Source organism: Paralichthys olivaceus, chromosome 13 (genome assembly GCF_024713975.1).
Source record: "Paralichthys olivaceus isolate ysfri-2021 chromosome 13, ASM2471397v2, whole genome shotgun sequence".
NCBI lineage: Eukaryota > Metazoa > Chordata > Actinopteri > Pleuronectiformes > Paralichthyidae > Paralichthys > Paralichthys olivaceus.
The window spans coordinates 18,081,150-18,369,507 of record NC_091105.1 but is presented as its reverse complement, the minus strand read 5'-3'; the positions used below and the strand labels follow the sequence as shown (position 1 = coordinate 18,369,507).

The window sequence follows — 288,358 nt, the reverse complement described above, 5'->3', positions numbered from 1 at the left end:
TACTAACCCTGGAGATCAGTGCAACGGATTGAAGTTAGAATTCCAAATGCTGAGACAGTAACTGTCTTTTAAAAATGTGGTTCCCTCACAACTAAACTACATTCTTCTTCATCTCAAATACGTTAAAAAACTAACAGCGACTAAACTACATTCTTCTTCATCTCAAATACGTTAAAAAACTAACAGCGACTAAACTACATTCTTCTTCATCTCAAATACGTTAAAAAACTAACAGCGACTAAACTACATTCTTCTTCATCTCAAATACGTTAAAAAACTAACAGCAACTAAACTACATTCTTCTTCATCTCAAATACGTTAAAAAACTAAAAAGTCCATAAGGGACTGAAAACACGGGGAATCCCTAACTTGTGTACATAAATTAGATGTACATCTTGTGTCATTGTGAATTTCTAAATGATGTCATGCGTAAAGAGGTCTCTCCTGTGACTGACGACCTAAGGGACCCCATCTCCCATTTTAAAAATGAATTTAAGACAAATCAGTGATCTATCCTATTAATTATTAGGTGGCTAGAATCTTACAAGAGAGATATGTCCAGTAAAGTGTGTCTTGCCTTTTCATTAATTTGATTTTAGTTTAAGGCAAAAACTGGTTTAATCTCAGCCTCAGCAGTTGGACTCCTGAAGATCTAACAAGATGGTTTCATTCCCTGTGGAAATGCAGATTTTATATACTAAAATAAAATAAAACATTTTGCAGCCCTTAGACTTTCTCAAAACCTCTAGCCGCGATCCATGCTTTGGGTTCTGGCCCAGTGAGGGCATCTCTTTGCATGTATATTTTCTACATATCTATATTTTCAGTATTTCCTTTCCTTAACCTGAGATAATTAACCCTAATGAAGATTCCACTATGCCAAACAAACACCGCTAGGCCGTCTTGACTGATGACAACTTCTTGTCCATTCCACTCTGGGCAATCCACTTACTTGTAATACACTTTGTCACCAGTTACATTTGTATCAAAAGGCAAAGATTGGTTGATAAGAAACGTATGAGTGAATTTCACAGAGAGAATCAAGCTAGTTGCCATCAGCACAGTGTGGACCCAAGGTGGCCATCCATATCTGTATTACCATAATAACAACATATTAACATTTTGTTCCAAATAATGAATACCATTCAGTTATCTGACAGAAGTTAAGTGTCACCATTTACTTCAATTATATCGGATTTGGCTGCAACGCCGTTTACCCCTGAAACTCCCAAAGTGTTTTAGGGACTCAAACACTTCACCCACCTCTCCATTGACAAAGTGGTGAATATTCATTTTTGGGTGAACGATCCCTTTAAGCTGCTTGCTGTACATAGTCAGAATCTGCTCTCTGATTAGAGTATTACTGTTATAGTGAACAGGTAGTCACCGGCCTTTAACTGCGATTGCCTCTTGAGTGTTTCTCCCTTTACTAAGTCCCAGAGGCAGTGTAAAAGCTTTGACTCCTGTGTCTGTGGAGCCTATTGCTTTGAAAAATGATCAAAGTGCTGCAAGCTAGTGAGGGCCATGAAACAGACAACAAGCCAAACATCAATTTGTATGAATCAAGCAGCCGACTCTCTCGGGGTCAGGAGAGTTGTGTTGTTTGTGCTTCAAAGGGAGAACTAATGAAGCCAGAAGTCACTTCTTTGTGAGAGAGACTCGCTGTGAGGTCAATTATTGTGACCTAAGGCCCTCACTAAACCAATTAGACAGACGGTCAGACTGCTAATGAGGTCTCCATTCAGCCACACACAGCACAAGAGTTAAAATGTTAAGTTCAATCTTGTGTTCATGCATACAATAGTCTAGTAAACTGCAAAACCAATGTTATGTTTTATCTCCAACTGTTTGTTTTTTTGTGAACTTAAATGAGGCTCCTGACATGTGTCAGCATTTCATTCATTGCACTGCTGCCACATGATTAATAATCATTGATAATAGTCCTGTGCACCTCTGGGATTGTTAAACAAAATCGCATTTTCCAATATGATGTATTTTTTATTAATCGAGTTTTTGATCACATGGTAATAGTATTAATAATTCTTAAAATATTAATTCATAAATAATATTTAAAGGCACAGTGTGTAGAATTTTGTTATATCTAGTGTTGAAATTGCATGCTGCAGGTGAACACCCCTCCCAAACATGAAAGAGAACCTATGGTATCCTTCAGTCCTCATAAAAACTCAAAAGGTGTTTAGTTTGTCCAGTCTGGACTAATGTAAAAAATATGGTGGCGTCCTTAGAGGGGACCCTCTCAATATAAATATAAAGTATTTAAATATAAATGGCTTTTTCTAGGGTAAAGAAAACTACAATTCATACAATTTAGAAGAAATGAACTAGTGAAAACATCATGAGAATTATTCTATATTAAATTTCTGCAAATAGTTCCCTTTCCCCTAAATCTTACACACTGGACCTTTAAAGACGAGGAACATGGTGAGATTCAGTTGTAACTTTCTTTTGCTTTGGCATTCACATGTAGATGATGATCTTTTCGAAAAACCCTGAAAGCAGTGTAGTGCTTCTGTCACTTGAATTTCTGACATCAGATATTTTAGTTTCCAGTGACAATAACTAATAAATCCTGAAGTTGTCCCTTTTAAATCTGCCTCACAGTCTCACCCGCATTTACACATAACAGCAGTTCCAGCCGCTGTTGCTGCAGAGTGCTTTTGATTTATTGAAAGAAGTGATTTGGCCAGGGCAGACTTGCCAACTTGCTAATGGATTCTGGTTGAGTGCTCAACAGAAAGTATTTAATCAGAATCATAGTGCGTTTGGTGCTGAAGAAATCATAGCTCTTGTCTCTCTATTTCCTCCTGTCACTCAGCCAAGTGAGTCAGCCCGAGTAATTAAGTCAAGCTTACTACATCACTGAGCTCAGACATTTCATGATACATTTAAAAGTGTCCACGTGCCACAGCTTCATTTTCTGTACTCCTTCTCCAGCTACTTTACCTGAACCTGAGCAGAGAAATTTACCATGTACAGCACATAGCCAGGGCTGGACACATTCAGTCAGTCATTATACCTGCTGGCCTTTCAGTCACAAGCTTGCTCTGTCTCACACACACTCACTTTTCTCTGCTCCAGTATACACCATGCAGTGTTTGCTTGAAGCGGTGGTCCATCACATGTTACACATGAACACTTCAACACAACACACATTCTGGCCGTGACAGCACCCTGGTTGCTGGCAGCAGGCCATGACCCAGCCTTATTACCAAGCTGGCAGCTATAAGTCAACAGCTAAGAATTCAAGTCCACCAGCCAGAGAGTCCTGAGCAAACAATGCCATCAATTTTTATGAAGATGTCGTCTCTGGTGAACAGGGCTGGATGATAGACAAGGGGCCCGATAAAGAGAGGTGATCTCATACATGGGTGAGAGAAACACATCGTGAGTTGCTGCTGAATCTCCAGCGTATGCAGTCACTTTGTGTCACTTAGGTGCGGAACACACAAAAGTCACAAAATGTCATCCTGGCAACAGTGTGTATCAATGTTTCAATGGTGATGTCTAGAGGGTTTTGTTTACCAGCTCAGTCTCGCACAGAGGTTTTTGGGAAGTGGTAATGGGATGCAGGGGAGGCTCAGTAAATGGAGTTGAAAAAATAAATTACATAAGTTACTAAAGTAGTTATTAAAAGGCAATCTCATAGAAGAGCCTAAATGTAATTGGTTAACCCTTACATATTGTTCTTGTCAAATTTGACCAAAGCAGTAAGAATACCCTAAAAGTCATTCTTTTAGCCTGAATTTCATGACTTTTCCTAAAGTGAAACTGTACATGCTATGTCTGTGTGAGATCTGCACCTGTACAAGAAATGTTTTTAGATTTAAAAAAAAAAATGATAGTGGAGTAAAAGGTACAATATTTACTTCTGAGAGCAGATGTTTAAAGTCTCATACTCAAGTAATGTAGTTCCTCACATTTGTAAACAGTAATTGAGTAAATGTACTTAGTTACTTTCCATCATTGTTTACCCCACACCAGTACAAATAAACTATTTAACCAAGGTTCTGATTTTTTTGCGATAAACTTATCTAGTTGAACTTTGAACTCATCTCTAAGCTCAGTGTTTGGGCCCTAAATTACTACAAGGAATCCAACTAATTAATTCAGTCATGACATGCAATCTTTTATTTCTCTTCTCCATTGGGTTTCTCTACCTTACTATGTTAAGTTCCTTGTGATAGTACATGTTGTGAGTTGGTGCTATACAATAAATATTGAATCAAACCAAGTAAAAAAATCCAGTTTAATGCACTGCACAATATTTACTAATGAGTGGCACAATACAAAACACGTAATGGAAAAGATCACCCTCGATGCTAAAGCAGCACGAAGACTACAGAGTTTGTTCATCCTTACTGCTGATGGAAAGGAGACAAGCTACACATCAGTGACATTTAAAATCACAGTGAAGCGTGAAAATGCTTTAATAATAACATTTTTAATGAGAATTTTTTTTCTTACCCCAGCAGATTTGCGGTGTTGCCTGACAACTAATCCTGACAAATGACCAAAGAATGGCTAACGCTGCTGCACAAACTCACTGTCAATCACGAGTGGATATAATCATTCTCAGCAGTCAGCCGTCCTCTGCAGGGGTCTCTTCTATCCCTGGTTTTGAAATCTAAAGTCATGAAGGGAAGTGTGCGTCCTTGCACTGAAGACACTTAGTCAGTGCAGGATGAATCAGTTCTTAATTAAAGTTGTACTAATTAAGACCGCTCAAAAGGAGCAGGGCTTTGATAGCATTAAAGTAATCACAGTGCAGCTCACATAGTTATGTTGTACAGCAGCTGAATGCTGATAGCATCTCTAACTATCAACAGAGTTCTCTCTGTCTAATCCAATTCTGCTAAATTGGTTACAGAGCAACAACTGCAGGTAAAGCTTTTATAATGCTGCTCAATTTGTTAATGCAATATGTTTCTATCCATATGTGCAAAATTAGATAATGTGCTTTGAAAAGTTTCCAATAATTTTTAATCAAATGTTTGAAATATCATAACATTAGAAATCGGATGCAAATAATGTGTATGTTTGTGGATGTAACTGGGTTCTTGTATTTTTTTGTACAAAACTTTGATTCAGAGCAACTTATCTCGGCAATGACTAACCAGAGTATTGTGAATTCTGAGGTTTCCTAAGATGAACATGAGATAATCAACCAGAGCAAGAAATGACAAACAGATTAATTACATGGGTTTTGTCTTAAAGTTAATGTCATATTTTTATCTACATTGATTTAACACGTGGTTTGTTTGGAATGTAATTGAAGAAAATCCATCATCGAGACAGAGAACTTAAATCTCTGTGTTCATCAGCTAATTAGCTGTTGATTTTTAGTGATAGATTACATTTCATTACCAAAAAGTTGAGGACTATCTTCACATGTAGCTTCTGGACCTGGCCAGAGACCAACCACACACCTCCACCAGTTGCCTGCAGATAGCCAGTAGTGAAGTTGACTCACAGGTTCCCTGGAGGTAGAGCAATCAGTGGCAAATCATCTCCATCCAATCTGCCATCCTACCTTCACCTTGGTGGGAAATACCATCAACAACCTGAATGTGGCCTCCTGTTAATATGGGTTTTCCAAGGAGGAAACACTACAGGCGTCGTCACAGACCTCATCCTCCACATATCTTGAGGTGCAGTTCAGGGAGAGATTACTGTGCCCTAATCTCTCCTGCCTGCTGGACCAGGATAAGTAGGTTGTAATGGATACCCCTTTTGACACATTGGCAGCCACTGCCATCCCACCCAGGCTTTGCAACTATGCCAGTGAGAGGATTTTAAAGGGCCTGAGAGTTCAGGTCCCAGACTCAACAGTTCTGCTCTCAGGGCCAAAAACTGCTCGTCCCACTCCCCAGATAAAAACAAGATAGTTGAGTTGTGGTAACAGACCTCAGCAGTGAGCACTCAGAGAGGTTCCTGCCCTGAGCCACTCTGGATGGATTCAGAGTTTTCGCTACCTGCCAGGAGGAGAATTCCTCTCATGTCCCAGCATGGGTTGTATTACATTTCACCATGTTGATCCTATTCAAAGTTGTGACGGAGTACATCTGAGTGGGTTACTTACTATACAACAATAGTGTTCATCTCTTGAGAAGATCGTCTGATCCCAATGTTTGCATTGGAGTCAAATTGTTTTGCCATGAAACTTTGCCATTTATAAAGTTCCCAGGTCTTTAGTCTCTGGCCTATGAACCAGTACAGATGCAATGCTTAAGCTAATGTCTAATATCAGTATGTTAACATGCTCACAGTTATAATGCAAACAAGCAGATATTAAGCAGGTAGAATGGGTCCTATGTTCACTATTAAGTTTACCATGCTAGAGGACATTTGGCATCTCACACAAAAAAATACAGTTGAGAAAAATTGCATACTAATAATACTGTAGTAGTAATAATAATGATGATAAAACATAATAATTTTGCAGGTATGTAGTCGAAAACTTATTTTCTAACTATTTTATATTTTAACTTTTCTTGTATGCAGCAATTTCACACTGCCTTAAGTCTACACATCAGTGTGAACGGTGGTTTGTGCCACTCTTTCATCATATGTTTCTACTTACCACATTTTCACTCGTCACAGTATGAAAATCACAGGTTTATAGGACAGAAATGGTTTAATTCCATTAGGATGTTGCAGTTGCAGTGTCCTGGAGCCTCATTCATCAAACTGTGTGTAGAAACAACACTGCACATATGGATGAGAACTGTCCGTGAGCACAAGAAAACTGGGATTGTTCACATGAGCATACACCCATTAGCAATGATAATTCCACTCTACACAACACTATATGACAATGCTTGCACACCATCAGTTCAATTTACATAAGCACACACCTTAGATCAACCATTGAGTACCACTTGCCTATAAAAGTCTCTGGTGGCCCACCTGTTGGTACAAGGAAACAAAAATAGAACATAAAATGCACGGCAAAGAAGGTAGCAGTCATATTTAATTAAGTAGCATCCTGGAAACAATTTTATTTAGCTTGTTTTCTTTAAGACTGTCAAAAAACACAAAGGACAATTCTTTGACAAAAGCGACAAAGGAAGTAAATGCTGTATATACTTTAACAATGGCAGCAGTTGTTAAAAAAGAGGTTTTTACTGAAAATGAAATGCCAAAATAATAATTGCAGTGCTTAAAAAAGAGATACTGGGTGAAGGGCAATCCACCTCATCACATTCCCCTGTCTTCTCTGTAATTGGCGAGGCATCCCTGCCAAGAAACATCCCTGTTTGGGATACTGAGAGCCACAGTGATTCTCCACAAAGCACATAGGAGGCTGGACCCCCACAAAGGCCAAGCTATTTTATTTTAATGTCTGCTCATCTTTCTGCAGTTGTATAGCCAATTAATCACACGTGCAAAACTGTGAAACACACATCATTTATTTAATTACCTGCCCCACACATTTTTTTTCCTTTAAAGTATATTCATTGGGTTTGGTAGATATGCATTTACCAGCCCGGAGATATGCACAATGCCTTATGGGTATTATTATTATCATTGTTATTATTAATATCATTATCAACACTGTGACTGCTGATTTCACAGTGTAGCTAACGTACACTAAATTGTATTTTTGTAAAAAATATCGATGGAATATCTTTGCTGTACAATGGCTAAAGAGAGTAAACCTTGTCAGGTTCATAATGAGAGCCCTTCATGAAAGAACCAGCAATCCAGGCTAATCTCAGTCTCGTGTGTTAAAATATATATTGTGGGCTAAAAGTTACAGTGAGGATTTAGAGAGTCCTGTATTGTGTATTTAACCAACCACACTAAACTAAACAATTTATCAAAAAATTTAATTCCACAAAAAAAAAACCAGCTTGACAGCAAAATATCCCAACATTCTGGCTGGGGACACTTTCTGCACAACCTTTTAAGAACAAGCTACACAACTGCTCAAAATATATCATGTCCAAACTTTCTCCCTGGAAAAAACAATCGCTCAAATAAAGTGAGGTCCTGCACAGAAAACCATTTTAGTCTCAGTGAATCATAATTATGCAAAAAGGCAATGTTATTCCTTATTATATTTCAGAATTGAGTGGGCTGTAGTAGGATATTATAAACTGCTGTATCTCTCTGGAACAGTCCTCCAGGACAAAAAGGGAGCAAAACGGTCACGGTAAAAATTATGTCAAATAATGACATTATGAAATGGCATTATTGCAATATAAAAAGTTAGCATTACCTGGATATGTAGGGCACATCTCCCTTCCAATACTTTTCATTTCCTTTCTGTTTGGCTCAACAAATAAAAAAGCCAAGCACTGCCTGTCTGATGTGCTGGACTACTAGTCTAAATTACATTACTCAGGCTTAATGAAAGACACCATCAGTCTAGTACAGGGACTGAACTTTCATTGTTGGATGGTAGTGAAGACGCTTCACAAAGGTGAGCACCATTTTTAATTTACTGTCATTGCAAAGAAGTAATCAAATGTTTTAAAGGAATGTGAATGCTTTGTTTTTATAGAATTTCATATTTTAAATGCATACTGAGTAATCTGTCTCAACTTTTTCAAATGCAGTCGAGCAGTAGTCTATTAGAGTGAAACAGCGGTGACCCCTCAGCGTGCCGCAGGGACTCCAGCCGCAGCTCTGCTATTAGTGAAGATATAACAATAAAATGAGAATGAGGGTAAGAAAAACTGGGGGATGTAAATTGTCTGAAGTAGTAAACCTCATTCTCTAGTTCTTGAAATTAACAACCCAATCCTGTCTCTCTCTCTTTTCCTCATAACAAACCTGCTCAGACAGCTCTATATTGTCTCCTCTATTCGAGAGAGTACAAATATTAAGGGGCGGCGTGCAGTGCAAGCAAAATCCAAGTAGGAAGAATCAGCGAGATGGATTGAGTATTTTTGTCCAGTAAACAAACAGTGTTATTGAAGATGTACTTGGGTTCTCTGCGTTGGCTCCAATGTGGCATTGACCACGGCGTTCTGTGAGAAAATCCAATAGAAATGAAGCACAGGTTCACCTGTGCATAGAGACCTCAGGAGGAAAGCTGCATCATGGCTAAAACATATCAAGTCAGGTAAACTTGTTTAGCTTTAATAAGCTGCCTTTAGACATACACTGAACTACAGAGATCCTCCAGACTTTCTCTGGAGGAGGTGCATGTGTGACTACAAATGTCTGAGTAAGAGCCTCTGGATAATCTGCCGACTTCCTCCATCTGGCCCCCTCAAACAAAATCCGCAGAAGGTAGAAAGAATCCAATTTGAGAACACAATGGGGATCATAAGCCCTATGTTCCATACATGTAGACGACAAAGACGAAGATATCAAGAGAGTTTGCAGCGATGAGAACTAAAGGTGTCATTTTTACCAAAGTATATCACAGGTGTTTTACTATGAACTTAATATCCACTGTGTGTCAAAATGTGAAAAAGGGACATGATGTCCTGTCATTGAATGTTCCCGGCTTATGTGCCTGTGTTTTTGATGTTCAATTTCATTTTAGGTGAAGCACAATATAATGTTTCAAAATGAACACTGACAAAATGTATTACCTTCCTGACTTTTGATGACGATGATGATCATGAATGACACAGCCCGTCAAGCCATTTTTTTCACTTCCTGTTTTATTTTGACACTTCACATCCTCCCTGGAGTGTTTCCTGCATCTGCGATCATGTTCGTACCCCTGTGTCAAGCGTTCCAACATTTATTCCACTTGATCTACCTGCCTTAGTTTAAAATGTTTCTATTAAAAGGACTTTGAATTTTACTTGTTGCCATCTGAGTTGTGCTTTTGAGTAAAACCTGGTTATAGTCACTACAGATAATAATGGTGCTAGTTTAGTGGTGTAATGGAACAACTAATGGAATTTGACTGTTGGTGTTCCTTTTATCAACAGACACATACTGATAGGAAAGGTTTGTGTACATGCACATATTTCAGCTCACATCATCAGCAGTGTTGTATTGATATGAAGATTTTTTAGTTACCCTCACAGTAACTTTCTATGCAGCACTTTCCCCTCGCTACCATAAATATTCTTTAGTGCAGCAAATGCAAATTAATCCACATCTGAAAATAGTCCCAGAATAAATGCTCACTAAAGAGCAACAATATCTGCATACAAAACAGGCTGTAGTGGATGAATGGATCTAAGCACAGGACTTTCACCCAGACTAGGGTTTAATTTTATATTTTGACTTATTGTTTTCATTCTTTTTCTTTCCATTAATTTTAAATCACACGATCCACCAGCCCACTGGGGATTGTCACAGTTTATGTGGTCGACGCTCTGACTCATGTCATGCACTTGGTTTTTATGTGTTCCAGGAGAACCAAGGTGCTGCTTCTTCTGCAACAATGAAGTAATAAGGACCATTGCCCTGTGCTGTGATCTACACGGAGGGGCTTTTGTCCTGCCAGTGTGTGTATGTGTGTGTGTATCTCTCTTGATCTCTGTTCAGACACTCAGATTTATTTCCTCTTGAATTAAAGGTGCCAAAGACTCTGCTCCACTTTAACCAATGGTTACAATCCACTGGCCACTGGGCATACTGTGACAAATCTGCTGTGGGCTCGTTGACTCTTTATACTTCTTTACCTGAATTTCCAAAGCCATTACTTTTTATCTAAAAGAAAGACATGACAGTAATGTTACCTTGCATTAACCTGGAAGGAAATATTTGTTTTAGTCCTGTTTACACTAGTGGAATGCAATGGAGCACTACAGCCTCTTGTGACCAAAATAAAAAATAAAAAAATCCACTTGCCTCTTGACATTAAATAACAGAAAGATTAGTCTGGAAAAAAATCCCCTTTCACGGATGAAAACAATCTATGTCACTATATATTTGTTTTCCATTTTATATCTTCTGTATTGGGTTTGATGTTGAGCTCAACAATTCCAAGGTTTTAACAGGTTTGTTGATATATATCTACCAAGCTAAAACATTAAATGCTTGAAATGTCAGTTGAATGTCAGTCAACTATATTAAAGCTGTCATTCAAAACAGGAGCTTCCATGCCGGTAACATGCAAACTGTCCCCAATCTCAGGATCTCCCCTATCCTCTGATTTGATTCTATTAACTCAGAGGTGGGAAAGGAGAAGCAAATAAAAAAAAAAGATCTAAAAAGAATCAATAAATGTTTCATCAGACTTAAAAGACAGTGTTAGCCTCAGTTTTATTGGTGCTACGCTACAGTTTTAGGGTGGCTGAATCCTTGGGTTTAAAAGAAAGGTTTATGGTGCTGTAAACATAGCCCAATTCTCTTTTCCATTTCGACCACATAAAGTCATGACAGATCAGTAAATCTACACTCGAGTGTGGATGCTCTTTGCCCCTGTTCTTTCTCTCAGCACGTTTCTCTCCATTGTGTCCTTTCTTTGCAGTCAAGAACACGTGAAGGGTGAACGCCAGCATCAGTTATTTGTGAATTGTTGCAAAGAGGAACCATTCTCAGAGGTGATATAACCTTGTGAATAATTATCTTTAACGTCTGTGTGACACTGCTGCACCAAAAGACGTTTCATTTACAAACACATGAGACTACACTTATAACCAAAATAAATCTCCTCACCCTGGTTCTCCGGTCCACCTGGACCACATAAGTAGCAGAGTGGAGAGTTAAATGTAGGTCAGCACTTTATTAAATGTAACAGATGCCTTGGTCGGTCTACCCCAGGGTTTGGAAATTGCATTTGCGGTCTGCTCTGACAGAATAGCAGACATTTATGATAAGAGAGTGGCAGTGTGGAATCCATTTAACCTCCAACCCATGCAGAGGAAAGCCAACCACACCAGTGTTATCCGCTGCACGCCGGCAGTGGCCGAGAAGGCCAGGACAGAGGTAACAGGTGGCGACAACCCTTACTATTCTCAAACTCGTCAGCCCAGTTTCTACATGATCAACCTCACACTGCATTGCAAAAACAAGAGAAGGTGTCCTGAACATAAAAAGGTAGTTTGACTAAACTGATTAAATTGTGCATTATCCTGTTCGGGGATTCATCATAATCTCTAGCTGCGTTGTTATTGGTGCAGGGATCATGAAATTAGGCATTTTCCACAAGCTTCTGTGTTGAGGGTGCATTGTTTTTGTCAGACCTTGTTCATTTACCCTTTAAGACAGCAAGTCATTTCTGTGTCTTCCACTGCTGGCAGCAGCAGATTAATTAAAATGTCGGCGACAGATGCATCGAATTTTTTCTCTAATCGCAGTGCATCTATGTAGTCTTGGACAAGTTTAAGTGCCGCATTGACAGATTCAAGAACCCCCAAATCCTGACAAGAAATCAGATGTTGGCTGTGCTGATCACTCCTCGAAGCTTGCTCCAAAACCTGCTCTTTCAGCAGAATGTTCGTTATATATTGAATTTTGGAAACAATTGAATGCATCCATTTCTCCCAAACAGTTTTGACTATTGGACTTGGCAAGTCATCATTTATTTTAGGGATATTTGGAGTTCATCCTGTGCGTTCTGCAGTTTTCATCTGCCAGCTCTGGGAAAAAGTTGTGTGACACAACAGGTTGCGCTGATATATTGGCATTGGTGACACCCAGGTGAAGACATTACATTACATTATGAAGACTGTTGCCAAAACAGTTGAGCCATTGCCATCTCAACTCCAGCACCACTGCACCATTTGTCCCATTTTTGGTCATAGTAAATGACTGATCTGATACAAAGATCGATCTTTGAATAAGGGGTGAAGGACATCAGCAAAGTATTCTCTTGAAATGCTTTCTGCTTACTGTCTCCAAGCACTTGGATTTCAGTTCCCTGTTGTGAGGTAGTACCCAATGCAGCTCATTTATGGTATCGTAAATCGTTTTCAGACATGACCTGTGAAGGAACTCAGATGTTTTAATTTAACTTTGATGGTATTTTTACTGTGTACTGATGTATACATAATCTATACAAGCGTTGCATTTACTTTATTGATATAAGGAATAATTCTGTTCAATTTTATACCATAGATGAAGACACAACAGAGAAAACATCATTATCAAACAACACAATCATGTCTCTCATCATATAATATGTTATATCCAAGGCTGCGGTTGCAAATGTATACATTTCTCTCTGTGATTTTGAAGATGTACTGACGATAGAGAGTGAATTGTCAAATTTAGCCATCTTTTACGTGGGGTACTAGCTGCGATTAATCGCCCGGCTGTCCTGTCGCTAGGTATTCATGTGACCAGCTGGAAGCACTAGATGTGTCAGTTGATTCCTACAGTGAGCGATTGACTTATGTTTGGTTTCATAAGCAGGCCGATTGACTGCAGCTTGGATTCATAAGCAGCGTGATTGACTGCTGTTGGCACAATAGCTGCCAGCGGCGCAAGTGGTGGCTGACAAATGACAAAGTTGAGTTGGCGGTGTAGGAAATTACCTTGGCTCTCTGCAAAGCCACCCAGCAATCACCCTACATCCCCATGTCTTTCTCACTGCCTTTTTACTGCCACACTCAATCACTGCCAAACAGATAATACCGACAAAACTCCAGCAGAAGGGTTTGTGTGGAAATGTGCACATGAACGTTGGGTTATTATACCCATCGGTTGAGCTGCTCAGACATTTTACATTTCCACTACAAACAAAATAGCCTCCCTGGTGTTTATACACAGGACACCCAAGACATCTAGATGATTCTGAACATCTGTGGGCTACTCTCTGTAACACACACATTAAAAATAACACAATTAATATAACAGCAAGAAATGAATATAGAAATCCCATGAATTAACCATTTTCTCCTTCCTTTCTCAAATTTAATTGTCTTGAGGATATCTAATCACTGACTGCCTACTGCTTAAGTCAATTTGTATTATGTTTTAATTGACTGTAAGCAGTCAGGTGGCAGCCATTATGAAGAGTGAAAGAGGAGAATATGCATTATGCTGCATTAAAGTCAGTTAATTGGAAAAGTCCTCTGTGAGGGGCTGCACTCCTTCGCTGCCACTGCTGTCTCTAATTATTTTTATACATTTGCTCTTGTTCGCTATCTCTGCAAGTAAATGTTTTATAATGGCAGGGCTGTGATGAGTGGGGATGGCGGAGACAGTCCTCTCAGACAGTTTTATCTTACAGGAGACTTTGACTCCAATTAATGGCTTTTGCTCATTGTAGCTCCGCAAAGTCTGTGGGGGCTTCTTTGTATAATATTGCTCTTTCAAGTCCTGGTGTAAATACAAAAGAACTGGCAGGAAGAATAGTTGCTAAAGCCAGGGAGGACTTCAGTTGTGTTTTACTTAGTGTGACGTTATTACATTGACCATCTTCAGTCAAAATAGTGTAGAAGAACTGCTTATTAGATTTTTATTTATAATTCCACCTAAGAAATTCATAGATCTTTAATCTGTAATGAGAAAAATATTTCAGGAGGATAATCTATTCACCAAGCTGTGCTAATGACTGGGAACTAGAGCATGAAAATCAAACAAAATGCAAGCAAATTAAAGGAAAAAGATCTGCAGAGTTGTTTAAGTATCCTGAAACATAATAATTCCCTACACAATGAGTGAGAATTTCATTTTCTTCTTAGCTTTTTAAATAAAAACTATACACTTTTACGTACTTTTTGAATCAATCATGTTCTGGATGCCAGTGACGAAAAATATTAATGTAATACATGAACACAAAGAAATATGAAGTATATTTTTCATTTACAGTAGGTAGGCGTGATTGTCCTTGATGTTGCTGCTGCCATTTTTGACTCCATCCTCCGCCTACCACAGAGGATTAGAGGTCAAATGTAGTGAGGTTTGATGAGTGGAAGAACTTTCCTCTCTGCTGTGGAGCTCTTGATGGAAAGCAAGTTGTCTTTAAACCCCTCTGACTCCGGATCCCAGCTCAATGATAAGGGAACATTTCAATTAATTATCTCGACAGTTGTCAATGCCAAGTATTGTTTCTAGTTGATTGATGTTGATCGCTACGGAAGAACCAGTCATGGTGGGAATTCGGACCAACTCTGCTTTTGGTCAGGCACTAACTACCTGCGGACCTGCCAGTACCAGGCTACCTCTGTTCTCCACAAGTTCCTATGGAGGACAACCTAGATGACTGCAGGGAGGAACATCACTGGAGGAGAAGCCACTGCCAGGTCTGGAAAGACTTGCTGCCAACAACTCTGCGAGAGTCTGCTTGCAATATACTATGTTGTCAATTAGCACCAAAAAATACATACTTGTGTTTGTGCACATAAGTGCTATTCACTGAGTTACTGAGAAAATGTGCTTATTTATATTTCAAAATCTAGAGACATATTTACGATGTTCTCTGCAGACAGAAAAAGTCAGAACCATAATGCACCTTGTAAGTTTAAATCTGAGGATTGCCCATTCTTTAGTGCAGCAAGGATGACAGACGATGGAAGTGACTGTCCGTTACATAAGCATTCATCCACAATGGACAGATGGATGGTAAAACATAGTGAGCCATTGGGTCTGTATACTTACCACTGGAGTCACCATTAATGAGGCTCCCCTGAGGCCTTTCTCATTAAAAGAATTGTCAGTGGCGGTGATCTAAGCTTGGCCCATAGAGCCATGACACACTGACCTTAACAATTCAAGAAAGAACACAGCAGTTACTGTTGACAGCCTCAGAATATTATATGTTTTGCCTTTCATTTTCCTATCATAATTATTTACATCACGTTTCGCTAAACTTTTATTACAAAACACTGGATAAATATCATTAACCTTTTCTTGTCTTGCTTCACTGGTTGTGGCAGCCAATTAAATCAAGTAACTAGCAGACGCTTACCACTGATGTAAACAGGAGGACAGTTTGTGGACAAGAGGCTCAGTCTCAGGAAATAAACACCAATGTTGCATTGACACAACCTTGCACTGCTGTATGAGGGATCAAATCACATGGTTGGAGGTCTACATGAATGATAAAATATGCAACCAGGAGGAACTAACAGATGAGAAGATGTCAGTAGGTGCTGCAAAAACATGTCAGTTATGCACTTATGCATATACATTGACATGCTCAAGCTTGTCCCACTATCTTTACTGCCATGGTGCCAAGGTTTGAGTGCTGCCTCCATTACGTCGAACAGGTTTTGTGTAACTGAATGGTACCTACTGTGTACCTAATGAAAGGGTACCTCTTCAAAAGGTGGACATTTACTTTCAGCATGTATTGAATGTGTTCTATATGGTACTTTCGTCCTCCTCATGATGTAACACACAAGATCACAAGATAACCAGTATTACCTGTATTTCCATTCTGCATTTTATTGATCATATAATTGGTGCAGGTCATTATAGGGTTATTTCAATTTTGAGAAAGCATTAAAATGAGAATAGTTCTTATTGAAGCTGAAAGCAGCATTAGGGCCCTTGTACATTCAGGGGTACCAACACACACGTACATATTTACCTTCTTTCAAATGTCATAAATCCAGATAAACTGCACCATGACTTTATTATTATTATAGGAGAACATTTTGACACAACCCAACATCCCATCAATTACAAATGTAAAACCCTCTGAAGTGTGCTAGGCTCCTCAAAAAAAACTAAAAAACGTCCTGTTTCATGGTTTCAATGGTAATTACGTTAAATTTTGAAATATCAAAACCGTCTCTCTGGAGCACAATCAAGGTCTTTGTGCTGTTCTGAGCAGATTTGGGGCACATTTGTTGAATTTACTGTAAAAGTAAGAAATCTGAATTTTGTGTTTTCAGGAGGTGGAGCTATGATCATGACTAAAATTCAGCCTGGAGACGTCTCTGGGCCTGATGTCGTATCAAATGATGTGGGGCAGAGATTAAGGTTTGTTGTTTATGGTGTCTATGTAATTTTAATGTGCAGTTCAACACAGTCTATCATCTGTCATGCATTGCTTCAATTAACTGAGGCATTTCAGTTGATGTTGGTCATTCCCAGAGCTGTCACTGCTTGGGAATTGTTGTAGGTCTTTGTTTAAAAACTGTAATACTAAAATTATTTAAAATGTGTTTTCATTTGTTCAAGCATTACACTTTATCATTTCACTAAACTGCATTGTTCCCATTTGCCTCTTTACTCTGTACAACTGCTTGTGCGAAAGGTGTGAAAGGTGTTTTCTGAGAGCCTGTTAAATGAAATGAGTGCTGCCCTGGTGTGTGCCTGTGTAATGCCCCATGGTTTCCTTTAAATGACGTGATGTGGAGCTTTGTAAAGCCGCACTGTTGGTTCACAACAAGATGCATTTTTAACAAGCTCCAGTGTGTTTGAATAGGCTGCAGAAAATGTTGCTGTCATTTCCAATCCTACTTTATCATGTCAAACACTCCCACTGCACCCCTCACACATCTGTAGCGACCAAACTCTTCAATTATGGAGTGTTTTAATGGAGAATGTGTGCTTGTTTGTGTAGGTGTCTACCTCTGCCCGTCTTTGAGATGATGATTTGTTATTTTCAGCCAGTATTCACAATTATTCACTCAGAATATGTAAATGTGACACAGTTGTGTGATTTTTACAATCATTATTTTTTTAACTTAAATTTTGTTGTTTTGCATGAGGTTTAAAATCACATCTCCAGGTCTTTTATCTTCAAACCCTAAATCATTTTACCAAATACAGTCACTCTCAATATTGATATGGACCTTTTTCAATTATAATGTACATACAATTTATGATCATCACTGTCAAAATTCTGTTTAGGAGAAGGTTAGCTTTGGAATTTATATTAAACATGAAGTCGGAACTGCAGAACCTTTACCTTTCTAAACCAAAGTGATGAATAGATGGCTTAAAAAGGCCATATAAAATTAAATACACCACAGACAACATCATTAATCTGTGCAGCCCCAATAGGCATTAGAATGTTGTAGTATTTTGAATTAATTTAATTTGCCAACAGTAAAATTAAATATACAATAAATATAGTTTATCATGGACTGAATCGTATTATTGAAATATAACAAATTATAACACTTGTTATATTAATGTTATTCAAACTTGATGTAAATATTGTGATTATAGCATCACTATGATTTCTTTTGACCACAATAATTGTTCGTAAAAACCTGATGTTATGGCATTTCTTTCAAATATACATGGTGTAATCTGTTCCAGTCTTTTAATATATTTACATGCCAATATTCAGTCATAGTCGTGTGTAAACATTTGTTTAACAATTATTACATTTGTATTTAATGTTCATGGTCTGGTCCCCACTTGATATACACCAACATGAAGTGATAGATAATGTGAAATACACCCACATCTTACTCTTTCGCACAATGTTCACAATGTTCATTGGCTGCATCAACTGCATCTCCAAGAACCGTTGAGCTAACCCATATCATCACAATGACCTGCCCAACTCCAACCTTTACCCTGAATCTAACCCGTATCTTAAAACAATGTCTGAACTCTGAAATGGCCTTTTGATGGTGTGTCAGACTTACCAAATGTCCTCACCCTCCCAACGTGTCCTCACTCTGTAAGGTCTAATAGTAAAACTGGTCTTCACACACACAGAAGTACACACTAACACAAAAGCTGAACAGTGCAGTGACCCTCTTGAAAGGGCTCTGTTTATTAAGGTCGAGGACCGACCAGTTTGAGGATACTCATGAAACTACTGTCTTTATTAGGACCTTAACACAGACCATGACAGGACCCTCTTGTAAAGTAAGAACAATTATTGTTATTCTTTTCTTCTTCCTCTCTTTTTAGGGGCTAAATATGCTTGAAACTCATGAAACTTTAAAGTCATTGAATGGTAACAAACTCCTCTGACTGAATATATCAGTTCAACTTGAACTTTAAACCACAGGATACTTAAAAACTCACCCAAACTGTTACATACCTGCTGAAAATTACCCAAGTGATTGGGTCCAGTTGTCTACAGGAGGCTCCATAACACCATAAAACACCAGGTCATGTTGGGATAAATTGGATATAAATTAGTGGGATCATTGCTGCATTCATTATGGTTGAAATATTTTTGCTAAACAGGAAGTCACAAAACCTGGGAAACACATCAGAAGTTGTAAATTGATAGTATGTATGGGTCTCAGGACAGGGTTCAGCAAAATGGCTTAAGGGCCCCTGATGTGCTTATTTTGACAATTAGCCACTTGATACCATAGTTTACCTCCTTTTCATTTAGTGTTACATCACTTTGTTTATCATTGCTCTCATGCGGACAGTCCCCCTGGTCCACCAGGACAACTTAGAGAGAAACTGTACAAACGATTTGTCTAGACACTGTGCAGCATTGCATTGTTTAGCCCTCATTACATATTCACTCACTGCCCATGCCTGTTTTGCAGAGATAGTGTTGAAGTCCAGAAACCCAACTCACTGCTGCCCTCGGCGCACGCACGTACACAGTGAAGTGCTGTTGGAGGCAGCATTTACACATGGAGAGCACAGTGGGTAAAGTGCAATATGTCTGGGAGATATTATAAAGTCCAGAGGTAGTATGAAAAATGAAACAGCAAAGGGTAAGGATGAGAGCAGAAAAGAGCCTTTTTATAATGAAGAATATCTTAACGATTGACTCAACAAACCAAGGTTGACCTCAACCTTAACTAATGACTTTTCGAAGCTCAGTATTTTAGGCAGTTTCCGAAGTTTGCAGAAATAATGATAGCAAACCCGAGAAACATATGCAAAGCACCTTGAATAAATAAATTGCATTCTCCAAAATTGGTTATAAGGTACAGTCTGTTGATTGGCACATTAAAGTAGGAAAAGAATTGCTTATCAAATATATTCTGCTTCACCAGAGCTCTGATAAAACATTCAACTGGTTTTATTGTCAGTTGCTTTTTCTTAGTAACTCAAGCATTACACCAACTCTCATTCATATTCCTTCTGCTCACACTAGACATTGGCACACTTATAATAATTTTTGTCCTTTTTTTTTGCAAAATACCCAGTGCTGGACACTACACTGTATGATGCAGAGTTTCCTTTTGCTACGTATATAAAAGACAAGTTTAGAAATAAGTATTTTTATGAGGGTTAGGGTTGACCAGAGAATGCATACGTTTTCCCCAACCCCAGATTCATTTGAGTACAATATGTGCAAAAATGTTCTTGGAACTATGAAGTTCTCCTACTCCCGGCTGAGCTTTGTACCTGCTCAGCCCCCTGCAAGGACCAGCCTTCGGCCCCCAGGCCGTGCGCCCAAGCCCTTTGGCTCACCCCCCGCAAACTCTGGTATCTGAGCCTTTAGGGGGAGGGGTTCTGTCATGATTCTCCCTTGGAATTATGAACTATTGAAAGATTGTTTTGTTTTTTGAACCTGGTTTACTTTAACGTAAGACTGATTCCTCTTGTTTTTTCTCAATAAATTGTCATTTACCATACCTCCACTTCCTGACCTGGCAGTCTCATACAGCACTGTCTGTCCCTGCTTACCAGTCCCGCCAATACTCCCAGTCCCCTGCGGGTCTGGGGGGCTAAAAGCCTCTTCACATGAGGAGGTAATACTCCCTCTAATTGGGTATCGCTTTGGGAATGAGGCTCACTACTCCCTCTGTTGCCTCCTGTTGCCTGTTCCTTGGCCAGCCCCCACAGATAATTGTAGATGACAGATGCCGCCATCTTATGGGACACGGCAGGATTATCTTATTGTGGCAGGCGGAGCGTGGAGAGGCTGTTGGAAAGTCGTTTGAAACAGAGTGGAGCAAACAAAGAAAAAGGACTGCACCAACAATGATGCAAGCTTCTATATGCTGTACAAATACACACAGAGCATGGTAATAAAGTACTCCATCATAACAAAGCAATAAAACCCACCAATGATTAACACACTAAAATGATAAAACCTCAAGTGGTCATGAGTGGGTCGAAGCCTGTGGGACAAATCATTTGAGACTGTGAGTATAATTCATCATCAGCTTGAATTTTTATAAGAATAAAAATAGAACCTTTTGTAACCTTGGGTGTGTGACTGACACAGTAGTTTACAAAACTGCATGTTCAGTCATGATATTAAACTTTCCAACATGACAGTATAACATCTAACTTACTTTGAATATGGCAGGCTTCTTTGTGGATTCAGTTTATTGGTTGATTTTATTGGTGAGGTGATTGAATCATTAATAAATGCCCGCCATTAAAATATGATTAAAACATAAAATCAATTAAATAAAGCAAGTCTATAACTGCACACGTTCAAAAGTCAATTAAAAGCTCAATTACGCAGTGTGTGACGTCACTAGGACAGCACCTCGTCTGCTGTGGTCCCCTAAAATCAGGTCCCATCACGAAGACACCACACACACACGCACACGCACACACACACACACACACACACGCACACACACACACACACACACACACACACACACACACGTCTGCCTGACTCATCCATTTCAGCCTAATTGGCTTTTAGTACCCACAAAAGGTCAAGAGCTGACCTTTACCTTTATATTTTCAGGTACCACAAATCTCCACAGCTCATGACTGTGTGTGTGTGTGTGTGTGTGTGTGTGTGTGTGTGTGTGTGAGAGAGAGAGAGAGAGATCCAGCACTTCAGCACAATGAAACTGACAGGCTCATTATCATAGGTCTCCTCTAAAACAGATATGGTAGGGAGCCATCGAACTGAAATGATGCGACCTAAGCGGCCTTCTAATGGCCGTAGAGTTTGCAGGCTGCCCCTGTAAAGTGGATTTCTACTGCGATCTTCTGTTTGTTTATTGAAGTGCCTGTTGTTCTGGATGCACTCCATAGAGGATACAAATTGCATTATTCACGGCAGGCAGGCTGGTAATGGCAAGGATGAATGATGGCCCCTATTTTGCTCGTGACAGAGAAGGTCGAGTGAGAAGCTCTATACAATTACACACAACTTTGTGTTCGATCAGCTGATAGCTACGAGTGAAGTGGTCACACACTATGAAGGCCAACAGGAATGTAATTTAGGAGGGGAGGAGCCTCGTGAATGGATTTTAGGGTATGAAGTGTGGTGTGCAAATGAATCTGCCATCGGCCAAATTGTATTTGAACTCAGATCTTGGGGGACATGCGATTCCTCTAAGCCTGGCCATTGATTTTTGTCACTAAGTCAATTTGGATTTCGCAAGCTACAAACCAACATAGCAAAATTGACATAAATGCATGATCCACAGTATTTCTTTTTCTAGACGTCTTCTTGCTCTTCATTCTTCTTCATTACTCGTAAGTATGAAAACCAAACCATTTGGATTTGGATTGGATCCATGATTTGGATGACCACTGCAGTAGTCCAGTAACCACAAGTATTTGATAAGCAGAAAATATCTAGCCAGCGCCATCAACATTTAATATGATGAATGCTTTTCTCTGACCAAACTCATGCAACAGATACATTGCATAACTATTATTGATTAGATTGTTCAGTAAGGAAATACTGTCACCTTTAACCCTATTGTCTTGATGGACCATGACTAGAAACTGAATGTTCACTTATGTCAGAATACATTTTGGGACAATGTTTATATACATGAGGAATCAGCAGTGGTGCCCCAGACTCAAACACAATCCGATAATTAGGACAGAAATATAGCAATAGTACAAGTATCGCAACCCAGAAGTGTTGACACCACGTTCCCTCATTTTGATTATATTGGACTTACTGGCTGCCATTTTTTAGGAATTACTCTGTAGCCACACAAGTGTGTGTGTGTGTGTGTGTGTGTGTGTGTGTGCAAATCAACTCAACATGAACAGATTCAAAGATGATTCAGTTTTGGACGTTCACTCACAACATGTCAAATATATTCCCACCAATAATAGAGAGATAAATATTATGTTGATCATACAATGATTTCCCTATTATATGATGGCGTGTCGTCATGAATTCAGAAATAAGTTCAACACACAGTTAAAGATATCTGCATCCTATTGGACTTTAGAGGCAACCTAAAGTATGTATATATATATATATATATATATTGAAAATAAATTCATGATGATTTTATGGCAGGAATGATCTTAACACAATGTCATTATGAAGTCAGAAAATAACATTACAAACATTAACTTTTGCAACAAAAACTTGTAGCCCAAGTAACCATGTGTTAGTTAACGTTGCAGCATATAAAGGTCTTAAAGGTTCAGTGTGTAGAATTTCGTGAAGTTGAATGTTGCAGCTGAACACCCCTCACCTTACCCTCGCCATCCAAACATTAAAGAGAACCTGTGCTAGCCTTCAGTTGTCATAAAAACTCAAAAGATGTTAAGTGTGTTAAGACAATTTAAAAAAACATGGCGACCTCTGTAGAGAGGATCCTCTTCTGATGTAAAGTATGTAAATATAAAGGGCCCATTCTAGTGTAAAGAAAAACATCATGAAAACATCACTAGGAATCTTTTACATTCAATTTCTGCCAAAAGATCCCTTTCACTTGTCAACCATGGCAAGAAGGGTTGGGCATATTTCTGATTAACATTGGCTAGCTACTGTATAAGTGTTAGTTGTGGCTTCAGAATCAGTTTCCCAGTGTTCTCCTGTTTTCTCCTCCCTAGTGTATCTGTCTTCCCTTGTGTGTGTGTGTGTGTGTGTGTGTGTGTGTGTGTGTGTGTGTCTGTGTTTGTGTGTGTGTGTGTGTGTCTGTGTGTGTGTGTGTCTGTGTGTGGGCAGGTGCGGTCTCCATTCTTAGGCTGCAGTCATCATTCATTCATCTCCCTGTGATCAGCTCAGCAGCTCCACCCAGCCCACACACCTACCTTCCATTCATCATCAACTGCAGTATTTAATCCCCGGCTTCTCATCAACGCATCACAGATTGTTGTTTTGCCCGCTCTAATGTGTGCGTCTCTGTGCTTCAACCGGATCACCAGCCCACCTGCCCAGTGTTTACTCACCCACCGGGAACACCGTCATTCATTCTCCACTCTCTGCCTCACCCGCCACGCTCCATCATCGCCACCTCCAGGCCGGATTCCACTCTCCCACTCATCACAGTACATCTAGTAACTTTACAATAAATTGTTCAAAAAGTCCCTGTGCTACCTGTGTCTGAGCCTGAGTCCTCTTAGTGTTTCACACAATAAGCTGTAGCTCTCTGTTATAAACTGTAATTAACATTAGTACAGTTAACTTTTGACTTTTATTTTTGTTGGTTCATTCAAAAGCCAGTAGATGGAAGTTCTTATTTAATTAAGTCTCACCACAAACCTTGTCAATGGCTTATATGTATTCTCCCAGATAAAGGATTGAAGGACACTACACTGAGAGCATTAACATTGCATTTGCTGTCTGTTTATTTTGTAGTTAATGACAGGAGTCAAATAACACTCCATGGTCATTGGCAATCTCTGCTCACATTTTGGACATGTAAAAATATATTAATGTAAAATATCATTAATTTTAAATCTTTTAATAGATTATAGGTCATGTCATCCATAGTTCTCTTATTATATTTCAAATCAGTATGTTGTTCAAAGGCCATCATGGAGATAAGTCCTCTGTAATTAGTGGAAAATGCACTCAGGACAGTTTTTCTTCTTTCCTGTAATAATGACCACCAAGACCTAAATTATGGCTCTTGTTAGCCAAGAGTTAATTATGACGAAGCACATTAATGACCAAGACTGTAATGGACAGAGAAGAGGAGGGGTGGGTAGTGGATTTTTATCTTGGATTCTGAGAAATGTTTCCTGATCTTTTATAGAAAGATGAGTGGACCGATTTTGCATTTCCAGACTTTCATTCATCTCCCAAACAAAGGGAGAATTTCTCACAAAAAATAAATACATCACAACTATTATAGCTTAATTTGAAATGAACAAAGATTCTTTGATTCCCGACAGGATTCCTGACAGTGTTGATGCTACTACTCTCTTATTCTATCAGTGCAGCGCAGAAGAACAAGAGGAGACTCTGTGACTGTAATTGAAAACACAAAAAGGCCCCTGTGGGGAAGGATGTCTCGACAATGTCGTCTGTACTGTTTTTTTCTGAGCTTGTGCTGTTGACAGATTGAGCATTGTTCTCCATTCTTAGCATATCATGTAAATCCTGTAGCTCACCAGTCTTTCAGAACGATCTGACACATTCGCCTTTTACTGCACGTGAAGAGGTCACGTGACAGAAACACAGATGTCGGACACTGGACCATCAGTGTGGACATTATTTACATCCACTGAAAAAAAACCAATGATGCTGTATGAGGTGGCATCATTAGAATCATGGTTGTTGACACATTTACTGTAGAGGGAAAAAGCTTTTCTTGGATAGGAGTGCCATTTTTCTTTAAGACTGCGTGGTCGACGAAAAGCATTGTCCCTGAAAAACACAGCCATTAGATTTCGTGTAGTCATCACATTTAACTTCACTTCAGTCAGACAACTCACATTCACACGGTTAATGCAACAGTAGAACAGGTAAAAGCGTCTAGGCTCCGACTTAGTCACTCCCTCCGATATATTTACATAGATATGATAGGAGTGATGAGCAAATATATGTAACCCCCCAGTCTGAGCCTACAGGTGGATGATGGGGTGGTGAAACTGGCAGCAATACTGACGCAGCAGGGCAAGCAAAGGGAGTGATGGGAAATTTTCTCTGCTTAAATAGACCGCCTAATAAGGTGGGTGTGTATTATAGATGATTGTGCAGCTTGAGTTGGCTGCCTGAACTAGCTCGCAGGCGTAGCTCCATATGTGGGAAGTTGATATCTCTCTAGCATTTCACTAAATGGCAACATGTTGCATGTTCTTCATAAATACTTACAAGAAACAAATATGCATTGTCTTTTCCAAATCAGAATCACAGCAATCAACTACCTGGTCTTTTCTGTTTCATATTAAGCTAGGGTGAGGAAGAAGTAGGCAAAATTATAACCAAATTAGATTCAGCGTTTCAGTGTAGGAAGACTGTTATTTCAAGTACCATCTGAAATTAAAACAAAATAAAACTGAATATAAACAACTGCTAACATAATACAGTCTTTACCTGTAATTCCCCAAACTCTAACACTACCATCCAAGATCAAGATAGAAATCATGAATCAGTATGTGAGAGCCCCAGCCACATAGCAAAACAGTTTGGCCCACATTTGGCCCACAAAAATGATAGCACTTGGGCAGCCTGCTCCTGTTTACCAGATCTGGGCCACAAGAAAGCCAGAAGTGCTGCATCATTGCCTGAAATGGCCTGCATCCATATGCTATCTGGGCCTGCAGGCTGCCCCCCACCCCCAGGTTAGATGTAGCAGGTGAGGGACCATTATGGTTTTACAGATACGTATTGATTTATGGTGTTCATAATCTGCTTTGGCAGAGGAAGGAGTAGAGGAGGGGCAATGCGGCTAATTCCAGCTTTCTGAGACTTTAATGAAGTCATTTATCTCTGATCTAAGGCTCTCTCATCTATCCATCCACAGTCACATACACTCCTACACCCTCTGATTAGCAGGATGAGTCAGGATAACTGCAATATTAACAGAAAACTTGACCCCATGTTTTTTGACATCTGCCATTACACTTTACCTCATCAGAGTCATGTTATAAGTTGTTTTCTGCAGCACATTCTCACTGACAACCTCCCCTGCACAAAGATTATTTTAGGATATATGTCTTTTAACTTGCAATAGATAACACAAGTTTGATATTACAATTTAATTTATTCACTATCATTAGCCAATAATTCATCCCACAATTCCTTCTCGCACAGAGAGAGATTTCAACATCAAGTCAAACGTTCTTGTTTACACTGGGATAGAGCACAAACAGGGCACAGCCATTCATTTATCTGGGTTACCACATCTTTACATTTTCTTCATTACACACTTTGTGCACTATCTGGCGCCCCAGGTATCCCAGTCCGAGGAGCTTTTGTGCGATAAAGAAAAGGAAGAAGTTTTTGTAAATCGCACACACATATCTTATAAACCTCTGGTACCCACTGTACCCTGCATAATAATGAATAATGCATGCTATTCTGAGCTCCCCATCTTGTTCGCATATGACCTATAACCAAAATGATTATGCAGATTTAGGGAAATAAATAAATAATCAAGTGTTATAAATGGTCACCCGGGGCATGGAAGACTACCGTGCATTTATCAGTCTGTGGGGGACAGAATGAAGGCAGTGTTTCCTCTTGTTATTTCGATTTTTTTCTTTAGTAGAAGTGATTGGCCTGTATTAACACACTAATGTGGTGGCTGTTGTTTGCACAGCCATTTAAAATGTAATTATTTTCGGACTGCCAGACCAGTGATGGCAGCTGAGGCCTGCAGCTCATGGATTAGAGTTGCCTCAATAAAGCCTCAGATGCAGTCCTGCATTGCCAGTCTGTGGCTGAGAGGAGAAAACACACACACTGGTGAACACACTTTCTGAACATATACAGCATCTTCCTCTTCGATTGCAGATACAGTTGTTTTTATTCTAAACTATACATAATTGCATATTCGGTAGTTTCAAATTACCTAAATAAAAGCACAGCTTGTCGCATGACAAAAAATAAGACAATGACTGGACAGTACAATTATCTGATGTTTATTCCTTCAAGCGTCATTAATCAATAGTTTTCCCATTAAATGTTGCTCAAATGACTACATGTAATTTAAAGGTGTGGCTCACAGTGACAAATTACTGCCAACTCGTTAATTTCCCTCAGCTCCACTCAACGATTTGGTCTGCTTATCAAACTTGTCTCCAACCGCAGACGTTTAAAATGAATTTAGCATCGATGAGCTAGCATAGACATGACGTCAAATGTTGCTCTGTGTGCTGAATTTTTAATTAGACGACTACACAGCACAGTTATGTGTCAAATAATAAGATGCCATTTATCACAAGTACATTATTTAACAATTCAATTAAATAGCTACATGTAGTGCTGAGGTCTCTCACAGTCACAAAACTACAGACGACTGACACAACCTCAGCTCAGTATCATTCAGCATTTGATCATAACTGTTTCGATCCTCCTACATACTGTAATTGAATGTAATATAATCCCTGGGAGAAAAACAACATGAATTGCACATGTGGAAAAACGTGTGCATTCATGTTTTTGCAAAACATGTATTTTTAGAACATTTGGTAAAATGTGTGAAGCACCTGTAAATACCTATGTGAAAACACTGTCATTACATGTGCTACCATGATTCACATTTGCTCCATATGTTGCAGCATGTGGTTACACGTAGATACTTGTTATGTAAAGGATATAATATATGAATGGAACACGACCAAATGATGGAAAAATCAGCAGCTAAAAACATTAACACACAACAAACAACACACCAAAGTGCAGTTCCAGTCATTTTCCAGTGAACACAGTGGTATATTTAAACATATGTCCCTTTTTCACAGAATCATTAAAGAAGAAGCTAAATTCTATTTTGACTGACAGTAATTGAAATGTTATGGCACTCACGGATGCTTCAGGAAGTACTAACCACAATAGGTTGCATTTTGTGATTTACTCTGAAAATTGAAAATTCACTCATTATCAACACTCCACAAAGCCGATGGAATGGTGGGTGAAGTGTTTGAGTCCACTAAACACTTCTGCAGTCCACTAGCTTCCGGTGAACTTTTAGGCAGTGTAAATTACCTTGTTTGAGTCGAATATAAATGGCAGCGCTTGCGGACACTTGGACGACACCACACGAGCAGTATGGAGACGTGTGCTTTTTTTAAGTCTGAAGTCACGGCCAGCAGTTACTTCAATTGTATTGATTCGAGTCGGCAGCCACAAAGTTTCCTTCTGAAACTCCAGAAGTGTTTTGTGGACTCAAACACTTCACCCGTCCCTCCATCAGCATAGTGGTGAGTAGCTAATGGGTGAATTTTCCTTTTTGGGTGAACTTTCCCTTTAAGTTGAGTGTTGTAGGTGCCTGTCTGTTTCTGTCATTAAGTAGTCTCACAATTCAATTCGATTCACTTTTACTTGTATAGCGCCAAATCATAATACACATTATTTCAAGGCACTTTACATAGAAGGTTCAAGATCTTAAAATCGTATTAATGTACAGAAACCCAGTTTCCACAATGAGCAGCACTTTGGCGACTGTGAAGAGGAAAAAACTCCCTCATTAACAAGGAGAAACCTCTAGAACCAGACTCAATGTGGACGGTCATCTGCCTCGACCGATTGGGGTGAGCAAAGAAAAAGGGGAGGAGAGGATAGATGGGTGGAAAAGAGGGGAGAGAAGAGAGAGTGATAGTGGGGAGGGGGAGAGAGAGAGGCGAGAGAGACCGGGAACACTTGAGCACCATCAGGTATCAGATCTGACTAGTTAAAATGTAACAGTTACAGTGTAAAGACTTATTGATTATCATTGATAACAGTCACAATTCAAGTAATAATTCATTACTGAAGTATTGTTGTTAATAATAATAATAATAGTGATAGTTGTTGTCCTGGAGTCTCGGGGTCAGAGATATCTGAAATGAGAGAAAAAAAGAGAGAGAGTGACTATGGGAGGAAAAAGTGACATAGTTATTGACATATAATATTAAATTGATATTAAAATAAATAAAGGAGTGGGGGGGCAGAGAGACAGAGAGAAGTGGAGAAATGCTCAGTGGATGATGGGAGTTCCCCCAGCAGTCTAGCCCTATAGCAGCATAACTAACTATAGGCTTTATCAAAAAGGAACGTTTTAACACAGTGGTGTTTGCATGTGTCATGGTGACCTGATTTAATGGGTTGGTTTGAATTATTGCACAGGTGGTTTCTGGGTGACATTTTGTAGACTATAAAAGGGCTTCCAGCAGCTTCAGCAAGACCATACCTTTAGATCTGCTGGCAGGCAGCTTTGTTTTAACGAGTTGTATTGGATTTAATATTGAATCATGCAGAGAATTATTGATTTATTTGGGTGGGCAGGATGTTTTCTGTTATTTTATGCTATTTTTGACTTGGGTAAGTATTTTAAATGTTTTCGTTTGAATGGGTAATTATAGGTTTGGTTTGGACTGAGGTGTTAGTTTCCGTCCAAATAAATCATCCAGGTAATCGCTGTTCCAAACTCTGCAAATATTTTCTGTCTGATCATTTGCTCTTTTGAGGAAGTAACACATGTGATATACTGATGACTACATCTCACATGGACTGTGCAGTTAGTAGGATTTTCTGTTATGCTACAAGTGATGGCAAATAATGTAGGTTCATCTGTCAATTCACCACTAGCATAGCACTTACTCAGGATATAATCTTTAGTGGATCAGCAACAACCTCTGCTAATATCATTCCTTCTCCTGCATAAACCGACGGACCACTGGACTCTTTCAGTAAGCAACTCAGCATGGAGCCTCTTACTGTCTGGTAATAGCCCAACAAGGGGTCTGCTATTAATGTTTGAAGATATGACAGAAAATGTTTTCAGCTCTCATTTGAAATCCGTGTAGAGAAGCCCGGCTTGCTGTGAGGGAAATTAAACCGCATCATATGTAGGAGACTTCTTAGTCCTTTATGGATGAACGAATATCAAATTCTATCTGGGAGATAAGAAGCTGCTGGTTCTCTACATTTCCAGTCGCCAGATGAGCTAGAGAGAGGAAATGTATACTCTGAAGCAACAGAAAGTAATATCCTGTCCGAAGGTGCAGCGAGGCAAAAGATGACGTTCAAATCACTTTCTTTGCTCTCCCCAACTGATATCAGTGTTCTCTTTATTACCATCTTCTCAAATTGTATTCATTCTTGTCCTGAGTCACTATGAATCCTCTTTCATTTGCTTTCAGATCATTATATGAATAACTCACATGATATTTACTGTGGCAAAATGGAGCTTTCTTTGTGAATGAAGTGCAGATCGTAAAAAGAGAGAGGAATGCTATAGATAGATAGATAGATAGATAGAAGACTAATTGTTAACTGTTCTCTCTCCTCTTTTCCACACATCTCCCCTCTCCTTGCCATTTTTCTCTGCTCACCCCAACTGGTCAAGGCAGATGACCACCTATATTGAGCTTGATTCTGCTCGAGGTCTCTTCCTTGAGGGGAGTTTTTTTTTCTGTCAACTCAGGAAATGTTATCCTAGCATCAATCAGGGATTACAAATGAGCTATTAAGAATGTTTGAACATTCATCTCATTACGATAAATATGCTTGTAAAGAACTGATTTCATTACAGAGAGAATGTACAACCCAGTTGTTGCCACACACTCTTTGAGTTGCGCTTTGATTTAGCGTTACTGTTAATATTCATTTGTTACAATCGCTTCACAGTAAGAAAGTTCTTGAATTGCAGATACAGTTTGAATTCCAGATCAGCTGCAGTGTCCCTGTGTGGAGTTTGCATGTTCTCCCCATGTTCATGTGGGTTCTCTCCTGCTTCCTCCCACAATGCAAAGGCATGAAGATTGGGGATTGGTTTAACTGGAAACTCTCCATAGTTCATTGAATAGTCTTTTGTCTCTATTTGTTGATAATGTGATATTTTGGCAACCTGTCCAGGGTGTAGGATGGGATTGGTCAAGGGATAATTGGTATGGATGGATGGATGTAAGAATTCAGCCTGGACTAGGGTAAGAGTAAGAACCAGGAATCTGAGAGCCAGAGAAGATGGCAGGCAGGTTGTCAGGAATAAGTTCTGGTGCTGAAGTTAATTTCTTTGCTTCAGAATCCAGAGTCTAAACCTCATGATCAAACCGATTGAGCACGGCAGAGCATTTAGGCCTCAAACTGGTGGATATTGTCAGGGATGGCACAATGATCCTGAACACAAACAAAGGGTAGGTGTTGGCAAACAAGGTGGTTGTTTTGACTAAGGAAGTCAGAATGTGGACTAAACTTGGACACTGTAAACAAAATATGTTGTATTTATGTGTTTAGAGCATTTAAATAACACCTAGACACGTCTTTACATAATAACACAGAGCAGAGAAAAAGGGCGTGACAGGCATATAAATAATTGTTGCATGTGTTATATGTGTAATATGTGTTAATATGTCATAAAACATGTAAATTGGCTAAAAAATATGCTGTTGGGTGCTTTTGAGAGGCAGACATGTAATTTTCACGTGACAAAATTTGACTGATCTGATTGTAAAATGAATGAGGTTTATGAGTGATGTCAGCATCTTGGCAACTCGTGTACCAACATTTTTGCAAGTTGTTATTCAGGCTTGATATGGTGTTCACTTGTATTTCCCCAGTCAGGAACTCATTTTGCAGATTATGCCGACACCACGTGAACGCACAGTCTGACACAGACAAGGACCAAAATGGCGACAGACAACACAAGAGGAGAGAGGCAGGGGGAGGGAAACACAATAGGGCTGCAGGTCGACTAATCCCAACAGTCACACCTCTATAAAGTTCAGCCTCACTCAAGAGGGGGATTAAAAAGTCAGCAGCAGCAACTAAGTTTTATTCTTTAATACTATTGGTACTGTCGCTTCTCACTCTGTCCTGACAAGCCAAAAGATGGACATTGTGCCAGTCCTGTCAGCTGTGACGATAACTCTGTAAAAATGAGTGAAATGAAAGTTGGACTGACATGAAAAAAATATATAATTTAAGAGTCAGATGAAAGAAAAAAGCGACCACTGCGGTGTGCAATAGAGTGTAGTCCTCTTTAAAGCAAAAGCAGTCTATACTGACCATCACACATCTGGCATCTGGTAGCAACAACAATTCATGTTTGAGGGTAGTCCTGCTCTCCATCAGCATCTCCTGTAAACAGCTGCCAGGTGAAGATCTCAGCAGATGCGCTACAAGAATATTAGCGTACTTCATAACAGAAAGATTTTATCTGTTGAAGTAATTAAAGAAGGAGGGGAAACCCTCAATCTCTGTGTGTTCCTGCTTCACGATGCTTAACGATTTCACTAATAATCTGTGACTCATTCGTTGCAGTTCACAACATTTATCAAGACAAAATGCCCAAAGGTTTTCAGAGGTGTGACATTTCATTTTGGTTGTTTAGTCCATATCTGCTCCAGAACAGGAAATGCAGAGCCCCTTTATCTTGAGCTGTAGTCGCAGACAGCTTTGGTTGTGTTCATACTTTGGACAGACTCCAATCTGTCTCACTTTTTAGCCCGCAACACATAGCTGCTGTGAATGATAAGTATCAAAGTAGAGGTTTGGGGCAGAAAGTGATCTGGTTGTGGGACAAGTTTTGCCTCCTTGGCTATAAGACTCCAAACAGCTAACTTAGCTCTGCTCAAAATGAAAACTAGATCTACCAACGCCTCTAAACAGCTAAATGGTTAAACAGCAAATCGTTTTAGGCCTGAAACTTTTTCTTGGAGACCACAATTTGACTCAGAGACAGAGACTTTTTATCCAAGTGAAGTTAACAGGTTGTATAGTAAAGACCATTTCTTAGTCCCTTATACTGTCAGCTGATGCTCAAAATTCATAAGAACAACATTGCAACTGTGGAGGTGTTTTGGTTGTGAGCACCACTGCCTCACAGCAAGTTCTAGGTTCGAAGCTTGGTTCTGCTTCTTGCATGGTTGTCTCTGTATGTTGGCCCTGTGGTTAGCTTTTTTTATTACATATGTTTCTTATGTGTTATATGTATTTACAGGAAGGAAATGTTACTAGAATTCGGGGTACAGTGTTGTAGCCGTGGTGAGAAACACTGTGTAGCATTTGTCAACTTAAACTGATTATTTTGCATTTTGCTGAAAATCTTCATTAAATGTGTAGCACCAGTTTGAGCCTGTGTGACATCATTATTTGTGCCGTTACATTAAAACTGAAGTAACACACACTGAATGTTGCGCACTAACACACACCAGACAAACAAATTATGTGGAAAGTGCAGTTGCTCTCCATTGCAACAAGGGGCCACCTGCTCAAATTCCAGACTGTCCATCAGCTAAAAAAAGAGCCAATCAAGCAGGTAGACGATGATGAGGTGGCACCCTGGAGGGTGCAGCAGCAGATGGAGAGAAGCCCTAAATGAACAGCACTGAAATGTATTGACACTTATCTGCAGCAACAAACTGTAAACTCAGCTGCATGTTTCACTCTGGTCCATCTGGGCTAATGTGTAGGTGTGGATGTAAGAAGGGCATATACGGGCAAATACACACTTCAGACACATAACCCATGATCCACTGGGTACATGTTACAGAAATGACACTTAAAAACATCAATGTAAGGTAAACATCACTAAAAAGTAAATTGTATATAATTCCTTAAAGCAGACTTAAGCTGTCTCAATTCAGGGGCCGCATCCTTCAGAGGCTGTATTTGAAGACCAATTTTGTCACAGCAGCCCGACAGTCCCACTTGAAGGCTCAACCAAATGCGGTCAATAAATGCGCCCTTGCTCATTTGCTAGCTCCACTAGCTGGATCCTTCCTGGCCCAGCATATCCCATGATTCATTGTGCTTCTGTGACAAACGTTTTTTAAAAAGGTTTTGGCGGCAAAATGCAGGTCAAACACATTAGAATAATTTATTTTTATTTGTAAGTACTCAACTGAACAGCTAATGGTACACATGTTAAAAAAAAACATTTTCATTGCTTTTAATCATCCAAAGAATTTTGCCATCCATAGGTCTGTTGCTGGATAACAGGTGGAAGGGCGGCACAAACTGGTGAAGAAGACCAGATCATGTTATTTCAGTTCAGCAGCCAAAGTTGGCTGGTTAGACTGAGTCCTCTGAAAGATGAGGCCCCTGAACTGAGACACAGCTTTTGTGCTTCAGCAAGTACGCTTCCTGTCAGTTGGCATGTCATCATTTAGTCCATCCATTACTTTGTCATTCCATCCAACAGTTTGTTCCAAACCAACTACTCTTAGAGCAGGGTCCAGATCTCATGAAATGTGCTGTATACTCATCATCCTGACAGAATCAACAAGTGGATGGAAAAGGGCCACCTGACTCCCTGTGCCACTGAGCATATTAGTTATCACCCTCTCAAAGCTTGCATTTGAAGTGGCTGCTAACATTTAGATGAAAGTCAAGCACCTACAAAGAAATGCCAAACGGACACACAAACAATCACAAAGACAAAAATAATCCATCAAACACAGAGGAAAAGGGACCCTAAAGATGCACATAATGCTGCAAGACTTGTAAATAACATCAGAGAGACAAGATGTTTACAGGGAGTCAAACTGATGTCAAACTGGCAAAGTGGCATGAGGCAGCTACAAAGAGATGGCAAACAAACAGACACAAACCACAAAGAGAAATAAAAATATGTAAAACAGGCTTGAAGAGACAAAATGGATACAAACAGAGAAAAGTGACAGAGATACATCAAATGACCTTGAAGAGACACAAACAACCACCAAAAGATGAAAACGGCTTAAAAGGGACATAAAACAACTACAGAGTGCAGAAGGGTCCAGAAGGACAAAACTTCAATATAGATTATGTTCTTAATATTATAAACCTGTGGTAAACTAGATTAGTAAATCTTATTTACCACATACATTTTCTAACAGACCTCCCTCTGTTCCAAAGTTAGATATCGATGAAAATATCTGATTCCCTTGCTAGGAGCAACAAAAATGACCTTAAATATTTTTTGCTGGCTGAAAACATTTTGCCAGCTTGTTCTCTCCAAAAAGAAAGACTTCACATTATCAGGTGCAATAATAAAGAGCCTTAATGTGGGTTTAAACCACGGGGACACAGGCCCTACATCATATTATGATGTAGTTCTGCTCGACGGTGCCCATTAATGCTAATGAGGGAGAACAGCGAGATCTAAAACTGGTTTAATCTTTTTCAATGCTGCTTGAGCTGTGCCCAACATGGGTCTATAAATCCAGTTGTTCTGTCAACTCTCCAGCTGACTCACCGCTGTCTTCCTCATCAAACACCATAAACAAGGGAAGCTGCGGATTAGTCCCAGTTAAATACACTAAGCTCATTTGATAATCACAGCTTCTCCCCAATCTCTGCTAATTAACAATGAATGTGAAATTAATCTACATGAATGGCTGCAAGTACCCATCAGTATTATCAGCGTTACATGAATGGATTTTGTTCCTGAATTTCATGGCCTTTGTGGCATTAAACTGTTTTGATCTAATTCCAGCTTACTGATATGCAGGTGGCTGAATATCACCACAGGGTGCCCTTGAGACCATTGGAGGATTTTACTCTAGATTTTTTCATAGAGTCAGATTAGCACAGGACTGTTCCACACATGATCTAACTGCTGTTCTGTCTTTAAATTGACCATGGTGACAATTTAGTGAAGTCATTTCATGCAGTACATCTATAACTTCAGTTATATAGAACAGAAATCAACCATGGTCAAGGAAACCATGTTGTGCAAACATTATTTAACCCTTTAATATTCTTTTCAATAGTTTGGTGGAGAACGTTTCAAGCAACTATTTTGCTGATAAATTTGACTCATTTATTTGGTATGTGACATCGCACACCCAGGCGGTCAGAATCAGTTTCCTTTTTGTTTTTTAACCTGGCATCACTGCAGTGTTAAGGTGGAAATACTCAGCCATGGTGTCGACTGTAGAAGTTACTGTCACTGGTCTAAAAGTAAGATTGAACTATTTTTATCAATGAAAATTTTAGATAATTATGGAACCTTAGATAAAACTCAAAGAGGGAATATCTGCTGATCCAATCTTTTAACCAACTGAAAGCCCAGTGCAGCTATTCACACTGGTTCAAATGTCCTATAACACTCCTGCTCATTTATTTGTAGCATCAGATAAACACCACAGATGAAACAGGGTACACACAGCAAAGAGAAACATCTTCAAGTAACCTTCTAATCTTTCTTCTGTCACCCTACTAAACACATAATTTTGCAAGTGTGAGCTGTCGCTATTCTAACTCTTTTATCTCAAATGTTTACTACAACATGGCTCACTTTATTGTATTTATTTTATCCTTTTTTTGGTTATGTTAATAGTGGAATATCACATGTGTATGTATGTAAGCCTGAACAAACAAACAGTTTGTTACCCATGTTATCACACAATGTGTGAACCAAATATTCCAAATCCTGCAGTTCAATATCCACTCGTAGTGACATTATTGAACTTGTAGTACTCGGTTCGATAACTTAAGACAACTTTTTTATTTACATTTAACAAAACACTTTCCTCTGGCTTTTATGTGGCGTTAAACAAGCCAGTAACAAAGCAATCAAGAATCGTGGCCTGTTACTGCCACCAGTTAATCTGCTGAAGTGTCCAATCATTGAGAGGAAACAAGGACCCACTGCTATCAGTGATTGGAAAGTTTTAGTCAGCTATCAGTAATGTAAGTAGAGCTCTGACAGATGCAGCCATAATTCCACAGTATTATTATCATTATCCCAATAGTGTCATTGTTAATTATTTTGATTCAGTCAATATGGTAGAATGATATACAGCAAAAGTAAACACAAACAAGTACAAGCTTATAATAAGATGCACTTAAGTCTACATATATTATCATACTTCCAAATGAGATCATCAGTAATCACTGAAGATCTTTTAATAATCCATTTGTGTACACATTTAATATTTGTGTTTAGTCCAGGAAAACAGTGTTAAATGTGTGGACATTTATCTGAAGGCTTCACTATCCATTGGGACTTATTTCTTCAGTGGTTTCTTGTCTACGTTTGAAATGGAATTGCAGTTGTGTAAGTGGCAGAAAAAGCACTTTAAATGATCACTGCCTGAGTCACAAAGACACACAAATAAATCTTAGTGAAGCAGGAGCTAATAACACTGAGGTGAGAGGAGAGGCAGGGAAAAAAGTGTGTTCCAGATTTTTGCAGAAGCCCCCTGCGTAACAGAAACCACTTAATTTCAATTGGAGCTGAGAATGATAAACAATCTGAATAATGTTCCTGAAGTGGTCTAATCTCTTTAGGACAGAGAGAGCTGGAGGGTGGAGGGCAGAACGGGTGAAGAGGACAGTTAATTTCATCAAAATGGTGACTCAAGGAGTGGAGGAGTCTGGAGATTCAGCCCACTGGGAAAGAACTCTCCCTCCTCCTTTATCCTGTTACATATTACTCCGTGTCCCACTGCTCAGCCTAATGCTTAAACTCAATTATTCCTCCCACAGTCGCAACAGCCCCGTCGGCTGGGGAGAGCGATCTCACTTACTTCGGGTGTATGTGTACCAGCAGTATTGCTATTAGTCTCTTACCAATGGAAGAAGTCGGAGTTTGTTTGTTTGTGTGTTTGTATCTGAATGGAAAATGAACAAGGCTCTGACGACCAAAGACCTTCTTCTGAACTGATCCAACAAGTTGTTTGGATTGGATGAAATAGTTGATTACTCAAATGTGTTTCCAAACAATTGCATGTATTGTATGTGATGATATAGGACGGATGGAGTGATTGACAGGTGGATTGGTAAAGCTGTGAAGACAAGGGATCTGATCCTGAAGTTAAAGCTCTTGTTTTTCCAGGTGTTAGCATCCTGAAGTCACGTAAAGGAATTAAACATACCACTGCTCCGAAGAAGTAGTTGAGGTTGTTTGGGTTAAAATGTGACTGTCACTGTTTGATGGTACTGTCACTATAATGTAGTGAGGCCAACAGGAACTGTGTGGAAGGTCAGGAGGTGGATGAGTGTATGTTAACATTTTCTATTACGATTCACAAGATTTTATGACTAGAAGTCTATTTATGACAACATGTACAGCTACTTCAACCTCATTATGCTTGATCACGCGTGACCGCGTAATTTTTTCTTAATTTTACTACTTTCATTGTTAATTCATGAATGTACTCTCCCCCTCTATTTATTTTTCCAAACTAATTTCTGTATTTCCTTTCAAAATGTCTTTACTGAAATCAGAGTGCCTAGATTGACAATAAATACCTTGCTCACTGATTTATCATTCAATTACATTTTTAAAAATAAATAAATAGATTGTAAAAAACTAAATTAAAAAACATGGGAAATTTAATGAGAACAATCATTTTTATGAACAATTTATTTTTATTTTGGCAGTTTCTGTTCTCCATAAAGTCAGAACAGTGGATACAACAGCACATTGCAATTTAGAGTCACAGCCTCTGTTTTGGAAATGTGGCACCATGCTAAACAACCCGTCAAAGAGAAATAGATTGTATGTGGTCATATAGGTTTGACTTTTTTTTCCTTACTGACATTTCACCGTCACTGGACAGCTCAGCACCAGAGACAGGAAAATTGTGAAAATGTCCCTAACCCAGACATGAACCCATGCTCCAGACTGCTATGCTACGAGGACTCATCCAAATTGATCCGTTTTCATTTTCAAATGAGTGAACGATCAGTCATTTACCTCTGTGACTGTGTGTTGGCACTTCCTGCAGTTGCTGTAAGTCAAGCATCAATCATATTTGGGTTTTGAACAAATCGATACTTGATTAATATTTTCTACCAATTTTTTTAAAGTAAGAGAGCACCCACATGTTGCTAATAAGCCCAAAATGACAAATGAAATGATGGCCCTTCTCAGGGTTGTCTCCAACTTTTGTGATGATGGCTGCATGGATCAGATCAAAAAACTGTCATATTAACTGTATTATTTTTTTGTTTTAGTTTTGAGGACTTGGTGGAAAAAAAGGCAAAGCATCACACATTCACTTCATTATGAAAACAATGTTAATGGTGTTCTTGATGTTTAATACGTGGCTTTCTCCGTCCGACACCAGGTCCACAGGGCAAACTATAAATCTGACATTTTCATATTACTTTGACTCACCAAATAATCCACTTATCTTCCTCTTCTAACAGATCATTCTTTTTCAGGATGTTTTTTGTCATCTGATGGCGACGTGAATAATTCAGCAGTCATTAAATTTTTAGCCTCCTCCACCTCCGCGGTAACAAGAAAAGCCACTCTATGCAAAGGATGCAAAGTCAAAATTTATTTATGAGGAGATGCCACACAGCCGAGGAGCACAGAGAGACTGGAGCTGGACAGATGAACACAGACCCGACATCCCCCATTCATCTGTACTGAGCAGTATGTACAGTATGCTATTATTAGCAAGGTCGAAGCTGTGCACCAGTAGCTGGTCGCTGAATGACTATAGCAGCGATTATTTCAGCAATCAGCTGTTTCATGTGAATTAAAAACTAGAGAGGGAAATCAGTTCCTTCCCTTTCTATCAATGTAAGTGTCCACCAGGCTTGCTGTGATGGATAGATGGATTCTCTGGGGTGAAAGACGGAATGTAGCGAAGCATGATTCTTGCATTTCTGTCCACTGTCAAGTTTTGGAACCAAGTCGATGCAGCGGCATCACCTCAGCTTCCATTATCCTCATCTTCCTTGACTCAAGGCAACAGAGAGAGGAATAATACCAATGACTCAACAGTCACCTGTTCATCTGCTGAGATTTGCTTCTCATAACTCATCTCATTTCATCACACTGCAGCCCTTAATCTGTTTGGTCAAAAACAAATAAAACTAAAAAACACCCATTGCAGACATTAGTACTAACACTTTTAAACTGCCCAGTAAAGAGCACTAGCATGGTATATATTTATTAAGAAAATAAAGATTAGATTTAAATCTGTTGGAAACAGTACAATTTATATGGTAATGTAGTACATTTTGATAATGGGTCAGTTGTATGTTTTTAATGTTAGTTTCACAATGGCCTCTTTTAACCATTTTAACTTTTTTACTCAGTCTCACCAGTCAGAGTATTTTTCTTCAGGTTGGTGCCGATCAAATCTGAGACAAATGATAAGAGGAGAGTTTAAGGATTGTTTTTTGTGGCCAAATGAAATAATGACTGAAGCTGCTTGTGCACATAATAACTGTTCTCATTTGCATGCAGAGATCGAAGTACTGCATTTTATTCACAGTGCCACAAAAACCACCTCATGAGGTTGTGGTGAATATTAGGTGTTCATATCAATAGTCAGCTTTGTTTCTATGATCATGCTATTTCTCATTTGTTTTTATATTGCCATTAGAAGATGTACACTTCAAGTTGTAGCTTTTGGATATTTGAATTTTTTTACAGTGGACAAATAATTAAAGATAAGTATGTTTTTCAACTTTATGTTTTACAGCTATTTCATTTAGGTCTTGTGTAATGTTCCTTTAGTCCTTAAAAATTGGGCTATAATAGAGTGCAGTCTGCGGCATGTGGTGTGGTGTGTGAGCCAGGGTCTGTGCAGTAGTGATCAGGGGATGGAGCTGTGGTATCTAGAGTCTTCTGGCATCTGACAAGTTGCGAGTCAGTCTCAGTTGTCATCATGAATTTTCACCAGCTTTTTACAAAATCAAATAGGATAAATATAGAACGTTTGAACTTAGTTGACCTACATACATACCTAAATGCATGACCCAAAATGACAATGAACATTATTTGATGTGAATTTTTACCACAAGCACTAAGGAACCTACACTGCAGTCAGCCACCGGGGGGGGGGACTCTTTGGCCAACAAAAATGCACCCATAGCCAAGTATCAGTGTCAGTGAATGTAATTGGACATTATTTAAGGGATAGTTCACCCAAAAATGAAAATTCACCAATTATCTACTCACCACTATACGGATGGAGCGGTTGGGTCAAGTGTTTGAGTCCACAAAACACTTTTTGAGTTTCAGTGGTAAACAGTGTGACAGCCAATTTAGTGACCTTTCTTAAGATGTAAAAAAACAACAGAAAAAAAACATAACATGCCTCCATACTGCTCGTGTGGTGTCATACCAGTGTCCAGAAGCCCTGACATTAAAATTTGACTTGGAGTGGTATATTTAACAAAGAAAGACTAAATTATAATGTGGGACAAAGAGAGTTTCTGCTAAATGCAGAAACACCATATAAAAAGTTCCTGTACAATCATTAGGACAGAAATACATGTGACTTTTACTTCAGTTGTGTATTTCATTAAATGTATGTGTTGCTTTGATGAATATCTTAATTTGTATGACAAATTAAGGTTTATATTTTCGGCTGCAACGGTGTCAAAAAGACAAACAAGCTAGAAAACAAAAACAATTACAAAGACCAAATATTCCAAGACAAATATTATTCAAAGTTATAAGTAGGATTCATATTATAAATATTATAATTTTATAATTACGACAAATAAAAGGTTTGACACAATCAATACACGTTATTAAATCCTCCCATTTCCTGAACCCTAATCAAACTTGGAGTTGCTTAAATGTAACAGAAATGAGTCAAAGTGCAAATGAGAACATGCTGAAATAACACTGTTTTGAAGATGACTGGGACTGTTTGAGGTTTGTTGTCAGTGATCCCTGGAGTTTATGCACACACCACTTTCACTTGTCAAACATAGTTGGCATGTTGCTGTAAGGTTTGATCAGGATTTTTATTTTTTTTTTCCCCAGAGGATGAACCCACACTCTCACCTTTCGAATTTTAGTGTCTGGTATTTTATCACAAATGTTTAATACCCAAGCCCATTTCAAGACCTGAGTAACATGAGATATATACTTTACATTTTCAACATTTCCAGCCCCATCAACCTGTTCAGACAACTAGGATACGGCAGAAGATTCCTGACTCAGTCTTTGTAGAACACCCTGTAGTGTTCACGTTCATATCTCTTTTCTTTAATGTATTTTTCTGTGATAACAGTTGAAAGCCTCCGAGGCGCCCGGCATCAGAGAAGATAGAGAGATAAAGATGAGCCAGCGGCAGCCCAACGGCCAACCCAGATAAAGCCACAGGAGATCCAGTGGGTTTTCTGTGACACCAGCTCTCACCGCAATACTCCCAGAGGACAGCTATAGCCCATTATTAAGTCCTGCCCATTTCTGATAGCAAAATCAATCCCACAGCAGCTGCAGTCTCCACATGTGACATGTCGGACAACCTCGCAACTTACCCCTTAGTCTCGAAAAGGAAGCACTTGCTTGATTTATGCGGGTGCAGCCTGAGGTTTGTCTCACACATTTACTGTACATGTGCCTGAACACACGATGAGGGAGTATTGAGCTGTGCAAAATCTACTGATGACTGAAATGTCCATTTCTAAACAATAAAGCCCTGAAACTGAAATGAGGCAGGAACTTTTAAATGTGAATACCACCTCTCGGCAAATTATATAAAATATTACATATCAGTACACAAATATTAGTTGGGGAGCGATGGGAATAAAATCATTGTACAGTACCTCTAGAGGGAGCTGTGTCATTTGAAAGTCTAGCAGATTTATCCAACAAGTCTACTCCAGTGGTTGTATTTAAATTCAAATCAAACCATATAGTGCTTTTCTAGTTTTAACGACCACTCAAACACATTACACTACGATCACCCATTCACATTCATACAGTGCTTGTGCTTCTCTCACACTCACGCTGATGATGTATCATTGGGCACAATTTGGGATATAATTTCTCACCTGAGGGTACTTTGACATGCTGACTGGAGAAGCCAGACAGATCTTAAATTAGGTACAACACAAATTAGCTGATAATAACAACAATTTCTCAAGATGGTGAAGAAACATGTTCTTTTTTACACAAAAAAACGAAAAGAAACAATGCACTTGTATGTTCGTATGATTAGCACTTCAATCATAGCACTTAAAGAATCTTTCACAAATAGCAGTTATGATCCTCAGATGACAGCTTGACAATTGTTTCTATATTTCGTTTTACCCCATCGATGGTAAAATGTTGTGGTTTCTCTCTTGTGACAAATGTACTAATGTTCAGTCGCGTTGGACAAAAGCATCTGCTAAATTCCCTAAATATAAATCTAAATGTACATGAATTAGTATTTTTTGCTACTGTTTGTTTTTGATTCATTTGCACTTGCTTACACCACCGTATAGATCTATATGTAACACACCCAGACTGAACCCACCACAGAACTTTAATACAGTGGGGGTTGCAGAAGCACAGGATTTCCATCAGTATGGCTCTCCCACAGGAACATGTGACACACATGTAGACTTACACATGAGAAAACCCCCCACACGACCACCCTTCACCTCAGTTAAGCTCTGATGGTGGAGAGGAAAAGACCACCAGCGCCCTCCGGTGGTCAAACAGAGCGACAGAGGAGCAGTGAGTTGGAGGCAAAATTGGTTTTGTCCACGATAGGAAGGCAACCTCCAGTCGTATCAGCTTGTTGAATATGTTCATGAGCACTGGTGGTGTGGCAATGAAAGCAGATATAACAGCTCTTATGTTAGAAATAGTTTGAAGGTTAATTTAAATTGCATTTTTAAAACAAAATGCCTCATTGAACATCATTGAAATACTTTTTTATCGTTCATCAAACTGTCCTAAAGGCATTATTCAAACTTCTAACTAGGGAAGCAGCTGCCAATCAAAATTGTAATCGAATGAATAAAACGTGACTGAGGTTACAACTCAAATTAATGTTTGTGTAATACCAAATCATTATTGTATTAATAAACACCTTCGCAGTGGAAACAGAAGAACATCAAAGTGTATATAGACCATTTCAACTGCAGTCTAATATACGAGTGTGGAAGTGAATTTAAAGATGGCATAAAAGCATCTTCTGCAGTTTTTGGTTTCTTACATGAGTTCTATGTCTATGTCCACTGTGCTGTTAGCGTTTGATGGGGGCATGTAAAATGACACATCTCACAGAATCAGTCCTCCTCTCCACTCTGGCCCAGAGCAGCTGATATCCACTGTCATCTTCCAAAGATCAAAATGTGTATGTGTTGTTTCGGAAGGTTGCATGGCGGCAGTGTCTGAGGAAACATAACTTGTCCCAGATTTTCCGCATTTACTTTTAGATTTAGCAGATTGATGTATTCAATATATCTGCAAGCTGGGGTATGGATTGTGATGACAAATAAAAAAAGTGCACTACCCGCAAAGCAGGGGAGAATAGGGAGGCAGGAAGGGAGGAAGGAAGGAAGGACAAGTGTTTAAAGAGCCACCTTGAGAGTACGTAAGTCCGAAGAAATGCCTCTGGTCTTTATTTGGAGTTTGTCTGTCTTCTAAGAAAGTGTTTTCTTAGTCCGAAGGGTCTCACTCAGACATTTGCGTGACTGTGATGTGCACAGATCGCTTGTATTGGTCTACACAATATAATATAACCAGTGCACTTGAGTGAATAATATTTATATGTGAATATGTTTAATGCTGCAGGGTGTGATGGATATGTATTTCAGTTAATGATTGAAGCAAATTCATATAGTTGTCATAATGCGTAAATTTGAGACAAAGACAGTGAAACTTCTGCGACTTTTTTTTCTTAATGTACCACATTATAATTTTTTGTTTTCTTCTCCCCTTAAAGCAAAATCTTGCAGGACTGAGGCAGCATGTGTTTTGCCCTGTGAGTCGTCTGGATTTCCATCTCATTTGAGATTAACAGAGAAGAGCTGTTTTGGATTTGCTGAGCTCCTCTCTCTCCCTCTGACAGGCTCAGATAAGAGTCTGCAGACGCTGAAACACAGTCGTCGAGGAAAATGCCCTTTTCTACATGGTTAAGACTGCTCCACGTCTCCCTTGTTTCCCGAAGCTAATTCTTTGTGGAAAGGATTATTGGGACACACTGTGAAGAGCTTTTATCGTGCTGTCAAGTGAATGGTGACTTCTTTGAGTATCACACAAGGGTTAGACCAATACGTGGCCAGTGCTGTATGTTAGAATTGGACATCATCCATTTAAAGCTTACCACCACATGGTTGCTGCAGCTAATGGAAAGTTGTTAGCTAGTGTTAGGCCCTAATTCAACCCTTGTATTTGCTTCCTTTGGGATCAGTGTCTTGGAAATGTATTCCTGACTGTTACACAGACAACAAACGAAGATAACAAATGGCTATATCTCCCACTGAAACCTGATGATCCATGTGTCTTTACTGCTTTCTTAACCCTTCTGAGGATGTGCCTCCTAAAACCAAACCAGAATTACACTGTTCTGCGACACATTTTTGCCTTTTTCAATAAATGTAAGAAATATCATCATTTATGAATCTAAAACCTCAGGAGATGCATTGAGGTGGAACCCTCACTTTTCATATAAAGCAATACAAAAAAACCTGTATATACATGGTTATACCAATTTAAATAAGTTCAAAAATAAATTAAAAGTAAAAGTGTATTTTCGCACAATTTCATAAGTGTAAAAATGAAAAAATAAAATAAAGATAAATCATCATCATGTCTCTGTGCATAGTAGTACAGTATATTAATTTCAGCAACACAACACATACATCTTTTAGTTGAGATATCCATTGCACAGTAAGTTATATGAATTGGTCAGCAGTAGATTTGGTTGTTGTCGTGCTGTTGTCCAGATAAATTGCAGACATTGCTGTGAAGTGAGAACATGGTTGTATCCCAGCTCTGCCTTTCATCCTTTACCTGTGTCATTAGATGAGGAGAACTCAGGTCACAATGGGCCCAGCTTTAGAAAAGCACAGAGGAGTGTGTAATTACACTCGGCTTTGATTGCCTCTCATTTGGAGCAGCCTGTTCAATAGCTGTTACATGGAGCCTCTCCTCTGGTGGCTGTTTAATAGCCCACTGGTCGGGTTTCCATTTGCACCCCAACCTGCTGCTGCTGTCAACTCACTTCAACAAACTGCAGCCCCTGTCCTTTCTCTGACGGGTGGTGTTCCATCCAGAGGGTTGTACACACACACATGTTCAAAGCTAAGTTTTTCTTAAAAGAACAACACCAGTTGCAGGGTTTTAATTCAATGAATGTGGCACAAGAAAAAAAAAGTGATTTTATACGTGTGAGATGTCAAATGATAACAGGAAATCATGTTTATTAGCTTTTGGCAACTTTTTTGTTACTAATAGTGTGGAAATTTAGAAATGATTTTGAATTACTTCAACTTACCTTCTTATCTATGAGTCTAGTTAATGGAGGTGCTTTCTGTCAACTTTTCATGCTATAATTATTGTGGCACATATTTGTATACTGTACTATCAACAATTATCATCAAACTTTAATTGGACTTTACTCTTATCGCTGAAATATGTGAAATTTATTCCCAACATGTTTGATTTAGGACAAACTGAATGGGGGGTATGCTGTATTTCAGGGGTTCAGGTAAAATTGATGAATTATCCAGTAAATGTTTATATTAGTTTGCAGTGTTATGGTTGTATGCTCATGTGCTTGTTATTAGTGTGTGCCAGTAAACTCTCCTGTCACTTTAGAAACTGCTATATCCTGAGCACAGTGACCTGACCACCACACTTACCTGATCTCAGTTTGTTGCTGAAAGGTGTTACGCTTATATTGGCTACTCTTGTAGAATTTAACAACAGATACCTTTGCTGTTATTTTGTACATGAACTAAACCATATCCATGGATAGTCTACTGTACACTGTATATAATTACCAATATAAATAAAATATGCAATTCTTAATTCTTAATAATAACAATAATAATAATAACTAGGGCTGTGAGCAGCACTGTGAGGGCCCGAGCACTTGTAAACTCGGGACCTGATGCAGCCGCGGAGGAGGGTGTACAGGGACTGGGCGAAACAGCGTGTGTTTTGCGGTACGTGGGAAGGATAAACGCGTCACTTCCTGCGTCCGTCACATGACCCTGGACCACGCCCATTAATCACAGATTAAGGTAGATGCCATCAAGTGAAGACCACACGATGCAATTGTAAAATGAGGCTTACTTCCTGTTGCCAGTAGGTGGCACTATAACTAGATGGGGATACTCGGCCCACTCCGGAAAAAGATGGCGAGGAGAGAATGGCTGTTCACAGTTCTTTATTACAAGCGTCAGCCTTATCAGGCGCACACACATATAATCAGGTCTCTCGACCCACACACGTCCACACGTCCTTAAACGTCCTGTGGTCTGCTCCTGCATCAGTAGCCCAGCCTGCTGCAAGAGAACCAGGTTACCGGCATGCTTTTATTGATTGACTGATTACCTGATTCTGCACAACAACTTAATGTTCATGCTGATCAGTACCTGGCACTATGAACCTGAGACAATATTAAAATATGGAGCTATTCAGGCCGGGACAGCACAGAGGACTTGTAACAAACCCCTCTTTTTCGGTGAATCATCAAACTTTGAAGCCACGCCACAGTCACACTGTATGACAAAAAACTCAGATAAGTTAAGTCTAGATAGGTTTTATTCCCATGTTGTTAAGATGAAACTCACTGATTTTGAAAGCTCGAGGAGAAGTTTCTTAAAATACACGTGTGTAAAGGTGCAAGCAGTTTATTTACATGGAAAACTAACTTAAAGTAAACATGGTAATCAGTTCTGTCAGTGGTGTCGGTAGTGTGTGGGTGTGTGTATAAAAATAAGAATCAAACAGTATTGTGCCACTGCCATGTCCATGGTGGTCCTGGTGAAGGAGAGAGCAGACAGAGAGGGAGAGCCCAGTCTGCAGTCCCCTTAAATGCTGGTCTTAGATGCTGAATACAATGTCTGACAGGAACCTGAAACCCATAAACAAGTACAACACCACAGCAGGACAACTCCAGGGTTGTCACATAGTCATCATGTGCCTCGAGTGTTTGTTTGCTGTGGTGCGTTTTCTCTTACATTGCGGTAAGAGGTTGTCTCTCCTCCACCAAGGAAAAATCTCTATGTCCCAGCTCTGAATTTGTGAGTCAGTCCAGCACAGTTGCCTTGAAGGTCCAAGGGATTCAAGGAGATTGTGTCCTGGGGGCTCTTTTTTTAATCTGGTGAATTTATATTATTCTTAAAATGACCATTAAATGGACCATGTCATAAAGTGATTGATTATAGTGATTGTATTGTTCTTACAGTTATATGCTGTAAGCTGAAAACATTTTACTTTGAAATTCGGTTGTGCATGCCATTTCCTAACAATATAATGATCAAAGGCTTGACCAATGCCAAATCACTCAATGAGATGCCATTGATCTTGGCTGTGTTATGGCTTTAAATTATACATATTATCAAACATCAAAGGAATGGCTATGTCTGCAGTGACTGGTAGACATAGCTGAGCCGTTCAGCCCCAATAGATTGACATCATGCAACTTAAACAGAGTCATTTGTTGTCAATATTTTCTGTGTTAGTCACTTTAATGGTTTCCATGCTTCTGTTCTTCGAGAAAAAAGACACAGACAGTTTAAAAGAAATACATTTTCTTTTGGTACAGCAAAGCAAAAATCAGTACCAGGATCTGAAAGCTCTTATTGAGAACATTGAATTGTCGAGGAAGAACAATCAAGAACGTCCAATCCAAAATTGCATCGAGGAATATGCCAGACTGGAAGCTGAATTTAGAATTCTGCAGGCAAATCACACACAATCATCCTTGAAACCGGACCACAACAGCACAACAGGAACAACAGGAACACCAGGAACAACAGGAACACCAGGAACAACAGTGCATCATTTACGTTGCAGGCCAGGCTGGGAGCAACATGCTTCACGCTGCTTTCATATGCCCCAGTACACCAAGAACTGGGAAAATGCTCGTGAGGATTGCATTGATCAGGGGGGTGACCTGGCAGCTGTTTTGGATGTTGAAGACCAGAAATTTTTGACCAACCTGACTTTTCAGTTTGTACAGGAATATCTTCAAAACGATTTCCATTCAGCATGGATCGGTTTACATGACCAGGTGCAGGAGGGCACATTTGTATGGGTCAACAGCAGCAGACCCAATACAGAAGTCACTTACTGGAAAGATGGGGAACCAAACAATGCCATTGCACCCTGGGACGCTCAACAGAGAGGACAAGACTGTGTTGCCATTATACCACCCAAAAACATTGGAGCAGGGGACTGGTTACTTAACTGGGATGACATTATCTGTGTTGGCAAGCGGCACTTTGTGTGTGAAACAGCTGTTGATCGTCCTCCATGATCCAGTCAGGCACTCTTCTCTTAACATGTAATGTAATATACATTACATACATAATACGGTATATAGTGGCATATACAGTCATGTGTGAGGATATACGATAATTCTTCAACAACGACAGTACAATATGAATAACCTGTGTTCTTCACAAGGTTAGTGAGAAAATGAAAGTTAGACATGTTAAATGTTTGTTGCTTTTGTGAAGATTTTACAATGTATGGTGGGAAATATGTATGTATATTCATTAAAAAAATGTATAATTGCAAATCAATTGTGTAAAAATCACGCCACAAATGTGGTGATTGACGAAAACTCACAGTTTCCATATGATGTCTTCATCAATGTCTTGTTGCTCTTCTGACAAAGTTTGACTTGGTTGCAGTCAATGGACAAGGAGGAGTACATCCAAGTGTAAGATGTGCAAAAAAAACAAGACATTTCCTGTTGCCAGCAGGGGCGCTCTGATTTTAAGTCATGATTTCTGTGTAGATGTCTTTAGGTTGGGACTCTTGTCATACATGTCCAGTTTGGAGTCCAGTGGACCATGTATGTCCGGGATACAACAATCTCGTGTTTTGATGGTGAATCATCATAATGTGACACCACTCCACATTTCAGCTTGAGTGAGGTTTAATTCCTATGTTAAGATGACACCCACTGATTTTAAAAGTTGATCTGATGAAAGCTCTCGCAGGAGTTCTTAAAATACACTCTGTGTAAAATGGCCAACTTCCCGTTGCGTTAATGAAATTGGTGGCAGGGACTTTTTTTGATGTGTCCGGTGATGCTACACGTGTAACTAATTTTGTGAAGATCGGTTAAACCAAAAGGAATCAGTGAGTTTTAGAGGGCACTGTTGAGCCATTTTGCCACAACCATTTCCAATTACTCCAGAATACGTAGATTTTCACCAAGCCTAACGCGCCCGCGAAAATCAATAGGGCCTTCCCACTGTCGTTGCTCTGGCCCTAATAATGTTATTATTTCTGATAAAAATGGTGGCTAATCACTTGAAGAGTTTCCATAAGTTATGTGTCAGATTTATTTTCTTCTTCTCTTCCCTGCATTTGAGAAGGCAATACCCACCTCTGTCTTCCTGTCTTCACCTCACCACTGTGTTGGCTTTTAATAGAGATTTGTCACTACAACAACATAGTGCTGTTTCACTTTGACCCCAGTTATTGAACTGGGGTGTGTGTGTGTGTGTGTGTGTGTGTGTGTGTGTGTTTCTGTGTGTGGCCCCTTGTCTTTTCTGGGGTTCGGGAAAGGGTTTTAAGAGAGACAGTTAATTACAGAATGCAAATTATGCTGTCAGAACAGCCATTCAAAAATGGCTTCTTCTGCCTCCCTGCTTGCCTGTTCAGGCAGATTTAAAAAGCATCGCTCTGAAACACTCCTGCAGGCAGCCCATCTGCATGAAACACAAAGTAATCTCTCAGCAGTGACTCCCACTGTTCCAGCCATGACAACATCATTCATGCTAAGTAGAGTCATAGTAGATGAGAGATGGGGACACTTGTTCTTACACTGTGGTGAAGAGCACTTGCTCATGTTGAGTTAGACTGGAAGTGGAGAGGAAAGGGTTACAACAATGAATTGCTTTGTAGACATTTCTTTAGCTGTCAATGCTACACTGGCTTTACAGCACTAACCCAGAACTTAAGAGTATGCGATTTTGCATTGGGTCGAATGGAGCAGTTGCATCACATTGACACACATCCCCATAAGATAACTCTAATAACAATCTGCAAGAGGATGAAAAAGGCTGCATGGTGATGCCAAAGCTAACTAACATGTCCACAAACAGTTTAAAGATAGGCATTCACATTATAGAAGCAGTTGAAGGCCATACACAGAAATCCTGTTTCAGCCTCCTATTCCACTGTCCAAGTAGGCACAGGGCATATCCCTACAATTCTTCGAGCTAGGATGGTGAGTCTGGAGGTACTTGCTTCTGCTCGAGGCAACCAACATATTCAGCTTTAAGGTCCCACCACTTAAGCATGTTGGAGATATTAATGCTTTTACTTTTGAAATACCCCGGACATACCCTTAGCATCCAGTAGCAATATCCAGCAACTGGAAAAGGAAGTGTTGGCCCCTGCAGTACAATGGTATTGCTTTCCCATTAACATCTTTGTTACAAAAATATTTATATTTTTAAGCCGTTTCTGGTGATATGTGCATCAATCAACTACATATGACTGAAGCTTAAATGTCTAAACTAGAAGTGTATTTCAATTGGGAAATTCCCATATGTTTTTAATATGTTGTTGCCATAAGTTTTTTCAGTCTTTATGCTCAGCTAACTGAGACTGCTGTAGCCTCATACTTATTGTGCGAACATTACATTTTTGTGGTAAGTGTATTTTCCAAATTGTTGTTTTAATCTCCAGTCAGTAGTGTAGTGTCAGAGATGTACAAGTGTTCTTACACTAAAGGGGTCACAACTATCTACCTATGCCTTGTTTCTAATCATCTCTCTCTTGTCATTTCAGATCCAGTCATTGCAAAAGCCACTAATCACCTCATTCCCTTCACCTAATGGGTGGAATCCTGTCATTTACTACATAAGGATGATCATGCTGTATGACTGGTACAAGCCAAATGCTTGTTTCACACAATTAGCTGATGTCTGCGCATCTGCCTTAAATTCAAAAGACTTATCATTTCCACATTAAGTCAACACAGATCTTTTCTTTACTATGGTCTTCATCTTGCAGTGGGGCTGCTAGCCCTCAAGCTTCAGCGTGCATCAGCTCCACTCTTCACCTCTTAAATCTCCACAGAGCTCTGGAGAGTTTACAACAAACAGATAACATTTAAAGTGCGAGGTTGCAGGCTTCCAACCCCCCACCATCAACCACCCTCCCAGCACGTTATCTTAATTGTACAAGACAGGCAGCCTGAAACTACAGAAGAATCAAAAAAGATCAGCACGTTCAATTTAAACTGCGGGACCATGCAGGCAAATAGGAATCTCTAATTACTTATGCTAATACAATGATGACAGAAAGGCAGGGAGGCAGAGGAGGAGAGAAGCAAGGAGGATGGTGGGAAGGCTCCATTTGGTGTATCACTCAGGGTGTGCTGTAATTAAAAAACAGAATTAATCTTTTGGACGTACAGACTCAAGAAGAGGCAGACCTCTCTCATAGTGTGTCCCCAGTGAGGAGCAGAAGCCACTGAGAGGTAATTACTGTTATCTGCTGGCTGTTTTATTAACATGTGTCCTCAAAGAATGGAGGAGCTTAACTTAGCTCTGCTCTGAGCGATGCCACGATTGATAGACCAACACAGAAAATGATTACAAAATGGAAAATGGGCCCCATTCCCTTCTCTTGAACCTGAAAAGAAAATGGAGAGTGGTTCCTTGTTTATTTGTTTGTTTGCTCTTTTTACACTACACTCCACTCTTTAAATGCCCTCCGGGGTCTGAAAGTTTCTCAGATGTATGGATAGAGTGAGGAGGAAGAACAGAAAGTTGGAATACACTGAATGGGGAGGTGATAGGAGGGAGAGAATAAGACAGAAGCTGATTGGAAGAGGGAAAGAGATGCAGAGCAGGGACAAGAGATAGATTAATGAAAAGATTGTGCTGCATTAGCACTGAGCAGGATGAGAGGAGAAGCCCAGAGAAACCTCACATGCCAATCATCTGCCCACAGGCCAGTGCATGGATTAACTAAGCAAAGAAATGGTCTGAGAAATTCAATTAAAAAACGACTAAATAAGCAGGCAGCTATTCCTCTGGCCAGGGGTTAGTTTTGTAAAAAACAATCTAAATTAAAGTTCCAAGCAGCATAGAATGAGCCCTCACACCCTCATGCACGTCAGAGGTGTTGGCAGGACACCAGTTGATGCTTCTCTTCATTCTCTCCACCATCAGACACTGCACATACTACAGGTTATGTTATTTCCTGCATAGAACATGTAGCAGTGATCATGATGCATTGCACATTTTTTATCAGCTCTTGTGTCTAATTTGTGGCAGTACGGGAAGTGCACCAAACATTAGTAGCTGGTAATGAAATGTCCCTCCAGGGCTTACTTTTGGGACGGGTAGGCCTTAGCACCTCCTACTTCCTGATTTCTAATTTGTTTGGTTCCCTATATAAGCCAGGGTTTTTATTTGCATGCAGTCCTTTTCATCTGATTCCTGGTGCAACAGGTTGAGATAGCTGTGTGCAATGGTATGATCAGGAGAGGTAAATGCCAGCATTAGGTTTGTTTATTTTATGTATTTGTTTGCCTATTGTTAATCTGCTCTGTTCAGTATTTTATATATGTATACATATGTATTTTTCTTACAATTTTAAGTCTCTTGTTTGGAATACATTTTCTGTTTTAATATCCTGTTTAAATTGTCAGTTGTTAAATAAATGGTTGTAATCTTGGGGGAATTCCAGATCTCAGTCCATCTTTTACTGTCATATGTGTCATTATAAATGATTTCTGGGCCTCTAGTCTGTTGGCCTCAGTACACTATAAGACTTTAATTAAATCCGGCCCTTGCCTGGGCCTGTGGTCACACATGCATCATATTAATAAATATCAAATGTAGACCAGACCGCAATGTATAGACCCTCAAAATGCCACCAAGAACATGCTGTTCAACTAAATCTGAGAAGCTCTGGAATTAGTGTTGCAAATGCAATTCAATTTTATTTGTATAGCACCAAATCATAATATACATTATCTCAATGCTCTTTCAAGAGAAATCTTATTTAATATAGAGAAACCCAACAGTTTCCACAATGAGCAGCACTTTGGAGACTGCGGAGAGAAAAAAATCCCTCATTAACAAGGAGAAACCTCTAGAACCAGACTCAATGTGGGCTGTCATCTGCCCCGACCGGTTTGAGTGAACAGAGTAAAATGGGGAGGAGAAGGGAGATGGGTGGAAAAGAAAAGAGAGTGAGATAGTGGGGAGGGAGGTGAGAGAGACTGGGAACACTTGTGCACCATCAGGTATCAGCTCTGACTAGTTAAAATGTTAACAATAACAGTGTTAAGAAGTTATTGATTATTTTTATAACAGTAACAATTCATATAATAATTAATTGCTATGAAGTATTGTTGTTAATAATTATAATAATAATAATAGTAGTTCTCCTGCAGTTCTGGAGTCAGAGATGCCTGCAATGAGAGAGAGAAAGAGAGAGAGCGACTATGGGAGAAAAAAAGAAACATAGTTATTGACATGTATTAAAATAAATGAATGAGGGGTGCAGAAGACAGATAGAGGGGGAGAAGTGCTCAGTGGATGATCGGAGTTCCTCCAGCAGTCTAGACCTATAGCAGCATAACTAAGGGATGGTTCAGGACTCGCCTGATCCAGAACTAACTATAGGCTTTATCAAAAAGGAATGTTTTTAGTTTAACCATAAATGCAGGGATGGTGTCTGCCTCCCGAACACAGAATTGGAGCTGGTTCCACAGGAGAGTAGCCTGGTAGCTGAATGCTCTACCTCCTGTTCTACTCTTGGAACCACAAGAGAGCCTGTGTGTTGGGAGTGTAGTGATCTATTTGGATAATACAGTGTTATGAGCTCTTTGATATAAGGGGCTTGATTGTTAAGGGCTTTAAATGTGAAGAGCAGGATCTTGAATTATATTCAGATTTTTACAGGGAGCCAATGTAGACAAGCTAAGACAGGAGTGTGGTAGTGGGGGGTGGTTAGTGTCGGTGGCAGGAGGGAGAGAGTGGGCAGGTGGCTCAGGGATTGGTGCCAGGTAGAGAGTCTGATTGTGTACTGGTATACTGTGTTTGCTAATTACTCTCTCCCCCCTTTTATCAGCAGTAGCGTGCTGGGACACGAGTCTCACACACACGACGAGAAGCTGGAGGCAACCAGCCGGACAATTATATATATATATATATATATGTATGTATATGTGTGTGGGAGAATCAAATAAAAGGAGTTAACTGAGCACTGACTTGTCTCTCATCTGTGGCGAGGAACCCGCGGTGGCACGAGCCTGCTACAAGGAGTAATGTCATCTCTCCTTCTAGTTCCTGTCAGCACTTGTGCTGCAGCATTTTGGACCTACTGGAGGCTTTTCACAGACTTCCTGGGACATCCTGATGATAAAGAATTACAGTAATCCAGTCTAGAGGTAACAAATGCGTGGACTAGTTTCTCAGCATTCCTTCTGAGACAGGATGTTTCTAATTTTCAGACTGTGTCTGTCTGAGAAGAAGTTTTGGGTCATCCAGGCCTTGATGTTCTTGAGACATTCCTGAAGTTGAACTTAGTGATTAGATTTATCATGCTTCATAGATATGTACAGCTGGGTGTTGTCTGCATAACAGTGGAAGTGCTTTCTGATGATGTTGCCTAAGGGGAGCATAAATAAGGTGAGGAGTATCGGTCCAAGGACAGAACCTTGTGGCACTCCATGACTAACTTGCACGTGCATGGAGGAGTCATTGTTGACATTAACAAATTGAAATCTATCTGATAAATATGATTTAAACCAGTCGAGTGCCGTTCTTTTGATTCCTACATGTTGTTTCAGTCTCTGTAACAGAATCTTATGATGTATGGTGTCAAATGTTGCTCCAAGATCCAACAGGACAAGTAGAGAGACAAGTCCATCATCTGATGCCATGAAAAGGTCATTAGTGACTTTTAATAGTGCTGTTTCTGTGCTGTGATGGATTCTAAATCCTGACTGAAAGTAAACCGCTACTATCTAAGTCGTCACACAGCTGGTTAGCAACAGCTTTTTCTAGGATTTTGGAAATGAAGGGCAGGTTTGGTATGGGTCTATAATTAGCTAAAACCTCTGGATCTAGAGTGGGCTTTTTAAGCAGAGGTGGCTGGGGTTGTTCTTATTTTCTTCTATTAATAATGATTAATAAGAGGTTCTGGCATTTCTGAGTGCTTTCTTGTAATTCATCAGGCTATCTTTCCAGGCTAGGTGAAAGTCATATTGATTGGTGGAACTAGTGTGGAAGTTTTGATAACTTTCTTGAATTGTACTGACACATGGCTGTGAGGTAAAGCAAGAAGGAAGCAGGTGTTTAAATTTGTTCACAGTTTTATCAGATAAACACCGACTATAATAGAATTTCTGTCTAGAATCTGCAAAGTCAACAATTCTCAATTCAAATGTAATAAAAAATGGTCAGACAGAAGAGGGTTTTGGGGAAATATTACATTTTCAATGTGTATGCCATATGTCAGACCAAGATCAAGAGTGTCATTTAAACAGTGAGTGGGTTTATTCACATGTTGAGTGAAACCAATCAAGTCTATCATTGAGATGACAGCTGAACTAAGGCTGTCGTTGGCAACATCTACATGAATGTTGAAATCACCTACTATAGTGATTTTATCTGTCCTAAGAACTAGTTCTGATAGAAATTCAGATAAAAATTCAGAGTAAGGGGCAGGCAGACGATATATATGATAACTAGATGAATTGGTTTATGTGATTTCAGGCTTGGATGGATGAGGCTGATTATAAGATTTTCAATGGAGTTATAAATTTCTTTCGGTCGAGGGTTGATAGATAAATCAGATTTGGAGATTGCTGCAACCCCTCCACCTCTGCCCGTGCTTTGAGGGATATCAGTATCAGTATGGGTGGGGGCGTCACTTCAATTAAACCTACATATTCTCCATTTTGCAGCCGGGAAAACACAGGGATGAATAAACTCACCGCGCAAGCTTCCACCTTGTTGTTGATTTGAGGGATGTTTTCATGTGACGAGTGTTGGTGTGTGTGCATTGTAATGATCACCAGCGTCACACAAAGGCACTTTGCGTGGTGCTGGCCACGCGTGTGTATTCTTCATAACTCCCTTTGTCTCCTATGAACGATGGTCATCAGTTTGTGAAGCCTGTTAATACCTATGCACCAGATGACATAGGCGTTTCCTCAAACAACATCTTGTGTTATACAGCTGACTGAGTAAAAAACACTTGATTCAGGAAGCGCACCGAACATCTGATCAGCTCCGTGGCGTATTGAGGTCCTCATCAGGCCACAAGCTCAAACTGCTTTGGCTCGTCATTTCAAATCCCTCCAAGGTTTTTGTGCCATATTTATGTTTTTACCCATATGATTTATACTGTTTAAATGTGATGTTGACACGGACAGAAGTATATTAACTTGTGATGGGTTTTTGTTTGATGTTTATTTCAACAAGACCTTCACTGCACTTCACACACGGGCACTTTCTGAAAAATTAGTCTGCAACCGACCAGCAACATTTGAAATAAAGACAACAAATCACCAGAAGCCATGATCCCCATTTAAACTGGAACACCGGAAGTGACACAATACACTCACCGCAATATGTAAGCACAAATGTGTTAAGACTTCACTGACTCAATCTGAAGTCCACCTCAAATTCTTAAGGAGTGCAGTACTATTAAAAGGATATATATATCTATATATATATATATAGAGAGAGAGAGAGAGAGAGAGTGGAATTTACTGGAAGTACTACTTTGCTTAAATATTCCTGCCACTTTGGCACTTCCAAGCCCAAGATACACCTGAGATATCAAACTTTGTGATGTTTGGTTTGCCCTAGGTTTGTGTGTAGTTTGCATGTTCTCCTCATACATACCCAAGCTTCCTCCCACAGTCCAAAGACATGCATATTGGGGTTAGGTTATTTGAAGATTCTGTAGGTGTGAAAGTTTTTTTTCCCTCATGTCAATCCTGTGATAGACTACCCATCTATAGTGTATTACTGGGAATGGCTCTGGCCCCCCGTGATAAGTGGATGGATGGATGGATAATCAAAGTGCTTGCTACTTCCTACAATATGGTCCAAAATTTAGTTTCTGGGCCTCAAAAAACTCCCCTTGCAGGAAATCTAAATTAGCTGACCTTTTGTACAGCAAAATAAAAAAAAACTGCATTGGTTCCAAAATGATAAAAGTAATGATCCCATAAATTTTCATGAGCATCCAACCACCTTTGTTCCAGCTTAACCTTGCATGAAGGGGCACTATGTAGTCTCCATAAAGAGAAAGAAGACTTCTGCTAATATGTTTGTTAACTTGTCGAGTATCAAAAGTGCAAAGTGAAGTTTCAGAATAAAGCTTGATGAAAATATAACATGATTGTAACATGTTGTTCAGTGGCTTTCATGGCGTCTAGGTAAAGACTATGATGTCCAGAAAAATGGCAAATAGAAATAATCTGCAATGATTCCAGTTTGACTGGTCGTATTATGTGACCATTTTGAGCCTCTGGATTCTTGCTGTCCTGCACACTGACACTCTCCGCTTGGTTAACAGATCCATTATGGTGAGTGTCATCTTAGCGACAGGTCAATAGTCCAGCCCTGGAAAAGCATTATTAACCAGGTAATTGGCGGGTAATTGGACTATTGTTTGTTGGCACTTCACAAGTGTACATTATTGCCTGCCCACCACTATGATTTATGAGACTATAATTCATATTCTACAGCTGTGATTACATCCTTTCAGCCCCTCTACTGTTGTCCTGTTAATGGCGATGCCTCAGTAATGCTTATGGGAGAATACTTACTGAGAAAAAGGCTGAGAACAAAGGCATGATAAAAAAAAAGCATGACTGTGTTTCTTTGCTGTGTGTGCTCATGAAATTCCTATTATTAAAGTGAAGGGTAATATATATCACACTCTAAAGAACACACTTGCCAATAAAGATCACTACATCACGGTATGTGCAGATCAATTTTCGTATTTTTTTTGTTCTGTAAAGTAGCAGAATAAGTCCCAACATTTTAAGATTAGCAGTTATGGATTACTCACCTATAATATGTGATCAGAGAGCTGGAAATAGTTAAGCCTCTCCATTTGTAGAGTGGGAAATTACAGGTTTTAAGTTTAAAGGCTCAGTTAGAGCAAGATTTCTGTTTGGTGCTCTCTCTTTTATATAATGATTGGTCCAGTACCACAGCTATTATGTTAATAACAATATTAAGACATGCAGCTTAATTACAGACTCTAAATAGCTCTTATGTGTGAATGTGCATGTGAATGGTTGTTTATCCCTCTTTGTCGGCCTTTTGATAGACTGGCGTCCTGGGTTGTCTGTTCCCTGCCTCTCACTCAATGTCCACTGTGATTGGTTCCAGTCCCCCCTCGATGCGACCCTCAAAGGATAAGCACTATAGCTAATGAATGAATGAATAATTGATGAATTTAAATCAAGGGTAGTAGACAGGTTTAGATCAGCCAGCAAATTATCCAGCTTGTAGATTCCTATGTAGTTAGTCGTAATTGCAAAGGACACATTTGAAAATAGCAACAATTCTTCTTTGTGAAGTGGAATATTGAGCGAAGACGTTATGATTAATTGCGTAATTTCATATAAGCGACATAATAACCAAACAGAAGACTAAACTAAAGTATTATCAGGTCAGGGGGTAGCATTTACAGAGCTGCTGAAAAGATACGTGTGACACTAACCACATAAGTTTAATAGAACTCTCTGTGGGTGTATGATTGCACCGATATTCATTATATTCTTCTTGCCAAGCTTAGAGGAGACAGGTCTCAGTGTGGCTCTCCTGTATTAAGAACATCGGAGCTTTTAAATATAACCCAGGATTGGATTGCTATTTTCTGCTTTAGCCCTGAGCAAGAGAAGTTTCTGTTTGTCAGGAAAATGTCAGATGCGCAGTGAGACCCAGTGTCCACCCACCAGCAATGATGCTACCTGCTTTAACTACAGGGAGGGCAACTGGGGTTTGAAGCTCACGCTTGACTCACACTTAAGTTGCATACAAATTGGCTTCAGATTTAATGTCTGCTTTCGGAGATATTGTTCTTGTTACCAAAAGCACAGGGTTCAGACTCTGGGCAGAACTGCATTATCTGCAGGCATTAACCTATAAGGGCTGTGCTGAGACTGGCTTTCACATTTCCTGCAATTATTCTTTTATCATAGTTTTGCTTATATAAGATATAGATTATCACCTCAGTGTTTACGTCCCACTTGTTGCATTGAGGGTAAACAAAACAAGTTCACAGGCAAGAAAGGGCATCATAACAACAACCAGGGAGTGAGTCTATGTACATACAACAATACACAAAACTAGTTGTCTCAGTAATGTACTGGTAAACAAAACCACTTAAGTATTCCATCATTATCCATTTAATTGGTTCATCTTCAAGACATTTCTAAATATCTTTTATGTTGTACTCACCAGATCTATGTTGGGAAGTCATCCACTTATATTTGTGCCCATATAGGTGGACATATGCTGTGGGTTTTTGTGAATGACTTGGCTTGCTGATTGTAATTAGGATGCAAATGCTAAAGGCTGTGGTGATGCATGGGTCAGTGTTTGTTAATACTTGCCGTTACTTCTCTCTCTTGCACACACACACACACACACAAATACACAAATGACAAATCATTCACATCTTAACGGTGAACTTTAACAATTTAGGAGTCCATACGTGTGTATGTCCATATTGTCCTTTTTATCCCGGCCTAATGCATAATAAATGATAGTCTGGGGGTGCAGAGAGATGTCTGATAGAAAATATAAAGTTTAATGTGGTTAAAGCAGTAAATTGGTCTGCATTGATTTATAACATCATGTGATTCATTCTGACATTCATGCTGTTGCCCACAGCTGCTTTATGCTGTTTGACAATCTTCTTCTTCAGGTTATGAAGTCCCAGGGGCCAGATGAAGGCAGCAGGACACATCCTGTGTATTAATTCATCTGCAGCCTCCACTTGAGCTCCGTAACCCTGAGAATCAGGAAACTTCTTTCCAACTTTGTTTCCCCTTTTTGGGGACTCAAAAGATCTGAAGCCACAATAACAATGGCTGATGATGTAGACACTTTACAAATAAAAAAAGCCAAACAAGTCTTCTTTCTTCATTTCTTCTTCTTCTTCTTTGCTTGGTTTATTGGCCGGTGCCAACCAACATCAAGGTGCATGACCACCATCCTCTGTCTTCTTCTCAACACCCATACACATACTCCTTTGTTCCATCTTCTTCTTCTTCGTTGGGTTTATGGGCAGCCTCATTAGAATCAAGGGGGTCGCCTTTTTAAAAATGTTCAACCTTGTCATTTCTTCTTTCCAGACTCTTTTTAGGAAGGAGACTACCTTCAACTGTGGACTTTGGTCTTTGTAACAATTATAATATTTTTAGTTCCTTTGGAGTCAATTTTAAACAAGGAACATGACTCTGGTTGAACTTATGACAAACAGAAGACATGTACTTGTCACAAGGAGATAAAGCTTATGGCCCATTCAGGGAACACAAGTAAAAAGCACTGCTGAACAACCATTGAGCCAGAGCACTTCCTGTCCTCTGAGGTTTTGAGGGTCAGTCAGTCAGTCAGTCAGTTAGTTAGAGACACTTAAATTAAAAATAAATGAAGCTATCAGATGAGCCAGCGTTAACAGTGAGGGTTGATGCAGCCTGTTACATGCAGACCAAGACTGAGACAGCTAAGTGTAGCACAGGCCGAGCAGACCACTCAAATCTGTGTGAGAGCTCCTCTGCTGAGACGCCTCCTCTTTGTTCTCCGGGGACTCAACTGTCTGTGCAAATGAACAGTGTTGTGAGCTCCTGTCCTCCCGCCAAACTGCTATCACAGACGCTGGAGTCACAGAGACAAAGAGGCTCCTCTGGATATGGAGCAAACTGTTCATTAGCTTGTATTTTCCTGGATAACTTGCTGCTGCTCCTGAGCAGGCCGGTTAGCTGTGACGTAAGTCTTTTTTCACTGTTGCTCTGATTCACACCAGCGAAACAAATAAATGCAAAAGAGAAGCACATTGTTTAAGGGCTTAGTGAGAAAGAATTACTGTGCAGAGATGTTGCTTGTTGTTCCCTAAATGAGTGTGGATGAGCTGCAAGGTGAAAATCTTTGTATGTAAAAATTGCAAACACTAAATTGGACAGAAAACTCTGATGCAAAAAAATCATGATAAAATTGACCCAACAGCGACAGTACCAGCCCTTAAAAACATTAAATAAAGAAAGAGTTTCTAAGTCAGAAACTTACTTTTGCACATTATGAATTTGTGACTGTCCTGTGAAGAAAAGGTGTATAAAAAAACAACAACATAAATGTATAGTCATTGCTTTTTGGGGTTTTTGATTTTTGCCTGCCTGGGAATAAATCTGGCTCATTTACATGATGGACCTCCCTTCATATATAAAGCAAACAAATATAAATTACAAAATTACTGAGGTGAACTGAGAGATTAACAGTGGAATTATGTCCATCCTATGCCAGACAGCTAGGAAGGCTATAGTCGAACTAACACCTCAAAAAGCTTAAGTAAAGAAGCAGCAAGTGGAGAAAAACTTGGAGTCGGAGTCTGCACTCGCTCTTTTCCTCTAACCTTCATCGTACACATAAGTGTGCAAACTCATACGCACACATACAGACACAAACACAGGTGCGCACACACAGACACATCCATGCCCGCCCGCACACGCTGACAGCCTTACCCAACTCCACTCTGCTCATGTGTGAAATGAGCAAGGGTCTTATCTCTTGGAAACACACCACTGAGCCAGAGGAGAGGGAGAGAGAGGGAGATGTACAACGGTAGAGTGGGGAGGAGAAAAAGAAGGAGGGGGAGGGGGAAGGGGGGCAGATTGAGCGGGAGGGAGGGAGGGAGGGAGATGTCACGTGGTTTGCATGCTGATGACTGTGGACTTCGGCTTGTAGTAGAGTTGTGAACCATTATCAACCTCATGTCCCTCTATCACACCACCTTTACTGACCTCAGCAAATTATGACCACACGCACACAAACACACACACTTGACTGCAGCAATACTATTTTTTGTGAAAATGATTTACATGTGAAAAAAAAGTTGGTTTGTTGTGATGTTTAAGATGTTTACCAGGGTGAAGACCGAGTTACATAGCTGACTCTAGTAAACCATGTCCTCTCGATCTTCTGCAGAAAGTCTATTTGAGGTTTCTTTCTTTTCTTTCTGTCTGAGAGAGTGGAGTGGAGCATGGGACCCAGATATTTCTTTCAGGAGTTTATAGAGGCCAAAAACAGAGTTAGAAGAGAGTGACTGTAAAACCTTCATTCATCAGGTGGACAGAAGCACAATACCAAGCGACAGCTTCAAAAGATCACTCTATCACCTCAAGGCTAATGGCAAGTTTGTGTTTGACACTAGAGATTGCATGTCAACAGTCAACACTACTTTCTTTCAACCATAGACCCATCCTAAAATAAGCTATTTTAGTCAGAACCATTATTGCTGGTATGTTCTTCTCTTTATATGCATGAATGTATGATTCAGTGGGTCATATCAGAAGGTGACCAGTGACCTTTATGTTTAGTTTTGAGGAAATTGGGCGTAAAAAATTGCCCCACTTAACTATGGCTTTGTCAGAGCTCACCATGCCCAAAGTTATTCTGGAGAACAGTTATAAACTACACAGTGGGTCCTATCTTAAACTCTTAAGTATTTAGCACATTTCAATCAATTTTTGCACTATTCCGATTTGCACTACTCAAATCCCATCTACCCTGTGCCTTTTGACTGTGTAGTATGTTGTGCTCTTATGTCACTTGAGTACTTAATATGTTTTGGCTACTTATGAATTTACATTGGGGATTAGAGAGCCACGGCATTTCAATCCCATCTATGTCCTATACAAATAGCAACGATTGACAAAGAAAGCTGACTTTGACTTTGACTTATACCCGATGCAAACGTGCAACACACATAACTTTGCTTGTTTCATACCAATTTAATGTACAATTTAGCATCCAGTGTATTTACTCAGCAAATGCAGCAAATTACCAACATGTGTTGTGTTTGTTGGTTTTAAAGGAACTACAAGGAACTCTTTTTTCATGGATTTATTTTTCATAGACAATTTACATCAAGAAAGATTTTCAACTTGAAAAATGTGTTCATCAACGGATTATTGATTCAAGTGTTCCCTCAATTGTTTTGAGCAGTGATGATTGTGTGAAGCTATATAATCACTGGCAGTGTAGTTTGTTTCTGTTATGTTATTTCATGTGTGCCTTCATATAATTTATTTTACAGAAGAAAAACATTATCTTTGTCTATTTCTCTGCAATGAGAATGTGATGAATTCCATCTCCTTCTGACAGTTCACTAAAAAGACCCGGCCATTCATGGAGTATAAAGTAGTTTATTGGATTGCGAGACAATGTTGAATGGATGGGTTAGAGTCGTGAGTAGAAGGATGATGTGGGGAATCGAGAAGAAGGATAAAGGGGGTCAAGGAGAGGGATGAATGGGGTCGATTGAAGTTGAAAAGTGGCTGAGAACCCGGAGGTGGAGACTCAGGGTGGGGGCACATCTCAATGAGCTTCTGGCTTTATCATACTCAGGGTTCATGAACATGGGAAGAACATATGGACTCTGTGGCAGGAACCTTCAATGGCCAATGTTTGGACTTAAACATCCGTTTAACCTGCAAAGAAAACTGAAAATGCTGCAAGATCAGTCGTTCTCTTCTCACTGATGCTACAAGAAGTACAAAGTTTCCGACTTCACATCTGTGTTTTTTTATTCCACCTCTTCAGACGCTGATAGATCACATCAGTCGACGGTCACATTCAGACCTCAACTAGTCCAAGTCAAACCCATCTAGTACCAAGTCACTCAATGTACAGGGGGTGAAAGTTGGTTGGAATATTAAACCAGACCATAACACACATCAGAGATTTGAATATGACAACGGCCTCCTCTTCCCAAAATTGGAAGTGAGACTGGCAATTTACATTAGACTTCTCTGAATGCTAAACATTCTTCTAAGTTTCATAATATAAAGTATCTTTGGTGTATATTAGTACTACTTAAAGTATCAGTATCCCTAAATTAAAACGCTTGAATATAATCATCTAATTCTGTCTGAATTCCCGACTTTAACTTTAATTTTTGTAACTTTCCAAAGCCCATCAACAATCATGGCCGCCTTGCGCAGTGAGTGGCCCAGTGTGAGGAGGTGTGAGAGGGATCGTTTGAACTTCTCCTTCAAGCTTTTTTTATTCTTAACACAAACTATTTCTGGCACATTTTTTGTGCAATCATACATCACCATGAACCCTTCTGAGGATAGGCTGTCCAAAAGTGTATGCCGTCTCCATTTTATGATTCACTGTGAACAGGGACACACAAAATACAGTCTTGGCGAGAGATCTGAGGAAAGAAGGGTGATATAGCCAGGGGGCATTAATCTCTACGTTTAAGTCAACAGATTCAAAACTGGTTAGTTATATGAGATGTGATTAGATGACTTGTTGGCTTTTTGTGATGGCAGGTGATTGCTGAATGATTTAGAAGTAAAGGTTATCAGAGGAATTAAAGATGATCACCTGCAGAAGGCTGTCAGGAGTAGGCTGCCTCCTTCTTTTTCCCAGTTTTTCCTTCTGTCCTCTCTTCTGCTGTGCGATCTCTTTGTCCTAAATTTGTCTGTTCACGTCATCACCCATTTGACACCACCACCTCCTCCCCCATCACTTCAGTGTTCACACATTCCCATAGCTCTGAATCAGATCCTGCATCTATGTCCCAGCCTGTCTCCGTACTGTTTGGAACCCAAACAGACTGTCAGATCCAATCAGTGTTTAGATTCCATTACCTGCCCGACTCTGAAACTCCAGCTCCCATCGAAACAACCACTCCTTCATCAAGCGCGGCCCAACCTCTTTGCTCCATCTCACAGAAGTTCTCATTCATATTAAAAGCTCTCTCCTTTCTCTCACTCATCTGTGTTCTGCATTTTTGGATTTCGATTATAACAGAGGGGCATTTAAACTCGGCTGAAGATTTCCAAAGCCTGAGGAGGGACAATCGAGACTTGAAAACTGAAGCAGCATTGGATTTGTCGCTGTGCTTCTTCACAAAGTGTTCCTGGCTTGACCAAAACTGAAAAACTGAAAAACCCTTTTGGGTTAGGTATTGGGAAGGCTATGACAGCTTTGTCCTGTGCCATTAAAAAAAGCTTTGCCACATTTAGGAGGATCTTTGGAACAAGACAGCGTTCGCCGCAGAGCCCAACATCAGAGGGCTGATCAGTTCCTGTCACGGTCAGGCGGATCTCTGAGACTCTAGTCAGGCCTTCCTGTGAGATCAGCAGTTTCCATGGTGTCTGGTGTTTGGACTCTGTTTTATAGATTTGTGAGCCAAACATCCCCGTTAGTTTTTAGCAATTAACAATTAATGATTATTGTCGACCATCTCTCTCTCTCTCTGCTTCCAAACACACACACACAAGTTTCAGAGGGTGCAGGTGCAATGTAGTTGCACTGCATGTATTGTACTGTTTTATGTCTGTTTTTAAACATGCTATATAAATGAAGTTTATTATTGTTGTTGTTATGCATGCTCTGGATTTCAATAATCTACATTACTAAACTATAAAATAACCAACATCTATCACACACATTTATAATGCAACAGCCCAGGCAAAAAGGAAGTACACGTGTAATAATAATAATAATAATAAACTTTATTATACAGCTCCTTCCAAAACAAAATTACAATGTACACATTTAAAGCAAATACAAGCAAGATACATAAATAAATAAATGTTATAGATGAGAAAAGAGCTAAAATAAAATAAAATGATAAAGGTAGACGGTAAGATGAGAATGTAGGCTGATATATTGTATATTGTTAAGACCTGAAGGATACAGTGCCTGTGTGTGTGTGTGTGTGTGTGTGTGACCACATTCTGCATGTAATGCATTCATGTTTCAACTATTATGGTAAAAGGTCTTCATTTATATAGTCATTTTCTAGTCCTGATGATCACTCAAAGCTCTTAACATTTCTGTTAATGATAGAGACCAGCTTTGTGTCTGAACCATGAGACTTTGCACTTTCTGAGGGGACTTCAATGTTGCCTTTATAACAACCAGGGCTTATTTTGGGTGCTGCATGCCACCACGTGGTACAGGAACAGAAGCTTGTTGGCTCACCGGAGGGAAATTTTCTTCACTCAGCCCAGTGTTGTAGGATCTAATGAATTTACCGGGTCTTTAGTGGTGGAACTGCGCCTCCCAGTGTCATAATAGAGAAATCTCTGAGCTGTAACTCAGTGAGGGGGGGTGCATTCTCACCAAATTTCACAAGGAGCTCCACAAGAGCTTCATAAAAAGAAATCTCTGGTTGATTATGGAGTCATTCATTTCCACTGGATATGTTAGATAATATGCTCACACAAAGATATGATACATGATGGTGACCTTACACTGTACCAGAAAGAAATATTATGTTTCACTGAATCATATGATTAATAATAGGCCTTAACGGGCAGTACTGACTGGGAGAATATAGACTCAGAATTTGTCAAAATGAGATATTGTCCAGTTTCTTTGTCTTTGTAGGTTTCTGTTGGTTTGAAAGTCTTTTAAAAAACAGAAAACACCCCACTGAGCAAAGTAATGAGGAGAATTAATTAAACCAAAGCATGGGCGTGAGGGGGGGAAGAATCTGTAGTTGAAGAATCCAGATGGGAGCTGTTATGAAAGTGAACAGTGTGACCTCAAGTTGAACAGATGCAGAACAACAGCTTTATCTCATAATATCAAGACAGCAAATTTCTGAAGAAACTGTTCTTTACAAATTCAAAGAAAAGTGATTCAAAGATAATGTAATGCTAAATGCCTATTTTAAGAATGGTATCATTGTAGTTTTCCCTGGAATAAAACCAAATCATGTTTACTCTGCTGAATACTGAATGCTGGTTGTGTTCTATGCATGTATTTAACAGATGTAGCCTGAGCATGTCCTCTGCAGGAGGTGGATTTCCATAGGCTACATTTTCACCCTATAATTCTGATCTGCAAACTGCTGCTAGTTAATGTAGTGGACTAAGCCTGGAGCACAGTAGAGGAGAACGCAGTCATGTTTGCCCATAACAGATGCTTCCATTATTCCACTCTTTCTTACCACTGAATCACTGTCTCCATGAGATGACCGGCTGCCTTTTGCGGGCCTCTACCACCTCTCTGTGGTCAATGTGAGGTATTGGCAAAGGTCTAAATGGAAGTTGTGTGCTGTGCTGCAGTCTCATATTTAAGGGCATGAAAAGCAAGAAATAGAAAAATAGAAATCCAGAAAAAGCATTGAACTGCTTTGGTAGCTCACATGTTACAGATCTCTACAAACACCTGCTCAGTTTGCAATCATAATTTTGAATCAATTTAAAGGTACAGTGTGTAGAATGTCTAGTGTTGAAATTCCATTTTGCAGCTGAACACCCCTCACCTCACCCTTTCCTTCCAAAAGTAAAAAAGAACCTGTGGTTGCCTTTAGTTGTCATGAAAACTCAAAAGGTGTTTAGTTTGTCCAGTCTGGACTAATGTAAAAAACATGGCAGCCTCTGTAGAGAGGACCCCCTCAGTGTAAATATAAAGTATTTAAATATAAAGGGCCTTTTCTGTGGTAAAGAAAACTACAATTCATACAATTTAGATGAAATGAACTAGTGAAAACATCATGAGGATATTCTACATAAAATTTATGCCAATAGTTCCATTTCACCTAAGTCTTACACACTGGACCTTTAAGTAAATGCAGTAAACAGAAATGGTGACCAAAATTGGTGTGGACCTTTTACAATCTAAAATAGATTAATGATTAATGTAGACACTCGTATGTATAAAGATGGTGTTACTATATACATTTTTGGAAGTTAATATTGCATCTGCCTCTGTGTTTGTCACAGAATTAAATCTAAATGATTTATCTCCTCCAAGGATAAGTTTAGCATTGTCTTTAACATTGTGAGATTGGATTTTTTTTTTACATTTTTGAAAACAATTTGCTGAGCTTGACTGAATTTAGGGGGACAGTTAGGTCTTGGTGGAGGTATGCACTCTAATGAGTGCTATTTAAGTTCTCTAGCAGATGGCTTAAACCTGTAAATTACAAAATACAGTAAACTTCCCGAGTATTAACAAAATGGCTTGTTACACATCTCTGCCACATTCCGTACAGGAAAAATAAAATGGGAGGACTTCTTTGTTGTTGCTGAGTGCAGGTCCCTAGCAGATTAAATTTATAGCAAAAATAGCTATTGAATGGGCTCACTTGGGCTCAGCACTAACTAAAAGCATTAATAAGGCGGAAAGTTTGAAGTCCAACCTGTTCAGGTTTGAACTGAAGGGCAGAACAGAGGAGTGGTGACAAACAGTAGTTTGGAAAAGTTCAAGGTAGACGCTTGAATATGTTTTTAGAATGAATATTCACAAAGTCCTCCAACAAGAAGAGGTATGACGGCTGGCTGAGTAGAGCAGGAACTGGATTCAGGCATCTAACCTGAATCCTAAGCACAAGTAAAACAAAACAAAGCAGGGATTAATATTCAGGCAGGCAGGCAACAGAACGTCTGCCAAGTTAAGGTTATGCTGCAAGTGGAGAATGACTATCTGGCAGTGTCTTGATGACTGAACCAGTCGTTATATATACACACATTAGGAGGTAGTGGCGTTTATTAGGAGGTTGCCCGCAGGGATGTTAAATTAATTGATGGGAACGTTGAATCTGGAAGCCAGACTCTGCAAGCAACAACCAGGAAGTCCATAAGCTGTAGAGCTGGTGTCTACATCCCAAACCCAAACTGGGAGCTGACTCTACTGGAGAGGAGCCTGGCAGCCGAAGTGAGCCTGTAGTCTGACAGTCAAGTGAACGTCTTAGTATAACATGGTACTATGATCTCTTTAAGATGTTGTGAGGCTTGGTCATTAAAGTATTTGTATACATGGATTGTAAGCTTATATGGAAGAATTGTGATCTCTAATTCTTGTCAGTGCTCATGCTGCCTCACTTGGGATCAAATTGAGGCTTTTCACAGACTTATTGGGACATGCTGATAATAAAGAATCACATTTGTTCTGTCTGGACATAACAAATACATGGGCTGGTTTTTTTGGAATCCCTTTGAGACAGGGGTTTTAATAATAGAGGCTTGTTTTGTGCTGTAGTCAAAGGACGAGTCCTGGTCAAACAATGTCCAGGTTTCATTACAATAGAACTAGAGCTGAAGGTTATATCATCCAAAGATACAATATGATCAGTGTTTCTTCATGGTGTTCAGGGCCAAATACAATGACTCCAAATGTAAAAGTAAAGATTAAAGGTCCTTGTTATCTCTAAAACATTCCTGAAGTTCAAGTTCTTGGTTAGTTTATCTGGCTTCAGAGTTGAATACAGCACTTTCTAATAGCACTGCCTCAAGGTAGCATTTATAAAGTGAAATGTATTGGTCGCAGTCTGAGTGTATTAAATGTGAACTGACAAGAGTCTCTAGGCAGGCAAAAAGAAAGTTCAACTACATGAGGAATCACAAAGGAGTTGAACAGAAGTACAAAGTTAAACCAGAGGGATGAACTGATGAAATGACAAAGAGGACTGAGAGCACAGAGACTATAAATACACAAGGGCAATTGGGATGAGAAAAAGCATGTTAGAGCAGGATAGACAATCACAAAGCTGGGGAAAAAAGACATAGACAGGAAATAAAACAGACACACAAGGAAAGAAATAACAAAAAACAAACCTGAAATAAAAGGCTTTAAAAATGTCCCTTATAGGTCCAGATCATGACCTTCTCCTGCAACTCCTTCAATCCTGATAACATGCTACAGTCTTTTTGAATCTTCTGTAAAATGCAGCACTAAGATCCAGCAGATTAATTAAGAAGTCAAGTAAATAAGGTTTAAATAATCAGATAGTTGATTTGCTACAGTTTTTATGGATTTTAGAAATGAAGGGGAGGTTTGTTGTGAGTCTATAATCGCTAGAACATTTGGGTCAAGCGTTTACTTTTCAAGCGGAAGGTTTAATTACTGCAAATGTCTAATGTATGTAACCTAGCTGTTAAAAAAAAATATGGAAGTGGTGGTAAATGTAAAACGCCCTTTACCAGTCGAGCTGGAACAGGGTGTAAAAGACACATTGATGGTTTCAGTGAAGAAACTGCAGCCAGCTCAGAGATCTATTGGAGAGAAGGAGTCCAAATACAAATCAGCCTCTACTGTAGATTCAAAGGCTTCTGTGCTGGACAATACATCCGTGCTAGCTGTGGGACGGAGGTGATGAATTTTCTCTCCGATGGTCACAGCTCATGAAGTCACATAAAGGAATAAATGGTTCAGTGAAGCTATCACACAGTGATGAAGACTTTTATTTTCTTCTGTTAATTATGATATGAAGCTAAAAGAAATACTATAGTTATTGTAATTTATTTTACCGAGATTATGTTTTCAACCCTGTTGCTTGTTTGTGTTTTGTTTATCATCGGGTTAACACAAAAACATTCGTGAAAGATTGATAATTGAATTAAAGTTCAGTGGCTGCAGGACAATTTCAATACTGAGTTTTGTGATAAAACAAGAAAGCATTTGATCCACTTCTCTGTCCTTAACTTCCCTTTTCCCTGCAGCTCTCGGTTTCGTCCCGGAAACGAGTAGCAATGAGGTTAGAAAGCGAAGACAAACTGAATGCTCCTTATGTTTGACATGACCCTCTGTCAGCTGATGTAGCTCAAATGGAGCATGTTCGGCCTCGGATAGATTTCAACTAAGATCGTGTTCAAAGTGCTTTTTAATCAAGTCCAAATTTCATCACCACCCATGCATTAAATTTATGAGTATGAAGTGTGAAAATGTGGAGGTACAGCATCTCATAGTGCATGTAAAATACATGCATTTGTCATTTACAAATAGCTTTTAGAGACATAGAATACACAGATACAGAAGAGAAGAAAATCGATTCTCTTCTCTTGTCCTCATTCTTTACTTCCTTCAGATAATCACAATTTAAAACACACCATTAAAATCAAGGGTAAAGTATTCAAGTCTGTATTTGTTTGGTGCAGCTGTAGACATTTTACTACAACAGAGTATTAGGGCCATTTTGAAGGAAAGATTTAATTCGATTCTAGATTAAAGTACTTTAAAAACAAAACAACTCTCTTTAGGAAATAAGCGGCAAGGAGAAGCTGGGCTCACTAGAGTTCCATTCCTTCTGCCTTCTGGATGCAAAATCTTGAACCACTCTCATTGTTCATTGAGAAACTATGAAATCCCTTTTAACAGCACACAGATGTAACCAACTATACAAACATTTCCTTCTCCACAAACCAGCATTTATTGCTGTAAATGATAAATACATTCAAGAAGATGAAACAGCAGTGCACGTGTTTGATATATTCACATGTTTTGAAATGTTTTCATGGATAAAAATAAAATGGGGAAATAGAATCCTGTTTCTAAAGAAGAGAAAAGAAAAGAAAGGCTGCTAAATGAGTAAACCGAAAAGGAAAACGACTACCGCAAAGGCGGTCACTGTGTTTGTGTTGAGAAGCATTAGCTCCTCCCGCCCGGGGTGTCCAGGCTTCAGCTAACGCGCTCACCCCAGACACCCAGGAAGTGACAGCAGTGGATCACAACAAACAGCGGAGGCTCGCTGTGTTTCCTCTCCGAGCTCAGATTCGCTGTATTTCTGCCTCAGTCCAGCTCCTCGGCTGCTGTTCTGACGGTTTCACGATGTCTGTCACCACCGACAGACGAACACTGAGCCCCTCGCTTTGTGTTGCTGTCGCTGTGCTGTGTGTTAGCATCGTTAGCCTGGGGGAATGCCAGACTACTCCAATACCAACAACTCGTAAGTCGACGAATACTTGAGGAATTAGTGATCAGTAACCTCACAGTCTGCTAGTCTGGCTTGTTAACAAGAGACTTTAACTTTAATTCTCCAGTGTTGTTAAACTACGTCATGTGGCTGTCATGGCTCTGCGTCGCTTTGCCTTTTTTTTGTGAGTTAAGTTTCTGTTCATGTGTTTCAGCCTGCTCTGCCTTCAGGAACTGTGACACCTGTGTTCCTCATGCCAGGGTAAGATTATGATCGGTATAAGAAGGGCACGGCCAGACCTTTGCTCAGTCTGTGGCGACATGGCTCTTTGTTTGCCTGCACATTAACCTCCTACATCACCATCAGAAACACTATTCATTCATCATCATGGTGGTTAAAGTCAAAACAGCAGCGACAGGAAGGAGGATTTGGGTTTTTTTTTTTCATGGTCTGTCTGCCACCAGATCCTTCCTCAAAATGATCTGAAGTGGAGCTGTGAAAGCTGTGTGACCTCCTTAGGTTCAGTGTACCTAACATAATTCTTGTTTGAAAACTTTAAAGATTATTAGATTGTTCATCAGAGATTTATCTTGTGTTTCTTTTCAAAAACAAGGAGTCATGATATCACCACCTCGCACTGAGTTAGCTGTTATCCAGTTACATCAAGAGAAGAATTAGTGGGTTAATCCCAAAGGAATGTCATGATTAATTGCTGCCCTATCAGAGTTAGTGGAAAGAGGAACTCATCACAATTCAGTCCTTGACAAAAGTTGCTCATATTTGCGTTCAAAGACAAATATAATGGATAATGTCAGAAAAATAGAGTAAAATGATCATTTCAGTTCAGGTTGACGTCCTCACTTGACTTGTATCCAACTAAAAGTCCAAAACCAAAGATGTTCTCCTTATTGTCACATAAAACTAAGGGAAACAGCGTCATGCTTGAAAGCTGTAACTAGAGAATCCCATGTCTTTCAGTGGGTTAATGTTTTTTTTGTCTTTACAGTGTCTTTGGTGCTTCACCACCAACAACTGCTCAGATTACCCAGTGAGCTGGCTGTTGCCCCCAGCATCAGTGTGCCCGCTCTCCCAGGCCCGATGGGGAATGTGTTGGCGTGAGTTGATCAATCAGATTATATTTGTCAAGTTTTTGTTTGCTTTCTTTGTTGTTACAGCCGTGCAACATACAGTCACTAAACATAGAGGTTTGTATTTCAGATTAAAATCAAGACAGAGTGTGAAGATGGGTGTGGTCCAACCTGTTAGTAATGAGTACTCATATGATAATGTGCTAATGTTTACTGAGTTCTCACAAGTTGAATTGTCAACATATCGATGGCAGGGCTGTGTGATGTATGACCAAAATCTCACGTACATGTGGAGGTAATTTCATATCTAGATAATGATACCTGTTATACTTATTTAGAGCATTTGATTGTGTGTCCAAACTGTAATATAATAATCTTGATTCTGCTGCAGTAAAGAGTAATTAGTGACACAAATGTAAACAATTTATATCATGATAGATTAAATAATATGCACACAGTATACACAATATCCATTTAATTCTATTTGTTGGGCGTTGCAGCTTGTTTGAACCCACATCAGGATATCTTCATGAAGTGTAGAGAGCATCTACGCTGGTGCTCTTCAATGGATGTTTTCAGAAAATAGTAACATAAGAAATGAAAACTGATCCAGGGCCTGAACATCAGTCATTGCTATTATTAATAATTCCTGCCTAGACTGTATTCCTACAAACTTCCAATAAGAGCACAAGATTAAATAACATGTTATCTCTCTTAAACATATGCTTCCAGTCAGAGAGAAAATATACAGATAAAAAGATCAAACTGTGAAGATAACAGTCTTGTGCTGTTAATTCCACTTTAGCTGCATTGATATGAATGTTGTGACCACTTTTACAAAAAGGAACTAAAACAACTAGGGATTTAAAATATCCTAATTTGAATAGACTCTGTGTGTCTGTGCAGCCAGTGCAGCTTTTCTTTATAACAACAAGTTAATGTTTACATGTGCAAATAGCAGCATAAATAATAGAGGATTCAAACATCACCACACAACTGCAACTGCTGTGAAAACAGACCAACAGGCCTGCACAGTGTTTCCCATGAAGTACCCAGACTGTGGTGGTCCATCATAATCTAAATTGTCCTGCCAAAGTTACATATGTGTACTGACCCGAAACCCTACGCAGCGTCCAAGGAAGTAAACTATACAGAAATAATAAATAATAAATGCACTTGTAAGAATGGTCTACTTTACCAACCTTTTTATTTTACCCATAATGTTCAGCTTTCTCTGTAAAATGAACCAAGTGCCTTTGCTCACAACAAAAAGATGTGTGCTTTGTCCATGTGCTGAGAGGTAGAATTTTGGAGAACGTATTTATATTAGATCAAATAATGTAGATCATGTTGCTAGGGTAACGAAAATCCACAATGCCTTACAAAGTCTGTGAACTTATCTGCGTTCTTTGTCTCACTGTGGTAACCCTCATTACCAAGTGTGTTACCACTGACTTGGCAAAGTGAGTACTTCACTACTTTACCATCAAAAACTGGTTATTCTTATGCTCAAGGGATTTCTGGCTTCAACACAAAGTCTTTTTCATGTCCTAGTTCTACTTTCACTGGATTTGGAATTTAATTACAGGCACTAGCTTGCAATGTTGCAGAGAAGGCAGCAGGTGGCACCATTGCCAAACAAGTTCAATGTGCAATCTGAGTTTATGTGTCAGGTTTCCTTTAATCTGTATAACAGCAGAATAAATAATATTCTTATCATTATTAGAACAAGTAGTATTATTATAATTAGTAGAATAAACAGTATTAAATGCATGACTGTACAAATATGAATTGCTTGTTTCAGTAAACTTTGAAGCCCTGATCATTACCTTGGCTGTGCTCGGTGGAATCATCCTGATCAGCATTATCGCGTGCTGCTGTTGCTGCTGCTGCTGCAAGAAGCGTCGGCCAAGGTAAGGTTAAATGACAAGTCAAATCCTAAATTTCAGTGCATGGGTTAATGATATCTTTACTTAAGACAAAGGATTTCTGAGCTGTTAAAGTGTGTTGCATATCATTTACAAAGGTACAGGCAGTAATGTAGTAATGAATTGTTTTTGGCTAGAAAACCTTGATCCCATTCATTATATTATTTGAAATCCTTGCATACACTGGGGGATGCTGAGAAAAAATAAAAACATTCAATAAACTCATGCACTGAATTGTTGCATGATTCTCAGCCTTTTTTTCCTGGTTGGATTACTTTGATATCTTTCATAATTTTTACATTAAATTCCATAACAGCTGGTTATAAAATACTTGTAATTCAACTTTGTGAGCCCTGCTTCAACACTGTAGAAATCATATACCAGTAGGCTATGTTGAATAAGACTGTAAATGACTTTAGAGTTACATCATCAGCTCTTCGACACACAGAAACTGAACAACAATAAGTGTAAAAAAGATTCATTGCAGTGATATTGTAAATAGTATCTAATAAATAGGTAATTTGGGTCATACAAACACCAGTCCTTCTTTGTAAGAGTACCATGTAACATCCTGTGTGATCACCAACCAGCTCCAATAGTTAATCATATGGAGATACTTTCTCAAATTCTTCCATGTTGTTGAGTTATTTTTTATACACAAACACACACACACAAACACACATACATACATACAAACATACACATACACATACACATACACATACACACACACACACACACACACACACACATACATACAAACATACACATACACACACACACACACACACACACATACATACATGGGTGAAAACAACAACCCTGCTCACGCACAGTGAAGAATGATGATGATGATGCCGCATTTTAAAAAGAGAATATCCCTCAAGCAAATGTTGCAGTGTGTAGCTGCATGTAATTTGTCACATCCAGATAAGATTGTTCTATGGTTCTATGAACAGCAGTGAACCTGATACTGTTTGTGCCTTCTCATATCTTAAGGCCTGACAGAGATGAGGAGAGATTTGCCAGGAAGAGAGAAGAGATCAAAAACCGCGCTGAAGAACGGTAAGTCCTTCTCTCCAGGCTTAAGTGAAAACAGCCTGAAGAAGCACTCACAGATTAAAGTTGATTATTTAAATAGTGGCTTCACATGAGAGTATGTTTCTCTGCAAATACAACTCTCTAATTTAATGAGCAGAGAGCCGACCAGAGAAGGAAAACCATCAGGTAGAAGGATATTGGATTTAGAGAAACAATACAGCTTATATTTGCTGGATGTACAATATCTACTGTTTGTTGTAAACTGGCCCTATACAAAAAAAATGTAATAATTCTATGGCAACCCAAATGCATACAGTTATATGTGACAAAAGACATTTCAATATCAACACTTTTCAGGAATATCAGAGCAACTTTCAGTGAAGTATAGGTTTAAGGGTCCAATCGTGTTTGTCTGTGTCTCTGTTATAAACATGGATAATGTGTTGATGTTTGATCAAAACACCCATAGTTTTATTTGTTTTATGAAAAAAAATTACTAAATCCCATCTGGGATATCAGGGAAATGTGTGTACGAATGAACTGTGCAAAAGTGAGCCGGACCAGTGGCTCTGTCATAAACTGCAGGTTGATTTAGTGCAATTGAGTCAAAAATAGTCTATGCTGGCAAAATAGTCACTGACTGATATATGTTTGGCCAAAAAATCAAACTGAGAAAAGGCTATTTCTTCTCAATATTAGGAGTTATACATTTAAATCTAAGATGTTGTATAACAAATACCTAAATCCAAAGTTGTAAAAAAACATAAAAACTATTCCTTTGCCAATATGTTGAAATCACGTATGTTTGCAGATATTCTTTTTGACAGACAGAAAAATTGGTACCAAATAACTTCCTCTATAAATTTAATATAATTGAATAATATTTTGATTGTTAATTTTCAAATTAAGATTTCGAGTGATTAGTTAAAATGTCTTTTTAAGTAATGTCAGACTATAATGAACAAAAATGAGCTCATTGTGCTAAAACACATTTGTTGCCCACAAGTGATTTCCTACAACCGAATAGTTCATAGTCCCTAATAAAAGGCCAATTGTATATTTGGGAGTCAAGCAAGTGGTCTGCAGCCTCAGCGAGTCCGTGTCCCAGAGGAGGAGCTCAGTGTTCCTCTACTCGCATCTCAAAACACCAATTGGATGAGCAAGGCTGAGCAGCTGCTCTTTGGTAATGTGGTCATAAATAGAGTTGGCTACATCCTGTGGAGCACCATCCTCTGTCAAAGAAACAGTGGTGGTCCTTACATCATATAGCAGTGTGTGTGTTGTAGCAGTCCGTAGACTTGGAAAACCCTCCTCTTCCTCGTCTCCATAAATGTTTCAGCTTCATCTTCCTATTCAGCTTCTGTGTTCTCAGTGCGTCTATTTTTTTCCCATGACATGCTGGTAAGCGAGGCAGTCGTGCAGAAATACAGACAGTAACTGGTTTATGATCACCATCACTTGAAGTGCTGGCAACATCACAGTCCCAGTTCTCTCTCTCCCTGTGTGTGTGTGTGTGTGTGTGTGTGTGTGTGTGTGTGTGTGTGTGTGTGTGTGTGTGTGTGTGTGTGTGTGTGTGTGTGTGTGTGTGTGTGTGCCTGCAAGCTGAATTATCCAACCTCTATGAGCTTTTCTCTCACATTCAGAATCTTGAGTCTAGTCAGGGTTTCCTGCAGTGAGCAAGATCTAATCTCTGAAGTCAGAGTTAGTGCACTGACCTACATAGATGTGGTTTGTGTTGGGAGCAGGACATTCAGAGAAGTTAAGACCCATCATGGGAGACACTATAGCGCATGTCGACACTGCAGTATGAACTCACAGCACTGAGCCTGGGCTGGACCACAGTCTGAGCCGGGGAGTCAGCACCACCAATTCCAATGAAAGATTTAACCATTTACTATTTTAAATGCCACATGATATTGATACTTTTAGAGATACCATACAACAGGCTGAACATGATGAAAAGAAAAGAGAGAGAAACCAAAGAAGTTATCATAAATAACATGTGCGCCACCGTTCACAAAATTAAAACACCATCATTTGTCCTGTTTTAATTTAAAATTCAGCAGTTTAAGTTAAGTCAATAACCTTAAACATCAACTGGCCGTGTTCATACTAATGTTGGTCCACTTTTTCATCTGGATCATGTGTGTGACAACTGCAGGAAGCAGGATTGGCAGACAGGGAACATGGCTGGTGCACGCACGTAGTACAGCAGCAGTCAGAGTGAATATCAATACAGGTATATCCATTCATCCATTATTTATACAGCTTATCCTGTAAACTGACATTGGATGAAGGGTACACCTTGGACAAGCATATAGGTAATATAATATATCTAACTTAAACGGTATCGTTTGGTTTAGCTATCTTTCTCTCACCCTCCTTTTCTCTTTCTCACTCTCTGAAGGCTGAACCTACTTAAACCTGCTTGCCACGTAACTCCACTTCATGTATTTGCCCTTCAAAATAAAAGTTCTGTACAGATTTGTGTAATTATGAGATTGCAGCAGTGGCAATAGTTTTGCCCGCCACTGAAATACTACAAAAAGAACTTGGATGGATGGAGGCACGTCCCCAACCAGTCTGATTTAGGGAAGCTCATTTTGAAGTTTTAACTTTATTTTCTTAGTTATCAACTTTTGGCTGGTGTCTGCAGTGTATCTGCCACAATCTGCCATTCTCACCTTTTCCCTCCGGAAGTGTTGTGTCTTACTCACAACATGTGGAAGAAAAGAGCTCAACAGCAGGGTCTGAATATATCGATGAAACCTTGAGGTCAGAACTTTAAACGGCCTCTGAAAGGAAGGATCTTTGTTGCTTTCGATCGGGCTCAGTATTTCCATACATTGGTGCTGAAAAAGATTTCATCCTCCTTCTCTCTTATCTTTCGTCATCTGATCACTTCCCACTTGTTGAATGTTGTCATACTTATGCGGAGACAGTTTGAACGTGTCAGTCAATTAGCTGCTTACAAGCCAGCAGCAGGGCGGGGGGGACAGATGGTAGGCAGAGCTCAGCAACCCTAATTTGTCACAGATCACTACCTGGCCATAAAACACTGACTGATTTACACCCACTCTTTGTGACGAGATGACGTGAACTGACGCCCCTGGAGGTCCAGAGCGGAAAACCTCCTCCCAAACCTTTGTTAGAAAGTCTGAGTGTGGAGAAGAAGGCCAGGTCTGAGAGTATTAAAGCTCTGATGGAGAAGGACACACAGAGATAAACTGAGCTTTAAGAAATGATAAAGGAATTCAGAAAGACTGTGTTTTGCTGCCAGATAAAAATGTTATTTCGAAGTCTGCAAAGAGTGAAAAATGAAGTGAGTTTTAGACGCTACTATCCCAAAGGAATGTATCTTTCATACATGGTTGGCTATTTGTGGGAAAGCTGTGTGAAAAATATTTTCCCATGCTCTGTTGTTTTGGATTATCATCCTCCATTTTGTTGTGTCTAATAATGACACAGCAATAAATTACGTGTAGAGCTGGATGAAACAGTATATCAATACATTATTGATAGTGTGATATGAGGCTATATATCAAATGGAGGTTTTTGTGTTATTGTGATCTACTGTAGCCTAAATGTGTTCTTTGTTACAGTACATATTAGACTTGACTGTGTTCTTGATGACTAATTTAAACAATTTATCATTATAGCAACATGAATAATTTCTCTGTATATCTTTTGGAAGGAAAAGCAATAATTGCAGGAATATCACCAATTTATTATCACCAAGGCGTAATAAGTGAAAAATGTGTTGTGTCCAGGCCCTGCACTATGAGTATCATGTATCTATAAGCATAGCTAGAGAACTTCAAGGTGCTTACAATGGGTCAGTCAGATGTAACTGTAGTGCAAAGGTTAGCTGAACCACGAGCCATACCTCTCAAATGTTTGAATTTTACAGGAACTCTGTTTATTTGCCTGTTTGTTTAGTTCATTTATGCTTGTGTGACACCACAATGAGATTGCTGTAAAAAGCAGACTCTGCTGTGGGTCATATTCAGTGCTACATCAAAACAGAATAACCGCGGCTATTTTAAATAGCAAACCGGACATTTTAGATTGAATTAAAAAGCTGAGCTACTATTCAAACCATCTTCTGCCCATTCATTCTCAAGGACAGTGGTGAGGTTTTAAGTACATGGGAAATCATGCAATGTAAGGATGTAAATAGAGCGCAGTAAATAAGAAAAAAAACAAAATCAAATTAGCATTTGCTGTCACCACCGTGTGCCTTCAAAACATCACTTCACACTGGTACACAGTCTTTCAAGGTACTTGCCACCGTTCTTCTGTCTCTTCATGTGATCTCACAATGACTGATGTTGAGATCAGGCTCTATGGGGGACAGAGCATCTGTTGCCAGACACCTAGTTCTTGTTGCCGAAGATAGAATCCAAACATGTAAAGTTTTTATATATTTTGCACCGTACTCATTCAAGCAACTGGTAACACGTATGTACGGCTGACATCACCGGAATTCTCCAATGAATACTATCACCTGTCAGTTTTTTGTAATAACTTTTTGGCAACCTATAATACCCTGGACCTAATGATCGGAACTACATGTGTACAAGACTTGTTTGATTTTTTGAAATAAGCAAACTTTAATCCTCCTTTTGTCTTTTTTTGTGTTTTTTTACAGGAAGGTGGACAGAAAGGCGCGGCATGATGAGATCCGCAAGAAGTATGGTATGTATGCACCATGGTTAAAATACATTGTATTGCCATATATACTCCATTCAACCTCTTTAATGATAGTCTGACCTACTCAGTGCACATCTGTGTGTGACGTATGAACGTGCTGTACTCGAGTTGATCAGTAAGTCGAACACAGTGCAGGATGTACCGCCTGACCTCTGCTCTGCTCGTGTCAGCTTTGTCTCAAATGCATGTTGAATTGGCATTGACTTTAATTTCCATGCGCTGTGCCTGAAATACATTATTCAAGAGTAAATGCCTGGTCCCCGAGCGTAGTGATTCAGGTCACGTCCAGGAGAACTCCTGTCTGTTTAATTCAGTTTAGGCACAATGTCAATTTAGGCATAATTTATCATAGGCTAGTGTCAAATGTAAGTGTCCTCATGACCTGGAGCAGGGTTTTTACAGATCACTGGAACAGCAGTATTTTTATTTTAACACTTTCACTAGAGCCTATGTCACTGTCACATTTTACTATATTGTTAAAACATTTTTATCACTACCCATTCATGTAGTTTGGGCTTTCAGATTCAATTTAATTTATCTAGGAGTGTGACACAGACAACTTTTTAATATAGTTTTGAGATTGCTGCCTTTTGTGCCACGTCCATCCTTTCAAAGCCAAACCACCTCCATGTGAGTAAGATTGATCCACAGGAGTGGCTCCTGTTACTGTTAATTCAATTATTTTTACCTTCAGTCATACATTTTTGTGCAGCCACGCTAGCTCAACTTGTGGTGTTGTGCATGCGCTGCCCTACACTCAGGAAACACAATGATGACAAGGTGGAGACACACAGGGACAAATGTAATAGACAGAGTGAATGAAGATGATCTCATTAGTTCAGTTAGCGAAAACGTTTACGTGTAAAGTCATGAATCTGTGAGGTGGTCTTGGTTGTACCAGCCACCTGTGGGAAAAGACACATCTAGCTGTCATGTGATCAAAATGCTATAATTCCTTTTCCAACCAAGACCAAAGTTTTGATAAGTCAGACTTATTATCCCTTAATAGTCATCAGTATGTATTCGCATCTATCCATCCATCCATGTGTAATTTTTTTTTGGTTTTGCTTTCCCAATCACAACTTCATAACATGTCACAATTAGGTCAGTCAGGTAAACGTCACCTCCTGTTGACTCTTGTCCATTAAAACATGAAAACTTTCATCTCTTAACTGCCAGTACAAAAGGGGAAAACATTCAACTCTCACAATTTAACATTACACAGCAATGCTCTGCTACAATTTTCATCAATACATTGACTAAACAATAAATCGCTGTAATCCCACTGTGGAGCAGTAGAACAGGTGGGATTGACATTTACAAAGAGGTTTGATGAAGAGAGAATCATTTATCTTCTGCTGCCGATGTGGGATACATGTCAGCTGTGTGTGAGGAATGACTTCTCACTGATTGACAAGGCTGTACGCGTTTTATTCGTATACGTAATCCATGGTGCTGTTACACATCCTCTGAGACTACACGCTAAAACACATTCTTTGCTAAAGCACCAGCTCTCAGTCGAGCATCGTGGAAGTTGGCTGAAGATTCCTTAATGCACGACTACAAGGTTATTCAGCTTAATGAAAAATAGTTTCATGTGGAAGTTATCCCGGCCAAGGAATATGAATTATAGTTGTAGGCATTTTTACTCCCAGCACAATATCAGCAAATCAATGCTTATCTTGATCCCACGGACTGGAAGCAACAGTAAACCTGCTGCAGAAACACAGTTTGATAAAAGTTTGACACGGACATTAAAGATACAAAATAAAGTTCCCATGTGACCAGCTCTGCCAACTATTGAGGACGAGAAATGAAAAGATTGATATAGATGTTATACATCAGTGTTTACAGGTATTGGGACGTACTACTACATACACGAGAACAACTCTGAGCCTGTAGTCTGAAATCCAGTGAGATGTGATATCACTTAACATGAAGCTTCACCACACCCCTGAGAAATCAAACAAGCTAAGCTTCACCAACAAGGCAAAATGAGTTTAGTGCATCAGCGGCTACTTTATTGATTTACTAATTTTATGAAATTGAACTAACTTCATACCAAATAATCTCAGTGATCAATAACTGTCAGTCAAACAGATACATGGGTTAAAAAAAGGTTCTCCCCAATAGTTTATTAAACAATAACCTGTGAACATACAAACATAACACTACAGAGACTTATAGTCAATATGTGCTGCATTGTTAATATCCAAAGTTTGAACTTTTAAACACAGGTGAATGTGATCAAATGATCAAATTATTATAACGTTAAAATCATAAGCAACAATTCTAATACATGATATGTCAGTGTAAAATGAGACTAAGATCTGATGAGCAGAATATATTGTTTTTATGTGTGTGGTGTAGCTATTTATATTATTGCAGTAGAAGAACTTGTCAGTATTAACACAATCTGTAACTGAACTTAAGAGCAGTTCATCTTATTTGTATGTATATTCGCCTTCGTCGTATTTCTTAGGCATTAGCATTAGGCTGAGACTTGGATTCCAAGCCGTGACCTTGACTTGTGAAGGAATCAATAGTGCAGGAACTGACCCGCTCCTCAATCAATTGCCAAGTGTCGTCCAATTTGGATTAAAATTCACTGTGACAGACAGACAACACTGATTACAATACACCACCTGCTGTCAAAGCACATTTGACGCAGGATTAGAGGAGCTGGGGATGGAATGGTCGACCTTCCGAATTATTGGACGACGTGTTTTACCTCCTGAGCCACGACCACACGCAGACTGGAAACGATGGGAAACAGTTCTCAAAGCTCTGAGCAAAGCAGAAACACTTCACCTGACCAAACACTTGGAAAGCTTTCTTATGAATACAGTGCATCCATTTTGTTTTATCTGTACATTACCAGAAGTAGAAAATGACAACTTGGGGGAGTTCCATGTTTTAGCTGTTTCCCTGTTGCTTGCTCTGTGGCGCTTCCACTCCATATGCAGCTTGTCTTAACACATCACAGGGATGAATTTAAAAAATGAGATATTAAACATTTCTTAGTTTAGCAGCCTCCACTGACGTTTGCAGTCAGCTACTCCCTCAGCTTCCCTCAGCTGTCTTTGTTAAGTCATTGAGCCCAACAGTTGTTTTGTCAGCAGTGATTCTGCTTTGCTGGGTTCCAGTTTACATTTGTATCGTCACACACTGTTACTGACATGGATCGTAACAACACACACGGTGCAGAGCCACAGCGAGGTTTCTTTTTCAGATGACTTTGAATTTGTTGTTTATGTGCTGTAGCTCAAAGCTAAAAAGGAAAATCCATAAAACACTGACAGATATTTTCAACAGTCAGCGAAGCAACACGTTCATGTATTGGAATAATATCAATAACAGATGTCTCTTTACTGTATCATCTATATCTGCAGCTGTTGTTTCACATTAATATGAGGGAGAAAGATTCATTGTTCACATGTTCTACTTCCTCATTTTTACACATTTTGATGGAGAGATCTATTCAGACTGAAAACACTGCAGGTCATGGCAAAGACCCCCTTGTGATTTCATCAGGTTTATCCCAGCGCACGCTTTAGAGTTCAGATTTTTAGAAGAGAGCAGGAATTAATGCTGAGCTGAGGCGTTTGAAAGATATGAGCAAGGGTCTTATGAAATATGTAACTGAGCTGCATAATGTGAATGTGGAAGTGAGAATATCACAGTTTCTGCTTGTGTTTTTAATTATTTTAAAGATTGTGTCTCACAAGTCCTTCAACTTTACTGAAGTGCAATGTTAAATCACTGTGAAATAATTCTGCTGAGTACAGGAGAGCTTGAACAAAAATGTTGATGGTCTGATATACTGAAGTAGCAAAAACAAAGTAGTTTAAGAATATATTGTACTGAGAGAGTTTTCTAATTCATTTCATACAGTGGATGTTGTTTGAATGATGTGTTCTCCATCTGAGACTCAATGCCTCAGAGACACATGGAGAAATAAAAAGCAGAAGAGCTGAGCACATCACGTTCACTGATGCGTTTCTGTGTTTTCGTTTTTGTCTCCACTCTCTCCGCCTCCCCGTGTCCTCCGCAGGCCTCATGAACGACTCGGACCACCCGTACAGCAAGTTTGAGAACGAGTAGAGCAGCTGTCCTGGTGGAGTTCCACAGGAAGAATTCGGAGTCTGTCTTCATTTATATCTTGGAGTGATTCCCTTTTCTCACAAAAACCACTAACAACAAGACAAATACTGCTGAGTGCCGTCCAGAATTAATTATTTCAGATAAAAATCACCATATCAAACAATAAACCTGATGGAATGAGATTCTAGATTTTATTTTGACGTGTGATTCTCGCTGAGGATTGTGTTTGTGTCGTGTGGATGTTGAAGCTAGTTTTTAAACCTTTTTGTGTTTGGAAATTTTGTGACATGATTTAGTGTAGTTTCATATGGGTCTTTTCGTTTTATAAATGCAATGTTGATAAATGAAATGCACAGTAATGATTGTACCATAGGATGTGTTCTGACAAATGAATAAAAATCTGCTCCTTCAACTAAAAGAGTTTTCCCATGGTCTGAGGTTTCAGTACAAACACTCTGAATGTCTACTGCTGCTGTGGCCTCCAGTGGTGGAGGTGCACACGGCCATTAACTCAGAATGACAGCAGCATCCACAGGGCACAGCAGAGGACACAGTACAGCACAGTTCATCAGCTTCTCCCCTCAGTCCCATGGACCTTCTGACGTCTCACCTGTCTCAGTGACCAATCAACGCGTCCAGTAAACTTACAGCATCTGAATGCTGCTTTTATGAAACTTCAAGTGCTGTCAGCTGGGCCAAGACGCATCTACATCTTTTTATCAATTTTACTTCTTATTAATAATTGTTTTTCAGGGAAGGAAGAAATGGACGTGACGCTAATTAGAGGGAGAACTCTCAAATCGATCATTTGGGTTGACTTAAAGCTTTTATGTGGATTTATTGACTTCTCCTTGATCATTATCTGTTAACAAAAAAACCTTATACTTCAGGGTGGATGTATACATTATATACTTCAATCTTGATTGTAGAGCTTTTGAGAATTGAGAATGAAAATAATTGCGTTCAAGGATATTTTATAGCTGGGGAGAAAGTAGTATTTCTGACCCATTTTGTAGAACCACTTCAGAATCATATTTGTAAGCATACAATTAGGAGAAAGCCTGAAACAACCTCAAGTAACCCTAACTACAACATTGACCTCAACCAGAACATAAGGCTTAGAAGGGCTTGAACAGTCACATTAGACTCATTGGTTACAGTTGGTTTGGTGGAAGTTCAATTTCATTTTCCACACACGCTGTGAAAAAGTCTCTTTCGTCCTGTTGTCTGATGTCTAAATTTGCTTCCCTCTCCTCAGTCACTGAAGCCTGATTGGCTCCTGTCATTATTTTTTCTCCAACCTCCACCTCCTCATCCCCACCTGATCCTGCAAGTGTTGCCAATGGAAATTTCCGTCTTCCATCTGCTGCCTTTACCATCAGTGTCCACACTCCGGGCGCTTCTACCACAGTCCTCACTGGCTGGATGCCAAGATGCATCTCACCGACGGGGTCTCATCGCAAAAATCTCCCACTGTTGTGAAGATGAATACACGTTCTTACACACACACACATATTGATCTCACCTCAGTGAATTGATCTCACAAATAGTTGGGATTAACAAAGTCTACACAACCACTTATCTGGTCAAACGGTTCATTCATACATGATGTATGTATCAAGGGAAGATGCGCTTCTCATTGCTGTCTCTTACAGTTTGTCTTCAAACAGCCTCCAGGGGGTAGTTACTGCACTAGTGGAGCTCTCTGTGCTCACGCTGCCTGATTCACAGGCTGAGAAATACAGTTACCTTGCTGCCATCTGGTGCCACCACCACACACATGTTGAAGGAAATGCTTGATTCTTGTCTTCATTTGAACATAAACACCACAGGTCTGACTTTTTAATACACTGGATAATATCTTTTTTGATAAATTCCTCATAGGCATAGACATAGGCTACTTTCTCTAGTTGAGGTAAACTGTTCAATTTGTGTAAAATGTGCCACACTATAATGAAGGGCTGATTCTGAACTAATGAAGCTGCACATTTGTCTCATCTGTTATCTGCAGGGTTTGGTCAAACTAATTAGGGAGCAGTATGAAAACAATTCAGCCCTCTGCATTCCAGAGATATTTTCAGACTGCGTTGCTCTGAAACAGTCGAGGACCAGATCCAAACACTGAGACATGTTATGGGTGCCTCTGAATTACTCATGTGGCTGCTGTGGTGACTGAAGGACAGACACACACTAGCAGTTTGGGAGATGTCAGTCGGGAACATGACAAAAGCAGAAGAGAGCTCCCGAGCTCAATGCTGCAGGATTTAGATTATTGATGCAGGGTTTGGATAGCTTTGATAGCTTTAATCGCACAGGCCTCTTTAATCCCAACTATACACTGCAAATTAACTGACTAAATATGATACTGTCGTTGCTGAAACTGCAGCTGGATATTGTCAGGAGAGTTTTGGGTGAAAAGGTTTAGAAACAATAAGTTGTTGTCAGGAGAGTAAAAAATTACAGATAATCATTCTAGAATCCATTAGAAATACTGCACTTTGGTTGTTTACCTCTTCCAGCCAGCGCAGTGTGACCTTTGACCACTGAAATCATATCACTTAATCCGTGAATCTAAATTTGTGCCACATTTGTGCAAATTTGCAAGAATTCCCTTTGATAGTTGCTGATATATCACATTCGCATGTGTTGAGATGTCACAGTGATGTTGATCTTTGACCATCCTAATTAGGTCATCCCTGAGTCCAAGTTAATGTGTACTAGTTTTGAAAATATTCTCTCAAGCGGATCTTAAGATACAACATTGAAGGAAAATAAACACATAAACTGTGACCTATGTCCTTTGGCTCCAAAACTAAAATCATTTCATGCTTGAGCCCAAGAGAATGTTTGTGCCAAATGTGGAAGGATTCTCTCAAGGTGTCTCTCAGAGGTATTGCATTCACAAGGCAAACGATGTGCTTTGTCAGGCCACCATGACCTTGACCAACGACATCTCACCGGTTCATCCTGGACTCCAAGTGAATGTTTGTAGGCGTACTTTAGATATATACGTTCACAAGACAGACGGATAGATGGACAACCTGCAAACAGAATGCCTTCGACCACTGGCTGTTGCTGGAGGGGAAGCATTAAAACGATGCTGGTGTATCATAATGATGATTTCACATGTGGATTTGTTTTCATGACTGAAAACCTAAATATTTTAACAGAATGCACAAGGAGGACAAAGGAGCGGGTCACTGAGTCTTTCTGTGTTCATCTGCGTTGCCTCGATTATTTATTTTTCTTGTATTTACAAATGTCAGTTGCTGGACAGTTGTCAGCAGAAAGAGCAGCTGGTGTGTATTCAGAGCTGAAGTGAGGATAACGGTGATGGAGCTGATGTTTGGGGAATACCTCGCCCTGGGTCTTGCAGGGGGCAGCAGTTTCCAGCAGGAGCGCACACAACGACCTGGGCTGCTCATGAGCATATTCCTCCTCCTCGTGTGGGGCGGCGCTGCGTCTCTGACAGCCAGCCTCCGCAGCAAATAGAAACACGGTTCACCCCGGGACTGCTCCAATCCGCATCCAGGGCGGGGTCTGGAGGGGTCGAAACCGGAGAGAGAAATCCCAAAAATGACATCTCGGCTGCGGTGGAGCAGGGAACGACTGAGACCCTGAGGAAAGAAAGAAGTCAGAGCGAGATCTCATCTGGGGATCTTACCCCAAAACAAAAGACGCACCAGAAAGGCGCAGACCATTACGCACGGTCTCCCCGTGGATGCCTCTGCTTCAGCGCGGACTTTTATTGTCTCTTTGGAAATGTAGTTGCATTCTTGAGAAAATCTCCAGAGGACAGTTGTTCTGACTAGTTGATGAGAGAAGTGAGAGGAGCTGCGCCTCCGTTTCCTGTGTTCCGCTGCAGCAGCTGGGCTGGAGAAGCCCCGCAGCGCTGACCGAAGAGCGGTCCTCGTTCCCCGCTGCAAACCACATCCACTCCGCTGCCAGTCCTCCGCCAAAGTCGGTGGAAGAAGACGAAAATGTGCGACCTGATGCCAGCCTCCCAGCCCGCGGAGAAAATCGGCAAAATGAAAAAGTTGAGGAGAACTTTGTCCGAGAGTTTCAGGAGCATTGGTGAGTAACGGGGTGTCTTTTTTCTTTTTTCCTTCCATGAACCCATTTTCCAGCCTCTTTGTGCGGAATGTTGGTGGAGGAGCTGCCTCCAGCTGCAGCAGCTGCAGCAGAGCACACTGTTGCTTCATCCTCAGCTCATGTCTGCTCACTGAGCAGCACAGACAGGAAAGCACATCCACTTGGTCTGTCCATGTTGTCTGTAGTTCATCCTTTGTGGGACTGGCACATTCATGTGGTTAAAAATGTGATAAACTCTTCTGAGGGTAGCGTGGTTGAAAAGAAAAACATGACAAATATGCTGTTGAACTTGTGGTTTGAATGTAATCATCAAGCCACAGTTTCCCATGAATATCATTATTCATAATCTTCACCATCGTCATCATCATTATGATTCTGCTCAGTCCCAGTCCCATGTGTTAGATAATACATATATTTTCCTCAACATAAATTCTGAATTATCAGGAGGAAAATGAAATTCATCCACTGGTTGCCACATGTAGGAAATTCAGTTATTGGATGTGGTTGATTAACTGATCAGTTTAATATGAGACATAAATATATGATCAAGATTTTACCACAAATGATAATATACTATTATAATTATCATTGATTTGTTAAACCGTGTGCCACCACTTTAGCTTTTTTATGTCTTTGAAGATCTCTTAAATGCGGTTACTGAAGAATTTTACAGTGTAAAAGTCAACTCTGCAGCAGTGGTTTACAATGGATTTCTTGTTACTTATTAGCTGACATAGAAAACTGATGTATCTTCTGATATAAGCGGATATTAGTTTAAATAGTCAACATAATCTTTAACATTGCATTCCACTGTCATGTTTAGATTGTGCTTGATCTTATATATATATATTTGCACTTATTAGTACAAAAATAAAATCTACATCCGTACATCAGCTTAAATGTCCGTCTGTAAAGAAGGTGAAACAAAACAGCAAATAGTTCTTATTTGATGAATTTGTTCTTTTTAGTTGTTGTGATGAAGCTGTGTTTTACATGTTGTCAGCATGAATGTTGATTCTAAATATATGTCTGATAATAATCAATCACATTTTTATTTCCTCAGCCCATATTCACACATCACTGTTTGTCTCATAGGGCTTAAGGTGCGACATCCTCTGTTCTTAACCCTCAACATGAGTGCAGAAAAACTACGAAAAAAGAAACACATTTTAACAGGAAACACATTTTATTTTTATTGCATCGAGTCACAACATAGATCAACTCAAGACGCTATACATAGGTAGGTCGAGATCTTACAGTACCATAGAGAAACCCAATAGTTCCGACCATAAGCAAACACTTGGTAACTTTGGAGAAAAAAAACTCCAAATCAAACCTCCAAAAGAACCAGACAGGGTGGCCAGTAACACTTGTTTTAATTGTTGAATAATCCAATAATATTTTTTCAATAGAGTGATTAATTGTTCACCCCGTCAAAACAGGACATTGGGGGGAAATGCACATTCCAGTTTCCAAGAGCCTTGGGTGACGTCTTCAAAGAGCTTGTTTTGTTCGAGTAACAGTTCAAAAAGATGTTCAATGAGATATACAAAGATAATGGTTGTTGTTGTTGTAGATTATTCAATTTTTCTGAGATTACAGGAGAATGTATTGGCCACTTGTGCAGAGATCCTTTTAGGCTTCAGGGTTGAATCAGTGTGTCGGGAATAAAAAGCTGGATGCATCAGATAAGAAGTGAGTTTGGGTCAATGTTGCGTGGGAAGAAAAATTGGCATTGACTTTTTTTGCTGTGCTGACGCCCATCTCCTATTGGCCATCTCCCCGCTCATCTAAATCAACACATCTGAGCAATCGATCGGCCCCCACCCCCCGCTCTACAGATGCTTTAACAAAGCACATTGAAGAATTAGCTTTATTGTTTATGTCCTTGTGTTGATGCAACTGGTCCCAGTGGGTCAGGCTGCACCACATGTCGAATTATGACCGTGCAACAAAATGCATCATGGATTTTTATTCTAATAGCACTGATGCAGGGTTTCTGTGTGCTGGGCAGGTAGAGAGCCTTTAGTCTGACATGTGAATGTGAGCGGGGGATGTTCGGGAGGAGGACCCAGATGGATTATATGGAAATGATGGATGGTCTCAAACCCCCTTTAATACATTTTTATTAAAAGTATATAAAATGTCCTGCCCCCTGACTCACTCATTAAATAACTGTGGACTGTGTTCATTTGCTGTAATTAAGTGACTGAACAAAGCGAACAAATAACGCTACATGTATCCCTTCATCTGATAGTGATAATGTGTTCATAACAATGTTCTGCTGTTGAGGTGCCCTTGAGCAAGGCCATTAACCCCCAACTGCTTGTCAGGAGGTGCAGAGTATGGCCACGATATCAGTGTGTGGATCATTTTCAGGGTGCATCCTTGCAAAGCCATCTTAATTAGAAAGCCTATTTGTTTCCCCTCTGTTTCGTACAGTGGCCCCTAAGGACAAGAAGTAACACCAACATTTACAGAAACGCACTCCACATACAGAAATGCAGAATTCCAAAATATGTAAAAGTATTGAAAATTCATAGAACAAGAATTCCTACAACTGTATAGCAGCCCCTCAGTATAAAGTCTGCAGGAAGTCCGGATGGGCCGATGTGAGAACACAGCAGGAGAACCTCCGCAGGATTCACTGCTAGTGAGTGGAGAGAGAGTACTTGGAAGAGCAACAAGAAGGGAGGAGGCTCGATGATGTTGAGGAAGACAGAAGTTACCAGAGCACACGATCCACTGATTACACTGCAGTATGTCACAACTTCAAATAGCAGCAAAGACCTGATTGAATATTGATCTGTATCTGGCATCCACTTGTGTTGCTTTGTTGTGTCTGTCAGCTCATATGGAATAATGTGCCTTCCAATTGAATGGGATAGTGCATCAATGCTTTACTTTGTATAATATCACCTGATATGTTGAAATAGTCTACATATAAAAGACATGCAAATCCAAACTGAGAGATTTTGTTTGGAAAATGCTGATTTAATCCTTTTTAGAGCAGGACCAGAGAGAGGATGAGAGAAGATGAGGAGAGAGCAGAGGTGGGGGGGGGGGGGAGTGTGACAGACAGATGAGACACCAACAGAGAGAGAGAGTTAGTGGGGAGGTGAAGAAGAGGAGAGCATCAGACAGACAGAGCAGGCACAGTAGTCACAGTTCAAAGCAGCACAGTGTCTCACCTCTTATATTTATTTAACTCCGTGAGAATCTAAAGATTTCTGCACTGTGCTCAGCCCCTGATGTGTCAGTATCCTAACAATGGCTCTGGTAACACAACACAATGATCAGGAGGTGTGAACAAAGGCGTTTCTGTGATTCTGGGTGAATATGAATGAATATGTTTCACTGTGACGTTATGGTGCCAAGAAATCGCTCCAGCAGGAAACTGTATTTTGAATAAATGGTATCAAATGTTTAACATAGTGAACCCTTGATGGGCACATTTTGTTTTCTGTGGACTGAGCCAGGTGTGCCATTCCTAAGCGAAAAGGCATATTCCTGAAAATTAATTGAATTATAACTTTTGGTTTCTGACACCAGTAAATAATTCTGTCCACACAGTGCGACGGCTCATCAAAGTCTTGATGTTTTGGTAGTTTAACTATGCCATAGCAAGCACAGGGAGAATCACACAGCATCATTAAACTATCCTCAAAGTTTTTACCGTTCTTGAAATCCACTTAACAGTGGGAATCTTTAGCTGTGCATGTAGCTCTGCTCGTAGCTTGTATAACAATCTTCAACACAATCATTGTAACATTTTTATAAAACTATCATTAACATATCTCGCAATATCACTTTTGTAGGGATAATTGTACATTCTGTGGGCTTGTGGAGGCTTTTTTCCTCCGTCTGATCTGTTTGGCTGAAAAAACTATTGAGATGACATTTTATGGGAGATCCTGATTATGCAGTTTTGTGTGGAAAAAATCTTAATAACCAGGTTTAATGGAAACGGTTAGGAACATGGTTTTGGACAAGCTTTGGACAAATGGTTCTAACTTCCACAGTTGGGCATCGAGTTTAAGGTTAATACATCCAACATGACCTCTAGCTCTGTTCGCTGAGTGCATTTGGCCAGTAACACTCCACTGATTTGTGAATATTGCAGAGCAGCACAATGCGAACACACAATACATGATGTGCAGCTGCAACCATTCATTGAATAAACAGTGATAAAAATGCTTTGATGAAGCCATTTATTTGATCGCATTAACTCATCTTATGTTTGACCCTCAAAAGCCTGTGATCACAAGACATTATCAAAATACAGGTCACATGTTAAAGTGTCACTCCATTATATTTTTGAGCAGAATTAATACTTGACATCCTGCCTCTGCCTGCTGCTCCACCCCTCACCTGAACACTGTTCATGTGTGAACGGTAAACTCCAGAGAAAGTCCGGACCAAATTCTCAGGAGGTCATGTCTAAGAATGACTTACATTTCCTTTGGAGGATTAACTGACTGTCACATTACAGTCACACATCAGTTGTATCGATCATCAGATGAAGAAGAGATATGATCATAGAATTCTTGACACATTTGCATTAACAATTCAGCTCTCTCCCTCTTCACAAAGATCCCAGTTTTTACTTCTACATTTAAGTTTACAAAGTTTCTGCTCGGGTAGAGTATGTCAGCATGTTACAAAATCTCCGGCCTAATGAAACTCCATGTTGAGAGTTAAGTTGGGAAAGTTGTCATGTGCACCAGTGAACTCCTCCTCAGCTCAAATCTCACCAGCAGCCACACCGCTTCGATGAGCACAGCATGAATTCCTGACAATTTTCGGCACGGCGAGGAGGTTGTGTGCCGCGTTGCATCTCCACCACGAGACATTTTAGTTTGTTAATTGTCGTTGCAGCCAGTGTTTGATTATCTCTTTCTCCTTTTTTTTTCCAGCTTTCAAGAAAGAAGACAGCGGCTTTGATGAGGTAGGTTGAACACAACTGAATATCTGCTGTGCTTGTGACATCACCGGCCCAGTTTCAGGGCTATGACACCACAGTGTTTTACACCACAATTATTCATCAGGGTCTTGCTGGTAAGATGTTGTCAAAACATTCTGCACCGCACTTGATTTCTTTGCGGATGGTGATGTAGCTCAGTGGGTATGCTGCGTAATATATTCATGTGTGGAACACGGTGGGTTCCCCTCTCATACCAGAGACGTCACCATCGCAGTGCTTCTCTGCCCTGACAAATGAGACATCCGCTAATGCACCAGCCACACTCCCTCTGTATGAGTGCACCCATGGGCCCAACCTTGTTTCACATTGTACTCACTGTCCTAAAGTGATAATTGACTGTAACAAAATGGTCAAATGGTTTCCTCGTGCTCTCTTTGAGCAGCTACAGTGCCACACTGCTGCATCAGTCTCCACGTTTCTACTCTTCTACGCAGTGCAGTGTTATGCAGGGACATTGGTACAAAAACAGCCTTGATCCCCTGACACATTCTGAGTTTGTAATTCAAATGAAATGGATGATGTGTCGTGTGAAAGAGCCAAGTGGACATTCTATAAAAAACTGTTTAGCATTTAAATATCACTCCAAATTGACAGTACAGTTAAGAGATGAGGATTTACTGTAGTTTTCAATTGTTCACTACTACAAATGGTAGCATTTGTGTGACTTTGCTATAGAGTTGCAACAATAGTTTGAAATTGAACACAGAAAGAAATTTTGCTTAATTTCTATTTTACATCACTTTAATGCTTTTTTAAATTTTTTATTATTTAACTAGTGTTTGACTGTGTGACATCACATGTGTGAGACATTGGCCTTGTAAAGTTCCCTGATCACAACAACTCCTGGGAAATATTTCTCTACTGTTCAGTCGCTAGCTATGTTCAATGTTTGATGTTTGAATTCATTTTATCATGTTTTCTTTGTCTCTGTGCTGCCGACACCCAGTAGCCAGAGGCGTTACGTTTGCATGTTGTCTATCCATCCATCCAATTCTTGTGAATGCCTTTTGGACATTTCTTCAAAGTTGCCTTAAACATTCACTTGAATTCAAGGATGAGCTGAATCAATTTCAAAGGTCAAGGTCACTCTGACCTCATAAAGCAAATGTTTTCACTTCGTTTCATCTAAATTTTATGAATTGTAGTTTTCTTTACCACAGAAAAGGCTCTTTATATTCAAATACTTTTTATTTACATCGAGGGGACCCTCTCTATGGAGGCTGCCATGTTTTTTACATTAGTCCAGACTGGACAATCTAAACACCTTTTGAGTTTTTATGACAACTGAAGGCTACCACAGTTTTTTTTTCATGTTTTGAAGGAGAGGGTGAAGTGAGGGGTGTTCAGCTGCAACATGCAATTTCAACACTATATATCACAAAATTCTACACACTGTACCTTTAAATGCAGCTTTAGATCGTGAGACTCAATATGGAATCAAGACATGCTTGAAGATGCTTTTAGGAGTGGGCAATAAAATAAGATAAAAACATTCAATATCAGACATGGTTGTGTTTCATGGTTTTTCCCCAATCTTGTAAACCTGACACAAATCAAAATGTGATTAGTGATGATGGTGATATAAAGCAACCTGGAATATTAAACCCCTCAGTGTTAATGCTGTGAAAAAAATCACTGATGCATGACATATTAACGTTGCCTCGCAGTATATGTACGGTTAGATTAATGCTCATGTTTTACGTTGGTTACTATTGATTATACCCATTTTATCCTGTACATTATTTGAATTGTCTCACGAGCACTGGGGTGGTGTTACTATGCAGACCATTGATTCCTCTCACGTTCTCACAGTCTGCTGTCGTCGTAGGAGTCTGGCTGATGAGGCAGTCGATAGGTTTGAGTATACTGGGATGTTGGATTTGTGTTGAAAGGGAAATCCTGCCTGGTAGCTCTTTAGACTCAAAGTAACAGCGTATTGTCTGAAATGAGGCAGCGGTATCCCTTCATGAATAAGTGATGAGACAGCAGCATGCTTTGTGTTGATGTTGCAGACATGTCTGTGCTGTGGTTGGTCGGTAGGTACTTACACTAACCGCTGTGATTCAATTGTTGTGGAATTTTCTCAGTTCCAGCTCAGGAAGTCAACTCCGTTCTTAATGTTGCCTGTGAAGCCATGATCGTTGGGGTCATTTTATCCAACCTGCTCATTGAGCCAATAATTTGAATCGATTATATAACCAGCAGGGGGCAGTGGTAAGCACTGTTGGCTTATACATTTACTTCCTTCAAAGACCTTCAGCTTTACAAGAGACTTTGCATTGAATTGTGTTTTAAGGGTTGTTTGTATCTACGTGCGAGTCCCGTGAGGCTAGCGACTTCTCCAGTGTCTAGTGTACCCCGCCTCTCACCAAATGTCAGCTGGGAATTGGCTCCTACCTTGTGACCCTCAAAAGATGAGTGGTGTAGATAATGGATGTAATCAGACGTATTGGCAGCAATTAAGAGCTGGATCTTTCAAGGTGACTCAGAGATCAGTTAGCCTGACAGTCAGAAACAAAGGCAAATGGTTCCTGCCATTATGTGTTTTCTCTGCTCTATTTTTGAACTGCAGTTAACAATTATTTTCAGTATTGATTCATTTTCTGCCGATGTTCTCGCTTCATGGTATAAAACAGAGGGAAACATTCCTGTCACAATGAAAGGATTTCTGTTCCATTTGACAAACGTTCACATCAGAGCAAGTGGAATGAAGGAATATTTTACATCCTTCAGCTTCACCTTGCGCCAATCGACTGATTTACTTATAGTCTCACCAGATGTTTTCTGGATTTTTTTTGAGCAAATGTCATTATAAAACAACCTTGACAGACAGATATTAGTGTTTCTAGGCTGACACCGATACCCTGATATCGATATATAAGTTAAATAACATTATTAGAAATATGTGCTTTTTGGTAATTAAAGAATTGTCAAAGATTGGGACATTCAATAATTAGAAATGAAATATTTTCAAATGACCTGATATCAGGTACTCTGATGTGATAGAAAAACTGCTAACCAGTTGATTGTCAGGGCAGCATATGTGTACTGTATCGGCACCTCCAAGAAACCAACACTGTTCACAGTAATGACATCCCTGAAATACATTGAGGCCTTTCACCATTATCTACTTACAGCTCTGTGAAACCTGACATAAGCAGCACGGTGTTGTTTCCGCTCCAGCTGATTTCTTGTGTCAGTTCTTCACTGTGACTGGAGCTCTTACACTGCAGCCTCAGCTGTAGTGTGAAGGTGTTGATGGAATGCTGCATTATGACAGTTTTCTCACTGACTGAACTTTGGAAAAGTCTCTATTTTAGTTGACAAAGGGTCATAAGAGAGCTCCAATATCACAGAGGTCACATATATTTGTCAAGTTTCCTGTGCTTATTTATAAAAGAAGCTAGTATCCCATGGTCTTGTTAAGGACGGGACTTTTGTGGTGAAACAACATGAAGCAGACCATTTCTAGACGTCAGTGCCATGGGAATTATCCGGGCAATTGGCTATAAATGGGCCTTTCTGCTTTGGAAGAATGTAAAGAATCTGAGGGGAAAAAGACTCCTTCCTGTCCTGCAACACGATGCTTGTCGGAAAGTAGATAATGGTGTGCAGCTACAGTATGTGGACATATAGGAGTGTGATGGTTTATGCTTTCATACCTCCTGTCTGCCTGAGAGAAGCAGACAGACTCAGAGAACTTGTTTTCTACTGGTGCCGGTTGAGCTGATGATCATTTATCATGGTGAAGAGGAAACTATGTGACTGTTTAAACCATAAAGATGGCTGATCAAACTGAGAGGCAGCAGCCTACACTCAGACATCAGGAGACGTTTCTGAAGTTTTTTATTGCCTTATTGTATTTCAAGATTTTGCATTGAACACATAATACATAGTTCTGTGTTAGAGACAAAGGGGTCCTGTAATGGTGTAGTTGTTGTAAACTTGGATCCATCTAAGAGGAAATAAGTTCTGTTATATCATTGAGCTTGGAAATCAATCTGAAACACAAATCTTTTTTTCCTCTTGGTAGCATAGATTTTGATGAGTGCCAACAAAGAAAAGTCTAGTCTTGTTTTTACTGCTGCAAAAAATGTATTAGGATGGAAGGCGGCATGCTCCGCAACAACACTGTCTCAGTGACAGGCAGAGTTGGAAAGTTATATCTCACTATATTTGCACTACAAGAAAGTTGTACTTATGTAACAAAATATGTACAAAATACAGTATAAGTACTTAATGGATGAGGTGTAAAGATAATTGTTTTTCTCTTTTTAAATCTATCCATCCATCCATCCAGTTTAACAAGCTCATATTATTTAGGTAATGTGTACAGTAAATCGTTTGAAACCGGGTGTTTGAGGGTAAACTTGCTTGGGCAAAGAGAGATGAGGTGTAATGTAATGTGACCATTAAACGATTTAATACAAATACACCTCTCCCTGGATGTGCGGGTCACTGCAGCACATCAATCAACAGCAGGCAACCTTTCCTGAATACTCGCAAGGACTTTTCACACATACGGTGTGCTAGTGTTAGTGCATTGGTGGATAATGTAATGTAGTGGTGAGTGAAGACGGTTACACAGCCCAGAGACGTTTGAACTGAAGACGGTTTTATTTTTCAAGGACTGTTCTGCCACAAAATCTGACCAGGGAAGGAAATCTCGATTTGAGTTTGTAAACAGATATGATAACATCAGGAGCTCTTCTCCTTCTCTCCTCCTCCGTTTGCCTCAGTTTCTAACTGAAACAGGAATTGTAACCTGATTTGCTTCATGTAAATCTTGCGGTAAGAAATGACATGAGACATCAGGAATTTCCTATCAGCCATCTTTGAATCTTTGTTCTCTTTATCGTGTGCTCTCACTCTTTGTTGCTCTCCATGTTGTCTTTGTCTCACACACAATATTCATTATCTATTCTCAGTCCAATTGAAGCAACAATATTTTTATGTTTGGTGTCAGAATCAAGAATTAATGCAATGAATGTGTTCCTTAATTAATGGAAGGCCTTGGGAATCCATTAAAAGCAAAATGCTGTCATTTGTTTTTTTAATCTGCACTTCTGTGTCATGAATCTTGCTGCACTCATCAGTTTTTGTCTCAGTATGGAATTATATTGTTCACTGGTTTCCAATGAAGGATTAGAGTAGACCACACTGTTAATTTTAATTGTTTTATTACCTTTAAAGACAGAAAATCACATCCATCGTCTATGTTTAACTGAGAAATCAGACCCAAAACTCTTCCTTTCCCAGTGAAAAGCTTATTTAACATGCTTTGTATTTAACTTGTCATTATAACCGCGTTTCTCTGTGAATATGTTGTTGAAGGCCAAATTCAGTTTGTTGCTGCATTACTGCCAAATAAACACTGGAAAAATAGTTGCTGTGGGAACCGTTGCTGCACTGTTGTCTTCAATCAGTTGGTTAAGGGGGAAAAAAGCCATGTTTTAAAACTATATTATATTTCCTTTTCATAGGACTCTCAAAGTTTATTATCAAAGAAACAAAACGGTCTCTTCTGTAATTAAAAAAAAAGATCTTTATTAGAGTTCCATTAATTAATTAATTAAACTTAGTTTAGTTTAATTCTGACTAACGCACTAGAACCCAACCAGTAAATCCATCAGCCAGGCTGTAGTATTATTTGATATCACGTCATTACAGATATTGTGTATTGGCTTATATTTTAGCCAATAAATGGCATAAAATAAAAGTATGAAATATGAAATATATTTGCTTTGAAAAAACGTAACCAAATATTTTCAGCTGTACAATCTTCAGCCAATAAATGTATTGGTCACAGTTATTAAAAACACCCTATATAACTTTTAGCAATAAATTACAATATAAGTGTATTCAATATCAACATTAAAAAAACAACATGTTGCGATGAAGCTAATATAATGATTGGAATTTTCAGCTCTTCTCCTGTTTCATCGCAGCTGTCTGAAATCTGGTCCATACATGTATCGTGTTTTTTTTCACTCTCTGATCATTTTTCAGCTGCAGCATGAAACTGTTTTGTTAAGTTTGAAATTACCAGAAAAGGTCAGGGACTGCATCTAAATTGATTTAATTTAGAAATACTGCTAGTTTGTTTTCATAAGTTTGTGTGTGTGTGTGTGTGTGTGTGTGTGTGTGTGTGTGTGTGTGTGTGTGTGTGTGTGTGTGTGGAGAGACACAATGCATCTCTTCAAATTGATTTTGTCTGGTTGAAGTTCTATTACCACTCCTTATTTTGAGGGCTTTGAAATTTCCAACACAATCAGTGTGGTGCATAACATGCCCTGAAATAACAAAGCGAAGGCTGCTGATGAAAGCTCTCTCTGGTTATCATTATGCAAATCCATTGGCTTTTATATGCTACATGGTCATGGATGTAAACCTGGACTTAAATTCCATATAGTGCGGAGCTAAGGAGCAGGAGAAATGAGTGTGGAGGAGGAGAAAAGGCATTAGGACCTATCAGATGAATCAGCAGAGATGAAGGACCTCTGATGAATGAGATGGGTTGAAGGCAGTTCCACGTGCGGAGTGGATCACATTGTGGTGTTGATTAGAGTGGAATCGCTTTCACCAGTGATGGAATTGTTTTCGCTCAGATCATTGCATCTTACCTTTCCACATGTCGAATTCCAGTCCGTCCATTGTATTCAGACCCACAGCTCATGTTTAGTTGCATCCTCCATTAAAGACTCAATTATTTCCGATTTCCATTATGTTGAATGTTGAGATAACGTAGAATGGGGTAGGGCTGGGCGATATGGAAAAATCATCTTATCACAATCATGTTTTTGTATCAATTGGGATTGATATATATGACCATATAAAGCAAATCACTATTTCTGTAATATCTGCTTCAGATGGTAAAAAGGATTAGTGGTAATACCTGTCTTCTTTTCAACAATGTCCTTGTTTGGCTGGCTGTCCTCATCTTATGAACCCATGAGCCTTTAATGTCCACTACAGAAGAGACATAGCTCAATCTTTTGAGCCTGTGTCCGTTGGGGTGTCTTCTCTGGTAACGCTGTCACTCTAGTTTTTGTTAACATTTTCTTTTATCTCGCTCCCACTCCTGACGTACTCGTGTGCACGGCGGCAGTAGCCTGAACATCAGCACGTGTGCTTCTGCTGGTTGAACCCTCACGGGTTTAAAATAGTTTCTGCATTCGAGTCTGCTGAGGCAAGGCAAGTTTATTTGTATAGCCCATTTCAACAACAAGGGAATTTGAAGTGCTTTACATAAAATATAAAAGACATCATGACAAATTGTAAAAGCAACATAAGCCAATACAAGACAATACTGAGAGTTAGTACTCGTTTTGGTCCCATGTTAATGCCCATGGTTCCATTCATACTAAGATAAGGGTATGTGTCTGTAAGGCGTTTAACTCATGCTTACCACATCCAGTAGGTGGATATATTATACCTGGAGCATGAGTAGTCAGCACGTACAGTTTGGCGGGTTCACAAAAACTGAAGGAAGACAGCTCAATCAGGAGGGATTGCATTGCGTTCATACACCGCAAGCAACAGGCAGCCTCTGCACGCTCTAGCTAAGAATATAATACATATCAGATCACTACTATCAGATGCTTGTTGTCACATCTAAGCCTCAACATTTGCAGCCTGTGGCATGTCAACCTGCTAACTAGCAGAGGATTAGAATGAGCTGCAGGTCACAGTCTACACTCTACAGCCAGGAATTCACACAGATCCTCATGCTGTGCTTTTAATATAAGCCTGCGGTCAGTCAATTCAAAAAGCCTCTTGTAATAGAAAATAAATGTCTTAGTGAGTCAGAATGAGATAGTGAGTCTTGTTGAGAAATGATAAATATTGGTTTTTCAATATTTTAATGTTTAAAAAGGAAGTTGTTTCAATGTCTTATCTTTACACATAACTCCCAGACTCCACAACTTTGTTATTATACTGTTGCCTCAGCTGCATGGTTGATTCGTTGCCAGTCTCCATAGAATTCAACTGATGCCTGGCTCTCTTCCATCAGGCCTATGGAGAGACAATCAGAGTGTGATTGATCGCAGCAGTCTCACTGTATAGGAGAATTTGTCAAACAGCAAGCCTGGGAGCTCTGAGCTGTCAGCAGCAACCTTTGACTCCTGCGCTTGCTTGGAGATAGTGGTCCCCTGAATATATAGCACAGTATTGAATATCTAATGGAGTTTAGACTCTGTGCATGGTGGTTGAACACTCAGCAGTTTTAATTCAATCCAATTTTATTTTATTTGTGTTGTGCAAAATCCCAATAGCACTTTACATAGTCAGAGAGGCCCAACAGTTCCCACAATGAGCAAACTCTTTGAGACAGTGGAGAGAAAACACCCCCTTTAACAGGAAGAAACCTCAACAGAGCCAGGCTGAGTGTGGGGGGGCATCTGCTTCCACCGGTTAGTTTGAGAGGTGAGAAATAGGGGAGATAAAGAAAAGAGAGAGACCAGGATCAGTTGTGTAACTGTTGTATTTAAACAATGTTTATTTAATTTGATAAAGCAACTAGTTGAAAAAATAACAAGTAGATTAACTGATAGTGTTGCTGCTTCTTGAAAACAACATATAGATTCAAGACATTCTTTTTAATATTATACTTTTTTTTTTCTGATCCAACGCTGCAAACTAACTGTCACAATTTGATTTTCAGTCATTCATCGATTAATTTAAAATCCCAGTGCTTATAAATGGACCTTTACGTGTTTATTTTCTCTGATTTACTGACAGAGAAAAATACCCTTTTATAACTTTTAATTTGATGAGTTGGTAATTTCAACATTTTTCCCAAAAGAAAATTATCTGAGATACACTGAAATACCTGAATTACTGGAGATCGGTCTTACTCAGCTGGTTGATGTACAGTGAGCTTTATAAACTTCCATTTTTACCATTAAGGGGCAGTAAAGTGTCCTCTTTACTTGACTCTAGAAGTGATGGCAATTCTGTTCATCAGGGTTCACCCTCCTAACAATTTCCCCTCGTAAAAAAATGAACATTGACGGTGTCAGACAGGAACATGTCAGCAATGGACCAACTGGATGAAATCAGACGTTTGAAACAAACGTGACATCAGTGTTTATTAGTCTAAGGTCAGTCACCAGATGCCACTGCAGACCTGGATCAGTGTATGTTTTGCTCTGTGTGTGAAAATAAATCCAAGCTGCTCCGTGTTCCCTCTTGTTTGACCTCTTGGCTCTTCTCTCATTTTCTCTAATTTTCCCTGAACTGCATGAAGATATTGATAGATGCCTCTCTGCTGGGTGTGGTGTGGTATGGTGTGTGTATATATGTGTGTGTTTGTGTGTGTGTGTGTGTGCGTGCACCACATCATGCTACTGCCAAAGAAACGACACTCCACACTCCCCTCTGTGGCTGAGCACACCAGGATGGGGAGGAACATAAAGCCAAGATTACAAATGTATTTTTGTATGGCTTGAGTGTGTGTTTGCATGCGTGTGGTTGTGTGTATAAATATGTTTACTTGAGCGTTGAGTGGTTTTCTCTGCTTGAGGAGCTTTCTATGAAGCATTACGACCTGTTGTCAGCCCTAAGGTTAGGACTGCAATTAAGTTTAGGTTTGAGTAAAGACCAGGATGTAGAAGACCACAAGCTGAAGCTAACTAATGACTGCAAGATGCTGTAAAAGTAAAAGGCCCAGATTCCACTGTTCATTTCAGAAGGTCAGAGATTGTCACTTTGTATTAAAGTTAGATCAACACTGATGTGGTTATACTTTTTCTAATCCATGTAAATAGTAATAAATGTATACAATCCAAGTTGAACCATTGAGACTAAAAGAGTGTGTCTAAGGACCTGTTGATGTCATTACCATGGAACCTATTACACTAGGTTTTCAAAGTCTGACACTGTGGTCTTCACCTCAGACAAAGTTTTATTTGAATCTACTTAATGCATGGATACCTTTACGATCAGGGATATTTTATTTGATCCCATAGATGCTAAACAACTAAACAAAGCCTAATATTGCCGTTGATATAATATCAGACTAAATATGAGTCCAATGGCATTTATTTGTTTTTGTATGTTGGAAAACGTATATGTCTGAGCTGTCTCTAGCAACATCACACATAAAGGCTGTTCTACATGATCAATTTTTTGATAAATTTAGTAAAATCTTCTCACTTCCATTCACTGAGCCTTCCATGAATCAGTTTGGAGCCTCCTGGGGAAGGACGTCTCTCTCTTTGAAAACCTCTACACTGACAGAGTGATTGCTGCTTGCTTGTCCAGCCAGACTTTATTTTGTTTGATCTCATTTGAATGGCTCTAGTAACTGATCTAGTCTAAATCTAAGCTCCAATGCATCCATCACTGAGCCTGCATCAATTTTCCTCACACCCCACAGCTAAGGTCAGGAACAGAGTAGCAGGGGATTAGGACTGTAGAAATGAACAAATTATAATACTCAATGCAGGCTAAAAATACACGTGTGATATTGTGCTGTCCCATTCCATGAGTCCAATTTTAGCATATAGCCTTTTAGCTTCAGTGAACTCATTAACTTTTGGTGCTGTGCATGTGTCTGCCTCCATATGACTCCCACTGTGGCAGCTAATCCTGACTGACTGACTGTCACACTTGAAGTTGCCACTGGCCATGTTTATTTGCCTCTGTCAGTCTGATTTGTGACAGCTGCCGGCTAATCTGCACATGTTTCTAGGGTTAGAAATTCTCCCATACTACAGTTGATGGCTGAGTTGAAAGTGAACCGAAAGAGGGAAAGCCCTCCATGCACTCGCTCACTAAGCTCCCACCTCCCTGTGGAGGAGTCCACGTTGAGGAGCAATTTAATTTCATTGAGTTTAACTTCCCCTCCCACAGAATATGAGGATTAGCATCATCAGTGTAAATTAGCACGATGTCTTCTACCAACGCTCACATTAGCCTCGGGGTCCTGAGGAGCTAATTCTGAGAGATTTAGAATGCAAGTCCGATCTGGTATTATGGTCGGCATGAGTGTTAGCACTTGCAGGGGCAGGGATAAAGGGTGGGCCAATCAAATCACAACATAGACCAACATGGGACACCTTCCAAAAATATCACATCACATAATTTTAACCCACAAATTGACATGATCTGAGCTGTGAGCTTCTCTGTCGAGAATATGCAGACTAACCAGGCAAAGGGTAAATCTGTCTTCACTATTTAAGACACAACTTAATTTAAATGTATGTATGCATGTATGTACAAAGTTGTAATCAGTAGCCTGTTAATAATCCAACCACTAAAAGAAGAGAAATCAGAAGAAAAAACTGTAGTTGTTATTGTTGAGTCGATCAATTATAACTGTTTATGTGTCAGGACCTTGTGAAACACTCAGAGTGTTCCTGTGGATGTTTTCATTTGAGATGGTTCAATAGATTTGTCATGTTTGCTCTGGGAGTGCCGACCATTGCCTGACAAAGTTTATGGAAAGAATTTTGCTTTGAGAAATATTTGAGTGTGCAGAGCCGAACCACTGCCTCACCACTGATGTCGACTCTGTACACCAACTTTGGGCAACAACTTCTCAACTGCCATACTGCCAGCTCACGTTGAACTGTTTTTCCAAAAACATTCAATATACCCTGTGATAGAGATGGTGATATAATTTGGCCAAGTCATCATTGGTTAATAGATGCACAGTTATGTATTGGCTAATGAATCTGTTGGTTTGTCAGAGTAACATTGATCCTCATTGTCATGGTAGACAGAGTATTAGGAGTTCAACATCAAATGTCTCCATTGCTACAATTTGTTAAAAAACTAGATTGTGGACATCTTCTAGATCGATCATAATATGGAATCGTCAGATTGGCCATCCCTTGCAGGATTAGCATCTCATTATAAATGTTACGTGGCATCTTTAATTAACCCTCCACTAGCCCCACTGGGGGCAACCTAATGGATTAAATTCTGCTGAGATATTAAAATGCAAATGGAGATGAGGGCCGGCCTGGTGGGCCTCTGTCGTGAAGCCTGCAGTGATGATGGCGTCGTATGTGATGTCACATCCATCATTTTGAAGGCTGTGGAGCTTCCCCATATGCTCCCAGGTTCAATATTGTTGGTGTTTGCTAGCAGGGAATTGGCTCTGACTGTTCACCAGAAGAAATGATAGAGGAAGGTGATTCTAGGAAATGAGATATAATAAGGTTAATGGAATGGGAGATAACTGTGAATCAGCCTGACGGTTATGTGCAGGCTTTAGTGGGTTGGGCTGACAGTCATGCAGATTGCTCATTACCCTTGCTGATTTTAGGCACAGTGAGAATGAATGTCGTAACCCCTGCTGGTCTATAATGTTCATTACACTTCACAAAAGGATTATGACACATTGATCTAATTTAACGCCCTTTGTAGATGTAAATATGAATATTGTCCCACATATCATATTATAGCTGATATGGTGAACACATAAGCAAACATTATTCTATGTACACTTTTACCAGACACACAGCATCATTAACATTAATTGGGAGACATGTTACTAGTCAGTTCACGAGTGTGAGTCCAGCGTTTGTTCTCTTTTAGCTGATTTTAGCCTCGACTTTGGCTGTTTACCTATTATCTTCTCCACTAGGTAAACAAGCAAGCTGCTAACTTTGTCTGCCATTTATTGCTGAGCACATAGTTTACAATCATCTTTTGGTGCTTTTTAACAAAAAAACATCTGCCTGATTTGATAGGTAGTAAGTAGTGAGCTGTCTCACACATGATCAGTATGTACATATACATCAGTGGGACTACATAGCCTTTTATGCTACATGCCAGCAATAGCCTGGGCTGGAGAAGGAGGCATAATGTTTCAGGTTGTCCATCCCAGTCTAGTGAAAAGGATATCTCAGGAACTTTGTGGGAATGGCTTCAAATTTGGCCCAAACATTCACTTGGATTGATTGAACTGATAACAATTCTTTGGTTAAAGGTCACTGTGACCTCAGACAACACATTTGTTGTAATGTTATTACTATTTTTCATTTCACACTCCTAATTTAAGATAGCAGAGGGACTGATTATGTTTTGACCATGATAATTCACATATATAATATAAAAATTCATAGAAATGTCTAAAAGGATATAAGTGATGAAATGATATTTATATCCAAAAGGTCAACTCCACTGTAACATTATTCAGCATCATAACTCAGGAACAGATGGAGAGTTTGATATTTATTTGACATTTAGTTGGTTACCGGTGGTTGGTCACTGTAATCTTAGGTACAACCTTAAAACTGTGGTGATTTTATATCTTCTCTGTTGTTGGCTCTGTTTGATGTAAACTGCAAGTTGATTTGCAGTTGGAGGCTCAAACCCATGCTTCCTTTCTTCAAGCAGATCTAGTTAAAGCCAGACAAAGAACTTTTCTTAACTTTGGACTGAACATTTTTCAAGCATTTTTGCCATGTTAGATAGTAAACAGAGAGTTCACAGGAAATGTGGTGAATGACAAACAACAATTCCCTCGCCTCACACAAACTGAGTACGTGATTATGTGGTCAGCATCTTAAAACCAAAGGCAACCATGATCCCCCATCGCTTGTTTTATAAGCAGTGACTGAATCAGATCTCTGCATAGCTGGTTTGGATGTTTTTTAAAAGGTCAGATGGGTATCTGTATGCAAGTCATGGTATGTTCATAAGCAACTGGACGTGTTTGTGTTTCTTCTTGAGAACTGAAGAAGCATTTTGGATTAGAGGTGAAACGTCTTCAAGAAACACAAGTAAGTCCAGTTGCCTCAGTTGTACTTAAAAAAACTCTTTCTCCATTCATTTTCAAGGCAGCTTGCTATGAAGCATTGTTTGACAGCTAATCTTTCTTGCTGTAGTCAGTTAGGACTCTTTACTAGGAATGCTACTCCTGAGCATGAACCCTCTGTTCTATGTTCCTGTTGGTTCATATTTTAATGAATAGAAGACCCAACAGGCCAAGGCATTGGACAGATTTATAAGACAAATCAATAGCAAACATAATTCCCTGCTCTTCTATTTTTATTTAACAGTGGAGAAATCAGTTTGTTTGGGTTCGCGGCTTGTCTTGCACTGAGCCCAGAGAATTGACCGAGAGACCAAATTAAATTCTATTCTTATCATTTACAGAATATTTTCTTGTCAAGTTTGGATGCTGTTTTCACCACAGTCGTAATGAAATATGCTGGAGGTTTTATCAGGCACATGTTTTTAGAGGGCTTAACCATGCACAAAGGTATTCACACACTAGCTCACCCCAATACATAGACCCAGGAGGCCCCATAGGTCGAGCTCGACAGATTTTAGGAGGCCAAAAATGAAACAGTTAATCAAAACTTCAGTTCTGCCTAACAGCTTTTACAGACTCTTCATTTGCACCTCATATCAGCAAATATGGGAGACAAAGACAATGCTGGGTGTGGCTGAAAACTGGCCTGAACATTGAAACTGAGGCAGTGGTAAGCAGTAATTACTCAAAGGCAGATAGGTAAACTGGCAGGACATCAAAAACCAAGGTAAGCACAGATGTTGGGTCACTTAGTGACTGAACAGTCTGGTGAAGACTGAAGAGAAGGTCTGGGTTTTAAAAACAGCAGCAGGTGAGTAGTACATGGACTGAATAAGGGGAGACAAGAGATCATGGGGGAAAAGAAGGAATGTAGACTACAATATTCTTGCAGAAACACTATAGTCTATCGATCATTAATTAGTGATAAAGTGAGCATGCTGATTAAAAAGGTGTATTTCAAGATTTCTACCTTGGAAGTGGCCATATTTAAAGATACTGGTTAGGCTACATATATTGGTAAGTTGTTTCTGGCCTCTTGTGAATTTCTACAATAACATTATGAAGGTATACAAGTTGTGACTGGGATGTTGCCAATGAAGTGAGACTGTGCTGCAGAGAGACTTGAACGTGCGAGTGAGGAACGGTGCAGGCTGGCAGACTCCTGTAGGCGATGTGTAGCTGTGCAGAGCTGGAGGTGCACAGCTCTCATGTTAGTATTGATGATTGAATAGTATGCAGCAGCTGGTGCCTATATTAAAACATCTAATCACCCCTGAATGATGGTGGAGCCACACTATGTCTCCTCGTTCAAAGCTCATTTAAATCAAAGCAACAAGCGTAAACATGGATGATATGTGTTGATGGCTCCAGACTGTTGCACACACGCTGACACGACTGCAGAATGCTGAATATATGGACTGCTAATTAGGCCGCTCAATAAATCAAACACGATGCATGTGTGTGAGGTTGCACGCAGGCATACCTCTGCACTATGAAATTTGCGGTCGGTGTCACTTAGGAGCTAAATGAGGTGTCACTACATTAATTTTGAAATTCAGAAAATTAAAATTCATGTCACAGAGCCTAATCGATGTCAAAATTCTCTTTAGCCAAAGAATCTGGCCCTTTAGTAGATCAGCATAGACGTAGGCGGCCCGCCCACTTCCATCAGGTCCCACCATGTAGATGAAATCCCTTGGTTTCATTTTAGGTACATCGTACATAAGAACACCTCATTTAACGCGTTTCAATCAAACTCATTTTTGCCCACACACCTGTCTAAGATGCAAACACTGCAGTAACCGAGTGGGAACGAGAGGCTTCTCTTTGCACAGCCGCCCAAATGGCGTTTACTGATATCCTGCATGTGAAACATTCAGATGACTTCTGCAAATTGTAGCTCCAGAAAACGACCTTTGTGACACTCTCTGCCTCTAAGTCTCTGCATGCATTCTGGTGACATGCTGTTCCACCCGCCACAAGTAACTTGCCTGTGGGAAACACAGCGGCCATCACCAAGGGTAAGAGTCCTGTTGCGACAGGCTGCAAGCATTTTCTTTTCTCTTACAAAAAATACCAAAAGCTAACAAAGGCTGTCTGATGATTTCTCATATCATCCACACCTCAGTCACATCTGCCTTTTTTCTACTTTTCACTGTGTTCAGAAATTTAAACACTGATGGTGTGTGTTGGCCTGTATTTTTCTACACAGCAAAATGGACATAAATTGAGGATAGAATTAATGAATTTTATATATTTTTTAAAATATATCTCATTGATATCAACACAATCCTATCCATTTCATGTGCAGAATATTTTAATGTGGAGTTTTTATACACTGTATGATCGTTTGTCATTCTGTTTGAATTACAGATTACATTTCTTTAGCCATACTCATTTCCATTATTTTGTATAATATTTTATATATAAATTAGCTGATATACTGGTGTATAATTGACAAAGTCAGTGACACAACTGTAAGGAGACACTTAACTCACTCTGACTGGTAAACACTTCTCATATGCCCAATGGAATTAACTTCAGCACATCACATATCCGCACAATAAGCCCACACAGGAGTGAGGCAGGCCATATGACAATCACTTTTTTTTCTCATCGGCTGCAGAAAACTTGTAAAAGCTGCTTTGTTGACAGGCTCTCTCGCTGAATCTGGGTTGGCAACAAAGGATGTCTTTCATCCTCAGTGACTGTGTTGTTATCTGCAGGAGGCTGCAACCTTCCCTTCCCTGCTACCAAAGCCTGAGGATTCAAGGCTGGACAGCTATTTGAGATGCAGAGCTTCACATTTATAGCAACACAATCCCAGTAAAACCCAAGCTGCTTTTAGATTGTCCCTCTGTCCCCGAAAATTGAAAATTCTTTTTGTATTGGTTTTATTTTAAATTTATTAGATTTTTTAACATATCTATTAGATCTTTGGGGCCAATTAACTTCTGAACGTTTGTTTTGCTTGTTTTGTAGGTTTTGAAAAGGGATTCACAGCTTTTATTAAATAACAATAAAAGTAGTGCTAAAATAAAGATACAATTTTTCTTTATGGCTTATCCTTTGGGGGTTGCAAGGGGGTGGAACCAATTCCAGCTGACATGGGAGGGGTGCATCCTGGACATGTAGCCAGCCCATCACAGAGCCAACATACAGATACTAACAATTCATTCATTCACACCTACAGACAATTTTTAATCTCACAGCAAGATATAATATAACAACAAAAATATATGAACTAAAGTCAGGATAAAGGGTAGTTTAGTCTATTTGGTCAATGTTGACTTACAAGTAACCTACAGTCTGCTTTACGCTCACTTTTCTTCATAAACGCTGTTGACTGTGTGACAGAAGCAACCAAGTTATTTCTCCACCGCAGAGCAGTTGATCAATCCAAACAGATGAGAAGTTAAGACCATCTACATATCATAAAGATATTGATTACTGACATTCACTCCTACCAAAAACCTATAAACCCCACAGAACGATGACTTGAATGTCACATTAGAATTACAACTGATAATCAAATGTTACGACACACATAATTGGACTGAAACTCTAGATACTTTATATTTGTGGCAGTGGCTCACTGTCTTTTGTTTTTATTAAGCTGTTTATTGCAGTCTTTCTCACACACGTACATGTTTGCTTTCTTTTTATTTATAGTTACTCATAATAAAATGTATGGTTAAACTGTAAAATGTTAAGCTTCAATTGTGTTTCTTTGTCATAATGATTTGAAAACAGAATCTTCGGAATCACATTCATTTTATTTTTAATATATATATTGGCAGATTATTGGTATTAGAAATGTTTTACTCTCTAATATTAGTATTTGTTCTGCCCCCAAAAATAGACACTATGCTGGAGTTTTTCATTACAAGCAGCTTTGTCAGAACCATGAATAATGTACTTAATACATGAGAGGAAACACTGACACCTGCAGATACATTTGGTGACAGCGACAGTGACGTTTAACGAAGTGAAACATAAACAATGTAATTACATAAATAGAATTTAAAGGAAACACTACAAATAATTCACAATCAGTAAAGGTTTGTGATATATTATAAATACTGCGATTATTATTTTTGTTATGTTTTCATTGAGTGTATTTTTCATCTCATGATTAACACATGAAATAAAATGTTAATATCAGTCGTGAGTGTTTCTGCTGCCAAAGCAGAGAAGGGAGAAGACGAAATGAGGTCAGTCTGAACCGTTCATTCATAATCATGGGAAATATTGAACAGTGTGTGAATATTTCTTTAAATAAGACATCAAAGGGTTTAGTTTTTATTTCTCCTCATGTTGTTATGAATGGTAGTGACAGAATAAGTCAAAGCATCAGTGAGCATCAGCTAAAACAAAAGCTCTCTGTAGTTTGCCATGAATCTCATAAACCCTTGTATACTCAGCTGCTATATGAGACAAAGCAGTTGTACATTGTGAATGTTCGTTCTTAATTTGCCAAACTTTTTCTTTGACAGTATTCAATAAATTCATTTTTATACCAACAGATAATAACATACATTATCTCGAGACACTTTTTCAAATAAGGTCATTATTATAAAGAGATCAAACCATGAAGGAGCACCAGAAGCTCATCGACGAAAAATTAAACTACTATAGTGCTGTTTATAATTTTTTTCCTTAAAAGTGAATAAGCAAGTTATTTTTAGATACACAAGTAAATATTTAGAATGCTTAAAACTTTAATTGCAATGGAAGTGGCTGTAATGATGCAAAGCTGTTTGTTTGCCCTGTTGCAGTTTTAATTATTCACGTCCACATTTTCGTCTATAACTTAAGTGTATTGGTATATATATTCACTACACAGTTCTGGATGACTCCAATGGAGTTATGGCAAATTTAAACTGCAAGTACTGTGATTGATGGCAGCCATGTTTTTTAAACGATCTTACCCATGTGTATATATACTGTATATATTTAATATGTGTAACTCAGTTGTGCAAGGTTGTGTCCCAAATTCACAGTCAACATTCAAAAAGTCTATTTGTATTACTTTCTCCCATCATGCAAATTATACTTTGTCCCCAAAGTCATTCATAATGATCTGGGTTCATACCCTTTAATAATCTGACATGCAGTTCATTTTAATGATACTGAGGTCTTAAGAAGGTCATTGTGTAGTGATGGGGAGTTTGAAGTATGCCATGTTGTATACCAAGCATCTCTTTGATCAGGAAACATGCAGTCGTATATTCACTGTCTGCCGGAGCAGCTTTCCATCTGGTTTCTGTAGTGAGTGGTGTCCACATGCAGCTGAAGGGTTTATGGTCACTTACTGCGGTGGAGAGAACTAATCCTACCAGAAGATATGGTTTCACCTCACTCTTGATGTTTAGTGTATTGATGCATCAGGTCTTTGAGGGCTCATTGTTCAATCCTGCAGGAGACTCATTGCCATCTGCTGGCCAAGCTAAACCCTAATCCTGTCTATACTTCTGTCAGGGTGTCATTATTTACATCACTGACAAGCAGCCAGTAAAAACAGCGAGTCAAGCCAAGGTCAGTTTAGCTTTAGAAGTCACACTTCTACATCACCATACGCTTTGAGATGTCACCACTTTGTGCTGGTTTGGCGTCAGTAAAATGTGCGTTCTAATCTGAGGGCCTGAAGCAATGTGTTTAATGTTGACTGGGGATTAAAGAGCTTCTTTAAATTCTGCAGCAGCCCTGTCTGTTTTATGTGCTTGTGCTGTATCACCCTGCTGATTTGCATTCTGATGCTTGTCTGCAGCACAAAGCTGCAATTTATCCCTCACGGCAATGCAAACTGATGAGCTGTTTGACCACCGCTATGAAGCAGTAATCATCAGAAGGCTCACCCCCTTACAGGCTGGCCTGCTGTTTTATGAATTTCTCCTAAATTAATTGCAACACGTAGCTCGCGAGACTAAATGTTTTCCAATGAGAAGTTTTATTTCTGGGTGTGTGTGTTTGTGTGTGTTGATGTGGTGATTTCATTCTCCTCTTCTATTGATCGGCAGGGCCCAGAGGTGGTAGGGCAATTTGGAGCACACTGGATGATTAATAATGATATAGTGATGGAGAAGCAACATGGACGCTCTCCTCTGGAGAGAAGCCACAGGCATCAGCAGGATCCAGTGGTAATACAGACAGTTGGTGGGAAGGACAGTGCACAGATGTGCCGTCTGAGTTCGAGGGAATTTAGGCCAGGCAGGGGTGTGAATATCACTGAACATTTGTGCACGCACGCACATATACACACACACACGTGCACATAAACACACAGACACGGCAACCCATATAAACATCTGGAGCTCTGAGAACAGCAGCAACACGCCTCATCCTCTCTAGGTCATTCAGTTGTCCGTCATGGCCAGCGTTAACTGGATATGGTGCTTCTGCGGCATTATTCGCTTTTGTCCTTGTCAATCGATTGGCACATTTCTTCGAGAGGTAGGTGGCGGTTTGTTGTCTGTTTTTTTTTTCTAAATTAAAAAGGAGGAGTCAATGTCATCAGCAGGTCATAACCGCCTCCTGTGTATTCTTGGTAGTTTCTGTTACACACTCTTTTAAGAGGCTGATGAAATGGGTTTCACAACTCAGCGTGTCCGTGCCCATGCAGGGTGTGCAGCCAATTATACCATGCAGGCAGCGTGAGGTATGCCTCCGCTCTGAGTTTGAAAACACTCCGCTCATTTTAATAGCCACCTGAGGCGGACTCTGCCTCTCTGCTCTCACTCTGGACTTTTCCAGCTCACGTTAAACTCCTGTAATGATGTCTAATTTGGCAGTTTCTGCTTCTTGACCTTGTTGACTACACACAAAGTTGATGTGGTCAGTGCTGGGTTTCCTCTGGAATCCCGCAGCTGCTGTATGTGTGACATGATCTGATCCCAGTCATGTGTTTCTTTAATTTTCAATGTGATTTAAACCTCATGAATCTTGAATTTGCTCACTTCAAAGCCGCTTCACAGTCCCACATAATATATTATATGTTAAAGTCATTTGCAGAGGGAGGTTGGTTGTTTAAAAAAAATCAGGTTTATACCCAAAAATGCTGAACACCGCATAAGAGGTGGAACCAGTTTGGAAGGACAAGGCAGTTTTATATATAAAGGTGCTTTACAGGGACATTAAAAACAAAATGAAAATAAATCATTTTAAAATCAGAAAGCACAGTTCAAACTAATACAATAATAAAGAGTTGAATGGAGATATAACAGCTACATGGCCTTTCAAGTAGCCTACAGCTGCATGTGGAAATGGGTTTAGTAATGAAAATAAAATGTTCTACACTGTCTCACCAAAATGGTCTCTTCATGAGCTTGTGTCAAATTTTGCTCATGGTGTGAGGGGTGTGGCCTTTTCAAAATTGGATTCTGGGACCTTAATTACAGCGCTACCATCTGGTCAATGGTCTCCTATTTCTCTGGAAGCACATGCATCATCATTTCAAGCTATTGGGCCAAGTTTCCTGTTTCTAGCTCATTCCACCTCATGACAGAAGACTAATAATAGATACTACTACGAAGCACAGTAATGAAAATAAAATACGTCTTTATTAATAATAATAAATTATACCACAACAATGATGTTATTAATTATTATTATAACCATCAGTTTATCTTTAAAAGGTGTCCAGTCTTTCTGTGGGGATGAACCCCAACCACCATGCAAGCAACATCACTTGTAGTCTGATCACATCCATTGGTAATAATAATAATAATATCGTAATAACTTTTTGCTTATAGTACCTGTCAAAGGTGCCGCTACAAAGTGCTCCACAAAGGACAAATAATATTACAACTAATAATGAATAATGGAAGTTATAAAAGGGCAGAAATGCTGTGGAGCTGAATGTACAATAAAATAACAATAAGGGAACACAGAAAATACTGCCCCATATGCTCGATGCACAACTACATAGTGTGTCATATGAATGATTGCTTTCCACTCTCTTCTGATTTCAGAATAAAAGTGGATTGTTCTTCCTAATGCAGGATTAACATACCACTGTTCAAGAACTAATTAGCTTGATGAGAAAAACAGGAGCCTTGTGGGAGGTGAAGGAAAATTAGCCACTACTGTGTTTCTGAAGGAATACAAAGCTTACTTAGGCAAAGTTCATTAGCAGTGTTTTCAAACAGAATTTAAAGATTTTTGCAAAGGAAGAGGCGTCAAGGATGCTGGTTTCAATAAGATGAATACATGTGGAAATGCAACACACACACCTTTTGTATTAGTGAAAAGAGAGTCAACCATTTTCAGTATGCTATGGAACTCTCAAAGCTATGACTTGATCAAGCCAAATGTATTTTGTTTGGCTACCAAACTGAAAAGATGAAACAGTGTTTGGTGCTTTTAGTATCTTTTGACTTCACTTGAAAAAGCAAAAGATTGTTTTTTTTGTTTAAACTCTTTCTGTGTAGCGTGGGTCCGGACCTACGGGTGGATTTGACAGGCTCCAATAAAACTGGGATATATCCAGGTCGGAAAAATGCATCACTCATCTCAGGTCATGGCTGTGGATCAGGGGTTAGCCTCTGTGATCATGTGACTCAGCTGAATGAATCCTATTATGAGGCTGATGTGGGCCTGTTTGCTGCTGAGGCAAAGAAGCTGCTGCGTCCCAGATCATTTTGATCATTTGATTATCTTTATATCACCATATTTGACTGAAGAAGACCTTCACAGAGCTGAGCTCATAGCAGCAACACTCTTTAGCAATTTCTCTATGAGTTAAAATATGTTTTTTTCTTTTGTTGCAATGCTTAATAGCCAAGTCTGAAGATTGTGCTACTTGCTCAACAGACCACTGAAACATGCAATGTATGATAAAAATACCAGTTAATATTCTAAATTATCTATAAACCACACACCTCAAAAATAAAGCAAATTCAGTTTAGTTTAATGAAAAACATTAATAATATATATATTGATAATTCTAACTTCACTCTGCCCCATATTCTTTTTATAAAAAGCTCTGCACACAACGTGGAGCACACAAACAATAAAACGTGACAGTATATTGTAGATCTGTTATGAGGAGGACGACTACTGACAAGGAATAATTCTGAAGTAGCTCCAGAGCAATAACACAGACCACGAGAAGAGCCCATTAAACACAGGCAGGTTTAGGATGGGTTGTGCACTCAAGTGGCTCACATTCACAATGATCCATATTTAACGTGAGGATACACATTTAAAAGTAGCAGAAGTCCCTCAGCTTTATCAACTGAGGTACAAAACTGCACTGAAACCAGCATTTGATGGGAAGGTGGGGAGGTGGTTTCACGCACACCCTGAGTGATAGGCACAAAGAAAGGCTCGCTGGGCCTGTAAAAACGTTATGGATCAGTCGAGGGTCCAGCAGTATGCTGATGTAGCGGCCCACCAGTACTTGTTAAGGTGTTCCTGAGGGACAGTGTGACTGGGAAGAGAATTGTTGTACCTGAGTGGTGCATGCATGCTGGGGGTCAGAGAGAATATCAATACAGTTAAATCTACCTTTCTCTTTTTCTCCTCCTTCTCACCTTGACATCTCTGCAGTTTTTTGCTCTGTTGTTTCAAATTAAAACCCCTCCACAAACTCCTGTCATCGTGACCTCATGACATCCAGCAGTGACAAGAATTCAGCAGTTGAGGCTCCAGCTGCAGAACGCATTAAGCAGAAACACTTGAGCCTGTAAAACACTGCAGTGAACAATATGCAAGACAGAAATGTATTGAAGTATATGCCTTTGTTACATAGAGACAGTATCTAATGTCATACACATGACATGTTTGTATTCAAAAATCATCATTCTAAAATAACACTAATGATACACATTAGCTACTGATACGTTGTTTTATATGATCTGCTGTAAAGTCCGTCATACAGTTGAGGAGTCAACTCTAAATGATCCTGTTTTTTCATTTGTGTGACAGAATGAAGGGTTACAAATTACAGTAAACAGTGAATGGTGTAATAGATGATACAGATGATTCTCTACGTTTTCTGCAAATTGATTAAAACCATGGCTAAGACAGGAAAACATACAGTATAAAGGCTACACACACACACACACACACACACACACACACACACACACACACACACACACACACACACACATCCTTGGGCTACATAATACAAGTAGTGCTAAACTAAATCGATGCTCAAAGAAATAGTTTTTGAAACCTTCTGGGATCTCTGCATAAAGCCTGGAAAACAGAGGAAATATCTAGCACCTGACAGCACATCTAACGCTCATTGCTAACACATTTCTTGTTTGTTATAAAAACAAATTTAAAATAAATAATTCAGTTTTACAGTAGGAAAAACTCATTTCTAACTTAATTCCAGGTCCTGTTCTGTTGTTGAGTGATGAGGCCTGATCACATCTTTATGTATTCTGTTTCATCCCAGATGTGCTGTATGGGTTGTACCCTCTGCTGTACGCAGTATACAGCTATATATAGTTATCATGAAACAAAACTGTTTCTACAAAGCTGGAGGAACAAAACACACTTGCATGGTGGGGAACTGAACCAAATCGTGTTGACAGGGGTTTCCTTATTCTTAAGGCCATGTGATGTATCAACAGTATGATTTGTGAGCCCTCCTTACACACACTAAAAGCAGATGGCAGTGTGTTGGGAGGCATACAGTATAGGAAACAGATAAGTATGTGTATTTGTACTCTTAACATGCACATATTTTTAATTTAGTTATCTTCATTTGACCCTGGCCTGCTAATGTATGTGCCTCTGTATGTAACCTGTTTATCTTTCAGTCTGTGCTCAACATACATCCGGGCAGCTGTGCATTGTCTCTCTGCCCTGTCTCACTTCTTACCCCCTGATGGATCCCCCATTCAGCCCAGTGGCCTGTATACAGAATGTGTATGTGTGTGTGTGTGTGTATTCGGCCTCTACTTCCATCTGCTGGCAGAGCAATTTGTGTGTTACATTGAATAATGAATGACCTACAGGCTTTTCCCCCCACTGTACCACTCTTGCACACATTAAACTGTGTGTGTGTGTGTGTGTGTGTCTGTGTGTTTGTGTGTGTGTGTCATGGTTTTAACTGATCATTGTCTGCTGTGGATTGGAAATCAGCTCTTGTTCGGATCCAATCTGAGCCATTTTATTGAGGATTTCACACCTTCCTGCCTCAGCTGAACACAATAGCCATAGTGTGGTTCCTGTGGCAACAAGCCTGTCAGTCAAGGTCATCCATGACAGAGCGAAAGAAGGAGAGAGGCAAAAATACAGGCGTTTGAGTGAAAGTGAGAGAGATTGTGAACAAAGGAGAAGTCTCCTGTGTCTGATGATTTGTCTGTTGAGTGGCAGATGATTTTGGAGGCAAGACTGACGATGCAGATGAGCTGAAACATATTTACTCCTGCACTCTTATAATCTCTCCTATTCTAACCTCTGTTGTTGTACTGCTGGAATTAGGGTTGTGGGAAAGTAGCAAACTAGGACAACATACAATCATCTAAGAATTAGTTTGATTGCATGTTGCAAAAATGGAAATAGGTCAGAAAACACAGGCTTCCTACTGAAGATAAATAAAACCTGGGTTAGTCTGTCCAGTACAGGTCGCATTCAGAATTCACACACATTCATACAGTATTGGCAGAGCTGGGGATCAAACCACTGACCATTTGGATGACTCTCTCACCTCCTTAGCCAAAGCTGCCCCAACGAGGCAGTATGAACACAAATGTCCGAGTGTGAGGCTCAGCAGTTTCTGCGGACTGGCCTCCTTAGTCCGTAGAAATCCAGGCGAAGCCGATATGACAACACAGCCAGGGATCCCACGCTGGACTCACCGCGAGCGAGTGGGGGGGGGTTGGCAACGCGTAGAAGACACAGACGAAGATGTCTAGAGAGTTTGTGGTGAAAAGAGCCAACACCGATGTCTATGCAGAGTAAATACGTCACTTCCTCTGCCTGCTGCACACAGCTGCTCCCCCTCTCACCTGAATAATGCAGAGGTTTGGTGCTGTTGTGAACGTGGCTATACTCATACTACATGAAATACACAAACAGTAAATTCCACTGTTCTCTTTAAATGTGTTTTGACACTGCTGTAAATTTGCAAACACAAGGGAGGGACCCATAAGCCTCCATCAAACCATGAGGTTGAAGGGACTGCTTCAGTCATTCTCTGTTGTATGATGATGTCGATGCATAAAAGTACAATGCCACAGCTTATTACCACGGCCAATATTAAAAAAATGAAATAAGGAAGACAGGAGGAGGCCCTCCTACACAGGGATGTACTCCTGCTGAGGAGCTGGTCCTCTGCGATAATGAGAGTAACTCATGTAAAAATTGTCAGGGAAGCCAAAGGGTTTTGCTGATCTATGAGCACTGTGCCTGATAAGAGACCCTCCCACCATCCACACCATCTTCCACGAATGGTGACACAATGTTCCAACTGATTGGTCAGTCTCACCATGGCGACTAGTAAGTAATAAACCACTGTCAGGTTTAAACCTCAAGTTACCTCACTAACCACAAATCCTGTCTCATAGTACAGGCCTCTGGTGGATGATAATCAATAATCAGTATTCTAATCAGATAATGTATGACAAGATAAATTGGATTTCAGTAGCCTGATCACATTATTTATGCATATGTGCCATATGCCAGTAATTGAATATGCAATTGTTCAATAGAAAAACAATTTGTTATTCAAGCTTTTGTCCATATTGTCTTCTGAATAATAAGTTGTTGTATTAAAGCACCAAACACGGTATTGAAAACAAGCAGAGTGGAGATTATAGCAGAAATCTCACTGAGTCTATAGAAGGATTTTCTGAATTATTAGTATTAGTAGTAGCAGTATCTCAGAGTTGCAGTAATGGGATATGAATTAAGTAGGCTGCACTCTCAGGGATGCTGTGAAAGAATCCAGTGCAGTTAGTGTGAATCTGAAGTTAATTTGCAGTAAGTACCATACATACCATACAGTAGATTATGGTTGTTTACTATAATCTGTGTTGTGAAGACAGAGTGGAATGAACATCTTGAAGTCTGTAACAAAAAAAACAATTCTATCAGCCTGTAAATGTATTCACTCTCATTTCAAGGCACTATTTTTATTCCTTTATGTTATATTGCACTATGTTTTTTGGGTTGTCTGTCCGTCCGTCCCATTCCTGTGAACATTCACTTAGACTCAGTGATGAACTGATTAGATTTGGTGGTCAAAGGCCAAAGGTCAAGGTCACAGTAACCAAAGCACGCCTTTGGCTTTGTAAATGCCATATCTCCAGAAACTCACTTCTTTGTATCTCTCTCTTTCTCTCTCACTCTCTCTGACTCTGACACCGACTCAGCTGATGTCTCTGACCCCCAATGTGTCGATTTGTTTGTAATGACGCCACAATATCAACACTGATCGCCACATAACGATCCTTTTCTTGATGAGTCAAATCTTTCTTCATAGTTACGTGATCTCCACTCGCTCTCTTCCTTTCTCTCCCTCTCACTGACACGCAGACAGCCACACGCACACACTCACAAACAGTGTGATCGGACACGTGTGTAAACTTAACAGAATTTTGTAAACTTACGCAATGTATGGAGCGCCGGAGGAGATGGTGTGGTGAGCGAATGATGGAGACGCAGAGAGGAGCTGGGGCCGTGGGCTTTGTACAACCATCCCCTCCCCAGTCTGATGGCTCAGTACCACCCCTGCCTAATTTTCAGCCAGGAAAAACCCTGCACATTCACTCCTGTAACTTTCCCCATCAAAAAGAAGAAAACAAAGGAAGAAAGTTGTGGTGATGATGACGTTATGAGCTCAATCATATGGTGGAAATCACATGACCGCAGTAATGCAGTAATGAGGTCACCATCACATTCTGCATCCATCTGCAGTTCATTTTCAACATATGTCATTGGCGTGTTGTACTGTTAGATGTAGCAGAGCTACAGACTTACTAGCCCTGTTACATGCCACAGATGTAACAATAAAAAAGAAAAAAACGAATTAAGTTGTTCTCCACACTCTGCCTGCCTCATTATAAATACAATGAATTGATCTTTTTGATCCTGATCTGGTTTGGAAATGTAACCTGTGGAAAAACTTCCTCTGCCTGGTGTGATGTGACCAGACCCAAACTTTTATGTGAGTCTGAAAGTGGATAAAATATTTTTATTCCTCTAACTCTGGTACCAAGTTTTAATGAAAGCAAACTTAACTTAAACTTCCTTTATTTATCCAAGTGGAAAACACACACACAGAGGGCTCAAAGACATGCACATTTTTTGGAGAGAGATTATAGAGTAGAATGATGGGCAGCCCCCAGGAGAGGCGCCTCGTGAGCAATTGGGGGGTATGGTGCCTTGCTCAAGGGCACCTCAGCAGTGCCCAGGAGGTGAACTGACACCTCTTCAGCTACCAGTCCACCTTCCATACCCATGGTCCATGCTGGACTTGAACCGGCCACCTTCTGGTTCCCAAGCCAAATCCCTATGGACTGAGCCACTGCTGCCCCCTCAAACAAAAACATCATATTTAAAATAAAAAGATGTGGTAATGTTATCTAATGCATTTTTATTGTAAAGCAACAAATATTTTAGTTTAGACAGTATTTTAAATATCCTGCAGAGAGACCTTATATTGATGCGATGATCCTGGTTGTCTTAATGGACCACTTATGACTCTGTTCTTTTATATGCTGCAGTACATTTGCTGTAAATCAAAGTATTGAATTTCTTTTGGAGCTGCTCAGAAGTCATGAGCGAGCTGCTGAAGAGATGCTGCTCTCCCCTGCAGTGTTTGAAAGAAAACACACATTCTTAATGACAGCAAAAACATGGCATTAGTTAGATTTTGAATGACGATGGGGGTTTAATGAAGATGCTTGGGTGAATTTATCCCTCTCATCTTGTCTGGTGGCATCTCAAAGAAAATAACAAATGTGTGTCCAGAATCCCACATTCTCACCTTTCATCCACCGCAGCTCATTTTCACACAACCCAGCTCACATTCACATACATTCATGCCGTGCTTGCATCGCTGTAGCCTCAGCTGCTAGCCATCTCGGCTGCAGACACTATTTGCTTCCTTAAACTCCTCTGGGCTGTACCACTCCAGCAGAGCAGGGGTCCTTTAGGGTTTCAGGATGCCACGGCAGGCAGACTTTTTGTCTCGCATCTCCCGCATCGCACCCATTCCTAACCCTCCGTGCCCTCCTCCCTTGTCCCTCACGAGCCACGAGTTCACAGTCTCTCAGGGCTGTCGGCCAGAAACAACACAAGCCTCCTAATACCCTCCCGCCGCCTCGGATTTCACTCCCCCTCTGCTTATAGTACAATCTCATCATTTCCAGCTTGCAAAGGGGAGCGGAAGAGAGAGAGAGGGAGAGAGAGAGGCAGAGAGAGAGAGAGAGAGGGAGGGAGGGAGATGTTTTGAGCTGGTTTGCAGGGAGAGAGCTTGGCTTGAATGCTTTCTGTCTGCTCTTTAGAGACATCCAGGTGTGCTGTTTTCTTCCTGGAAGGTAAGAGGGAGACTGAGATTGCTGCTCATTTTATTTTTCATCCCTTGTCATTATTCCCCTATCCCCGTCTTCTCTCGCTTTGGATGCATTGCTTCTGCTAGTGTGAGAGTGTGTGTGTGTCGTTGAGCATGAATAGTGCTCCCCAGACATACCACACACACACACACTTACTGTACGAGGCGATGTGCAGACATCTCAGCTCATGTGCATTTATAGAGCAGATATGGGTTGTCATTATGTGTGCACTGTGCGTGTACAAGTGTCTGTGTTTTTATTTTGGGGGTGTTGGGGTGTGATGATGAGTTCTATGCTAGCATGACAGCTTTAAGTGGATGGGCCACCTGAGTACAAGTGCATCTCGATGGGGAGGATGTGACGACTGACTCCTGGGTCTTTTCCGAGCCCAGAAGGAAGGAGTGTGGGTACGGTAGAGAGGAAGAGGTAGAAAGACAAGGACAGGCCATTTACCATCTGTGGCTACATTTTGTTGATGGCTTTCTGCAGGGCCATATGCAGCTTCTTGGGAAGACAGACAAAAGAGAGAAAGAATAAGGAAGGAGAACTGAAACAGGAGTGGAGTTGCAGGGTGTCATGTGTTCGAGAGAGCACAAGTGTTGTCAGGATACAGGGCCAAGTCTTAAGTGTAACAGAGAAGTCACAAAGGATGTTTTCACTGGGCTTCAAATCCCAAGGTTCCTTCAATAAAAGCAAGAAACAAGTGATAACAGCATGACTTCCTCTTTGAGATCTTTTACTCGGTCTTACAGATGTATTATCCTGTTTCAGGTAGCTACCATTGTAGCCTGGCAAGCCTCTGTAAGTTTATTTGGGACAGATGGCATTTCAAATGGGCTGTGCATGGATACATTTTTATGTTTAGCCTCAAGTGTTCAGTAGACTTCAAAGGAACAAGTTTGTGCAAACAACCAGACAACCACGATTAAACCTGTTGTCAACACTGGAAGGCAGGACACAAAGTCTGCTGTCAGAGCCACCTCCTGGCGGCCTGACACGATGATTAGTATTAATGTGAATAAGAAAGAGTGCTCCCCTGGAAGGCATGCATGATGCTGCAGTGGTGAAAACTCTTTTGCAACACTGATTAGTGTTGAGGGCTGCGCAAACATATCACTAAGTTTGTTGAATGAATGAAAGATGTAGGAGACCAAGTCAAAAATCGGTTTGGCAAAAAGAAATTCAAAATGGCATGCAAATGGGCAGGGCCTATGTCATTCTGTTTTGCATCATCTTTTGAAGCCAAAGACACGAGACTACTATGCCTGACGGATGCTGTTAGCTTAATCAAAACTGTCAGCTCATTTCTCAACACATGCTGGCGCCATTGCTACCAGTCTTGTAGCTTTTTAACTTTTTTAAATATTCATCATGTTTGCTCATGTTTTTGCTTAATGAAAACCATTAAGAAATATATCAAATCAATCATTATCCTGTATATATCAACACCTAAAGTCAGTATATATCTCTTCTACACTATTTATATTTGAAACCAATCTTCTGGCTATGACTAATTGCTTTACAACTTACAATTGTTCGATTTGCAAGAACTTTTCTAGAAGCCTCGAACCATTCTCTGAGTCCTTCCAGCATTTAGCCTTTAGGAACCACAGACTGAATTTAGTTGCAATAGTCTCTGGTGCCCAGAAGGTCTGTGCTCTGGGGATGATGCTCTCTGATGGTGTGGGAACTATTGGACAGGCTTTGTGCTGCTCAAAAACAAAAACTATGGGTGCTACAGCTTTATTTTAGTGCCATTAGTATCAATGCTCTGACATTTATTTCAGTGTTTAATAATGTTTAAAACATTGATACTTGTTTACTCGATGTTTGACGAGGCCCCTTTATCTGTTTACAACCGTTTGTTATGGGTCACAAGGAGCAGTTTATCCGAACTGGTTAGGAGCCACTCATCTACCCAGAGCTGAATTTCAAGCTGCCAAGTTCAGACAGTTCCAGTGGATGTTTTCCAGACAATTACCACATTGTGAAACCCGAGCTCTGGGATGTAGAATGGATTTGGAAGGCAGAGTACAAGCAGGAAATAGTTAAAAGCATTGGTCTGTGCTCTGTATTTGAACCACTACTTTGTTTTTATCTCATCCTTCATGTCATGCACCATCTGAGCATGTTTTACTCATTTCATATTGAGGCTACAACCAAAATACAAGCAGACGAACTTCAGTGCTGGCCTCTGGAAGGATCACTCCAGTGCAACACCTGCATACTGGCCTCTGACAGCAATGCTTTTATTCAGATTCCCCAGAGATTGAGTGGGGGGCACGTGATGTAATTCATATCAAGTGGCTACAAAATGAAGGTGTTTGCTTAAGTGGCACTCGTGTTAATGAGTCGACAGTGGCCTATTACACATGAAATGCACCTTCAGTTACTGCTGTATTGTTATGGTGATTTCACGAGGACTCGTCATTGTCAAAATGTGCTTTAATTATTAGCCGTGCTTGTGCAATTACTCTATGAAAAGACCTGTCAGAGGTTAACTACTTTGGTCCAGAATGAAATATCTCAACAGCAGATGGATGAATTGTGATGAAATTAAGTACACACATTTATGGTCCACAGAGAATTATACCGTTTGACTGTTGTGGTTCTGTGACATTTTATCTAGGGCCACCAGTTGGTCACAATATATTTAAATATTTACTGTGAATTTAATACTGTAAATAATCTCAACATCTACTAGTTGCATTGAAAAAAATTCACATTCATCACATTCATCCTCCCAATATTGATACACCCTACATTTTGAATCGTAACCACCAGTTAGTCAGTTTGTTCTGTTTATGAGCAAATACTAAAAAATTGAATGGCTGCAGCCGTCCTTTGTGTTAAGTGCTAATGTTAACACATACACATTTCTTTCAATTTCAATTAAATCAATGAACTACAACTTTAATCAAAGTCTTAATGAAGAATGTTTGAATGTGGTCTATATAGAACAGCAGACTGTGATACTAAAAATCAATTTATTAGCTGACTTTTTATTTTTCTCATTCAACAATAACAAATCAAATCAAATTAGTCTCTGAGGTTTTTCATGCTGGACCACCAGAGTAGTAAATGGATGGCACTCTGAAAGAAAACAGTGATGCTGAAATTGTGAAGTTCAATATTATAATTTTGAAAAAGGCGCAGCCTCATATCAGAATTGCTGTAAGTAATGAGAACTCATTTTGATACTTTTCCAGCCTAATGGTGTGCCGACAATCTATAATGAATCCTCAGAGTAGTCTTCGTCTTATGGGAGACAGCATTAGAAAATTGCCACCAGCACTTTTGCATTATAACAGAGTGAAAAATTGCTCTGCTTCGGAAGTATTTTCGCTGTACGTCTGTGTTCCTGGCTCAGGTCTTACAGTCCTACATGACAGTAGTGTTGAAGATGAGCAAGTGTGGAGGCTAAGGAGAGAAGTCGGTGGGATGATGTCTGGCCACAGCATTCTCCTGAGTGGCTGTGTCCTCCCCTGACGTTGAAACTGCTGGGAAGCCGGCCAGTTTAATCATTTATATGCCTGTGTTTTTTAGTCTCTAGCATCTCAATCAAAAGCAGTGGCCAGTTGTACTAATGAGGAGGTAGAAAGTGTGACCAAACACCTCATCCTTCAAGAACGTGGCTGGACTTCAGAAACCTCCTTCAGTAGTTTCCTCTGAGTTAAAACACTGTATAGAACTGTCAGTGAGTTTCAACTATGAAACTAGCCTGAGCTTAGAGGTACATATATATAGTTATATCTATATATAGATATACTTTTGGGGACCATTTTTAAGGCGTTAACAACAGTGATGCAGTGATAGATAAATAAAATAGTGTGAAACCTGCTGAGTCATGGTTCAGGTAATGATCACAAAGCAAAACAGCAGCCTGTAGTGTCATGGTGATGCAGTATATAACAGTTTAACAGAGCTCATCTTGGAATGTGTAAAATTTAATTTCACCGCTGGGATCAACCAGGCTTTAGTGTTTGCTGAGTGTGCCTGTGTAGAGGTGGATGCCCATCACGAGAACACACACAGCTAAAGCGAAAGCTACCAGTGTTGTGTTGAGTTAATAGTGGCTGACAACACTGTCAGCTACCGGGATTTCATAACTGACCTATGACCAAGATGCTTACTTTATGTCTCTATGATTTAAAGACACCAACAGCTGAATCTCATACAAATTGCAGTGATTAGGCTATTACCTAATCTTGTTCTGTCAAGGAACCAACAGTCGATGCTTAGTCATTATGAATGCATGAAAATGTAAGCAGTGTGCAGGAGGGAGATGATCACTCTCTGGATCATTATGTAACTTCTCTCTGTTGTAGGTTAACATTTCATTTCATATTCCTACGGTTTGTTGTATTTTACCTTACAACCTTTATCTCATATGCTGTAAGATCAGTATATTAAAGTGTGTGTGTGTGTGTCTGTGTTTACTTGCCTTTGTTGCTCTGAGGACCTCTTTCTACCATAAACACTTACCATGTCAGGACCACAAGACCTCAAGTGGACTAAAGCCCAGTCCGAAAGAGGGAAAACATCCTGGTGAAGGATGCGAATGGTGGTTGGGTTAAGGTTACGGCTGGGACTCAATGAATGTGTGTGTGTGTGTTTGAATCAGGCAGCAACCACTGTGCTTTTTCAGTGTTTCTTTCCGCTAGTGTGTTTTATAGGTTTTTTTTGTGCATGTAAGAGGTCTGCAGAGTTGAAAAGCCCAAAGTCAGCAGTAAAGTCATCTCCTCTCCCCGACAGAGAACACAAGCTCCCGAGACACACAAGCTCCCGAGACACCACTCCAGTTCTCTGTCTTAGTAAAGTGTGCCAGTCTCCACATACATATCAAAAACATATCAATGACACAACCAGCTTCAGAATTAGAGATTAACAATGTCTCAATTTCAAGAAATCACAAGTACAGACAGTGTGATGCAGTTCATTCTTGAGAGCTGTGTTCGAGACAGAACCATAAATTGTTCAGTATACAATTTCTATGCTAATCCAATTATAGTTGAAAATATTGTATAGCGCTGACTATATATAGTCGTTTTTCTGCAGTGGTGAGGTACTGCACATACTGATGTAATGAAAAGCCTCTTATCTTGGGGATGTTGGGATATTAGCTGTTGGAATATTTTATTTCACCATGTAATTAAGAGTCTCATCCACAATACCCTAAGGCCGATGTTCAATATGATGGAGACAGAGCAGTGAAATAGCAAAGTGCAGTTAGATTCTTTGTTTTTCTGGTACACCTTATGAAAGTGACTTGCAGAGAGAAGTCACTTTGGCTTTGACTGGAGTCCAACATAATTCAGGAAATGGGAACGTTTTTGTGAAGGTGTGCCAAAAAAGAAACGATGAGTTTTCATAACAAAATGAATGAAAACTCATAAATTAATAAATTATGTTTCGGTGGGGACAAAAGTTGTCATCACAACCAGTCATGATAAGTTGCTTCCCAAACCCATATCCCAAGGTATGGGAAATAGTCAATGAGTTATGTTGACCAGGTATACAGAACTGTGTCTAGTATTTATAACTGTCCAGTGTATAAAACTGTTTATATAGCTCTTCTGTATTTGCAAGAAAATTAGGTGAAATGCTGATTATACATTTTTTTAGGAAGAAGAATTCTTTATTGTCACTTTTATGCACAGAGTTGGAAAGTTTGGTGCTTTTTCAGCAGGACATAGCTGTGGATTTTGAGAGAAGGATATGCATCTTAACGTCCTCCACCTCATTTCAAACCTGCAACCTTTGATCCCCAGCCCATCCAGTCCAAAATGCAATCTTCACTGTCATGCAATTGGTTGGTGGAAAGACAGTTTCTTAACCTTTGTGCTGCAAAGCAGGGTTTTGCTTTCACCCCGTCTGTGTGTGGACAAAGTTATTCAACAAGTGGAAGAATCTTCACTAAACTTAGTGGGTATATTAGGATATCTCAATACAGATCATCATTGTAGATAATCACTCAAAGGTCAAGAGTCAACACACAAATAATACAGACAATATGAAGTCTATATTGACAGAACAATATCCCCCATCTTATGTTAAGTGATGTAATAAAAAAATCAAAATGAAGTCAGAAAATGAAAACATGCATAGTTCAAAAATGCATTTTAAATTTTACTTAACATGCCTTATCCTTATTTTCTCCTTGCTGGGGAATGTGGTTAGCAGTGTGTCAATCATCTGAACTGCACCTTGCACATACGTCGCTATTCTAACATGTCAGCCTAACCCTCGGATCAGCTCCTCTGTTAAAGGCAGTCATTGTTGTATCAGGCCATCACTATGTTCACCCATCTGTGGTTCACATCTCTGTCAGAAGGCCTGACCAAAGCATTGCACAAAAAGCTGCAGTGTTTGAGCCAGCACCAGCTATTTTTAGCAAGACATACACACAGCTTTATCTGTGTATTGAAGAACACTGAAACAAAGGCTTGTGCAGTCCAGACAGTGTGGTTTGACGGAGAGGAAGGTGAGGAAGAGGAAGCCGTTTTTTTTTTTTCCATCTCTTCTCTAGTGTATCTTCTGAGAATCGTTTTGAGCCCACGATGATGAGCCCAGGCAAGCTGATAGCCCCGCTCTGTCTCTGTAAAATGGAAAGGCGTTCACACAGGGGGCGAGCCCTGAATGTGGCCAAGTTAACATGGCTGAGAGCCTTGAGTTAGCAGAGCACATAAGTAGGCTCCATGGTTGATTGGTCTTTTATGGCCTCTGTGGTTCTTGTCATCGTTCAAGCTAATGTCATCAGTAACTACTTCTCTGGACGTAGTTGCATTAGCCTGGGCCTGCCCACTGTGTTACTACCCTCCTCTTCCATTATTGTATGACAACCCTGAGATAAGATTAATCCTTACTGATCCCTTTGGGGCAAACAGGTCACTGCTCCAGCGCAGAATAAATTATAGATAGGGAAACAATGCTGTGTATCACAGTTTGTTTATATGTGTACATGTGTGCATTGGTAGGAGCGGTGGTGGGAGAGGTAGTGATTAAAGAGGCTGTTCTTCAACCAGAATCGATACGGTGTAATTGCGTCTCGGCTCTCTTGGCGGGCGTTCCCATCCTGGCAACAGGAAACCAGATGTAGCAGAGCACCTGCTTCCTTCCACAAATCAGTTGGCCTTCCCATAATCCATGCACTGGACTGACTGTTAAGGCTCTTCACAAAAGCTGCGTCTCAATTCAGGGGCCACATCCTTCAGAGGACCCGGTCTACAGACAGCATTGGCCGAACCATAATGAGACGGTCTCATTGCATCACCAGCATGTTCTGCTCTTACAGCCATCATCTAGCAGCAGAGATACGTTTTTTTGTGTTGATTAAAAACGTTGTAAGAAGGTGTTAGCTGTTCGGTTGAATACTTATAGATTCTTCTCACTTTTTTGCCAATTTTTTTTAAAAACAGTTTGTCACTGAGGCACAATTAATCATGGGATATGTTGAGCTGGGATGGGTCCACCTGGTGGAGTCTCCATTGCTCGGGGGTGGGAGGAAAGATTGTCGTTCCCATTTGGAGGAGCCTTCGAATTGGAACAGTCTAGTCGCACCACTGTGACACAATTAGTCTTCAAATGCCGCATCGGAAGGATGCAGCTCTTTGAGACTCTCCAAACAGAAATAAGCCTGTATCTTGAGAGTGAAGTGCTCGGTTTGGATAATATGAGCTCTTTAAGAAACAAAGAAGCCTGGTCATTAACGCAGCATTCACACATACACGTTATCCCTCGTGTCAACAGGCAATGGTAACCAAGCTCAGGTGTGTTTTATAACAATAATGAATAGCAACAATGAAGCTGACAGGAGGTATCATCTTCCAAAGACAGCACGGAGGCTGTTAATGAGAAAGTGCCACAGAACAGAGGACCAAAACAAACCTATATAATTATTTTCTACTTCGTAAAGGTGTTACTATAATTTACAATGAATAGCTTAATAGAATAAAATAAAGAGAAAGCCTTAGCCATACCACAAGCAGTGAACTTTCTAGGAAACCGGAGACTCAGAGCAGGATGTTCTGGCACTCTATCCAGGTTAAATCATTTACAGCTGAAATGTGACTATCATGTGCTGGACGACAGTTTCCGAGGATACATATTACAACAAGGATATTACAACATCCTTTATTTGAAATCTCAATTGAGTTAAGTTATAATATTATATTAATATTAATATTAATTATAATATTATGATCTAAACTTACTTATCAGAATAAATATTAATACATTTTAATTGTTATTGTTAGGGATGCAATAATGTGTGAGCAACAAATTAATGTTGTCAAAGTGGAGACAAATTATAACTATGTACACGCTTTTGAGCTGTTTAATCTGTAACAGTGTGTCATAGTAAGAGTAAGAGCTTATAATATTATTTTTATGTAAATGTAAGCAAAAGAACCCATCATGTCCACTTCAGTGAAAATAAATACAAATAAATGTTTTTTTTTCCATTACTGAATTGTAGAAGAGGAAATTAAGATAAAAATCGAAGCACACGTAAAGGAAATAATTTGACTTATTTACAGTAGGCTATACTAGCAAGTATACTTTGTTATCATCCACCCTTGCTGCTGACTTTCTTTCAAGTAACAGTTGAGAAACACACAGGGTTTAAAAACAATTTGTTAATTTTCTAAAATGTACATACAGTTAATACCACAACTGGCCACTCTTCATACAATAAGTAAAGACTTTTTTTCCCAGTATATCAGTTTGACATCACTATCAATAACTGTTATAAAAACTTAACATTGTCACACAGAAGGAAGTCTGTGTCGTGGGAACTGCACCATTGTGAAACCTGGCCCAAGTTAAATACCATGCAAGCCCACTGCAAGATGACTCCTCCTTGTGTATTAGGGTAATTAGAAGTTCTTCCTGCAGGGGAGTTTAGGCCTAAATATTTAATCTGAACGGAGCCGTGGCAAAACATGTCATGCCGCCTGCGTCTTTTGTGTTCAATGCACACAGTCCATGGCGGAGGAGCGGCTGGCAAGGTGCTTTGTGCTGGAGAATAGATGTGGAGTGTGGAGGGCTGTGTGTGTGTGCCCAGTGGGCTTGTAGGAGACAATCCTATGGATGGGTAGATTTGTGTCAGAGATAAGGTGGAATTTTGTGAATGCACAGTATGGAAGCAGCACTCGCAGCAGTCAGTCGTGTGTGTGCATCAGAGCCGAGAGAGACTGGAGCTGTTTTGATCAGAGAAAAGAGAGATGGAGATAAAAAGACTCTCATCTTAGCAGAGAGGTAGCAGCAATGCACTGCAGGGAGGGAAGAGACCAAGGCTGACAGAGAGATGAAACACAGACGGCATCTAGAAGACAGGGGCACATTCAGTTTTTGGCTGAACGCTGGTAATCGCAGATGGATTTTTTTTTTCTTTAATGCTCATTTTTATCTTCTCTCTCCTTCCTTCTCTCCCTGTCGTCTTGCTTTTTGACAGATATGTGTCACAAAGATGTCCACACGCAGCTGCCAGGGAACAGACTCGGTCATCAAGCCCCTGGACACCATCCCTGAGGACAAGAAGGTGAGAGTTCAGCGCACGCAGAGCGGCTTCGACCCGTTCGAGAAGCCTGCCAGTCAGGTGAAGAGGGTCCACTCCGAGAACAATGCCTGCATCAACGCCAAGAGTTCCTCTGCCGGCAAGGAGTCCCCCAAACTGCGCCGACACTCCAGCCCCAGTTCTGTAAGTAATCATATAAACAACAGTGTTTGTGTGACTGTTGAAAGTCAACAATTTCAGCATCTTTCTTTCTTTATGCTTGTTAAAATAATAAACATGCCAATCACATGCATATTCCTGTACCTGATGATGCCTGAATCAGTAGCAAGTAGCAAACACTTGTTCAAAAGCCCAAGAAAACAAGTGATTAATTATCATGGTAAATGCATTTACAACTTTTCTAGTGTTGATGACCACTCAAAGAACTTTGCAGTGCAGTTTTGCAATTCACCCATTTGCACTCTCTTTCACACAGCGCCTCTATCTCTATCAAACATAGCGGTCAGGGGCAGTTTGGGTTTGGTTCAGTATATTAAATTGACAGTGGACCAAACTAGCTTTTGAAAGACAAAATAAGAAATGTTTTGTCTTATAAATGATTCATGAATGATTTCTTAGGCAATTCAATACACACATAAGTTTGGCTGCTTCAGCCTGGAGCTAATGGTTGACAATTTTAAGCAAAAATGCCATACCTCAGCAGAGGGATGTTTGTTTCCTGCCTATTCTACTTCATCTCAGTCACGTACGCTAATGATGATAACTGTAATTGTTCATCAGATCTGAGCCTGGATACCACTCTGTCTCTGCAGGCTCCTCGTTTGACCTCATGTCTTGGGTTTTGCTGTGATATGCATTGTAAGCTATGAAGGTTTTGTCTCTCAACACCTGGACTAGACTTCAACTATGTTTGAAAGATGTGTTCACCCAAGAAAACATTTAACTTTCATAAAGCAGAAGGTTCTTTAATTTGTCTTCTCTAATAAAATTTGCAAACATTTCCAATGTTCTGTTTCGTTTTTGTCATCGAATTGAGTGAAGATTGATGAAGAAAGAATGAATTAACAGAATTTTAACATGGGGCTCTGCAGTGCACTGTGGCTCAAATTATCACTAAAAAACAGATGAATTAAAAAGCACATCTCAGCACTAGTTTGGCTTTGAGGTGGATTTTCAAGGTGGTGCCAATCGCTTTCTTTTGGTCCCAGGTGTTGTTTGGCACCTTTTCTTCATCTGAAACCAGCCTGGGGTCTTTCACATGGTTAATTAAAGTCTGTTTGCAAACAATACGGTTTTCTAAATCATGCACATGAGATTTTCAGGTTTTTATACATATTTGGTTTCCTTTTGATTTAGCACCAAACGGGAAATGCCTAATGAATGTGCACACAAATAAGATTTAATAAGTGTGATATGAGGCTTGACTGAATGCCTGCCAGCATCACTGCAGGACACTAATGAATAGCTTCAGCCAGGATTATGAAAATGTGTAAATTGTCCTTGTCGCAGCCTTTTCGTTCAGGCAGTGCTACCAACTCAACTCTCTCAGAGACGTTTCACAGATGAGCACTTGTGTTGAGATGAGAGATAGTGGACTCCTCAGCCGATTATAGGAGATATCAGGTTTTAATCAGCACGGACACTTACTGTCAGTGGGCCAAGTTGGAAGCTTCCGAGTAGAAAGTGCTTTTCAACCCAGCTTTTCTCACTTTATCCATTAGACGTCCATTAGAGAACCCCGTGGCTTTTTAAAACAACATCCTCATTTAGACCTGGCTCTGATATCTTGTTCCTTTTTTTCATGCTGTTCCCAGGTTACTTGTTGCCTCCACCGAGGAGCTCATGTTTTCATCGCTGTATGTCTGTGTGTTAGCAACATTAAGCAAGCAACATTTTTATTGAGACTTGGTGGAAGGATGAGGTAGCGGTCAAGGAAAGATCCCATTAAATTTTGGCATGGATTCGGACAAAGGGGCAGATCCAGGAATCACTTTCTCTCCACATTGTAAGATTTACGAGGGAATAATTCATGGATCATACTGAAAAAAATAAATTAATTTATTGAGGCACTGATATCTGAGTGTATGGGATTTGGTGCAGAGCCAAATAAATGTGGATTGAAATGTAAGGGGACCGTTGGGCCTCGGGGGAGGTATGTGCTCTACTAAATGCCATTTTAATATTCACTAAGGTACGATGCTAACACATCTTCTACTCTTCAATCATGGCAAACACCAATGTAAAGACATTTAGGGAGCAGGCATCTTGTTTTTTATCAGAGCAGCAGTAGTAGCAGAAGATTAGCTCGGCTTAAGTGTCGGCTATGAATTAGCCTCTGGGGCTACAGGTCAACATTTTAGAAAATCTCCAGTTTGAGCTTCCCAGCTACGTGTGAAGTTCTGAGTGACAACCTACAGTATAACATTTGAATAAAGTATATGAACTCTAAGGTGTAAAAATAACTCTTCAGCTGTGTTTCACCAATTCAGATACAATAATCAACATTCTTACCAGTTGAGAAGAATATATTCAGTCATGGATTTTATTCCTCAAGACTGCAGTTATTGCTTCTTTCCTCAGTGAAATATCGGGAAAAGTGCTAAAAGTTACGAGATGACTAATAAATGATAAGTCCTCTTCATATTTCTCACATGGAGACTGTGAGATTTTCTCTCCTCCTCTTCTCTGGCATTACACCTCCCGTATGATGCAGTGGGAAGCCTCCAGATTTTAATATCACTCATAGGCATGTAATGTCTTCCTGGAAATCCTCAGGGACTTGTCTTTTTTTAGGTTACTGAGTTGATCCTATCATATTACATTTTCATATCTTTTTTTCTCTTCTCTCAGCCCACAAGCCCCAAGTTTGGGAAGGCAGATTCCTATGAAAAGCTGGAGAAGCTGGGAGAGGGATCATATGCCACAGTGTACAAGGGGAAGAGCAAGTAAGTAGTGTGTGCATGTCAAATCACAGTTGAATCCAGTCTCTTTTCTTCATAGTTCATAAGAGTCACTCATGCAGACGGTGGATATTGCATTTAATTATACGGGAGCACTGCTATAACTGAAAACATTAATTAAATGAAAAAAGGAATAACAGTTACACTTAATAGTTTTATGCAAATTTTCTGTATACGGCATGTTTGCAATTCCTTTTTTATGAATCACTATAGATGGTTATGGTTATGTTCCACTTTATTATGGTTTGGTGCTGCTCTCCCAGGCTGTGCTAATGACAGTCCACACACTATATGTATGAAGCTCCACACACTCTAATCTTCTCTCTAACAATGTTTATTCTGCTGCAGCCGCTTTGATTGGTGAGCTTCATTCAGGTGTAACCCTGTGGTCTTGTACCCTCGTCTCACTCCACCGCTGCTAAATTACCTTTCATCAACTTAACAGTTTCTCACTTGGCCACAGCCTCGCAGATTCTTCAATAGATTTTCATATTATGTCAAAACCACCAGATTGCCCAACTCATTTTTTTCCGTCTGTGTGTCGCTGACAGGGTGAATGGCAAACTGGTGGCTCTGAAGGTGATTCGTCTACAAGAGGAGGAGGGAACGCCCTTCACAGCCATAAGAGAAGGTAAAAGGTTTAAGTAGAAATAAGTCTATCATTACTGAAATTCTGTATCCCTGCTTTATTAGATCTTTATTGCATCTTACATCAGTGGAACTTAAGTGTGTCTAGGTTTTTATCGTTTACTGGAGACAGCATCCAAGGCGCCCAGGAGGGATGCAGGCAGGTGTGTGCTCTGAACTGAACCTTTTACACAAACAACAGATGATAAAAAGTTTAATCTCCGTTGCTCGCAAAGAAAATGCCTCTTGTTGCCAGTAGCTCAAATGTTAAATGTTGCAGAATCACTTCCTGTTTGGCAATTTCTCGATATGCATTTTGTTGCTGCAATGCTTGATATAAAGCTGAATTACAGAGCTTTTATTTTGAAAGGTTGGAAACTAATGTCTGACGATTGTGTCAATTAGTTCTGGAATAACATCTGGAATAGCAGACATGTTAAGGTAAATCATTAAGTAAATCGTTAAAACTTGTATATTAAACCACACAAGTGAACAATAATAACGAAATTCAGTTTCATTTTGTGAAAAATACAGATAAACTGGACAAACAAAAAGTCTTCTAACTTAACTCTGCACCCTAGAGTGTTTATAAAAGCTCTGCACAAAACGTCCAGCACCCAAACAATACCAAGTGTCAGTATATTTTAGACCAGTTTGAGGAGGACTCACTAATGACAAGGAAGTTGAAGGAGATCATGGGTAAACAGTGTTACAGCCAAAGTGAGTCCTGCTTCAGACGTAATAAACCAACAGGAAAAAAAAACATAACATGCCTCCATACTGCTCGTGTGGTGTCATCCAAGTGTCCACAAGCCCCGACGTTTATATTCAACACCGTAAAAAACACAACTTGTTATGTTTTTATTTCTGTCTGAAGAAGAGATTCCATTTACTGCAATTGTATTGGATTTGGCTGCAACACTGTTTACCCCTGAGACTCCAAAAGTGTTTTGTGGACTTCACCCACCCCTCCATCCACATAATGAGTGATTTTTCATTTTCGGTGAATTATCCCTTTAACACAGGCCAATAGAACCCCCATTCCACGGAGGTTTACGACTGGTACTAGTTTTACGAGCTAGGGGAAGAAACATGAACAGCTGCTATTTGAAAATCAACAAGAGATATGAAAAGGATTCTGTATGTTTGAGGCTAAAGACAAAGTCTCAACCCTTTGACGGGCAAAAATGTGTCCTCATTCTACGAGGTCCATTCGTCAAATGTGTCCTCATGAAGATAGATGTTGGCCTACGCACACACACACACACACACACACACACACACACACACACACACACACACACTCTTCCCCTGTGAGCGGATCAGAAAGGCACTTTGAAATGAACTAATTCAGCAATTACTGAGCTGGAGAGACCACTACTGAATGAAATAATGTGTCCAGTTGAGGAGAGCCAAGTCTGTGTGTGTGTGTGTGTGTGTGTGTATGTGTGTATGTGTGAGTGTATGTGTGATTGAGTGTATGTGTGAGTGTGTATCTCCATACTTATTAAAACTAGACGCACTTATGCCCATTAGCAGAGATGGGGTGGATGTATGAGTGCAGGGTATGATCTTCAAGCTGGTGACAGGATCTTTGAGGTGTCTTTCTCTCCTGCCTTTCATCTGCTTCTGTGATTTTTTTTAACAACCTTTAGGTTCTCATACAGGATGAATGTATTCATGAGGTTCCATTACTTGCCAGCTCTCTGAGGATCTGTCCGTCGACGCTCCCCTATGCCCTTGAAAAAGAAGTTTGTGTTTGCTAAATTAACAACATTGGCAGCCATCTGAAAATCCCATTTATGTCTTATAATAAAAATTTAACTTATTATGCGGCTCTCACATTCTGTCCCAGTGAAACTATTCCCTGAATTGCTCCACTGGGGCCAGGCAGTTATTTGTTGGTAAATTTGTCCAGGTAATTGTTGGAAGCAGAACAATTTGGTTTTTTGCAAGATTATTATTTGAAAATGTGCTTGTAAATCTTTTCCGTCTTCAAATTCAAAAATGCAGCTGCTGAAGGGACACAGCTTTTGTTTGGTGTAAAGATTTGTCTTTGTAAGAAGCAGTTCACTGAGCTGTATATCATTTTAATGAATCAATAAGAAACTGACCCCTATAAATTCTATAAGCCTTTGGATTGTAAATCAAGTTGATGGTATAATGAGTGAGATCTATCAAATCTTTATTGTTTGCTCTGTCCTCCCTGATTGTTGTCAAAGTGTGGAGCAGATGAAGGGAACTACATGTGAAAGTCTTAGTCTGTCCCAGATTGTGCTGATCACACCCGGCCTTCTCAGTAACTGCTTTGCTTGTAAAGTAATGGGTGATTTGATCATCTTTCCCTGGACACCATCTCACTACTCCACTCATGAACCTCTATTGCATCATAACCATGTTGAACAAATGAGTATGAGAACTGCCCGTGGTAAATCCACCCTGTATTTTCTCCGTCTGTTTTAATCTTTTAATCCCCTGTATGAAGTGTTGAATTCTAATGGTGCTGCTAATGAAGGATCATAGTTGGTTCTCCGGTATCTGGAAATGTGCTTCACACAAACTCTCTGTCTCTCTCCGTTCTGTGTCCACAGCGTCTCTTCTAAAAGGCCTGAAGCATTCAAACATCGTGCTCCTCCATGACATCATCCACACCAAGGAAACCCTGACTCTGGTCTTTGAGTATGTGGTGAGTTTGCAATCTGCCACACTGACATTTCCCATTTGGGCCATGTGTGTGTGGACTGCAGAGGGTTCAAGTCAGGTTGAGAATCTGTTTTTCATATTTGTTTAGAGGAAAAAGTAAGTTTTAAAAGGAAAACTGATGACTGTGTGTTTAGTTTGATTTATTTGTCTACTCACTGATTTAGTTTTGGTTTTCAATATTTGACCCACATAAATGTGAGCTGCGGCATTCTCTTGTTTACAGGACACTTGAAGAATGTTAAAGCAGTTTGCTTTTTCCACTCTTTGCTCGGTACCAGACCAATGGCTTGTGTGTCTGTGCACAGAACAGGAATGCAGGGGGCCATTTTTATTAAAAATTCAATGTTTCAGGAGAATGAGACTGTAGTATGATATATTGTGTGGTATGCAGAAACATATGCATCAAATTTGAAAAATAAATATTTAATATTTAATTAAACAATACTGATTCATACATGTATTACTTCTATTCTAGAAAAGCTGTTAATGTCACCCAATTTATGCTCAGGGTTTATTAAAGTAGATTTGATTTTTGAAAATAAAATCAGTGATCAATATCAACCGATACTGCTTCCAGTGATCAGTCCGAAAAATTGGAGCACCATTAATAAATATGCCTATGAGATCAGCACTTATTAGGCAGCTCTATGATAGCAATAGTGGGAAAATGGCATCATTGAAACTTCAAAGCGTGAAGCTACAGTAATGGTTTCTAAAGGGGCAGTGGATGGACGTGTAAAACACTTTGCAGAAACTGGATCGGTTTTATCAGAAGCACAATCAGGCAGACCAGCAGTGACCACACCATCACAAGATCAATACACCAAGCTCAGCTCTCTGAGAGTCTGAAAAGCAACTTCATCACAGATACAGAATCTGCTAAATTAACAATTCAATGCTCCAGTCAGCAAAAGTATACACAAAATAAGACTTGTACTGGTCTCAGAGGACGAGAAGCAGTTTCTAACCCAATTCTCAGGATTGGAAACGAGGCCAAACTCTTGAAGAAAGACAAAACACTGGAAATAGTCTTATTTAATTGAGTTTGAGAATTATGAGAGGAACAGAACACTGTAGGTAAAGAGATATGCAGGAGATAGAACATTACAACAATGGATCAGTGATAGTGAAAAATTATGGGAGTTGTCAAGATTTTTTTGCCTTCTCTGAAGTTTAACACCTGCAATGAATAGAGCCTGACCAGGGACACATGTTTGCAGCAGGATGTGGACCCTGAACAGACCAAAGAAGAACAAGGAGCGAGTTAAGTTAGAAAGAGCTTCTCCAAAAAAGTAATGAGTTCAACCTGCACAATAAATCTCAGCTATAATTCTGTTTTTACCAAATTGAAGCTGCAAAAAACGGTACAATTCAGAAATTACGCTTCACCCCAGACCTGAGAAAGAAAACATGTTTTAGACTTCAAAATCCAGAGGCTCAAGCCCTGTTGTCTCCTTGCATCTGTGAAAATTGAAAACAACCTCTGATGGTCACATTCATATTCAGGTCAGTGTCTGATCCTGAAATGCTGAGCAAGGCCAAGTCTCTTAACAAGAACTAGCTGACTCAGCTTTCCATGCATTTAATGAGATAGTGTGATGCCCTTTGTTGGCAGATAGAACACATGTCAAAGGTTCAGCTTTGAAAGGAGATCTGCTGAGACTCACGTGGAGCTCAGTGTGTCATGTTTAAATGAAGAACGAGAGCAGCGATCAGTTTGGTTTACACAAGGTCACTTGTGAAAGCCTCCTTTCATGTATTTGACTAAATAATCCTTTGAATGGAATTTATTTTTCTCTAATGAATTGATCCTGGTGGCTATTTGTCTTATTACATTCGTAAATGTGCAAATGTGGTTGAAGAGAAGACTCATATAGACGACAACCCTTATAAAACAGTAAGTTCTGTATTTTAACCCCAAAAAAACGAAAGCACGACCCCTCATGTGAAGATTCCTGATTGGTTGAGTACTCAAGTGTTTTATTTCAGCCAATCTCTGCCGTAGCTCATAAAAACAGATTCCTTAGTTTCAGTCTTGCATTTTGAATACTCAATGTTTACTAGAGTATCTTGATTTTATGTACCATCATCATTGTTGTATGGTCTTCTGCTTTACCACCCCCTGCTGGACTGGAGTGGAATGATTTGATGATTGTAGTTACCCAGTTATACATGTGATGATGAATCCCAAAAAGACTGTCTTTGGAATTTCCATCACACAAATGCGTTGAACTGCTGGTTTCATGTTGATATACCATCCTGTGCTGTTTTACATATAAAGGGCTTTTCACCGTGGAAATATCATTCTACTGTTCTCCTCTCAAGGCTAATGATGACTGACAGGAAGAGGGTGAAATATATGAGGAAGAGGATAAAGACACAAAAGGGAAAAAGACAATGAAATATATCTTAGAGAAATGAAAACCGATACAAAACAGGTTTTGAGTAAGACTGACAGGTACTGTACATTCACGCTGAAGCATCTGTGTGACTTGCTCAGTGGAGAATACTAATCCGTTAACAATACACTGGGATGAGGGGTGGACGAGTAAGACTGCATGCATGTCTGTGGATGGAGGTTTTCGGAGAGATTATCTCAGCTATCAAGCAAATCACAGATATAAGAGCACCTATAAGAGCAACAGATTTTTGTATTTGGAATTTCAGCATTGAGGACCATCTCTGCCTGACAGTTACTAGAAATGACACCCAACCACCATGACATCAAGATTAATGTTGGCTCGTGTGACTGGTTCAGGAGGTAGACCAGGTCGTCCTCTCAGGTCAGCGGTTAGACCCCAGTCTTCTGCTTTCCGCATGGCAAAATGTCCTTGGGCAAGATACTGAACTCCAAATTGTCCCAGGCGGCTGTGCCGTCAGTGTGTGATTGATGTGTGATCGAGAAAAGCACTGCACACAGATGCATTGCATGAATGTGTGTGTTAATAGGTGAATGGGGAAAACTGTAATGTGAGTGGTCATCAAGACTAAAGCTCTATATAAATACAGAACATATATATCCATTCATCATATTCACACAGTGGCTATTATCCTCTGATGTCACAATTAGGGTGGTGTTGTTGTATAAACAAAGGAAGCCTCTGACAAACTGTTCTCCTTTCACTACTTCCTGACTGAGGGACATCAGACCGTGTGTCATGTGTTCATGTACTCTGAGCCTGATGCCAGGGAAAGTAGCCGCTGTATGAATGTGCTGAATAGCTTCTCACAAGTTTTAAAACTTTTCCATGTTACTGTATTAACATTTAGTTGTTTTGTTTTTGTCTCACAGCACACAGACCTGTGTCAGTACATGGACAAACACCCTGGGGGTCTCCATCCAGACAATGTGAAGGTACAGTAGACTTTCTCATGCTGCTCTTAAGAAATTTAGTACGATAACCACATGATAAAAAACATTATCTATTATTAAACATTGTCTAATAACAAGCCCCTAAATATAAAAAGAGTTTTCTCCTGTGATTAAAGCATAAATAGAAACAGGCAGTAGTTTGACCTTGAAGCAGTGGGTCTGTCTGATGGTGTGATGGTCGTCTGATGGGTCGCAAAATGAAAGACTTGTCTTTTTGTTTCATTAAAACTTTTTTCAGATTTTTTTTTATGTAAAACACTGTGTTTTGTCTTCACATTAAGTCTGTGAGTTGGTTTCAGCTTTAACTGTAGACATGCTCACAGCTTATATGAGCAGTCACATAGCAGGGGACCCGTCACAGTCATTTTAGATTTCCAGATGTCTGGTGCCTTCCCTCTCTTTGAATTGTTGTTTTAATAGTCAATAAGGTAATAAAATCTGGTGTATCTTTACATGTGAAAATGTTGAGAGTAATTTGCAGCCAGAGTTTTAAAAAAATAAAACGAGACCTGTAGTGTTTCCAAAAGAATATGCTTTTGGGGCTGGACTGGTCTGGAGTAGTGTGGACAGCAGGTGTAAACACAGCAGAAGTGATGTGTTCCAAAAAATGTAATCTGTTAATGTGGATGTAGCCTGAGACTCAGATATATGAGGAACAGAATTATCTGCTGCAGGAGTCAAAGCTGAATGGAGTTGTCAGATTTTAAAAATCTCACTTCGTGATTCCTGCACACTTATTATTATTACTTGTGGCCTTAGACATAATTCCATCCATTGTATTCTTCTTGGGGGGGGGTGCAATTGCCTCACTGCCCATTTAGAATTCAGGTTGTAGAAAGTGCCACTAATTGTTCTGTTCCAGGAAGTGGAAGTGCACAGGTCTGGAAAACAGCTCAGAGCATTATAGCACAGATCATATGGCAATCATCAAAGTCTGACTAAATAAGGACAAAACTTGTTTGTTGTTTACAGTTGAGTGACGTAATATTTAAACCAAAGCTAAACTTCACTGAGATATTTTCAGATCCCTTTTCTCAATGTTTATCCACAACTCTAAAGGCACATTTTTCTATTATTTACAAAACCCTGTCATCCTGATAATAACTTTAGCTCTGTAGATGACATTAAGCGAGTCATGAACTTAGTAAGATGGTGTTAGCGTAACTAATCGTTCACTCTCTCTTGTGATGAGGGATCAGCCTCTCGTGTAGGAGGCATAAATGAGCAGGTATAAAGAAACAGCGACAGAGCGAATGAGGCCACGTGATGGTGTGGAGGGTGTTAGTATGTTCTGTCATGCAGGAAAGTGACAGTTCAGACTTCATCTGTTCAGTAACAGCTCGTACCTTTTGCCACTGAGGATTTACATAAGTAATCTGTGTTTTTCCTGCTGACAGCAGCCTCATTGAGATGCACATGAATAATTTAGGATTATTCTGAGCAGCAGAGGTGCTGCTGGGCCCTGCTGACTTTGTCACTCTTTGGTGAAATGTGAGTTGTGACTTCTAATCTGATTAAAGGGTTTGTACAGCTCTGTTTGTGTGCAGTCATGTAATGCTGACACCACTCAGCATTAATACAGTGGATGTGTTAATTCATCACGATGAGTGTGGCACTTCCTCTCGTCTCAAAGTGTGAATTGAATTGTCGGGATTGCCAATGGAATCTAACTGGAATGTAATTGTATTGTAAAAGATAAAGTAAAAGTTATCACATGGTCAACGGATAGAAGTACTGATACACATTTTAACATTTTTACCAAACCTCGTGAGGGACCCCTCTCCCAGCACAGACAGAGGTTTGACAGTGTCTAACATAAATGGAGAAGTGCATCAATTTTTTTATACAAAACATAAAGTCTGACAGCGATGAAGGGAGCAGTAATGACAATTGTGGTGATAGAGGTATAATACAGAAATTGTACATCATGCATAGTTGAAATATTTATTTTCAGTTGTCCCAAAGGAAAATAGCAGCAACCTTTAAAAAAGATAATTTATGATTCTTTTTGGTGGGAATGATGTCATTAAACTTCACTGTGATGTGAGAGGATGACATCATATAGTAATGCAGCAATTTTTGCAATCGGTGCGATTACTGACAGGATGTACAGATTATTAAGATCAAACAGTCGTTCGTCATCGTATGGACTCAGATAAATGATGTCGTGATGATTTCATTGTGAAATGTGATTTATACGTTGTATTTATACTCCCAACACGTTTCATTTGTGTGTTTTATGAGTGACTATGAAATAGCACAGTCGTTCAGCTCTCTTTAGTTATGAGTAAAATAAAATCACTGCTGCCTTTCTGCTAGATCAAATTACCTCTCACTGCTGAAATATCCATTGGTCAAGAACCAGAGAGGTGTGTGTGTGTTTGATGAGCCAGAGTCAGATCTATTTGAAAATGTCTCGTTCAGCACCATTAACTTTTTTGTCACTCTTGAACTCGGCTGCAGTTTGTCAGCAGCGCTGCTCTACTTGAACACAAGCGAGTATGACCTCATCCAGATTATTACTGATGTGTTCTTCTGATTAGATTATAGCCGGAGGGCCACGTGTCAGTGACATCTCTGTAGATCGATGAGACACTGACACACACAAAACATGTCTACAGATCAAATAACAGTTGTTAGAGCTTCAACTCTAACAATCACATTAGCAACTCATTCATCAGTGTCCTGTCAATATGAAGGACAGATAACAATATGGTCTGGTAGACGGTGATGTACAAAGAGTTAAGTTCATAATCAGACAAATAACATTGACAAGTGTGGAATTTGTCGCAGATCCAGGATTGCTGCAGTGACCTGGCAACATCGCAATGATTTACAATTGTCCGTACTGCTCCCTTCTTATCAGACGTTTCTTTATGTAACATTTATTTTTGTATAAACATTGTTTCACAGCTCCATATTTCTCATGAATGTTTTAAAGATTATTATTTTGTTGCCGTGCTCTGTTAACGACAGCTACTGCACTTCTGTCCTGGGAGAGGGATCCTTCACATGTGACTCCTCGATTTTTTTTCCTGCAAAAAGGATTTTTCTTTGGTAGTTTAAATGATTAGGATAAATCTGCAGTGAAACTATTCAATTCAATTTTGTTTGTGTAGCGCCAAATCACAATATGCATTATCTCAAGGCAGTTTACAGAGAAATTATAGAGAAACCCAACAGTTCCCACTATGAGAAGCACTTTAGTGACTGTGGAGATAAAAAATTCAGAGCAGAACCAGACTCAGTGTGGGCGGCCATCTGCCTCGATTGGTTGGGGTGTGTGTGTGAACATGCATGTGCTGTGTGTTAAAGGGACTTCAAATACAAGTGTGTGAAATAAAAACGAATGCATGTGAAACAACCCTTTTAATACTTTTCACAGTTGTGTCTTGCATAGGAGATGAGTATTAAGATAATCTATTAAACAGTGGGATATTATTGTGAATGTAAACATACCGAAGGTTAAAGAGAACCTTGTCGTGGTGTGTGTTTGTGTGATTGACAGGCCTCTCATCCAATCATTTAGCTGTTAGCTTTGCTTGAATCTAGATTTAGTAGCTTCAGTAAATGCCAAGAAGAAACATATGGGAGACAACAAAGACACTCAGCGTGTGTTGTTCTGTGGTCTGTGCAGTCGTGTTTCAGTCGTGCTATATTTACACACAGAGGCCCTGCAGTACAACTACACAGCTGCTCATTAAAACACAAACCAATGACAACTCTGCCCATATCTGGAGCTTTATAGTCGTATGTGACCAGTGCCACAGTGCTGCTCTCTTGATTCAGGCCATTAAGGACAACACTGTAAAGGAGCAGTGGAAAGATAAGGGATCTTTTCATGCCTGCTGGCAGATGGTTGGATATTTTCACTCCATTTAACACTCCTTCATTTTAGCTCTCCCTCACTTATACTCATTACAGCAAAATGCTGCTTTGGAGGTTTGTCAGCGAGTGCATGGTGTGTGCTCTGAGCAGCACTTTTGTCAATGTTGAATTTTTCCCATTCAATGTGCCTGGACTCACCAACATGGTATTGCCGATGATGATTAAACTCTGTCAGTAGGTTTGTAAAGACGTCCTTGCAGAAAAAACAAGACTTTGTTGTTCAAATATCTGGCAGCTCTGCAAATAACGACAGTTGTTGCTGAGAAGCAGGGGCAGAAACAGAGTGATGTTGTTAGTGTAGCATTATGTGAGCCTCTTTGGAAAGAGTTCAGTAAAGATAGTTGGACAAACACATACGTATGTGACTTTCTCAGTCGATTTCTTTTTGATTATGGTTTTCAAGTTTAGATCTGTGAAACATACCTTTTATTTATCAGTTAAAAACCAGGCTTCATTAAATACTCAACAATGGCCTACTGAACATTATGAAACTGATTTTAATTTGTTTTTTTTACATGTCGATAAAAAGGATGCAGTTATTTTGTTATGGGTATAGATTGATAGTAAATATCACCAAACCATCATGAATCCCAAAAAATCTAACTAAAACTAAAAAATAATTGTAACAAAATTCTTTACCAATAGTATTATAATATTGTAATGATATTGAAATTATGTTTCACGCCAGGAAATCACATCGATGTGAGGCACATGTGGTCAATTTTAATCTACACTCGCTTAAACGTGCAGGCAATTATGTTTCGAAGAGTAATCTTTTTAATCATTAGCACAGTTTTGTTCATTATGATCAATAAAACAGATAAATTGGGAATTAAATGAGGTGTATATAAAATTTCAATCCAAGTGTATGTATGATCATCGTTATGGACGAATAATTTACCGAGCCGCAATTTTTTCTCATAACCATAAGCAGATATGTAATATTCCACAATTCATATCTTCAGCAGGAGTTATCAGTCTGGGTCAGCTATGGGCCAGAGCGTTTTATTAAAATGACTTAATGAGTTGTATCAGTTGGTAGGTGTCATTTTTCACATTAGTTTGTACTGGTTTAAGCCGAATACCTACGAAACCTGCATTCTAACATGCTAAGCTAAGACATAACTGCTAAACATCAGCATACTTTTTGTCATGGTACAATGCTGGATGTAGCATTTAGCCCAAAATCTAAACTGCAAGCGCTACCATTGACTATTATACAACAAGTTTTTGGGAACTTTATCTGAGACAGTTTATAAAGGACTTGACTTCATCTAGTTTTCAGTCGGTCAGTTGTCAGATTCTATTCTTTTCATGACTTTATCATCAGGTCCATTTCACTCCTTCTTGTTCACAGCAAAATATCCGAGTCTAATGTGTAATGAGTGTGATTAAGTTCACCGAGTGTGTTCAGTGGATAAACTCAGGCTCTAATAGAAGAAACATTTAAGTGGTGTTTTGTCTATCAGCACTTTTGTACCACCTCTAGTGGAGCTTTCCACTATTAATCTTGCTTTGTTGTGTCCCAGTTCAGTCAGCCTTCATTCCTGATGCCTCTAAGCTTTCTAGCTTAGTGTCTTGCATATTAACATAACATTTGAACCTTTCTTTTTATCCTGTGTTTACGTGAAACTAAATGAACCCTACTCTGCTGCTGTCACTTTGATAAGTTGCCTCATGCGTCGCCGCTCATTGAATATCAGACAAATAGCTCCACTGCATTCAGCTGATACGTAACACAGAGCCAATCCGATCCATGCATTTTCATAACACTTATCTTCCTGTTGGCCCTGGGCATGATGGCAGTTTCGTCATTAGAACAAATGCTAGTGTGTTCATTGATGATGGATTGGTGTGCAGGCAGGAGGGTCACTCCTCAGGTGATAGATTATGTTAATAGCTGATTTAAATATGATTATGCTGCTTATTTGCATCATGATTAAACCCTCACACATGCACACACACCGACTGGAGATTCTGCAGGCTTTTCTCTGCAGTGACAGAACAATATATTTTCATTGTTGATGTGCGAGCTAGTTTTATATGAGCAGGATTATTATTTGTCAAATCTTTTGTGAGCACAGGAGTGTGTTTTACACTAAGAGATTTTTAGCCTTGTATAATGTTGACTGGAAGACCTTTGGGAGATTTTAAACTTAGATGGGTGTTAATTCCGCCCAGTGAGACTCTGCAATGGAAAACAAAAACGGAAAAAAAAGTCAAACGTACAACAGTGTGTATACTGTCACTGGGCGCATTGCAGCAGGAAATATCAATTCACTTAACATTCTGTTGCAGTGCAGCTAAATTCATTGCGATACTGAACTCATTTTACAATGAAGAGCAGTTTACTGATCATGAGAAGGTAACTACTGTTTACTGTAAATGTGGAGAGGCTTTACAAGTCTGAGATAATAACATAGTGACGGCCAGTGACGTTCCTGCCTGCTGCTTTCTTGAAAACCTGATTGAGAACTAGAAGTTTTTACTTTCTCAGAAGAATTAATGAAAAGTAATCTGTCAATTTATATGCAGTGATATCTTAAGTGTGAAATATGAGCCTGTTTCTCAGAGGCAATTTGTGATATAATATAAAATACTATATACAGATATCAAACAGTGGTGCCGTACACATTTCACAATTCACAGATTGTAGATAAAAAGTCTTGTAGGGTCCTTGCATGTGTATGAATAACTTGTAAGTATTGTGTATATTTTGATTAGTAGGGGGAATTTATCACATGCTGCAAATCATAGCTTTTATGGAGCACATTAGTTGGAATCGGCCCCTGAGCATAATGCCGCTGTGCATGTTAAGGATTTCGGACATCACGTGTGTGTTTTTTTCCAAGAAAGTACATTTACACTATAAAAATGGAAGGTTACTCATGGCTCTTCTCAGGGTTCAGTCCCATTGGTAGCAGTCTCCAGAAACCCATGAACTTTTTACATCTGTTCTCTGTGGAGCTTCTTCGGTTGAGGAACACTTTTTTACAGCATGGTCTGAAACCATTTGATGGCTTCAGAGAACCATTTCCTAGGGTTCTTCGAGAACCTTTAGCGTATTTGAGGGCCATTATTACTTATGCTGCAACTACTGGACCCTGAAAGATCTGCTGCATATTAAAATACGATCATCAGAAGGCTGAACTGTAAAACAACTACTTTTCAGTGAAATGGCTACAGCTCCACTTATTAACCAACTTTGTGGCCTGGTGCTGTCAACATCTGTTCCAGCTGCTCTTGTTTTGTTTGACTGACAAGTGAAAACCGGAACTGAATCTGGTGATGCAACAAATACCTCAGATTAGATGGATTTCGTCATTTTTGCTTAAGATATGAAAATAATTGCCAGCTGTTTCTGTCACACCTTAGACTGAAGGGGTTTCTTTCAATTATTATAACCCCTCTCTCTTGTGGTAGAGTGAGTTTGTCTGACAAGCAGATGTCTAAAGTTTCAAGAACCTAAACGTTCACTGCTGACCATGCTGAGGCTGTTTGACCTGTAGGAAGAGTGCAGACGTTAACCTCCCTTTCCTTTCTGAGCTGAAGGTTAAATCTGGCCAATTATTTCAGAAAATGAGCCTGTCTAGACAATCCACTATTAATATTATTATTATTGTCATTGTCACAATTACTGTTATTCTGAAGTCTCCTCAAACTCCCCTGAGCATCTCAGATTCCCTCAAACATTAGAATGCAGAGATATTTCCAGTTGAAGCCAAACAAAAAAAGAAAAGAGTTCTGTTTAAGAAGATTCTGACGTTTGGATGAAAGAGCTGACTGGGGAGAATAAATGACTGTTTTTCTCTCTATTATTGCCTTGCAGCTGCATTTCTTACTGTGAAAAGGCTTTTCATATGTGTGTTTGATATACATGAGTAAACACACATTTCTCATGCTAATTTTCTGCGCGGCAGTTCATCTCTCACCCGCTGAGTGCCAGTATGGTAAACCGCTGACCCGGTGACTCTGGATGCCAGACAGGGCCTGTCCCTGATTGGACTCCTCGGTGCTTCAATCAGCCTAATTGGCCACGACTATACGAAGGAAACGAGAGGGGAATGCTTAAAAACAGAACAAAACTGAACTCTGGATCCTCATTAATTGTTGATTGACATGTTTTATCAAATCTCAGATTCAAAACAAGTTTTTTTTTTATTTTGAGCCATCCATGTATACAAGCTTGTCTCACCAGCACCAAATACATGTTATGGCGTATTTGTTTTTTGGATGTAGTGTGTGTTTATGAGCTCTGTACGAGGGACAATGTTTAATTTCACCAGTAAGATAATTGGCTGTGTTTGTTAATGTATTTGCTATAATTTGGCACAAGCTTATGTTTTGTTAAATATCTAGTTATTGTAATTAATGTCAGGTTCAGAAGTTCACCAGTGGTTTATGATAATTATTACAAACTTCTCAGTGTCAATGATACAATTCATTATAAACTGTTCTAAAATGGATAAGCAACTCAAAATTCTAACAGCTTCCTTCTGTTTCATAGCATAGACTGAATATAGAAAGAAACAACATTTGGTGAAGGATGAAAATGTGTTTTTCAAACCGGTCTGGGTCAAGGTTCAGTGATTCGAAACCCCCCCCTCCCAAACACACACACACACACACACACACACACACACTCTGCCTTCCTGTCCCCTGTTGTCAGCGGTCCTGCCACGCGCTGTGGAATCGATTTGCTGCCCTGCACGGAAAATGAAAAAGGAGGCAGCAACCCTGTCCGTCTCTGTCTTTCACACTTACACCCATTGCTGCAGTCACCTCTCTGTCTCGCAGTTGAAAAAAAAAAAACACACACTTTTCTACACCAGGCAATTACTGATAAAACATCATGAGCCAAGATTTATATACCGAAAGGGTACTGTTGAATCACTAATAGACAGTTTAATTTATCACTCGGACCGGTGCGGCGCTTCCCAGGGATTCAGCTGTGAAATCAGACGTGCTGTAATGTCTCATCTGTTTGATTGCTCTTCAACAGTCCAAGTGGAGAAAATGGTGGTTGTGTTCTTGATGATGGCTCTGGGATGTTGTTAGTGCGTGTGCCTTTATAAGAGAGAGAGCATTTCATGAGGTTATTTGTAAATGACATGTGGCGTTCACGTCTGTTCTCATTTAGAATAGAGGGAAGTCACAGCCTTATCCATGAATAGGTTTTTTCCACACCTCTCTGCACACGTTAATGTGCCACAACAGAGAGATGTAGATTAGGGCAGAGAGAAATGGGAGGCTAGTTATTATAGTAACATTTATATTCATGGAAATTATCTAGAGTGTGATGGAAAAATATTGCCCTCCTTTTCAAATCTGTCTTTGCCATGCTGTTTGTAAGTCAAAGCTCCTCCTATAAAAAGTGTATTTTCTCTTCTCTGTTCACTTATATCTTCCAGCTGTTCCTGTTCCAGTTACTCAGAGGCCTGTCCTACATTCACCAGAGGTACATCCTGCACCGCGACCTGAAACCACAGAACCTGCTCATCAGCGACACCGGAGAGCTCAAACTTGCTGACTTTGGTAATTATGCAGGCGATTGGTGCTCTTATTCTGTGAAGCTGTAAGATTTGTAGATCTGTGAAACCTAGAAATAATTCTGAATGTCACCGTGCTTCACTTGTGGAATTAGCCACACCAGTAAAAATTATAGCATAAGACTGCACAATATCACCTAGTCGCTCATGTCATTCCATGGTACAGTATGACTCAATGTGGAATGATGACTGATGATTCTGTTCAGCATCATGGAATCACATCCTGACAAAGAGAATTTTTTCGACATGGGTCCAAAGGTTCATGCCCTAACTCAAAAAGACCAGGAGATGTAACACCCACACTCGAGTCTGCCTATTATCCTGCCTATTATTTGAAAACAGAGAAATGCTTGATGTGAACCCAAAACGGACCCGTCTCCAAACCTTTATAGGTCCTGGGCTGGTCATGGTTCCTTGGGTTTGGATAGACCCGTGAAGACCTGTTATCATGCTGATAAAGATAAAGAGGAATGATGTAGTTGGTATCCCTGTGAGCTCCTGGTATTTACTTTTTAATCACCTATAGTGTGACACATTCCTTGAGCGATTGCAAGCTGCAGAATCGATAACATGGATTATCTCAAAAGCTTAAAATACCCTCTTGTCTGATTCATCTATATGATTTCAGGAGAGTTTTCTCTCTAGTTTTTGTTTCCAGAATTGGACTGGTTTTAAGTGGTTTGTTGGACCAGCAAATATTTTGGTCCACACAATGACATCTTGAAAACGTATTTGTCCTCTTGATCTTTTCATCTAGTGTCCCACTCAGACAACAAGTTCTTGAAGAATTATTAAAATCAACTTTGCAGAATGCCATGAAAGTATTTCATGGTATTTCAAAGCCTAGTATGTGTGTGTGTGTTTCTGCATGTTTGTGTGTTAGGAACCCTGCCTGAAGTGGCAGCATATGGCTTAGATCCATGCTCAGTAAACACTGCCTACAAGGCTCTTCTGGCATCCTGGGGGGCAGACAGACTGACAATCCAGCCTTCTGTACACTTCATCCATCCATCACCATTCTTTCACCCACTTATTCCCTAAATCCTTGAAACTCTCCCTCTCCTTTACCCATTCATCTACTCCACCCTCCCACCCCTTCTGCCCTCTTCTGGGTGGAGGCTTCATTAATAATGCAAACCTTGTATTAGTGCAGAAACATTACTGGGAGGAAAATGAGAAAGAGAAAAAAAATTGCACAAAATACCAAATGAGTGCAAGAATGGAAATCCCCGGTCTGTCGCTGGAGCTGTGCTCATCAACCAACAGGCGCAAACACAGAATCAGCCTTTGCCTGAGGGGTGCCAGATGACGAAGGTGAAGGCCACTGGAGTGTGTGCACGCGTGTGTGTGTGTGTGTGTGTGTGTGTGTGTGTGTGTGTGTGTGTGTGTGTGTGTGTGTGTGTGTGTGTGTGTGTGTGTGTGTGTGTGCATTGTGTGGCCGCCAGGGCTCCCTGTGGTCCCAGGCCTTGGCAGCAGGAATACTAACGGCTGACAGCTGAGGCCAGTGGCGCTGGTTGAGAGGGATGGAGGCAGAGTATCAACAAATAAGGCGCTGAGGGGTATAATGAGGGAGGGGAGAGCACTCAGTGTGAATGAGCCTGATAGCAGGGATGATACAGAGATGAGGGATGGCTCTGATGAAAAATGTTATTGTGCCTGCAAATGACAGAAGCAATTCTGGTAGAAAGAATAAAATGTTGGCTGTGGTCGAAAAAGTAAAAATGTCTTCTTACCACTTTTCCTTGACCTTGATGGAAAATAATGAGATCATGGAAGGATTGAGAGATGAATTCATAAGGAGCTAGAGTCAACTGCAGTGCTGTGAGAATCTGATGGCACGTACACTAGTTTTTTTATTAAATAAACCCTTGTAAGATAAGTACAGTGACAATCAATGATATGTAGGCTTGCATTTAAAGTAAGATTTTCTGTCCAAGACTGAACCATACTTTCTAAGTAAGGAAGTTTTCCACTTTATAATGTGGTGCATTTAACCATCAATTATTCATATATAGCTGCAACAAAAGGGATACTGTTGAAAAGATAAACAACACCAACAGGGTTGAAAAAAATGTATAGGATGAGAGGAAAATACAAGTAGAGAAAGATGAGTCATTTAAATAGAAATTAGATAAAAAATAAGGAACTGAGAAAGTGGCCAAAATAATTTATATTCAGACAAATTGGCACTTTTGATATTTGTCATACATTGAATCCATAAATGCATGTGTTGATGTATTAAACAGATGGCTTTGGTAAAACAACATTTATAGTATTAGTGTTGTAATGATGATAGTGTTAACTGTTAATTAATGTCTCCAAACTTAGAGGAAAGAGAGGAAATGGTCCCTCCCTTTAAATGTTGCTGCAACAAGGAATTGTGGGACAGTGTCATCTCTTATGGTTTAATAAATGATGATTCAGTTTTTCCTATTCTGAAGAAGATAGGAGAGGAAGTATCGAGGCTGCCTTCCTTAGTATTTAGAGAACGCTAGCTCTTGTCACGGCTGCCACTTAGATACATCTGAGTCATTGCACTTAGTCAGGAACCGTCCTAAGCAAAAAAGACAGTTTGACCACAAGCTGCAGTTCCCAGAAGATTCTTATCAAACTAGATGTATGGAAGAACAGTAGTGCTGCTCTGTCCTCTGTATCTCAGCTAGTTTACTATACCACACACCCAGCGGTGCCATACAGTAGATTATTCTCATTGATGCATTTAATTTTAAATAACTTAACTGACCTCTTTGACCTTAAAATGTCCACGTTACCAGTGTTTTGCGTGTTTCAAACATACCTCCACAGGTTTAATAATGGTGAACACGGTTAAGTTTTTAACATCAGCATGTTATCAATGACTGTTGGGATGGTTATGAGATAATTGTCAATTTAATTGTCAATAATGGTCTTTTTTGGTATTGAAGTAATGGGTAGAATTTGTAAAACACCTGCAGCTTCTCTGCTTGGACACTGTTTCAGGGTCTCCTCCCTTCACACTATCTTCACAGGGCAGCATCTCAATCAAATGCACAATCTAATTGCTGCAGTCAGTACATCCATAACTAGAGATAGATTGACAGATGGATGTGTGGGGACAATTTTGCTCAGTAATAGGGAATATGGTGGTGAGCATATGGTCTGTACACATCCGGTTTGTTTTAACTGGACCTGACAGTTCCTGAGCAAGAACCATGCAGCATGTTGAGCTGCAACACACACAAATTGGTTTAAATCATGATGACACCAGCACAAATATGTTTTGAAGGGAACATAATTTCAATCAAATTACTTTTTCTATTAAACAAACAACGATTTGTCATTCATTTTTGTATTTGGCAAGTTGCAAATATGTGGCAAGTACATCATTTTACTGATGTAAAATGTTAAAGACAAGGTTAGGTTTGGTTTAATACAGAAAAATCACATTGTTCTGTACCAAGGACCAAGAAGCTGGAACCAGATAATGAGTTTTGTGTTTTTGTTTTGAAAGTACGTTGACAGCCTGTCATTTGCTTGTAAAGAATGTGGAAGAAAGAATGAGTGACTCAAGGCTTCCACAGACCACCCAGCCAATCGTCCTGTTTGTCTGTTGCACACCAACAATAATAGGAGAGATATGTTTATGAACCATTTAGGACCTAGGTGTTGGATTAAAGGAAAGTAAATGGTCGCTGAGTATATGATCACAGCTAAAGTAGCTAATGTGTTCTGATGTGTGTGTTTATTTCCTGGGCCGTTGTTGCAGTGTAAAGTAACAGCTGCTGGGATAATGATGTGTGAGGAGTGAAGCAATGTAACAATGGTGTTGGAGGAATTTCTCAGGCAACTGCAGCAGACTGCCTGCCTCTCCCCAGTGTGCTGTACCACCCTGCGCCTCACAGTAACACCAGGACGAGTGGGCTTGTTGAATGTGGATTTTTGGAAGTTGCAAATGGTCGTTTGAAGTCCATTAGATGAATAGAGGCTACAAATGTGTGTCTATGTTTTTTCTGTCCAAACCTGAGACCAGACTGAAATAACGTGTGTGTGTGTGTGTGTGTGTGTGTGTGTGTGTGTGTGTGTGTGTGTGTGTAATGACCTGATTGGTTTCATGTAGGCAACTATAATGCAGAGCTCATTACCAGCCACTCTGTTTTGGGAAATGAGCTGGGACTATGGCAGGTGGTGTGTACACACACACACACACATGCACACAGACTTATTTTCAGTGAGCTAGAAGCAATAACTTTTATATTTTATTTTAGAATATAGGACAAATGTTGAATATCCCTTGTACGTTTAAAGGTTAGGTTACCAACTACCAGTAGATGTTAGCAGGTGTTAGTGGCCAACAGTGGATGTTAGGGACATAATTTCAGTTGTGCTCCTTAATGTCATCTAGTGTTTTGAGCTTGTAATCAATCTAACTGCCCAAACTTGAGGGTACGCTGAGGCTAAAGGTAAATCTGACTGGCTGCTGGCTTGTATGGCAGTACTATGAAAGCTCAGCAGATCAGGCATCATTACCTCTATGCCTTTTTTAAACTTGACACTGTCCCATTTTAGAACATATAGGACAAGATGGACCACTCCTAGTTAGATGGAGCAGTTGTGCCTGGTCATATGTATAAACTCTTAGTGAGTAAATGAAAGTATATTTGAGTCTAAATGGTAAACTTAGATCCAGTGGGTGAGGAACCTCCAGACTCCAGCCACAGACACAGAGACATAAATAGATGATCTGGTGGAAATGCATGCTTTTCACTTCTGTTTCGTAAAATGAGGTTACTGGGAAGAGGTGGGAGAATGGACAAGGAAGCTCAGGTGACTGAAAGACGGAGACAGGTAAGTAGTTGGTTTGTTCGGTCAAGTGACTGGTTTGGGAATAGGCTGGGGAATGTCCAGCCACCAGGCCAAATACAGCTTTGTAGCCGATTTAATCTGGACCACGAGGCAATTCATAAGTACAAAACAATTGACAAAAGAATTTAAAAAAGGAAGAACACAGAATATAAGGAAATTATTGTTTTGTAGATGTAAAAACAAGCCATTTTGTCTTATTTGCAGGGACGTGTTGCCAGTGATGAAAAAGGCCAATCTCAGCATCATTACACCAGGGTGTATTATGTCCTAGAGTGAGCCTGGTGCAGTTTGCTGGAGACACATGTATCAGACTTTGAAACTACTCAGACATGGAAATGGCTTAGAAAGTGAAAGACACTTAAAAGTATAGTTGAGACTTTGATATAAGGTGGCATGAGGTACTGGTGCATGAATATTAAAGACATAGTTCAAAAGTTTGGAAAACACTTATTCACTGTCTTTACAAAAGTTGGTTGAGAAGATCAATAGCTCAGATCTTCATGGTTCCTTTAAAGCCGGAGTCAGGATGTGGTTTTAGTCTAGATGAGCATAAAGACTGGAAACAGGGGGAAACAGTTAGCCTGGGCCTGTCAACAGTTATTTGAAGTATCATACTGGAGCTGTTTTTTATCGGGCAACCAGCGCTACACTTCCATCATGGTCCTCTTTTACATATGCACAGCATATACAGACAATAATAATTTGAATGAGTATTGCAAAGACACCCATCATTACCTAGATAGACTAATATGGCACAAGGAATTCCAGTGCAAAATAGCAGTGTAGCTTGTAGCATTGGTAAAGCTATCTCACGTTATACAAAGTGTTTTTCCCCCAAAAAAGGTTTATATGAGGGTATGAGTAAATCACACTCATAGCGGAAGGGTCTGAACCTTACACTGTCAGAGTCTGCACAATGACGATCAGGGAAGGGAGCCACATTAGTCATGCAGATAAATGTGCAGAACCAATCACGAGTCAGTCGCTGTCAATCATGACATTTCACAATTTTTCATAGCATTAAACAAGTAATTAAAACCAAACTTACCAAACTTGACATGATAGTTGATTAATGTCTTACCCACTAACACAGAGGTGGCAGGGTCTATGACATGTACTGCAGCCAGCCGTCTTGTCGTCCATCTTTATATACAGTCCATGGTGTGAACTTATAGTGTTGCTCTCAGGTTTGATTTTCACTTCGGCCTACAGTCGAAATCACTCTGATTTCTTCCATGTCTACAAACGTGTGACTACGACAAATAGTGTCTTGTGCTACATGTGTTTAGGAGGGGTGGCAGTGAGTCAGAATTAGTTCAGAATATGTTTTCGTTTTCCTTTCGGGAAATGATATGTAACAACATTTAAATACCTGCTGGCAGCATACTGTCTAACACCCAATCTGCTGCCTGGTAGAGGAGAAGGAGGAGGAGAAGCAGGCAGGAGCTACAAACTGCCTGTAAAATCCAAATGAACTTCAAAAGAACACTGGGCTGGTTCCCCTGAGGAAAGAGACTATTTTAGTCCTTCTCTCTATCCCTGTTCATCCTGTCTTACTCCAGTTTCCAGCCCACCTCTTCCACTGTGAAGTATATTTTGTTACCCGCATTTTAATGTGAGATAGAGATGATATTGAAAAACAAGAGACCGGTGAGCAGTGTGCGTGTGTTTGTTTGTATGTGTGCGTGCATGAATCCATAGGTCACTTTGAAGTCGTGCGCTTTGGACTTGTGGGGTTTTGAAAGGGAAGGTCAGTAGTAGCGTCCACACCATTGTCCATTTCCTGCTAACTTATCTAGCGAACAACAAGGTGATTGAAATGTCAAAGCACATGAAAGACACCAGAACAAGCTTTGCTTATTTGAACCACTCTTTCTGTCTGGCTGAGATTGTTTCTTTACGTGCATCGTGGTAAAAGGCAGTGTTGTGCAATTTCACACTTAAAAAGAGAAAGATATTGACAATAATAATATTGAACAATAAGACTGCTTCAACGTAATGTTTCGTTTTGAATTTGTTGCAGATATTTGATCTTGTTTTTCAGCCCTGGTGTATAGAGATGTAAGAGTTTCTCTATCTGCATCTGTACAGATTTATTAATGTTTCCCTCAAGTATCCCTGACATGCATATCCATGCTTCGTCGGAACTGCTGTTAGCATTAACCATGCTGCAACTGCATGCCAGGCGCCGTAAATTGGTGCTGTAAAACAAGAGTGAACGACAGTATTCTGTTTCGCTATTCACTTTAAAACACAAGAGTACAGTGAAATTACAAATACAAATACTACAACAACACAAATATTGGAACATTAATGCAATGTGTTTTATAGTTTAACAACCACATATGACCTGTTAGACACAATAGGTGTTTGTAATAACCCATAACAAAAGCCATAGAGTTACGGCTATACAACAAAACATATATAGTTTAGTTTTTTTAATTTTGGGTTTCAAGTTTTAGTCTGTGATCCACACTAACCTTTGTTGCACATTGACCTCCTCTAACCTACAACCATTATATTTGTCACTATATCGGATTGTATGGGGTATTGTCTACAATGCATGCTGGGAGACATCAGCAGCCAAATGCTGTGCAGACCGTGTTGTGTCGTTTCACCCAGACTCTTGCTTTGTTCCCTTTTACTCTAAAATACACTTGTCCATATTACAAACACGCCAACCTCCTACTACTGAACCTTATGATGAGTATATGTTGTCTCCACTCACACACCATCTCCTGCAATGGAAATGATTACCTCTCAGTGTGAGCGGCTTGATGGTGTCTATTCTATGTGTGGAAATTGCAGGGCTTGGCCTTGATGAATTCTGGTCGAAACTCCTTTCTCCTGTGGGTGTTCAAACACAAGGAAATGTTAAATACCCCTTCCCTCCACTCATTTGTTTCCCCTTCTGCTCCTCTTCCTCCCACTCACAGGGGACTAGCAGCAGGGCGGGAAGTGTTTTTTCTTTACCAAGCTAAATGCTTTAATTAAGCCTCTCTGACCACTTGGGAAGAACCAAAGAGGTAATGCCATCAGCCTCATTAAACCTTGCTGCATCTGCACTCTGCTTACAATTAGCTGCCATGAGAGGCACCAGATACTTAACTAACCTGCCTTTGTGTCGCTGCAGAAATAAATGTTAGAATAACCTGGAGAAGCTTGTGCATTTATAAAAACCCTGGAGAAGGTTTTGAAATTCAGCAACCTTGTGTATTTCACAAAGAGAGATGTATCCAGCTGTCATATCACTAAGGATTAACAGAAGACTAGTATAAAAACAGTGTTAGGATTCACAGAATTTGTGCAGAACACAGATGGCAAACACAAGGTGGATGAAAGTCGAGAAAGAGTTATTTACAATAATAAAAATGTCACAGTCAACAACAAGAGCAACCAAACTAGTGTGGCTGCATGTGTTGAATGGTTTAATGAGTGGATGAGCTTGAATGAGGATCAGGTGCATGGAGGATTAGGCTGGAGGAGCAGGGACCTGGAGTCAGTCCCAGCCAGCAGCACACACTAACAGGGGGCAGAGCAGAGTGAATTGGAAAAACACACACAATCCTACCAGACATCTGAGTGTTGGCTAGAAAAAAAGCCACAAGTTCACGATACAAAAAAATTTGGTCTGATTCTTTTGGGCGGAAAAGGAGTTTTTTGTCTGTTGGGTTCACCTGTTCAGGTCAAAGTTCTTCTATCACAATTTGCATTTGGAAAAGCAACAACAGAATTGTCACAGATCAATGAACAGAAGTCAGTCCAAAGACAGATCAGCAAAATGTAGAGATGAATATGATGCTTTCAACATGTGTACATTGGATTATATAGAGATTGCAAGATTTAGATATGTAACCAGGATATATTCAGACCATCAAGCTTTTCATCAAGCAAACACAAAACCCTGCCATAACCAGCTGTGGATGTGTTGGTGCCCTCATCCTGACACCTTTCAATTTTAGGCAATTACACAACCACTGCTCTGCTGATTCTCTCAGGTGAATAAATTGAGATGACATTTGCAGTTGATATTAATATTAGTTGGGTGATGACCTTTCCTTTAGCACCACTATAGGGGTAACATTTCTGCTTACACATAACCAATTTGATTACAGGTGAAACTATTAGGGATTTTTGTGTGGAGTGTTTTATGATTCAACATCAGCTCTCACTTCAGTCATCAGAAAAGAGGTTCTCTATTTTTAGGTTCTTCCATCAGTGCCTGTGCTCACGCTTCCATCTTTAGTTCATTGAAGTGCAATATGGGACTTAAGTAGCAGTCAATCTAAATCATGAAAATAATCAGGTTTTGACAGAACAAATAGAGATGAAAAAATAATGTTTTTTAAATGTTTTTAAGTTTAAAATGACAACAAAACGGAAATGTCAAGTTAGTGATCACTGTCAAAATTCAGTATAACTTCTCCACTTATAAAAAACCCCCACCAGTACATGCAACACCAGTGCCATACAAACCACCAGTATCCACAGTGCCTCATCTGTACCTGTCACTGCAAATGTTTATTGTTCGTGTAGAGTTCAGTGTTCCACTTTGCTGATGATGGCATTGTAAAGTGATGACATTTCATATCCGTCGAAGGTCAACTTGAATTTATTCTGGGAAACTTGTGAGGCCATTATTTAATGCCATATCAGGAACACTTTACTTTGTTAGTCTGTGTTTGTGTCTGTCGTTATCGGAAGTGAAAACTGGAAATTCCTGTGCTACAAAGTAGATGACACAAGGATCATAGCAGTCTCCAGTTTTCTTCTCCCAGGGAGGTCATTCAGTGATTAGCTTTCTTATACTATGCTTGTGTGCTCTTCTAGGCCTGGCCAGAGCCAAGTCGGTCCCCAGCCACACCTACTCCAACGAGGTTGTGACTCTGTGGTATCGGCCTCCAGATGTCCTGCTGGGATCCACAGACTACTCCACCTGCCTGGACATGTGGTGGGTACTCCTCACCTCTAATCCCGAAATCCCCCCATACACTAATTTCTCATCACTCTTTGTGTAATAAATCCTTGACTCATTCAGATGTTCTCATTAAGATTTAGATATGTTTGTTCAAGTGGGGGTGCAGAACAAATCCTGAGGTAGACAAAACCTATTAAAACCCACTTATCTGCATCTCACCCAGACCTGGGCCTGTTTTCTTCTAATTTTGCAAATGAGAAAAGCTGTTAGCAAGATTTGGTGACCAACTGATTATTGCACTTGTGCTTCGCTAGAAAACAACTGACATGTGGCAGGCAGAACAAAAACGTATATGTTTGTGTGTGTTATAAACCCCTCCTCCTCCATGTTAACAGACAAGACATCAGATTGATACATATAGTATGGGGAAGGCAAACAAAGACACAACATAAACTACATCTTATGTCTATTGTCTTACAGGGGGAATGTTTAAGTTGGTACAGTCTCTCTATGGTACCTTATACAGTGGTTCAGATCTATCAGTCTGCATCTCACCTTGCCTGAGGCCCACAGATTTAAGAATCACATGATAATATTTCAAAACATTTAAGTTGAGTTTCAGATTCTTTCATACATGTGTTTAAAATAGAGAAAGATAGTTTTCAGTCCAGTTTGGAATGCAGTGCAATTCATGACATCAGTCTCCATTTAGCAACCCCCCCCCCCTCTAAGAGGTGAGACATGTCATGTTGGGTTAGTACGTGGTGTGAGAGGAAGGTTCCTGATGCTGCAACAGTCAGAACATTAGTTTGAGATCACGTCATTGTTGTAATGAGTTAAGGTGGACAAATCCACCTCCATCCCACTGAGAGCCATCCTGTCACATGTACTCACACATACCTGGTCACTTACAAAGATGTCTGATGAGGAGACTTAAGGACTAAAAGATTGTGCAGATCTGTTTGACTGCCTTGAGAAGAGAGGGGGGGATATGATGGAAGACAGGTGAGGAGCTGCTCTAGTCTGACCTTCTGAAGCACATGATCGAACGGCAACTTGACTAAATTCAGTCAAGTGTGATCGTGCTCAGTTTAATGTGCTTGTTTAGTTCTGGTAGGCTGCTCTGCAAAACATCTCCAACTGTTAAGGTTATATATATACGATGTTCGCTGCCACCAGATTTCGCACTACAACACAGTCTCTTGGAAGTTCCTGGAATTTATATTCAATATTTGTTTTTTTTGACATTCAGCACATTCAGCACGTATTTCAATCAGAAAAGTTTTTCATGGCAGTTTACTTTTTTGTCAGATGGGGCTGTGCGGCACAGAAGCTGTATTTTTCTCATTTATTAGTTATATTTAGACTCTAACCACCACATTACTGAATGTTTAATCACAGGATTGGATCCTTGATTTTATTTCTTTATTTTAATGTTATCATCTCAGTATTAGATTCTAAGTCTTGCCAACAGTTTCAATGTTTGTTATGTAGGTCAGTCATTGGGACTTGCTGTTCGAAATTAACTTAGCATCTACCACAGGACGAAGCAATGTTGTAAGATTGAGAGAAAGATGAGAAACTGTGTGAATGTTCAGTCTCATTTCAAGCAGACAAAATGAAAAGTATAGTTGTTTGGATGCTGGTAACTCTTCCTCCATGGAACGTGTCACCCAGCGCAACAGTGAGTTCGCTGGGTTTGTCAGCCAATAAATGAGCTCTGTGTCTGGCTTTAGATAAACACAAAAATATATGTTAGTGGAATACATTCATTGTTGGTTTTGGTATATAAATGTAATTCTTTTGACAATAAACCAAATAAACATTAGTGGTAGAGATGCTGTATCCTTTCTCTCTGTTGCAGCTGCACAGTGTTAATTTAGAGGGGCCGCAAATGTCTCATCACAGATAATTAGGGAGGGAGGGACACAGAAGATGAATAACAGGTTTCACAAGCATCATTTACTGTACCCATGAGCTAATGATCCAGATGATAGTGTCAGAATATGAATAAAAAGTAGAATTTGTAGATGAGCTTGATAGAGAGAACGTTTGAGAAACACAAAGGCAAGTTCTGATGAAATTAGGTCTCCTTTTTTCTGTATTGTTCCAAGTAATCAGGGAGTGAAAACCACCCACAGAAAGTCTCTGAGCAGTTTTGCAGTGTGAATCTCTGTAAGTGGTATTTTTCTGTGGCAGAGGCTTTCCAGTCCTGTCACAGATCTCCTCTCAGTAAACTCTGCTGCCACCAGGAGGGTTCATTATCTGTCTGTGAGCAAACAGGTCTGTATTTACTGAGGCTCATTTACTGTGTGCTAAAACTTAACCAGTGACAGACTGGTTTACTGAGAGTTTACAATCCCAGCCCCTCTGACACTGTATCATTACTATAACAGCAGGGATTAAACGCACACTGTGTGTCCAGGATAATAAATGCATTGAGCAGTGTGAACTGAATTTAAAAAATAGGACAATTATATTAGTAATATCCTGCAAATGAATTGTAAAATCTGTTTGTGTGTGTGTGTGTGTGTGTGTGTGTGTCTTTTTGTTTCCACATCTGATCAACTTCAAACTTTGACTATTTGGATTTTCATCTTGTTACTGTTGTCGGGTAGTAACTTCATCATCTACTTTGTGTCATACAGTATGTTTGAACATACAATATGATATTATATGAGTGATATATGAGAAGGCAGCTGTGGCTGAGTAGAGCGGTCGTCCTCCAACCAGAAGGTTGGTGGTTCGATCCCCAGTCTTCCCTCATGCTGGAGCATACAAAAAAAGTGCTACTAATAGATGCACTGTATGAATGTGTGTGTGAATGGTTGAATGTACTGTAAAAACAAACCATTTACCATATCATATAAAGTGTGAATTGGTAGAAATTGGTAGAAATATCTAAACCTGTATGAAAAATGACCTTTGTAGACCCTCCCATTCACACTTCAGCTAACAGAGCTGTTCGCTATGTTCCAGTAGAACTATGGAGGATGAGGTTACAGCTGTGTGGTGGAGATGGAGGGAGCGTTTCCAGTCACTGCAGGCTTCAGTAGTTTTAACATGGGCAGAGTGTAGGGGGAAGTATTCTGTGGAATGTATTTCTGGTGATCTCTCTTTCTCTCCTTTCTCCCTCCCTCTCTCTCCTGTCACATTTCTAGTGTTTGAGCTCAGAGTGTGCATTGAGCAAGAAAGGAAAGTCAGGAAGGAAACAACAGCACAAATGAGCTCTGACAACACACACACACACACACACACACACACACACACACACACACGCGTTTGTACTTCTATCTTGGGAGCGAGGACACTCATTGGCCTAATGCATTCCATAGCGCCTTACCCTAACCCCGACCATCCAAACTAAATGCCTAACCCTTACCCTAACCTAAACCTCATTCTAAACCTAACCCTAAAATCAAACAGCAAACAGCCCTTTGAAGAAGTGAGAACTGACCAAAATGTTTTTACTTTCTAAAAACGTCCCCTCTCTGTAGGGTCTATTCTTTAAATGTTTCGCACTATGATGTAAGTACAGGAACACACACACACACACACAGACAAACTGTAAACATACACTATATATTTTCCACTTTCTCAGTTTAACCTACTCTGTATTTATTGATTTATTTGTTTATTAACCTGTATTAACCAGGTTAGTCCCGTTGAGATTAGATAGACAAACACAGATTAATAACATTAAAACTTGATCACATAACAATCATGAACAAGAGATTTTTACCAGAGCTTTGAACTGGCTCAATGTTGCCAGGTTTTGAATCAGTCTGTAACTTATTCCATATGCTGCCAAAATCCTTAAAATATTAAAGACAAACCAGTCTTTACTACATTTTTTTTGCTAAGTTTTGTTTAATAATTATTGTAATGATGATACTATTGAATTTGCTGCAGGAAATCTGTATCGTATATCAGAACAAATTTAAGAAACCACCTGTTTATCGTGGAGTTGAATGAGTGGAATGCTTCAGCTGAGCCTGTGTTAAACAGGAGGTCTCATTATGTGTCACTCTGTCTTTAGGGGAGTGGGCTGCATTTTCATTGAGATGATCCAAGGAGTGGCTGCCTTTCCGGGGATGAAGGACATCCAGGACCAGCTGGAAAGGATATTCTTGGTGAGTCACTGATGTTGCAATGTCTAAATGTGTGTGATGTGTATGTATGAGTATGTGTTCTGCTACGGGCGTTGCAGAAAACATCCCGCTCTGCAGCTTGCATCAGTTCTGCAGGGTCTCCTGTCTGTCAGTCCAACAAGGCTGAGCATTAACTGAATGTGTTTTATACAGTTGGAAAACATTTCACTCATGATGCCACAATGATGAAACATGCCCTCATTAATCGAAAATGTTATCTTGTTGTGTAGAAACATATCCCTGGGTAAATATTGAACCAGGATTGCACCGACTGAAATTGACACAATGCAACCCAGGGACATGCCAGACATTTTGAGAGGCTACTGCACCAACCTGAAAAAGGGAAACTGCCTTGTTTGCTGAGTACTGAGAAATGCTAACTTCCAATACTCAGCAGATTTAATGGACGTGTTTTGTCAGTACTCGATTAGTATTGAGGGTCAAAGGTTCTAGCTCAGAATGCAAGGGATTCTTTTTTTTTTACTTTGGTATCTTTGGTTGTATTTGTGTTTTTTTATGAATAGTTATTTATAATAAAGGTCATGGTTAAACTGTGACATATCAATCATCAATTACATGTCTTTGTCATAAAGCTTTGAAAGCATCATCTTAGGAATCATTGGCATTTTTTAAATATATGGGAAATGTTTTGCTCCCTTATTTACTCAACATGAATAAATTGTCATGGATAAAACCTTCCTACATCTTCTTTCCTCCTTCCGCGGACAGATCTGTCAGCAGAAGTGTTGATCACAGAGGAAGTGGTGCCAGCGTGTGAGCTGCTTCAGAAGTAGTGTAGAGCTCAGAGCCCCACTGTGGTGATGTAGGAACAGGATGTGCCTCTGCCTTCCTTCTCCCTTATTTCTCATACCACTTTGCAGTAAGGTTGTGCATCGGTTTGTGCGACATGACAGAGCTGCCATGTAAGTCGATGTGCGTACATTGACTCAACAGAAAAGGAAATAAGGTTCAAATTACTGAATGACTGGATTGATTGGTTTAGCTGGCACTCATGTATAAGCAGGCTCTCCATATATTTGTCATATATATATATCATCATTTTAATTAACTGTTCAAGGCTATATTTTTGTTATACTATATCATACAGGTTAAATAGGCTCAAATATTTTCTGTGGGATGCTCAAATCTCACCTGGACTGTGAACCTTGGTTCCTCTTCACATCACCCACTAATGCCAGGGTTAGGATGTGATAAAAACAGCATGAATCATTCCCTCCATCCTGCCCTGTCCCCAAGGTCCATGCCGGTAGTCTAATGATGTGTTTTCGTCACACAAATTATATCCATTAATACCAGTCAAGACACATTTGAATTCTATGTGCATATAATTACTGCTGGTTTATCCATCTGTGGCCACAGTCTGTTTGCAGCAGGATGTCACACCACGTCACAAAGTAGCCATGTTCTCGGGAATGTTGCCTCAGTGGGAAGATCTCTGGGTTTACAGCACAAGTACCACCATGGTTCTGAGTCAGCATGGAGCAAAATCCCAGAGGAACATGGCTGGAACAATTGTGGAGGCACTTGACTGATGAACAATACAGGACAGTTGCCAATAAGTAATTACATTTCTGAATGTATCTATCTTGGTTGACTAGCATTAATATTTTAAAGTCAAGTGAGGCCTCATGAATCATTTCATCGCCTGATCTGCCATCCCTCGACATAATTCCATCTCCAATCTCTTAATTGAAGCAGAATGTAACAGGGCAGACATAATGGATTTATATTCATAGGCTGGAGGGGCCTGAATAATTAATTCAGACAATTACAGAGATGAGAGTATGAGAGGGGTTTGACCAGAGAAAAAGTCAAGTATGGAGACAAAGCATGTTCACATTTGGCCTCTGGGTGGAATGCCAGAGATAGAGAGTGGAATGAGAATGCAGGGATGAGGAGCGGTGAAGGGAGCCCTGCAGGCAGGGGATCACTCACAAAGCACAAAAAAACTAGCAGAAGGAAAGTAAGATGAAGAAAAACACCTCTTATTGATTGTCTTTTATGCCAGAAGGGGAAAGAGGGACTTCCTGCACACATCTACAAGAGCCTCCAGCGCTAAGTGATCCCAGCTCCTCTCCCAGACGCAGACACACCATCATAGTGCGAGAGAGGAAGAAGCCCAACACTGGGATGGCCGCTGGCCAGACTCACAATGAGGCTCAGCTGCACGTTGCCTCCCTATAGAGGCTTTCCAGTGTGTTCAGAATTTTTTTTCCTGCAGGCATCATGGAGGTTCACTGGAGAATTAGATACGATACAGCCTGAATACCTAAAGAAGAACATGGAGAAGCTAATGATTCATTCTGTGGAAGTCAAAGTGACTGTCACATGCTGTTTGGAATTAGAGCAGACTATGTTCTGCATTTGTTGGTTTCTGCTGATGATGAGGTTGATTGTTGATAAAGGGTAATAATGAAAACTCTGCTCCTGGTAGAGTGGAGGCAACGTCCCAGTAGAATTATGTTGTTGTGGTCTCCCCAACACCCCCACCATTATAATGTGACATAGCCAAATCATAATGTTTTCTACACTTATAGTAGATACTGACAGTAGTTTGAAAATAGTCTGTATTTATTTAGTGCTTTTACTAGTCTTGATGACTCAAAGCTCTTCACAGTGCACCCATTCACACACATTCACACTGTGCATCTATGTGCAGCACTTCGTCTATCATACCTCACTCACACAAAGCCTCAGGGGTAATTTGGGGTTCAGTATCTTGTCCAAGGACTTTTTATTACTATTTTTAGAGACTGGGATCGATACAGTGAGCTTCTGAAGAGGGGAAGACCCACTCTCCTCCTGAGCCACAGCCGCCCCGCTTGCAATCCTTTAAAACCCAGTGATATATGCATTCACATTTCTTAATCAAATATGAATACCAATAAGAATACAACAATATTAAAATGTTCTAAATGAATAATAATAAAATAAATGTATTTATCTAAGACCATCTGAATTAATTTAAGATTTACAAGTAAAAAAAGCACTATTCTTTAAGTCTAAATATGATAAATAGCTGTCACATGACAATTATGATTATAGTGAAATCAAAGCTTACAGTTATAACTGACTAATTCAGTTTGGGAAGTTTACATTCAAATTTAATCTTCATGAATATACTGATATTTGCCGTTTTTTCCTTGATATTCACTTTTGTTTATAACGCCACAGTTTATCTTTCTCTCTTTTCTGCTCTTTCTGAATCACAGTCAGCACATTGTGTTGTGTATTCAGCCGTCAGCTCGAGGTAAAAGACAGATGAATATGTTAATGTGGAGACGTGCTGCTTGGAAAGTCAGTGTGTGATTACAAAACAAGTCTGCTTGTCAGAGTTGGCCTGATGTTGACATTTCCATCCCGGCAGCTCTGCGGGCCTGTTGTCTGCTGCCTGGCTGTCAGACAGGTCAGAGTTTGGATGCACAGCCTAAGAGACTCATGTGAAGGGCACCATCAATGAATTATGCAGAGTCAGGAGCATCTCAAAGGCCACTTTGTTTGAAGAGAGGAAGAGAAAGGTCAGCTTCCATCACTGTTTGAGAGGCAGCCTTCCAGGAGCTGGGTCGGCATATTGAACAATGCCTGCAGAGCTGGAATGTCAAGAGGTGGCCTGGAGTTTTTCTGCGATTAGCAACACCTTCAGTGTAAAGGAAGGTTTGCATTGTCATGAAAAAACAACAGCTTGGTTTGATGTCCCGGGACATTTTGTGCAACGAATAAGTGATAAATACCTGTACGTGATCATCACCTGCTCGGATCTATAGGCTACATTGTGAATGTTTCCAACTGCAATCAGTTCACTACAGAAATTAATTTCCCAGCAGATGTTTTATTTTAGTTTGAGGTTAATATGTAACTCAAGAGAAGTCTGTATAGTAGTGCGCAGAGCAGACGCACATAGTACACATGGTTCCTGTCCTCCTGATGAAGATGGTGAAAAATGTATTGATGTTTTAACTGGCCACAGATACATGTCAAAATCCAATTCAGTTGTCCTTATAGTGCTGTCATTCAACTAATGGTTTTCTGTAGTATTACAAATGCATACATCCATAAATGAGGCTTCAATCAAATAAAGTCACAGCACTCTCTGAGCCCTGTAGGGGTCGTGTCCTTCAGTAGCACAGAGAGATTCAATTCAATTTTATTTGCATAGCGCCATATCATAATATACATTATCTCAAGGCACTTTACATAGAAGGTCAAGAGTTCTATTTAATCTTATTTAATATAGAGAAACCTAACAGTTCCTACAATGACTTTGGTGAGTGTGGAGAGGAAAAACTCCCATGTTAGAAATCTCTTATTTTGTTTAAAGATAGACAAATTAGACTATGGTAACCATCACTTCAGTGATGTCATCATGACATCATTATGTCTGTATTACAATATGAAAAGTTATCATTGCCGGACTGGGGCATTAACAGTGTCCAGGGAATGTGTCTCCAAGCAAATGCTGTTTATTGTATTCGCTTATTCTGTGGTAAGATACCATCCATGTTTGTTACGTAACAGGAAAGATAACCATGTTTAAGATATTATAAAATATAAAAACATTTAAGCATGGGCCAGTTTTGACCAGTGGACAACTGAGACAATTCATATCAACTTTCTTTCCACCGATTATGTATGAAATCGTACCATGCCTTAAATAAGTAAAAACACAGAATGTCTTTTAACTAGAGCAGTCTGTTGAATCATTAGCACTCCAGCTACTGTGAAACCTTTGTTGATCAAATAAAGAAAACAGTCACTGTAGGACGCGGCTGTTAAACACAGTCTTTTGAATAAAATTGTTGGCTGAAGGCTGATTTGCACTGCAGTACTCACTGCATGTCTTTTTATAATCAAAGTCTTCTAGTGATAATTACCTGGCAGTATGAAGAAGGCTGAAGCTTCATTTACATTAGTCATTCCTCAAGGGGTGGTGTGCTGCAATATTTCAGGTACCATACCATTCAGGGAACCATATCCTGTCTGAAGGACACAATCTTCTTCTTGAGTGTTGATAACAGCTATTTTGTAGTATTGATTACAGGTATTTTGTATCTTTCTTTGTAGTCATTAGTATTCTGATGATTAACACCCAGTCCTTGTGCTTTAGGATGGATTTCCCAGGAGGTACCTTCCCTATATCCTGCTGGATACAAACTCATTTACACCAACGTCCAGTTCTGCTCACAGGTCAATACAGGGAGAAGAAAAAGCAACACTGCCCTTTCCCTTCAAATCCTTCCTGCCCATTAACAATTAAACATCAGATCAGGATCCTGTGGCAAATGGATTAATAAATAATTCCTCAGATGGCTTTTCTCTTTTGTGCCAGTAAACCCTTTTTTAATAAGGTTTCCCATCTGCAGTGGTATCATCACTGACAGCCTTAAGGCTGTGCTATTTCCTGGGCTTATCACCTTTCTGACAGCAATATGCACATCTAGGTGAGGGAGGTGTAAATGCACAGTTTTATATATTCAAAATGTCATTTTTAAGACGAGTGCTGGTTATAAAATATTTGCATGTTTTCCACATTGACAGGTGTTATCATGGCTTTGTGTTTCTCTGCACTGTACCGGTTTCTCTCGCACACACCTTTTGAGAATGTCTGTGAGGATTAAAGTCACTCGAGCTGGTTAACTAGCTGTCAGCACACGGAGGATTATGTCCAGTGGAAGAGCTTATATGAATATGGACAGATCTATCTGCAGGAAATAGCCTGTCAGACAGAGGTGTGTGTGTGTGTGTGTGTGTGTGTGTGTGTGTGTGTGTGTGTGTATGTGTGTGTGTGTGTGTTTCTATTTCTATGCATCTATCCACACAAGATTCACTTGCTGGCTAAGTCTACCTATTCATTTCTGTAATTCAGATGTTTGCAATTAGCTTGTGGGACAAATCCAGTAATTAGGTACCAAACGTTTATAAGTAATGTATCTTCCTTCTTGTAAGTTGTTTTGCTTTTACTAATGCCTTTATTGATTTAGTTATTATGATAATACAGGAAAACATATGGCTGAGCAGCCGCACCAAACAACATGATTGACTCAGAAAGAGAGGGATGAAGGCTGTGACAGGAAATCAGAGAATATTATGCCCACGTCTTTACAGAGATCCTGCTCCATGACAGCATCCCAGATCAAGCTATTGTGTTTGATGAGTAGACCTCTGTGTCTGTGAACTTACGTAAACAATATAATTCAGTTGTCAAAAAAATTATTGTAAAGAAATTGATCATATTTTATGTCCATAGGAATTCACTTGTGTGTTACTGCCTTTTCATCAGTGCTTATTCAACAAATGCACTAAGGTAATTGTATGAGATCATCAACAATTGCATGACAAGACTAGATGGCACTCAGAGCACATACCTCCGCCAAGGCCCAACAGTCCCTTTGAATTCAATCAAGCTGCACCAAATCGTACACACTCACATCAGTTCCCTAAAAATGCCAGATTTTCTCATCAATTATCCAATTGACACGCTCACAATCCATTAATTATTCCCTGGGAAATCTGTGAAAATGTCAAAAAACTCTCCAATCTCCAAATTGTAATAGGCCCCTCCCTCACCCATACCACATCCTTTCACCAAGATTTGTTGTAGTCCATCCACGAGCTGTAATCTTGGAAACCAACAAAAAAACAAACAGAAAGGGATGAAAATACAACAACTTTGGCAGCTTTGGCAGAGGTCATGACTTGGTGGTATTTTTTTGGTAGAAAACAATTTTTAAATCAAGCAGACCTAAGAAATATTTTACCTAAATTCAACTGGCATGTCCACATCTCCCCCAGGACAAGAGATATTGTGGACCATGTTAACACAAATATTGATGGCAGCTTTGAAGCTTGCCTACATCATCATTGTGGTCTATTAGACTGCTCTCCCTCTTCTCTACCGTGCTCGCAGCTGATAAAAAGGCCCAAACCATCAGTGAAGTGTGGAGAGACAAAGCTACAGCAGCTCTGCAGGACTGTGTTGAGGACACAGACTTGAACATTTTCAGAGATGCTGCCACACTAAATAATTTTCATTTCATTCAATCTGTCACATCATGTCACAACTATAATGAATCTATCTAGAGCCCCCAAAAAGTGCCTTTCATTCTGCTGACAAGAGCGTAGACAGCTCTGCCAGAGCAAAAGTGAAACCTGGCACCAAGGAGGCAAAGCAGAGACATCAGCCGAGACTGGAGGGAGATCTCAACACCACCTACTCCAAGGATATGTGGCAGGCAATCCATAACATCACAGGCTACAAAAGAAGGAGCGCCCCCACAATCTATGAGGTCATGTTGCCAGCTGAGCTTATTACATTTTGTACTGGCTCTGATCTCGTCAACAAAGAGTCGGGTGTAGAGTCTACTCCACCTCCAGAGGATCTGCCGCTTTCAGCATCGACGGCGGCTGTGAGAAGAATCCTGCTAATATAAAAAAATGTCCAATCGCCAATTTTATTACTGACAGTTTTGACATATCACTATCACAGCAATGTTCCCACTTGCATAAAGACAGCCACCATCCTCCCTGTTACTAAAAAGTCTAATTGATCACTTATTTCAATTTGCAAAAGGTTTATTTGGAGTCTCCCAGAGTTGCAGATCATGAAAGTTCCTTCCACCAAGTCTTAAGGTAATTCGTTGAGTAGTTTTTGCTTTATCTTGTTTACTAACAAAGAAACAAACAGGGGTGAAAACATAACCTCCTTGGTTGCACGCACTTCTGTCTACATCACTGGCGCTGAGTGGGTGGGAACAATTGATGTTCCTGGAACTCAGTATCACAGATAACCTGTCATGGTCATCATATTTTCTTGAGGACATTCAAGACGGCTGAACTGCTGTGCCAAATTCTAAATTAAGTTTTTCAAAGCATCCAACTGGACTCATCACAAACCCAGGACAGAGTGTTTAAAAGCCCCATCATTGTTTACCCATCCACTGATTGTCTGTGATGATGGTGAGATGAGGTCTCTGTGCAGAAAAGAAGACAACAGCCACCCCAGCCTCAGTCTGCTCTCTCTGCTTCTGTCTGGCAAGTAATAGAAGTATCCAGACTTCAGAGAAGTTTTTATTTCCTCAGGCTGGGAGGCTACTGAATTCATCCTCCACACTCCAACACAAAGTTGACTTGATTATTTATTCATTCACTTATATAACTTTTTTGGAAGTAGCACAAAAGGACTAAATCTGTCATTTTGTTACACAAGCTTGTGTTGCATAGTGATAATTAGATTGAAGTTCTTGAATTTTCCTCCGGCTGCTCCATCAATTTGTCAAACACTGTGGACAAAATACCTGAAATACTAATAACATTTTCTGTACTACATTTAAATACATTTGTACTATTATCTAAATAAAAGATAAAAATCAATCCGAAGACTGTTCAATATTTGCAGCTATATATCTTTAAAACTCTTTCTTTGTTGTATGCATAGAGTAAATGCCTAAAACAGCTGCCATGGAGCCTGGATGCATGGTGCAAAGACTCATTTCTCTCTGTGGAGAAGCCTGTTTATTCCTAGTATGAAGCATAAGCCAGTGCACATGCGAGCTGATCTTCTCTCAAGGGAGAGCAAGAGGCTGCTGGGGAGATAGATAATGCCATTTCACCAACAGCCGCTGTGTCTGTGACATGACCATCCATCTCCTGTAAGCCAGACTGGATAGCCAGGGCTTACTGAACACATTTCACCGGCTCACAGCAGGAGACAGCTGATCCACTTGGCTCTGGTTCTGATGTGTTTGACCCCTGCCTGGAGGTGACCCCAATCTGCCTGGCTGTGACCAGAGTTGGAGACACAGAGGGGTGCCTCTGGGATTTTTTTGGAGTCGGGAACAAGATGAAGGCAGGGTCAGCATTAGATAAAGAATGGAGGTAGGAGTGTGGGTGAGGCAGGGGTGGGATATGGGGTCAATGTTTGGATTATGCAATTGACCTGTGTTGAAATCACACGTTGGTGACCAGGTAATCTGGAACCGACTACCATGTCCCCGCAAACCTTTTTAACATGTCCCTGAGCCAGGCTGCTGTCTCTACATGCTTCAGAGCCACCAATATTATACCTGTGCTGGGGGGGTCTTCAGTGCTGGGTCTCAGGGACAACCACTCCTCATTATAAATGTTTTCAAGTGGCTTGTCTAGGATCATACAACATCCACACCTTCCTTCACTCTTTCCATCACTGCCAAAATCCCTTTTTCCATTAAAGGAAACTGCCCCCCTCAGGAAACCACACACACACACACACACACACAGACATATATATTTATATATATATACACATGATTAGAGGTTCAAGTGTAAAGGTCAGACATACTGTTTGTGTCTGGCTGGCTGGGTGGTCTGTAACCTAGCTGGTGGTGGTGGTGGGGGGGTCAGAGTATGTATATCCACCAGAATTTGCTTTGAGAGCTCAAGGTCATGACCTGTGACCTTTAGTGAATCCCTCTGCGGCAGGACGATCTCTGTTTGATCCCTGTCTCTCCATTCACTCAGACATGTTCTGAGAAGAATACACACTCAGCCCTTCCCTCCCTAAGAGACCGCCATGTCATCATATGTTCACTACAGTGTTGTCCCTACCATTAAAAACCATATGAGCTTGAATATAACAATATAATTGTTTAAGAAATGGTGGTTGTTTCTGTTGTCAGGACAAGACAATGATGAGTTTCTTTATTATAACAGATATTGTGTTTAAATTGAGATAATCCAAACATAAGCAAGGTCTTTGACATTGTGTTTTTAAGACTTAAGCCATTTAAATGTTGTTCAGTTCAGTTCATCCTGAAAGAGTTTCCTTATGCTGGTTCTGCTGGTCCCACCTTCCACCTTGCACTTCCTCTCTCCTCTTTAAAGGCCACTGAACTGTCCCATCAATAATTCACTCACATGCCCGATCTTTCCTCCATCACCCTGTAACACTCTGTAACCTTTCTTCCTCCTTCATAACTCATCCTCCCCACCCTTGTCCACGAAAGATTCACCCGTCCTCCCACGGTCCTGCTTGTTAAAGGAGCAGGTCTCTTAGAAATTACATATTTTCACTATATAGAAAATGTATCTTAATTGTGACTGGATTACACAATCACTCGTGATGATATGTTGTTAATTAGGTTTAACAGTCAGTGTAGTTGCTTTCTGTGGTGTCCTCCTGCAGTACACTGCACATCTACTTACAACTGAAAAATTTAACTGAGTTATTAAGCTATAGTTAATGTATTTTTGTTCATTGACATATTTAACAACAAACATGATCTTTCCTTAAGCTTAATCAGAGCAGACAGGACTGTAGATGGGATTCAGGGACGCTGGTGTGATAGTTTTCTACAGCTTTCTACAGCTGCTGTTATAAAATCTAGTGTTTCATTCATTCAAAAAAGGGAAAGAACTCAAGTAATCATTGTATTTTCATGAACCGAGTTTAGAAGGATAGTGCATGAATGTTATTTCAAGGACACAAAGTAAATGTTGGACAGTCAGCCAGATTCATCTGTGATCTCAAAGTCCTGTTCTGAAAAAACACTGGTCGTTAACTTTTTTTTTTAATGGAAAATTTTGGAAATAACTTTTTTTAAATGGCTGAATCTCCTTGACTCTGCAGTCATTTGATCCTCCTCACTGTTGCCATAATTATATACTCTCAGAACTGGAATATTGGATTTTGAAGTTCAGCTGAAGTTGAGCTCGCCAATTAAAATCGTCTTCATCCTGACTGCTGTTGTTGAAGTCCTGCTGAAGTCCGCCTCATGGTGCTGTACTGTCCTCTGGTGGTGCTTTTGCTTATTACAACAACCATGACATCATTCGTGGAGGATACAAGCTAACATAGATTAAGTTAAACAGGCATCTGATCTATAACAGTCCTGCAGTTTCCACTATTTAGATTTAAATAATGGGTTCACTGCTGCACTTATAAACACATTTTTTTACATGCTCATTTTTAACTTCTCAAATAAAGTCTTTCAGCTGTTAAGTCTGTGCTGTCAGGGAAGCAGTCACAGTGGTTAAGGTTAAACTAGAATAGACCATAACAACCCACTGCCTGGATACTCTGCTATGGAAACATTAACTGTGATTCCCTCATTTCATCATCACCTTGAAACTGTTTTATTCAAAAGTTCCTCTAACACATCTGTAACATCCAGTGTTTATATACATAATCATTTAGCAGAAAGCATAAATCAAACTTCCCAGCCCAGCTACTCTGTTGGAGCGTGCTGTAGATCAGGGACCACTGCACAATCTGGAAACTATTATGCTGCTTAGCAGTGATGGATCATGTCGAAGGCATGTCCGCTGCTCTGGGTTGTGTCATCATAAACCCGGACAGTGTGCGTGAGAACTCAGCCAGCCTTTCCATAAAAGATGAACTTATCGGGAGGAGTATTGCACAAACACATGAGATGATTTTTGTACTTGAAGTTCATGTTTGTTGTATCATGCAAATTATTGTAAGAATGAAATAATTGAAGGGGGCGGCACAGTGGTGCAGTGGTTAGCACAAGAGGTTCAGCCAGGGCCTTTTTGTGCCTGTGAGGGGATCACTCAATGTCCTCCAGCTTCCTCCCACAGTCCAAAGGCATGCTGGTTAATTAGTGGCTCTAAATTGCCCATGGTGGGATTGTGCATTGTTTGTCATTACATGTCAGCCCTGTGATCGACTCGCTTCCTATCAAGGGTGTACTCCACCTCTTGCCCAATGTCAGCTGGGATCGCCTCCAGCCCCTCTACCACCCTGTGACCTTCAGGAAGTAGCTAATGGACGGATGGATGGAAGAAATAATTGTAGTGGCTGTGACCACATGATTCAACTGGTGCTGTGAGATTTTCCCTAAACCCCACTTGTTCACTTCCCTCTCTCACATTCCACTGTCTTTCTCAGGTCCTTGGTACTCCATCTGAGGACACCTGGCCAAGTGTTAGCTCCTTGCCTCACTTCAAACCAGGTGAGATCTTTTGTAATATACAAACATGCTTACGTACATATTTACTTCATTGATTAATCATCAATTGTTCATCCCTAGAGCAATGTAAATAATGGTGTAACAGGTAACATGGTGCCATGTTGCTTTAAATGCTGGATATGCTGAACTGTTAGCATGGAACCTACCTTAACAAATGCTATTCTGTTCTCAGTAATGTCATTTTAACAGAAATAAGATTTAAAAAGTTAATATTGTATACAGCCTTTGGTGGAAATATGTGTTGAACATTTGTGGAACAATAGTATTTTGAGTGTAGAAAGAAAACACCTGAAGTCTTGACTTCATGCTACGACCTGTGATCTATCAGGGAATTGATTATAAACTCAGTCACCTGACCATCACAAATAACCAATGGGACAGTCTCTGCTCCGTGTTAATGCAGCAGCAGCATCAGGAGTGGGGGTGGCAGCTCTGCCAGGGTAGCCATGCCCTCTGGGAGCTCATTAGGGCTTTTTAGAGGGAACATGAATAGAGACTGCAGATTAGTGTTGGAGCTGATGGAGGGAAGAAGAGCTGGAGTGGAGGAGAGGGGACAGGCGAGGACGGCCATAAAGAGTGTTAGAATAATGGTGCAGGGCAGCGAGGCATCACAGAGCTATGATGTGACCCAGCCTCCTATCTCCAGTGGCCAATTAGGGACCAACTGGGGTGACCCTCGTGGTCACACACATACACAACACATACAAATGTAATCTCTGGTCCCGTGGCCATGGAGACAGTTGGCTCTTGTTAGCCTCTCACACACTGTGTTGAACAGATGTGCAGCTGTCTGAGCCACACACACACACACACACGCCCGGTGTTTGCCTCCAAGCATTGCATTTATTTATATGGTGTCTGCAGATCTGATGTTGTTGTTATCGACATACACGGAAAGAATGAGATTATCTGATTAAACTTAACCACATAGTGGTGTTCATAAAGCAGCGTAACCCCTCACAGTGCACAGTATCATATAATCAACCCAGGCACATCATGCAGGATTGTAACCAGAGGGGGAGCATGATGAAAAATGTATAGCAACAGAATCATAATCTGCTGATAACTCTTCAGATTAAAATACCCTGAAGGTTACATTAGGGTAAGAGTGAAGGTCATTCATTGTTCTTGAATTGACTCTCTGATGGTTGATTATTATTCAGAGGCTAATTTCTGAAGATATGCCAGCCACATAAATTTATTGTACAGGTTTGTTTTGTCCTTGATTATTTCCTCTTTTTGTTTCTTTACATTATTGTCTTTGGTTCTTCTTTCTTTAACCTGCTCAGTTGTTTTTTTGTGACCAAACATCATCAAAAATGGAGGTTAGGATATGGTCAGATTCTTAATATGTAATACATCACAATACACATGTGACTTAACGATAAACTTTTATCTTTGAATGTTCTTTTTTTAATGTACTTCAAATGCAGCTAGAGAAGGACAAAATGTTAAGTGAAAAAAGGGCCAGTACTACTCCTGTTATTCATCTGTTGGTGTGTTTTTAGCACATTGTTAAGTATTATTCTGAGTTAATGATGAATCAGATATTTTGCATATGTGCTTTAGCATGTGGTGCAATGAAATCATCATGTTATGATGACCCCTGATCCCTGCATATCCCTGCACCTCCCTGGAAGTGCTGGTTGTGTGTATCATTGAGTACTGGCCCACACTGAGTACTGCACTAGAAGGATATTATTCTGTATATATATTTAACCTTGAGTAATTTGGGGTAATGCAAATCTGGAACCTTTGTAAAATCCTAATAACATAAGACAGTAGCTTTATCAATGGTTAGATTGACAGAACCAATAAATGCAACACATTGTGGAGCCTGCGTTGAACTGCAGATGGCAGTATAGCAGCAGTGAGCAAACCTACTGAGCTCATGTTTCTGAAGCTCCTTTGAGCTGACTGTTATCTGCACACTTTTCCAAAACCCAGTGACTATATCACTCCTCTGCTTATGATTCATCACACTTCATCATCACTTCTACATGCATAATACTTTCCTTGTTTTTTTTTCACTCCAGTCTTTGCAGTACATCATTAAAGTTTGGATCTCAGACATGTCAGTGTGGCTGGACCTCAGAGTAGAGGCAGCACTTATTTCTCACATTTCTGTGGTTATGAAAAGACTCTACACATTCTTCCTCACATATCTTGCTTTAACTCCACTCTCCTGCCGGACTGCTTTTACAATGCATTCAGAGCTGGACACATTTTGCCTTTAAATCGAATCTTTATCACTTCATCACTATTATCAGTGATGGATGAGTTCCACTTGATCATTACAATTTCAGGGTTTGGTTTTGCTATTAAACAGAAGACAATATAAGTTTATATAAAGATAATGAAACACTAATATAAAAGTTAGAATGAAACCTAACATACAATAGTTAACAGATGAATATAAAGGGTGACTGTGGCAAACCTCATAGATCAAATAGTTACGTACCTCCACCAAGGACCATCAGTGCCCTTATGAGACCACATTTAAATTCACTAGATCCAGATTTTTTTGGGGATCTGCACCAAATTACACACACACTTAATATCAGTCCCCTAAACATGCCTGATTTATTTTGTCAAGATCCATAATTTAATCCTTCTACCATGTTTTGTGGTAGTCCATCCAGTAGTTTTTGCGTTATCATGTGAATCAACAGAAACAAACAAAACAAAAATATAACTTCCTTGTTTATAATTGTTTATCCAACCAACATCAATATCTTGTTTTTAAGAGATAATCAGCATTAATTAATCTAGACATTTATGCACACTGCAGAAAACAATTGCAGGTGACATTTTAACGCTTGTTTAAGATTTTCAAAGATTCAAAAGCAATGTTATGCTAATGCTAATATAACATTTTGTGTAATTCAATCAGGTGTTTTTAAACTATCTTTTCAGGTGGGTTGTATTTTGATGTAATCACATAGCGAGCGCAGCTTCACTGATACGTCATACGCTGCTGCTATGAACACATCAATCCCACCTTTACACATGATGGACTGGGGGGGGTCGTGATTTAATCTCCTACCATATTGAAGCACAGTTTCAGGTGGAGGGAGACGCAAACATCACAACATTCAAATCATGGCCTGCAGAAATCAAACATAACCTGAAATACATTCTTCTACATCAAATACATTCTTCTACCACTAGATTTTATATTTGGTATGTAAATTGAGAGAATTAAATGTAGTAAGAATACCAAAAAGCTGAAAAGTGCATTTATTATTAAGGGATTTAACTTTACGAATACTAAACACACACACCAACTGTATGTTGTTTTAATAATGGCATTGGTAATGGCTCAATCTGACTTCATAGTCGGAGCCATGTGAGGACTCTGTCTGGCACCCAGGGACCTGTGGTCAGTTCAGGCTGCTCCTGGCACTGAACTGGTTGACTGGACCCACTGTTGAGTAGCTGGCAGACTGGAAGTTGACGCTGACAGACAGTTGGATGGTCGGCTAGTCGGATTAGGCTGGCAGTGTAAGAGGTGGGCTAACTCGCTGGGTGGCTGGCTAGCTTGTATGGAGGCTGGTCAGTTGGCAGCTCAGCTTGACAGTGTGTCCACATGGCAGTTTTGGCCGAGACGGAGAGAACAGTGCAGCATAATAAACATAGGAAATATGGAGAAACTGCCTCACAAAACTCCTCTCATGAATGTGACAATTTAATGTGGTCTGGTTTTTAAAGAGATGTACACAGCTCCCTCCCTGAAGCATTTCTCAGTACATATATGCAACCCTTCAATTTCTCCAACGTATGCATTAAGTTGTTAAATATTTGATCATTTGTTTGTATGTTTATCCCATAGTTTTAACTTTGTAGACAATGTGATTTTTACAGCAGACATTTTATTTTGTGGCAGCAGAATGTGTAATTACCCAGTAAGGTGCATTAGAGTTAAAACAGTGCAAATATAAGATTATTGTAAGATAAATGGAAACAGATGAGAAAAGACTGAGGTTATCTGATGTTCAAACAGGAACTTTAGTCTCTTCCTCAAATAGTTTCCATAGATTACCTGTGATCATTAATGAATGAATGAATGAAACCTTTGACATTTGGCATGGTGTCCTCCTGATGTGCTCCCCCTGCAGCACATGTGTTACTTTAATGTGATGAGATAAATGCACAGGAGGGTAAAAGACACTATCCAGACAGCAGGTTCACACACTTCATTCATTATGTGTCTGTTCTTATTCCAGATCGCTTTACAGTGTACAGTGCTAAGAAGCTCAGACAAGCGTGGAATAAGTAAGTTCTGACCTTTCTCGTGTGTGTGTGTGTGTGTGTGTGTGTGTGTAGTATGCCAGAGAATTGATGTTTGTGCCCATATTGTTATATCCAGAATGGGATGCTGTAACTGACTCACTTTTACCATCATTGCTGTCTTAAAAGTCAAATTCCCATGTGAACTCACTCTTCTCACACTTTGTACAGCTCACATGTTCTTCCACTGACTACCAGCCTTCCTGCAGAGTTCACGTAAGACACCACTCTGCGACATCCGATGTATATGGTAGAAAACTGGCAGGGTGGCACAGTCTGGGGTGTCTACTAGAAGTGTGCCACTGTTTGCCCTTGGCTTACATCTGGAGGGGAGACAACAGAGAGGCAAGGGGAGCATGTCTCACTTCCACAGGGAAGTGAATCCCAGGCTGAGAATCGTAGAGCCTTTAGTTGAGAAGATTGAGAGTTTTGATGTTATCCTTTGAATGGAGTCATTTGATCAATATACCTGAATTAAAGAGTGTTCTTCCTGAGCAAGTACATTGCTTCTGATTAAATTAATCTAACAATAAATTAGCTGCTGTTAGTAATGGTAAAAAGCATTAGAATCACAATCAGGGATTATCACCAAGTAGGTTTACACATAGAAGGAATTTGCTGTGGTGTGTTTTGCAAGCAGCAATATAAAATGATTAATAATAATAACAATAGAAAAAGGACTGTGCAATATGTTGTAAACACTAGAAAGGGATTGTGCAGTATGGTAGATATTTGAAGTCCGTGCAGTACTGTTATTATTATTATGTTATATAAGTTCACATTGACAGCTGGGGACTTTTTAGATCATTTCTTTTGCACAAAAACTTCAATGCAATGACTTGTGTTTACCAATCAGCCACTACATTAAAACTGGCTCAACAGTATTTCAATGTTGTGGCAGATGACGACATTCATACTCTCCTGCAACGACTAACAATTAATTTATAATTCAACAACTGAAAATTACTCAACAATTATAGTAGCCTGACTCACTGGATTCAGACTGGTTAAAAGCCTGGTGTTTATTTTTGGAAGCAATGGAACTCTAATAAGAAGACATTCTGTTCTTGTGTACAAGCACGTCAGTGGTACATTGCTGTCTTGCAGCAGCAGAAAGCGATTTTTGCTTTTACCAACAGATACCTTAGTACCATTAGTTTCATTATTTATTTATTATAATTACATGTGGCTACAGCGATGGGTGCACAACACGTGCACGCAGAGATGATCCAATCATCAAACCTTTTCCTCTGCAGAGAAGTGTTTTTTCTTTTTAGCTTGAAAATGTGCCCTTATAATATTAATCCACCAGGGTGCAAGAGCACCTGGCTCTTACAGAGAATGGAGGATGATTGGTTTTGTGCACTTTATGCCCAAAACACGGCTGTGATTCATTCAGTGACTCAATGCAACCCTCATGCACCATGCACCTGGTAACAGCAACTTCCACAGTTAAACTAAAAAACAAAAGTGGATCTGGACACGTGCTTAATTCAGCCGCTCCATGAACTTTGGACCCTGAGCTTAGATCTTCAGAGCTGTGTGATGGTGCTTTGATCTAACAAACATGTCACTTTCCGCAGAGGTGAGGGGACAATACAGGCAGCTTGTTCTGCCTCACCTCTGCCTGGTCCTGTTTGTGGTATGAAGGAGCGCTGGCCATGCACCAGTGAGGAAGGAATGCTTTCCTCTGCAGTGAATGTGTCATCACCTGGAGCTGTCTGATAGGTTCAGTAGATACCATCCATCTTACCGCAGATGTGCTCTTATTCGCTAAAGCTCGCTGACCACAAAGGCAGCTCGGAATGTGCACACACTGCACCAACAGCTTTTAAAGACCAACATGCTCATCTCAACGTGATCTCACACCTGCACTTATTTAGACGCCATGCCAATTCATCCACAGAAAGATTTATATTTATCTTAGACTTTCCTCTAGTGCTGTTGAGACGAAGAGGAGATAATATCTTCTTTGATTTTGGAACATTCATGTTTCCCAGCAGATGATTCCTTCCTTCATGGATACTTGATGCAAACATGTCGTCAAAAGACTTTTGTCAGTGAGTCAAAGTGTCATTGGCCTTAACTGCAGTGTTTTTGCTTTAGTGCAGGGACGGGGAACATTATACTTGCAATTTTAATCTTTCCTATTTTCAGTATTGTTTCTATAGTAGTGACTTTTTTTTATTGATATAAAGAACTTTGTGATTTTGTGAAAGTTGCCATACAAATAAACTTTACCTATGCTATACTGTGTCACACTAACCCAAAGCAATGGCTGGAACTGTTTCTCTTTGGAGACTGATGTCAGATGGTAGTGATGATGATGAGGAGGAGGAGGAGGATGCAAAAACACCTGACATTTGTTATGTCTATTGTACCATCACAGGCCAGAAGGAACCAGGGGATTGCTTGTTGTGTTTTTCCATGTTTTTTTAAAATCTTGCACCATATCAGTATTTTTTCTGTGACAGTTTTTCAAGACAAACTCCAAATCTAGTGGTAGAACACCAGAAAACTTGTCAATGTCAATTGGAATGTCAGTGAGGATACCTCTAAAAAGTACAATTTAAGATTTAATTGCAGTAACAGATTCATACTGATCTTTTAAAGTTAACTGTTCTCAGTCTCTTGCGTTCGGTCAACAATTGGTCGGACTGAACCAACTCAGCGTGGTCCATTTTCCAACTGAATCATTTCACACCCGCTAGTTTGTCTTTAAACTTTGTGGTGGAGTTTCACAGAATATTCCAGCCGAATGAGAGAGAGAGGCGAGAGGAGGCCCTGATTGACTTTGTTAACTTTATCCCTGCCTCTTTGCTGAGTGGCGTTGTTGAGTTGAACTGAGATTTATCCTCCCTCTGTCTCTTTGCTGATAAGTTGAGTTGAGATCCCTATTGAGAGCCATGGGAGTGTCTGTCAGAGAGCTTGACTAGGGAGCCAGCCATGAGAAGCCTGCAGAACATGAGAAGCACTGTGAGTGCTCTGCGCAGCGGGCCGGCGAGCTGCGCTGAATAACATCATGTTTATTTAATGCAGTGGATGCCTAATTACTGACTGAATTTGTTGCTCTTCCTTTTTTCAGTCTTTTTCCCCCTCAGCACTGCTAGGTAGGGCTGGTTCAGGAGTTCAGTGACTCCCAGAACAAATGCACTTCACACACACACACGGACACACACACACACACACACACACACACACGTGGACACACACACACACACACACTTGGACACACACACACACACACACACACACACTCACTCATGTTCACTTAGAGTTTGCTCATGTCTTGGTTCCTTCTTTAATGAACACCTTTTGTTTCTCATGGTGACCTAGTCATCAAACTCAAGAGAGAGAGGTGTAACCGTGTGTGTGTGTGTGTGTGCGTGTGCGTGTATGCGCGCACGTGTGCTCCTTTGTATGTGTGTGTGAGAAGTGTTTTTCCTCTTGAGTCAGCAAACGCAGAACATAATTAAAAAGCATGTTTTTTTGTTGTCAGCAGCTCTGTGAATTGGAGAGAATAATTTGTTTCCTCAGAGGGATGAATGAATGGAAAGAAGGTTATTTTATATTATATTTGGATGAAAGGGAAGCGGCTAGTTCCTTGGGTCACACTCGGTTTAAAGCCTGTAAGACTGATAGGCATGAGTGTGTGTGTGTCTGATGGGTGTATACTGTGTTACTGTATGTATATACTGTACATGTGTCTGTGGTCATCTGATGAAGTGTGGTGGTGTGTGTCAGGTTGGGTTACGTGGACCATGCTGAGGAGTTGGCCTCCAGATTCCTCCAGTGCTTCCCAAAGAACCGCCTGTCAGCCCAGGCAGCGTTGAACCACGAATACTTCAGTAACCTTCCACCACGGCTCTGGGAGCTGCAGGACAGTAAGTAACCCAGCACACTGGACACTGTCACTCTAACACCACCTGTCTGTGCTGACAAGTTGTAAAGCCAGGTAGCGCTTTTTTTCTTCTTGATCGTAACGTTTTTTTTGCAGGTATCTGGACGTGAGAAACTCGAAATGCAAATAATCCCTCACATATGATGCTATGTGAAGATTGATGGTGCTGTATTCAAAATAGTGTTCAAGGTTCAAAGGTCCACCTCACGTAGGGGTCGACCCAGGAGAACAAAAGGGGGGTTGAAAGTGAAGGACTCTGTATGAGGCCGAGGCCGGTTCATGCTGTTCTTTTTTTAACAGCAGTTAGTAACTCTAGGTGGGATCGCTGATCTGACCCTCTCATCATCACACTCATCAGATGAAGCAGCAGCAGTGGATGTGACACATGAGCTCACACATCCTCATTCTCTGAGTCATAACTTTTTCAAAAATTCAAGAAACATGAAACGCAGATTTTTAGACTCAAACACAATTAACCCTTCTGAAACATCACTGTCCTCCTTTGTTACCAGCAACATTTATAAATCTACTTAGTAATCATAAAATAGGTACTTTATTACTGCAGAACTTATTGTGATGGTTGTCTGTACATAAATAGAATTGTATATTGGTTAAAGAATTAAAGAATATAGATTGCTTTGCACTTTACAACATTTTTTTGTAACTTAGGTTTAAGTTAGGTTTAATGATTTATTTTAATAGCAAGTAGATAGAAAACAGCTGATGTTTAATAACATAATTAAACTGAGGGACCAACTAAGGCTGCCTGGAAGGTTGCTTAGGACAACATATAGAAATATACTGTATCAACTCTATTATATTCAAACTCAATGCCACAAGCATTAAGTAAGCATAAGTTGACAAGGTATCTTAACGCAAACGGGTTAGCCTCCTGGTTTAAGATGATACAACAAAAATGCTGCGACATCAGCACCTTCTTTGACACAGAGTGAGTTTAGATTGATTAAATATTCTAATGGTCAAAGACTGTGACCTCACAGAATGTGTTTCAGCCTCACAAACCAAACCTTGAGGGAAACCTTCAAATTTGACAGAAACGTCCACTCAGACTCAAAGATAAAGTTATTAGAATGTGCAGGTCAAAGTGAACATGTTGTGATTTATGAGGAATGCCTGATAGGAATTTCATTACATTCGGCACAATCAAGTAATTAAACCTAACCTGATTCAAATTTGGATGTCAAAGGTAAAAGGTCACTGCTTCATGAATGTGTTACCTCCAGAATGCCTTGAGGATTTTAGTTTTCAAATATTACACAAATCTTCAGTATATGTCTCCAAAATGACCTGATTAGAATTTATATTAAAAAGGTCAAGGTCACTGTGACCCCACAACACACGTTTGTGAATATAACTCAAGAACGTGCACGTTATGACGACAATAACACCTTTTAATAAATTCCTTCATAGTCTTCACTGTATATATTAGAAGAGTCTGGACTGAAATTTGACTGTAAGGCGGAGACATATAATTCTATTCTTGCTCTCTTTCTCCCACTCTCTCTCCTCTTCTTGCTTTGACTCCCCCTCTCTCCTTTGTGTTTTTTTGAGCTCCCTCAGCTTCACTGGATCTTACAGCATCCTCCTCCTCCTCTCTCTCTCTCTCTCCCTCTCCATCTCTCTCTGTAAAGGAGGCAACGAGCAGTGACCTGGGGTTGGCTTGTTTTTGTTCACGCAGAGAAAGCCTGTCTTATTATGTGGATGCCGGTGGGACAGTGGGCTCAGCCGCTGCAACATGCTCAGTTTGATTTTCTATCTTCCTGAGATGTTGTTTGCCCAGAGCTACAGCACACTGAGGCATTCTTTAAATAAGAGCCCCGACTCAAAAAAAAAAAAAAAGCACAGTACCTTAGAAACACCCATCTTAGCTTTCAACATCTTCACTTTAGAAGCACATTGGTATTAATAGTGGTTTCTCAGTGTACATTTTGGTTGTGCAGAGGCTTTAGCCACAACTCTACAGTACAGCTGTATTTCAATTAATGCTACAGAATTGGGTTATTACATGACAGCATGTCAGAGATGACTGCATATCCATATCATTTGACAGGCAACACATACATACATAACCAATCCCTTAAGCTGTTATTCATTAGTGGAGTGAAAAGCCCGCTCAGAAGACCTGAGTGTGCTGCCACTGACATGGTGGTAATTTTAATGGGAGAATTCCATTTTTAATTCCCCCCGATTAGGATTTTTCAGCATTATTAATCCTGTTATCAGCACCCAGCAGGTTGTCATGTCTGAAAGCGGCGGTCACTGAGAGAGAGGGGGAAAAAAGAGAGATGGCTCATTCTGATTCTTGTCATGCTCGCTCGCTCGCTCTCTTTTTCCCTCCCTGCTCTCTTTATCTCTCTCTCTCTCTCTGACTCTCTCCTTTCGGCATGCACATGTGACACAGCAGCAGAATCACTGAGGGGAGAATGGGAGGGAATTAAAAAAAGTTTCCTGAAATGAGGACAAGAGTGGATAAACATAAAGTATCCTCCATTCCCTCTGTGTGTGTGTGTGTGTGTGTGTGTGTGTGTGAGTGCGTGCGTGTGTGCGTGCGTGTGTGCGTGCCGCTTGCAAACGAGTGTCAAAATGATGCAAAGAGAGATATGAATGTGAGATAAAGAACTGGATAATTACTCCAGTTGTATTTGGCTACAACCACAGCATAGTAATCAGGTTCCTGCAGCAGTAAAGACTGGGGCCAAAGGGAAAAACGCTCAGTAACAGCACACTGCTCTTTAGTTAACTCACCCAGTAGTTGAATACATAATATATTATATGTACTTTCCAGTTAATGTTCCTTTATCCGTATAGCAATGACCAAAGTGTTGTCTGCGGCCCACTGTGCACTCTATTGTCATGTGTATCGTGGATTTATCCAGACAATACCCAGACAGATTACAGGGAACAATGACAGAATTACTGAGACAATAGAGCTCCTGAGGTTGCTGTTGCTGTGAGGGTTGGATTGTGACATTTCTAATTTGATTTCAGTGAGAGTGTGTGTGGGTGTCTGGCAGTGGAAAAAGTGAGAGCGAGGGCCTCGGAAAAGAAAAGCCCCTCCTGCTTCTCTGGACTCGGAGAGAGATTTATGTGCATTATGGAAGTGGAACAAAGTGTTTAGACAGAGCAGTTCTCCTCCAGTTCTCTTGGCAAAACCCACTGTCTTAACTTCCAAACTAGAGAAGAGGCTGTGCCCCTTTCAGAACAGAGTGTGTGAATCCATTTGCCCCAACTGACATTTGTGATTTGCTAAGTAAACAGCTTTATATCCTCATTGTTTCACTGGTTCTGGTAGTTTTGAGTCTAAACTACCATTTCTTATCTGTTTATTGTTCTAACTTTATAAGAAAACAATGGTCTTCCAATATGTTGTCTTGGTTTTAAATATGACAATACCCATTGAGGGTGTGCTTCTCTCCTTTATAAGACAATATAATTTTTCATAAGCTGATACAATGCACATATGCCCTGAGCACAGAGACTTGGTCAGACAATAAAGGTGTGGCTACTGCATCTTAGTCTGTCCTGATTCTGCCCTCTTCTTTTCCTTGTGTTTGGATTTGTATTCTGTTTGTTTGTTTGCACTCTGTTTACTCCGTTTCCTGTTTTATTTTGAAAATGTGCTCCTTGTGTGTCCTGTTTCCCATCCTTGTGATCATCTGCACCTGTTCCTGATGTGTCTGTGTACATGAGCTTTTCCCCGTGGTTGGTTCTGGTTTCCTTCTTTAATTTACCTGTTGTTTATTTGCTGATTGCTGTTTGACCGTAGGACTGTTTCATCTTGTTTATTTTCCACGTTAAATTATCGATCAACAACCAATCTTCCATGCCTGCATTTGGTTCCTCTTAGGGCAGCTGCACACTAGAAGATTTCCAACTCTTGACCAACCACAGACATGATGACAGATTTAACCAAAGATTTCATTCTGTTTTGGGAATATTTCACACAGAAAGGTTGAATACTGCATTTTTTGTTGTGCCAATTTCTCTGCAACTTAAAGTGGTTCTTACATTTGGCACCATGGAGGAGAAAAAATACACTTGTCTGAATTTATATCAGGTCCAACCATTCAGCATCTCCTGCCTCTAAGATCTGCTGCTCTGACTGTTCAAATTATGATTGTTTCAGCAATATCTTAATGTTACATGTAGCAATCTCAAATAACTACTTATGACAAAAATATTGCAAGACTTTTGAATAACGATCTCTATATTTAACAGCTCACTTGAATATGTCAGCGTACTCTCTCCTGATCCGCCTGCGTCTTCTCCCCCTGCAGTGTCTTCTATCTTCACTGTACCAAATGTCAAGCTGCAGACAGAGAGCGGGGACAGCATACAGGTGTGTGCACGGAGGAACAGTCATGGAAAAGCATCCTCTGGCAGCAAACACTGACCTGAGGCAGTATCCTGCACATGACTGCCTGACAGGTATGTGTTCATTATCATGCACGAAGCACACACAAACACTATGCAGCTGCAGCAGCTCTGTGCACACACAGAGAAAATGAAACAAGCAGCAAACCTGAGGTGAAAATGTAATGAACTGAAATGTTGACTGGTTCAGTACAACAAAGTTACTGCAGACTGTTACTGCTTGAAATCAATATAAGTTAAGTCTTTTGTTACTCTGCACCAGCATAGCAGCACAAGCAGGGGGTTGTCTCCACCCCTGTTTGTCCGTGTGTGTGTGGACAGATTTATACTTAAGTTAGTGGGAGTTTGTCTCCAGATCTTTAACCTTAAGCTCAAGGTCAACAAAAATATGGTCCCCCTTTTCTTTTTTTACGATACATATAGAGACAGTCTAAGTCTTGTGGGTGGCTGTGGTGAGGTAGAGCTGGTCATGCAAGGTCGGTGGTTCTATCCCCATCCCCCAAGGCAAGATCACAAAATTCCCTTATAATGACGTCGTATGATTATTTATTATCACAGTGAAGTCAAAATTACGTCATACAAAGTTAAAAAATCAATATTTCCAGGCATCTGTGCATCCAATGGGGACTTTCTCAACCAAAAAGATTAGAGGCATGATCTACAGCTTGTACAAATACAAAATAATTTCACTATGAAGTTAATGCCAACATGATTTAAGGCTTTTTAAGATTAAGCCTCATCATCAAACCCCCAATCATTTGACATCTGCTATAATTGCAACTCAAACTTGATCTTGGAAGGCAGTTTTAAAATTATTTCTAACTTCTCATGTGTTTGTGTTTTGTTGGTGGAAAGCAGCTTCTATTGGAAAATGAGACATTCCCATATTAATATAAAAAAGCTTGGAGTAACATCAACCACCAATTTGTGCAAAGCTTGTTTGTAGATTTCCTCCAACTGTAACGTGCTGCTGAGCAAAATGTTGATTGATTTAGAAACATGTTGTTTTAAAAAAGTACTAATTTGTATTAAAAAGCGTAAAACCACAAAACCGAGAAAACAGAACTTACAATACATATTAAATGTTTGGAAACATTCATGTTGCACTATACACCAGGAATGTACTTTTGTTCATTAGCTGTGTAAAGTATTCATGTTGAGCACTGTGCCCAGCACTTATCTGCATCCCACCAACCACCACAGTGTTTCTTTAAACACTGACGCCATGAGATCTGTGCTTTCTGCACTGAGGCAGAGAATGCAATAATAAATGGAGGAATGGCTTTAAGTGGGTGAGGAGGGTGTCCCATTCAATAGAGGCGGGGGTCTCATTCACTGCTCACATAAAGCAGCACTATTTGCATGTAATAAGAGGTGCAGAGGCCATGCATGGTGACAATGGCTGATCTAATGATGGACTCTGGATTGTGAGGGCCACTGTGGGGCCACAACACGGCGCTGAGGACCAGATTATATCTATAATTACTGACAGGTGCAGAGCCACAGCAGACACGTCAGCTCTTCACACAGAGATCTGCAGCTTTTTAAACTATGTCCTGATGTTTCATCTACAAAGTCTGCATGCATCGGCCACAAGGAGGAGGTGGAGGTGGAATACCCTGTATCTACTATTCTACTGAATATGTTGAAGTGGGTGGCTCTGTGTGTGTGTGTTTGTGGTTGTGGGTGAGGGTGGAAGTCACCCCACTGGGAGAGATGTGTCCTCTCAGCTGCTGCATTTAAATTGAAATCAGTCTCTTTGTCCAGGCCCGTCCCAGAGCCTGACAGACTGTGAGAGCTTCACTGATATCAGCCTAATCCCCGTGCACACATTCACTTTAATACACTGACAAATTGCACCAACACACACACACCAACACTATGACTGATTTTGACAATAACAATGCCTCCAATGAGAAATGGATGTGAGAACAGGGCGACAGTGTGAGAGATGGGAATCTGGAGAGAAGGATCAGCTGAATTTACGGAGCTTTATAGTGAGTTTTAGTTAAGACCATGACTTTACTGTCCACTACCTGCTGAGCATCAGCCAGAGACGAGCTAATGAACACAGTGGAGCATTTAGCAGCATCAAATTCTAGATATTCTATCAGAAAGACGTTAATTATTGCTGGACACAAGTAAATGTTGGACCCTCACTTTCACCACATGGACTAACACCGCTCCCTAAATGAATGAAAATATTGTGGCAATAAGAAGCCGTTTGCTAAGTTCATCACATACACTTAAAAGGTGTTCAAAGCTGACACATTTTCTTTATTGCAGGTTTAACCAAACATTCATTTTGCTTTAGTTGCCTGAAACTGAAATTGGAGGAAAACAAACCAAATCCATTTGCAGATACTGTGCATTCATAAAAAAACATTTTACCTATTTTGTTGTTAAAAATTATATTCAGGTGGCATCTTCATGTTCTAATCTATTTGTCCCAGTTAGTGCTGTGATGCTCTGCTCTTATTACATATTTTACCAACACAACTCAGATTTGTGTCGGCCATAAAATAGACAAACTACGCCATTGGAAATATTAGGAATCGGTGCTAAAACAGACAGTTTTAAAAACAGTCCGTGAAAATGTCTGCAAATATCCTCACAATAATTCTGTTATTTTTGATTAGAATAAGAAGGAGTAGAATCACCAGAGAGAGAAGGCTGAGACGTGCTTCTATCCCTCCTCTCATCTCTCTGCTATTTTTCCTATAGTCAGCACCACAAGCGCAATGCATGATGGTATATATTGTTTTGCTAGTGACTATTGGTTGTATACTACTTTTCACAATGCATCATGGGGATACAATGATTCTACTACATATAAAAATGTAACTAAACATTCAGCGCTACAAAATGGCAAATTCATTATGAAATGGACTATATAGTGATTAGTGATAGTTCAGTCTCAGCCTAGGTTAGTATCACTATTTTGACTAGCATTGTCACTAGAATTATATTAATCAAAATAGTGTTGCTATAGTTACCTATCAAACAAGATAAAGGACCTCTGAGAAGTGGTCCAGACTGCAGAGCTTCAGTTTTAAGTGTTTATATATTTTTTAAAAAAGCCATAAGGAAAAAAGCATTTTCCTCAGCTCTCATGTAGCTTATATTAGAGGAGCACCACAAAAAAATCACATTCACAATATTCAACTTAATGTGTGTAAGCCTGTTCTTAAAGCAGTGTTTTTCTGGTGTAGTAGAATTAGAGGTAAAGGAGGTGAGGAGAAAGGAAACAGAGGAGAGGGGGGTAGAGGGCAAGGGAATAAAGGAGGAATGGAAGCAGAGGCTTGCAGGAGCAGTGTAGGGTTTCTTTTTGTTGAGGCAACGTTGTATTATTTATAGGAGGTGGTGGAGGCAGGCTGCTTCAGACAGAGTAGAGCAAAGAAGGCGAGCAGCCCCTTTCTCTTTTGTGGGTCTATTCCCAGTGGGCAGACTTTGTGCTGGCTGGATGGCTGCCTTTGAGGAAACCCGGGCAGCTATTGAGCTGAGAGTGAAGGCTGGGCCTGACTCGCCCGCTCGGAGACACAGCAACACTGCAGCACGACAATGTCTGTCACTGCCGCGGCCAGAGAGGAAAAGAAAAGGATGCAGGGAGAGTGACAGAGGATGAGGGAATAGTGGGAGGGTATGATTTTGGCAGGGAGGGAAAAAAAGAAAGAAAGCAAGAAAGAGTGTTTTGTGGTGAGAGAAGAGAAAGCCAGAAAGAGATAGGAGGAGTGGATTGACAAAATGGAGGCAGGGTTGGAGAAGAAAGAGGCGGAAAGGGGGGAAAAAAGGCAGGTCTCCTTTACAGTACTGCGCCGCACTGATCTATGTTTATTCATGATTATGCATTATTCACAAGATTAGCTGAGGCAACTCTTTGCCGAGGGTAGGCAACGGTCCCCCCCCCCACCACCCCGTCAATCCTCTCAATGACCACACAGTTCAACTGTGAGTCACAACAACAAGTGGGAGCCTGCTGCCCTGTCTGAGAGCATCAGCACAGTGCACTGATACTCTGTATGACAGCGTGCTCACAGTCAGAATACATAACGACGCATCAAACATTGATTCAATCAGGGAGCAACAAGCAACGCGAAGGAGGTAAAATCAACAGCTCAGCTCCTCGGTCCAAACAAGAATTCACTTGGTTGTATTTTGAAAGCAAATTTTCAGAGGCTCAAAACACTACTGCACCTCATTCACTGATATTGAAGATATATTTGTATAATTGTGTAATTCTGTCTTCTCTGGTGTCTTATAATAATAGATTTAGGTTGTTGTTGTTCAGCTGTGTCTCAATTCAGGGCTGCATCTTTCAGAGCACTAGGTCTATGAAGGGGATGGTGTTCGTGAGCAGGGTAGTCCATGATGGCCCATCTGAAATGAGACGGTCTGATCTTCAGAGGATTTCCGTGGTCGGTGTCATCAGCCTGTCCTTCCTTTACTGCTGTTGCCTAGCAACAAAGCTGAAATTGGACACGATGAGAAAGTTTTAATGCCCCTTGGTTTTTTTAACATGTGTATCGTTAGCTGTTTAAGTTTAAGCATGATACTCCAGCATAAGATCTCTTGGGACTTCCCGGCACCATAACCTCTTTAAAAAATGCTTCGTCATTGAAATACAATGAATTCTGGGATGGGTTCGGCCGGGAGGAATCCACCCGTCGCATTTATTGGCCGCAGTTAAAGGAGACTTCAAAATAGGACAGTCTAGTTGGGCCGCCGTGACGCAATTTGTCCCTGAATTGAGACACAGCTAATATCTTCATATGACCATACGGTCAAATGAGTACATGTAATAGTGGAAGAGTTGCTCATCATGACAAAGCCTGAAAGAATTAACGTCCAATCCTGCTTGTTCAGCTCTGCAGAGCGTTTCAGCTTATTTCAGCCGATTGTTTTGGTTTTAAAGCAGCTTAACTGTTGTTTTTCTGCAGTGTTGGTGGAGGAGCTAAAAGAAGACAGGACTTAGATTCATTATGTTTCCATAAACATGTGTCCAAATAGATGGTAATATTGTACATAGTCTGCTGGATGTTTCAACAAGCAGCGGTTTGGTAATATAATGTGAAACTTGTTATTTTGTGGCTGGCCTGCCAAACGACTGATGTTGAAGTTACACAGTTGGTTGTCTGGCATGTTTGTGTTGAAATGTTTCTAAAAGAACCGGCACATACTGTTTATATTAGCCTATACCATCAAGGGGTGTTTACAAGCAGTGTTTAACCTTTGTCAGAAGAATGAAGACTATTCAGGCCCATATTATGGAGTCTACAGACTTTATGGACAAACTGCAGCTACTCCTTGTAAAGAGAGTCACCAGTATTATCATGTAATTAACTGCATGGAAGCTGACACTGTGACTGAGCCCTTCACTTTCTTTCACTTTCTTTCTAAGTGATCATGTTTCTCAGAAATACAGCTCTGTTTTTAACCGAGCAGCATCTTGAAAGTCACTGCTGTGTGACATGTCAAATAAGTCCAGCCCTTTTCAGACATGACCTCCGGAAAATTGGGTCCTGAATTTCTCCAAAGTTAACTTTTCTGAGCTTGGACCATTCATGGTCCAGACATGTACAGGTTTTGAACCAGTCTTGGCACTAGTGCCTGTGTTCTGGTGTCTAAGGCAAAAATGCAACTGCATTTGCATGGGTCCTCAAAATAACTTTCAGATTTCATTTTTTTTTTTTATCCATGCAACCTTATTTATGCAGCCCAGTACACATCCAGCAGCCTCAAGGTTAATAATGTGAAGAGTTATGTGTTCAGCTTTCCTAGTTTTAATGTAACTATCCTTCGTTTAAAAAGGTAAGTCATACTGTTATTTACTCTGTTTTCTCCAATTCAAACTAAATGAACTGGAATCATAGTATAATGCACATTGTAGTTTTGGTAAAAAAGTCTTCACATTGTTGCAATAGGTTCAGTTAATGAAATAGTGAACAAATCCAAAATTGTGTAAAAAAAAGTGTATGAATGCTGTGATAGAAAAAGTGTCCCGTATGAAGAACTGTATGAATGCGTGTGAATGCGACTTGTATTATTATTTTCTATCATTCTAAACTATGGTGGGTCAGAGGATGTCGGCTGAGTAGGCGGTCCTTCAGTGTGGTGATATTAGAGAGATAGTTCCCTCACTACTCTGCTGATGGACGTGTTTGAGTTCACAAAACACTTTAGGAGTTTCAAGGGTAAATAGTCTTGCAGCCGAATCCAATACAATTAAAGTAAATGCTGACCAATTCTTCAAACTTAAAAAAGATTAAATGCCTCTATACTGCTCCTATGGTGTCATCAAAGTGGCTGTAAGGCCCAACATCCAAATTCAACACGAAACGGTGTCATTTACATTTATTTACATGCTTTTAGCCTAAATGTCCGCTACCGTAAGTGATGATGCTGAACTGTCCCTTTGATACCTGGCATAAACAAAGTATTTATTTTCAAGGACAACAAGCAGCATCTTTAATTAAATTCAAATATAAAACATTTTTTGAGCTCGCTGCTCTGGCTGCTGATGTCATGCTGGTCTCCAGGCTTCTGCTGGTGCCTGGCCGGGGTTCACAGAAAGTGGCAGCCTTTCTACACTGTTTCTGTGCAGTCGGTCGTTGCAGGTCGGTGACAGGACACTCAGGCCCTGAAGCGTCACTGTGTCACTTTGAAGATAACAGCTGCAGGCAAAGCTGGACAGTGGTGTCTGGAATGCAGAGGTGCCAGCTCTTTATCTAAGCACATAGTCACACACTCACACACACACACTCTCACACACACACACACACTTGCCTCAGGTATCCTATCACTGACCATGCTTCAGTTTTTTGGGCAAAAATGCAGGAAACCCTTGTAGTTTCAAAAGCGTGTTGGCTCTGTAGCAGGGAGACATAGATTTGTGCAGTCCACAAAACGACCTGTCAGGAAGTTTTTTCAAGGTAAAGGACAAAGTGATTTTCAAGTATCCCTGCTGTGAGCCTGAGGGGGGTGGGGATGTGGAAGTGGGGATATAGGAAAGATAACTTGAGGCATATCTTTGAGAAATGGAGAGCCTTCAGTCAAAGCAGCTGGTTTTACTCTCCTGCTGCACAGTTTCAGTGGCTTCACTTCAACGTATCCTCATGGAAAAGCTGTGTGACGATACTAGATGCTATAACTGCACCTCTACAGCATGTCTATGTAGTCGCTTTGCACCTATGTTTGACTCAGCAGTTACATTCTGCTTTTATGAATCTGATGTTTGCACCAAAGGCTCTCAATAAACGTGGATGTGAAGGAGATGTGAAGTGTCATGGAAAAGCTGAACATTTATATTATATTAAGTTATTTGTGCATATTTTAATTTTAACTTTTAGTATGCTGCAGGGAGTTGAAATTTAAAAAACAGCATGCAAGTTATTCTTGAGGAGATTCCACTCCTCACCTTGTTTCCAGTTTCAATGCTAGTAGAGATGCAGGTAAGTGTAGTAAAGATTCAGACAAGGATGATGAAGAGAAGGAAACTATAGTGCAAGCTGAAGACTTGCACTGATAACCTTTGTATGATAATGGACCCTATTTTTGTGACAGTGCTCCAACACCTTGCTTGAAATGAGCTTCACCCATCTTTTATGGTATTTTGGTGCCAAGCCAGAATGTCTGGGACTCAACTGTGATGACAGGCCTTATCTTACACTTGGTGCAAAATGGTGCCAAGTGCGACACACGTGTCTGTGATGGAGTCAGATGAAAGCAGTTGTCATTTTCCTATTCAGCACCCACATGCAATTATACTTTTGACCAGCAGGAACCTGGTGTAACGCCCAGTCCACACTTCCTGTTATCCCTTCTTCCTTTGTGTATTCAGTCTTAGCTGAAATAGCAACTAAAATAAAGTTGATCCAAATGGATATTTTCATTTTTGCGTCTGTAACGTGTTAGAATCAACACGACCACTCACTCGTGTCGAATCCTGTGGAGGATCTTCTGCTGTGTTCTTACATCTGCTCCTCCAGACAGGCATCTTGCGTTCACCCCATAGACTGTATATAAAGAGGTTCACCCCTACAGCCCCTCCATAGAAAGTTTAGAGGACCTCCAAAGTTCATTGCAAGTCTGAAAGCAGATTTATGCACGTCAGGTTCATGTAGGTTCTTGTGTCTCATTCAAATAAACTGTACCGAAAGACATTTATCTATGATAACGTAATAATCTACCAATATGATAATAGTAGTCAGGCCGTGGGGATGTAACAGCGATAAGATGTATCAGCAGAAAGGTTTGTAGAAGTGCTAATGGTGACAAAGAACAATCAGAGCTACCCAGTCTTGCTATTGTTGGGGTAACAGCAGTATAGACGTAGTAGCATAAGCATTAGTAGCAGTGCTAAAAAAAAATGTTTTACTAACAAAGTGCTGCTCTTTGTTTTTCACATTCTCTCTCCCACTCAGAGCAGGGATGATTGACAGGTCAGGGGATTGGATGTGATGAAGCTTGCTCCATCAGATGGTTTGGAGAGAGGCAGAGTTAGGCAGGAAAGAAGGAAAGAAAGAAACAGAAGAAAAGAGAGGGTGACGGGAAGGCGGAGGAGGGTTGTGGTCGGTTCATGGTTCCCCCTGAGCACACACTGAGACTTATCTGTGAACTTCTTAGAAATTCTCTGAACTAGAGAGGCAAGGAGGAGAGGAGAAAGGAGGGAATCAGGAATGAAATGAGGTGAAAATGGAGCAAAGGAGGACTATGGACTGTTACACTATATATCAAATTCACACTCACACAGTTCTTCCCTATATTCCACATCACTATCATACAACCTATTCACACACTGCAGGAACAGCAGCCAGGGGCAATTTGGGGACACCAGCAACTAGAGGAGCCAGGGATGGATCGAAGCCGAGGATTAGTGGTCAACCTGCTTTACCCCCTGAGCCACAGCTGCCCCAAGACTGAAAAAGAGGAGGGAGGAGTGTTTCAGGAGGCGCAGGGATTGATTTCATGACTAATCTGTTGATCAGTTGAGACAGTAGTTACAATCAGGCCGACATGTAGGAGTTGATCTGACTCCTCATCAGCTGCCCTCTACTCACAATAAGACTCACTTTTTTTCCCTCATCCGTCCTCCTTTCATCTAATCTGTCACTATGATGTTAAGATTATTGATCTTGATATATCTGATCTCGTGTCTGGCGATCACTTTTTATTCTATACATTTACCCATCTGAGAAAAACTGATAATATAGGAAACAAAACACTAAATAATATGATGTCAGTTTGGTGGGTGCCTTTTCAAATATCTGTAAACAAGTCTAAACAACGGGGGATGTTTTTCCAGAGATGCAGACAAAGTACTGTGTTTTTTCCACCCCTTCTCCCAGTTTTCTTCTCCTCTTCCCTCCACCATATGGCTCTCCCTAATGAGCAGCGCACCTCCTCTTTTTTGCGCCTCCAAAAAGAAAAGAGAATGCAGTTCCTTCTTATGTGAGGCAGCCAAAACCTTCTCTACAGCAGCAGATCTGGAGCATCTCGTCTCAACTGAGTGAATTAGTTTCAAATGAAGGATGCTAATGAGTTTAACTTTGTCTGGCTGCCATTTGAAATGCTGTGGGATAATGAGCCCAGCTCAGATTGATACAAAGAGGGACATACCTTCTTGTTTTTGCATGGACTGTATGTAAGTAGCTTCCTCCCGAGCATCAAAATGTCTCCCTCAGACTGCAGTGGCCCATTTTCTGTCTGAGTGTAGTAGCAAGGTCCAATTTGAAAGATGAAGCATTACCACTTTACAGAAAAACACCTGAAAGCTTTAGTTCAGTAGCACCAAGCAAACAGGCTTTCAACAGGACACGTAGCAATGTGTTGGTTTGTGTTTGCCACAGCAGTTTGGCTGTTTTGAGAGAGAGAAAGAATCATGTGCAGTCACCAGATCTCAATCCAATTTTACAATTTGCCAATAAATTGCATTAGAAAACAACCACACGCCAAGCCAAGCTCATAGTAACCCTGGTGTCTGAAGATGTGAAAATAAGCCCCAATGGTTCTTGTATCACACCACTATATCATATAGATGCTCATATCACACCCCACTGGATATGTCGCATGAATTCTGTAATATTAGGAGAAATATGTGAAAAATTGCTCAGATGCAGGCACACGCAAAATCTCCGGTGTGTGACCAGCAATAATCCTTGTAATTTTTGTGACCACAGGCCCTGGTGCAAACCAGGTGCAACAAGGCGCAGCTGGGCACAAAGTGGAAGGAAGGCTGATGCATCATTAGGAGGATTACAGAACCAGCGGGTGGACCAATCACATGAGCTCCTCCCACCAGCAGCAAGAGCAGCAAGGACAGAGAAACATTGAGCTCTGAGGGAAAGAAAAAAAGTTAAACAGCCCTAAAAATGAATACATACCACCTCAGATGTGTAATTGGCAGAATTAACGAACAGATGATGCACGTTGGTGCAGCATCAGCAGAGATTACGCCAGTGTGAATTATATTGCTCATAATAGTTCCCAATCTACAGCAGATGGAAGAAAGTGTATCAAAGAGAAAAAGGTATTTTTTTGATTTTGATGATGTCTTTGTGTGTCACTGCCAAACAAAGCAGCGAAACAGGCCCACACACACATTCACATATGGCCACTTCACACACTCGCACGATTTTCCTTCTGCGCAATATTTCATAAAGCATAACGGTACATATTTCCACATGAAAATAAGATTGAGAGGATTCTGAGGGATGTAGCTTGTGGACAGAGCAGCTTTTGTCCTTTTAACATTTAGCTGCTGAGTTTGAACATGCGTTTGTGTGCCTGTGAGAGAGAAGGCATGTTCTTGTGTCTGCCTCTATATGTGTGTGCCAGAACCAGTTAGTAAAACCAGTTAGAAGAGCAGTGCATGTATACATGATCAGTTTGCTAATATAGAGTGTATACTGTTTATATTGCTTTCATGAATACGATTCAAAGCCTAAAGACCCTGGAGTGGTCCCAAGAGACATTAGTGTTTACAACATACAGATTTTTATATTTTCAGGGTCTTAGTAGTAGTGAGGGCAGAAGAGTGTTTGTCCAGAGGGTGGAGCTGGGAAGGTCACAAGGTCACCATCGAAATCACGATTTCATCCTCTTAGGAGCATGATTTGTGCTCTGCAAAGTTCTGGGTGATCTGAGGTTGGCATGGGACTCACTGAAGAGGAGCGACCCATCAAGATCTTTAATGAAACTGTCATCCTTTATGGCTTGGTCACCTCTAGTAGCCATATAGGAGTGGAGGAAGTCAGGTGATGCAGTATATTGATAATATATTAGTAGGTTGGGGTGGGTCACCAAAAGGACTTTTGAACAGAGTGGTTCAAACACGTGTGAAACCGATGACCCTTTGTGTTTATAATTGTAATAATGAATATGAAGATCCAGCACGCTGTTTGTACACTGCACTGAATGTGGTGCCATTTCAAAAGAAGCTGCTGTGGGTTGTATCAGGCGGCACATTCCACACAATGTTCCTCGAGTCTGAAATCGCTCACACATTTCCATGCAGTCTCGAGTTGGTCTTAAATTAAATTCCAGTTCCAGTGGATTTAAACACTTTTAAATTTGAACTTGTCTTAAGCTCCCTGTCTCAGGGAGATGTATATATGGATATCATATCAAACGTAATAGTAATCTGGTTAATGCATGTTACGATAGCTAGCTTTACACCAAAGTGTGGGTTTACTCAGCTTACCTCAGCCTAACCACCTCAGACAGCTGCTCCAATGTCCTCATGTCGTTCAGTGGAGTGACTTGCAGCTCAAAACAAGGTCTTACAGAAATGACACAGTTAATAAAGCAGTGATGTTAATTGTCTGAAACTTGGAGCTGATTTTGCTGCAAGACTGGTTTTGTTAACTGATATGTTCACTCTGTTGGATAATTGGCGACCAGTAAAATATGGTCTGCGTTACTTTCCTCAGTGTAGTTTTCGTGGTTTCTATGATCACGTTTCAAGCTTTGGGGGCAAGTCAAATTACAAGCACACATTCCTGGGATGTTGCTTTGTAATGTTATCAGCTATAAATCTATTGTTTTCCTCAGTGATAGCTTTCCAAAGTTGTAAAACCCAGATTTACAGATCAAAAGCTCAGCTTGGCATCTGATGGATACATATGATACATATAGATGGATAATACTCATATTTACCCTGGATAACAATTGTTCTTGATCTTTGGAATTTATCACACATCCCTCATTTATTCTCAATTGTCTTAGAACTTGAGATGTGTTCATGGTCATTTTGATAATCGCTCTACATCACTCCTACAGATTACTGTATGTCTGATACAACAGGAAATCCCCCTGACTGTCTAAATGTTCTTTTACATCCTGACGTGATTTTAAAAGCTGAAAAATGATGATGTAAGCTACGGTGTGAAATTGTCGAATTTAATGTTACATCTTTCAGCACAAAACGTTTTCACCCAAAAGAGTCATTCTTCAGTGTCTCACACTGCATGTTGGCTCGCAGCACGAGGATCTTGTGACCGCTGTACCGCACCAGATCTGTTTTTCCCAGCGTTCATCAGCAAGCCAAAGCAGGAAGTCAGCAGGAGACTGACTTGATCCGAATTGGACACGACTCACAAATTATACACTCATGGGGAGTCTGCGTGTTAACAGCACACAGCAGCCCTGTATATGAGCGAGGGCCCTGGAAACACTGGCCCCAGTATACATGAGCCCACACTGCAGGAGAAGGGAGTAGAGAGAAACGAATGTGAGTGCATGAAAGGGAGGAGTGTTAAAGGAGAAGCAGGGGGAAAGCTGTCCTGCCATTTGGCCTGTTTAGAGAAACTGAAATATTATGATTATTAAAAGCCTTTTTGAAGTTGTGTTAGATAAGAGTGCTTGTTTTACCAGCAGGTTAGATCCGCCTTCACTCTCTGACATGATGAATGCTTTTTTTCATTGAGGCCGTTGGTTGACTTAAGGTTACTTGTAAAAGGTTACTCGGGTTATTTAAACACTTTTTAAAGTCCTTCAAACAAAGAAGTTATAAAATATTTATCCCATGTCTGGATGGATGGAGTACAGATGGGTGGAAGATGCATGACATTTTTAAAAGATAAAATATAAAAACAATTGACAATAAAATCAATCTTTTAATATTTCTACACTTTAGGCTGGTATAAAAATGTTGAACACATCATCTAAACACACTCTCCCAAACCTGGTATGGTGCCTGACTATCTGATCCAGGAGCCACCTGATACAGATTTATCATGGCCATGCAGCGTGTTGGTACACAGCCGATGTCGTGTCTGGTTCCTGTATCTTCCTCCTGCATCCCTCCATCCCCCTCTTCCATCTCTCCTACAGCTTCATTCTAAATGCTTGATCCCTTTTTCCTTTTCTGAACATCTGTCTGTTAAAGATACAGTGTGTAGAATGTTGTCATATCTAGTGGTGAAGCTGTATGTTGCAGCTGAACACCCCTCACCTCACCCTCCCCTTCCGAACATGAAGAACCTGTGGTAGCCTTCAGTTGTCATAAAAACTCAAAAGATATTTAGTTTGTCCAGTCTGGACACTGGCATCAAACACATATCCCACGGCTTGATAGTTGAGAAGATGATTTATCCTCTCTCTGTTGCAATACTGTTAATAAGAAGCATCTTACATTCCGTAGCTCTGTTTTGATAGTAACCCGACATTGTTAGCTCAAAAGAGCTCAGACAGAAGATAATATTTCAAGAGGAAGCTCATGTAACGTCCTGTAGTTTGTGAACATTAACATTTCTCTTGTTGCTTGGGTTATTGTTGGCAGTCAGTGATCTATATCTTCAACTAGATGTTCGCCAGAGAAATACCAATGATTTTGTTTCTCTCATTGTTATAAATTCAGACAGTGAAGATGATTAAAGTGAACATGTGAGTGGATGAGTGAGTGAATGATTCCTTTCTGTCTTGGGGAGAGAACAGGAAGTTGTGTTAATGTTATATCTGACAGAGGGGGGGAGGTTGTGTTCACAATGATAACTGGATTCAGTGAGGAGATGGGGTCGTCCAGTCAGGAGGAAAAAAATGCATGGAGGAGTTTTTCAGCATCCGTTTGAGAAAGGGAGTTATTTTAGCAGGAGTGTTGAGGAAGTAGTAATAAACTGACACTTCATCAGGTGGGTCCAAGTCTATTCCTTATTTACAACAATATGAGTGCTGGCATCTCCATCAGTGTGAAATTTGCAAGACGCTTGCATCGTGCTTTGTGGTACTCCTTAGTTAGCAATTTTAAAAAGGATTCATGATGCTAATTATGTCCTTAGCAATACATTCTCTTTGGTGACCCAACATAGCAACAGCTAAGATATGCAGAGATAAACCAAAGATCTCACTGATAAAAACTAAATTGTGTTTTATATCTATTGGCTGAAACCTGCTAAATCAAAAGCAGGCGCCAACAGCTACACTGAATGCTTTCTACCCAGTAAAACACTGCATATGTCTTAAATAACCCTCCACATGTTTCACCCACTCAGGTGAAGGAATGCCTTGAAATCATGATTCATTGTTGAGTCTATGATAGTCTTTGTTTGGAATTTTCCTGCGTTGCCTCCCATAGTTACACAGTTAAAAGTCCCACATCTTCCCTATAAAGCCTCCCAGGATATGAACATGATGTAAGGAAATGTCTGCTTTGTCAAACTGAAACAAAAGTACTTTATGTGAACTAATTTGTTTAATGTTTTAAAATTAAACCAATTACCCTAACATAAGCTAATTATCTTTACCTAAGTTTAACTTAGAAATGCCAAAACACAACTTAATAGCTGTGGAATGGAAGCAATGATATTTTAACCGAAATACATTAAAATGCATTATAATAATGTTATGTAAGCACATTTTTGTTGGACATGTTTAATCAAATTAATAGAAGCCGGACTTGAAAAGACAGTGTTTTTGTACTGGGCTCCAGTGGAGTGTGACTCATGTAGTTTTCAGTTTAATTGGCTGAAGTTTCCTCACTGATCTGTCCTCACCCCGATACAATGAAGGTGAATAGAGTTTAACATGTAGCCCTAAAAGCTTTGAAAAATGACCCTGGAAAAAAAAAATCCACTTTTGTTTCAAGAAAATGTTCCTTTCCCTCAAAGTAAATCCCGAAGCCTCTGTGTGCACTTTTCATTGGAAGAAGTCCGTTTGAAAATAAGTGTGATTTGTGGATGCGAGACAAATAGCTTGACATGTTGGCATACAGAACCAGAACTCTGTGCAGACAGGACGAGGGAGAAGAGAAAGAAATATACATGTTTTATATTAGAGCTGTCAGCAGTCCTCCTGCTTCACTGTGGTCTGTCTGGGTTCAGTAGAGTCTCGGAGGCCAAAGGTTTCCTGGCAGAGCCTCCCTCTGCTGATCCTCTCTGGACTAAATACAACCCAGCACCTCCCTGTGGCCCTCTCCATGTCTTCCCATGCCCCAGCCAGTCTGCCCTGTAATGGGTTCACTCTCCCATACAATCCTTTCACTCCTCAATGCCCTGAATATCCCATTTGCTGCCTTTCTCTCTGATCGACAGCCCCCCCCCATCCTCCCTCCCAGTCCTTTCACCCTTCCTCCACCCCTCTCTCTCTATCCCTTTTAGGATTGTGTCCATGAGTTGAGAAGAGGGGGACTGATGTGTTTCTCAGCGGCTGGTCTTGTCTGATGCAGTGAGACCATCTCTCTCCCACGGAGAGCACGTTATGTTTGACTTTGTCTCCCCGAGCTTCATACTGAGCCCTTTGCCCTCGTAATGGAAGCTGAATCAAGTTCTAAAGTTACACCCGCTCAGAGTGTGAGTGCTTTTGGAGCAGCAACATGTGTAAACTTTGTACGACACAGTTCCCTCCACGTCAGTTCTGACAATAAACAAAGCAACAAAACAGCAGCCATCAGACACTTTATGCACACGTGCACAACCTGAGCATCTGAAGCCTTCCTGCTCATTTATGTACCGCCACTTTTTCCCCCGTCAGCAAAACTATGAAACATTTTTCTATATTTCTTATGTTGTGCAGCAGAAAGAGCAGATCCTTTCTTCCCTGCCATTCCTCTGTTTAATGTATGCATGTGACTGGGTGAGATGGTGGAACACAGCGTGGTGAGCAACAGAAAGAAGACGGGGGATTGCAAGGAGGCTGTTGCATTATTCATCATGTTGGATAAGGTTTAATTAAAAGTGCTGCTCGGCATTGTGAGAGGAATGAATGTGTGTTTTGCCTCGCCTGTCGCTGCCTCATTCACGTTCGCCATGCTCGACTTATCAAAGCGGCCCCTTGGCCCCTCCCCTTTGCCGGTGTAAGTTTGCATAATGGTGCGGCCCGAAACCTTGTGATTACTGAGAGGGAACGAGTGGCACACAGCTTCAATACAGTCAGTGCTGCTGCTCGCTGGGCTCTGTAAAGAATTCCAGTGGCACATGACAGCGAACTGTAACAGGAGGTGTTTATGTATTGATGCTGGGTTTTTGTCTCACATTTTAAATGTACACAGTGCCATGCATCATCATCAGTAAGCTTCCATCCAAACACTGGACAGTTTACAGTATTTATTTATTTAGCAAAAAGTCTGTCAGATGAGTTTGACCAAGATGAAGGCAGAAAAAGTGCCTAAAACTCTTCACTTGTGCTTTAAACATTATAATGCATTCATTTCTATGTCAAAGATATTTTTTTTGTACATATTTTCTGTCTTTCTGGTAGAGTCAAGGTTTGTAATGATTTATGGCAGCAATATGGAGTCAGACTAATCTCTTTGTTTCTATTCCAAAACTAAGAAAGCCCCAAAAGATGAGGCCGGCCCCATTCCAATTTTTCATATTGAAAATACCAGTGTCTAAAACTCACTTTTGTTTCAAACTTCTCTACCGTTTCTGTGTCACCTCCAGGCGTATCAGATAAGCATATTGCAGTTAAATGTAACTCTTATTCAAAAATGGTGTATTTTCTCGTTATTATTTCCAGCTGCAGATTAATACACATTTGGCAAAGGATTGCTCCGTAAATAACGTTCCCTCCCATTGTGCATAAATGAAGCTAAAATATCCCGGATATAAAAGCTGCCATCTTGTGCCAGTCACATCATGTGGAGCCTGAGTCTGCACAGCAGTGATCATGGACTGGAGCCACTGTATCAGGGTTCCACCAATACATGTGCTTGACCTATTGCGAGTCACCTTCAGCTGTCATTCGTGATGTCGCATTCTGTTCTTATATCATCAGATAACTAATCAAAACCAAACTTACCACAAACAGAAACACTTGAACAAACATGAATGTAATAACAGAGTACACATGTGCAACGGAAAATGTTCATAGGTCACACCGGTGCGCCTAGCATTTAGCATGTAGCCCCAACTGACTCATACACAGACACACGGACAGTGAAGCAGAGATGAGAGGTGGTTCAGGATCAGAGCTGAAGCAGAGGTTGGTTTGTACCGTGTCAGAGTCTCTGTCTGAGTGGCCTCCCTCCACACTCCTGCTGACCTGTGCCCACTTTATACTTTAGCAATAAACACCAAAACTAATCTCAAGTTATTGGGACCTGAACAGAACTGACTCTTACTCTGTGTTTGTTTGTTTGAGTTTATAAGATACGTATTTAATACATTTAACACACACAAAGTCCAACATTTTGTGTACACACACAATCAAAGGTGAAATGCACGAATATTAACCTAATACAATAGAAAAGCTCATTTAAATCATAACCATCCTGTTTACTGAGCTGGTAAAATATATCATGTGTCAAATGTTTAATATTTATTCAAGAGCTTTTTTGTTAACAGAGCCTCAGAGTCCATTTTATCTATTGTTTTGGTTGTGGACTATGTTCATTGCTATTTGAAAGTCTGTAATTGTGTCATTATGCTATAATACTACCATTATACTTTTATAATGGTTTATAATAGTTTCACAGTGTTGACTATAATATCAATTATCACAATAATTTCTGGGACAAAATATTGTCCACTAAAATTGGTTATTGTGACAGTCCTACCGTAAGTTAGAGGTGTCTTTGTTTATTTAAGTTATCTGAGTATTTATTTCATATCCAGGCAAAATTGGTATTGAACAATCAATATCATGAACAATATCAATATCCTGAAGTGAACTGATGTAAGTCCTAGTTAAGAAATTACCAATGCATATGGGAACTGTCAAGAGAAGGTATAACGTGTATTATTACGGTGCCAAAAGGTGCAGTGAAACATTTTGGGTGTACCTACATTATGTGCTGGTGCACCTAAATGAAAAAGTTAGTCACATTGTTGCTAACAAAAGTTAGTCTGGAGCCCTGAATAAGAACTTTCCTAAAATCTTTCTTTATATGAAATTTATGACATTTTTAGTTTGGTGCATGTCCCATCAGCTAAAACAGAGAGGAGGGGTTTATGATCTATACTACAGTCGACCTTCAGGGGTTGATGAAGATGTTTTGGCTTCACTTCATGGGAGCTTGACGTCAATCTCTAAATACAGCACAGTCTAGACAAGGATAGTCATTTTTTATTCAACATAAATTAGTAACTGACAACAAAAACAAACTTAATTTGCATGAGTTCCACAAATGCTAATAAAATAGCAACTAAAGCTTTCAAGATGAAAGTGATTTTAAGACTTCAGCAAACATTAGGATGTCAACATCAGGGAGAAAATGACATTAAAACGACATTGCTGTATTTTCAGATTGCATATGGCTACTTCTCAACTCAGCTTCTTGATGCACCAGTGTATGAAAACATACTCAATAAAGACCTTCTCATTTAAAGTCAGGAAAGTTAACTTAATCCTCTGATACTGTGTTTAGGATGCACAGCGTGAGGTGTGTGTCAGAGCTGAGCTGGAGAGGAGTCTAAACAAAAGACAGCCAACACAGTCAAAGATAGAGCTCTGCATGGCCTGGAGGAAAACCAGCAAACACACTCATCTTCATCACACACACACACACACACACACACACACACACACACATGAACAAAAAGAAACAGGAGGTATAGATTGACTCATCGTGGTGGGAGTACGGAGCAGTGATTTCACGCCTGGTTGTTGGCTAACAAGGCTCTACGCTTTCTGCACTGCAGGGCCTGTTATTAAGTGTGTGTGTGTGTCTGTGTGTGTGTGTGTGTGTGTGTGTTACCTGGGAGACAGACTTAAAGCCCCAGCACTCTGACAGAGAGAAGAGTGGTATGGTGGGGGGGGTGGGGGTATCCTCCCACTCCCAGTACCGTCCAGGCTCCTGTGAATCCCAGCACTGAGTTTGTTTGGCAGCTTATTAACCCTTTGCGGTGTTTACCCAGTTGTAGTGAGTCTTTGGTCGTTCAAGAAAAACCCGACAGCTTATTATCCCTACAAAGTAACCCCAATGTCCAGTAATCTGATTATGTTGTTATGTTATTACTCTGTTTATTTGCTTAGCTGACTTCCTGATCCAGAGACAGAATCGTTGGCATTTTCACATGCTATGCCTCCAAATAGCTCTTCTTATGAAAGATTAAAGTTTAACAGTTATTATGTAGTACCTCAGTCTCCACTGCTGACTTAAGCCCACCAGAAGTCACTGCCTAACTTTTTACCCTGCAGCCAGAGGCTAATGTAAAGATGGTGCATGGGCTGATATGAATCGAGAAAGCCGAGGAAATGTCTCATCATGATGGTGGTTATTTTTAATCTCATCATGTGATCCAGTAAGTGTGACCTACTTCTTTTTGACGATTGATATGAACAGATTGATTGATTGTATAAAACAATGTGAGGGTCCAGTCTGTTGTAACAGACACATGCATTCATACAGTATCAGTGTATGTAACGTAACGCAGCCCCTCACTGAGATTATAAATCTGTTTTACAGGAGCAGCAGCACATAGAACATGAAACATGGAGCCTGCACAAGAAAAACATAGATGACTAACATCAGAATCAATAAGAAATGAAGAGAACAATCAAGTGTCTGATAAAATTAGCATTGAGGACACTATCTATTGACTTATTTAACAAGCCTCTGTCTGTGTCTCTGAATGTGGAACACATAACTATCTTATCAGCTTCGCTTTTTTGTGTATTGTTAAGACAAGATACGTTCAATATTAATACAGTTCTAATAAACAGGCAACCAGAGCTGCAGCTGGGACTCATCACTGTAAGTTATATGTTGTCGGCCATATGACAGTGCTTTCACAACAACTGATTCTCCACCTGAACTTTGAATAAACAGTTGAACAGCTCTTTGTGCAACAGCGGTGGTGTGGCATCAGCGTTCTGAGGAGTCCAGGCGCTGGTCACTTTTTAGAAAGAAAGCTGCAACCGTGCTTTACCGTGACCAAGCAAACAGCCCATTACCAACAGGCAGGTATAGAACTGGCAATGCAACAGTTTCATGAAATCCCTCAAAAAAAACATAAAATGGATCATTAAACAAACACAAGTGTGGATCATATTAAACATCATCTGTGTAATAGACAACAAAACACTTCCAGACAGACTGGTTTTGGAAGCATGCACTGAGATTACTTGGCTACATATGTTTTTGCTAAATAAGATGGTTTTATAAACTGCTGCAGCAGCTCCCATGCTCATCAGACTAGGAAATAGTGTGATTTTTAGTTAAATATGAAAAAAGTCAATGTATTCATCTGCTGCAGACTTTAATTCAGTCAGTGTTGACTCTCTCTGTAATAGAAAAGCCAAGATCTCTCAAACCTTATCCAAGTTCTTCAGAGGCCCAAACTTAAAACATGTGAGATGCAAAACCTGGTATTTAGTGTCAAAGTCATTTTAAAGCCAAACAACCGACCCTGATCTCGTCACTACGACTCCGAGCAGTGCAAGAATATCACACTTCCTGGATTAGGAAAGAATTTTGCCACTGGATGTTATCCAAGCAGCAGTAGTAATTCATTGGCAATGACTGCAATGCTTTTAGCAGATACAGTTGTATTTTACATTGGCAGATATCTTACATATAAATATTTGTACAAATCATAATTCAGCCAGCATTAGATTTCTTACAAAATGTATTTCCTGTTTTAACAAAAAGATTCTGGTGGAAATTTGAAATGTTTGCAGGCTCAGGTTGAAACCATGATCCACAAATGATCACTGCAAAAGCAAACGGATGAAAAGTGATGATAGCAGCGTTAAACAATAGGTTAATGGTGATAAAAATGATATTAGTACCTGAACCCTGGTAAAAATCACCAATTATCATTGTTTCTCTAATGTTTATTGAATATTTGAGCAGATGTTCAGCAGGACCTTCAGTCAGCAGCATTGTTGGCCTTGACAAAGTGTTATCAGTGAGTAGTTCAGCCTGCTCGCTGTGGTGCAGTCTGATAATGAGTTTTTTGTGTTAACGGGATCTCTGGTGGTTTGTTATGGACCGTGAGGGTTTATTCGCTCTTCAGTCTTTGGATTTGTGTGTGTGCATGCGTCAGTGCCGTAGGCTTGAAACAAAGTGACTGCTCTAACAGAAGGCACAATTACTGATTTTTTTTATTTTTTGGAAGCCAAAAATATCTCCTAATTGTTTGTGTAAGTAGCCTCAGACTGACTCGTGGGGGTCTCAGCAGGGGTGTATAGATGGAGGAGGGTGTAGGAGGAGGAGGAGGGGAGAGGCGGTAGCAGAGCCATATTCTCATCCTCCAGAAAATCCTCCTATTACACGATGTTTAGGTTTGTTGTTGATATAGTCCAAGTCTTTAGAGTAAATGGCTCCAACTTCACTGGGCAAAAGTGAAAATATTATATTTAAAAATGCTCATCTTAACAGCTTCAGTGACAGACCCCATGCTTGGAAAATGAATTATACATATGCTTGATTAACCAGCTGAGTCCCTGCGCACGATCCCTGAGCAAACACCAGCCTTTTGGAATAAATTAAAGCCCAATATTTCAGCTTCAGCATCAGCAGGAGCTTCTAAATAATTATGTAAATATGAAACAAATTTCCCAAGCAGATTTCCACCCATGCAATCCTCCTCCATCATTCTTATGCATACCCCATAAATTAACTAAACTATGCCGATCATTATACTTACACAAAATAGGCTAATTAATACACTTGACAATAGTGTTCTCCAGAGGGAAGGGGGGGCGGCTGAACTAAATCTTCATCACACAGAATCGTAAACCGGAGGCCAAACAGCATCATGTCGAACTGCTCTCTTGTGGAATCTGCATGAGGACAAAAGATGGGGAATTTACAAGATGATCACATGCCTTAAAAAAAAAAGTCCCCTGTTTAATCATAACACAGTGTTCCTTGTACAGTTAGAGGAGTTAAAATAGAAGGAGTGAGGATTTGGATCAAGACCAGCTCTGCAGCTTCTCATTTGGTTGTTTTTGTGTTTGTCTGCATTTCTATCTGCAAGCTAGAGGAACACAGCTCATTATCCAAACCTTCAAATTACAGTCTCTACCCTTCCAAATCCTTCCCAAAACCCTGCAACACGTCCCAGAGGCCAGAGCACAACAGCACCACTGCTGCTCTGTGGTCTTCAAAACACCATCTTCCTCCTCAGTGCTGCATATGAATATGGATTATGGAATGTATAGCTGATGGGGGGGGGGGGGTGTGACTACCTAATTACATAGCTTGTTATAATGACCATCCTTATCTCATCGCATTCTCACTTTGAAAATATCTAACAAGGAGAGAGGATGAATCTAATGTAAATTCACTAAGTTTCTGAAGGGAAAAAGACATAAGGCTACTCAGGACTGCGTGATTGGATTGAGTGGGGAGTTTTTGCCGTTCTCTCTCTATGAGAGAACGCACAAGTTTTTGTAGGTTTACTCCCACACATTAGACTTTAATCACTGCTCCAGTGGGAGAAACCTGTTGACTTGCCAAACCACACATTTATTGGGCAATGCAAACAGAGGCCAAAAGGATTGTCTCTAATATGGATATGTCGGCGGACTTTATGGGTCATTGGTAGTGTGTCTTGCATTTATTTGTTATTGTTAAGTCTGCTTGCGACCGCAGCGTCTCTGAACCCTCTGTGAACTTGAAGAGAGCTGCTCGGTAACGCTAGCATTCATCCAAAGAAGCAGTATTTGTATTGTGTCTACACAGTATAATTTGCATATGTACTATACAGAGAATTGTGGTGATGCCAGTACCTCTTGGCACAATAGATGATGGTAAAATGAACATAAAGTGGCCACTGAAAACATTTGGTCTCATCCTCTGGGGTCCTTGAATGATGACTCTTGACTACGTAACATGCACCCTTGGACATTGTCTTATAAACATATAGAGACGTATGCAAACACATTGAGTATGAAATGTATGTGGTGTGCAAGTGCATGCAGGAACACATGAAGCCAAACAGTTTACTTAAATCCCCATACCTGAATTTGCTTTACGTGCCATGCCCTCTCTGTCTCTATTCCACTTAATCCCATTAGATAGAGAGAGGAGAATGTATCGAAATAGAAGGTATTGGTATATTCAACCTTTTTTATCATTAAATTTAACCCTTTAGGCCTCAACAAAGCAGCTTTCACAGCTACCAGCAGCAGCTACTCCACTGTGATGGAGGAACACATGTTAGAGAGCCTGTTTTGTGAAAGACAGCTACCATTGCTGCATTTGATTTACCTCAAGCTTGATTGAATTTTGAGCACAACATGTGCTGCAGCAACATATTTAAAGTATCATGGTTTTTTTTTTTTCATGTGTCAAATTATAAATAGTCTCTCTTGCATGTTTCAGGAATATTTTCTTTACACATTCATGCGTGAACAGCGGCTGGCCGGTACCATCTATGGCCAAACAATTCAAAATGTCAGGGTGGCTTTACAAAAGAAATGTTCTCAGGAATAAGATGTGGTAACCATGTGGGCACCACCCAGGCTCTTCAGCACAAGCTGTAATTCACTGCAAAGCAACACCACAGCTGCCAGAATGCCACCACAACTATCTGATCTTGCAGTTGTCCTCTCAGGGGCAACCACCTATTACATATTTCAGAAACTAGGAAGAAACTGATGTATGTAATATATTCAGCATGTGTATGTGGAGCCTTTACAAGAAGCCTAAACAGTGGGTTAGTCACAATTTCCCACTGACACCACAGAGCTCCAAATTTAACCTCCTGGCTTCTTGGCTCTCTTCGCTTGGCCATACAACCCCAGAGTACTTGGCTGCAGTGGGACTCTTCTCTCCACACTGTCATTTCAATGCTTTATGGAGCTCAGATTGCAACAGCCCAGTATTTACATTCACCTCTTAGTGTTTTCATCAGAAAAGTAACAGCATTGTTGGAACACTTGAAGGGAAATGTTTTTTTCGTCTTGACACCTAAATTCAGCAGCATGGTGAAACTTTAACACCACAAAACCTCTCAGGGAGGAGATCGGAGCAAATGGTTGTTTGAACACTATGTTTGACTTTGACACCAGAAACTTAAACATTCTGCCCGCTCTGTTTTCCAACAAGTCAAATTTAAACCGTGAAACTTCCTTTCCCTAACCCTAAACCAAACCATACTCAATCACATGAATCTTTTTTTAGAAGTGAACTCAGTTAAAGAAAAAACGTTTTGACACATTCTATAAGAAAAAGGTAGGACGTGCTGCTGTGATTGCTTTTTTTCAGGACACCTCACTGTGCTTTATTACTGATGCAAATATATTAATTAGTATATTTAGATCACTAACAAAATGCATGCAAATAAAGCTCTACTAGTAAATACTTGTGTATGTAAGATATACTGTCGATAGATACAATCATGTTTAAGTAATAACAAACATTCAATAGAAAACAAAAGTGAATATCTATATTAATTTGTTGTGCACATGTTGAAATGTTAACCTCAGGGTTCATTGATATCTTTGATTTCATGCTTGTGGTGCGTTATAAAATATTCAGATGTCTTAATTTGAATTTGCAAAGTCTTCAATTCAATATAAATATTTTATGATGTTATTTGTTTTCTTCTTGTCAGAGTGAGTGAATTTCTTCAGCAGCAGAATCACAAGTTTTGATGTGCTATAAAACCACAAACAATCTAAAGATCTCTATACTGAATTTAATACTTTCCTGCTACCTGTTTAGTTAAGACCTCCTCCAGGTTAACCAGCGTCATCATCATACAGTCCACAGATCAGCAGGTGCTCGTAGTCTACTGGAGGCTTTCAGACGTACATCCTCAAACCATAATCACACATTTTATTGCTAGATATGTGATAATCGAATCTAATTACCAGGTAATTCCATGAGCATATTCTTGAGCCCCAGAGGATGAACCCTTAACATTTTGTACAATCCACTGACTTTCACGTGAATTGAGATGGCTCAAGTTTTAATGGGAGTAAATCCACTGTGGATATTCATCATCGCCATATGATGAAATCTATTGTTTTTGCTCATCATTTATCCAAAATAAGGCAAATATTTCAACTCATAAGAGGAAAAATGTAAAAATGTCAAGGACAGATTGGGATATAATTTAATAAACAGATTTTTAAACTGCAGAGGATGAAATGTTTTAATTCCAAGGACAAACTTTACTTAAGTATCTGTTGGCAATTACCTGTTAAACTAAAATCATCAGTGGTTGCTGACTTTGTCCAACTCTTTAATCTTGTGTGGTGTGATGACTGTTTTTCTTGGCACAGTTGCCTTAAATGCAGAAAGATGCAGATTTTGCTAGCAACACACTGAAACAGCTACTGAATCTGTCATGGGAATGGTGATGAATTTAATAGAGCCTTTCGCTACAAGCTTGGCAAACACTCAGCTGGCTCAACAAAACTAACTGCCCTCGAATGAAACACCCTAACTTGTAACCAAGCCAAGTTTCCAAAGGGCTTTGTTCTACCCAATAGCAGCCAAAGCCCTCCAATCAGCCGCATCTTATAACAGAAGGGACTCAACAAATATTCATGTAATTACTTTTATATAAACTAGTAAATAGCACAATTAAATTCTTACCCTATGTGCCAGTGCTTCTTGTAAAATGGCAATATGTTACGAAAATGCAATAAACTTAGGTTCTTTTGTAAATCCAGCAGTCAAGATGTAAACATACAGAAAATATGTTCTGTTCTTAACAAAGACCTTGACAAAACATCTTTAATGAGCCAAAGTCAAATCAAATTTGTTTGGTAATGTCCCAAATTAAAATGACAGACTCTGTTATGAAAAATGTGAGAGGCTGTTAAGTTGTGTCTTTTGTTGCATAAGGATTTTTGTCATAGATACATCAAACCTTTTTGTTATCAGTTGGGAGGATCCTCTGACATTTCTTCTTGCACAATCAATTACTATATTTCAGTTTGTCCAAACGTTCAGATGAAAAGCTCTGCAGGATCTAAGTAGTTCCTCACTGAGTGACAGCATGTCAGTAGAAAATGTATCATTCTAAAAATACAGACACACACATACTCTCAAATGAAAAAATCCCAGCTAAGTAAATCTTTTCGTTTGATTTATTAATGTTAATAAAGAAGTTAACATTGTCAGTTGGCTCCTGCTGGAGCGTATGTTAGGAGGGGGTAAGGGAAGGGGTGAGGTGGTGTCGGCTGACTGAGTCTCTTTGTATTGTCAACATGGTCTTATAGGGAAGTCAAACACACCCAGGCTGTAAGAGGACATCAGCCCTATATTCACCATAATGTCTCCTCTGCTCAGATAACAGACACTATAGACCCTGCAGCCTGCCTGGACTCAGACCTGAAACGTAAGCCCATACCATTCATTAAACCTGAATTGTACCGAAGCTGGTTTACAGACCAAGTGAAAATACCTTCCCTGCAGAGACAAGTGTCCCCATGCCGAGCAACGCACCAGAGGAACATCTCCAAGATCAAATACACAGAACAGGGTTATTTGTTCTCTGCATTAGGGCCACAGTGAAACGTTTCTATCTCTACACCCGGGATTTTACCAGCTGTAAATACCCCTCTTTTTTTTCTACTCCCCTTAAATCCTCCTACTTTGGATCACGCAGGTGTTTGACTGCCTAAATCGTTTTATTATTACTTCCAATATGATTTGCTGTTTTATTCTTAAGAGTGTTACAAGGATCATCTTAATATGCAACCTTACAAACTCCAAACATCATTTTGGTGATTGTAGTCAGAAGTCTCCTGAAATTCCATCTTTCAATCTGTCCACAGCACCTCCTCCACACTGACCTTATCCAGATGTTGCTTTGCAGAGTCACAGGTCACAGATGAGGTTTACTAATGATCACTCTTCCACGTAGACCATGTTTGTGCAATATGCTGGTCAGTGATGCACCAACACTCCCATGACAGATAAACCTGCATCATTATAGTCACGTACAGTTTTTGCTTTGTATTATCTTCATCTGGAGGTTTTCCTTTACTTCCAAATAGTGTCGTGACCTCCACAGTTTCCTTTAGCTTCCATTTGTTAGTGGTATTCCATGGAACATGGAAACTGTGGAGGTCATGACACTATTTGGAAAATGGGACATTTTTAAAAGCCCCAACAATTTCTTTCCACTTTTCCTTAACAATGGCATGATTTTTTATTGAGAAATGAACACAATTTGTAATTTTCCATTGAACTGTGACTGTGAACACAAATATTTAATGTATGCTGAGTGTACTTACACGGGTTTACAGCGTGAGAGGCAGTAACAGTGAGACCCCCGCTGTGTATACCAAGCACTGGCTTCCTATACAATCTGGACTTCTACAAATCATCTGCTTCTCCTCTCCGCTTTAAAATCTATCAGCCATACTTCAGCCTCTTATGTGACAAATGCACTCACCCAGCTTTTTCCCCTTTATTTTCCTTCCCCTGTCACATTCCGATCTGCGTCCTCCACCCTCCTCTCACTGTTTCCATCACCTTACATAAACTCCTGTGTAGGGAAAGTCATCCAGGCTCCAGACAAGAAAAACATGACCCCCAAACAAGGCTTAATGGAATGGGAACCTGGCAAACCCCAGCCAATGTGGATGTTTGCATTTTCCATTCTCTGACCCACACTCATGACCACAGCACCACATACAGCAGAACACAAGCTGAGCTGTGGAGTGGTGGTGATTTCGCTGTAGCTGCACTTTAGGGACATATTAACTTACCTTGCATTTTAACTGGGTCATAGTGTCACATATCAGTGTCCTGGGTTTAATGTGCCATTGTGGTCTAACTGCCTTTTAAGAACCTCCTCCAACCAGCAATACAAATGTGTTTCTAAGGAAAATACGCACCGATGCTACTTTCAAAACTTTCATTGGATGCCCTTCGTCGTTTCAACCATCTCAGTAGAAAATCTCGTCCACAATGTCCCGTAATGTGTTCAAAGGCCATCTGTCTGAGCAGAGAGTCTCTGGATCTACCACTTGTTAACTAGTGTTTGAATGTTGAACATATAGTTGTGAATGTGCAGGGATTCTGTGGTGGTGCAGAATTTGTTCGGTGATGTGATTCCAGTTATTAACTGCTGATTCTGGAGAAATGGAACAGAGAGTGTGCTGCCAGGACATGGGGTAATAGGAAACACATGAATGTGCAGCACACTGTAGAGTAGGCTGTCTGTGGTACCAACGTGTGTGTGTGTGTGTGTCTATGCATGCTTTAAAGGCTAATATTCAGTAACGTTGGCCCAGACAACTTAGGCACGAAAAACCAAGAAGAAAGTGTTTGTGTTAGAGCAGAGAGAACTGGCAAGTCTGCAAGCTGTGGAGCTGAGTGTTCATTTTCCCTTTTTTCCTACCAACTGGGTCTGGAACACAGAGGCACAGACACAGGGGGAGGACTTTGATTTTTATTCCTATCCACTTTGGTGTGTTGGCGCTGTAAGCCATGAGCATGAAGCTAAAACAACTTTCCCAGCTAAAGAAGCAAAGTGTGGCTCAACAGGCAGAGCCTCTGTGGAATCTGTTGTTCATGTAGCAGGAGGCCCCCGAGGTGCTGCCCAGCACACTACTTCACCCCAAACCCTCCTGTTCATTCTGCTTTGTCTTGCTACAGCGAAATCAGGAGTGACCCGAAGGCATCTGTCTGCTTTGGGTCATCCATTTGTATTTGGTTTTTTATATCTCAGATAACCTTCCGCGTCAATTTATTGCTAAACCAGATTTGTTCTTAGTTGTGTAATTGGCCAATCTCTGAGCCCATTGGCTATTGTCTGATGATGAGTTAGTCTCTGGGGACATCGGCCTGTAGTTTAGAGCTTCGTCCTCCGTTCACTAATCACAGTCTGACAGATCCACACGTGATGAATGTTTTTCCAGTGATTGAGGGTGTTTTAAGTCCAGATCACATCTTGGCTAATCTCTATTAACAACTATCTGCATATGAATGCCGATAAATTAAAGAGCTGAAGCATTTGGGTCATTGTGTTCCGTCTCTTTTGCTCCACACATGGACTGTTTACCTGCATGCAAGCCTATTCAAACATGATTCAAATGAGAAATGAAAAGTTCCTCCACACCCAAAATCTTGTCCCTGACCTTTAGATTCTAAATATTTAAATGCAGAATCTATTCATAGAGTAATTTCCATGTCAGGTCCATATAGTTGTAGGCAAAACATAGATATGTTCAAAGCAGCATTATTGTTTTTTTATGTAACACATCTGCCATGGTTTTATCTTATTAGTTTGTTAATATGTTTGTAAAGGCATCCGATAGACACAGGGCAACGAGAGCCTTACGTGGAAGTTGTTGAAACAGACTAGTCCAATACTGAGTCTTCTTTTTGCTCCATTTTGCTCCCCACCAACTCCTGGGAAACATGCTGTAGAGGTTAACCTTGACTCTTCCTCTTCTAGGTGATTCAACATGGTCTCCATCTTCTCTTTAACTGAGTCTGTGTGCTGGTTGATGCTGGACATTCAAGGTCCAGTGAGTTTAACTGTATTTGAAGATGCAGTATGCTCATGAGCAGGATGTTGTAAAAATATAAAAACGTTGATTAATGCAGTGGTAAGCCACGGCTGTGTAAAACTTATGTTAAAAGGCAGATATGTCGTGTTTGAGACTGGAAAAGTCAATACAGCAAACAAGCTGCAGAAAATCACTGTGTGCACCATGTGCGACCATGTGCAGTGACCACTGAACATTCTCACCTGTTAACTGTTAACAGAAGCATTTACTGTCTCTCCCTCCCTGATTGTGTTTACTATAAATATACTGTGGAGACAGTGGAGTGTTTATTTGTTGTACACGCAGCAGCTCAACACAGACTTGCTCACATTCTTCTAAACATCACTGGAAACCATTAATAAGTCAGGTTCCAGACATTTCAAAATAAAAATACAGAAAAGTATCTTTATTTTAAAATCATTCCAAATCCTAAACTGTAATTACCCACATCAAATACTAAATCAAACCTTATTCATTGTCAGTTGCACATGCACATACTTAGACAGAGGTGTCAGAAAGCAGCTTATTGAACCATCACTACCCTCCCAGTTCAGAGTTTTCCATGAGGGATATTTAAGGGTTGACTGACTCAGTTCATTAAACAAGATCAGACAAAGGGGGACCTCCCTGCAGTGACAGCGGTCAGACCTCCGACCCCGGTCATGGCCTCTGACCCTGAACGGTTGCGATGTAGAGATTTTCAGTCTTGATTCGGTCAGGCCGGTTTGAAAAAGCTGAGTAAAGACATGCTGCAAATGCCTGAGCCTGGACTTCACTTTTTTTTTGAAAACCAAGTTGCTCCAGAAAATCAACAGTATGTTATGATTTGATGCTGCCCATCTGGGGTTTATTAAAGTTTCCACAAGTGCTGCTCCCTGATAGCAATAGCTCTTAATAAATAAATCAGAAATCAGGGAAGTTGTGCATTTGAGTGCGTGCTTAAAAAAAGACATGATTAATTATAGAAAATGGTGGTGGTGGTGGTGTGTGTGTGGGGGGGGGGGACTGTTGTGGACAGCAGAATTTCACTATGACCTTTTATTTAAGTTCATTGTATATACAGATACTGGGGTTGGGCTGATGTTACAAAGGACATGTTAAGTTATAAAATCGGTTGCTAATTTTGTTATTGAGTAATACATTAATGATAGAAAAAAAGCCAATCACAATAAATCCGTACATTTCAATCAAATAACTTTGTCAATACACTAAAAAATGCTTTGATGGCACATAGTAGTAACTTGTGTTGTTTTGCATGTTAGTAGGCTAATCAATGTTCTTTGATTTTAAGGCAAAATCATCAAATATACAACTGAACTATAAATTCAGGAACACAGGATTCACACACATCCCATTCCCTGAAGTTAAAGGATTTAAAAATGCAAAAGAAAAATACAGTAGTGGTAGTAGCAGGGACTAGAAGACTCAAACAGTGGTTTTACTGAATAGGAAATCTTTCCCATAAATGTGTACATGGAGCATCTAATACTGTTCATATAAATGGCAAAATAATAAGAATGATTCTATTCATTTTTAGATAAAGAAACAAAATACAGCATCAGCATAAAGGCCTGTAGTGAGGAGACTTATGAATAAAGCTAATTCAATAACACCTTTGTGCTCTTCAGTCTTAAATTTAAGTTAATCTGCATTATTATAAATTCTTGCCACAATAGGTGATGAGAATCAAGTTCATGTGGAAAACAAAAAATCATACTGGAGCAGAAAGTAAGAATAACACGTCTTTCTGTAAATTATTATGGTTTTTTATTGTTAATTTAGTTTTTCTTTAGTGTTGCCTTTCTTAATACAGAGCATCTTAGGGATTTCACTTTGAGGGGAGGGTGTCTCTGTCAAAGGACAGCCAGCAGCTGGCCACGCCTGCTAAATCCTCCCCACAAAACCCACCCACCAGCTCCATCTGCTTTGCAATTATTCGGCGGTCTTTGAGCCCAAGGATGCGTACATCTGTTACACCAGATCCCTGATAAAACAATGACATGCCTGTTGACTTATAGAGTGTATGACAGTGGATTTAGGAGATGACAGTACTACTCTGCTTCACTGACCTTCAATTGGACTGCTGAGTTCTAATGAGGTTATATATAATGATATTAAGTGAAGTTGGTGTTGTCCTGCATTGAAAAAAAGAGTGTAGGAAATCATACAGGTTACTGTAATGCGAACAGAATGTACATTCTATATGAAAAATAGAAGTATATAAAACAAATACACTTTGAAACATGCCAGCACAGACAAATACTGACTTGTGGTTGAAACTCCAGATTAGAATTTGGGCCTGATCCTGGACCTCAGACTTTCTTTTGACTTGCAAAACAAAGTCTTAATTCCAGTCGTGCCGCAGATCTAAAATACATAATCCCTTTAAGATTCTGCCATAACCTGTCTCCATCTTTATCTCACCAGCCAACTGCCTTAATTCAACTATAGAATCCTCCCTAATCATCTGTCCATAGACCTTCACACATTTACATGGGGGTTAATGTTCCCTGTATTTACTATTAGCATAGAGACACTGTACATGAGTGGACACACAGACACGTAGTGTATGCCTGGAGTCAGATAGCTACAGCAGCAGCAGATTAACATGATGTAAACATACACATCCCAGCATAAACAGGCCTGTTTGCACTGGGAACTCTCTTCCCAAGGCTGGGCAAACGACACAGAGAGAGAGAGAGAGAGAGAGAGAGAGCAAGAGAATGTGAAGCAGCAAAGAGGAAAGTCAGGGTGGAGAGGGACCTGACAGAGGAATGCATTATTAATCAATCCACAGCTCCCTCCTTCATCCTTTACTCCTCCTCTTTCTCTGCTCACGCCTCCCCTTGTTCCTCTGTGCTGTGCTCTCTGCACCTCCCAGTCCTCTACTCTCTCTTGCTCGACATCCCCAAGTCTTTCCCTTTCAATCTTTTAATCCCCCCCTCCTCCTCCTAATATTCAATTTACTCTTGCCCATCTTCCACTTTCTTGCAAATTTTTTTAACTCCCCAATCCTTCTATCTTTGGTATGAAGCATCTCTGTGTACTTTTACTGAAAACAGTAACACCACAGGCAGAAGCCCTTTGGTATAATGTGTATCATTTGACTGTAATTATCGGTAGCTTGTGAATTGCTTATTATTATCATTGTGTATATTTTTTATTGATGTGAATCTGGAAATTGCAACTGAAGTTATCAAGTAAATGTAGTGGAGTAAAAAGTACAATGTTTGATAGTGCACTGTGGTGGAGTAATTGTTTATTTACTGTTTATATAGTTAATATATCTAATGTAAATCAAAAGTACGTTTCATGACTGAATCTTCAAGCAGTTACATTTAAAAGCACAAAATATTTTACTGGTCTCGGCTGCAACTTCTGACAGGAACATGAGAGACCAGTGGCCAAGACAAAGATCAGCCTGAGTTAAAAATAAAAAATTGAAAAGTCAGCTGAAATATTTGTCATGTGACGACACCAGTCATGAGTCAGACCGTCAGAAATCAGCAGTAAAATCGTTTAATCGGCCAGTGCATCATAAAATCATTTTTTTGTCTCACTAATAAACCAAAACCTTAACTGCTGATTTCCAGCGTGCACTAATTCTGTGTACTTTTTACAATGTTGAATGTTTTAATAACAGATTGGGTTTTTCTCTTTTCTGTGTTTCAGGTTGCTGGTTTAAAAACACCTGAAGATGCTGAGATCGAGGATCCAGATGAATGAAAGAGCCCCAGTTCTCTTTATTTATTACCTTCACAATGTGTGTGTGTGTTTGTATGTTTGTGTGTGTGAGAGAGCGAGAGAGACAGAGAGAGAGAAAGAAGGAAATTGAGAAGATATGAATGCATGATTGCATTATGAACGGTAAGATTTCAGTCTATCATTTGCAAATTTTGTTTACTTTTTATAAGGCTCCAATAACTCATATATCATTGTCACAGTATAAGCACATGGTACATATTGTGTTTTGTGTTTGTAACTAGCCTCCTATTTAAGAATGTATATTTGTACGTATGATATACTCATCTAGAAACTATACAATGGACAGTTTTAATATTGTTTCATCTCCTCACCATTAAACCGCTCTGCCAGGACACAAAACATGACAAACACATATCAGAGACATGCATATGAGCAAAAATGAATCTTGAAAAAACATTTCATAGATTGAAAGAAAATTGTTTGGTTTCCTCTTTTCTAATCTAATCTCTAATGAGTGGAAAAGCTGGAGTTAAAATAATAGTGGAGGGCTCTCCGGTGGTGGAACACATCCTCTGGCAGCCATATTGGAGGTCCATGGTTCTTTGATACCTGAAAGCAGCTGTAAATGTATAACTTGGTTACCCAGCAGTTGTGACATGGGTGATTTGCATCTGCTTTTAAGGTTGAACTTGTGTTTTAAAGACTGCTTCATGTGGCCGATTGATTTTTTCATTAACAAAATGCTAGATAAGCAAGCTAACTGTGGGATTTGTCAGGTCATCGTTTTAGTATCACTCAGATTTAAACGCTAACATGCACATCTAGTAGTCGTAAAAAAGTTAGTTGTAGGAATCTTCAGCTATTTCTCTGTCCTTATTTACCAAGCTGAGTGGATCAAGGTCTCATATCTGGATAGTTAATGCATTTTTACAGTCTTCATCGTTTTCACCATTGTTCTCATCAGTTTTGAAAATGCTGAGATTGAGGTGCTGGACTAAAAAGTGGGTGTAGACAGGTCAAATTTAAGTTAAGTTTAAGTACCTTACAATGGACAATTTGATCATGTGGATTTATTATTTCTCAATATGAATCGATAATGGTACTAAAATGTTAATTCGATCAGAATCAAAGGACACAAGTGAGAACCTGCTTGTAAAAACATAAGTAATACAATTTCTCCTTTAAATTTCCAATGGACCTCCATGATAGAACCGCATCTGGCTGATATGAGTTTTGTGTTGCAACTGAAAAGCCGCTCCAACATTAATGCTCTCTGGAGGAGATGTTGATGGTGCACACATAACAGGGACTGCACCAACCTATATATGTAAGAATATAGGCTATAGACGCAATACCGTAATGGACAACAGCTGCAAGTGTGTGCGTCTGATAGAGACGTGTGTGTGTGTGTGTGTGTGTGTCCTTGTGAGTGTATTAAACATGGGCAATAGCAAAGCATTGGTGCTTCCATCCATGTAAATGAGCTAATGTACAAACTGTAAAACACCAAGGCAATAGGCTGTGCGGCACGTTGTTTGATTTGGCCCACGACAATCCTCCCCTTCACTTTATGTGATACCATCAAAAGATCTGCAATATTCTGCCAGAAACAGACGATCTTTGTCAATAACTGCAACCCTTCGTCCAGCTCATGAGTAAATGTTATATTGAACTGGTGCTTTACTGATAAATTAGGCAAATGCACGGGTGAGCGCTATCGGTGGTGTGTATGTGCAGTATGGGTAGTGAGTAACTTTGATCAGTCCCTCCATCACCAACATGTGCTCCCATGCAGGGTGTTCCCCCATATGTGTGCCCCTCAACATCCATCATCTTCTCAGTGTTTTTAAACTTTTTATGGCGCTACAATGAAGGTCTAACCTTGTGTCAGCTACAAAGATGTTTATACTGTTTCTGATCTTTCTTTTGCTGTTTTGTGTGAATATATCTGAATATTACAGCTTAGACATATGGTAATAATTGTGAAGTACTATCAATTCAATGGCTTCCTCTTTATCAATCAGATTGATATTGACTGAAACACCAATATTGGCCCTACGCTGCTGATTAGGTGGAGAGATGAGGCTGCAAATGGGAGGCAATGGAGAATTGGAAACTGTGGATACTTGTCATGTCACTCCATGTCCTCTTAAATACACATGTGTACGCATGCACGCACACACACACACACACAAACACACACTATTATAATATAGATGTCTTGCCTGCTTGGATAAACTACCTTCACCTACATTGTCCTATCAGCTACAGTACAGTATAACCCCCCCTCCCCCACAACCCCCCTCCCCCCTCCAGCTGGTATTGGTTTTGCAAGTTGTCACATTAAGGGTTAGGGTTCTGATTTTAACTTGTCCGTCTCAACACATCACATAATTCCATCCCTCTTCTTCTGTGATATAGAGATGTGAAATCTACAAGCCTAGGTCTGTGCCAAAATACATTCCAAAGTTCAGCTGTAGCTAAGATGAGGCTCCAGCAGTCTGAGTTTGTTGAATAGAAATGTTACTCACCTGTGTATAAGTTGAATTGGAATGTATGAGGTGCTGTGATGGGGTGCCCATGTTGTTCTGTTGCAGGGGCTGAGAGCAGGCAGTCATATTAGCTTTAAAAAACTGAACTGTGATAAGATGTTCTTTGTTTCCTCTCTGCCCTGTGGTGTCTTAAATAACTTGATCTGATTTTAAATTCTCATGCTACTGCTTATTTGGTAACATCTGAGTGGCACACAGTAACTAAATTACTACATGAAAGAAACATAAATGTCATACTTCCATCGTACTTTCCTCATGCTTTTCCAGAGTTTGGGGTGGAATCAACAGCACCGCACTGAAGAGTTGTTACCACCAACTGTTCTTGATCTGGTTTGAACTCTGGTTGTGCTGATTTTCAAAATAACCATAGGATGAAAACGTGGCTACTGAATATTAAATTTGACTAATCTTTTGAATGCATTTGTCACAGAACAAGGACTGTGGATTTTGTCCTCTATCCTAACTCTTACCCTGAGTAACTTATCTTTTAAAGTAGGAAAAGCAAAGATAAACAATTGGAGTTTTAAAGCGCATATTATCATAAATGTGGGCCAGTCCAGCTTATTTTTTTACCACAGAGAGCAGCGGCTTTGGGGCAAAAATGAATAATTATGGGATAAATTCTCCCCAATAGTGTTTTGAAAATGCACTTTAAAGATAAATCACTTAGCCCTTACATTCCAGCCTGTATGTCACTTTTATGCACTTCCTTTGCCCTTAATAATAAAATTATATATATATATACTTTTTCCTGGTCTCAAATATTTGAAGCCCACTGTATATACAACATATATACACCCTTTGCTTCGCCTGAGGCAGACCTAACCAGCCCCTCTCCAGTTTTGAACCTTTACCACAGATTGAGGAGAGCTTGTAGAAATGCTGTTCTTGAATTTATCTCGTGGATTTCCATTGTCGTCCCCAGGCTGTGATTGTGCAGCGCAAAAAAAGGGGTGGGGGAGGAGAGGTGGTGGGTAATGCCAGTAAAGCAGCGTGACAGTACACACTGAAAACCATCGAACTGTACCCAGCCTTACGTGGCTTTAAGGGATTGCAGACAGTATTAGCAACTGAATAATTATTTTTGGTGCGCCCCCAACAACCCCCCAATGACACTCTTACTTCTGTGGAGCTTTGGCAGCCTGCAGTCTTGTGTAAAACTTTGGACTCCTGAGTGGGCAGAGTTCCTGAAGGCCCTCTGTTCAAACTTAAATGCTCCTCATGTATTTCAGATAAAGTCCAGCGAAGGGAAAGACTGTGTGACATTGCACATTTAGCACTGTGAGATGAGACATTAGAAAATCAATACAAATGTCGAAGGTGGAGATTAAAGAAGCAATGACACACTGAAGTGAAACAGAGATGCTTCCATCATGTTTGTATACAGGGTTGCAAATGTCCTCTTACTGCTATCAAAGAGAAGTCGTATATGGATATACATATATGATGAATATAAATATGAGATATTTTTGGCATCCTTTATCATGTGGATACAAGTGGCGTTGGTTCGGTTGAAAAAAATCCAGCGTTCGTCCTCGCTGTGCTGAACAATGAATTTATGTTTTAACAAAGCTTCTCTCACTTTTAATTTTTCTTCTTGTATGCTGCACTGAAAAATACACCATTTTGACATGTGGTTTGGAAAACAGAAGTGACAGTCACTTCATCAACTGAAACAATATATTATACAGTAGAATAGCTGTTGCATTATTTGGTACAACCTGTATGTAATGTTATTATGGAAGATGTAATGTCCTTCTGTAAATGTTGTTTAATGTTGTTTTACCTGAAATAAAATTGATTATATGATTCAGATTCTTCAGTGGAGCTCTGACTTGCCTCTGTTTTCTGCAGTATATTGCCAGTGATTGTACTATATAACCTCTACTTCTATTTTAACAATCTAAGCTCATGGTCTTAAGTAAGCAAATTCCAGCACAAGTCCAAATCCTCTTTTTTGAGTTAAATGGCAGATAACAAGGTTGCTGTGCCAGGAACTTGGTTCAAGACTCTTAATTAATCATGGGTATGTTTCGGGTGTAACATGCAGTAAACCAAGCAGAAAGCCATGTCCAGTTCTCTTTAAAAGCCAGGTGAGCTTGCACCTAGTGGCAGATGGGAAGGACAGTAAAAGCATGTGAGCAGATCATGGGTGCATTCAAATAGTCTGTTTTGCTTAGAGTGAAATAACCCTGACGTATTTCAGCAGCCACCATAATAAGAGCTGTTCGATTCTCTAAATGATAAGGAAAGGAGCTTCAGTGCTTCCTAAATGATCTCCTGTAACACAGGAAACAACTTGATGAAAGATGAGGAGAAAATGCTGCCCCACTACTCCTCGCGGCAGCAACATTTAAAGTGACACAACCTCGTAGTTGCACCTGGACACAGCCACGTAAATATTAAAACAGAACAGCTGTTTTATTCTATAAAGTTTACATCATCATCACAACTAAATAAAAAGATAAAAGTTATTTCAGCCTCCTGACTGTGGAATGGACACGTGATATTTTTTTCTTCACTTACAGTATAAGGTTTTCTTCACATCCCTCACATTATTCTCAGGACGTGTCCTTCTGTTTTCAACTGAACTTTTATTATATCTGTCAGCGCACAGCACAGATACCTACAGCCTGTGCGTATTTTCTGTGATGAATTAAGTTTGGGTTTTTTTAAATGCAAAGTGAAGTCAGACTTTATCTGTGCCGTAATTCTCCTTTCCTAACTCCAGCCTCTCCTTCACATCTTTCCTTTACCTCATGACGTATTCCATTGGGGTAAAAGAATAATGGTTAGGAAAGGAGATTATTTGAAATACTGTGCCATTACTTCAGACGAGGTTTTTGTCGGTCAATTTACAAAAAAGCCACTGCTGGTTTGCAGTGAATGTAAGATATGTCAAAACAAATATGTCAAAATCAAGATATAAACAAGATTTTAACAAAAAAATAACTGGTTGTGTTTGTTTACTAATGTGATTGCAAAGAAAATAACATGTGATACTGACGTGAGTGTGTGAAACCAGAAACCTAACTTGATGGGTGGTGAGCCAGAGTGAATTTTACCATATTGTGTTATGATTGTGTGGCTGTGGATTCAACCATCATAGATGTGAATGTGGCAAGAACTCCCCAGTAGCTTGTCACATGGGAGTGGTAGCACACAGCAGATTTTATAGCTGATAAGTTTGTTTCATTCAACAGTGGTTGGTTTACAATGTCATATTCTGTCATTAGCCAGGTTGTTCACATCTAAACAATGGCATCATTTACTAACAAGAAGCTAATGAAACAGGAGAGGTGGGAGGTGAAGTCGGTCGGCTGGCGCTCTATGCCTCTGTGATATAAGCTACATGCCAAAATGGTGGTATGGTGTTTCAGGTAATAATTAACATAAATGTATTACATAATAATAAGGCATGTCTGATGTCATATTCATTTAAGATCTAACATTCCTTTGTCAATGTACATTTTATGCTACTTTCCTGTTCCCTCCTGTGAACAGACAGACTGGTTACAGCTGGAATGCATTGCTCTCATCTTGTCTGCATTATGCAGTTTATGTATTTTTCCACCTTCAGCTGATTTCTCTTTGCGTAGTAATAAACATTCTCTGTGCAGGGGCTGATTACAGGAAGTTATGCCTTAAATGATACTTGGAAAATACCTGAAACATGCTATGCACACAGACTAACATTGCATTGTGCAGGCTTGAGTTCATGAGTATATTTTTCAATTGGTGTAGACGATGAATGCTTTGAGGAGATGAACTGTTCCATTAAAACACAACTTTGACAGACATTAGCCATATTCCAATGTAATTGTTAAATGTATTTAAAGTGAACTGGGCACATTTCCATTCACTTCTTTGGAGTAAATAAACTAGACTGCTATTAAATGTGGTCATAACAGGGCAGAGTAGACTATTTTAAACATGGCTGTAATGGACAGAGGTTGTAAAACAAAAGCATTCCAAGTTTTTCATCTAAAACCTTGTTAATGTTACGATAGATGAGCCAATTAATAAACACTGCAGTATAGAGAAGAGAGAAAATAAAAGTACACACGTAGCCTTAAAAATTCTTTCCCTGAATTTTTTATAGAGCGTCCACATTTGATTTATCGGAAACACTGGCTGTGAAGATAACAAATTATTTTTTATGGGACATGAGTAAATAAATCCTGAAAACAATTTCTGAGTGTGGAAAAAAAGCATGCCAACGTTGAGCAAGTTATGTCCGTCTGATGGAATCATCCAATAAAGACATAATGTTTACAGATGTTAGAGAGACAACAATACTGTGAAAGTCCTGTTTTCAACCTGAATGAACGGATTTCTTAGGCACAAACAATAAACTGTTCATATTAAAATATTAGCATGGTTCCTAAAAAAGCTAATTATTTAATAATGGTTAATAACTAACAATAACTATGCTTGATTATATAATAATAAATATTTAATGTGGCAATGTTTGTGTAATCATCTGCAATCAAAAAACTTCTCTTGTTGTACAGACGTGACCTTGGTCATGATCATTGTTTTTATCTGTAATACTGAGTTTAAATTTTAAATTTCTCATCTAATCGGTGTGAGTCTTTTTGATAACAGGTTACTAAACAGTTGTTTTCTCAAGATAATAGGACTGATGTCAGTTTTTTAAATATTTTTAAATGAGTTTTTATTTTTATCACAAAATATTAATTTATGATTTCTTTTAGACTTTCAAAACTAAATGTTCGTATTAGGCTCATAAGAGAAACTAAATTACCAACATTTTGAACTGACGAAAGACAGGTGATTTTTTTATCAGGATTTTTATTTAAAAGGTCCAGTGGAATCAAATCTTGATAATCATGTTTGTATCAGTGTATCATACATTGTGTCTTTGTTACCATAGAATGAGCTTTAGATCTCAGATTTGTGATTGGATAAAGTCTGGCAGGTTTGCACCGCCATGTCTCTATAGCCCAGGATGAACAAACCAAACCCGGATTAAAGAGGGACACTACAAAGTACACAGTGAACCTTGAATTTTGAAGTCACTTCAATATTTGTTTTGGAAGCCTTGACTGCTAATGTAAACTCTTAATGAATCAGTCTGTAGCCGCTTTAACTGCGCATGGCAGTCATGTTTGAAAATGGAGAACGAGCAGTGCAAAAGCAGTACACATGAGAAGTAGTAAAGCACTGGTGGGATACTTTAAAATGCTCGGCAGCCTTGTGCTAATAACAGTGCAGAGGTGAACTGAAATGAACCTCTGCAATTCAGGCAAACATCAGGAAAACTGTAGACCCTCCCTAACCCCCATCTGTTAGATCCTACTGGGAAACAGATGAGAGAGAGAGGGGGGGAGGGATGGAGAGGGAGGGAGAGAGATGGTGAGGGAGAGAGAGACTGAGAGAGGCAGAGAGAGAGAGGGAGAGAGAGAGAGATCTGTAAAGCTACTAGTACTGAGTCAGCTGTAAACCGGAAGTTGTCAGTGAAGTTAACGGGGTATTCCCTGTACCATCTAGTGTTATAGTCCTCTCCTGCTGATGACAGTAGATGTTCCACTTCACATGTATAGGTTCCATTATCTATTGATTTCAGTACATGTTAATCATAAGCCTGTATGATGAATTATTTTATTATCATTAACAAACTTCTTCATTAACCAATAAGTGCTACATTTTTTATATTTGTTGTGATTTCAATTTTTATTGTCGGTTTTGGATTTTCAACAGATGTTTTTCATTCTATTATGGTGCTACTACATTCCCTCCTTTTTCTCTCTCCCTACATATTATTAATATACAAGCACACACATGTCCCTGATCAGTGAGCAGTGGGGTCTATTCTGAGCAGAGTCCCGTGAAACCCAAGTGCTTCCTCGTGGCTGCCTCCTCATCCTTCACCCTGATTAACCAGCTGCAGTGTGTCTGTTGTACGTTTGAGCTGCAGTTGTCTGGGTCTGGAGGGAAATGTCAGCAGTCTGGGACAAGCGACAGTGCACAGGTTGTGAATGTGAGTCATTGTGACAGATGGTGGTGGCCGTCACAATAAAAACATTCCTTTCCAAATAAAACACAGGTCATCACCACAGGTTAAAAGACCAGAGTTTATGCAGCTTGAATCTGGGCGATTGTATTTTTGATTCTTTTCTGGAAAAGGTTTTATTCAGTATGACATGAAAAGACATCACACCTAGATTGATTAATTGATTGAAGGACCAGTGCTTTAATTAAGATGTATGTCTTTTTACTTATCTGTTCATTTAAATGTGTGTAGTTGTTGCTTTGCAATGCATATCTAAAGTTAAAACTAACTGAAAGAAAAAAACTTCTTGCAATATGCCACAAAAATATCACAACTTGGACCAAAATAAGATGAGAAAAAATGTTTGGACTAAGTGGCCATTTGATTAATTTACTGCTTTAAAAGGAGCTGGAACCAGGGGCTCCTTGAAAGGGAATATACATATTTATATATACATTTATTTTAACATCTCTTTAATACTAATGCACAAATATGGTTTACATCCACGTGCAATCACCCTATGTCACTGCACTTTGCTCAAGTACATTTCTATATAAACAATATTTTCATAGTGTAAGGTGAATATTATGTACATATTCTGTATTTTTTTTTAAATTTTTAAATTTGTATTCCATCTCTAGATAAATAGACTGTGTGTGTATGTGTGTGATATTAAATGCAAACAACATTAACAGCTAAAACAAATTTCACATGCAGCACATAAGAAGCCTGCAGCACTGCAATTCTGTGTAGTGGACTTTTATTTAGAAGGTGCTGAGCGGAAGCCCGGGTGCAGAGATGTGAGTGTGAGCGCAGTGAGGCGCAGTGAGGGAGCGCAGAACAGGTTGGAGCAGCAGACTGACGCCGCGTCGCGCACACTGGAGGCTGCTTTCCTGGAGGAATATGGGTTGTTTTTGTTGATTCCAGCGTTTGTGATTAAAACCTGTGGATTTTTATTTCATTTCGTCTCCTGAGCTAGGCTCGAGAAGGAGCCGGTGGGAGGGGGACTGCTGGAGATCCCGTGGAAGAAGCTGCTTTTTGTTTTACGTTGCTCAGAAACGCCAACAAAGAGCATTCGGGAAGTAGCCTGCTGCGATAACGCAACTTAGTTCAGTAACAAATACAAAGTGCGGCGGTGGACACGCGCGTCAACATGGTGCGCAACAGACTCCTGCGTGCGCTCCTGGCGGTGTCGTGTTGTCTTCTGTTCCTGAACGTGGGGATTTTCCGAGTGAACGGGCAGTACAGTGACCGAGGAATGTCGATACCGGAGCACGGGTTCTGTCAACCCATCTCCATTCCCCTGTGCACGGACATCGCGTACAACGAGACCATCATGCCGAACCTGCTGGGTCACACCAACCAGGAGGACGCGGGGCTGGAGGTGCACCAGTTCTACCCGCTGGTGAAGGTGCAGTGCTCCCCGGACCTCAAGTTTTTCCTCTGCTCCATGTACGCGCCCGTGTGCACGGTGCTCGAGCAGGCGCTGCCGCCGTGCCGCTCTCTGTGCGAGCGGGCGCGCCAGGGCTGCGAGGCGCTCATGAATAAGTTCGGCTTCCAGTGGCCAGACAGCCTGGCGTGCGAGTCCTTCCCGGTGCACGGCGCCGGGGAGCTGTGCGTCGGCCAGAACATGTCGGACCGCACAGAGCCGGAGCCCCCCGCTCCCTACCCCACCGACCGCACACCGGCAGACCCCATGAGCGGTCAGTTCAGGTGCCCGGCCTCGCTTCACGTGCCCCCCTATTTGAACTATCGCTTCCTCGGGCAGGAGAACTGCGGTGCCCCGTGCGAACCTAAGAGATCCCACGGGATGATGTACTTCAGCGAGGAAGAGCTCAAATTCGCCAAAATCTGGATTGGCATCTGGTCAGTGCTGTGCTGCGCTTCCACCTTATTTACCGTGCTGACCTACCTGGTGGACATGAAACGCTTCAGCTACCCAGAGCGGCCGATTGTCTTCCTCTCTGGGTGTTACACCATGGTGTCCATCGCCTACATCACTGGATTTTTACTGGAGGACAAGGTGGTGTGCAATGACAGATTTGATAATGACATCAGGACTGTGGTGCAGGGCACTAAGAAGGAGGGCTGCACCATCCTCTTCATGATGCTGTACTTCTTCAGCATGGCCAGCTCAATCTGGTGGGTGATCTTGGCTCTCACCTGGTTCCTGGCAGCAGGGATGAAATGGGGCCATGAGGCCATTGAGGCTAACTCTCAGTACTTCCACCTGGCAGCCTGGGCCGTGCCCGCCATCAAGACTATTACCATCCTGGCTGTTGGGCAGGTAGATGGAGATGTGTTGAGTGGCGTCTGCTTTGTGGGCATTAACAGTGTGGATGCCCAGCGGGGCTTTGTCCTGGCACCGCTGTTTGTTTACCTATTCATCGGAACCTCCTTCCTCTTGGCGGGCTTTGTGTCCCTGTTTCGCATCCGGACCATCATGAAGCACGACGGCACCAAGACAGAGAAGCTGGAGAAGCTGATGGTGCGGATAGGGATCTTCAGCGTGCTGTACACCGTGCCGGCCACCATCGTCATCGCCTGCAATTTCTATGAGCAGGCCTTCAGAGAGCAGTGGGAGAGGACGTGGATCAGCCAGACGTGTAAAACATACGCTGTGCCATGTCCTGTCCAGAACCACCCCAACATGAGCCCGGACTTCACTGTCTTCATGATAAAGTATCTCATGACGCTCATTGTGGGCATCACGTCCGGATTTTGGATTTGGTCTGGGAAAACGCTCAACTCCTGGAGAAGGTTTTACACAAGACTGGCCAACAGTAAACAGGGGGAGACCACAGTGTAATGTGGTGTTACCACACACAGACTGACAAACTGAATGATAATCCTCTTTATTATTTTCATCTGATTTGTCTTTGAGACACTCGGTATGTTTTTTAAATGTACATATACATTTGTGAGATTTTTGTAAGTATATATTTGTATTTAAAGATTTATACGATTCTTTTTCAAAGAATACATTTTTTTCACGGACTCACTGTGGACACTACTGGGAGCATTTTCTTTGATCAGTGAACTGCCTGAGAGCAGTGGGGTCTATTCTGAGCAGAGTCCCGTGAAACCCAAGTGCTTCCTCGTGGCTGCCTCCTCATCCTTCACCCTGATTAACCAGCTGCAGTGTGTCTGTTGTACGTTTGAGCTGCAGTTGTCTGGGTCTGGAGGGAAATGTCAGCAGTCTGGGACAAGCGACGGTGCACAGGTTGTGAATGTGAGTCATTGTGACAGATGGTGGTGGCCTGTAGCTCAGGTCGTGACGGTTAAAACATTCCTTTCCAAATAAAACACAGGTATTCATGACAGTTTGAAGGACCAGACAAGTGATGTTGCATGTTTTAATCCTTTAGATTGTGTCTTTTTTAACTGAGATTTTTATAGCATTTTTCCTGCTGTCCTTGAAACAGCTTTTTCAGTAAGATATGAAAATCTGCATAGTGTCCCTCAAGGCTGAACTCTATTTTGTTCAAAAATGTGTCGTTGCATTACAGTGCACGTGTCAAATCAAACCAAATTGAAAATAAGCTGCGTTCTGACACAACAATGGCAGCTTTGACTGAAATAGGAAAAAAAATTCCCACATATGAAGTGACCATTTGATCTATTTACTGCGAGGAAAGGAGCAGGATCCAGGGACTTTCTGAAAGGAAAGAAAACAAAAGGATACTGTAATGTCGGCTGTAATGAAAGTGAAGGTCTAAAACATGCAAACACACTGTGCATTAACAACAGTGTTTAAACAGCATTAGCACATTGTGTATTTGTATTTAGTGAATTTAGATAAAACCAGCTGGAGTGGAAATTTGAGTTCTTCAAATACAAAACTGGAAAACAACGAAGCGTAAGACCTCTGTGTGTTTAACCACATGTATAACTTGTACCATTTTCTGCATACAGTGCTATGTAAAATCATTGGACACCCTTTGAGCCTTTTACAGTTTGTTTTATTTGTCAATATTTTTTCAATTTCACATTTTCTTACAATATTCTATAAAAGCAAAGCACTGAGAAAAACATATTTTCATGGATTCAAATAAGTAGTGTGAGCAAAAATAGGTTCACAATGTGAACTCAGTGTGGAATTGAAATAATCGGTAAATTCATTGATCTGTGAAATAATCTGCAACTATTTTTTGATAAATGATTCATTATTTTAGTCATTTCTCTCACAGGTTCTGGTTTCTCCGATGTGAGAATTGTGCTGCTTTTTGTTTTGGTCACGGATGAGCTGAATAATTTGGGCTCTTTGATTGTCAGTTCACAAAAAAAAACGATTTCAATACATGACCTTGGGCATAGAAAATAATAAGTAAATAAGTAAATTGACTATTGACATCTTTATGAATCTGTAACTACAGGTTCTGTAAATGATGCATAGCTGTGATGTGCAACAATTTTGACTACTGCCAGGGAAACCCCCCAAAACCACCATCACAGTAGAGTTAGAGATATTTTTGGGTGTAGAAAAAATATAGAGTTTCGTGGAATGTCAGCTATATTGGTAACTTTGGGGTCAAGGTAGATCAGTTTTGAAAAGAAGCAACACTGGTATTGCTTTATGTGTCAATGCATAAGAGGTGACTTTAGGTCATGTCTTCAGATACTGAGCTGTAAATGCACCTGCATGATTGTTTTATTTTATTTTATTTAGGTAATCTACTTATAAAATCCTCATGGCACATTTTGAAAGCATTTTTACAATTATTGTAATTCAGTAACGGTCATTAGAAGTAATAGAATTTCCTTAGGGGGTGTCCAGACTGAAACATGGCATTGTGAATGTGGCTGTCAAGCTAATCCTCGGAGAGGTTGTCTGTCCTGCACATATCACATATGTTTGTAACAAAACATGTTTTTGAATTGTTGTTTTATTTTTCAAGAATATGATCTTAACCTGGAAGGTGAATATGTCAGTTATTGCTGCGAGGCGACTCCGGTCGATGTGCATGCAGAGTAATATGATCCTGGTGAGCGTAGCTGTGTGTCTGCACTGTGGGACTGAAGAGCAGCCAGCAGCTTGCATGTCTTCCACTGCAGGAGAAAGGAAGCCTTGTGCTGAAATGCAGAGCAGCTGCTGTCAGTGCAGCTCAGCTCACACACACATCATGACTTGTGTTCTTGTCAAATGCTCTTCCACATGGTGCTTCCGATTCATAATAATCCTTTCATTGTGTTGACGGCTCTACAATAGTCATGGCTTTGAAGTAATTTCCTTTGCATTTGCTATGAAGAGAACCTTTATATTTATAGAAAAAAAATATATATACACTACATTTCTTTATGAGAATAAAAACAGTCTCACCCTTGTCACTGTCGAGCCTTTGTAAAATTTCTTTTGTTCCGTAAAAATGCTAAAGAAACACAATCCTGCTTGTTTGGCAGATTTCTATATAATTCTATACTTATATTGTCTTTATATGTCTGTATGATATGTACAAAACTCAAATCACCTCACTACCAAAAAGTTATAAGATATTTTTAAACTATTCCTATATTTTTCATAAAAGATGGGAAAGGACAAAATGTATTTCCTTTCTCTATGTGAAGATGCTTTCACATGAAGCTAATATGACACAAATCAAGTAGGGATTTTCATTTGTATAATCTTTTTGGATCATGAATCATTAGTGTGTTTCAGTTTTAATTTTGCTGATCCACAGAAGAGGGACAGTAGCACAAGTACAAAATGATTTCCTCTAAGAATGTGACTTCACAAGGTACTAAGTTGACTTGATTAAGTGAATCTGCTGAAGCCTGGTGTTCACTGTGGTTTAGTTTTGTACTTTGTGGTACTTTATACAAATTTTTCATCTCTTGCATATAAAATATGATATAGTGTAAGTGATTGCTCCAAGGCCAATATGGGCAACGTAACAGCAAACAGCAACCCTAAAGCTGGAAATCAAATTAGAATGAGAACATCAATACCAAGGTCAACTTGGTTTCTTTTCACTTTAAGATAAACATGGTATAGATTAATTTAAAGACTGGAGGCGAGGCACAATTTAAACAGTTTGCTGTTGGATGGCAACTTTTTTTATTTTGTTATTCTAGCAGCAGTGGTGAAAAATCTACAGGGTTTAGTCTTGGAAGTAAAGAGAACACAGGGTGCAGAATAGATCACTAAAAGTATGCAAGTTTTACCTGAGCACAAATAGCAGCTAAGTCCACTTAAAGTATCCAAAGTAAAAGCAGAATCAGGGTTTTATATTATCATTTATTGTTTTGTTACTTAAACAGCTATATGTAAGAACTGTGCTTATGTTGTAACTGTTTCCAATTTCAGAAGCTACAAGCTAACTAGCTAGAGAAATACAAAATACAGTATTTCCCTCTGAAAGAAGGTGCAGAAGATTAAGAAAGCATAAATAGGAAATTCCAAAGGGCTGTACACATTCACTACCGGAACAGATTCGACTGGCTAATGTAGTGCAGAGAACGATTTTTTTTAAAGCTTTAAATCTTTCGACCCTAGAGTGGCTGCCATGTTCACGGGTCATCTACCATGGTCATTGTTCCAGGCTGCTTGGCCTTTTATCAGTTTCACAGCCTGTAAAAGCACACAGGCCTTTGAGTCCAGACATGGATTGACACATGCATATGACAACTGTGAAAACTGCCCCTCTTTCATAGAAAGAATCAATCGCTGCGGATCTCATTACAAGTTTACCACCAGTGTACAGCCTCTTGTTAATTTCAACTCCCAAGTGGAATTAATCTTCAATACTGGGAGATCCAGTGGATAGAAAAAAGGAAAACAGTGGAAAGAGTTTGTTGTTCTAAGACTTTTCTCTCTACTAATGTGCACATCATAGTAACCTGTAACTGAAGCTGTGGTTGGGTCAGAGGCTCACAGTCCTGCTCTGCTCAGGAGCTTAACTAACATCTGGTTCCACTGTACAATCTGGATATGAACATGCAGTATATTGTTTTACATATGTCATGCTTCTGGGTATCAGGCAGCTGAATCCGTGTCTTGGCGGCTGTTGCATAAAGACAAACAATTCTCAAACAGTAGCTCATTTTGCAGCTAGGATTTTTTTTTTCTTGCCAGTGGGACATGATAATTCCAAGGCTTTTATCGGAGTTTTCGTTATTTCAGGAATTATCTAAAAATGCCACTGTGTTGAATGAGGTGTCCGGTCGCCGCACATTAATCAAGAAAATTAGTGTTTGATCAAGGACAGCCTCAAGGTTGATATTTATTGAATAAATAAATGAATAGGTAGGTAGCTAGGTTTTTTCTGTTCGGACCACAGCTTTACAGTGTTGATTACTCTCAGTCCCCTCATAATATTGTTTCTGGCCACAACAAGCAGCTGTCTTGAGACAAAAAAAGCACACAGACATACAGAGAAACTATAGAGACACATTGAGCAGCTATGGAGCCATATATTTTTAAGACAATGTTGCGTTACAATATTTCCCTCTTTAATTCTAGAGGCCTGTATAGCTACAATGGGGAAAAACGTGATCTCAGAGACCTTGACCTCGGTTTGATTGCTGGTGCCAGACAGTCTGATTCGAGTATATCTGCTGATCTGGGATCTTCATCTTGTGATAGACTGGTGACGTCTCCAGGATGTATCATGTCTTCAAGGATTGGTCCATTAATACCATCACTCATTAGTCTGACTATTGTTGCTGACCATGTTCATCTTTTTATCAAACTGGTTTCATGAACAGGACAGTTTGTTCAGTACACGTCAGTGACCTCCACCGTCACGAGATATACATCCAGTACAACCTAACTGAGATATGGTCGAGCAGGAGATCGGCAGCATGAATATGCAGCCAACAGATGTGCGGAAATTATGTGATGCAGTCAGGTCGATATGGAACAGGATCTCAGAACATCTTGCTGAATCCAAGACATAAAGAACAAGCTGTTTTGAGAGTAGACAGAGTACAGTGTCTCCAATAAAGTCCTCTGTGAGAGTCTCTGTCTGTGGAGAGGAAGCTGTGAGACAACTGTCATGCACAACCTATGGAAATTCAAGCATAGCATTAAAAAATGACTCCCTTTTTCTCCCAAACACCAAAAAAAAAACATTTGTAACACTGTCCATTAATAGACCTAAACCACAAGAATCTCACCTGCCTCCACAAGATAGACTGGAGCTGCATTAAGAGGAGATTTGCAATAAATTTAACACTAAGTTGTCACGTGGCAGAACAGCTCAGCATGGTTCTGGTTGGGAGGCAAGAAAGTGAAGGGAAGCTTCCATCAGTAGACTTCATTTTAAAGTGAGTGCCGTCGGTCTCTGGTCCAATCAGCAGCTGCCACGCACAGCTCAATATACAAGGGGAAAAAATGTAGAACAGGGTCATTTAGACTATACAAATATATGATTGAAAATTTAAAGTATGAAGTACATACATTTTTTTGGAGGGGGGATTACGATCAACAGGATTTGTTTGTTTGTTAGTCAGAAATGTCTTCCTCAGCTGATGGGCAAACAAATCCCAGTGCTAAACTTTCTCCCTCGGATTATATCTTGGATTATGTTTCTACACAGAAATAGAAATATCTCAGAAATTTCCACAACTAAAGAAACTTTCATAAGGTAATTAATAACCTTAGTCAGGTTGGAAGCAGCTGCATGTTACAATAATATAAATATACTTTATGTGTTGTAAACAATAAAACATCAATATTGGTATGATACTTTTAAATTTTCATAATTGCAAGTGGCCAGCCTCTTTTTCTCTACATGCACGTTGCCTATTTATACAGGAAACAGATCTTTTGAACGCATGTGGGTACCCCTGACATTGAGTGGAATGAGCTATAAATAAGAACTGCAGACCTGAGGAAAACGGACCCCCACTGTTCTTTTTTACGCCCCCAAGAGATTTGTATTTTACTCCTCATTGTTGAATCTCAAACTGCCTCAAGGTCAGCTGTGTGCTGCTGCCGCTCCGCTCCTGCAGCAGCAGCATCTTGGCAAATGAGCTGACACCATGCTGCCTGATGCTGTGAACTCCACCTCACTGTCTCCATCTGTGGATCTGTTGTTTTATATACTTCTTAGGCTGCCTCTCACTCATACACCCACATATGTCACAGACTATGCTGCACAAGTCAGATCATTGCCTTTCACCTGTTCCCCTTTTATCTCGTTTCCCTTCTTTCCATGCGCTGAGAGACAAGAGTTACATGCTTGTGCTCACATACCATTAGCATTACAATTAAGATAAACCCAAGTGCAGACTTGTTTTTTCTGCTACTGCCAGTGTGGTGTTATAATATTTGCTGGTTGGCAATTCTTCTTCAGCTCAAATCATAATAAAAGTTTTTTAAAGTGTGCGATGGTGTAGATTCTGAGAGAGTGCGTTTGTTTTTGAAATCTTTTTACTCTGCTTGTCTGCCTGAAACTTGCTGCCTTTGCCATAATCTGCCACGCTCAGCCAGCCTCCTCTGCCACCTCTGCATTCATGTCTGGACTCCTGTCTACCTCTCTGTCAGCACACTCACCCAACTGGATCGAAACTCTGAGATTTAAACTCATCGAGCGGAACCTGGGACTCTGAAAACATTTCTTTGTGTTGACTCATCCATTCTATTTAAGAGCTTTTGGGTTTAAACCTTGTAAACTTGCCTCCATTCTTTGTTCTGCACACATCAGTGTGAGTAAATCCTTATCATTATAATCAATGTGTTCTTATGGTATTTTTTATCATTCTGAATCCTCTAACAAGGAAAAAACTTATTTGGGCGGCTGTGGCTGAGGGGGAGAGCGGCTGTCTTCCCATCTGAATGCTGAAGTGTCCTTGGGCAAGAAAATGTGCTGCTAATAGATGCACTGTATGAATGTGTGTGTGAATGGGTGAATGGCATGTAAAGAACTTTGAGTGGTCATCAAGACTAAAAAAGCACTATATAAATACAAACCATTTACCATTCTTTGCCTGTTTGTGAGTGTATTTAGACAGGGTCAGGCAGCGTGACCAATAGGCTAATCTAATGATATGAATACAGAAGTATATTATATAGTATATTCCATATTTGATGTCTTGGTTCACATAGTATTACAATTTAGCTGCTTTATCCTCCTTTTTAATTGAACAATACATTTCTACACTTATGTTATATGAAGTAAGTGAAAATTATGTATTTGATCCTTCTCACCACAGAAAGATTTCTGTTGTTGCATTAATGTTGAAGATCGAACCGGGTGCTCCATTTCCCCATGTGAGCACTGTGTGGTGGAGCTGAGGCACAGCCACCCTAATGGGAAACACAGACCTGGGTATAAATATCCACACCCCTGTGTGTGTGTGTGTGTGTGTGTTTGTGTCTGGTGTGTGTGTGTGTGTGTGTGTGTGTGTGTATGTGTGTGTGCTACCAAAGGGGAAGAGCAGGGGTGGGGTTGTGCCAGCACAGTCAGTGCTATGGCAGGGGTAATGAGAACCACACTGGTGGGGGTTAGACCTTGATAAATGACTCATTCCATAACAATGTTCATACCCAAAATGGAGTGCGGGATCATAGACGTGATCTCACAGCAGTCACTTCACTTTCTTGTTTAATATCTTATAGTGCAAGCAACTGCTCAGGTCAAAAAAAAAGGAAAAACATGTTGCTGTGAGCAGTTACATATCATTTATAATGATAAGTTATTTCTGAAGTATTGTTTTTTTTCAACAGTCCATTGATTTGAAAACCAGCAACCTTTTAGACACATTTGTTTGAAAATCTCCTCAATATGTCAGTGTCAGATCATCCAGTGCAACAAGCATCTGCATCTGAAACTCCATTTATATATATATATATATATATATATATATATATACATTCAAAAGTGTTTTGTATCCACATTTTCTCCAAATACGATTGACATGGACTCACTCCAGCTAATGTTTCTCCCTCCTCTGGTATGTACAGCTCCAGAAAACAACAACCAAAAAGGTCAAAATAGAAAAATAGCAGGAAATGCTATTGTAGCCATTTGTGTCTCTATACTATTGCTTTTCTTGTTTTTCAGTTGCCCTCCACAGGTGTCTGGAGCAGCATGAGAACTGTTTCCTGTGTTTATTGGCTGATGGCTACAACCTGTCTGGTTTGGAACTGTGACATTTTTTCCACACATATTGTTCCATGTAGATTGGCCAAGTATATATCTAATGGCAATCCAATAGAATGAGGTAACAACATAGATTGTTGATGGATCTTAATTACTTACAGTAGTTACTTACCTTTAGAGAGCAGAGGTAACAGACAAGGGTTAGGATTGTTACTCACTCGTAAGGCTAACCTTATCTGAATTTCACACATTTTCAGTGCAGCAACTGTCTCCCAATAAAGTGGCAGAGTCAGTAGAACTGCTGATGCTACTGAGAATCAACAGTCCTGTTTGAATCTCTTTGCAGGTTCCAGATCTTTGCTTATTTTGGACATACCACGGATTATAAATATGATTGGGTTGTGAAAATGATCAGACCAAGTTGGACAGTTAGTGTTCATTCATTCAGTCCATCAGCAGATGAAAACAGTTTGTGTCCTCTGTGGAGGACCTTAGGATTGAAATGTTAAGAATTAGTTTTTCACCCCATTACAGTTAAACAATAATGACTTATTGAGTTTCTTACAGTTTCCAACAATCTCTTCAGGCAGTCATCACATGGGCCTAAAAGCAGGAAACAACAAACATGTTTCCTTAAAGATAAAGGTTAAATGGTTAACAAAACTTTTTTTTTTTAATATACTGCCTTGGACTGGCTTCACTGCAGATAAACCAGGTAGGATGACATTTTTTTAACTTTACTTTGCACCATAAAAAGCTCTGCAAATGACCTCCAGCACACCAACAATAAAAAAAGTACAGTGACAGTATATTGTAGAATTGTTTAAGGAGGAAAAGAAATAATTCTGAAGTAGCTCCAGAGCATGTGAAAGAAGCAGTCATTGGTCAATCTATTAATTCCAGAGATGTTTTTCTGTCTGTGGCTTGCATACCTCACGAACAGTTCATTTTTTTGGCTCACACTTGGCATATGTATTATTAAAGGCCCAAGGAAGAACAGTATTAAATTTGGTGCAATTTGGACTTGCTCTATGTTCAATATTAATAAACTCTGAATAAACAGGGGACCCGCACTCTGTAGCCGTGGCAGCTGGGACTCATCAAGTGACATTGTTGATGACGACAACGTATTCATGACAATGAACTGATGCTCCAGTTTGTGGTTCTGCGCACTGGGTTGAACTTGACTAAACTTTGAACAGGTGAACAGCTCTTTGTGCAGAAGCGGTGCTGCAGCTTCAGGATTCTTTCCAGCAGTCAATTACTGTAGGTCACTTTTATAGTTTCAGAAGGAAAATTGCAACCAGCATCACCACAGGCCAAACAAAAGCCCATTCCAAACAGGCACATTTAGAATGGGTGTTGCATTAGTGAACATAATTTCAAGTTGTGACCATTTTATATCTTTACGTCACATGTTTTCTGAGATATTTCTTGCTTATGTCTCATTTATTTAAACATTGAGCATGAAACTCTATGCTTAATATTGGAACCACCCTGCCAAAGTACTTTTTTAAAGTTCCATGAAAAAGTGAATGGAATTTCACTGTGATTAAAGGACTACAGTAACTTTCCAGACGGGGATTGCAGCCCAATATCCTGCACCAGCCTGAGATGAGAGGAGGGCAGAGCCGGCCTCCTTCACAAAGCTTTATCCTTCAGATATCATTTTTTGGCTGAGCAGGAAGAAGTTGGATGGAGGGATATGGATTGTGCGTGTATTAACAGTGTGTGCGAGTCTGACCAGAAGACTGTGCCAGAGTACGGCTGGCAGCCTCATCACAGGCTTTGGAAGTGAACAATTTGCAGTGCGACTGTTCTGATTCATACACAACAGCTGTCAAGGGGTGGGTGGGGGGTGGTGGATGTCGAATCATAGCATACGTAGTAGTCAGTGATTTTCTGCAAACAAAGACCTATTTATTTAGTTATGTCTCCTCTATTAGAGATGGACATGCTTTCCGACAAGCCCCTCTCTTTGCCCTGGAGAGAGAAAAGAAAGAGAGACTTCAGAGGAAGAGAGAGCAAGACATGGAATTCCAGGCCAGCCTTTATTGGTGCTGTCCCAGTAATATAACCACCCCTCACAAGACAGACATAGAATTTCCCATTCCTTCCAAATCTTGGCTGAAAATGAGGCCATCATTAGCTCTGGTGAGGAGAAACTCTGCCACAGCCCAGAGAAAAGAAAGAGAAAAACACAGTGCCAGGCTGCTTCACACCAGACCTACAGCCTGGTAGATTCTTAGCTATGAACTGATATTTTCCATTCTTCAGCTTGTTTGAAACATTTATTGCCTCCTTTGTCTGAACACTATGTTGATTTCCATGCAGCCTGTTATTTTGTGAGTGCACACAGGCATTTCCTAAAAAGAATGTATTTTTAGGGGTTTTCACAATTCCTCTCAACATATGCTCCAAGACACTGAAGGGAAGCTGTGTGTGTGTGTGTGTGTGTGTGTGTGTGTGTGTGTGTGTGTGTGTGTGTGTCTTAGAGCAGCCTCTCTCTCCTTTGTGGTCATCCTCCTGGACCTTTCTGTTTGACACAGTAAACCACTAGATCCTTATTTCCTCTGTAATATTGTGCCCCATGGTGGAAGAAGGAGACATGATGCGAGATCTTCACCTGGTGCTTAAATTTATTTTAGTTACCAGTCCCGTGCAGGTACAATGTGAGAATGTACATAGTTGAAAAGAAAATTGAAAAGATACTAAACAAATAAACAAAACTCTTCAAACTGAAGTCAAATACTTGTTACTAAGCCACTCTCTCATGGGCTCTCATCCACACGTCCTCCACGCCCTGAGGAGCATCTACCCACTGCCTTTATAGTGGAAGCCCCTCCTACCAGACAAACCATAGTGACCAACATCAATTAACAAATCTCTATCAGATACGACATTGAAATATATATATATATACCCATCAGCATTTCACCCGACCTAGCCTGTCACAGAAATATCACACTATTATATTAGATGGGCATTTAAAAGAGCATTTCTGTGATATCATTCAAAACACCCCTCTGGACTGGCTTTTATGTGGTACACTCCAGATTCCCCTCTCCATAAATGGAGTTGGAATCTCCCACTTCCTGTTTGCCAGTGGAACCAGGACCCTACATGAAGGTGAGGGAGGGTGGATATAACATCACAAACATATGTACCCAAAACCTTTAATAACAATAAATGTTTGTGAAATAAAACTCTCCATGTTTTATTTCTCCATGTAAGACCAGCATGCTGTTGCATCACTGAGCGTTTCTTTGGAACAGCCCTGGGTTTGTGTCACTAGTGTAAACAATCTTTGGCTTTTCAAGTTATTGTTTACTTGTTTTATTGAACCACAATTTGTAACTTTAGCCAAGAGTTTTAAGATATGACCAAGTTTCTCTTGCTGTAACCCTTCTCCCCCTGCTCATACATTAAGAAGAACTGATTCGCCCCAAATTCCCAGTCCTTTTGTGAAAGATTTGAATTGAGTCCATGCATGTATGAAGTTTCAGCAGTCTGCCTTAATCAATTTGAGTTGAAATCTTCCAGATGCTCTTTTTAATCTACATTTCCCATGTTGCATTTTCCTGGACAGTGCGTCCCTTTGTGTTGCGGTGTAACAAAGAGAGGGAAAAATGCTCCGAAAATGCTGCATCTTTGGAAGAGATCCACTTCATGTGGCTACTCCTTTAAGCTGAAGCCTTTTATTGTCTCAGAGGAAGTGTTGTTTTACTGAGATCGCAGCACTGGAGGAGTTGACAGTCTCACTCTTGTGGAAAGCAGCATGCATCCAGCTGGATAACTGGATGCATAGTTCACATCCTCATTCTGCCGTAACAAAGGAAGTATCTGTGTTTTGCTGGCGATGGGAGGATTTATCAGTGCTACTTCTGCCCGGGTCTGCAATGCAATCTACTGGACCTGCGAGAGCAAATGATACCCCACTAGTGGGTCTCAGGGCGTATTCCACCAGGGGAGTTGTGGCTTTGTCTGCACTGTTTTCGGGTGTGTCAGTGGATAACTGCTTGGCTAGGCTTTGGTCCTCCTCTCCCACCTTTGGACGTTTGTACCTCAGAGGCATGATTGCTGTTTCTGTGACTCATTCAGTGCATAGGCTGACGTCTGAGATTGCCACATAGGGGTCATCTTCACTTCAGCCTGGCAGGTGAATCTCATGACCCCTTAGCTGGGTGGACCTATTTTTTTTACCTTCTATTGTTCCTGGCTTAAAAGGGTCAGGGCTGGGGTCCAGCTGGGCGTACATGTATCCCTGTGGCCTTTGCTTTACATTGATAGCCAATAGCAAATGATTTTGGAATAGATTTCGCAGTTTTGAAAGGAGTTGAGCAGCTTGTCTTCTGGGTTTATTTGGTCGCCCTGATTGGTAGGTGCTCATAGAGCTGGAGTTACATCCAGTAACTATCTTGGTTTGTGTTTACACAATTGTTTATTAAATTGAGGAATGGATTTAATATTTTGAATAAAATTGAAATCAATTATTGTTACAATGAGACACAGTATTGAATCTAGTCTCACAAACTTCTCAAACTTAAAATGAAAATGTAGATAATTCAAGAGTTTAAAAGGCTACAGGTTTATCAATGTTTTTATGCATTTAATTATTTGATTTATGTTTGTTGTTGTTTTCTAGCATTAGCATATGAACATCCTGTTTGTGTGGGAGCGTCCCTTGCTGTCTTTGCTGCTGTTAAACTTATGACTAGCTGAGTGTTGTGTTTGTTTGGAGCACAGGCCTAAGGCCCTGCTTCTTCAAAATGACAGGAAACTCATTCATCCATCTCCTGTAACCTGAGAACTGCAGGGCCATTGGTACAATACCTCGTCCAAATCTCTGCACTCACTCAAACAGCAAATTACCCATATATCTAGATCCGATCATTTATAAAGAGAAGGAAGTCTTCATCAATCTGCGCAAGCACTATTTCCTTTCATTATACAGTTGCTCATTTGATATTTTTCTGCCCTGAGGGTGAGGGGGATCGTTCGAAGTCTTTCCGCTCTGAATTGCAGCTGTGGAATTCTTCCTACTCACCAACGCCTGTTGCTTACTCAGGAAAACACCCACGGGGTAAGCAACTATATTTTTGGTTGTTCTGGTCAGGCCTTCAGGCTTATAAAATCTTTTCTTCCAGCCAATCTACAATTTTACCTCCAGATAACCCTTTTTGGATATTTCAAATTTTTTTGTATCGACTTCTAAAATTGTTGCTGTCTTTGGCTGCACCAGTCACTATTAATGACCAATGCAGCCTATAATCTCTTTTCTAATCCTGTTTGACATAAACATTTTTCTTATCTCTGTTTCTGTCTCTTCACAACCCATCACTGAGTGACTGTGAATATCAACAACTTAGTGAAGGCCGACAAGCACGGATCTAATCCTATTTCCTCACACGTTCGAAGACTTGGGTTTGGGTTTTTGATGCAGCTAAAAATACATTATGTATATTATATCCACTTTTCCACTGCCTTCTTCTGTTTAAAACATTAAATGGTTATTGGATGTGGACTGTTGCTCTCCCCACATGCTGACGCTGAGATTTTAATGATTTAGACTGTACTTGGACCTGCCATGACCACCACTGTAAAGCAATTTCTCATAGTCCATTTTAATTAACTGAGGAGCTGGGCCACCGCTCCATGCAGTGTCATGGTAAACCTGTTTGAACTCTAAACCACTCTGGTTGGATTTGGGTTTCCCAGCTTCCTGGATTCAATTATATTCTCCAAAAACTCTCACAGCAGCCACACAGAGCAGACCCCAGGATTTTCCAACCCGGGCTGCTGTGTGATATCACCATATTCAATTTAGATAAAATACTGTATGTGCGCATTTGTGTATGAGAGAGAGAGAGAGAGAGAGAGAGGGAAAAGGAGATGTTGTGGTGTTATTTATTCATTATTTTCTCATGTATCGTGTATATAAGAACACAATTCTGCTTAATGTTGACCAGCAGACACACATGGTTGGCATACAGTTGGATTCATATAATGAATAATATTTGCTCTCCTGTTTTGGTCTCCACCAATCTCTGAGAAACACATCTCACTATTTAGCTGCTAAATGCTCCACTGTATGTTCACCAGCTGGATACTCATTTGTCTGTTTGCTGATGAGGTTTTTCTGTCCCTGGAAACAACATTGATTAGACTGAATCATAACAAGTGGTCCATAAAACCCTAAAATGAGCTGAAAGCCAAGATACTAATACACTCCATCAAGATTACAGGAACTGTATGTGTCATTTTCTGTGGGCTTTTCATACTGAGTAATCCTTTTCCATCCATTAATCAATTTGTTGTCGTGTAAAAAGTATTGATTAGTGCAGCTATACATTTGTATAATCTGCACACTATTTTTTTAATTTAATTTTGACATATTGAATATGGAAGATGGGCAGCTGCAGGGGAACATAGGAGATATTTGATGGAGTTGTATTGGGGCTGGTAGCTCTGAGCAGTGCGGGTCCAAGGGCAGCCTGGGAAACTCCACAGTCTCCTGTCAAAGGTCTGTGGATGGAGATGAGTAAGTCAGAGGTCAGAGGTCAACAAACAGGGAGGAGATGAGGAGGCCTGTTAGATCCTTTCAGACTCTCTACAGGCTGTGCACATAAGTACCATAACATATGAAACAGGTTTCATCACGCTTTGCCTCATTTGTCTGGAGATGGCAATGTCCACAGCTATTGGTAGGATTTCCATTACATTTGGGAAAGAGATTAATTGTCACCATGGTTTCAGCATTAAGCTCAAGCAGGTCTCCCTCAGTAAAAAAGCTTGGCTGTTTAACTGGGAAACTGGTTTAAATGTTTTTTGTTCTCAATCAGTGAAGGATTCCAAACTAATTCTCTATTATACTTAGAGATAGCTATGTCAAGGAACTGATCAATTATCCTGCTGAGGAAATGAACTGTTAATAATAGCTGTTGATAATCATAGGTGATGAGAACCCTCTGACAACCTGTAGTTTATCTCCTTAGAGTTTTACCGGTTGTGTGCTATGGGTACGGAGGCCTGAAGAATGTTTTTATGTTTTTGTGCATCCACTGAGAAATGTTTGTACTTTATGTGCACAAGTTTACTCAAAAATCAAATCATATGAATATATATATATATTCATAGATATTTCACAGCATTCCTTGAGCTTGGTATTTCATAGCATCCAACATTAACATTTGCTGGAACCTATGCTCAACCTCCTGACTGTGTTACCTACTAATAGTCCATGCACCTCATTCAGATGACCTGAAAATGCCTGAATTAAACTAATACATTCACCCTGAGTGCCGACCTGAGCTGGGCCTATTTGCTTAATCCTGTTAATCTAGTTGATATTGCTGCAGGGAGGGGCCTCGAGGTGCTATGGGAGACCCTGATTGGGTGTGATGTCATCTGTTTCTGCTGCCTAACTGGGCTTTGCCTTAAAGTGCTTTCCAGTATGTTTAGAGATCAAAAGCCACACTCGCCAGAGCAGCTTTAATCACCTCCTCTGCTAGGGGCAGGTGTGTGTGTGTGTGTGTATGTGTGTGTGCATAGTATTGGTTGCTGGGTGCGGATATGCAAAGGGTTGCTGGCATTTCCAAAGATAGCCAGGCTGACATTTCTATTGACTTTGATGTTGATAATCCCTCACAAGTTCCCCAAAGCTAACTGATATTTTATGTGGGCATGTGTGTGTGTGTGTATTTGCGAGTGCATTTGTGTATTTACTCACAAGCTGTTGGGTCAAAATTATTGGTGTTTACCTATGAAAATGTTCCAGATTGGAATGTAAACAGTTTTTTCCATCTATTTTAAATTAGATTTAAAATCCAGAGTAAAATCTCGGGTGATTTTTTGGGGGGAATTTACCGTCTTTGATCCTTGTGATTACCCCATGGACATATCACAGTTAAAGGCCATGACATGACAGTTTAAAGGGCACTTTAATGTTGTGTTCATTTATGGTGAGACGTGGGATGTGCAAGAGATGAAAAACACTTGTCTGGATCTGCATGATTAAAATACCACTTTGGAAAAAATTTAAAAATAACATTTGTTTATTCTTGACTTTTCATGTTACACTAGGAACTGTCATTTGACAATGCTGACTTATTGATGAGGGAATATGACTTAAAGTGTAGTTTTATTGTATTTTCCTTGTGCAGCATAGACAGTTTCATAAACTAATATAGTTGACTCTCTTGTTGTCATATGTTTGCCTCTTGTCCATTTGTCTACATCTGCTCTTATTATTATATTAAAGCCAAATGAGAAACATGCATTGCAAAAGTTAAGATATTGGGATGTCAGTCCTCACATTAGGCTGTTGCAAAACTAATAAATAAATTGAATAAATTGGTCAGTAAATACATTTTGGTATCTCATGACTCTGGTCTACACATTATCATCAGCCAGAAAGGAAGCTGCCACTCACAGCAATATGTTGCTAAAGTTTGCAACAAACCACTCCTCCTTCTGTAACTCAAAAGCTTAACCATAGCTACTGCCTAGAATAAATTATGTTTGACAGTTACAGAACTGCCAATACAAGTTGGCTTCTGCTTCTCATCTTGTATTGTCTTTATTTTACTATGGTATATGTTTTATAGCACACAAGAAGTAACATGAGCTGCTTTCAGACGTACACTGAACCCCACAGATCCTTTGGACATTCTCCAGAGGGGTTGCATGTGTATGTGTATGTGCATGTGCATATTGATGAAGTTTCTCATGCAAGACAGATGCAAAAATGAAACCAAAAATCTAAAACTAAACAAATATCTGTGGAGGAAACTGCAGAGCCATAAATGTGGAAGACGTCAAGAGAGTGTTGGTGAAACAAAAACATGGGAGCAGAATGAATACGATCCTGTTTCTAATTGCTACACCCCCCCCTCACCTGAACCAGCAGAAATGTCTGTGTTGTTGTGAACACATCTTAGTGGAAATCTCCTACTGCGTTGCTCATGTGTGAAAGGCTACCTTCGGAGAAAGTCAGGAAAGTAATGTTGATGATGATGATGATGAATATAAAGATGACAAACAAGTAGCTTGTCACATGGAACAAAGTGGACTCACAGGGATCAGTCACACTTTGAGTAAACAGTCTAATATGCTGTCAAGATTCAAATTGTTGGCCGTTGGAGTTCTTTAATTTTCATAATCAGCCTCATCCAACCTCATCTTCTGCTCCATCAGGGGTAATGATCCACTGCCAGCTCCAGCAGCAGCAGGAGGGAGAGGAGCCATGGTAGGAGGAGCAGCTGGAGGAAGGGAGGCTTGGAAGAGGAGAGGATGTGTGCGTAGGAGGGGAAGAGGAGCAGCTGGAAGAGGACGAGCAGCAGGAGCAGGGTCTTGATTTACCCTCAATGAGTGAGAAAGACAGAGATAGCATCAGTAAAACATTTCCTATTAAACTGTGAGCATTCATATTTCATGGGTGGCTGTTGCTTGCCATGGCCTTCTGCTATTTGATGGCTTTCATTAAAAATCACAACACAATGCTTCTGTCAGGATTGCAATCATCACGTAAACATACCGACACCCATGCGCCTCCATAACTAATTGTATTGTAGGATCCCGCAACTCTCCAGACTTGTCTCGCTATACACCATGGAAGAAGATGGAGAAAGGGCCTCAGGTGCTGAGCCTCCGTCTCAACAAAAACATAATCATTGTCATCAACAAATCATAAAACTGTCTGTTTACATATTTTAATAAAACCAATATGTTTATTAAATTTGCTTTCATGAAAATCATGACAAAAATAATAGTTTTATTTAAGATATGTTATCATGCCTACCTGTTGCTCATTTAAAAGCTGCATTCTCTCCGAGACTGTACAACCTCCTCTCACAGTATCCAAGTTGGAAAGCTGCATTTAATTGAAAACTTATTTCTTCCCATGCTTTAAGTTTTGTTTCGGATGTAACACCAGAGGCAGATATTTATTTTAGTGTTTTATTTCAAACACTGGATAGGAGCAGCAGCAGGTCTTGTGTCCAGCTGGGGTTTCATATGTGTTTGGGACTATCCATAATAAACCCACCTTGATTGCCATGAAGCCACTTGAATCAATTTTGTTCATTATGTTATATGATGCCAGACATTTTGTCTAATATGCTGCCAATTAGATTGGACTCTATGACATTGTTTTTATTTTCTTGAGTGAACTGAATTGATATATTTGTTGTTTGAACAACAGTTGATATGTTATTATTTCATTTGTGCCATATTAATGTTTTATTTTACATTACATTACTGTGCATGTGTTTTAACTGGCACAGACTGGTCTCTGATCATGTGGTTATAGCAAGCGAGCTCACCATGAGAACTGAAGTCAGCCATAGCAAAAGAGCCTAGCTCAAGAGTTCTCACCTTTCCTGAGTGAAAGTTGATCTCAGCAGCTTTGAGTAAACTTTTAGTGGAAGTTGGTATTATTCTTTGTGGTAAGATAAAATGCTTTGTGAAATGTGTTCATGTATCGATTGACAGTTGTGAGCTCCCAGGACTGATTTTGTCCTTCTCTGATTTATTAGAGGAACAAGCTTACTCATAAATACTCATCTGCATTTCTGTTTGCTGTCTCACATCAGCCTCCACATTAGGATATGTTGTTAAGCATATTTCAATATCAAAAAGTGCTATTTTAAGAAATGTCAAAGAAGAAGGTCTAACTATAACTATAAATGTGTCAGTTTTGATCCTACAGTACCTCACATGATGATAGAAATATTTGATCAAATAGGTACTCATTTTATTCATAATCCTAATCTGGGAGTTAATGAGCTAAAACGTGTATGTATAGTATACAGTATATCAATTTAAGACATTGTGAAATATATGTATTTTATTTTTCATATTTACTTTTATTTGTACATATTTAATATATGACAAATAAAAAAGAGCATTTATGTATACAGTTGTCTTAAACTATGATCATATCTTTATCGAAGATACCATTATAAACTATTTTGTATTGTTCTCATACATACTAAACTCAATACAATACCTTCACAATATAGGTTTGTAAAAACTGACAGGAGTTAGTAAACCTGGAGCCCAGTCAGTAAAACAGGAGTTTGGGTTAGACTCAGCACAAGAAGCAGATGTGAGGTCTATAAATATCTGACAGATGAACAACCAGCTGTTAATTTGCATAAAGATGAAAAGTCTTATAAAGTAATGTGAAACAGTTTAGATATCATATATCAGTCCACAGTCAGACAAATTGTTAATAAATGGAGATGAGTTTCTGCAGCAGCTTCTCACAGTGGAAGTGGGTGACCAGTCAGACGCCTCCAAAAGCAAAATACAAAATGTTCAGTGAGGTGAAACAGAAGCTAAAGGCTTATGGGACTCACTAGAAGTGGATAACAGCCTTGTTCATGAGTCTATGAGAATAATGGTGCATGGCTGCATGGAGCATGTGTGACTGTAGTCTGCTGAAGAGCAACCGGATACTACACAAGAGGGAAGATGTGTTGTGGACTGAATAAATTGAGATTGAATACTTAGGAACATCTTCAGAATTAGTTCAAACTAAGAAACGTACTCTTCCTTTTGGGGTGGACTAGTCAGAGCACAGTTCATACCAAACATCCTAAAAACATGGCTTTGCTGAAGCAGTTCTGTAGGAAGAATGATCCACAGGTTCTTCTGAACATTGTGCAAGTCCAATCCACAGCTTCTGGGGGAATTGAACCTTGAGGAACTAACACATTCTGGCTCAAAGATTCCTTCAGTAAAAAGTGCATGTCTTAACATCAGTGGGATAATGAGCAGATGTGCCTGATAAACACCATCTGAGTTATGTTTACCTTGAAATGCAATACATCCTCCTTCCACACAGCAGAGTGATGGTTGTATGTCAGAGGTTAATGGTGTGTCATTAGCCCTGCAGGAGAGTGAGGGGCCACAGACTTCAGAGGTCAGTCAGTCAGTCTCTGTCACTCTCTGAGTAGCCGACCAGTGTATCTGATCAACTTATGAATGAGTGTAGTGGTGAACCAGACCACAGTCTGACCCACTGACGTCTCTGGCTGAGAGACGTCAGTGGGTGATATGAAAAAGCTTTTCGAAAACATGTTTGTTGTTTAAAATGATGCAGAAATAAAATATTGGTGTGTGTCAATTGTGTGATGAATTCCTCAGCTCTCTTTGCAATATTCAAATTGTCCTGAAAAAGCCTGAAAACAGACCCTGCAAAAAAAAGGACATGATACAAATGACAACTTTTTATTTTTGTTTTGAGGTACAACCAATTATTGTTACACACAGGCGGGCATCTGGATCGACCCCTGGTGGCTGGCTGTATTAAGCTCATGAATCCAACCCCCTACATGTAAGCACATGAACCAAAACGAAAAGTTAGAATATGCTGATGCTGATTCATTAACGATACTGATTTATTTACTGTATGTTAAGTATGCTGCAGGGAGGATTCCTGGGTGACTGTTTACAATCGAAACAACTGCTGACATTAGCTGAAAGCACTGATAACCTATTTCTGTTGTGCTCACCTTTACCGTTGAAAAAAAAGTCCAAAAGCAGGTTTTCTCACATTTAGCTTTGTGTTTTGTTTTTCAACAATCGTTGATTTGTGAGGGGCTTTGGACGCCCTCTCCTTGTATTTGATAAAATGCAGTAAGTATCAATTCACTAGACATAAACAACAAAAAAAAGCCAGCTTAAATGAACTTCCTTCACGCCCCCCCCTCCTCCCCCAGTACGATGCCCCTGAGTACACCCTTATATTAGCAAGGCCTGTCTGCAGACTGTGCTAGTCCATGCTTGTCTGCTGTTGTCTTTCCTCCGATCTGTGTGTGAATGAACAGGTGCTGGAGTCAGTCACTGACACCAGCAGACTCCTATCACAGCAAAGGGAAGATCCTGTGCCTGAGCAGAAACCAAAGCTTTATCAGGGCAGGTCATCTCCTGCTGGAGGAAGTCATGTCATCTGATATGTTCTTCCCCAGCCTCCTCTTCACCCCGTCTTTATTCCAACTTCCCTCCCACTGTCCTGTTCTCTCCTTTATCCATAATGCATTCAGACGCATCCTCCCCCCCTGTCACTCTTCTACTTTTCTGTACTCAGTTCAAAGGAGCTTATAACACACTATTCTGACATGATTTGCAGTTAAGACTATAGGCTGTGACCACACAGTCTGCTCTGACATACTGACCTGTATGAAGGTATGATCAAACTTCATTTTTACTTCAACACTGCTGAATACATTAAGCTCTTTTTTTCAGGTTTCTATCTAACTGAGGCCTGTTTAATGCAATCATTTACTCAGAGGAGATATATTATGCTAATAATCAGGTTCATGATGTTATTAATTTTCTTCCTCATGTGGTATATGTATACTATATTTCAGGATAAAGTATTGTGTTGTCCTTGTTTCCTTTGGACTGAAGCAATGATTTGACAAAAGAGTGTAATTCTTAGTGCAGCTGCCCAGACTCAGGTTACAGCTCAGCATTTGGAGCTGCTCTCTTTACTGTGGATACATGGGGAGGGGAGGAATAATCAGAGTTGCGGGCGGAAGTGAGATCAGACACCAGAGATTAATTGTGCTGCAATCTAACATTTCTTTACACTTGAAAAGCCTTGGCTGGATCATGTGACTGTCTGAACTTCTAAACTGGAGTATCTCAGTTTTTTCAGATCGCCGGTGAGATCAATCTCACACAGTCTTGTCAGGATGATAGTTAGTGTATAATGTGATGTCATCTTGCTGAGGACATCAATATGCTTACTCTCCCCTCAATCCTGGATCTGTAGCAGCATAAGCACAAGTTTTGATTGAACCACACAGGTTAAATGAACAATGTCTTGTACTCTTGGCCTTTGGCCACAGAGCTGTTGGAAAACCCTCTCTTCGATCAGCACAGTGCTAACCCTTTACCACCCACTCCTCTTTTAGAGGCAGTTTACCTGTGCAGACTGGATTTTGTGACACTGGGACACTTGTCGTCATTCCAGAATCTTTGAACCTTCTCGGGACCCCTGGGAGACATGGCTGTCCTTTTCGAGAAATTAAAAATTACATTTAATTTCTTGCAGTTGCATTTAGTGAGGGGGGCCTGTCTGCTCACAGCTGTTACACCACTACTGCAGCGCGCACACCGCACAAACATAACTCCCCTGTCCTTATGTTCCCACACCTCTCACCTGCCTGCACAAATCTCTCACCCATTTGCCAAAGCCTCTGCTTCCTCTCATCAGGTCTCTGGCAGTAACCCTGGGACTTCTGGATATGCGGATATCTTTCATCCTGCCACTGCAAAGTCAATCATATCCCTCTCACATAGCGCAGTGCCGGATGTTCCAGTGCACAGGAGGACTAGGCCTCCATGTGTCAGTGTGTGCATGAATGTCCGTCACCACCCTCACAGCTCCGGAGATGAGACCGCAGGTATGGTGTTGTGTTAAGAGCTTATAGCTGTAGGCTGAAGATAACTGACTTCTATTGCTGTAATTACACTGTACTCTATTTGTGTGTTAACATGTGTAATAACATATCTGTGGGACCCTTCATGTGCTCACATTTGAGGCTCCACATCTGAACTGGAGAAGAGTACAGAATAAACTGAAGGAATACTGGAAGTTCTCTCTGCATAGAAGCAGATCTGTGTCTGAGGTAACTGGGATCCTTCGCTGCCAGTCAACTTCCCAGCGTTTCTGTTGTGCTTACCCTCGAGGCTCAGCTCTCCATGTTACAACACAACAATCATCATTCTGTCAAACGAGGGAAAAAAAAAACTCCTATATCTGTAGTATTCAATATTTGTGTTGTCCAGCACTGTGTTTACTGATTTTAACTTAACAAATAAGCCTACTGTGGTGTTCGATTTGATGATGTCAAGCTGCTTTCAGAAATCCATATGAATTCCAGAGATGCCCCAGACTTTTTGTGGATTGTATGCGTGAACGCAAATGTTCCAGTGAGTGCCTCCGGACCTTCAGAGAAACTAATCCCAATTCTGAAAATGGCTATTTAAACCAATTTGCAGGTAAAACAACATTCCAAAACTGTGGCCAATCCCAGCTGATATAGGACGAGGGTTGGGCGTCACGCTGGGCAGTTTGACAGTCTATCACAGGGCTGACATGTAGTGACAAACAATTGTTCACACTCGCAATCACACTTACAGGCAGTTTTAGATTCTCCAGGCTGCATGTTTTGGGATTGTGGGAGGAAACCAGAGCACTCAGTGAAAACCCATTCATGCACAGGTAGAACATGCAAACTCCACATAAGAGGCAGCAGGCACATTCAAACCCAGAACCTTCTTGCTGTGAGTCAATAGTACTTCTGTAGCATCATGTAGAATAATGTCTGTAGAATGATGAAGAGTTTTTGCAATTATCAGGGGAATTGTGTTCTTTTATTATTGTTTTTTTTTTTTGCATAGTCACACGTGCTTAAGTTCAGTCGGATGAGTGTTAGAAAATCAACATGTTAGCAGTGACTCAAAGGTTATTGCCTAATGTGTCAGAAATTCATATGTAGCTCTAAAACATGCTTCCATTACTACTCATCAACAACTGGTCCTCTGAATAATGGATCTACCTTTAAATGGAAACGCCACCACATTAAAGTGTAAAGTTCCAGGCGTTGGGAAATAGGCTTACCATGTGAAAAGAAGTTTTATCAAACTTTTAGTTTCTCAGTGAGTCTGAGTGAGATCCGTGATGTCAATTGAGTCAGCGTGGGTTGGGGCTGAGGTCTACAAGTTTGAAAATAAAGAAAATCTGGAGGTGTGGAGTAAGTGAGCTTATCATATCTCTGTAGCTTCCTCCTCCTCTCTCCTTGAGGCTAGAGGCTCCTGGCTACATTAGATCCCAATAGTATAACACAAGCAATATTCAAGGCAATACTGTTGGCAGTTGAGTTGCATTGTGGGTAATGAAAAAGACAGGTTTGAGCAAGTAAAAAGAATGTGTTGAATGAAAGGATATCTCTGATTCTGCGGCATTGATTTTGATTCTTATTTCCATTTAAGTCCAACAATGTAATGTTGGTGGAGCACACTTAAAGGTAGAGTGTGTAGAATTTTGTGATATCTAGTGTTTAAATTGCAGCTGAACACCCCTCACCTCACCCTCTCCTTCCAAACATGGAAAAGAACCTGTGGTAGCTTCAGTTCAAAAACTCAAAAGATGTTTAGTTTGTCCAGTCTGGTCTAATGTAAAAAACATGGCGCCCTCCGTAGAGGGGACCCCTCCATGTAAATATAAAGTATTTAAATATAAAGGGCCTTTTCTGGGGTAAAGAAAACTACAATTCATACAATTTAGATGAAACGAACTAGTGAAAACATCATGAGGATTATTCTACATTGAATTTATGACAATAGTTCCCTTTCACCTAAATCTTACACACTGGACCTTTAAGTTTCGAGAATCTAATATCTCACAAATATTGTTGAGGCACCTAAAAATCGTTTGTGACCCTTTAAACCAGTGTGCATGGTCATTACAAATGCAGTACTCAGATGTAAGGTCATTATTGAAATTCATTGTCTCTGTACACACACATACACATGATGGATAGATGGCGTAAATGTTACGTATATATAAAAGAGGAACTCCATCAACAGCTGATTTTACTGATTTGTTCTTTGTGGCTGGTTTAGGTGTATTATACTGTTCGCTAAACCTGGGGCGGCCCATGGCATAGGCTATACAGGGGGTTGCCTAGGGCACAAAATGCCAGGGGGGTTACTGCAAGATTTATTTCCACAGGTACCTAATCCTGAAAATAGGGAAGTGTCACCTTTCCTTTCTGCTTTCACTTATTAAAGTTACTTTAATAATTATAACGTTGTCAACAAAACAACCTTCTAATTACAATAATAAACATACTGCGACCCTCAAAACTGCCAGTTACAAGTTAACATGAAGCAACATAGGTGTTGTGGACAAAGCAGTCAAAGAATAAAAAACTTTAAAGTTTAAAATACCTCAACCAAATAACAGACCCAACAAAATGAGCCATGAGGGCAAGATATATACTTAGCCCCCCATGATGTCAGAGCTCTTGGTTTAGTCCGTTGTTTGGGCCTCTGCATAAACCTAGGCTCTGCCCTCAGCTCAGGCCTTTTGCCGGACCAGGAAGGAAAACTCCAGGCAGGTAACTCAAAACAAAGAGACATTAATTAATATAATTTAAACTAACTATCAAAATTAAGTTTAACTACATGTGTGATTAATGTAGAAAACAATTTGTTGTAAAATTGCTGTGTGTTTGAGTCCACAAAACACTTCTGGAGTTTCAAGGGTAAACTTTGTAGCAGCCGAATCCAATTCAATTGAAGTCAATGGTAACTTCTTATTCAGACGTAAAAAAAAAAACATAAAACGCCTCCATACTGCTTGTGTGGCGTCACCCAAATGTCCACAAGCCCCAACATTCATATTTGACTAGAAACGATGATTTGGATTTGAAAAGCAGCAGAAGGATCCTGACAGTCACGTGGCAGAGGTTAAACATCATGTGCCCACCCTCATTTTTTGCCAAATTGAAACCATAAAAGATGAACACATTACACTATAGACTTATTAGGCAATTCTTAGGCTACAGTCTTGGTTGATTACTTTTAGAATGGGGATATGTAACCAGTGAGCATCCAGCCCCTTCAGTAATATGACCTCAGGATCAAAAAGTGTGTCCTCGGACTCACACAGAGTGTATCACCACTGAAACAGTGGACTTTTTTTTCCAGTTGGTGCTGACAGGAACATCTGGAGTGTTCCTGCAGAGAGATAAGAGGATGATGTGAACATCTATTTATAGTAAGAGATAAAGAGAAGTTTCCTAATATATAAATACAGATATTTCACACCTCGGGGGAGATTAGAGTTGTCAGATCACCTCAATGTGATGTTATGTTGTGCATTTTATACTGTAAATGGACTTTGTATTCTTATTGTCAGTGTAATTTGTACCTGATGTTTCCATGTTTTTACCTCCACTGATATGATACTAATCTAATCTGGAAGTTATGCTACTTTTCCTAATCTCCTGTTTTCACTTTCAGAATGTTTCATTGTTTGCTTCTTCTTCTTTGTTGGGGAATGTATGCTTCTTCCGCTTCTTGACATAAGGCTCTCACAGGAATGTTAATGCGATGACAGAACGACAACACCTGCATGAATAGACGCCGCTCCCTCGGGAAGTGCATAAGATGTCACTGCAGAGATTTGGCTGGTTTTCACTGTGTTTAATGGCACGACACATGCCTCGATCCACTCTGATGCAACAAAGTTTCCCCACTACAGGTGCGTGCGCAGGAATTCACTATTCATGATCCATGCAGGATGAATAATGCTGAGTTTGGTGATCACTGAGTATAGCACCGCCATGATGTAATGAGTATACGATATAATACTCGGAAACCACTCGGTGGAATATATCACCTCAGTCTGCGTAAGAAAACAGTAGATAATGTTGACGTAATGGGAGTCTTTGTAACTAGTCAGAAGGATTTATCACTTTACATTAGATTGGACAGTAAGTGTTGCAGATGTAATGAGAAATGAGGTCATGTGTCCTACCTCTACCCGTTACCTCATCATGTGTCAGTCCGCTCCGAGGAAGTCATAATTATCTGCTTCTTACTCCAGGTCTGACTCATTACAGAAATACTTTCAAACAACTTATTGACAGATAGCTCAGTCATTCCCCACACAAGTTTTTTGTTGCACATCGTAAAGTGTTACCCATTTATGTTTCTGCAGATCCGACAAAAGTCTAATATTCACTTTCCTTTTAACTTCGTTTTACTTCCATTAACCTAATTTAAAATGATCTCGCTCAGCGTTAACAGTGGCTGTTGGCAGTTTGATGCTGGCCATGTGTCCCATGAATTTTTCCCACTGAAAACATCCTCTGCTGCTACTGTAGAAAGACCTGATAAGAGCTGTGACACTGAAGAAAACAGTAAAGTTGGCTGAAAAATAAAAAACTTCAATAAAATATACTAAAACATTGTAGAGCAGATAGAAACTGCTCAGTTGGGCAATAATTATCTTTATTATAATAAGTCAAAGCTTTTGAGTTCCTTGTAATCTATGGCTGGTTTGTGTCCTGAATTATACTGTGAATTGTTTGGCAGTATATACACAAGTGTGCCTTTTTAAACTATATCCAAACTATTCAGTTTGGCCCAGGTAGACTCAATCAAGTCATAGAAATATTTTAGGATTATAAGAAAAAATGTCACTCAGAAAGAGAATACCTCCGCCAAGGCCCAACAGTCAATCCAGCCACAACAAATTTGACGAATCCTTAAAGATCATTTTGTGTGGGGTTTTTTTTAAATTCACAACAATGTTGAAAAAAAAAATGGATCCGTCCCATGATCAGGATCTTAACTAAAATGCAATAGGTTCTTTCCTGACCCATAATGAGAGATTTCAGTGTTTTTAATTTACATTTTTCATGTTTTCAGTTTGATAGTATGATTAAGTGAGTGTACATTTAAATTCCATTTAAAAATAATCTACAACATAATAAAATGGGCAGAGTGAATACTTTCTAAGGCCAGTGTTGAAAAAAACATTGAAAACAAATGTTTTAGAGTAATGAGGGACTTTTCTAGCTTCCTCAGGACAGACTGAACTGTCTCTGTTTGTCCAGCACATTATCACTGCTGTAATCAAGGCTCAATTACTGTCAGTCTGTGGTGGAACCACCAGAGCCAGAAGGGACAACGACTGTCTGAGACTTTCAATATGGCCCCTTTAGTCCTGGTCGTCTGTTTGTCTTTACCTGGAACAGAATCAAACTTCATTTTATGTGTTTAATGGTCCCCTCTTTTGGCACGCTCATCAAACAGGTTGCGTTTGGAGTAAGCTCAGTAGTGTTGTGCATGTTTTCCTAGTGAGATAAGCTTTGTTGGTGTGTGTTTGCAGACGTGTGTGTTCTCCCTGTTAGGAAGCCAAAATGACTGTAGTCTCTCAGCGGACAACACTGATTGCATATGTGGACAGAAGGCAGACAAGGCTGGAGATATACTGTGCAAAGGCTTAACCATGATGTGTGTGTGTGTGTGTGTGTGTGTGTGTGTGTGTGTGTGTGTGTGTGTGTGTGTGTGTGTGTGTGTGTTGGTGCTCATGTGGTGCATGTGCACGCACAAGCATGGTGGTGAATGATTGTGGCAAATACATGGAGGCGTAGAGAGAAATGAACTCAGAGCAGAATTCCAGTGCATTACTAAGTCTGATTGTGCTGCTGACACAACCCTCTAATTACTTTGACTAAATGAGTGTCATGGCCGCCTGAATGAAAACATGTGATGTTCTACTCTGTTAAACATCTGAACGGTGCCATCTACAAGTAAAATAAATTGAAAATGAAAAGCAAGAGAGGGGCAATGCATACCCTGCATGAAAAATGTTATATTCTAATTACGCCATTTCTTTATGATTTTATCATGATGTACTTTATGCCAGATGATGACGGATGATTGGTTAATCTGTTGATTGTGTCTCTAATCTTGTTGGTTGTAAAAGTTCCTATAGGATGCAGAGATACCTGGAAAAATGCATTTTGAATAATGCGTGATGCCACTTTCTAAATTCTTTCTTTATGACCTCACTTATCATATGACATCATATGATGGGGAATATGTTTCTGACCAATACAAGCTTTATACTCCCTATTATTTGTAGAGATACCTGGGATTTTTGAGGTTTTTCAGATCATATTTTTTTAACCTTTGAACTTTCGCTGATGAGATCCACAAATTAATAATCCAAAGATAAACCCACAACTAATATCCCCAAGTTTGGTGAATATGTGTCTGTGCATCATTGAGTTTGTATACATGAAAATTCTCTGCTTTTAGAGTGTAAATAAAAGAAAACCAGTTAAACAATGAATAATGAATCAGCACTAGCAAGAGTCATACTCACACAAAGTGAATGACATGGATGGATTGGGTAATGTCATTCCTGCACAATCCAGCACAGCCAGTCAGGCTTGCTGCTATAATGTTTGCAGTCAGCTTTGCAACCTTCTATCTCAATTTGGCAACTAATACAGCGTTGCAGCGTTAGGTGAGTGGGGTGGAGCTGCAGAACCATCAGTCGGCCAATTATCAGCCAGACAGAAATGTGAATGACCTGGATCCAATATCTATTAGAAAAAGGATTTCTCAGCTGACTAGCCTTTTAGTATTGAGATCACCAGCAACATAAGTTTGCGGCTTAACTTTGCTCTTGGTATTTATTTATTTTTATGTTATGTTTTATGTTATGCAGTCATTTGTTTTCACTGTTGCATACCAAGAATGCACCCAGACACTGTATTGTAATCACTGAAGACAGTGAGATGGCAAGGCTTCATTCCACCAGTCTCACTGTACGTCAGCAAACAGAGTACCAGAGAAAAGTCTTAGATCACTGTACACTGACATGTTTGACTGACCCGATAGGAATCCACAGATAAGGAACACACAGCACATGGAGAGGGCCTAACCAAGTGAGTGAGAAACCACAGGAGTGTCGTGTTCAGAAAAACAAAGCAAACAAGCTGCCAACATTACAGTCTTGCATGTTTTAGACAGAACACGTGATGTATGTTTACGCATGCTATTCTTTATGCTCCACTCCGATTTTCCTAATCTCTACCTTTTGTGAGATAACATCAAATAGCAGTCAGAGGATGGTGAATGATTGAGTGCGTCTGTGTGTGTATGTTGGCGAGTAAGTGGAGAGCAGAGCAGCATTGAGAGTGTTGATGGGATATGTCAGCGTAGCCAGCCACTGACAGGGAGACAGAGAAACCTGCCCAGTGAGACATGGCTCCTCTGTGTCTCCTCAACTGGAATTCCTAGGAATTCCAGCCAGCTCAGATTGTTATCAGATCCAAAGAAACCCTGCCACTCAGCCAATTTTTTTGTTCTTACAGAGCAAGATAGAATGTGCACTGGAGGTGAGCAAATCACACATTTATCCATCCTAATAACTTTTTTCTCTTAGTTTTACCTTATCAAACATGTTTTGATATTTACTAGGCAAGTGTTTTATTTTCCTGCTTCCTGTTGGCAGCAGTGTGATCTGTGAACTCGTCAGGCACCGTTCATTCATATTTATATGCTTACATTCATAAGAGCCTTATGAAAAGTGATATTTTAAATGTGAATTGATCTAGATGATATTTGTTCATGGGGATTTTTGTTGTTTGTTTCAATATTGGTATGGGAGTAATGGCAAGTTACAGGAGCAACAATAAAAACAAAATATAAAGTAAAAATTTAGTAGAAAATAATTTAGCGTAAAGATGTATTCATTGGTCTATAATTACCTGAATGTACGAATTGTTGTGCTTTCATTACCTTAGCATGAGCATTTTATATTTACTTTGGGAGCAGGAATCCTCTATGGAGGCTGCCATGATGCACCACCCTGTTTCTACAGTAGCCCTGAATGGACAAACAAGACACAAGCTCTGGAGAAGTCCTTATGACTTTTTATCATAACTGGAGGCCACCATTAATTCTCCTACACATTTTAAAGGGGATGGTTAGGTGAGGGGTACTCAGTTACAACATGCAACTTCACCACTAGACAAAATCCTCCACACTGAACCTTTAAGAGAAGCTTTCTTCAGTGCATTATTCAAACTAGACTTGTAATGTCGGAAATTAAACTTAGTCAGACACAAATGACATTATGAATGATTTTGCCAATAACAGAAAACTCATGAATTACACCTGAAGGTGCTTATAAATGACTGAAGAAGTGGTTGGACAGCCTTTGTAACCAAACCTAGATGACAACCTGGTCATCAAAGGGCTTCATAGTTTGAACTATTCTCCTTCGGGCTCAACGTAGATACAAGCAGCAGATGAAGGGGCCACACAATGGTGGACAGCCTTTTGTCCTGAACAGTCAACTTGACCGGTGATAATATAGCGAGCAGAATTTAAGTCTGCACACTTGCTACAGAGTTGGATAATGGCTATCGATAATATGTTTAAAATTTTATTTAATAAAGTAAAAAGTGAAGAAAAAGCCGCCATGTGTTTTTTGTTTATCCCCATCAACAAAGAGAGGGAGAGTACTGGAAAACTATTTATTTATTATCCATTACCAAATGACCTGTTAACTTAATCACATTAATTGCCAAATTATACACTTCATTGGAATTCTGCTATGACTAGCACACATGAAGTCCAAAGTTTTCAGTCATCTGGATAACATTCCTCCCAGATGAACATAGCAATCACATGTATAACTAGTTTAATACAAATAGAGTTAGCCAACAACATTAGAAAGGATCAAAGCTTCGCCCCGACCTAATGTTCAATTGTATCTGCTTTCTCTCGGGTCAACCAGGTTTAGAGCAAGGAAGGATGCAGGAGCACTGAGCACTGCACTTGGTCATTTTTGTCTTGTTATTGTGAAACCAATGAGAAATGGGGCTTTTGTACAACAGGTTCGGTTTTCTTGGTAGTTACCGTTTCATACATTTACTCGTGATTTAACAAGACCTTTGTGTTTGCTTAACAGTGAAAATGTACACAAACATCGGGTCACTGTGTTTACAGAAAGGGTGGTGACATTGCAATTCATATTCAAAATCATATAACAGTTAAATTAAGAGGGAATGTGTTTAATATTGACTGAGAAATTGTTTACATGAGTTCAACATAGATGAAGAAAAGACCACAAACATGTTAATGGAGTTTATTGACAAAGTGAGTTAAATAGTTTAGGAAGGACATTGGACACATTAATTGACCTATTCTGTATTAATGTCAAATAAAGTTCGTTCAAATTTGAAATAAACCAGTTGATTTCAGACATAAAGCAGGTACAATGGAGAACAGTGTGTGAAGTACAAAATGTGGAAAAAACATTACATCTACTTACAGAAATGATGGCAGACATGCCTGTGAAGAGCTGCCAGGATGAAATACACATTGCACCTCCTGAATCAAAGGTTTGGCAATCAGTGGGAGGCTCCTTTCCAGCAACCTGGAATAAACTTTCCCTGCGTGGCTGAATATGATACTCCCAATTATAAGACCCCACCCTGCCCACATAGCAAATTAGTTTTTATCCACACAGATTTGGCCCACACTGTCGCACTGCAACACTGTCATCTGGCCAACATACCAGGTGGAATGATGGCACTTGGGCTCCTCTCAACATGCTATTCCCTCTGCTGAACACAAACGGAAACAAACCCTGCTTTTCCCTTCTCTTGAGGCCAACCAAAAGATTTTCTCCACATCCTCTTTGCACACCTGAGTTTTTGCTGCCACCAGTGCTGAAGCTGCAGCCCTTCAGTTTGTTGCTTCAGTATAGACCCCTGGGCCAAACAACCACTTAAAGGCTTCCTTCCTCAGCCTGATGGCTTCCCTCATTTTTGCTTGTTGTTGAAAAGTACTTAAAATTTTTGGTGTGGTTTTTTTTTTCTTTTTTTCGTGACACATCAGTATGCCACAGACACTCAGGAAACAAAGTTAAATTTCGTGTTGTCCATTATTATGACCGAGGGTGGCTGTAGCTGAGTGGTAAAGCAGTCGTCGTCCAACCAGGTCAGCGGTGGGATCCCAGTCTTCCCAATCTGCATCCTGAAGTGTCCTTGGGCAAAATTGGTCAGACAAGAGGGGTTGGGCACAATATTGTTGAATTTCTATGCTGTATGTCAGAACACGCCTGATGGTGTACTAGAGTGGGTTCATTTTACACTATGAGAAAAACCAATTTAGTATAATTGTGAATAAAATGCAGACCTTAGGGTGTCGCTTTAGTTGAAACTACACTTGAATGACTTTAAATGTGCTAAACTCAGATTGAAAGTATTTAAACTAGTGGGCTGGCTTTGTGAGCATACATTTTACAGCATATGTTAATATGCCTCCATGATCATCAATGTAACCTGCATGTGCATTGTTATAAAATACAGGGCTTGACATAAAGCTGTTGGAGTTAGTGCACAGTCAATTTGTGATTTTAGGTGTAGTTGGATATGAATATATGTTTATGGATGTGTTCCCATCTAAATGGCAAAACAATAACTGTTGGAGGTTTAAGCTTCTAATCTATAATACATGGTTATCACCACAACATTTTGACATGCATACAGGTGTTTGAGGTGTGTGTCTGTTGCTGTAGCAGTACAAACTGTTCAGCTGGTCAGTCAACACATCAGAGCTAACCATTCTGTGTGCTTGAATCATACTCCATGGACACATTGTTGACAGTGTCATTGTCACCCATGACTCTCCCTGTCTATCAAACACACGATGATCTGATTGAATTACCGATGACCCTTAAACCCCTGACCTCTCACATCAGTGTGTGTACTTCATTATTGTACAAATCAAGCTTCATTACACCCTCCATTTTCCCCAATCAAATACCTTTTGATCTCCATGCAGCTGGCTGTGTGTTTACCTGTAACAGATTCCATTTTGGAAACACATATGAAAACTAAAGACATGGAGAAACATTTGAAAAATTGTTTGCAGATGTGATTTTTATAGGGTCCAAGATTTTTATCAAGGCCTCCCTTTGATAAACCTGCCCAACAAAAGGAAACATTTACTCCTCTACACAGGCTCCAAACATTTTTTCTTCTACTCCGCTCCAGCTGCATATATAAAGACACTTCTGAATGATCCAGCCTTCCTGTCTATTTGGCAGCACATCTATTAGTTCAGCTGCTAGGTTGACTTGGATAGATGACACACTGGCTTCCCCCCCACCCTTGTGCCTCTCTTATTCAGTATGGACATATGCATCTGGAAACAACCACGGAGCTTAGTTGACCGGGGCTTTAACAAACACCTGACCTCAACATTACTGAGGAGAAGCATGAGACAACTGTGAGATGAGAAAATGCATCAGTGACAGGGTATCACATGAGGTGTGCACACATTGTTTCTCTATAACATTATGAGAGTCAATATTTGCTGTCAAAATTAATTGAATATACGAAAATTAATTTTCATGGCATTAGCAAAAGTAAAAAAAAGGAAGAATGACCACAGTCAATTTACCCTTCAGACTATCACCTACATGCTGCAATGTTATTAGACTGCATGTAGCACTTTTCCAGTCTCAGCAACCCCTCAAAGCACTTTACACTCAAAGTCATTATCCTTCCTTCTCATGTCAGATACAATGGTAAGTGAGGAGTTGCTCACCTGTGATAAAGTGCACAGTGCACTCTCACACACAAATTGAGGAGGATTTAAGGTGGAGTGAGAGGTCTGTATATCACTATAATCAACATGGTTTAAAAATATCTGTTTATCCTGATATCAGGATAGAAAATTAAAAGCAGAGAGAGAGAGAGAGAATAAAACAAGACCAAGAACTGATCCTTGTGGAAAACCTATACTAACTTTTGAAACACTTGAAAAATAATGAAGTTGTGTTGCTGTGGCCTGATCTAAATGCCAACTGTTGAGACCGAAATATACTTTATCCAATAACAGCTGATTTGAGTGATAAGTAAGTGGACTGTCACCTCTACTGAGAGAAATCTCATGAGGAGTGAAAAATACAAATGTTTGCTCTCTAGGATATATGTACAGCAGCTACTGTGGAAAATTCAAAGTGTTCGGCCGAAATATATCAGGGCCACCAAAACGACATCATCCTAATGGCACCATGATCCACTAAAAACAGCATCGTAGGATTCCTTGTCATTGGTTACAATAGCAATTGAGCAACATGACAATTTCATAGGCAATGTGTTTGGATATAAAGTAAATGGGTCTTTAAGTTGTTACCTAGGTTCATCTTGTGAATGTCTGGTCTGTAAACTGAAAGGTTGTTTCAAATATAGAGGGCAAATTCCATCTATTATTGTTTCCTTTTCATCTCACTGTTATATAACATAACTTAACAAAATAGATTCCCTGGAATTTCCCCTTCTCTTTGTTTTCTGAAAACCAGCAGCTTGGCCTCTATATGAAGTCTGGCATGGCGTTCTATACATTTCAGCAACATTCTATATTTGTTTCCTTAGCAGCAAGTCCAAGAAGAGTCACATGCTAAGGAGATTTTATTAGGCAAGTTGTCAACTTACTCTTCTTTGGTAACCAAAGTACATACATGTAGATCAGTTATTATTTACAACTGCAATATTCTTTAGATTTGAACTTTACAAAGGACAGAAAAACAACCTGTATTCCAGACAGTTTGGCTTTTGTGTAATTTAATGTACTTTTCCAATTACATCCTGCTTTTCAGAGTTCTAACACATAACTCAATAAGTGCAGTGCTTGGAATAGCAGTTGTCATGTGTGTCTCATCAGTTTATCTTTAGTCTGGTCTCAGCTCAATGGTTCATTGTTCAGTGACAAGTTTTTTTATGAACTCTATGAACAATGTTATCTCGCTGCAACTTGGATGTACAAATTCAGCATTTTGCCTCATGATTTACTTGTTTGCCCAGCAGGTTCTCATTATTGTAATTCAACTTGTCAGTTGTTGTGAGTTTATGGAAGGTTGAATTGAAAGAGACCAGGCAACAGTATTACCATTTTGATCTCATTGCTTTGCTCTATCTCTAAAAGGGTATTAAACTAACAAGTAACAACATGAAATTAAAGACAAACAACTTTTTTCAAATCATCACCAAATTTTTGGAGAAAATATAAACTATGAAGACATTAAATTGAAAACATTCTTAAGGAAGATAAAATTGTTTAGCCAATATATTGCCACGCCAAACAACATGTTGTGATAGTGTACAAAATGTGCTGATACAACATACAAGAAAAAATATTTCTGTTTTAGTTCATGTTACCCATTTTGACCAACTACAGCCCTGTGTGAAAAATCCCCACAGCCCTGCCATTCACTTCGAGGGAGCCAGTCTACAAGAGCAGCAACACAGTCTCAACTTTTGGTTCAACATGATGTTATCTCGCTAGGCACTGCATTGACCAATGATGCAAAGACACATTCCAGGTAGATTATTTTATACATCCATATTTACCACCAAATAAAAGCATGAATAATATTCTTTATAAATATTTGACATGTGGTCCTTTAACCTCAGCTCCTGGTGTTTTTCTCATTAACTCAAAACACAGAATAACAGATGAAGGGCTGAGGTCAAAGCTCGGTGAAGCATCAGGCAACATCTGCCCCTGTAGCTGGGTAACTCCCTGTTAATAAGCAAGAATGATCCATCAAGCTTGTCCTGTGTTTATTTACAAAAAGTGGAGAAAGTTTTAAACTCACCGCACAGTAACACAGTTTGACACAGATTGTGGTAGTGTGGATGATGTAAAGTCAGAAAAGCAGAATAGGTGGATGCAGATTGGCTTTCAACTCTGACCTCTAGTGTTCAATACTTAGCACATGCCAAGAATTCCCTACAGTGCGTGAATGAGTCAATCAGTTTTTGCCTCAACTGTGAACCTTTCCACCTGTTGGACAAGAAGAAGAGAAAGTCTTATTCATGCTACTAATAAAATTCCACTTTATTCACTCTGAATAGTTTGTGCTTGTGTCATAGAATGTTGTGTGATAGTTTTCCACAGTCAACTTGTCTGTGTCCTTGTGACAATGGCACAAATGCATGGCACTGGAAATAGCACCGAGGTCACGACTTGTACTCTAGTGGAGTTGAAAGGTATGTGCTAATCCATCTGACCTTCGCAGGGCAGCACAAGGACAAAAACAGAGTCACTGAAGGGGTTAGGGTGCCAAACGGATCTGGCAGCAGTTCACAGCGACTCAATCTCTGCAACAAAGCAGGCCAACTGAAAACCAATTTAGCCCACCCAAGGTCATGGCTTGTACACAGCTGGAGCAAAGACAGTACCATTTTTTTCTGCATTGAAACCTGAACAATCCCCACTAGTCGTTGAATTGTAAAAATGTTAACTTTTATATATCATTCTGTAAAAACCACACAAGCAGCCAACCTGTTCCCATTGCTGTGTTAGATTAGTAAAATCCCTCGTGTGATTTGTAATTCTAAACATGCCATGGTTTCGTTTTCCATTTACTTTGACTTACGTGCTCATGGTCAGTTAAGACTTGTCTTTGATGTTCACTGTGGTTTCTGAGTGATGACGTGAGATTGAGAGTGAAGCAGACACATGCACCACAACAAGCACACAAGCATCAGCAGACAGGAGGGTGACACAAAACCAGTGGCCATTAATGTACCCTGTTCTTCTCAACACAGTTGAAACCCCTGTCAGCAGCTCCTGAAGGCTTAGTGGTCATTATACACATAAGTATAACAACATGCTGACAATTTAGTTGATGTTGAATTAGTGGGACTAAAAAGGTGCAGTTTGTCCTAACAGTAAAATTCATCCATCTGATCCATCCATACATCCATTATCTATTCCGCTTATCCTTTGAGTGGCACAGGAGGCTGGAGCCAATCCCAGCTGACATTGGGCAACAGCTGACCACCTGCCCAGGCAGAGTACACCCTGGGTTGACACATAGAGACAAACAACCGTTCAAACCAACAGGGAATGTAGAGTCCCCAAATAGCCTAAGCTGCATTTCTATTGACCCTGGGAGGTTGTGTACTCAGTGAAAACCCGCACAGAGGACATGCAAAGTCCATCAGAAAGGCCAACAGGATGGACGCCAGAGCCTTATTGCTGTGAAAACACTGTGCCACCCGCACAGTAAAAGCAAATTCATTGAGTCATAGAATTCAAAGAGCTTGTGCATTTTATTTACTATAGATATTTCCTGTTAAAGGTAGGGTTGATAATTTGTCTCTGAGACGCTTATTTGTTAAATCCTCTTCACGTCCTGATGGCTGTCAATAAAAGTCATCTGAAAAAAGAGAAATACATTTTGGTCCTCGTAGGACTGTAATAAACACGACCACGACAATTAGGCCATTTTGTAAACAAAAAGATTACATTTGTTTAAAGTTTTTAGTTTTGGTCTTTTGGGTGTCTGACTTGTTATTATCAATGACTGCAGCATGTCATGCAGCACATCTCATGATAAACAGATGGATTGAATAATAGTTCTGTGGCCTTGGCCCACTTTTTTAAACCAGTTTCAACAAACCAATATAAACAGGCAGGCGTTCATTTGAGCCAAACCAAACAGTTCAGCTCTGCAGGCAATTGTTAGAAGTGATACTTACAAGTCAAGACACAAGTTCTTCCTGTTTCTCTTCTTGCCTCCAACAATATATCGCTTTCATTCTTTTGGTTGCACTTGGGTCTTAACAATCTTATACAATCTTAACACACCACTGATGGAAAACTGACCTCATACAGGCTGAGACAGTTCAGATTTCCCATTTTCAATGTATCAATGAGAATTTACAAATAGATTTGTTTGGGGAGGAAATTTGTTATAATACAAGAGTACTAAAACATGTACAATGGATAAAGTGCAGCATACGGATTTTTTTAATTGATAAAAATAGAAATGTGGGTTTAAGTGTGCAAGCACTCCACTATAACTGCAACTCAAAATTATGATCACTGCCAAGTGGGACAAAGAGCGACAGTGGGACATGCTCAGGCAGAATGACTTGCATCTTAAGTTTTTAATGATAATATGTTGTCTATTGTAATATAAGGCTTAAGCAGTAAGGTGTAGTGCAATACTAACAGATACAGTACATGCCAATTTTCCCCATTCATTAATGAAGGCAACCACCCCAATGCTGGTATAACTGACGCCATGCAAATGTGATGAGCAGAGCATTGTTTGGCAACATGTGGAAATATTTTTTGGAATCACACTGATTATACATTTAGATCATTTCCACTAGAACAAAAGACTCAACCATTACATTTCACACATAGTAGCCAGACCAGACTCCCAATCACACACAAATAGGCCTACGACTGTTTTCTTAGAACTCACATTTTCATTTAGCAATAGTGCCATCCCAACTCTATCATTCTTTTATTTCTTCATCATGATGGAGGGTAATGATGGAGCCTGATTTGCATGTGCATACCTGGCTTACATTCAGGACACTGCATGTGCTCTGAGCTTGGTAGTCATAAACTGAAAACCCACATGGAGGTTAAGCTTTGTGTTTTTTCTTCTTCCACACACAACACATAGTTGTTCTATGAACATGTTTTCCTTTGAAATGGTCCAGGGTCAGGCCCCCTGCTGCTATTAAGACCCTATAAATCAGTGGTGCCGGTGCCCGATTGGCACGCTATACTGCCCTGAAACGAAAGCCTGAACGCTGCAGCCTCGTTTGCTCAGATGCTCCGTTGTGGAACGCATGATTATGCAAACAGGCTGTTTACCCTGGATTACAATCAATATCTAGGTGCCCTGTGAGATTTGTATTAAAGCGAGCGGCAGCAGGAGGTTTTACCCTGTGAAGTGGGCAACGGCTGCGTGGAACAGCAAGCAAGACTGTGAGTGCCAGATAAAAGATGAATTATAGATATCCAGCCCCAGGGTTAAACGTGGAGGTGGGTGGGGGGTGGGGAGCAGTGCGGGATGGTGGGGGGAGGCAGTGCATGTCTTCAGTAATAACTCTCAGGGGTAGAGCTCAAAAGGTGAAAAGGTGGGCATATGTGTAGAAAGCAGATAAATTATAGGATGTATTTTTTAGGTAAGAAGGAGAGATGCAGATGCATGGCTCATTTATCATGCTGTGAATTATAAAAAAAAAAAGGTTCAAGAGGCTGAGATGTGTCAGGGACAAGGATTTTCTCCAGTAGAACAGAATTACGATTTGGAGCTGCTCAACTTCAAACACATCGCAATACCTCAGAGAATGACGGGCATGTAATTTCAACACTGTGTTAGATGTGCTAGCTCCAACTCTGATGCTGTAGCTGTGCAAAAGTTGTTAAATGTATACCAGCTATTAGAATGACATGAGTTTCGCTGAGCTCTGCACAGGATGGTGCAGTCCAAATTCCCAGGTGAACTTCCAGAACGCCTCTATGAGTCTTTGATTTTTCTGCAGGCCCATATAACAGAGGCAATTACAAGAATTTGTGAACAAGCCTCAATGATGTGATACTGCTGCAAGTATTGTATTTTATCGGACTATTGTATTTTATGTGTAAAACAGATGACTGTTTGCTTTGATATTTAGTGTGGGTGAAAAATGTACATTGCATATTTCTCGACCGTCATTAGCTTGCATTAGTTCATAGCTTAGTGTTTTATATGAACATTTTGTGAACATCCCCACAAAACTGGCAGTTTAATAAATTGTCTTTATGAAGAAATTGTTTATTTTGAATATCCATCCTTTCGGCTGAAAATATGGTACAGGTACACACTTGAAACTGGCCATGGGTTGGCCAGTTTTTATGTTTTTGCATTGTTGTGTCTTAATGGTATGAAACTCAGCAGTCTTATTCATGTCTCAGTCTGAAGTGATATGACCACTTCAACAATGTAGGATCTCCCCAATCCTTGACAACAATACATAATATCGCAAGTAAAGCATATGGGCAGTATTTTTGGACATGATGGTGTTATTTATGCCATTTTTGATTATTAGCTCAGTGTTTGTTTCCCACGTAGAAAAATAGTTTTGGTCTAAATTTGGCCCACATCCCACATCCAGCCCACATAGAGTATGAAATGATGGCACAGTTTCCTCCTGTTTGCCAGATCTGAGCCACTATACTGCCATAGCAATACTGCATGTCAACCAAAGGTAAAAAAATATGTTCTGGGTCTACTGTCCTTTACAACGTGTGGTATTCCCACTGGTGTATTGTGTTTCTCAACGTCTGTGAAATGTTAGCCAAAGCTTCACGGCACCTCTTTATTTTAGCCCTCCTTTTCTTTCACCCTGTAGGCCCTGTGTCTTCCACACTTCTACAGTGTTGGCCTATCTAGTGCTCTGAACCCACATCCTCTCTCTGGGGCCGTGCTGTCAAAGTGAACTGAGCCCTAGCTCCACTCCTTTCTCCCTGAGAAAGCTGGAAACTCATTGAACACAGCAAGAATGGCTGGAGACTCTAAAAACACGATTTCTGAAATAGAAAATTGACTTCTACTTACACATAGGTGAAATTAAATGGACTGCTTATATTAAAGCAAAAGTATGGAGATGTGTTGTCCCTCTGAATAGTCAGTCATCTGTTAGTCATACAGTCCTGGTTTGGAAGGTTTTATGGAAAAAATAATTTAATGTAACATAGTTATTTAGAATTAGATTATTCGGATGTCCATGGTCCAAAAGATTTTAGACTTTTAGAATTAGAACACTAATATTTATTGATGGATAGAGATGTTTTCCAGCGATCATATTAATGGAACATCCTTACCCCTTTTCCACTGAAGTGAACCAACTGTTGAAGCTGGTCAGGAACTGGTTCAACTCACGAATATATATACATGACATGGGGTAATATGTCTTTCTCAAACTCAGGTCCTCTACCAGAGGCGTAGGAGTTTGAGGATTCTGCGCAGTATCTTAGCTGTTCCTAGGACTGTTTGGGGTTACAGCCCCTAATGCTACCACTTCCATGGGGATCACATTGCATTTCACCTTCTACATCTGTTCTAGCTGTTCTTTCAGCCCTTGGTACTTCTCAATCTTCTCATGCTCCTTTTTCCTGGCGTTTCTACTGTCTGCTGGGATTGCCACATCTATCACTAATGCAGTTGTTTGTTCTTTGACCAATGGTCTGCCACTTATATTATAACAGTGAAAAGCAAAAATGCTGAAATGTATAAACAACATAAGCTCTGCAGGTGACTAAAGGCTATGTTGCTAGGCAACAAAGAACTTTTTAATGTTATCCTCTGTATAGTGTATTACAACAATCAGTCATTTGTTGCAAACCAGTGTCTGGATGTCATATAAGAGTCTTGTGCAGTGAAAAGTTGTCCACAATCTGCCCCATCAACATAAAGTAGAAGCAGTCCACTGAGCCTGTCTGTCTCACTGAGCTGCCCCAAGTTTTCAAACACTGAGCCGAGTGAGCTCTGCAGTCACAACAGGGACGACTATGAACAGCAGAAATGTGTTGCACACCCCACTGATATAGCAGGAGTCCCAGAGGAAGGATTTTGGCATTGAGCATTTAGCAAGCACACACTTATTGGTTACACAACACAGCAGACAGAGAGGTGCTCTGTCCTGAAAGACAATTCAATTCTTTAAGATGGCCAACCTCTCTCACTCTCTTGATGATAATTTTCATTAATTTAGACAGATATCAGGTAATATTCAACATCCAATCACATTGTGTACATCTAGCAGTTTGTTAAAGCGCCACAGTAGAAAGAGAGATTGACAAAAGAGGACAATTAACACACACACAACAACAAACATGCTGACTACTGCAGAGCACTGGTCACTTGGTTATTAAGGTTTTATTAATATTGAATGTATTGCCTGTCCAAATCACAGAAACCTCGGCACTGCACTTCCCATGACAACTAAGAATACCAAGTGTGAAGAGAATAAGATGAATGGTCTGCAAGATATGCGTTCCAAATAGACAAATAGAGATTTCTGACATTATTTTATGGATTACCCAGGAAGTGAAGAGTGTGCAGACTTAGAGCAATATAAAGGGTGAAATAATATGGCTAAAGAGACCAATAAATATATTTCCGTGCCTTTGCCATCAGGGCCCCTCGGTTTTGGAATGGCCTACCTGAGGAGATAAGGCTCGCAGAGTCAGTGACTTCTATAGACTTGCTTTCATGTGATACTGTGATTTTATAACATTCTTTTCACCTTTTATTTTACTTGTTCACTCATTTTTTGGTTTTTAATTTACTTTTCTTGATTTGTTGACAAAGCACTTTTAAACTCTATTTTTAAAATTTGCTATATAAATAAAATGTATTTATTTTGACATGAAATATCTGTCTAATACTTGCACGGTCTGAAACAGATATGTGTCAGTTGTCTCAGCACACAGTTGACACAGCTCTCTTTAAACAAGAGTAAATAGTAATTGACAAGGAAATGGCAACATGATATTGTGACTCTTCAGCCCAGTAATCCCAGATGACTGCATCCCTCAGGGCGTTCGTCTGTCTTCCCAGTCACTTTAAGCTTTGGCTTTGTGTAACTCCGGACCTTCAGGGTTGCAACACAAACCAACCCGGCTGGCATTGTGGGCACTGAGAAGAAGGATGTGTTCTTTCCATCTGTTTTGATTTAACAATGCACAGCCCAACCAGCTCCATGTCATAAACATAAGCAGGACGCATTTCACTTATTCCCTTTGGCATGCAGTGGTAAATTTGATATATTTAACCATCTAAATAGATCATGTTGCTGGTTGAAAATTGCAACATACAGTATGTGAAACGAACGAAAAACAGTTGCAGTTGCTCAAATTTGGCACTTGCCCATTGCTAATTATTGTAAGGCTGAGCCAGGAGTGAAGTAAGTGTACTATGAACCAGTGCATTCACAGAAAAAACATATCATTGGTCTAATGCCTCAATGAATTTGGGTTTCCAGCAGGCTAGTAAAAGGAATCTTTCTGCCAATGTATACAACACCCATAAAACGCATAAGGGCAGCCATAGATGCAGCCCACCTAAGCTTCCCACAACATATTCATATTTTATACCTCTAAAGTGAAATATCAGGAGGGGGCTAGCATCAGCTTTACATTATTAATGCAGATTAAGCTGCTGTTGACTAAATAAGTTCTGAGGTGTTACAGTGGAGATCTGTTATTAATCAAAAGATGTTGACACTGATATAATTCTAATAATCAGTGGTGGTGCTACCGCTGCTGGATAATGTGAAAGCCCTCAGTTTTGTTTTTGACTTAGTTATCAGGCTGAGGATTTGTGGGGAAAAGAAAATGGCTCCTCAAGTTCCTTTGTTTTGTTTAGTGTCCTCTGATGTTTTAGGTTTTCTTAGTTTTGGTGGTTTTCCTTTCAGGACCCAGGCAGTGTCATCATTCCACATAAGACAATCACCATATTAGAATTTTGGTGCAAGAAAAATGTAGACTGAAGCAGCAGTAGAGCTGCTGCTGTTCTGGCAACAACTAGCATGTTGCCAAATGTCGATATTTTGATCAGATATTTGGTGTTGATGTCCGTACTTAACGTAACAACTTGTCAACATGTGTCTCCCCCCGTCTGTATGTGGGGAGGGGTGATGCACACACCCCAAAATGACACAAAATGCACTGAACTGATATTAAATGAGGTTCACAGAAATTAAGTAAATAACTTCTAATAATAATAATTAATAATTGTTTCTCTCTTTGGTCTCCTTCAAGACATATACACATACAGGTTGGATTGTAATGGAGTGGAAAACAAATCTGCAGTGACAACCCCTGTGAATTGCAGAATGATATGATTAGGTGCAATATAGCCTGGACAAGAACAAGGAGACACTCAAATGTAGAAACAGATGGGCTCTCCGTCATATCTCTCTCTTACACGTGCGCACGCACACACGCACACACACACACACACACACACACACACACACACACACACGCACATCTCCCAAGACACAGCCTTAATCCCTTAACTATCATGAACTCATGATTTCCCTCCCCACAGGCCGACCACAGCCGGACCTTCGTCTCCCAGCTAATTGTTAACATGTGTGACACTCAGGGGCTGAGGCCCAGCACTACAAAAAATATGATCTGTTAGAAATCTTACCAGCAATTTCCACGCAGCAGTGGAAGACCAGATATCCTATTGTTTATGTAATTTATATGTTTTCATGTGATTCAGCCCAAAGGAAGAATGCTGAAACTGGGTGGAAATATGCTTAACTGCTTTAAGGGAGCAGTTGTATTGTTCTTGTATACAGTACAACATACTTGTTTCTGGAGAACAAGTTGGAATAGCATCATTTGTTGTGTATTTATTGTCAGTTGAGTGTGGATACAGATGATGACATATTAAAATAATACTTTCAACCCCAGACCCCCTTGAGGACAGGCCACACATGCTGAAAGATTTTCTAATTTCCATTTAATTTCCAGAAATTCACATTATCACTTTCACCGTAAAAAAGTTTGAACCACTCATCTTGCAGCATTTTTTGAATTGCCACCTGTCCCACACAGTAATCACTCCACTAAAGAAAAAAAACCTGAAGGGGATCAAAACTAAAATATTACAATAAATAAGATTATAACAATAATGGGATGCTAATGTCAACATGTTAACATGAACACATTCACAATGCTAACAGTCCAAAGCAGATTTTATGTTTACCATATTCATCACCTTAGTTTAGCATGCTCACATTTGCTAATGAGCACTCAAACACAAAATAGTCTTTCAGAAATATAGTACTGGACAAATTGACATATTGAAAAGTCAGAGCATCATGAAAAAAAGGATTATGAGACATTGCACACAAAAAACATCGATGCCACCTTGATGCTGGGAATCTCGAAAGACAACAAAAATCAGTACTGAATTTCGTGGAAGCAATAATTTATCCAGTCAACGGATCAGTTGGTGGCACTAGATTTTAAATTCTAAACTCCTACATAACAGAGCCAGATTCAAAACGTGTCTTTTGTCATTACTTTGTTTCTTGTGTTGATAGTCTCTTCCCTAAACCTTATATATGAATATACAGGAAACATATCTGCAATTCACTTACATAATGATTTGATGAAAAAATTATAATTTCCTACAAAAATAGCACTAATGAGGAGCTAGGGGAGGTGAAGAAGAATTATCATGAGAATAATATGCTGAAGCTTTTTGTGAATTACTTGGCTTGGCTGTAGTGCAATGCCCTATATTGCTATAGTGAAAAACCAATTTAAAGAAAGTTTAAGAAACATACTCTTTACGAACATTCAGATAAATTATGTTCACATTGGCGCTTCCAAACACAATGCAACAGTGCAACACTACACACATGAAACCCACTATTTCCTGTTGCTTACACTCTGGTCCAATGGTTTTAGCTTGTGTCACACTGTGAAAATCCATTATGCACCAAACCTAGCAGTGAGTGCAGTGTAGATTTAATTGTGTCTGAAAAGACCATAACACACAACAATAGCAGAAGAGATACTCGTGTGAGACTGATGCCCAATTGGTGAGCAGCTCCTTTTTCCCTTTGTTCAAAGCAAGGGCCTCACTTGAGCCTCAGGCTATAAAAATTGCAAAAATTAATTGTGCCATAAGTCTGCACTCGCCACTGCACTCCCCTGTTTCGTTGAGTAAAGCCCTCAGTCTGAATACCACTCAGTAGTTTTTATTCTCGAATTTTTTGTTCCAGGTTTTGCTTTCTAGGTCAGTTTGATGTTGCCTTAGGGTGATGGTGTGTAAATAGGAGCGGTTGTCTGTTTTGATATTGACCTGAGGTCCTGTGGGAGCTTCTTTCTCTGTTCTCCACTGAGATCCCAGGTGACCCAATCATTTCTCTCCATGCTGGGGCTGCAGGGGCTGTTCTTGTTGTTCAAATGGAGATGGAGCAGATGTAGCATGTGACTTGGCCCAGAAGAGTTGATTCTGACTTACCCCACAGCATAGCTATATGTTGAAAGAGAAAACAACATGGCTGTATGTTGAAAGAGACCACCCTACCGCTTTGAGTTTCTCTTGTGTAGCCACACCTTCGTCTCCAACTACCAGAGAAAGTATAGCCAGGTTAGGTAGATGGAGTGAAGGAGAGCTTTTTGTGTTTATTGAGATTTCATTTAATCGATTGCTTACCTACAACAGCTGTTTGAGATGCATGGCTGCTGTGTGATAGGAGTTGAATTGAATTTCAGGATTTAAAGTGTGAAAGGAGCAGGGTTCATTCTCCATCATTCAAGCTAAGGAGGCCTTATGGAATAGATTCATTAAACTTCTGAATAAACTGCAGCAGGGTCAAAACAGGCAGCAACATTGATCCTCCAATAGAGACAGAGCTTAAATAAATCAGGACCAGACACAAAACACAACTAACTGTACAACCAAATATGTAAAACTGTCATCATCTAGAAGGCCTAGGTATAGCCTAATATGCGGCTCCAGGAACTCAGTGTACTAAAGTGAGTGGGTAAAGGACTAGTTTCTGAAACTGGCAAGGTAAACACAAAGGAGAAGTGTCACTGAGAGAAAACACATTTTTTTAGAATTCTCTCACTTTGGACTTATCCTGAGTTGGCGGGGCTCTCACTGTCTTTCCATGCTCGGAGTGTTGGGCCTTGACACCACAGCGTGTCTGATACAAAAGGCAACATCCCTTAGTGGGTTGTTCACTAACAAGATGGTTGGTGGTTTGATCCCGGCTTCTCCAGTCTGCATGCCTAAGTGTCCTGTGCCAGCAGTGTGTGAATGATGTATGATAGAAAAAACACTGCGCTGTATGAACATGTGTGAATGGGTGATTAGAATATAGTTCAAGTAGGTAGTTTGAGGGGTGAAGACCAGAAAAGCATTATATAAATACACCCCAATGATTTCCTATATTCAGATACATCCACACTTTGTTTAAGCCTAAACCAAAGCCTATAATGGTCCACTTCAACAGTGCCATCATAGAGTCCATCCTCACCTACTCCATCACCATATACCCTGGACATGAACTCTTAGAGCCACTCCCCTCTGGCAGGAAGCTGTGGACCATCAGGACCACAAAAACATTTTTTTCCCCCTATGGCTGCTGGTCTCATCAACAAGGCCCAGGACCCAATCATTGCACGGCATAAATTTCTCCACCTGTGTATGCTGTACATACTTCATATTGTAATGATCTTATTGTTCAAAGAGGGTTCACAGAGGGTCACATTAGCGTCTGGATGGAGATCCAAAATACCATTTTATGACCATTTATATATACACTATACAGGCATGCTGTGGATGCAGCCTATGGATCCTGTCTGACTTGTAGCAGATACAAAGGAGGTCAAATGTCCAACAAGAGCATTGATAGTTTAATGCAGGAGTCAGTTTCACCAATAATGCTGTTGTGAAGCACACTGCAGCCAAACATTATGGCGTGTCACATGACGCATGCCAAGTGGCACATATGGACCAATAGGAAGCATTGTGATGTGAACATTTTCCCAGCAGCTACTAAACTTGTTACTGATTACACCAGACATTTTACAAGAAAAGACACAGGTCGGCTCAGGATCTGTGAGCTCCCACGCTGATGTTTAACGTTAGATCATTGTGGGGAGCCTGACTCTTGTGGTGCACTTGGTGTATGTAGATGAGTGTTGATGCCATCTTTATCAGACAGAATTTGCATGAATGTTATCAGGTTCCCCTTTAGGCATTCAGGTAAAATCCGACATGTTGTCAAATAGGTGCTTTTGCTTTCACAACAAATCCTCCGTCCTGTCAGTCAACTCTCCTCTTGTGTCATGTGATAAGACTGAAAACTAAATAGATGTGGGGCAACTAAACAAGTTATGTGATTCGTGTGTGTCTGAACCACATGTAGCACCGGGCGACAAGGCTGGAAATAGAAGAGTGGTGTAGCTGCGGCTGGTGTGGGGGCTGTACATAAAAAATAATAGGGGAGGCTGTTTAGATGTGCGCTGTTGGCCGTAGCATCAGCAGATCATTAATTCATCCTTCTCTTTCTCTCTTTGGCACAAATTTGGTACACAAGGTTAAATATGGAGCCTGCTTTGACGTACTTGCAATTATTGAATAAATTGGCTGCATGCTACATGCGGCATCTTTTGCACTTCTGTCTGTCCAAAGGGATCCCTCCCTTGTGGCTCGCCCTGAGGTTTTGTGTGTGTGTGTGTGTGTGTCACAATCAATGAGATTATAGAGATTCAATTAAATTCTTTTAAATGTATTTGTATAGTACCAAATCACAACATATATTTTCTCAAGGTCATTCACATAATAAGATTGAGGGCTTACATTATGATAGAAAAACCAAATAGTTGCCACAATGAGCACTTTGGCGACTGTGGAGGGAATCAAATCCACTTTAAAAACCTCTTACAGAACCTGACTCAGTGTTGCCATGACCGGTTGGCGTGAGAGAGAGAAAGGGGGTTGGGGGTTGGAAAAGAGGGGATAGAAGAGAGAAAGAGACAGGATGAAGAGAGAGACACCAGGAACAGTTGCTTAACCTTCATATTAAAGCTCTGTCAGACTGATTCTTATAATTAACATGATCTAAAGAATATTTTGATTAATGAATTTATCATAATATGGAATAAATGACATCATGATAATTGGGGTGCTGAGTTAGGCTTATGAAATGGTTTAAACCACAAGTCCACCTTCCAGATCTCCAGCCTGCCCCCTCAGTTAGAATATGGAAAGCTGATTTACATTCCTCCATCCTGCGGGAAAGAGCTGCAGGGGTGAGGCAGTAGAGAGGATTCTAGCTGTCTCTGTCCCTGTCCTCATTAGTGTAGAGCTGGTATACCCCCCCCCACCACACACACACACACACACACACAATCTCGAGCTCTAAACAGGCTGACAGTTTGAAGATAGGCCCACTGTGCCGAGCAGAGCCGAGCAGAGCAGAGCAGAGGGCTGTGAGATGAGAAAGCTCCTGAGTAAAGGAGAATGCAGGCGAATGCTTGTAATTGGGCCCTAAGTATCAGCTGTCAAATATCTCCTGTTAGTTCTCTCTGCTCTTTTTCTCTATCACTATGCTAATACTATGCCATCTATGCATGCAAATGAGACAGGGCACACTTGATAGAGTTCCTGCCCTTAGCCAGTCTCTGTCACAGAGAAAATTCTCACTTCTCTCCCACTGATCACTGACAAAAAAAACACATGCAGCACATACATTACACAATTACACCAGTAACCAGATTTACTGCAGCCACAATATGCAGAACATTGTAGTTTTATTTCAGTTGTGCAGCACTGTCCCCTGAAAGTCAGAGATTCAAATCATTAGTCAAAGATCACTTATAGTCAGCTGAGAGTCTTCAAGTTTAACAGGGTACTCGGTATGCAGTGTTATTGAGGGGATATTTCAGTCCCCAGAAACCGCTGCAGAGTCGGCACTCCTGCCTTTCACACAGCTCCTCTGGGTCAAATCAGTCCTGTCTGCTTGCTGAGGAATGATGATGTCAACAGACAAGCCTTCAGACATGCACTGAATTCAGGATAATCTGAAATGATTCGGAAGGGCTGTATGGGAGAACGCAAATGTCCAAGTTAGTTGCCGTGAACAGTATCTGACGTTTCTCCAGCCAGCACCCAAAAACAAGCAATCCCGTAGTGGAGTTCAAATGCTCCATCGTGCTGCACAACCCCTCACCTGAATGCTGTGTGTGAATGGCCCACTGTAGGGACATATCCCTAAGTTCCTGTCTGAAAACAGCTCATGAACAGTGCAGGTTTTTGTAAAGTTTTCTGATGCACTGAATTGGCTGGTTCCGAGGGTCAATTTCCCGTTAATTGTTTGACCCCGATTAGACCCAGTAACTGACCACTGCTGTAGTTTATCTGCTGGTCACCTGTTTATTTTTATTTTTTTATTGATATTGAATGTATCTAGTGTCCAAATCAAACCAAACTCAGCACTGCACTTTCTCTGGTAATTTACAGTAAACTTGTTAAGTGTGAAGCCGATGAACAGTTCGTGAGATATGCCGTCCACATACATATAGATGTTTGTGGAATTAGTAGGTAAATATGCATGTAGGTTACAAAAGTAACCAAATTATCTTGTATAAATATGTGTTGCTTACACAAGCCGTGCCTCAATTTGAGGACTGCATCTCTGAGTTTGCATTTGATGACCGATTGCGTCACAGCGGCACGACTAAGCTGTGACAATTTGAAGGTTCTGTCTTATTTGGGTCTCCAATGAAATATGCAGGCAACATCAGCTGCCAACGCTGAATTGAGAAACAGCTACAGTTGTATTTATCTGACTGGTATATCTACATCTACATCCTGTTTACATTCACACAACAAACGGACCGCATGCACCACCATTTCACTTCATCTCAGTCGGCATGACAGCTCCAAAAGTTTGAAAGATTGACAGCTGAGACTGACTCATGACTGCATGGTCGAGTGAGTTTCAGCAATAACCACCATCTTTTTATTTAATCCAGATGTAAAAGATGCCAACGCTCATATATGGTGAAAAGAATTTACACACCTTGAATGCGGACACTTAAATAAAATGGCAGGGTTCATAAAGTACTTTTATACAGTTAATAGCGAGTGATTTCAGACAGACAATGATAGACATGTTAGATTTTCTGGTAACGCATATCAGTACTTGAGTGCAGGGGTTTTCTGTCATATATCAGAAAGTGAGAAGCGCTTGAGGGGCTTATGTCCTAGTTCCTTGCAAATAGTGAGTGAAACAGCAACGACACAGTAATGGTACCCTTGTAACATTACCACGCAAGATCCCTGTATTCACCTCCTTCAAGCGCTTCCTCAATATTAGAGACACGTCAGGTCTAGTTACAGTCCTGACTAAGGCATAGAAATCCGGCGTTCACACAGCCATGTTGCACATATAGAAATGTGATCAGTTGTTCAGCCTTTGTTAAACCCTGTTGTATATGGTCACTAGGGTACTGTGTAACAAAAGCTCTTTGTTGCTCTTTGTTATGTTTCAAAGAATGTTGCATTGTGTCAGTATATATCCTGAGGATGAACCCACCCCATCATGTGTGTGTGTGTGTGTGTGTGTGTGTGTATATGTGTGTGTTGAACCAGGTGGTGAAGCTGAGCCTGCAGTAGAGGGACTCCTCTGCAGAGGCTGGG

General features: G+C 40.0%; 3 protein-coding genes and 3 long non-coding RNA genes across 11 annotated transcripts; 4 read left to right on the top strand and 2 right to left on the bottom strand.

The window, feature by feature from the left end:
• The first annotated feature begins 72,921 nt into the window (after positions 1-72,921).
• On the top strand, positions 72,922-86,536 carry LOC109631962 (pituitary tumor-transforming gene 1 protein-interacting protein). Its single transcript, XM_020091046.2, has 7 exons — positions 72,922-73,277; positions 73,459-73,505; positions 74,251-74,359; positions 76,137-76,245; positions 77,260-77,325; positions 81,953-81,999; positions 86,069-86,536. Exons 1-7 carry the CDS (start codon positions 73,160-73,162, stop codon positions 86,116-86,118), a joined length of 546 nt encoding a protein of 181 aa, XP_019946605.1. The 5' UTR covers positions 72,922-73,159; the 3' UTR covers positions 86,119-86,536.
• A 3,163-nt stretch (positions 86,537-89,699) lies between these two features.
• cdk14 (cyclin dependent kinase 14) lies at positions 89,700-225,461 on the top strand. Of its 4 annotated transcripts, XM_020091284.2 has the most exons (15): positions 89,700-90,192; positions 95,127-95,158; positions 133,941-134,186; positions 136,854-136,948; positions 137,515-137,594; positions 140,182-140,276; positions 143,586-143,648; positions 152,966-153,089; positions 162,776-162,896; positions 166,903-166,996; positions 178,917-178,980; positions 183,225-183,273; positions 187,033-187,172; positions 191,488-191,638; positions 225,101-225,461. In XM_020091284.2, exons 1-14 carry the CDS (start codon positions 90,099-90,101, stop codon positions 191,601-191,603), a joined length of 1,413 nt encoding a protein of 470 aa, XP_019946843.1. In that variant the 5' UTR covers positions 89,700-90,098; the 3' UTR covers positions 191,604-191,638; positions 225,101-225,461. The 4 variants fall into 4 exon arrangements, with proteins under 4 accessions (XP_019946843.1, XP_019946845.1, XP_069394072.1 ...); XM_069537971.1 differs by lacking the exons at positions 89,700-90,192; positions 95,127-95,158 and adding an exon at positions 115,286-115,421; XM_020091285.2 differs by lacking the exons at positions 89,700-90,192; positions 95,127-95,158 and adding an exon at positions 124,307-124,471.
• On the bottom strand, positions 117,861-121,997 carry LOC138413522 (uncharacterized). Its single transcript, XR_011245878.1, has 2 exons — positions 121,928-121,997; positions 117,861-120,937 (listed from the first exon to the last, which is right to left on the bottom strand). It is a non-coding gene; the product is annotated as an uncharacterized lncRNA (long non-coding RNA).
• A 9,070-nt stretch (positions 225,462-234,531) lies between the features above and the next one.
• Positions 234,532-239,029, top strand: fzd1 (frizzled class receptor 1). The gene has a single exon (XM_020091283.2). The coding sequence runs from the start codon at positions 234,855-234,857 to the stop codon at positions 236,508-236,510; it is 1,656 nt and encodes a 551-aa protein (XP_019946842.1). The 5' UTR covers positions 234,532-234,854; the 3' UTR covers positions 236,511-239,029.
• An 8,947-nt stretch (positions 239,030-247,976) lies between these two features.
• Positions 247,977-254,806, top strand: LOC109632108 (uncharacterized). The gene is made up of 2 exons (XR_011245940.1): positions 247,977-249,829; positions 253,942-254,806. It is a non-coding gene; the product is annotated as an uncharacterized lncRNA (long non-coding RNA).
• On the bottom strand, positions 251,078-253,927 carry LOC138413566 (uncharacterized). 3 transcript variants are annotated; one of them, XR_011245943.1, is made up of 2 exons: positions 251,974-253,927; positions 251,078-251,271 (listed from the first exon to the last, which is right to left on the bottom strand). It is a non-coding gene; the product is annotated as an uncharacterized lncRNA (long non-coding RNA). The 3 variants fall into 3 exon arrangements; XR_011245941.1 differs by having other exon boundaries at positions 251,978-253,927; XR_011245942.1 differs by having other exon boundaries at positions 252,476-253,927.
• Positions 254,807-288,358: the final 33,552 nt, after the last annotated feature.

What these genes read in the sequence shown, in the direction of transcription:
- LOC109631962 (XM_020091046.2), top strand. Translation starts at nt 73,160, where the DNA reads ATGTCTGTCACCACCGACAGACGAACACTGAGCCCCTCGCTTTGTGTT. An exon ending in TACTCCAATACCAACAACTC is followed by an intron (nt 73,278 to 73,458) that starts GTAAGTCGACGA and finishes CATGTGTTTCAG; the next exon opens with CCTGCTCTGCCTTCAGGAAC. An exon ending in CCGATGGGGAATGTGTTGGC is followed by an intron (nt 74,360 to 76,136) that starts GTGAGTTGATCA and finishes TGCTTGTTTCAG; the next exon opens with TAAACTTTGAAGCCCTGATC.
- cdk14 (XM_020091284.2), top strand. Translation starts at nt 90,099, where the DNA reads ATGTGCGACCTGATGCCAGCCTCCCAGCCCGCGGAGAAAATCGGCAAA. An exon ending in CTCTGGTCTTTGAGTATGTG is followed by an intron (nt 140,277 to 143,585) that starts GTGAGTTTGCAA and finishes TTTGTCTCACAG; the next exon opens with CACACAGACCTGTGTCAGTA. An exon ending in AGCTGGAAAGGATATTCTTG is followed by an intron (nt 166,997 to 178,916) that starts GTGAGTCACTGA and finishes TGTCTTTCTCAG; the next exon opens with GTCCTTGGTACTCCATCTGA.
- fzd1 (XM_020091283.2), top strand. Translation starts at nt 234,855, where the DNA reads ATGGTGCGCAACAGACTCCTGCGTGCGCTCCTGGCGGTGTCGTGTTGT.